Raw genomic sequence first — 288,358 nt, forward strand, 5'->3', positions numbered from 1 at the left:
TTGTCCTCCTCCTTTCAGGCTACCTTTAAAGATGAATGCAAGTTCAAGGAGACCCTGCTGCCAAATAACTACAATGCCTATGAGTCCTCCGTTTACAAGGGATTCTACATTGCTCTCAGCAAACACGGCCGAGTAAAGCGAGGCAACAAGGCCACCACCGCCATGACGGTCACCCACTTCCTCCCTCGAATATGAGCAGACTCATGCAATAATTCTTCATTTGCACTGATCTCCCCGAGAGATCTGAATACTGACACATGAACACACAAGGAACTGCAAGAATATCACCAAAATAGTACTTAGTCTTTTTCTATGTATATTTGGATAGCTCAGCTTTTTATTAGAATCTCTAAATACGCTATACGTCGCTGCTTCCGTCTTTTATATATATATATATATATATATATATATATATATATATATATATATATATATATATATATATATATTTACACCTATATTATAGTGATTATGGATGTGGAGGCTCTCCAAGCCTGCCTGTCCATAGTCAGGTGCTTGCCAAGTATTGAACAGACTCTGGGATGGATGATGGAAGTCCTCCTCTGCTTTTTTTACAGTGAAATGACGTTTTTTATTACCTCAAAGAGCTACCTAGATGGTTTAAAAGGATGCATGAAGTTGCGCTTGTTTATTTTTAGTTCTGTCTGAGCCTACGGAAGCATAAGTAGTGCATATTTTTTTATCTCTGACAGTTGTTTTGTTGTTTTTCTCATGCTCTGGGGTTGTGTGAGCACTTAAAAGAAAGCAGATCTCTCTTGCTGCATGTTGCGCTGAGGTGCCTTGGCATTCCCGCACACCGCCCCTTTAACATGCATGCTCTGAACGCCCCGGGGCGTCAGAAATAGGGCTGATATGTTAGCCAGGGCCCCGCGGGGACTGTCCCACAAGGGCCCCGGAGAGGGGCGAGGGGGAGGGGTGTGCATCTCTGCTTTATTTTACTTTTCTCTAATTAGAGAACGCCGTATAAACGCCGTATCATCAGAAACGAGATGAAACGTTATCTTTTTTATCTAGCAGAACCCCTATTAGGAGCTTGGAGGGCGTACCTTTCATTTGTGAACTTAGACTTTCTTATGTTTTTGCAGTTTTTATAAAGAAAACGCCAAAAAATGACAAAAAAGTGAGAAATCTACAGGGGAACTGATGCAAGCGCACACTAAACATGATAAACGTGGCTGGTTCAATTATACTATTGCTTATCACAGGATTGCCTGAACAAAAGGAGCACTTGAAAATAAGCTTTAAGCATTGCTGTGAATGAGAATGTCTTCGAAACCAATGAAAATGCTGTAAATAGTGACTGTGCGCTGCGAAAGCCAGTAGCACAGAGCTTTGTCGCTTGTTGCCGAAGGCACACTGCCATCAATGATGGTGTTCAAGGGAATACGTGCAGTATATATTTATTTATTTTTGCTTCTGGTGTGAGTGGACTGTATGTGTGTGCACCTGTCCATGTGGATGCCTGTGTGTGTGAGTGTGTGAAGAGGAGGGCAGTGGAGTCTGGCATGTGGCTGTGTGTTCCCGCACCGGACTCTTCCTGTTGCTGCAGAGGCACTGCAGTGGCACTCGCCTGCTGCTCTATGCAAATGTAATTACAGGGCAGACGCTGTGTGGCATCCAAGCTGAGGGACGCTCACTGTTTTTGTAAGATTTTGGTTAGTCTGCATCAGTTTCTGTTGCCCCACCCTGAGTAGACTTTTTCTTTAAGGCAAGACACTACATGGAGAATGCTGTTGTTGTTGTTTTCATGCACTGGCCAGTTTGGGGATTTTGGCCTGTTTGGCTTTTCGTGATGCTTCGTTTCACACTAGTAGAAGAAGGCATCTAAAATAGACTATTAAAGTGCCCCGTTAAGCTTTTTCATCGTGTAATATCGCTGTTTGGAAATGTATAAAGTCTGCAAAAAGTTGCACAGAAGATTGTGAACTGAAGCCTTTATACTTCTGCACTTTCACATAGTCACTGAAACTCTGAACTTAAATCTTTACATTACATGCAGGCTTTGTTGTTTATGATAACATAATTGGTTTGTTGCTGACGATTGAGGAAAGACTGATATGAAATTCAGATAATTAAGTCACATCTGACCAATCAGAGCAGAGTATAGACTCGAAAGGGGGGGTTTAGAAGGAAAGAGACTTGTTTGAGAATCATTGAGATATTAGATAATGTGAAATGTATATTATAAGCAACGTTTGGATGCATGTTAATGTTTTTGCAGAAGGAAAATTGCATAATTGGAGCACTTTAAAAGTTTATTACACTTTTACCTGTTTGCATTTGTTGATATTGTAGTTTTTTTATCCTGCACTTGAGTAGCACTTACATCAATTCAACTTTATTCCAATCTGTATTACGAGGGTTTTATGATAGGGCATGGTTCATTTGTCATTTAAATAACCTTTTATTCCTAATAACATGGTGGACTGTAAAATACATCTTTCAAAAATATGAATAAAAGAGTGTGTTTTACAAAACCTTCATGCGTTCTACTTCAAATTATATTATAAAGTCAAAGTTTCAATTAAGCTTTTCATAATTATTAGTGAAATTTCAGATAAAATTATAAATTTTTTTACGTTAACGTCGTGAAAAAAAGAAATCCAAAATCCCTTCTGTAAAAATCTACAATGTCAGCAAAAGAGAAGCCATATTTAATTAGATAATGCCTCGGTTGCATATTTAACAAGCCTTCAGAACACATCAAAAATAATGAAATCAATAAACGGGTGAAGTGTTTATCTGTTTTAAGGCTATTCTCCTGGGGTGTCTTGCCTTAAAGAGAAAACAAAAGGAATGACACTCTTTTAGACTTATGGGACGCCTGGATGTTTGTTCAATCTGTTTGAAGTATATGTGGTTGCTCATGGTGGGGGTTGAATACCTGAGCGGAGGCCACACTGGTGACTCTTTTTCAACACACAGATAGTCTTGTAAAAGCCACGCTGCACAGAAGCCTTGAGATTCCAGCAGTAGCACAAAGGTTGTTTGCGGATCTTTAGTCCAAGGTCGTAGCCATGCACAGTTGAGCTGGTCAAAAATGTCTCTCCAAACCCTCATTATTCTCTAATCATAAGTCCAGAATAGTCTGATAGTTTGAATCCTGAGATCTTTTCCAAGTTGCACAATGTTCAACAGTCAGTCAGGTGTTAAAATTGCAAACATTTAGAGGGCGAATTCAGTAGGAATCTGTGAGGTTTGTGCAAGGTTTGAGGATTCCCACACAGATTCCATTCATGTTGTTTATTGGAAATTTGCAATGCAGAACAATAGAACGAAACTCAGCTTGCTTGAGCAGTGATTCATACATAGCTACATGTTTTGACCGTAGAATTTTGCTTAAATGTGATGAAAATCATCGCTGTTGGTCTGTATATTTTAGCAATATAATATGTTTGGCCAATGATTTCAAGCTGATTATTCTTATTCTTAAAGCAAAAGTGAGGTGGCGTGCCATTTTATGCACATTTTAGTATACAAAGATCTGCTTTGTGATTGCATCTTAAAGGAATAGTTTACCCTAAATGGAAATTTACTCACAATTTACTCCGTGGTTTCAAACCTTTATGCTTTTCTTTATTTTGTTGAACACTGAAGAAGATATTTTGAAGAAAACTGAAAGCCTGTAACCATTGACTTTCATAGTAGGAACATTTATTTTCTGTTCAATAGACCCAGCAGGCACAGGACGTCATCACATCAGATTGACGTTGTACCCCAATGTCGTGGGGACGTTGCATTTTGCTTGGAAATGAAAATTGTGTTAACCTCAGAACCCCGTGTCAGGTCGATGTCAATGTCCCAACCTAAAATCAACCAAATATCAACTTCTAATGATGTTACAGCTTGACGTTGTGTGGACGTTATCACTATGATGTCTGTCAGATGTTAGATTTTGGTTGCCAAATCTGACAAATAAATGTAAGTATTTGACGTCAATATGATGTTGGTTTAAGATGTTGGCTCGACGTTGGATTTTGGTCACTTTCCAACACAACATAATATCAACCAAATATCAACTTCTAATGATGTTACAGCTTGACGTTGTGTGGACGTTACCACTATGATGTCTATCAGATGTTAGATTTTGGTTGGCAAATCTGACAAATAATTGTCAGTATTTGACGTCAATATGATGTTGGTTTAAGATGTTGGCTCGACGTTGGATTTTGGTCACTTTCCAACACAACATAATATCAACCAAATATCAACGCCTAATGATGTTACAGATTGACGTTGTGTGGACGTTACCACTATGATGTCTATCAGATGTTAGATTTTGGTTGCCGTACTCGTCAAATAATTGTCAGTATTTGACGCTAATATGACACTGGATTTTGGTCATTCTCTAACACAACCTAAACTCAACCAAATATCAACACAACACAATAATGTTGTCCTTAGAAGCTGACTAGATGTTGAATTTTGGTCACCTGACATCACGAGCTAAATCTAACCTAATATTAACGTCTTATGATGCTGTGTGCCTGCTGGGGAAGAAAAAATAATCTCAAACAGGTTTATAACAAGTAAAGTGTTAGTAAATCATGACAGAAGTTTCAGTATTGGGTGAATGACTATCCCTTTAATGTTAAGCCCAGACTTTAAAATGGTTTCTATAAGGTCCAAGCCAAAATCTGTCATCAGAATGATTCGCACTCAATAGCAAGATATCAGCATTTGTCATTGCTTGTGACATTTGTAGGAAAACTACAATTACGCATAATTTTTGCTAATTATAATTTGTTTTGGGACTTCAGAGCAAATGATATGACATTGTTTGTGAATTATTAATGCAGTATTCCAATTTGCAACAGCTAGTGTTGGCCAAATCCAATAGTGTTGAGACTATAATGAGAAACTCAATCTTGTTTGCTACTATAAAAAGAGGAACGTTTTTTATCAGACTCATTCCTCTGAGTGAATCTTTAAGGACAGACCTCTGATGCAATACTTTAGGGAGACTCAAAAGGCTAATCGTTTCTTGTGTTAATAGCAAAAGCTGCTTGTTTTGTGGTCTCATCTGTGAAGAGACTTTTCAGTATCCAAAGGCATTCAGTCATTAGTCCTTTGGGTTTTGTTCTGCTGTGAAATTGAGGACTGTATTTAGCTGATGTGCCTCAGAATTCAGATCACTGTGAGTCCCGGTGAGACTTGCACACTTATGAAGACAATAAAATATATTTATTAGACATAAACATATGCTTTTAATAGCCACTGTCTGAGCTTCTCATAGATATGTAGTGATGTCAGTGGGAAGCATTTTTAACAGGTTAAACTTCAGAGTTTAGAAGTAATTTGGTGTAAACAATGAATGGAATTTTTAGGTCTTCTGAATGTGTTATAAAACTTGAGCAGTAATGAAGCATTATGCCCACATAGGAATCTGTTAAATGGCAATATCTGCAAACTACATATTTGAATGAACATATTTCATGCATTATTATAACATTTGGAAATACAAATATGTACATATATGTTCAAAGATATTTTTTAATTGTATATGTGGTCACATATGACCATATATGAACACATACAGTATATAATTATGTGTAATGTATTTGAACATAATATAATAATGTACTTGTTTGTAATTCCAGTGGTTAACATATGGTTTTATATATTTATATATATACATTTCAAAATATATGATTGAACTTAACAATTATATAATATTTGTCAAATATGCTAAACATATATATAAACATATTATATATATATATATATATATATATATATATATATATATATATATATATATATATATATATATATATATATATATATATATATATATATATATATATATATATATATATATGTTTTTTTTTTTTTTTTTTTTTTTGTAATTCCAATGGTTGAAAAAATATAAATATGAAATCTGCTGTTCTGCAATATTTCGAAATGTATGCAAAATAACTTGAACTTTACAAATATTTATTATTTGTCATATATTCAAAACAATTCAAAACATATTTTGTAATATTGAAAAAAAAAATTCAACCATTGTAATGAAGAATATGTACTTATCTGTTTAAATATCTTTGTTTTAATTGTATATATGTTCAGAAATTTCCACATATGAACATAAATATATAATTGTGTAAAATATATTTGAACATAATGTATATGTACATGTTTGAAATTCCATGGTTGAAAAAATATATATGGAATCTGCTTTTTCGTAATATTTTGAAATAAATGCAAACTACTGTACAAGTTTCAACTGTACAAATATATAATATTTGTCAAATATGCTAAACATATTTTGAAATATTGCAAAATTAGATTGTTTCAACCATTGGAATTACAAATATGTATATATATGTTTAAATATTTTAGTTTAATTGTATATATGTATATGGCCATATATGAACATATATGAACATATATATATATATATATATATATATATATATATATATATATATATATATATATATATATATATATATATATATATATATATATATAATTATGTGTAATATATTTAAACATTAAGTATATTTACATGTTTGTATATCTAATGGTTGGAAAAAATATATATGTAATCTGCTTTTTTGCAATCTTTCAAAATATATGCAAACTACATATTTGAATTTTACATAAATAAAATATTTTATATATGCAAAATATAGTTTAAGATATTGCAAAATGTGACTTTTTCAAACATTGGAATTACAAATATGTACATATATGTTTAAATATATTAGTTTAATTGAATATATGTATACATATGGCCATATATGAACATAAATATGTATAAAATTATGTGTAATATATTTAAACATAATATACATCTGCTTGTTTGTAATTCCAGTGGTTGAAAAACAAATGTAATCAGTATTTTTGCCATATTTTGAAAGATATGCAAACTACATATATTTTAAATTTACCTATGTAATATGTGTCATATGCAAAACACATTTAGAAATATTGCAAAAATAGATTTGTTCATCAATTGGAATTACAAGTAAAATACTAAGTATATATCTTAGTTTTAATTGTATGTTCACATATGGCCATATATTAGCATATCTATTATAATGGGTGATATATGTAAACATAATGTATAGATGCATGTTTGTAATTGTAATGGTTAAAAAAAATCTGTTGTCTTGGAATATTTCTGAAATACTGTATATGCAAACTACATATTTGGATTTTACATGTGTAAAATATGTCATATATGCAAAACGTTTCGAAATGTTGGTAAAAAATCTAATTTTAAAATATATTTTGCATATAAGACATACTTTATATATGTTAAACTCAAATTTGAGCCCACTGTATATGTACATTTTTGTAATTTTAATAGTTAAAAACAATGTAATCAGCATTTCTGCAATATTTGGAAATATAGGTTGCATTTATTACATCATTTATGAAATATGAACTTGAACGTCTTATGTAATTTGCATATATTTACATATATCAGGTTGCAATACGGGTGAGACACGAGGAGTGAAAATCAGGGAGCTGTTTGCTTACTTTGTGTCCTGATTCTGACAGTCTGTAGAATGAGCGATGTGCGTGAACCTTCGGGAATCGGAGCCTTCTCATCTGCTGATGTATGTCGCTTGGATTTATAGCAACAGCTGTAAAAATGTTTATTGGGCATAGAATATAGACACCGGTTTCCTTTTAGACGCTGCACTCAAACACTCATGAGAAAAGCGTATGCGCATGAATGACTGCGAGCTGTCAGCGTCTGAATCCTGCTCACAGATGGAGCTTTCGGGAATCTTCGGGCATTAGAGCGGATGGCTGTTTTTGGATTTGCTGTCTTTGTTATGAAATGCTTTGTGTGGCTGATCCTGTTACAGTGAGAGGAAAGACCCCTGGTGTCTGTGGGCCGTATACTTTATACAGTCCTTTTTAAGTTGGTCATTTTGGTCAGTATATTATACATACATATTTCAACTAGGCGACATGGTGGCTCAGTGGTTAGCACTGTCGCCTCACAGCAAGAAGGTTGCTGGTTTGAGTCCCAGTTGAGCCAGTTGGCATTTCTGTGTGGAGTTTGCATGTTCGCCCCGTATTAGTGTGGGTTTCCTCTGGGTGCTCGGGTTTCCTCCACAGTCCAAAGACATGCGCTATAGGTGAATTGGATGAATAAATTGGCTGTAGTGTATGTGAATGAGTTTGTATGGGTGTTTCCCAGTACTGGGTTGCAGCTGGAAGGGTATCTGCCATGTAAAACATATGCTGGAATCTCTGAGTTGATGAGTGAACAGTCAAAGGAATACATCATAGAATATATAGTCAAACCTAAAATTATTCACACCCCTTGCCAATTCTGACAAAGTTTTTGTTCAGATGTAAATAAAAGATGAGAAATGTTTTTTTTTCCTACATAATGCCTCTTGTACATCACCTTATCATCTTTTTGGAGAAGCCTCTGTCATTTCTGGTCAAAAACAAAAATTGCTGGATGAATAAAAATAACTTTAGGCCAGAATTTGCCAGGGGTATGAATAATTTCGGTCTTGACTGTACATGCTTACAGTGTAAAAAAAAAAAAATCTAAAAATGAGCAGTTTTCTTTATTTTGTGATTCATTTTTTTACCTCTTTATGCTTTTGAATTGCACAAATAAACAATAAAAGTGTCAATAAAAGTTTGAAAAAATTACTTTTATTGACATTTTTGTGAAAGGGAACACTGAAGTGATATATTCAACCCAGGCTCATTATGTACTCCTGCATACATTACTGGAGAGTGTCAAATATGTCCCAGAAGGTACGTTTTTTGCAGTTTTTGTTTTCGCGAGTCCACCAGAGGCCGCTGTGTACGCTTTTTCAGCTCTCAAATTTCTCTCGCGAGTGCCATTTGTGCCTGCTGTTCTCATGTAAATCCACCAGAGGCCGCTGTCAACTGACTGACCGACCGATATTCCCAGCCACCTCCTTCCCTAAACCCAACCGATAGTGTTTTCAAAAGCAACCCAAAAAAGAAAACCCCATCCTGATTTTTATTACTTTTCAGATTTTACCACATTCTCACCCTGTTATTTACTTGTTTATTTTATTTTTTGGATTCTGTTTTTGTTTTACCCACTTTCTGGAACCGTTATTCGCCATACTCAAATCCCGTCGTCGTGGTCAACTCCTCTCTGCGTCTCAAATCCGCCAATGTACACGGTGAGCTACTGGGCAAACTGGTATCAGCAGAAAAAACGTCCACACGTAGGTAAGCCGTCAACTGGTAGCTCGAAAAGAAACGGAAACCGCCCCATAGCGTTCATCTTAAATATGCGATATGCAGCCATACGTACTTCAGGCTACATAATTCCATCAGAATTTCCATAAATGTATTTAGGGCTACGTTTTTAGAATGAGCCTATGTTGGATATATCATCTGTATTGGTGTTTAAGGTACAAAAACCTGGTTATAAACTGCCAGTAGTTTTCTGTCATTTACAGGCTTATTTCTAAATATCATTTCTTATACAATATAATATTTCAAACTACTAAAATGTCCATGGAAGTCACTTTGTTAAACTGTAGAGTTGAATTTTCAACATCAAAAGTCGGCAGAGCAGAGATCAGAGTCCCATATTGCAATTCACAACTGTAAGTAAATAGAGAAGAAACATAAATCACAAAATATAGAAACTGGAAAATGTTTTTACACGAACCTTGAAACTTACGTTTATTTAATTTATTTATTTACATAATTTTTTTCCCCATTAAATCATTGAGCTTTTATTTTGGTAGATTACCATGAGTTTGTCTCATGTTGCGTTTTCAAGTTAATGTGACACAAAATCACTTTGCAGAGCTGGAGTTTGTGTGGGTCATTTACAGAAAACTGAGCTGCTGAAATTGCTCTTATGAAGAGCTGCTCATGCCAAAAGTTCTGTGCTGTACATCAGTTTGCACAGAGTTTCTGCAATCTTGCTAAACCATATCACATCAAAAACATCTATGAAAAAGCTACCTGGCCACTGATGAGTAACACTGCCTGACCAACATTGACTTTAAATCACAATTCGCATTTGGCAAGTGGTAATTATGGGCCCTATATGTGTGTGTGTGTAACCCTGGAATACAAAACCAGTCTTATGTTTGGGTAATAAGAGTATCTTTTGGCAATAGTCAAAAATGCATTGTATAAACCAAATGTTTTTATTTATTTTATGACAAATAATTTGAATATTAAGTAAAGACCATGTTCTATTGAAAAAATATGTCAATTTCCTACTGAAAACTACATTTTTGGTTAATATGCGTTGCGTAGCGCTTCACTTAAACAACTTTAAAGGTTATTTTAAACTACACATCAATGGAATTTATTCAGAACTGTGATGCATAAATCTTAATGTCTAATAGCTGACGCTTTTGTGGTCCAGGGTGACACACATACATTGTCTCTTAGCATAAAATCCCCCGTTGAGTTGCTGCCTTATACAGTATGTATATAGTTCATATCCAAAAGTGTGTTGTAATATTTCATCAGTGTGTGCATTTGCTGTTTTGTGTTTGTTTGAAAGGTTTGTGTTTGTGTCTGCTTATTATATCTCTCACCCCTGCCTTATTATGATTTCTTGCAATGATTTTGTGACAGTAAGAAACTGAGGACATAATCATGTGTTTCTGAAAACAAGCGCTGATGCTATGTATGAATACAGATATATTGAAAAATACTATTTTTTTCCTTTACTTTTCTACGTATGTGCTGTGCACAGCAGTTTAATCATATTCCTGATGTTAATAAAACTATTATAGTTCTTTTTCTTTTATTTTATATGTGTGTGCATTTGTTTCCTATTTTAATTATGCTCAAGTAGCAAGTCCAGTCAAGATTACAGTGTCCAGAACTGACACTTTTCTAGAAATAACTTCAACTTCAGTTACGCTGTCAGGATGTCCCACTCATTCAGATCATTTATAAAACATCAAACAGTTCAATAAATGACTCGCAAGAAATTCATAAGCCTCTTCCCTGTCATGCTTATTTGAAGATTTTGTCTCAATCTTGATTCATCACCAGAAATCTCAGCTTTAAATACAGTTTCTGTAGGGCCACAGCTCTGCAGTTTAGTTCCAACCCTGCCTCAACACACTTACCTGTAGGTTTCAAACAAAAATGAAGAACATTTCCTCCCCAATTTCTGTTTAACAGAGAGATGTTTTCAACACATTTCTAATCATTATAGTTTTAATAACTCATTTCTAATTACTGATTTATTTTATCTTTGCCATGATGACAGTAAATAATATTTGAGATATTTTAAGACACTTCTATACAGCTTTAAAAATAGAGCTTAAAGGAGCTAATAATTTTGTCCCTAAAATTACTTAAAAAAAAATTAAAACTGCTGTTATTCTAGCGGAAATAAAACAAATAAGACTTTCTCCAGAAGAAAAAATATCATCAGACATACAGTGAAAATTTCCTTGCTCTGTAAAAAAATCATTTGGGAAATATTTAAAAAAGAAAAAAAAATTCAAATGGGGGCTAATAAATCTGACTTCAACTGTATATGATGACATCTAGACTGAATAATGCTGTTATTAGATCTAGATTATAAATATAATATTATAATTAATATTAATATGTGGAAAATATTGATATAAAAGCTTATATGTAGTGATATGTAATGAAAAAATATATAATATATATAAAAGCCATGATTATTATAATTGTTTTCTATAATTTTGAAGTTCTTGTATATTATATTCAGGTTGTGCATTACCGGTCACTGTTCGTGAATGTGCTACAGGTTCCCTCTGCTGGCCAACATTAGAAATTCCATTTCTTATACTATTTATATTATACACAATTGTATTCACTATAGGCCAACGCACAAACTACACACAAACTAAGTTGAACATTACTAAATTTATTTGCTTGCTTATATTCAGCCCAAAATAATTTGCAAAATAAATTGTTTGCAACCACTTACTTTAAAAAAATGTAAATGGGATGAATATTGTTTCAGTGTATAGCTATTAATTTTAATAAATTTAAATTTTTTTTAATAAATTGTAAAGCTATTAATTAATACAAGCGCATTTATCCTATATCTCTATGCGTGCGTTATGCTGATCGTGGAGTGAATTTTGATTGATGAATCATTTAGTCATAATTAAGTATATATATAAAACGGCCTATTGGGTTACACATAGGCTAATGACATGGTTATTTATCATTGAGAACACTATTAAAGGATTCTCAAATGCACGATATCTTTTAAAAATGAGCAGATTTCGCATTTTCTGTTTTCAGTGTTATTTTAAGACGTTTGAATACTTAGAAAGCCCATTTTGGTGCCAAATTGACAAACCAATTATGGTTTACCAGTCAATTGCCTTCATAACAAACAGAAGGTGGACATGCTGAATCCACCCCCTCACATCCTCTGGCTCTGGGGGAGAGTGTTGCGTAAAGGAGTGGCACAGGATGCGTTTAAATAGCCGCGCTCACCAACTTTTACGCATCACAACTTCTTCAGCTCCGCAAACCCGGCTTTTCGCGCTCTGTCAAGATGCGTTGCGCACTTTCCAACTTGCACATGCTGCATTCATCCGTCCTCGCGCTGTGGCTCACGGCTCTCCAGGGACTCAGACCTGCAGATGCGGCCCCCAATCCTTCTCCACTGCTGGGCTCCAACTGGGGGAACCCGCGGAGGTACATCCACCTTCAGACCACTTCAGACTTAAACAACTACTACCTGGAGATCAGCCCGAATGGACACGTGCGCAAAACTACAAACCGGGGCTCATACAGTGAGTAGCCTACCTGTTGTAGATCAGGACTTTTTAAGTTCCTGATGTTCAAGGTTCTTCGTGGAAGCATCAATAACAATAAAAAAAACGTTGTTTTATAATAAACTTAATGCCAGCCATATTTAGAAGATTAAGACCAGTTAAGCCTGATTAAATAAATCATAATTATATATATATATATATATATATATATATATATATATATATATATATATATATATATATATATATATATATATATATATACACACACACATATCAATGCTGTATATACATGCAAAACAATTTCCTTCAAAGCATACTCATCTCATATGTTATACCCTCAACAGGTGTAATCTTATTGAAAACAGAAAGCAGAGACCGTCTGGCGATATTTGGAGTGAAAAGTAGCCGATTTTTGTGCATGGATACAGGAGGAACCCTTTTCACATCTGTAAGTATTCACCTATTGGAAATAAATACATTTAAGTTGTAAATAAGATGTCTCATAAATAGATTATTCACATTAACACGGTAAGTTCACATGTATTGCAACATCCAATTTTAGCAATTCTAAATTTCTGTAGCAACTAATGTAACTTCTTTTAAACCAGCGTGACAAAACTGCATAAATTTTGCCTTAAAATTACATTAAAAAGTTTTAATTCATTTAGTTTTTATTTATGTATAAAATATATTGGCGTATATATGTGTGTTCAAATAATCTGGTAAAGACAGGTCAGTTTGGTGCCATTTTTCAAACTTATATTCATTGGCTCTAATTAGGTTTAGATATCTTTATTTATGATATATAGGCTAAAGATATTTAGTTTTTCTGTAAAGCTCTAAATTAATAAAATAAAATATTTCTATATTGTAAATAAAATTCTCCTGAACGTGTATATTTTCATCTCTTACTGGAATAAAACAACAAACAAAAACAACAACAAAACTATTGCAACTGTTTACCGTGACGGAGAAGCTGCAAAATCTTTATCAGTAGGCCTATCTGATCTGCAAAATAAACATAAAACATGTTTAAAATGGCAAGACACTGCAATAACTTCTTTTAATTTATAAAATGTGCACATTTTTCTGTCTTTAGACGATCTGCAATAAGGAAGACTGTCTTTTCCACCACAAACTTCTGGAAAACCATCGTGATGTGTATTACTCCACTAAACACAGCATACTGCTTAATCTGGACGGGGCCAAACAGGCGTTTATAGCGGGACAAAACCTCCCTCAGTCGTCTCTCTTCTTGTCAGAGAAGAACACGGTTCCGTTGGAACGCCTGCAGCACCGGGAGCGCAGGAACCGGCAGGTGAACCCGACAGACCCGCTGAACGCGCTCCGGTACGCGGAGGAGTCTGATTCTAGAGCCGCGCAGGAGGACGATGGAGATCTGGATTTTGAGCCTTCAGAGGGTCAAAACATCTCTAGAGAAACCCTAGTTTCCCCTTCCGATGATGACCCTTGGGATCTTCTGCACGACACGAGCCCTGGCAGTCCTCGGATTGCAGCAATTGTCGGATAAATCCGCCAAATGTGACTCTGGACGCGCCGCTGCTTTGCGCAAAGTTAGTTGTGTGGCACCATAATATCTTCATCATTAATAAATGTTTTTTATATTGAAAATCAATGTCGCGTGTGTAGATCTGCAGATTCTTTAGGCTGTAAAATGAAAAATGCTTCATTGGATTTACAATTTTTTTAAGGTAAGTGGTTGCAAACTATTTATATGGGCTGAATTTAAACAAATTAAATTTAGTAATGTTCAACTTAATTTGTTTGTTTAAATTCAGCCCATATAAATTGTTTGCAACCCCTTACCTTAGAAATGTAAATCCAGTGAAGCATTTTCTCCAGTGTAGTTTCTGCACATCACTAAAGCTGCCAGCATGAGTTTGTCTTTTGGTGCTGGACACCACCTGTGGAAAAAACAATTGACAACCAAGAAAGTATTTATTTATTTAATTACATATGGTTTATTTATGGTATATTTATATGGATGCTTTACGTGCAGGGAAATGTTATATCTGTTTTACCCGTTTTGAATTAATAAAAGTTTGTTTCATGACTTTATTCACTCAAGTTCATTTTGTTTTCAGCAAATATGCAAAAATAAATAACGATAATATCGATGTTAATTCAAGCAAAATGGTATGCTTATGACTTGTTGGTTGTTTGGTTAGCTACTTGTTGATAAGGCTTGTTTCTGTCCTGACCCTCATTAGCTGGTTAAACATTAATGAATGAGTCTGAAACATCAGTCTGCGTCAGTCTCCAAGAATAAACCTTCCCACAGTTTTGTTTCCAGTGTCAAATGTTAGGAAGGGGTTTATAAAGACATTTAGGACCTGCTTAGGAGGAATTTCATTTAAGGCTATTTTTAGGCCTGTGTGAATTGTGTGCCTGGTTGTTTTACTAATTGAAAATGTAAATATACTTGAATTTATATAAGAACAGTTAGGTTACGTAGGCTAAGAAAAACTGTCATATTTAGCCTACATTTTCAGATTAAATCTGCTCTTAAAATTAAAAAAAAATGAATTGTATATATAGAAAATACTGAATTAAATTTAATTATAGGTTAGCAATAGCTACATAGGCTACCAAGCTTACTACATTATTGTCTTTATTGGGTTTATACCGTTTACAGAAAAACATTTAAATAAAATAGAAAGATTGAATTAAATGTACAATTATTTTAATCAAGTTTGTGACATAATCAAGAGCCGCATGCGCTTATCTTATATAACGTTAGGGTTGCATTCGCAGATTCGACATTTCCCAAAACGCGCAAAAGCTTGGAAAAGGCGAAACAATTTTAGTTGAAGTTTTTTTAACCATTTTAAAATCACACATCATTATCACAACATTTTTCTATGACTTATTTGTTGTTGAATTGGAACTATTGAACACATTTGTAACGAATTGTTCATATCTAACATTCAGATAGATTTCCGCAGTTTGTTTTCAGGCGGGTTGGATGAGGGACCAAAACAAAATATGTGCGGTGTGCTTTTTATTTAAGACCGGCTTTATAAGTGTGTTTTACAGTTATATATACTTACAATTTTAGTTAGCTGTTTGTTCCGCTGCTTAACGTTCAGTCGACAACACGCAAGGTTATTAAAACACGACAGTAGCGTCAGTTTGTTGTTGTTTATAGGACATACAGTGAGATATTTATAGATCTGATTTGACAGAATGGACAGACCTTCCAGGTATGTATGAAAGTTTTCTAAACAAGTCTTCCCCTTCGTTATAAAATCATTTTAATCATACATTAGATTACAGTGCATCGGTAGATCTTCAATACATTCAGTCATTGCTGCATCTGAAACTATATAACTGATGTGTTGGGGTTGAGATGGTTTTAAATTCGCACATTCAGACTTTCTCCTTAATATAAAACTTTCAGGAAAGTATTGTTAGCATATTCTAAATCGGAAAATCGTGTTAGTATCCAATGACTATCAAAGTACAACATTGATCACAGTCATTAAGATAGAGCTAATGTTGTTTTGAACGCATACTTGCATGATATTTCAGACTGAATATTCAAAGTAGCATAGTAAACTATATAGGGACTTTGCTACAAGTTGTCCCTGGTCAAAAATTAATGAATGTGCAAACATTAAACCTACTTTACCTAACTGACAGATGTTTGGCATTGATAATGACTTGCTTTGTTATATTAGGCCTGTCACGATGAAGAATATTTGTTGTGCGATATATTGCCACTGTAATTGTTGCGATAAGCAATATTATTGTCATATTGAGATCATTTTATGCCACTAATTAGATAATTATTATACAGCATTATAATAATGTAAATTGCTATAAACACTTTCAAGGGACAAAGACTTATTATTAAGGTTATTTAGATTCTGTAATGTGATGTTAAAAAGTGAGTATGTGAGTAAATGGAGCTGTGAGTAAATGGGGGTTGAGTAAATGAGTATGTTAAACAGGTTGATGTTAAAATGTCCTGTTGTATATACACTTGTCTTTTCGGTCATGACCCAAATAAAAAAATCGTACACATATCTTGGTAAAGCAGAAAATTTTAGCGGTTTTAAAACTTTGACTTTTCCAAACAGCGTTATACCTTATCTAGGTAATACCTAGTATTGATTATTGTGACAGGCCTATATGACATTTTCATAAACAGTCATTTTGAGTTCATAAAACTGGAATGCTTAATTAAAGGAGTTTTTTTTATCTCTCTTTCTGTGTCATCAGAAGTAAGAAGACTGTCAACTATTCAGATTTCCAAGACGATGATGGTGAGATATTTGATTTTTAAATATTGTAATGATATTACTTCAAAATGATCATAACTAAGGCTGGATTCACCTGAAAACATGCTTATGTGATTTGAGGTCAAGTTGGTTTTATATTCACACATTCAGACTTTCACCTTAATAATATAATTTCAGACAAGTATAGTTTGTTAATTCTAAATAATGAAATCATATTAGCATCCAATGGCTATTTAGCACAACATTGTTTACAGTCAACTAAAGTGCTAATGTTGTTTTAAAATCAAACTTGCATGTGATTTCAGACCAAATATTCAAAGTACGATGGTAAGCAATATAGGGAGCATGTTCCAAGTTGTCACCTAATGAATGTGCAAATATATAAAACCAACTTAACCTCAATCTTATGTATGTTTTGTGACAGATGAGGATTTTGCCTGTGTGAAACCTCCTCCCAAAAAAGCTCGAACAGATCCTGATTCTGAGAAATCAAGCAAGACCACAAGTACACCTGCAAATGGGGATGTTGATCTCGCCAGCTCTGAAAGCAGAAAGAGGTTACAAAACTTGTCTTTTCTATGGAAGCACATTTTATCAGCATTAAATCAGTGTGTAATGTGGTGAATGATTACATAACAGCCCCATTCACTGATGTGTTATTTCATTGAGGTAAAGTTGGTTTTATATTCGCACATTCAGACTTTCTCCTTAATAATATAATTTCAGAAAAGTACTGTTTGCTAATTCTAAATAGTGAAATCACATTAGCTGACAATGACTATTAAAGTATGACACTGTTCACAGTCAATTAAATAGTGCTAATGTTGTTTTGAAGTCATGATTACATGCCATTTCACACCAAATATCCAAAGTACTGTGGTAAATAATTGTACATTTACATAAAAACTGTATTAAATGTAAATTTGGCTCATATTTGTGAAAATAAAATAGCAAAACATGAATGAATTATTTTTTTTGTTCAGCACAATGAAAATATTCATGTAAAAATTAATTAACATACTTTTGACCTGTAATTTAAAAAAGTTAAATATACATAATAAGTATTGAACACGTCACCATTTTTATAAAAAAAACATATTTCTAAAGGTGCTGTTGACTTGAAATGTTCACCAAATGTTGATAACATCCAAAGAAATCCATATATGCCAAGAAAACAAATCTAATTAGTTTGCAAATTAAGTTAAGTGTAATAAAGTGAAATGACACAGGCAAAAAGTATTGAACACATGAAGAAAGGGAGGTGTAGTTCGGCAGTGAAAGCCCAGACAGCAGCTGAAATCTCTCAGTAGTCATTCAGCAACCCTCTGCTTTTCCTCATTGCAAATGAATATTAGCTGATTCAGTCCAACATCTACATTAGCAGGATGATGAAGATGAAACCAGAGTGACGAGTCTAAAACCAGCTTTACCTCATTTGTTATTTCAGGGTGTCTCTGGATGCTAAACGTTATGAAAGAGATTTAGAGGAAGCCCTAACACTGTCATTGCTAGAAACTTCAAAAATACAAGACGGAGAGCCTACAACCAAATCAGATGGACATTCTGCTGGTATGAAGAATTGAGAAGTTAAATCGTCTCACTCAGGAAGTGTAAAGCTATATTTTTACTGTTGTTTACTGTATTTCTGTGTACTGCAGATAATGATGGTGGATCTCGGCCTCCACAATGTGCACCACCTGTTTTAATACACTGCAGTGCTGATGTTATACATCCAGGTAATTGTTTTGTATTTTTTTAATTGGTCGCAAACTCATTGTTTTCTCTAGGTCTTGCAGTTTAGCATGGTTTAATTTAAGCCTGCATGATATTAGACAAATCTGATATTGCAATATTAAATTTTTCTGCAATAAATATTGCGATTTGAATACAGTTTCATAAGATTTTTTGAATAGGTCTATTTGACTGTTTTCTGGTCAGTCTAACCAGTATTCAGATACAAAAATTGAATAATCACAATCCAAAATATGTTTTTCTTATTTTGATTTGTCTAATTTCTAGTCCAGATATCCAAAAATATTCTTATATCAGCAAATATGGTTTTGTTTTCACCTTCAGAAGAAATGAGAAAATTAAGAGTTTTTGCTTAAAACAAGCTAAATTATCTGAGTAAGTAAAATAATCTTATTTTTGCTTTGAAATGTCGATATTTGGACCAGAAGAGTAACTTTTGTATAAGAGAGACTTTTTTTTTTGCTCCTCCAAACATTATTATTTCTTGTGCCCAAATGTTTTAAACACTCTTGAAATTCTCAAAGTCATAGACCTTAAAAACACATGCAAATGATCAACTTTCACTCTACTATGGTTAAACTTACCAGAGACTCTACGAATCACATGTGTTCTGTAGGTCTTGGTCAACTATTATTCCGATTCAACATTGCATATCCTGCGATACAAATATTGCAGATGTGCACATTGTGATATTGATGCTAAAACGATATATTGTGCAGCCCTAATTTCATTGTAAATACTGTATATTGGATGCTCTGACCCTGCTTGGTCACATAATCAGCAAATGTCTATTATGTTTGGTATGATGGTGGCTGAAAGAGTGATCTGGATTGGAAGTCCACTTCACCACCTACTTTTCGTAAATGGCTGACTGAAATGGTTGCTGCTCTTAAGCTTGAAAGAATTGGTTTTGCTAGGGCAGATGCTTCTGAAAAGTTTTAAACAAATCCGGGGCCTCTTTGCTTCTCTTTATAAGAGTTGAAAATTGGGCACTTCTGATTCATGGACAATTTTACTCTTACATTTACATTCCATTTACAATGTTTTGATTTTTTTTACACTATATTGTGCATGCTTGGATGGACTGGTGTTTTTTTTAATCATTATTATTATTATTATTATTATTATTATTATTATTATTATTATTATTATTATTATTATTATTATTGTTATTATTATTATTATTATTATGTTATGTCTTTTTAAATTAATTAACTTATTTAAATTGTTTGTTTTTGTATTTTCTTCATTATCATTTGTATAAAAAGTATTGTAGATCCTATAAATGTTTATTGTTCTGACTTGTGCTTATAAAATCTTTATAAATGAAATCTAAAAACAAAAACTGTATACTAAGTGCATATTTTTTTGTTTGATTATTTAACATGTATGCACTTGCAGTCTGTTCTGTAAACCAAACATGATTTTATGCAGCAGGTGATGACCAGCCTCGTCCAGAATCTCCACCTGTGCTGTTAAACTGTAGCATTGATGGCAGAAGTTTAGGTAATGCTTTTCTGTTATTAATCAGAATTTTGAAATGGACCCTTTTCTCAAGACTGTTTTGATGACGCGTTTGATGATCATCGGTATCCTAAATCCATGAAAGTTTTTAATATTCTGATTTATTTATTTATTTTTTAAATGTAGTGAAGTTTATTTCTAAACTAATTTCGAGAGGATCACGTGCTTATGATTGCACGCGGCTGGTCCCGCATTATCCAATTTATGATTCACCAATCAGATGATTCCTAAGCCACTATAAATACCCTAAGTTCCATATAACAGCCATCTTCATTTTGAAGAATCCCCCCTTCCACCCCTACTCCTCCTCCTTTCCCAGATGGCTGGCACGATGGCCCAGTGTCCTTCCACCATCCAAAAACATGCAACTTAAGTTAATTGACTAATCCAAATCAGCACCATTGACATGCTCCTAGTAAGTAGTTATCTCTTAAGAGCAATCACTATCTGTTCATTAGCTACTACAGCAGGGGAGTTCTCGAGATCTACCTGAGCTCAAACTCCACTCTCGCCTTGCAAACGGGAGGGACCCCACAGACTCGAGGATCTTATGAACTCAGGGCTCTCTCCCAGGACAGGAGTGTCTAATCAATCATCAGCCAAGTGTGAACTCTTGAATGAATGTTTATATGTATTTATTTATGTGTTATATCATCTTTGCATCAAATTACAAATAAAAAAGAATTACTTCTTGTCTGAGATGCAGTGTCTATGGGGATGGGAGAGTAAATTTGCCATTATTCTCTCTTCTGACTGCCATTATCGATCTTACAATATTTTTTTCCTTTCTCTGAAAGTCTTGATAACACCATCATGGAGTTTTTCTTCTATTATTTCAGCAAATAGGATGGTACAAAAATAATTAGTTGTAGTCTTCCATTCACTGTGCTATAAGTTTAACAAACTATGATGACTTCTGCTGCTGAGAAACCCCAAAATGTGAAGCGCGTCCATTATCAAAATACTCTGAAATTAGATTTCTTTCAGAACCCAATGGGATTGATATAAAACAGTGATTAAGAATTGTATGAATATAACATTAATATTACATCAAGAGTTGTGTGTAACTTTGTTCTTCTACTGCTATTATTATTATTTTTCAGGACTGAATATAATCAGCTTGGACTCGTCCCCTCCCAAGCCTTCTAAACGGACAGAATCCTCAGAAAAGCGGAGAAAATCACAGAAAGAGAAGAACGACAAACACGATGATGACTACCAGCCGCAAAACACACCAGGTAATCTGAGGATCTCCGAAAGTTCAGTCACATTTATCTGTTTTCAGCACACAACAGGTACAGGTTGTTACTGACTGATGTTTCAGATTCAGAAAGTGATGCTGATTTCACTGAGGAAGATGAGAACGATGAGGATGAAACTTTCACTGTAAAGAAGAAAAAGGACAAAGGGGTGAAGCAAAAGACTGAAAAAAAGGCCACGCCGGCTGTGAAGGAAAAGAAAGAGAAAAAGCCGACTAAAGCCGTGAAAGCTAAAAGCGCAGGTACATTTTCTGTTCTTAAATATTTCTAAATTTTCTCTGCTGCTGCCGTGCCATACTAAATGCCCATTCACGGCAAGAAGACACCTATATTCACATCAAGTCCACCTGAAGACACCATAACGTTTTGTTTATCGTGAGTGTGTGCTGCAGTTTTGTTGTCTGCTGTTTTAATGCTTGAGTTTTTATTAAGCAGGATGTATTAAATCAATTGAGAAACTGTAATTACTTTTAAAATAGACATGACCAAGTTGTAAATGCAATATGTTTATTGAACAGATTGTGAATTAGTAATAATGTCTTGACTGAATTTTTTTTATTCCTTAAAGATTATGCCAGATCATTTTTATTTTAATGTTTATTTAAATCATGTTTCAGAATATATAATCAGGGTGAATTAAGAAGTCTCATATTAAAAACAATAATAATTTACGCCTTAAAAAGTCTTACATTTACTGAAATATTGTGTTGTAGGACTTCAATCATTTTAAACAGGTGGTAATTTTCCAATGTTCATGTACAGCTACTCAATCAGGCCAGCATCCATACAATCACCATCAATCCAGCTCAATAAAACATTTTACAAATGCTTTATTTATTAACTCTAATGGTCAATATGGTTTAATTATCTTCCACACAAAAACATATTATTTAAAAGTTCTTCATGTAATCATAATTATTGGTGAGGACACTGATTTGGACACACTGTTGTGGATACATTATAATGTTTTAAAGCCTGTCGGTTTTTCAAAGGAAAGATATATGTGAATAAAGTGTGTGTATTCAACTAAAGTTTGCTTGTTTAAACACATTATTTAAAATATGTAGCTAAGAAATAACATTACAATTTTGTTTTGCTGGTGCAAGTAAAGATCTTTTCCAACCTTAGCGTTTAGCCTGGTATGAGCCTGATATTTCATTCATGATGGTCTTAAAAAGTCTTAAATTTGACCTCCCAAAAGCTCCAGAAACCCTGATTGATAATGAACATTTTTGAAAAGGTCTCTCCTGGAGTAATGCAAGTGTTTTTGTCATTATTTTATATAATTGTCATTTATTATTGTGTTTTTTATTATTATTTAATGTATTTATTTTATGAATGTATGTATATTTTAAATGTTTACTTTATTAAAGACAAAATCAGTAAAATATTGTAAATATTTAGAATATTTTTACTATTATTATTATTAAATATTCTAATATCAGTATATTTATCATCCTCGTTTTGAACTCTTTAATATCTCTCTCTCTGTCTGTCAGCTCCCAGTCCATCAGTCTGTCGGAGTCCAGCCACTCCTGTGTCTGTATCGAAGAAAACGCCCTCAACTCCACCGATCTCCAAACCTGCGGTCTGCTCCAGTCCTGCAGGGGGCAGACTGCCAAAGTGGAATCCTCCAGGTGAGTCTACAGGCCCAAATCATCAGTATGCATTTAAGAATTTTCACTGGAAGAGCCAAAAGTTCAGAATCAGATTGTGGTCCTTTTGTGAATTTTTCTTTCTCCCATTTTTAGGTATGGTTGGCCGGAGTCCCGGTGGATCTCAGAATGGGTCCTTAAAGTCTCCAGGACAGGGGCTGCGTTTAGGACTGTCCCGTCTGGCTCGAGTCAAACCCCTTCATCCTAATGTTGCTGCAAACTAAACAGACTTGTTTTAAAGAAAAAATATAAGTCCAGCAGAGGTTTCACCGGTAAGAGAAAATCAGAAGTCTTAAGAGAGAAAAGACTAAGTTGGATATTTTTATGCTGAAGTTTGTTCATAATTTAAAACCTTTCATCCCACATTTACAATGACACTCAGGGAATGAATGACTTTTGTTGTGGTTTTAGTATTTTTAAATGTCTTTTGTGTGTGTTGTGCTTTAGCTTTGTAAATACGCACTTTTTGATATACATTAAAGATTTTGCGATATGCAACCATCTGTTTTTGTAAATATTATGCAGCACGTTGCATTGCTGTGTAGAAATGTTCTGAATATGTGAAATATTAACGTCCTTAATATGTTATAACCACACTCTGCCTAAACCTGAAATATACATAAAACCATATAAAATGTAAATTTTGCTCATGTTTTAATGTTATAAATCACATTTGTGAAAATAAAATAGCAAAACATGAATGAATTATTATTTTTTTTGTTCAGCACAATGAAAATATTCATGTAAAAATTAATTAACATACTTTTGACCTGTAATTTAAAAAAGTTAAAGATACATCGGGGGAAATAAGTATTGAACACGTCACCATTTTTAATTAAAAAACATATTTTTAAAAGTGCCGTTGACTTGAAATTTTTACCAGATGTTGGTAACAACCAAAGAAATCCATATATGCCAAGAAAACAAATCTAATTAGTTTATAAATTAAGTTAAGTGTATTAAAGTGAAATGACACAGGCAAAAAGTATTGAACACATGAAGAAAGGGAGGTGTAGTTCGGCAGTGAAAGCCCAGACAGCTGCTGAAATCTCTCAGTAGTCATTCAGCAACCCTCTGCCCTTCCTCATTCAAATGAATATTAGCTTCTTCAGTCCAACATCTACATTAGCAGGATGATGAAGATGAAACCAGAGTGGACATTTCAGCAAGACAATGATCCAAAACACAGCAAAGCAAACTCTCAAATGCTTTCAGAGAAAGAAAATCAAGCTGTAGAATGGCCCAGCCAATCACCTGAGCTGAATCCAATAGAAAACACAAAATAAAGATCAAATTTGATGAACAAGACCGACAGAACCATCAAGATTTTAAGTCTGTGAAAAAAAATCACACCTGAGTAATGCATGTGACTTCATTCTCCATATGAGAGTCATATATCTATCTATCTATCTATCTATCTATCTATCTATCTATCTATCTATCTATCTATCTGTCTGTCTGTCTGTCTGTCTGTCTGTCTGTCTGTCTGTCTGTCTGTCTGTCTGTCTGTCTGTCTGTCTGTCTGTCTATCTATCTATCTATCTATCTATCTATCTATCTATCTATCTATCTATCTATCTATCTATCTATCTATATATATATATATATATATATATATATATATATATATATATATATATATATGTATATATATATATATATACTGTAACAAATTCTAGCTTCCACAGTTGATTTGCGTTGGCACAACAAAGGAATTACGTTATTTTAATAGTTTTTTAGTATAAATAGCTCAAACATTGTGTGTGTATATACATATATAATTCTAAATGTTATTATATTTTAAATAGCAAAGTAATGGGTAAAATCAATTGACTCATTATTAATATTATCCAGTATTTTGGAACTGCACTTATTTCTTAAAACGGAGTGGGTTGAAATATCACATCGTAAGATTTAAATATATATTTACACTTTTATTGAGTTTTTATTTGTATATCATCAAGCAAAACACTCAACCCACTCTGGTGTATGCTTTAAGTTAATCTTATTAATAGTGTTGTATTCCTTAAATTAATTCTCAAGTTATGTCTCCCTCTAGTGGCCAAACACAGTCAATGTACAGAGGAGAGATGAACAATAAACAATAGTTTCCTGACACAGTAATCTGGTTTAGCTTGATTTTAGTAAAGCCTTTCTTAAACACTATGAATTATGAAAGTGCTACGCAAATAAAGCCGAAAACCAGCTAAATAACCCACAGCAACTGCAAACAAAGATTTGTGGAAAAGTCTGTGTAAATGTTAAGCCTTGTTTGCAGAAGCAGGGTGTGAGGTTTTTAACAATACCGTACGTCAGCACTTTAAAACATCTGTTATCATTATAAATACTCAAAAATGCTACTAAAACAGGTTATATTTACAGTTTTAAATCAGATAATATATGATTTAATGAGTGGTTAGCACTGTCGCCTCACAGCAAGGTCACTGGTTTGAGTCCCGGTTGGCGTTTCTGTGTGGAGTTTGCATGTTCTCCTTGTGTTTGCGTATGTTTCCTCCGGGTGCTCCCAGTCCAAAGACATGCGCTATAGGTGAATTGGATGAACTAAATTGTGGAGTGTGTGGGAATGAGTGTGTATGGGTGTTTCCCAATACTGAGTTGCAGTTGGAAGGGCTTCTGCTGTGTGAAACATATGCTGGAATAGTTCATTCCGTTGTGGCGACCTCTGAAATGGAGACTAAGCTGAAGGAAAATGGATAATGAGTGCATTCTGTTATTATTCCTTCAGGTTATATTTCAGAAATTGTAATGTTCATAAATTAAATATTAATGTTTATTTTTCTATGAATTGGGAATTTATGCAAGACAAACTATTTTGTACATAATATAAATACCTAAATAATTCTATAATAGGCTGCAGATACACTATAAATATGTTTTAGTTGAATCAAATGAACTTTTCAAGTCATCTCAACTTACACCAATCAAATGGACTTAAAAATATTAGGTTAAACTTTCTATAACCTTTAAAAAAAACTTGTTGAACCCTGAATATTGTGTTCAAATAAGTTCAAATAACATTAAAACATTTGTTGTCACAACTTTTTTTGTCCTATCGTTAGTTTTCAGTGTACCAATGTTTAATTGTATGAACTGAAAAGCTGTGGCCAGTGTTTAACTCTACCAGGATTCAGTGTCCTGGTCTCCTCCCTCATTTCCTTACAATAAAATGATCTGGCCAGAGCGATAAAGATCGGGAAAAAACTGAGCAAACATGAGTGACAAAAGCTGTTAGTACGATATGGATCATTGGCAGTCCCGCAGATTTACTGATAGCTGATACCAAACTAATCACTCTGTGTGTGTTTTTGGGTGCTTCTGTTCATTATGAGGATAAGCGGCGTGAAGAGTGTGTTTCCAGTTTTGTCTGTCGCTGTGGTTTTTCTCTATTTGAGCTCGGTGAAATGGGAGATAAAAACGCAAGAGGAGAAACTTCAGCAAGTCCAGCAGAACTTGTCATTGCACAGCTCTCTTCTGCTCCACAAACTGGACAAACTGGAGGCTCATTTGATTGCTGTGGGTGAGTTGCTGATATCTGACTTGTGCAAAATGTTCTGTTTAATTGTTTTATTTTACTTTCTAAAACGTTTTAAGAGTTTAGATGAAGAGTTTAGATGCAAAAACCTCTAAAAGACAGTCAATATTTTCTTCTAAAATTAGTATTTTTCTCCGACTCCTGTATGTAGGCTCAGTAATTTTATCTTTATAGTGACGAATGAGTTCTTTTCATTGCCTTTTAAGTGAAATAACTGAACAGAAATGTAGGTCATAACACAAAAATGCTCATTTCAGGAGAACATTTCAGACGACATTCAGAGGTTTTTGCATCTGAACTTTTCAATTGTGCTAAAATGAAGAGCACATCTTTTACTCATTTTTATGTTATTCCTAAACATTTCTGACTTTGTTCTGTGAAACTTAAAGCATATTAAAAAAGAAAAAAACAACAACATTGTTATAGTCTACGAGTGATGGGAATAACGGCTTTATAAATCAGTGGTGTTACTTAATTGAGGACACTGCACTGAAGCGGTTTCCATGCGAGCCGTGTCTCTCAGCCATAGGACCTCTATTTGTGTTGTGTATGAATATATATATATATATATATGCACTGCTGGTTAGACTGAAACTGCATTTCGTTGCCTTGTACTTATACATGTGTAATGACAATAAAGTTGAATCTAATCTAATCGAATAAATTTTTTATTAATTATTATTATTATTTATTTATTTATTTTTTCTTCATTTTATTTGCTTATTTTTCTTATTAATTTTTTTGCACCTCAGATCATTATAAGGATATGATAATTAACAAAATAATTAATCATGTGCTCATGTATTGATGATGTTGAAGTGTTTGAATATGATTTCAATGACATCCACCTACAGAAATGTGTAAATATGAGCTGTAATGTTTGACTGATAAGGTTGACTTTCTGATAAAAATTTGACTGATAAACTTGACTGATAAGGTTTCAGATTCAGTTTGTGTCGAGTTGAAAATGAATCTGGAACTATGATATACCCAGTGTTGTGGGTAGTGCATTACAAACCACATACTAAGAGCTAGAGTTACGTAATGATATTACTTTTCTACATAATGGGTAAAGTAATGCATTAATTTAAGAAATTAATTAATATTTGATTTACTTTTTATAAATGTAATGCCACTTACATTTTAGTTTAATTAATTAGCTTTAAAAAAAATTGCTCAATTAAAATGAGCATCGTCACGTTGAATCACACTTTTTTCACACGTATCACTTTTTTTTTGCAGAAGAAAGTCGCCTTAAGGTAAAAAGTGAGAAGAAACCAGCAAAGAAGCTATTCCTAGACTCAGACCTGTTCAAGAGATGGAGTGTGGAGCTTTCAGAGGATGAACAGAGGAAAGCTGAGGATCTCTTTCAGAAATATGGATATAATGCTTTCCTCAGTGATCAACTGCCTCTGGACCGAGAGCTGCCGGACACTCGAGACCACAGGTCAGCTTCAATGCTTTATCAAATGCATTCAACATCAACATTCATTCATTTTGCATTGGTGATTTTTGCAGATGCATTGAACGTGAATATCCTCCCGATCTGCCCACCATCAGTGTGGTGCTGATTTATCTGGACGAGGCTCTGTCTGTCATTCAGAGAGCCATTTACAGCATCATCAACAAAACTCCAGCTCATCTACTGAAGGAGATCATACTGGTGGACGACCACAGCACTAACGGTGTGTTCCTCTCAAACATTCCTGCAGATTGTGCACAACGTGAGCTGATGCCTCCTGAAATCTGTCTTCCACAGAGGATCTGCAGACGCAGCTGCATGTTTACATCAGCTCCATCAATGAGAAACACCCAGGCCTGGTGAAGATGGTGACCCATCCAGAACAGAAAGGCCTCTCGCAGGCACGAATCTCAGGTTGGAAGGCCGCCAGCGGGGACGTGGTCGCCATTCTGGACGCCCACATTGAGGTCCATGTCAAATGGTGTGAAACTGCTCAGCTGACTTTAGTATCTGCAAAAAAAAATTAATGTTTACTCAACCAGACAGTATACTTAATTGAAATTGTTGTCACTATTTCTCATGTAAAAGACTAGGAGACGAGTATCCAGCTGCAGCTTTAATAAGCATGTGAATGATATGCAAAGGTGAATGGGGTATATGGACTTAATTTTCAGTAACCCAGCCCAACCGCTTCCGTTGAACTCCCATTACAAAATCGCCATGTTTAATATCTGAATTCTTTAAAAATCAGTGATCTTCACTGCCTGACTGATATACGATATAACGCAGGTATCAGGTCAGACAAGAAGCACTGCGTTAAAGTCCTTTCTTTCACGCCATGTCTTTAAAATATTGAAATGTATTTGACCCCAGTATATTCAATGGAGTTTCTGCACTAGCATTTATACGGTCTTCCATCTAGTTTTACGCTTCAACAGCTAAATGAATGCTTGAGTCTATTTAACTGATTGTATCTTAATTACATTACAACATCGATGCTGTAAAAGGAACCGTATCAAATTGAAAATAGTCACATAAAACTTTGACCGGAAGTTTATCATTGGCTGAGAACACTAGCTGTGCAAATAGCCCAATCAGTGCATAATTAATGAAGAGAGTATGCTTAGAAACAGGAATCAACAGAACATAAACATCGCAAACAAGAAGAACCAAAAAACAATAGAATGAAAATTTAAAGTAAATATAAAAAAAATAGAGTAAAATAAAATGTCAGAAATGACAAACTGGTGGAGGAAAAGATCTTTTCAGGGTTAAGAAAGGAAAGTGGAGGACAAAACCTGAGCCAAAATGGAGGAACTCAATAGATCCAAAGGAATGGATAGCCATGTTGGAGCTGATGGAGCTTTAGTAGGGTAAAAGGGTCAAGGTGAAGTTACAGTACTTGTAATACTAGAGGACAAAGAAGACCAGATCCAGGCAGAAATGGGAAAGAAAAAGAGCTAGGAGGCTGGATTAGATCAGTGGAGGACACAAGTCATGTTTCCACCCAAAGATGCGAGTTAAATGTAAGCGTGAAACTAGAATATTGCGTAAAACCTTTGTGAGTAAAGCACTATTTCCATCCAGCGAGTCCAAGAGAACAAAATCGTCACTTCCTGGTAAAACTTTCTGCCATTGTTGTTATCACATGATCTGTTGAAGCTGGAATTTATTCAGTAAATGCGTTTCTGAATGCATTTTTTCTTATCGGATAATAAGTTTATCCTACTCGGCTGTGCACATAATATTTTAATGCACATTTTCTAAATGTATGCGCATCTTGCCGTTTCCATCAATGTTTTTTTTTGGGAGAGGGATTTATTATAAATGCACACAAAAATTGGTGGATGGAAACACAGCTACAGTCCAGCACAACCAGAGGGGGTATTGCACCATAGGATCCTTTTCATAGTTCCTAGAACTATTACATGCATTTTGTTGTGTCTGCACCACAGATAATGGGATAGATGATAGGGTAACTAAATTAGCTCCTATTTCAGAGCAGGGTCTATGTTGCTGTTGGCAGGCTTACATCACTTCTGGGTTTCTAACAGTACTCATGCAACCAGAAAATTAGTTCCTAGTCACAGGAACTAGCCACTTCTGGCCAAAGTTTCTGTAACTACCTGCTGTGGAAATCCAATCTGGGGATCCATTGCAGGCTTTTTTTATTTATGCTTGTGTTCAGTAAGCAAGATGAGTGGTTGTGGAAATGCATTTACATTTTTTTTTTTAGAGAGAAAAAGGATATTAGGATGAGATATGTGATATAAATGGGATATAAACCTTCTCTGAGTGCCAGTTCTGAAAATTGAGCATGCATTTTTAATACTCATTATAGAGATCTCTGTGTTTCCATCAGCAATTAAAAAAAGCAATCAGGGAAGCATCTGAAACTTGTGCTTGGCTGGCTAGATTGAGATGATTATTCTCGAAGGAGCAATTGTCCTGGGTGAGAATGAATGGATGTAATTTGCATGTAGAAAGTACTTGAGGTTGTGGATGAACTTGCGGCAGCAGAAGTATATTTGTGGATGTACAGGATGACGATCAATCCATCTAGAAGCACGTGGAGCACATGGAGAACATAATCAGTAAACTGGAAACATAAACATAAAGAGGAAACAGGAAATGAACAGAAAGCTAGATAAAACTGCATCTAAATGAGCTTAAAAACCCATTACTGGCTCATTCACTTGCTGTTTTGATAGTAAAGGGGACCTGTTATGCAAAATCACTGTTATAATCGGTTTAAACACAGTTGTGTGGCAAAAGTCTGTGAATATAACCAGCTTCTGTTGGTAAAAATGTAGTAATTATATTTTTTATAATCACACTTGATTAAAACAGTCTGCAGAAACACTTTGGTCGACATTCTCCATTTGTACGTATCATCAGAGGTGGAAAGCCCCGCCCACCAGTGATGCTCTCTCCCTCATTAGCATACGATGTTAGTCTTGTTTTTGAAACTGCCACTATGCTGACACACAGGCATTTGTAGCTCCGCCCTCTTCTTAAAAGAGCTCAATCTCATTTGAATTTAAAGCGACAGACACCAAAGCGCCACAATTAGGATCAAAGCCGAAAGGGGTCAGTTTCAGAGTTATAAAACATTACTTGTGTGTTTTTTTGAGCTGAAACTTCACATACACACTCTAGGGACATCAGAGACTTATTTTACACCTTGTAAAAAGGGGGATAATTGGTCCTTTTAATGTTTTTCATCTACTGTTTTGACTTTATTTTAGTTTCCAGTGTCAATTAATGCTGTAATAAGCGACATCAACCGAAGATATAAACAAGTGATCAAGCATAATGAAAGTATAATGTGTTTGATCAGTGTTTTTACTTTCTCACTTTCAGGGCGGAGCCTCTACTTGCACGTATCCAGGCTGATCGCACACTAGTCTTGAGTCCTGTGTTTGATAAAATTAATTATGATGATCTGGAGGTGACTAAGTATTTTGCCTCTGCTCATGGTTTTGACTGGGCTCTCTGGTGTATGTATGTGACGTTCCCGAAGAAGTGGTACAATCAAAACGACCTTTCGCTGCCAGGAAAGTGAGTGTATGTTGTTAAATGTGAATTAAATAGTTTATACTCAAATCTGAAAGTGTAACTGATCCGTCCAGGAGTCCCTCTGTAATGGGAATACTGGTGGTGGATCGTCTGTTCTTCGGTGAGATCGGGACTCTGGATGAAGGGATGCAGGTGTACGGAGGAGAGAATGTTGAATTGGGAATACGGGTAATTCATCATCATACTACAGCTTTGATGATTTTACTATATTTACATGCTGCACAATGGTGTCGTTGTTCATTGTTGACTTTTGGATGTGTTTTGGTTCAGGTGTGGCTGTGTGGAGGGAGTATAGAGATTGTGCCGTGCTCCAAAATTGCACACATTGAAAGGGCGCACAAACCCTACATGCCCGACCTGAGTAACGTCATGAAGAGAAACGCTCTCAGAGTGGCAGAAGTTTGGATGGACGAGTACAAGAAAAATGTCTACATGGCTTGGGGTCTTCCCATGCAGGTATATCTAGTCTAGATTTTTTTGTCGACTTGAGGATGCAGATACAGTTCAAGGCAAAATTATTAGCCCTGCTGTGACAATTATAATTATATTTCAAGTATTTCCTAAGTCATGGGTGGGCAAGTCCTGGAGGGCCGGTGTCCTGCACAGTTTAGCTCCAACTTTGATCAAACACACCTGCTTATAGATAATTAGTGATCTTGGAGACACTGATTAGTATGTTCAGGTGTGTTTGATCAGAGTTGAAGCTAAACTATGCAGGACACCGGCCCTCCAGGACCGAGTTTGCCCACCCCTGAAGTGATGAATAACAGGAAAAATAGATCTAAATAACTAAAAATAAATCTACAAATTGTTTGTTTTATATTTGCCATGATGACAGTACATACTATTTTAATAGTTATTTTGCAAGATGCTAGTATTCAGCTTAAAGTGCACTTTAAAGGTTTAACCAGGTTAATTATGTTAATTAGGCAAGCCATTGGACAGCAGTGGTTTGTTTCATGGCCAGTTGAAATTAAATTATTAAGGGGGCTAATAATATTGACCTTAAAATTCAATTTTAAAAGAGTTATGGTTAGGTTTAGGGTTAAAAACTGCTTTTATTGAATCCAAACTAAAAGAAAATAAAACTTGGACTAAAGAAATAATCAAACATGAAGATATTGGAAATACTGTGAACATTTCATTGGTTTGTAAAACATCACTTGAGAAATGTTTGAAGTAGACTTATATTTTCACAGAGGCGCTAATCATTTTGTCTTCATGTGTATGTGATTGTTACAACCTTCTGGCTCAAAAGTGAAGTAACAAAACCAAATAGAGATCCAGACCAGAAAATCAAATCAATATATTCATTCATTCATTCATTTTTCTTCAGCTTAGTCCCCTTATTCATTAGGAGTCTCTACAGCGGAATAAACTGCCAGCTTGTCCAGGATATGTTTTACACAGCGGATGTCTTTCCAGCTCCAACCTAGTACTGGAAAACACCCATACACTTTCATTCACACTCATACACTATGACCAATTTAGTTTCCTCAATTCACCTATAGCGCATGTCTGTGGACTGTGGGGGAAACTAAAGCACCCGGAGGAAACCCACGCCAACACGCGAGAACATGCAAACTCCACACAGAAATGTCAACTGACCCAGCCGGGGCTCGAACCAGCAAACTTCTTGCTGTGAGGCGACAGTGCTAACCACTGAGACACCGCGTCACCCTAAAAACACCACACCAGTTCTAAACACTCAATGAACACCTCCATTTAGCTCACAGGTGTCAAACTCAGTTCCTGGAAGGCCGCAGCTCTGCACAGTTCAGCTTTAACTCTAATTAAACACACCTGATCAAACTACTTGAGCCCTTCAGGCTTGTTTTAAACCTCCAGGTTAGTGTGTTGAAACAGGGTTAGAACTAAACTGCAGGGCTGCTGCCCTCCAGGAACTGAGTTTAACACCTCCATCTAGTGGATGACGTCAGACAGGAGCACTCGGGGCCGAAATAGTAATGATCAGATATTTAAAGTTTGAAAATGGTCATTTCTCTTGGTTTCTGATGATTTATAGTCAGTAAATGACCCTTTCTATCTGTCCTCCTCCTTTCCCACAGAATCATGGGATAGACATTGGTGACTTATCAGAGAGAAAGAAACTGAGAGAGAGGCTGAAATGCAAACCGTTTAAATGGTATCTGGAAAATGTCTATACTGAGTTAAATCCCATGGATGATTTGCTTGGTTATGGCGCGGTGAGTGACACACTGTTTGCTATGAATCAACTGAGTACAGGAAATGAATGAATGGTTTGACAGTTTCAATATGAGACCTTTATCACTCACACACAGCTGATTAATGATCTGCAAACAAGTCTATGTTTGGACAAAGGGCCGTCAGAGGAGAACACTCCTATTTTATATCCATGCCATTTTTTAACCTCACAGGTAATTGCTTCTCTTCATTTCTCAAATGTATATTTGATGAACATTTGACACACTTTAGTTTGTCCTCACACAGGTGTTTTTCTATACAGCAAGTGGGGAGATATTAGTCGGTCCCCTTCAGCCACTTTTACACAGCCGAAACCGCTGTCTTGTTGATCCTGGTTTGGGACGGTTTCCAGAGTTTTCCTGGTGTTCAGACACTGAGAAACCAAAACACATGTACTGGGACTTCAAACAGGTGAACTAATGATTAAATCCCAAATACTGTGCTGGATACTGTGGTATATAACATGTTTATAGAAAACTGGTCTTATTTATATTTTTGCTTTTAGGGACAGCCCATACAGAACAGAGACACCAAACGCTGTCTGGAGATCAGTACCAAACAGAAAGGAGACTATAAAAATAACGTTTTCATTCAGGAGTGCAGAAACCAACACTGGAGGATACAACATGTAATTAAGGACTTATGAAATGTAAGGTATACGTAGTTTATTTGAAATGGTGGAGAAACTTTCTAGACTTTTAGGGACAGTACTAATAGTGATGTTGAATTACAGTTCAAGCAGAAATGCTAACCATGTCATGTGACTGTTATTAACCAACATCAGTGAACCGTGAACATTCAACTATGACATTAAATGCATTGGACATTTTGATTCCTAAAGGTTTGAGTGACAAAACGTTTTGATCGAAGCTTCAGCAATTTATAACAACAGCAAAATTTGATATGGTCAGAACTATAATCTTGATATAGCTAAAAAAAACTCATGGTGTTTTCCAAACGGCATATGTCACCCTCCGAAGGGCACTGCGAAATCAATCAAAACAAAAAAAAATGTCCGCCATTGGTGTCAAACCGAAGTGCTCAAAACTGGCCACTTGGAAGGGCCTTTCAGAATGAAGCAGTTTGAAAAATACAACTTATGTACTCTTTGGGCTATGATCCCTTAAGCAGGGAAGTCGATTGGTATCACACAGTGCACTAAATTCAGAAGGGCTCATCTCTATGCTCTAATCCCTACAGAGGGACTCTCCTAAGGGATTAGGGCATAGGGAAGAGCCCTTCCAAAGTGAACCCAGTGTTTGTCTAGATATTGTACTGACCATTTTGAGAGATGTAAACAAAAACAATGGTCCCAACGTATTTCCTGTTGTACATTTGTAATTTCTATAGCTTCCGAGAATCTAAAAAGAGCCACATACTGATAAATAATGTTATGAGATCTGTTTTAATATTAAGTTATGCTTGATTTGCCTCTTCTTTCAGTTTGATAATAATAGTTTGATAACAAGCAGGAAATGTTCATGGGCCAATGGCATGACCACATTGAAATGGCCTGTATAGTCTACATCACACGTGTTCCTGGAGGGCCTCAGCCTTTGCAAAGTTTCGCTTTAACCATAATTAAACACACCTAATCAAACTAATTGAGTCTCCAAAGCTTGTTTGAGACCTACAAGTAAGTGTGATGAAACTAAACTGTGAAAAATCTCGTTTAATATTCTACTCAGGTAAATAAGTGTCAGTGAACGTTTCTTCCGAAGTAAAACTCCATGCAAATGTGCTGAATGCAAATTCCCTTCCTCAAGCATAAATAAATATTTGAAAAACAGAATAAACAGGGATGTATACTTTTAACTATGTATGGCTGCCTAACCATCCGGCTCTTTTTCCCTGTATTAATTATGCAACTTGCATATACAATCTGTCATTAAATTAGACACTTTGCTCTGAAGTAATGTCACATTTATAGAGTTTGCTTCATGTTCTTATAGTTGTCTCCTCTATTCCTATTAGCCCACTTGGGGAAATGTTGTCTAATATTATAAAGGCTTATTAAAGAAACGGTGCTGTCAAAAATGATTCGCTCACCACAAATGATTCTCTCATCATTTACTTTATTATGTGTAGATGATATTCGATATGTGAAGATGATGATCTTGAATGTGCAGTGTTTTCTACTATATACATCACACCTATTTGTCTATTATGTGAATCTTAAAATGTCATTGGATAAAATAAGCCATTGCATGCAGACATCTTTTGCAAAAGTGAGTAGACGTCAGTGATGCTACTTTTACACAATACATGTGGCAGGACCAGTGATAACCGCAGAATTACTGAAAACTTAAGGAAGGGCTTTTATCAGATCACCAAATTCTCTGTAAGTATAGCTGAAGCTTGCTTTTTGTTAAAACAAATTATCATTGGTATAAACAAACACCTGTAATCATTTGTTTAGGCTGATTTAAATTTGATCTGTATATTTTAATTTCCCAGCACTGGGTTGCGTCCGGAAGGGCATCCACTGCGTAAAACATATGCTGGAATAGTTTGCGGTTCATTCCGCTGTGGCGACCTCTGATGAATGAATCAATATACATTTTAAGTTTGCTTGTACACAATATTTTCCAGTCTGCAGTCCAAGTTTGGGTTTTGTTACTAAATGATAGCTGTAAATTTAAGAAAGCTGAGTGTAGGTATGATTACTATCAATGTTGTTTTTATTATCATTGTTAATATAGTGAAAAGCTGTATATTATAATGTTTAACTACCATTCTGAACAGGATTCAGTGTCCTGGTCTCCTCCCCCGAATCATTTCCCAAAAATAAATGCAATCATGCTGGAGTGATAAAGTTTGCACAAACCCGAAGCACTCAACAAACAAGAGCAGTAGCATAATTCAGTGAAAGTCTTGCAGAGTAGCTGACACTTGAAGATGGACAGAAAACAAACTTTCTCTGATTTATTTGATTTGCTTATTTCTCTATTAAATTATTGATCATTATGAGGATAAGCGGCGTGAAGAGTTTGTTTCCAGTTTTGTCTGTCGCTGTGGTTTTTCTCTATTTGAGCTCGGTGAAATGGGAGATAAAAACGCAAGAGGAGAAACTTCAGCAAGTCCAGCAGAACTTGTCATTGCACAGCTCTCTTCTGCTCCACAAACTGGACAAACTGGAGGCTCATTTGATTGCTGTGGGTGAGTTGCTGATATCTAGTATTATATACTTCTTTTAGGCTGTTATTTTATATGGTACTTCTTAAAATTTCCAATAAACCAAAATTTACCTTTTTCTTTTAGCTACAAAATTGTCACACATTATTTTAAGGTACAATTATTGCTATTGTAAACCATTAACTATTAATTTAGCCTGAATAATCTTCTTATTTGCTGCTTATTTATTTGTTATAAAGGTAGTTAAGTTTGGTATTGGGTAGTATTGTGGATGTAGAATAAGATGATGCAGAATATGTACTTTATAAGTACTAATAAACAGTCGATATATTAATAATAGTATGGTGTAAGCCTCTAGTTAATAGTGAGAATTTGTACTTGAACAAAAGTGTTACTGATAAAACTACACCACTATATTATTCCATATCTGTATGACCAACATTGCTGAAAATATCTTCTTTAGTGAAATCTACATTAAAACCAACTGCTTAATATAGTATAGGTTACTCTTCCTTCTCAAAAGAAGATTTAAAGGGGAGCTATTATGCAAAACTCACTTTTTAAACACAGTTGTGTGGCAGCAGTGTGTGAGTATAACCAGCTTCTAATGGTAAAAATGCATGAATTGTATTTTTTATTATCACACTTGATTAAAACAGTCTGCAGAAACACTTTGATTGCTATTTTTCCATTTGTACGTGTCATCATAGGAGGAAAGCCCCGCCCATTAATGAATCTCTCCCTCATTAGCATAGAACGTTAGTCTTGCTTTTTGAATCTGACACTATGCTTACACACGGGTATGTGTAGCTCCGCCCTCTTCTAAAAATAGCACAGTCTCATTTGAATTTAAAGTGACAGTCGCCAAAACGGCACAATTAGGATCAAAGCCTAAAATGGGCAGATTCAAGGAGTTATTAAACATTACTTGTGTGGTATTTTGAGCTGAATCTTCACATACACACTCTAGGGGCATCAGAGACTTATTTTACATCTTGTAAAACAGGGGCATAATAGGTCTCCTTTAACTTTTAAGTTATTAGACAAATAGATATACCGACAGAAATATGTAAATGTGAGCTGTAATGTACCAGAATGAAAGGCTATAACCAGTTTTATTCCCAAAACTATTTTTTATGTATAGAATATTTATTTTTTACATGATATTAGAGAGCGTTTTTATTCAGGAAATATTTTAAGGGTAGCTAATATTTATAAAAGGTGTCTTCTGGAGGAATTTTAAAAAGTATTGTCATTGATCAAACTGAAAGGTCTTAAATGACTTTTCATCAGTCTTGTTTGTACACTTGTGCATAACTTAAGAAAATTAGGGCTGGAAAATATGCGATATGTGAAGTCGTTGAGTGTTGCAATAACAATATTTCTAACTAACTTACTTGCAAAATGCTCTTTAATCAGCAATTTAAAAATATATTTTATTTATGTGATGATCATACTAAAATAAACAGGTAATAGACATTTTTCTGTGAAAACTGGTTTAAAAAATGATGTCAAGGTGCAAAAAGTTTGAGTTTAAAGTCATTTTTCTCTCTTGTCTCCTGGCATTAGTATTTATTTTCAGCTCTAGGTTCACCAAACGGCACCTACCAGGATAATACCGATAAAGATAAAGGTCCCATCTGATTGGTCAGATTTGGATAACCAACCTATGCATGCAGCACACAAATGCTTGGCACATAAAATTAACTTTAAATAAATTTATTGGACTTCTCTGTGATATAGATATTCCATATACTAATATTGCAATAACATTAATTGTTCTATATATTGTACAGCTCTAATTAAAACATAAATACATACATTTTACTCACAGAACATTGAACTTTTTGCAGAAGAGAAACGCCTCAATGTAAAAAGTGAGAAGAAACCAGCAAAGAAGCTATTCCCAGATTCAAATCTCTTCAACAGATGGAGTGTGGAGCTTTCAGAGGATGAACAGAGGAAAGCTGAGGATCTCTTTCAGAAATATGGATATAATGCTTTCCTCAGTGATCAACTGCCTCTGAACCGAGAGCTGCCGGACACTCGAGACCACAGGTCAGCTTCAATGCTTTATCAAATGCATTCAACATCAACATTCATTCATTTTGCATTGGTGATTTTTGCAGATGCATTGAACGTGAATATCCTCCCGATCTGCCCACCATCAGTGTGGTGCTGATTTATCTGGACGAGGCTCTGTCTGTCATTCAGAGAGCCATTTGCAGCATCATCAACAAAACTCCAGCTCATCTGCTGAAAGAGATCATACTGGTGGACGACCACAGCACTAACGGTGTGTTCCTCAAACATTCCTGCAGATTGTGCACAACGTGAGCTGATGCCTCCTGAAATCTGTCTTCCACAGAGGATCTGCAGACGCAGCTGCATGTTTACATCAGCTCCATCAATGAGAAGCACCCAGGCCTGGTGAAGATGGTGACCCATCCAGAACAGAAAGGCCTCTCGCAGGCACGGATCTCAGGCTGGAAGGCCGCCAGCGGGGACGTGGTCGCCATTCTGGACGCCCACATTGAGGTCCATGTCAAATGGTGTGAAACTGCTCAGCTGACTTAAATAAAATATATATTTGCTCAACTAGATATAACATATTTTAATGAGACAAGTGAACAAACAGAATGACTGTATGATACATGAGATGTGAATTTCTTAAGAACTATTTTTTTTCCAGGGCGGAGCCTCTACTTGCACGTATCCAGGCTGATCGCACACTAGTCTTGAGTCCTGTGTTTGATAAAATTAATTATTATGACCTGGAGGTAACTAAGTATCTTGCCTCTGCTCATGGTTTTGACTGGGCTCTCTGGTGTATGTATGTGACATTCCCGCAGAAGTGGTACAATCAAAACGACCCTTCGCTGCCAGGAAAGTGAGTGTGCATTGTTGCTTTTGTATTTCATGTTTTTAAAAATATTACCTCATCTGCCTTGTCATTGGAGACTCCAAAAAATGGTCATGAACAATATAAACTGAACTGCTTTGACATGCGTATGTTAGGAAATTTATTTAAATGAGCATTTCGGCATTCTAGACTTTTTGGTATGGCTGTAATATGTGGCCCAGTCTCCAATGGCACACTTCTTCTTGGGCACTTGTGGATTCACAATGGTGGCCATGTGCGTCCATCTGCTTATAGAGTGTTTTGTTCATTGATTTAGCTTTGAAAAAGTTGCTAGCTTGTACTCCCTTTGCACATAAAACTTGATTAAAAAGTAAACAGGCTTGTTCCGGTTCAGCAATTACAGCAGTGAGTCTGAATTCAAGAGTTCACACTTTGCTGATGATTGATAATAAAGCTTGTTTGGCATGCTCTCCCGGGAGGGAGCCCTAAGCTTATGAATGTTTTTTGACTGTGCAAGGAAACCGGAGAACCCGGGGACAACCCACGAGAGAACGGGAAGATTGAGCAAAACTCAGCACAGAAATGTCATCTGGTTCAGTAGGGACTTTAACCAGAGACGTTCTTACTGTGAGGCAACAATGCTAATCAATGGGCTGCCGTGTCACGTATCTGGAAAGGAGGGGGAGTAGGGATGGGTAGGGGATGGGGGGGGGGTTCGTCAAGACGAAGATGTTGAGATAAGAAAAACTCAGGTTATTTATAGTGAGTTAGGAATCATCTGATTGGAGATTCAATCATGAGCTGATGCAGCTGAGAACAATCCTAAGCATGTGATCCTCCTGAAATTAGTTCATAAATAAACCTCACTTATTTGAATTATAGTGTTTGCCGAAAAAGTGTTCCTTCTCGTTGCATTTATGCCAAATAAAGGGGTGTAAAAACTTCTCTTCCAAATCCCTGCTGCCATTTTGATATGGGTAAGGGAAGTTTATATGGAAAGAGCCTCAATCTCTTGGTTTTGACAGAAGCAGCAAGTCTACATTTAGTGCGATTTCGCCAAGTAGGTCATGATCCTGGATCAACATTCCAATCAGCCAATCAGATTTAAGGGATAAGTTTAGGCTTAAGCTGCGGTCACACTTGACTTTTCTCCCTATAGACTTCCATTCATATGCATGCGAATGCGTCAGACCGGAAACGCAGCATCATGCGTTAAGTTTCGCAGTTTTCTGTGGTGAAAGTTCAAGCTTAATGAACTCTGACCAGCGACATCGCATCACTTGACTGCGTGAGACCTCTCTGGACAGAAATGAAAAACATGGAGCAATCACTGGCTTTTTTAAATGTCTAATCATCTTGTTTAATCTTGCTCCTTTTCGCAGAGCCGTATGGCAGAACTTCGCATGCTCAAACTCTAGTGTGACCGCAGCTTTAGTGTTAGGGTTATGTGCTTTACATCATCATTAACCAACTATGAATCCCCTGTGATTTTGGGAATCATTTACAGTTAGGTTTAAGGGTAGGGAATAGGTATGGATTACATTTTCAAGGAGTGATGTCCCAGGATAAACATGGATGTTAATGAATCATACCTGGATGGATGCATACATGGATGTTTCATAAAATCACACCCACCCAAGTCCACTCCATATGCAACATAAATCTGTCACTGCAGATCATGTTTTATTTACTACCATGACCCACATGTTCCCTAAAGCTGCGGTCAAACTAGAGTTTGAGCTTGTGAAATTCTGTCATACGTCGCTGCGAAAAGGGGCGGTATTAAACAAGATGACATTAAAAAAAGTGAGCGATTGCTCCATGTTTTAAATTTCTGTCCAGAGAGGTCATGATTTGATCCTTGATTGGTCTCACGCAGTCAAGTGACGCGATTTCGCAGGTCAGAGTTCACCAAGCTTGAACTTTGCAACGCAGCAACCTGCGAAACTTGACGCATGACCTTGCGTTTTCCGTATAAATGGAAGTCTATGGGGAGAAAAGCCCAGTGTGACCGCAGCTTTAGGGTTAGAGTCAACTCAATTTCTGTAAAACATCCATACTTATGGATATGTAGAATGTTGCATTAAGCAAATTCATGAGGAAATAAAGTATGGATGCATAGGATTTCTTCCAAGTAGTGGAAACTCAAGAAGCGTAATCATTGTAGGGAATAAAAACTGTTAAATGATGCTAAAATCTTGATAATAATGCGAGTTTCCAGGTTGGTGGTTAAAGCCACATTGATGAATGCATTACTCACACCACATTGGTGGTTGTGTTGAGTTATGAGGGGCATAAGATGCAACATTTTCAATGCATCGTTAAAAATTTCAATAGAGGCTGTAGATTTGCACATGCATGCTCAGACACATGCATTTAATAGCGCAATAGAGAGGTGTTGGGATGGGGGCTGGGTTAGAAGTTCCTGAGAGTGCATGTCTGAGTGCACTCGAGCTGCAGACAGACACTTCTCATAAATATAGAAATGGACATTTTTGTTCGAGAGGGACTAGCTTCGACTTGCTTTTCAAACTGGAAAAGCAAACCAAGATCTGTCCTCTCTACCTGTTCTCCAGGAGTCCCTCTGTAATGGGAATACTGGTGGTGGATCGTCTGTTCTTCGGTGAGATCGGGACTCTGGATGAAGGGATGCAGGTGTACGGAGGAGAGAATGTTGAATTGGGAATACGGGTAATTCATCATCATACTACAGCTTTGATCATTTTACTATATTTACATGCTGCACAATGGTGGCGTTGTTCATTGTTGACTTTTGGATGCGTTTTGGTTCAGGTGTGGCTGTGTGGAGGGAGTGTAGAGATTGTGCCCTGCTCCAAAATTGCACACATTGAAAGGGCGCACAAACCCTACATGCCCGACCTGAGTAACGTCATGAAGAGAAACGCCCTCAGAGTGGCAGAAGTTTGGATGGACGAGTACAAGAAAAATGTCTACATGGCTTGGGGTCTTCCCATGCAGGTATATCTAATGAAAAGATTCATGTTTACAAGTCTTGATTATCAAGGCTATTAGTAGGTGCCGTTTACACTGGTGTGTTTTTGATTTAATATGCCATTTCAGACATCAAAAGTCTCCTCATCCAGCATTTTTATTGGGTTTTAGAAAAACGATCTCTGTCCACAATAAAAAACACATGCTAAAATGCAAGATTCAATTCAACTCACCTTTATTTGTATAGCGCTTTTACAAAGTAGATTGTGTCAAAGCAGCTTCACATAGAAGATCATAGTAAGTTGAAACCGCGTCAGTTCAGTTTTCAGTGTTTAGGTTGAGTTCAGTTTAGCTCAGTTCAGTGTGGTTTAATAATCACTACTGAGAGTCCAAACACTGAAGAGTAATCCATCGATGCGCAGCTCTACAGATCCCCAACCATGCAAACCAGTGGGGACAGCGGCGAGGAAAAAACTTCACCAATTGCTGAAAGTAAAGAATTAAAAAACATGGAGAGAAACCAGGCTCAGCTGGGCACGACCATTTCTCCTCTGGCCAAACATCTTGTGCAGAGCTGCATGATCTGTAAACACTTACATTCATGGACATGCATATGCATATATAATAATTATAATTCGCTATACTCCATGGCTTTGTGGCTGTTCTTAAAGAAGATGACAAGGTTTGTTTGAGCCCGGATCGACTATGGCTAGTTATTATATGTATATATAATTCCGCTGGAATCTCTCGCTGTGTATTTTAAACATGGCGGGTTTTTTGTTTTCATTCTGGCTTGTTGCGTAAGCGAATGATTTATCTCTGTAAGCCAATAGCGTCCAGCTGCGCGTCTAGCTCCGCCTTTTGGTACCCTTTCGAAAGGGTGCCGAAAAAGTAGTACGGTACGGTTCGGTAGGCCTTTTGACAGTGGAAACGGCCATAAAAGCGTACCAAACCGAACCGTACCGTACCACTCAGTGGAAATGGGCCTTAAGGTGTCTGAGTGGTGTTGACGCCAGGTGTACACATTTTTAAAGTAAAAATAGACTAGTGGAAATGGTATCTTAAGGTGATTATTCCTCTATGTTTATTTTGAGAGCCCTAAAGATGGATGACAAGTGTAATATTATGTTTTGAGGGTCAATTGCAGATTGTACTTTATCTGTCCTTCCTCTTTCCCACAGAATCATGGGATAGACATTGGTGACTTATCGGAGAGAAAGAAACTGAGAGAGAGGCTGAAATGCAAACCGTTTAAATGGTATCTGGAAAATGTCTATACTGAGTTAAATCCCATGGATGATTTGCTTGGTTATGGAGCGGTGAGTGACACACTGTTTACTATGAATCAAGAAAAATGATGAAGCGTTTGATGGTTTAAAATAATGTTCTTGTTATCTCCGACCCACAGCTGATTAATGATCTGCAAACAGGTTTATGTTTGGACAAAGGGCCGTCAGAGGAGAACACTCCCATTTTATATCCATGCCATTTCTTTTCTCCACAGGTAATTGCTTCTCTTCATTTCTCAAATGTATATTTGATGAACATTTGACACACTTAGTTTGTCCTCACACAGCAATTTTTCTATACAACAAGTGGGGAGATATTAGTCGGTGCCCGTCAGTCTCTTTTACACAGCCGAAACCGCTGTCTAGTTGATCCCGGTTCAGGACAATATCCAGAGTTTTCCTGGTGTTCAGACACTGTGAAACCAAAACACATGTACTGGGACTTCAAACAGGTGAACAAATTATAAAACACTAATAGTATACTGTGGTGTACCACAGTCTAAACATTGCATGAACGGTCTGTTGTTACTCTTGTTTGTTTTCAGGGACAGGCCATACAGAACAGAGACACCAAACGCTGTCTGGAGATCAGTACCAAACAGAAAGGAGACTATAAAAATAACGTTTTCATTCAGGAGTGCAGAAACCAACACTGGAGGATACAACATGTAATTCAGGACTTTTAAGCACAATATATAATCAATTGTTTGTATAGAAATGTGTATGTATATATATTGAATTCTCTCCTTAAAAACTAAATAAGCAATAAATCTGGAAAGCATTTGGTCAAGTTTTAGCTGTACTGCAGGGAAAAAGTGTGTACCCAAAGCAATATGATGCTATGTAAATGTTTCCAAAATGAAAACAAAGTCTAACGCTAAAGGTAAAGCAGCCTGGGTTGAACCAAAAGGTAAATTTAAATGATAAAATATCATACTGAAGCAAAAAGTCTTTCAATTTTAACTGTAAGCCTGTGTGAAAAAGTATTTGCCCCCTTATTCCTCAATCCATAAAACCAGTTTCATATTGTGAATACACCTGATTACTGTCAGTATTGATTAAATGCAACTTTAATAATGAATAATTTTTCTGAAGTCTGTGAAAAGATATCACAGAGTATTTTACGATATATACTGAGAATATGTTCCCCTTTTTTGTATGTATTTTGTTTCCTGTTCCAGTTTGCAGTCATGTTTTTAGTTTCTTGCCTGGTTTATTCACCCATGATAGGTATCTGTTGTTATTCCTTGTATATTATAGATTGTATATTTCCTGTGGTTTCGCAATCAGTTGTTAACACATTGTGTGTTTGAGTTTCTGTTCTTTGTTTCTGCTTACCTGTCAACATTGGCATGTAAAAATAAGAGATACTAACATGTCATGCTCATCTTCATAACTTTTCATGCTCATTTAAGACAAAGCTTGCTTTGTTTAATAGAAAACCCACTAAGATCAACATGTTTAGATATTATTATTATCATGTTTATATAAGAAAATCCAATCATTTTTATACTTATTTATAAAGTGTTTTCATGCCTAAATAAAATGAAAGCACAGAACAGATTCACATTTAAGAGCAAGGGGCGTCCCCTTTTGGTTCGGCGGTATGGGTTGCATATAGGGAGGATCGGCTCTTTAATGTTTATCGCCACCCTTCATGCAAAGATTAAAAATACAGGAGAAATACGGGAAAATACCTTTACAGGATGATAGCAGGATAGAATTGTAAAATACAGGACAATCCAGGGAAAAACAAGTGGGTTGAGAGCTATGGTTTTCCGCTATTCAGGCTTTTAATTTCTATTATTAAATCACTCACACTGAGATCCTCACCCAGATCAAAAGATGCATGCGCTAGCTTGATGACCATTCCATAGACATGTTGAGCTTGATTCTTCCCATGATAAACAATCCAAGCCATAACTTTTCATAGCTGAACCTCCAGTTATGTTGGCTGCAGATCTGGGACTGTGGAGGACTATATTGGGAAGTGATATACCAGCTACTGTACACCCTGCTGTAATGAAAGAACACACAATCCCTACATGCCTGTCCTGAGGAGAGGGGTCTGGATGCAGACCTGGTGCAGTTGCAATCTGAGCTGCATCCAATGCTTTTTAATGTGCTCACCTAACCCCACCCCTTACAGTGACATCACTATCTTCATTTCTGTACCATTTAATTTTCTATCATATTTTTATAGCATTTTCTCAACTGTTTAGTTATGGTTAGGCTATTTTTCAGCTCTATTTTATTCCTTTCATGCTCATTAACTCGCAGTTCAAATGCAGTCCGTACCTGTAAACTAACATTGCATCACCGAGATATGCAGTCTCAGCCTGCATCATCAAGGCTGCATCCAGATAATATTGAACCTGAGTAATGCAATGTACACACTGACGTTTGGCTGGATAATGGGGTATATGCCGAAGCATGCTAATAGGACTTTTAATTTGCCAGTAACCTGGGTTAATCGTTTCCGGCGAAGTGTATGCTAATGCAAATTCGGCGCGTTTAAGGTCTGTTTTCCTTAAAAATATGCGATCTCCACTGGCTGAGTGATAGCCGATATAAAGTGGGTGTCAGATTGTACAAGAAGCACTGCATTCAATTAAATTTTTCCCGCCATGTCTTTATAATACGAACATTTATTTTACCCCAGTATAGTCAATGGAGCTTCTGCGCTAGCCTGCCGATTCTGACAGGGACGTGAGAGTAAACGGCTTTTTGTGTCGTTTAACGCTTGAGCAACTAAATGAATGCCAAAGTCTGTTTAACTGATTGTATTTTAATCACATTACAACATCGACGCTGTAAAAGTAACCGTATAAAATGGAAAAAACTCACAATAACAGGTCACCGGAAGTTGATCAGTGTGGGGAAAAACACTAGCTCGGCATATGCCCTATTACAAGAAAGATGTCCACATCATCAGGCATATTGCAATACAGGTATGAAAGAACTACAGTATCTTTCATTTATTGTACACTGTAAAGAAAACATTGCTGACTTATTAGTTTTCCTAGTCATTTAATCATCAATCAGCATCAGTCAAACTGACTATATTAAGTTAAACTTGGTATAACCTAAACAAATTAGCCGAAACCTGATTGATTTATTAAATAAGTTAAATATACATCAAAATATTTGTTGTGTTGACGTTTTGTCATTTCAATTGTTTTTACAATGTACACATGAAATGTCCATGGGTCTCATTTATAAATGTGTATACACTACATGAATGGAAACACCACATCCCATGCAAAAGTTGACGGTAGAATGCACAGCAGTAAGTAAACTAAATATTTTTACCCTAAATATTGACTCACATTTATTCTGACGTACAGTCACTTTCTAATGCAAAGTGTTATAAATGAGATCCCAGAGCAGTGTACTTCTGTTGACACATTAGTTTGCTGCTTTCACAAGCTGACATTCTTATAGAGACTAAATATTTATCTATCAAACATCTCTTTGCTTGATTTATTAAACTGGTCAAACATTAATTAAACTCATCAATTTACTAGTCTAACAATCAGTGTCTCTGCACTTGTCTTCTACAGAACTACGGCGTGTTGATATTGACATCAGTTAATCCCCATTGATGCCGTACTTGGTTATGGAGCGGTGAGTGACATGTTGTTTACTAATGTTCAAAACATTCAGGGTCAGGAAGATGTAGTTTGTTTTAAAGAAATGAATGCTTTTATTCAGCAAGGATGCATTAAAGTAATCAAACATAACAGTAAACACATTTATAATACTTTATAAAAAAGGTAAAAAGACTGATAATTATTATACATAGTTCTTGAGCAGCAAATCAACACATTGGAATGATTTCAGGAGGATTATGTGAGACTGGAGTAATGCTGTAAATGTTGCTTTGCATCACAGGAATGCATTATATTTTAAAACTCATTCAAATAGATCCTTCTTTTGAATATTGTAAACACAAACCGCCTCTTGTGGTCAGATAAAATTTGGCTACAGAAATATTTTTAAGCTATAATCTGTCTTAAATGTGTTCTTTACCCTGTGGTTGCATTGCATATAGTGTGTTTGTCATGGTTATGAATTTTCGGCTATGAATTTGTTCCACTTTTCCTGCCATACCGCCATAGCTTTATCCTGCAGTTGTGCTGACAGTGAACTGTACCTGTTAACAAAGAGGGAAAACAGCTTTTTAAATTCATCTTCCATACAATGGAAATCATTTTCAAATGAAAGTGTATGAACAGGGCCTAAAACTAACAACTAACACACTTTTCTATTTCATAAATTGATAAATTGTATATCCAGATCCATGAAACCACACTGTAAAAATGATATGATCAGTATAATCATAGTATATAGTATATAATCATATGGTTAGTCCTGAAAGCATATGCACTGAAAAAAGTGTTGCATGCAAAACTGTTGCAAACAATTTATTTGTGTTAAATTTAAGCAAACAAATTAAATTTAGCAATGTTCAACCTAATTTATTTGTTTAAATTCAGCCCAAATAAATTGTTTACAACCACTTAACGTAAAAAAAATTGAGTAAATCCAAGAAATCATCTTTGAATCATTTTTTCGGTGTGTTTTTAGATCCTTTTGACTTATTAAACTAAGTTATTCATGCTCTAACTTAATTTTAACTTTAATTTTAAAGTTACACAAGCTGTTTTAAGTGAGTTTAACATAATATAAGTTCAATGGACTCATAAGGTTAATTTGATTCAGCTTAAAAATTTAAGACAACCAGGATTTTTTTACAGTGCATATATACAGTATACCATATAGCATATATATGTGTGTGTTTATATATGGTCATGTGAACGTATACCTGTATTTACAATTAAAACTAATATATTTGAACATACAGTTAAAGTCAGAATTATTTGCCCCACTTTACATTTTTTCTTCTTTTTTTTAATATTTCCCAAATGATGTTTAACACAGAGCAAGAAATTTTCACAGTATGTCTGATAATATTTTTTCTTCTGGACAAAGTCTTATTTGTTTTATTTTCGGCTAGAATAAAAGCAGTTTTACATTTTTTAAAAGCTATTTTAGGTCAATATTATTAGCCCCTTTAAGCTATATATTTTTTTTTCGATAGTCTACAGAACAAACCATCATTATAGAATGACTTGCCTAATAACCCTATCCTCCCTAGTTAACCTAATTACCCTAGTTAAGCCTTTAAATGTCACTTTAAGCTGTATAGAAGTATCTTTAGAAATATCTAGTCAAATATTATTTACTGTCATCATGACAAAGATCAAATAAATCAGTTATTAGAGATGAGTTATTAAAACTATTATGTTTAGAAATGTGCTGAAAAAAATCTTCTCTCAGTTAAATAGAAATTGGGAAAAATATTAACAGGGCTAATAATTCAGGAGGGCTAATAATTCTGACTTCAACTGTATATGTGCAAATTCCAATGGTTGAGAAATTTAAGTTTAGCAATATTTTAAATGGTGACACAAATCTTTCATGCATCTGAATACAATTTATGTGTTTGAGTAAAACATAATGTTTAATCCTGTAAATTACTGATGACATTTCTTCCAAATTTAAAACTAAAATGTCATTTTTGTAAAGTTTTAAAACGTTTATATAAATTTTTAAACGGCAACATTTCCAATCCTTTGACTTTTTAGGAAATAAACATTTTGTGGTACAACCCTTATGTTCAGTCACAACAAACAACTTTGATGTGATCTTAATTTTCAATTAAAAAGAATAAATGTAAAAAAAAATCAATAAAGAAACATCAATAAGTTCTGACATTACTGCAATTCCTAATAATGTATATAATAATATTAATCCTAATATTGCCATTATTATTATGTGACGACATCTGTTTAGATCATTTACCGTGACCTGAGCTGCTCATAGGAAAACATTACAGTGTGATTTGACTAATTGCATTCTCAAGCATCGTTACAATAAATGTTGAGTAACACTGGCTAATATAACGCCAACCTGATTTCACCATGTAGGACATGTCCCTTTATTAACATCTATGTTGATGCTGGAACAACATCACAATCAGCCAATCAGAATTAAGGAATACGTTTACTGTGTATGTTAAGTTTAGGCGTACAGCATACATAATTGTTTTCCAGCTATTATTCCCCTTTGATTTTGGGAATAATTTACTGTTATGGTTAGGTTTAGGGGTAGGGAATCGGTATGGATTATTTTACGGACACAAATGATGTTCCAGGATCAACATAGATGTTAATCCAGGATCGCATCGTGCTTAGTAAAATCACGATGTACTTAATATAATTGCCAATTAATTATAATTGATTACAATAGTTCCTAAAACTATTGTACATGAGTGAAACTACAATAGACGAGTGTTAATGTTAGACTCTGTAATAAATAAACATCCTCACACCTGATTGAGTTTATCGCGAGCTCCTTCAGAGTGCCTAGATTTGCACTCAATCCACCAATACCAACAAACACCTCATAGAAATCATAGGACAGTCCTGTGGTCCCGAATAAAGTGGGGTCATCAGAGCTGACCACCATAGGATGACCGTCAGACATTAGCACTGCGGCTGGATGATTCCGCAGATCTGAGACCAGCTTTAGCACCTGCAGGAGAAGAAACACTGCTGATTTAACCAAACCAGTTTACTTAAACAGTGCACGGCTACTGTACCTGGTTGGAAATGGGACACAACTCCACTGCCACACTTCTGGTCCTGGAGAGCTGTTTGGCTATGGGATGATGAACAATCGCAAAACCGTGTCCGATACGGCTGGTGTTAAACAGCAGAGCGTCTAACACATTCCTGTCCACATCGGTCCCATCCAAATCTGAAAGCAAACACTTATAGATAAATATATCCCAATCCACACTGCACCACGAGAAAATCGACTGCATTTGCTGACCTGTTTCTCCAGCGTGGAAAAAGTAAGGAAGTTGTGACTCTGAAGGGAGTGATAAAGCATCCCGAAAATACCAGATTGACCCTCCGGTGTCTTCACGACCAACCTGCGGCAATCAATGATACAATCAGAGAAAGTAATGTTATGTGCATTGTGAAAAATGCATTTATTATGGAAAGAATATATGTAGTGCAAGAGAATTGGAGCATGGAGGACTGCATCCATACATCTCTGCAATGACTCAAATCACTGATTAATAAAGTCATCTGGAATGGCAAAGAAGCGTTCTTGCAGGACTCCCAGAGTTCATCAGGATCCTTTGGATTCATTTTCAATGCCTCCTCCTTCATCTTACTCCAGACATGCTCAATAATGTTCATATCTGGTGACTGGGCTGGCCAATCCTGGAGCACCTTTTTTGCTTTCAGGAACTTTGAAGTGGAGGCTGAAGTATGACAAGGAGCCCTATCCTGCTGAAGAATTTGCCTTCTTCTGTGGTTTGTAATGTAATGGGCGGCACAAATGTCTTGATACCTCAGGCTGTTGATGTTGCCATCCACTCTGCACCCCCACGCTCGATGTAACCCCAAACCATGATTTTTCCTTCATCAAACTTGACTGATTTCTATGAGAATCTTGGGTCCATGGGGGTTCCAGTAGGTCTTCTGCAGTATTCGTGATGATTGAGATGCAGATCAACAGATGATTTATCAGAAACATGGACCTTCTGCCACTTTTCCAAATGATCAATGAGAAGTCAAGTTATTATTTGTTGCTCTTACAACTGGAATCGATGACAAAGACTTTTGTCAGGTATTGAACTTGTATAATAACAGCATTTAATTAAATGAAAGCTGTATTTTTCCTCAAAATGTCCCCTTTTTTCCCCTTAAATATTTGCATTGATGTGAATTGTAACCCAAGGCAAGGGTGAGATTACCAGGTCAAATCCTGCGACAATGTCTGGATATTTTCTCTGCATCTCAATGGCCTCTTGCACAGCCTGCTTCACACGAGACACACTAGAAGACCTGCATAAAAATGCATCCAGATCAGCAGAAATTCAGATTAATATGCAGCTATAATCATCTGCTGAAAATAGATATTTCTGTATTATATTAAGAAGATCCTATGATGTAATTTAAAAGGGGATAATGATGGGTGTACTATATATGCTTCCATGTTCAATAAACACTAATGTTTACATTATTTCATCACCTCTATTCACACTGTCTGTCTAAAACACTCGTTGAGTTCCTGTATTACACTATATGTTGTACAATGAAAAAAATGTTTCAAGGATGATTCCTTGGATTTACTCAATTTTTTTACGTTAAGTGGTTGTAAACAATTTATTTGTGTTGAATTTAAACAAATTAAGTTTAATTTTCTTAAATTTAATTTGTTTGTTTAAATTCAACACGAATAAATAGTTTGCAACAGTTTTGCAGACATAATCTTTTTCAGTGTATATACTATCATGCTTTTCTTTTGTTGAATCAAATGAACTTTTCTAGTCATCTCAACTTACTGTACATCAGTGAAACCGGCTAAAAACATTTAGTTAAACTTCATACAGCTAAAAATGTTTGTTGAAACGTGATAAACTTATTAAAATACCCATAATGTACCAATAATGCCATCCAGTGTGATGTTTAAATATGAAATAAAATAAAAATAAAACATTGACTGGGTTCTTTCTTTAAGCTCCTCCATCTAAAAAGCCTAAAGTGCTCCAATTGTCTTTGTGATTGGCTAACGACTCAAGGTTATGTTCGGAAATGTTACGCCCCTTACCATAATTGTGAATGTTAGCTTCCAAAGCCACAAACAGTTAATAAAGATGATGATTTGACCACCTCAGCATGTGCCAGATCAGTTTTGGACGAAGCTTATGATCAAGCAAGCTGATCTGAACCAACTTTGCAACCAAAAACCTTCACAATGGTAAGTTCTGATTTTGTATCTCTAGACAGCATATTAGCAGTGTTACTGAAGCCTCTGTGTTTGGACATTATATTTCATGCTAATGCTAAAGCTAGGGATATTTTTCAAAATCTGACATATTTGAGAAAGTACTCCTTGATTGCATGTGTTTTGGTCAGGAATGAGAGTAAATCCTCTTTGTGTAGAGCTATTGTCCTTGAAACTTTGCAGGTCTTGTATGTCACACGTGCAAACATCTTATTGTCTGTGAAAAACAAGACATTATATGGCCTCTTTCCTGCAGCCAAAACAAAAGCCCATATGCAGTAGCTATTGTTGAACTCTGAATTGAAACTAAAATTTCACTAAACTTTCCTACTCGGTTGTGGTTTATGGCATGTTTTGTTGTTTTTGTAGTCTAAAGGTGATGCATTTTAATCCATAATCTCATTTATAATCAGAAATGTACTACCTGTTAGACTAGAAGTGCTATCTCAGTTGGGAAAATGCCATTTAGGTGGTAAAATGTGTTTAAATACAATTAAAGCGACTTTATTGACTAAAGCAAATGCATTACTGAATGTAATTCTGTATCATTATTTGCATTACAAGCTGTAATTATTAGATGTTGATTTAAAACACGTTTAATCTAAACACACATTCATAGTTTTAATGTCGAAATCTTATGAGAAATTCAATTTGTACAAGATGTTTTAATAGCATTTTTTGTCATCGTCAGGAAATTAACTTGTACATCTCATATGTTTTAGACTGTGTTTTTTGATTGTGGATTTAATTGTGGAGTGATTTAAGTGTGTGTTTCACCTGTGAGCAGAGAGGATTACACGAGTTCCTATAAAGTCTGGATGATTTGCTCTGAACTGCTCAGTGATGTTTCTGTAGACCTCAATAGTCCACGCTCTGTCATGGGTAGTGCCATCCAGTTCATATGCCTAAACATAACAACATCTCTTTATATATACAGTTGAAGTCAGAATTATTAGCCCCCCTGTTTATTTTTTTCCCCAATTTCTGTTTAACGGAGAGAAGATTTTTTTCAACACATTTCTAAACATAACAGTTTTAATAACTCATTTCTAATAACTGATTTATTTTATCTTTGCCATGATGACAGTAAATAATATTTGACTAGATATTTTTTAAGACACTTCTATACAGCTTAAAGTGACATTTAAAGGCTTAACTAGGTTAATTAGGTTAACTAGGCAGGTTAGGGTAATTAGGCAAGTTATTGTATATTGATGGTTTGTTCTGTAGACTTTCGAAAAAAATATATACCTTAAAGGGGCTAATCATATTGACCTTAAAATGGAAATTAAAACATTATAAACTGCTTTTATTCTAGCCGAAATAAAACAAATAAGACTTTCTCCAGAAGAAAAAATATTATCAGACATACTGTGAAAATTTCCTTGCTGTTAAACATAATTTGGGAAATATTTAAACAAGAAAAAGAAATTCAAAGGAGGCTAATAATTCAGACTTCAACTGTATAATCATAATGATGTCTGTTCAGTTTCTGTACCTGCTGTGCGATGAGCTCAGCTGTATATGACAAATACAAAATCACAAATACAGTCTGCAAAAAATGCATAGAAAAAAAGTCTGATCTATTATAATCTATATGCAATGAAAAAGTATTTTCTTGTCTATCATAGTCTACATAAGTGAAATTCATCGAAAAAAGTAGGGCGGGACTTGATTTTGTATATTGATTGGATGGTTGGATGTCCGTGGTTTGCTATTGGTGGATTTCATGTGAGTGACAGGTTGAATTTTGCTCTTTAAAAAATTTAATTGAGGAACAAGAGGGAGTTTCATAATACAGTTTCAATATACAGTTAAGGGCAAAATTATTAGCCCTCCTGTGAAATATTTATTTTGGAGCAAGGAATTTTTCACAGTATTTGCGAATATTTTGTCTTATAGTAAAACCTTTTTTAAATCCATTTTGAGGTCAATATTATTAGCACCTTAAGAAATATTTGTTTCTGATAGAACAAACCATGATTATACAATGATACAACTTTAACCTAATGAACCTAGTTAAGCCTTTAAATGTCACTTTAAGATGAATACTAGTATCTTGAAGTATTTTGATTACAAAATCAAATGTTTGAGTTCATAGTGATGTCCCAAACCTTGGCCTGTCCGATCCTCAGCTCCACATACATGATGTTGTCTTCATAAAGCTCTTTCAGACCCTGGTAGATGTGATCCTTCAGTACAGGAGCATACGTAATCAACCCAGACAGAGCAATGAAAATCCTCTCAAACCGCTCCCATATGCAGTCCTGCGTAGGATAAGACGTCTCCGGGTCTTCCGTGAAGAGCGTTAGATTACGCATTAAGCTGAAAAATAATGGCTGAGTTAGTCTACAGTAGTCAACGTTTGATGTGGATCAAAAAAGTTATCCCAAGACAAGAATAGGTGGTGTTCAATAGCTTTAAGACAGCTCTGAAAGGTTTTGATCCACTTCAGATGTTGAAGAGTGCTTGTCTTTGCTGGTTATGGTTACATTTGGGATTTTATTCTGTTGTGAAGCTTTACATCAAAGGTGGCATGATAGATGCTGCAATCGTTTTTTCTTCCTTATTGTAGTGTGTATATATACTCACTGACTGTATTATTAGAGGGGTTTTATCAGTCGGCCATATTGGAGCCACAGAATGTAAACAATGCCACTGAACAAAACTGGCATACTTTGTTGATTATTGTTGAAGATGATCAATTATTGTCATGTTTTTGCTGTACTAATCAGTCATAAGACTGTCAAAAGTGATAATAAATCAAGCAAATATGAAGAATAAAAACTGTCGAAGCTTTCAGACGTAGATATTGTTGATGAGAGACGGGAAGTACGATAATGCTTTAACACAGTGAGATGACATTAATGCAACTGCTGTTATTTGTAAGCACCTGTGGCTATTTTACACCTGATACTGGTGTAGTGTTTAGTGTTATTTGTAAGGGTCCTAGGGTAAACTACTTCGAAATTTACCCAATTGCTAATTACATCATTAAAATTGTATTTAAATGACCTTTCTGAGTCTGACTTTGCTACTTTAAGGGGACCAATTATGCAAAAATCAATTTTATAAACAGTTTAAAGACGGTTGTGTGGCAGCAGTGTGTGAATATAAGCAGCTTCTGATAGTAGAAATGTATTAATTAGATTTTTAATGATCACACTTTGATTAAAACAGTCTGCAGAAACATTTTTGATTGACATTCTCCATTTGTACGTGTCATCAGAGTGAGAAAGCCCCGCCCATTAGTGATATTCCCTCCCTTATTACCAAAGGACATTAGTCTTGTTTTTGAATCTGCCACTATGCTGACACACAGGCATTTGTAGCTCCGCCCTCTTTTAAAAAAAGCTCAATCTCATTTGAATTTAAAGTGACAGACACCAAAACAGCACAATTAGGATCAAAGCCTATAAGGGGCAGATTCAAAGAGTTATAAAACAATATCTGTGGGGTATTTTGAGATGAAACCTCACAGAGACAGTTTAGGGACATCAGAGACTTCCTTTACATCTTGTAAAACACATCCCCTGTAACTTAGTTACTCTTTAACTTACCCTTTAACTTACTAAAACGTCATGTAAATCTCAATGCATAGACACTAAACTGTTCAACGTTAATTCATACAGTAGCTTAAATGCTCATGAAGCAATTCCTCATGCATTTCTTTTCTTAAATACACTGTGAAATCTTTTAGTCAAATTTATCAAATCAAATGAGTGCTGTTAACTTAAATCTTACTGGAAGTTGATTCTACTCATTCAAAAAGTTTTGAGCTCGATCGATTCAAAGAGTTTGTAATGGTTTCCTCAAATGGTTTGAGTTGCCTTAACTTATTGGGTTTTACAGTACTCAATTGGTATGAGATCTCTTAATTTATTGGGTTTTACTGTGCTTACGGAGTAAGTTCACAGTACTCATTAGGATTTGTTTTTGAACTTAAATGGTTTGTTGCAATCGGTTTCCTCAAATGGTTTGAAGTACATTTACTGGGATTTACAGTGTACATGCAGTTGTGTTGATAAACGATAAATGTTCTCATTCATTCATTTTCTTTTCGGTTTAGTCCCTTTATTAATCTGGGGTCCCCACAGTGGAATGAACCGCCGATAAATGTTGTTTAATTGACCAATCTAATTATCCTGCAGTATATTATAATATATACAGTATATTACTGCGAATGATCTGAACTGATTTATATAAAACTGTTACATTTTAAGTTACAGTAATTAAGGCAGATATAACTGTAATTAAGTTAACAGCAGTGTTTCTCAACCACGTTCCTGGAGGACCACCAACACTGCATGTTTTGGATGTCTCCTTTGGATATAACACCCATGATCATCCAGTCTGATGAGCTGATGATCTGTGTTTTGGTTGAGGAGACATGGAAAATGTGCAAAGCTGGTGGTCCCCTAGGAACGTGGTTGAGAAACACTGGCCTAAAGTTTAAAAATAACCTCTTACTTGTTTCAGTGGAAAAGCAATTAAATTAGTATAATTAAATTAATATTAATATAACTAATTAATATAACTAATTACTATAACAATAACTTCCCCACTCACTGTCTGAGAGTAATTGAATGTCTGCACATGTGGCAGATTTGACAGTAAAGCTGTCCTAGACTTTGATGTTTGCTTACCTGTTATCAAAGGAAGTGACATCACTAAGACTGGCCCTTAAAATGTCTAGCCGCTTCCAAAAAGAGCATCCCCAGCGCGGAAAGGGTGTACTGGTGGAGAAGAGGAACCGAACCGATCCGTCCCAAGTGAAGCAGATGTAACAGTTAGGCCTGTATGTGGCGTTCAGCAGCCAATCAACACTCACCATAGCGGAGTTGTGGATGTGAAGGGCAGCACCTGCAAAACACACAGTCAGTCTGGTGTGTTAAAGCAACCGGCCACACAAAAGATGACAAATTTGTCATTCTTTACTCACTTTTCACAAACCTTTATGGGTTTCTTTCTTCTGTTGAACATTAGTGGACATGTTGAAGAATGTTGGTAACCATTGACATCCATAGTATTTGTTTCAATGGAAGTCAATGGTTACAGGTTTTCATCTTTCTTCAAAATAACATCTGTTTTTTCTACCAAGTATATCAATAATTGGTTTACAAAACCCTTCAAGATATCTTCTATGTTCAACAGGGAAACAAATTCATAAAGGTTTGTTTTTTATTTTATTTTCCATCCATTCAAGCACAGATGTGTACCAAACATAGCCAATAAAAGCAGAGACCGGCAGAAACTACAGACATTTTTCGCTATTTATGTAGAATCATTTTAGGAGTACGGTAGCTAAAAGCTTTAAAAGTGGCTCAGTGGTTAGGACTGTCGCCTCGCAGCAAGAAGGTCGCTGGTTCGAGTCTCAGCTGGACCAGTTGGCATTTCTGTGTGGAGTTTGCATGTTCTCCCCGTGTTGGTGTCGGTTTCCTCTGGGTGCTTCGGTTTCCCCCACAGTCCAATGACATGAGTTGAATTGAAGGAAGTACTGTATATATAAAACATATATATAAAACATATGCTGGAATAGTTGGCGGTTCATTCCGCTGTGGCGACTCCCTGATAAATAAGACTACGCTGAATAAAAATGAATGTGTGATGCAAATACAAACTGAATCACTTGTTTGGTAAACAAAGTCTCTCATATATTATAACTAAAGATAAAATATTACTATATAAACATTACTGTACATAAATCGTAAAAGAAATAAGCATATTGTTCAATAATATTACTTAAATTAATATAAAAATGGCATAAATAACCTATATATTTACTCACATTTATCAAGGGTCGCCACAGTATAATGAACCCCCAATTACTCTGTCAAATGTTTTTATACAGCGAATGCACTTCCAGCAGCAATAAGCCTGAAATTATTCATACCCCTGGCTAATTCTGACTTTAAGTTTTTCATTCGTTCATTTATTTTCCTTCGAATAGTCTCTGTTTCAGAGGTCGCCACAGTGGAATGAATCACCAACTATTCCAGCATATGTCTTACGCAGCGGATGCCCTTCCAGCCACATCCCTGTACTGAGAAACACTTAAAGTTTTGGTTCAAATGTAAATAAAAGCTGAGAAATATATATATATATATGTTGTTCCCCACATTGATGGCTTTTGTTTATTTATGGTTTTAGTGAAGCCTGTGTCGTTTCCTGTCAAAAAATAAATTAAATTAGCTGGTTAAATAAAAGTAAACTTAAGTCCAAATTTAGCCAGGGGTATGAATAATTTCTGACTTGACTCTATATATTTACAAACATAAACAGACATAGGGCCGTGACAGTGGTGCAATGGGTTTTACAGCAAGAAGGTCGCTGGTTCGAGCCTCGGCTGGTTCAGTTGGCATTTCTGTGTGGAGTTTGCATGGTCTCACCGTGTTGGCGTGGGTTTCCTCCACAGTCCAAACACGTGGTATTGGTGAATTGGGTAAGCTAAATTGTCGTGTATGTGTGTGATTGAGTGTGTATGGGTGTTTCCCAGTGATGTGTTGCAGCTGGGAGGGCATCCGCTGCGTAAAACATATGCTGGATAAGTTGGCGGTTCATTCCGCTGTGGTGACCCCTGATTAATATGAGCAGCCGTTTTGTACCTTTTGGCATTTTCTGCAGCAGTTTGAATATTGGGCTTTGCTGGATGATGTGCCGCACTTTGAAGAAGTGATTGGCCGGTGGGAAAGGTGAAAGAGTGATTTCCTTCATCTTCAGCATGTACAGCAGTGAATCCATCCGCTTTTCGGCTTCGTTGAGCTCCATGTTTCCCCCGATCTGCTGTAAGAGCTCCTGCTGCAGCAGCTGCTCTCTCTGATGGGGATCTGGCATTGATTTACACTCGCTCACACACACCAGCAGCACCACCATCACTGCTGCACTCGCATTCTGAGACAATGAGACAATCATTTACTCATGCTTGTTTGTTTTTAGAGGAGTGTGTCTTAAAGGTGGAAAAGTGGACATTATGTGTTCTGCCACATGAACTAGAATCATTTGATATTAATATTAATACTAAACTCTTAAGGATCACAGTGCATGTTTTTTTCTTAGCCACTATCCACATAATTATTAGCCCTCCTGTTAAAATCCTGAATATATTTCCTCAATTTCTGTTTAACGGAGAGATTTATTCAACACATTTCTAAACATAATAGTTTTAATAACTCATTTCCAATAACTTATTTATTTTATCTTTGCCATGATGACAGTAAATAATATTTGACTAGATATTTTTCAAGACACTTCTGTACAGCTTTTCAGCATCAGTGTCCACAATAGTCACATTGCTTGACATGCAATGTTAAGTTGAATAAAACCACAAAATATTAACCATAACAGAGTGAAAGTGTATGATTGGCATGCGTTTTAAAGGCATTTCAAGAGCATTCGGGGATAAAAAGTACAACATTTGTAACTTTAATAAAGATTAATTTAACTAAAATAATAATACAAGGACGACTACACCATGTTGTTTTACATTTGACATTGAATTATTCAATTTGTGTACCTGACAGCTGCAATAGAGATGGACAAATTTGTGCAATCAGCTATAATGAGGCTAGAATTGGTTTTTATGTATGGGCGATATATAGTGGATTACCAAATTTGCTTGAGGTCATGTCCATATGTCGATATATTGATTATTGTGACAGGCCTAGTACAACTCAATTGTTTTATGTTCAATCTACTTAAATTTCTTAAAACGATGATGTTAATCGATTTGTGTTGGGACATCATAAAGGAATTGTGTGTAATCCAGCATTATTTACAGTGCTGATACACAATAATCGTGTGTGTTTCAATGTTTACATTGTTACACTTAAAAAAATGACCTTTTGTTCAAACTACTTATTTAAAGTGAGCTAAAACAACACAACTCTTGATTATTTATTACTTACAACTCAATTGTTTTATGTTCAATCTACTTAAATGTGTGAAAACGATGACGTTAATCGATTTGTGTTGGGACAACATAAAGGAATTGTGTGTAATCCAGCATTATTTACAGTGCTGATACACAATAATCGTGTGTGTTTCAATTTTTACATTGTTACACTTAAAAAAAATGACCTTTTGTTCAAACTACTTATTTAAAGTGAGCTAAAACAACACAATTCTTGATTATTTATTAATTACACCTCAATTGTTTTATGTTCAGTCCACATAAATTTGTTAAAATGATGACGTTAATCGATTTGTGTTGGGAAATCATGAAAGAATTGTGTGTAATCCAGCATTATTTACAGTGCTGATACACAATAATCATGTGTGTTTCAATATTTACTTTGTTACACTTAAAAAAATGACCTTTTGTTCAAATTACTTATTTAAAGTGAGCTGAAACAACACAACTCTTGATTATTACTTACAACTCAACTGTTTTATGTTCAATCCACTTAAATTTGTAAAAACGATGACGTTAATCGATTTGTGTTGGGACATCATGAAGGAATTGTGTGTAATCCAGCATTATTTACAGTGCTGATACACAATAATCATGTGTGTTTCAATGTTTAGTACATTGTTACACTCCAAAAATGACCTTTTGTTCAAACTACTTATTTAAAAGCAGCCGAAACAACACAACTCTTGATTATTTATTAATTACAACTCAACTGTTTTGTTTAATCTACTTAAATTTGTAAAAACGAACCAGTTAACTTAATTCTATAGCTTAATCCAGCATTTGTAACAGTGTAGATCTTAACGTATCCTTTGTAAAGTTAACAGATGAAAGCTCGTCCTCTGGCGTTTCCATCAATCAAATTTACATCCTAATCCAATACAAAACCTCAGCGGCAGGAAAACAACAAGCCTTAAAACTCAATGCATCAGAAGTTATACCTTACCTTCAAGTCTATTTTACTCATTGCTCCCTTTTTGCTCCTCATCTATCAATCAGGCATGCGTTTTCAGCCGCTGTGCGTCTGCATGTCGAATAAAAGTTCCTCTTTCAGGAACAGCGCATATTAAGAATGTGATGACAATAGAGCATGTGACATACTGTGAAATCTCAAATGGCTCATAGAATAAGAGCCTTGAGGAAAGCCTTTCCAGTGTGACGTTATCACCCAAATCAGCCAGTCAATAACAACACAACGAGACGAGATCTGGTCCATATGGTTTTTCATTACAGTTTTCACATCAATATAGTCTTTCTGCATCATCGACAGACACGTTTGCTTCAGATATACAGATCATGCTCCTTATTACAGGAATGACATAAATAAAATAAAAAAGATTTGTTTTTATGAAGCGAGGGTTATGAATCACTTTATATAGACTTTATATAGAAACTTAACGGAGCTTTAATTTATTCATAATCAGACACAGAAATGTGCAGGACACTATTTTGATCTTTTTACAGCAATGATGAATCATATACACAACACACACACACACACACAAGTGATGTTTTCTTAAATACAGTACAGATAGAGACGCAGGAATGGATTTTTAACATCAAAATAAAAATACAACATCAAAATACTGGCGATCTCTGGAAAGATCCATCAGTCCATGAACTTGCGGTTCTGGTTTGCACCAAACAGGGCGACTCGAATTTCAGGCATCATCTGAAAACACGTCAACATTTTAGTGTGTGTGATTTAAAAGTGACATTTAAAAGTTAAAACAGCTTAAAGTGACATTTAAAGGCTTAACTAGGTTAATTAGGTTAACTAAGCAGGTTAGGGTAATTAGGCAAGTTATTGTATAACAATGGTTTGTTCGAAAAAAATATATAGCTTAAAGGGGCTAATAATATTGACCTTAAAATGGCGTTTAAAAATGTAAAACTGCTTTTATTCTAGCCGAAATAAAACAAATAAGATTTTCTCCAGAGGGAAAAATATTATCAGACATACTGTGAAAATTTCCTTGCTCTGTTAAACATCATTTGGGAAATATTTTAAAAAGAAATTTAAAGGGGGGCTTCAACTATATAATCATAATGATGTCTCTTCAGTTTCTGTACCTGCTGTGCGATGAGCTCCAGTCGGCTCTCCAGAGTGTTTGCCACTTTAATTTTCCCATCCGCATTATAGAGCTCAATACCTCCAGAGCTACACCCAAACACACACAAGCTTTAGATTCAAAGATTAAACCCATATCTGAAGTTGTGCAGGCTATTTCTGTAAATAAGGAACTGCTCTGCAAAGGCAGATGCTTACATTTCTGGAGAGAGGAAGTTGTCTTGGTCGATGCGCACTTCTAGATTGTTCTTTACTGCTGCTTTGTAGATGGCGATGTTTTTCTGCACAGCGGCCTAATGAAAGAAACACGTTTGTCTCTAAAACATGATGTTATGAGTTGTTTGTAATTGTCAAAGACATACACAACGTTTTTGTTGATGTGGGCATGGTGGCTCAGTGGTTAGCACTGTCGCCTCACAGCAAGAAGGTCGATGGTTCAAGTCCTGGCTAGGTCAGTTGGCGTTTCTGTGTGGAGTTTGCATGTTCTCCCAGTGTTGGCGTGGGTTTCCTTCAAGTGCTCCGGTTTCCCCCCATAGTCCAAACATGTGGTACATGTGAATAATCTAAATTGGCCGTAGTGTGTGAGTGTGAATGAGTGTGTATGATTGTTTCCCAGCACAGGGTTGCAGCTGGAAAGGCATGTTTAAAACATGCTGGATAAGTTGGTGGTTCATTCCGCTGTGGCGACCCCTGATGAATAGATGGACTCAGCTGAAGGAAAATGAATGAATGATTGTTCCAGTTTGATTTTGGTGAATGTTTTAGTAACTATTTGTGTTTCTGTTGTCATTTTTATTACTACATCGCATTATATTTGTATTATTTTTAATTCTCATTATTATATACGTTTTTATATCTCAGTTTTTCTTATTTTAATAGTTAAAATACATTTAAATGAGAAACGTACATATTAGCCAAAGTTTTGTTGCACTTTTGTCATTTTAATCGATTAAAATTGTTTTCGTTTACATTTTATTTCAGTTATTTTAATATATCAAGTTAAACTAAATGAAAATTAATTTAATTTGTCTGAAGCTTGCGGTCATAGAAATTTCGTTTATTTTAATTTGACTTAAATATCTGAATAGTTGTTGAAATTTTTAGCAATGTTTGTTTTAGTACATGTGTATCATTTAATTTTATTACTTTTTTTGTTTAGAATATCAACTTAAAATACATGTGAATGAGAGATTTATTTATTTATATATGTCTGAAGCTAGGGTGTCACGGTAGCACAGTGGGTAGCACAATCGGCTCACAGCAAGAAGGTCACTGGTTCGAGCCTCGGCTAGGTCAGTTGGCATTTCTGTGTGGAGTTTGCATGTTCTCCCCGTGTTGGCGTGGGTTTCCTCCGGGTGCTCTGGTTTCCCCCACAAGTCCAAAGACATGGTATAGGTGAATTGGGCAAGCTAAATTGTCCGTAGTGTATGTGTGTGAATGAGTGTGTATGGATGTTTCCCAGTGATGGGTTGCAACTGGAAGGGCATCCGCTGCGTAAAAACATATGCTGGAATAGTTGGCAGCTTATTCCACTGTGGCGACCCCATATTAATAAAGGGACCAAGCCGAAAAGAAAATGAATGAATGAGTATGATTGCTCCTTCTCTGAAGCTAGGCATCTTTACATACTACGTCACTTCCGATGTGTGGTACATTCCCTATCCGTAAGGAATCCGTAATTGTAAATTTGTTTCGGGACTTGTAAAAGTGTTTTGCGTCTTGTTAATTTTTTTCTGAAATGTTAATTAGTTTCGTCCTTGGTAACATTGTTTTTCCTATGTAATTGTGTCTTATGACAGGTAAAAATGTTTTTCAAAATGTAAATTGGTCTCAAGCTTTGTAAAAGTGTTTCACACTTTGTAATATTGTTTTGCACTTCCCGGCCACCGTACATCTTTGAGACCATTTGAGATGATCGTTTTTAATTCACATTTTGAATAATCCACTATTATTTAGTTTTAAATCATTTTAACACACAACATTACACCAAAGGCCTATAAACAATATCTAGCTTTATTTTATTATGTTTACCATTCGTTTAATTTCAAGAAACACATGTGTTTTAATTCACTATAAAGAATAACCCTGGCTAAAGCATTTACAAACCTGCACAATCCCCACGTCCTGTTTACGGCAACGGATGGTCACTTTAGGTTCCAGCAGCTGGTAAAAACCCTACAACAGAACAATAATAAAAAGCATATGCTGATAAACATATCCTGACTTATACAATCCTCCTACGTATCTCAAAAAAAAAAAAAACATTGTGCATTTCTGAAGTGTGCCTCGCACAGGTGAGTGGGCCTGACAAACCACCTGTAGAAACACTCTTCTCTCTATATGCACCAGACACTTAAACTAATAAAGACTCAATAAGGAAAATCAAGGTTTACTTGTGAATTTAACACACAATCATGTTGTTGTTTCAACATCAAAAGTCGACAGAGTAGAGATCAACATCCCATAATTCAATTCACAACCGTAAATAAATACTTAACACTTTGCAAACTATTAAAACTGTTAATTAACATTTTTTACAGTGCAATTATATTATCGTTTCAGTATGTTAGATATAGGTTTAAAACAGCTCTTGGATCCAGCGTGTGTATATATTTATGTATTTCGTTCCACTGTATGTCCACACATGTAGCAGAATGACAAAAGCACAACTTGACTTGATAAGCTCAGTTATTAACAGGCCTGATTTGTGGCTGTGTGTTTGCGTATACAGTCCACCGCTCACCTGCAGAACCAGTCCATCCATCAGAGCCGCGTATCTGGACGGATCTCTGGCTACATTCGCTAGTCGCTGACGTGCATCGTTTAGTAAATCCTGAAAAACGTTGTACAGTATAAACACACAATATTTACCATAGAATATGAAGGTGGCACAAATAGAGAAGAGGAACTGACCGCAATCATGTCATCTCTGGCCTTCAGGACCTTCAGTCTGGCCTGATTCATCAGATTGGACATTTGACTATGAATAAAAGACACAATTAAAACATTATTATAGACATATGATGATATTCATTATATATCATGGTATAATGAACAATTTTAATATCATGGCACTTTAAAATAGAGTGAATAATTCTTTATTATTTATACTTTTAGATTTCTTTAGAAGAATATTTATTGTAGTTGCACTGTTGTTCATAAAAGCAAATTAACACTGCAATTAAATTAAATTCAACTAAACTCTCAACGAAAAAGTACTAAATGCTTTTATTAATCATGTTCATTTCTAAGCTAATGCATTATAATGTGTCGAAATTGAAGTCATAATCAGATTACAAGCCATTATCTTTAATAAATGGAGTTAACTAATAAAATACAGCTGTATTATTATTTTTTAATTAAAATAAACATAATAATCGTAATAAATCTGGCTATTTCCTCATGCAATAATGAGACTTTATTGTGAAGTGTACTTTATAATTCTATATAATTCTAATACTATAGTATTTTTTTTTGCATCATACTTTATCATTTTCAAATACGTTTCAGCACTCCATTTGCAATTCAATTTGGTTGAAACATTTGTTTGCTCTGAGCATGTATACAAAATAACCCAAGTATTATTTGATTATTAGTAGTTTTTTTTATTTGTATATGTTTTATTGATTAAAGTAGCCTATTTTGTAAATAGCAAATATTGTAATTATAAATTTTATATTACTATATATATTACTATATATATATATATATATATATATATATATATATATATATATATATATATATATATATATATATATAGTGATTATTATTTCACCACTTAAAAAATGTAAAAAAATAAAAAAAAAAATAAATTAATTAATTAATAAAAAAAAAGAAAAAAAAAAGAAAAAAAAAAAAAATCACAAGAAGATTTTATATTAGTGACAAATAAAAGTTTGAAAAAGTGACTTGTATGAACCTTTTTAATAGTTTAAAGTGTTGGTGTACATTTTATGTTATTAGACTTATTTCTTATACATTATATTATTTCAAACTACTAAAATGTCAGTAAAAGTCACTTTGTTAAACTAGAGTTGAATTTTCAACATCAAAAGTCGACAGAGCAGAGATTAACATCCCATAATGCAATTCGCAACCATAAATAAATCCAAAATAAGTCAAAAACTACACAAATTGTTAATTAAAAGATCTATTTTACAGTGTTTTAGTTAAGTATAGCTTTAAAGTTGCTCTTATTAATAATCTTGAATAATCACAAATAGATACGTGATCTGAAACGGTTTAGAATGAGTAAGAGATTTTGAGGAAACAGGGAATTTCTGCAGTGAGGAAGTCACGCTCACATTTTCTTCTGCTGCTCGATCTGTTTCTCCTTCTTCTCGTAATACTCCATGATCTTCAAGCGCTGGGTCTGAACCAGTCGACCTTTCTCAATGTTAAACTCCTCCTCCGCCTGCAAGGAAAGTCACTTATTATAATAGCATAATCTGATTTAGTGTATCATTTAAAGCTCAAAATGTTGAATGTGCCTGATAAATGTGTTAATATGTCAAAATGTCTGAAATATTACCTTGGCGTCAATCTCCTCGGCTTTTTCATTGGCCTCCTGCTCAATGAAAGCCATCATGTGCTTGATCTGGAAAGATGTGGGGGGGGGGAAGGAAAATAACTAAATGTTACTTAATAAAAAGGCTTTGATTGATCCTGAAATTCATTTCATAAAATGGGTTATGGCGTCTGCATCGAATTACATTTACAAAAGTTATTTTACAAACATAGACAGCATATTATACGCAAGAATATTGTTCAGTTAAATGATTTGAATAATATAAATATGGGTAAAATAAGGTTAAGCATATATTTATGTAAAAATAAAATACTTATTCTGCCCTCTACTTGTTTAAATATGTAAAACAAATCAAATTATTATATGCTAAATGATTAAAACTCCTTGCTGACTAATGTGTAAAACCATCAAATGATTATTTATGAACATCCATGAGCAGATTTTGTTTTGTATTTAACCTATTGTTACAATGAATTAAATTTAAGTGTTTTTTTTTAATGCAAGTCGCTTTATAATGTATATTAATCATATTTCTTCATTATTTTACACACTTTCATACACCAATGCATGTAAAAAATCATAATTGTATCACTAAACATCTTCAATCTGATTATACAGTAGCCCTAAGAGCTGTTTTGGTGTGTTATCACAAGAATGTGGAATGTATTTGTCCTGTTTATTTGAGTGTGTGTTCAGAAAGCTTTAAGTCTGTTATTAAAGATAATCATTCATATTCATAAAGATCATCACCTAAGGCTACATTCTCATCCTTATTGTTATTAATATTATATTCTATTAATCACAGATTTGATGCATTTGGACATTCTAAATATGACATTGTTAATTCTTTACGTACTCAATGGTCATCCTATACACAATAATGCAATTTAAATTAATTCAATAAACGTGATATTATTATAATACAGGCAGGTCTCGTGACTGACGCGCGTGTGTAATGAATAAGAGACGAACAACCTTGAAGGCCTCGTCAGAACATCACGACACTCCTGTCAGGCTCGTATGGAAAAATACATCGAGCAAAGCACTTCATTATCAATTTTACTCTGCTGTTAGGCTGCAGTGAAGGTAAAATGGTGCGTTTAAACGCGTTTTCACCTGTTTCTGGACGTCGGCATCGCTGAGCGCCATGACTGCGGTTTCTGCTTCTGCTGCTTTAAGAGGATTTTAAACTCCGCCGACAGATAAAGCTCGGTTTTCGGCACAGGAAAGGCGTCTGCTTTGCAAATACAGCTCGAATATATTCCTGAAAGCCTTTAGATTTTAAAACTACACGAAAAAGCTTGATCGTGACAGCGTCAGAGCCGTGAAAATAGACTGGAGGGATCAGCTGATTCTCAGTCTTGGATGACACACTCGTCACATGACGCGTATTTCCTCTATGGGAACCAATCAGATTGCAGTGCGCGTCTATGGCTTTTTATTATAGCGGTTTATGTATAATGCATTACAAATGTACATTAAACTATATAAAAACTATGATATAATACAAATTAACATTTATAATTGTACAATATTCTCTGGTTTATTCTACTGTGGCATGCCGTGATAATTCAAGGGCTAAGTTTAAGGAAAATAAATGAATGTACAATAATCATTTTACATTTTAAAGTACTTAAAATGTAAACCTAAAATGTAAAGGGTATTATTATTTATATTTATATTCTATTATATTTATTTAAAACAAAATATATTCATTTCCCAGTACTGGGTTGCAGCTGGAAGGGCATCTGCTGTGTAAAACATATGCTGGATTAGTTGGCGGTTCATTCCACTGTGGTGACCCCTGATGAATAAAGGGACTAAGCCGAAGGAACATGAATGAATGAAATAGATTCATTTTACTTCCATAAACATTTGGTTTCAGATGAAAAAGGATCAATGTTTAATGCTGCAATGGTTGATCAACAGACCCCAAACATACGTGAGATGCAGAGACAAGGCTAAACATATTTTAATAAAGTTTTCTGAAAACTGAAAAAGTTGCTTTCATACTGAAAGCTGCAGTTTTTAGACACGTGTCTCTTCTTGATAAAAGAAATGTGACAGATGTGCTTATTTTGATCCAATAAAAACAACAATAATATTAATAACAACTCAGGATTTTAAAAAGGAAAGCAGAAATTGCACATTTGTATATGCCAAACGCTATTCACTTGCATTCCTTAAATAAAGTTTATAAAAATGATGATGATTATTATTATTATTAATATTATTATTATTATTATTATTATTATTATTATTATTATTATTATTATTATTATTATTATTATCATTAATTATTATGATGATGATGATTATTATTATTCACAATAATAATATAATAATAATAATATTATTATTATTATTATGTATTATTCTATTAATAATAATAATAATCATTCAAAATTTTGAAAACTAAAAGCAGAGTTTGCACATTTGTACACTGTAAAAAATCCTTGTTGCCTTACATTTTTAAGCTGAGTCAAATTAACCTCATGAGTCCATTGAACTTATATTATATTAAATAAAAATATAATTAAAATAGCTTAAAATAATAGCTTTTAAAGACTTAAAACAGCTCACGTAACTTATAAAATTAAGTTAGAACATGATTTACATAGTTTAATAAGTTACAATAAACTAAAAACAAATCTTGTCATGACTAATTGATCATAAATTTTTGACAATGTACACCGAATGCTATAATCACTTCTGTTCCATAACCAAAGTTCATTAAAAATATTCATTCAGTCATTCTTTTTCCTTCAGCTTAGTCCTTTTATTCTTCAGGGGTCGCCACAGCGGAATGAACCGCCTACTTATCCAGCATCCAGAACATGCAAACTCCACACAGACATGCCAACTTATCCAGCGAGGACTCGAACCAGCGACCTTCTTGCTGTGAGGTGACAGTGCTAACCACTGAGCCACCATGCCGCCCTTTACCCATACCATTCATAATAAAATGACAAAAAAATACGCATGAAGTTTCTGATTGTCAAACGTTTCCAACTGTGCTATGAAGAAAGTTATCAAGGTAGACTTAGTCTTTTGCAAACAAAAATCATGTCAGGCAAACAGATAAAGCAGAGCAGATCAATGAGTCACGACCCTGAATATATAACAGTTGAAGGCAGTTTTAACTGTTGTGTCCCTGTGAGTTTGATTTACTGGCATCGGGGAGGGGTTTGTGTGGGATAGGGAAAGGGAGGTGCTGAATTGCATTCTGTTGTAGCAATACTCACCCTCCAGTCTGCGTTCAGCTGCTGACTAAAGCCTGTGCTCAGACGAGGTAAGCTCTGTTTTCAGTATATTTATTCACTCATTTCATTTAGTCTGGCATGAGGAGTTTAAGGCTTATACTGTGTTCTGTGTGTGGCGTTTTGACTTTAAGAGAACAGTGTTTTACTTTATTCCAAATAGGGAGTGGGGGGGTATCTTTATGCATTTAGTTTATTGCATTACATTTATTAACGTGCCAGAGAATATAAGCTATTTTGGATTTCCGCCATGTGAATGAACAGTTGTCATCAGCATCTTTTCTATCACTGTGTGTTTTAAGTGTGGTTAGTGTCATATGGGACTCTGGAGCACAAAATTACCCTTATTATTGCATTGTAAGGGGTCAAAATTATTGTTTTGTTTTCTTTTATACCAAAAATCAATCAAGATCATCTTCAATTAAGATGTTTTGTCAGTTTCATACTGAAGATATATCAAAACAACATGTTTGATTAGGAATATGCATTATCAAGGTGAACCTAAAGGGGATTTTCTCAATGTTTAGATTTTTTGCACCCTCAGATTCCAGATTTTCCATAGTTGTATCTCAGACAATATTGTCCTGTCCTAACAAATCAATAGAAAGCTTATGTATTCTGCTTTTTATAGATGATACATATACATCTCATTTTCAATAATTGACCATAAAGGCTGTTGTGTTGTCCAGTGTCACATATCTGTCATTTCTAATAGGCTGAAAGGTAATTATATCAGCTCATCTAACTGCATTAACTGATTAGAGTGGATGTAAAATATGGCAATTACATTCAATGAAACATTCCTGCTATGTTAAAAGAGTTTTATGTACTATGTTCATTGTTAGAGGTCTCCTGGTAAAAATGCACCATGTATTTTGTGCACATCTGATCCCTTTAAGCTCTTTGACCTTTGGTCTTGGCGATGGGCTTTAGTTTACTCTCTCTTCACAATCTGACTGTCGACTCTGCACATGTTTTCACTGTGACGTGACTTCAGCAGTGGTGCAAACTCTCATTTACCATCACGTTTTGTACTTCAACATGACTGGGTATTAAAATAAATAAGGAGTTATGATTGTTTTGGATTCGTCAGCAGGAGATTTATATTGTTTGCTGCTAGTTAACAGACACATTTACTTAAATTTGATCAGAATAGAGTATCAGTCAACGCATTATTTATACTCTAATAAAAAAACTCCTCTGTAGTATTTTACTGTTAGTGTTTTATTTTAATTTAATAACAGCTTTCACGATTATTACAAACATCTATATTTATTTATTCATTTTCCTTCAGTTTACTGCCTTTATTTATCAAGGGCCCTGCCAGCCACAACCCAGTACTGGGAAACAAATATCTTTATATCTATCTTTAATCTATTCCATTCTAATCAGTTGAGGATTCTATTCTATTAAAAGTGGTAAGAATAGAGTATCACTCAATGTATTTATATATTTTTATTTTTATTCTAATAAAAAAACTGCTTTATAGTAGTTTACTGCTATTGTTTTATTTTAATCTAATAACAGCTTGTATAGCAAGTAGTGATGTTGGTTCCACAATTATTATCATCAAGTGTTCATGAGATGGATTGCCTGAGGGAAGAAACTGTTTCTGTGTCGGGCTGTTCTGGTGCGCAGTGCTCTGTAGCGTCGACCAGAAGGTAACAGTTCAAAGAGGCAGTGTGCTGGGTGTGAGGGGTCCAGAGTGATTTTGGCAGCCCTTCTGCTCGCTTTGGATAAGTACAGTTCTTGGGGAGTAGGAAGGGTTGTACCAGTGATTCGCTCAGCAGTCCGAACTATTCGACATAGTCTTTGGATGTCGTGTTTAGTAGCTGAGCTAAACCAGACAGTTATTGATGTGCAGATGACATACATACATAATATATATATATTTCCCAAATGATGTTTAACAGAGCAAGGAAATTTTCACAGTATGTCTGATAATATTTATTTCTTCTGGAGAAAGTCTTATTTGTTTTATTTCGGCTAGAATAAAAGTAGTTACATTTTTTTAAAAACATTTTAAGGTCAAAGTTATCAGCCCCTTTCAGCTATATATTTTTTTGATAGTCTACAGAACAAACCATCATTATACAATAACTTGCCTAATTACCCTAACCTGCCTAGTTAACCTAATTAACCCAGTTGAGCCTTTAAATGTCACTTTAAGCTGTATAAAAGTGTCTTGAAAAATATCTAGTCAAATATTATTTACTGTCATCATGACAAAGATAAAATAAATCAGTTATTAGAGATGAGTTATTAAAACTATTATGTTTAGAAATGTGTTAAAAAAATCTTATCTCCGTTAAACAGAAATTGGGGATAAATTGAGGACTAATAATTCAGGGGGGATAATAATTCTGACTTCAACAGTGTGTGTGTGTGTGTGTATATATATATATATTCTAATCCTTTCTGTTTAAATCAGTTTATTATTCTAATTCTATAAAAAAGGTAAGAGTTTACAGACATGTTTGTTTAAATTTGATCAGAATAGTGTAAATATCAATAAATGCATTTAGATTTTTTTTATTTTTACTCTAATAAAAAACTGCACTGTAGTATTTTACTGTGTATTTTATTGTTTTATTTAAATTTCGATAACAGCCTTTACGATTCTTACAATTATCTATATTCATTCATTCATTCATTCATTCATTTTCCCTCAGCTTGACCCCTTATTTATCAGGGGTCGCCACAGCGGAATGAACTGCCAACTTATCCAGCATATGTTTTACGCAGCGGATGCCCTTCCAGCTGCAACCCAGTACTGGGAAACAAATATCCATATTTATATCCATATTCTATTCTATTCTAATCTATTCTATTCTATTCTATTCTATTCTATTCTATTCTATTCTATTCTAATCTATTCTATTCTATTCTGTTTTATTTCTATTCTAAAGAAAACATGCTAACATGTCAAGTCATGTAACATGAAAATTCATGCCAGCAATTAGGTAAAAATACAAGTAATAATAAAGTAATCATATCATTGTGTACTCAAACGTGTAATTTGTGCTAAAGCATTAAACATGTTAGCGACATGATGCTAGCAAGGTGCCATACTAGCTCATTCATGCAACCCACATGCTAAAAACATGGCAGCAACATGCAAGTTCAAACTGATTCACGTAGCAGCTATTATATTTGTGAACATGTTCGTTGTTAGACGAGACTCTTTCAGATCCTTGTCAGCAGGAGAGATTTATGAGTTCCTGATCTGAAAATGATGGTCATAAAGGAGTACGTTTACAGACGTACATGTAAGTTGTGTGCTACGTGAACTGGACCATGATCCTGCCGTGCTGTGTGAAATATCTGACATTCTCTGATCATGGGAACAGATGGAGATATATATAGGGTGCATATTCAGCCAGACATGTGCTATACATAGAGCAGAACATGAGGATATTAGGATGTTTGCAATTCTTTGTAATTTGCCATGCACACAGTTATGAAATGTTGCTGCGGTCAAATTTCAGTGTTGGATGAAATCAAGCCCCGTCCCATTACTTATATATAGCATATATTACAATATATTGTTGTTGATGCTGTTGTTTTATATTTGTTAATATAATTCTGTGTACTTTACACATATTTCAAATCAGTTAAGTAAAAAAGGTTTTGAACGTCATTTTATGTTTGACTTCTAAAAGTCTTACAAATTATTATGTTTCTAAAATGCTCAAACCAAGTCTTATGTTGCTCACACTGTAAACAAATATCCATAAATGAGCAGTTTTACATATTTTGTGATTCATGTTTTTTATTTTTCCCTGTTTATTTATGCTTTTGAGTTGTATTATCGGACATTGATCCTAAAAAAGTCGAGCAGATATCAAAGTCCTATAATGCAGGGTTTTTTTGGCAGTTGTCCAAATTGCATTGTAGCCTATGGGTCAAAATGATTGATTTTTCCTTTTTTTTTGCCAATTTTTGTCAATTTACCACCATATAAATATAAAAACTTAATTTTTGATTATAGTACTGTGAATTGATGGGGAATTTTAAAGTAAATTTTCATAATATTTAGATTTTTTGAACCCTCAGATTCCAGATTTTCAAATAGTTATATCAGGCGATTATTGACTTATCCTGACAAGCCAAACATCAATGAAAAGTAGAGACTTTTTATTATTAAACCCTTTGAGGGGAAACTCATTTTCATCGCAATCACATCACAATACAATGAATTATTAAACAACAAATACCACAAAAAAAAAAACAGTACAACACACCATTTGCACCAACTACATCACAACACCATCAGTAACTGAGCACATAGCTGCACGTATACAAATTACAACACTAATAAACCTGACAGTGGTTAGAATAAAGGACTTTCTAAGCTTATTTATTCAGCTTTCACAAGACGTATAAGACTTATTTTTAAAAAAAGTTAACCCTTATGACTGATTTTGTGGTTTAGGGCCAGATTGACTTTACTACACCAGTGACACTATAAACCTATATGACTGAATTAATCTCGTCTCTTATCTTTATAGGAATAACTGAGCCTTACTAAGATTTTAAAGAAGACTCAAGCATCTTCCACCCTGTCTGAGGACAGGCACTCTGCGGGGTCTGACCCTCCCCAGGATTCAGGGTCCATCCATTGGCAGACCACTAGTCTGGGTGAGTCCTGGGCGTCTGTAAGCAACATGGATCCCGATCTCAGAAGTCTGGAAACCAGTGAGATGTTTCTACTACAAGAGGACCACAGTGAAAACCACTCCTCCACCTCTGACATAATCAATTTGGAGGCGGAGCCTCATGAAAGGGTGGAGTCAGATGAGGAAGACCTCCAGTGCAGTGTTTTGAGCATTGATAAGGAGCTGGCGGAGATTGAAGCACATGTTTCTTCTCCATCTGAATCAGATCTCAGGCCTCCACATGCGGTGGAGCTTTTAATGTGTGTGGAGGAGCCAATAGTGCAGGAAATTGAGTCGGAAACAGCTGCTGAGCCAGTCTTTACGCACACGCCTCTTCTGTCGGAGCCTTTAGATTTTACACTGGCTTCAGTTCCCATTCCTGAAATCATCTCACAGGTTTTAGATCATCTCCCACAGTCTGATGAATCATTTATCTCTGAATCTGATGCTCTGAGCGTGTCTCGCGATAACACAGCGTCTCCCGCAGAAGAGGTCACATCCAAGCCAGACTCCATTTCCACCTCAGCTTTTGAACTTCCTGTGCTGCTGGTTGGTGGCGCTGCCCTGGTGGCGGTGGTTGGAGTGCTCATGTACACCTTGAGTAGAAAATAGCACTTCTGTGTGTCTTTTAATGCCTTGTTTCCACTGAGTGTATGGTTCAGTTCGGTACGGGTCACCTTTATTAGACTCGAGTCTCCACTGTCAAATGGTTCCCTTTTGGTAGGCATAGTATAAGACAGAAAGCTGCAGTAAACATCATTCTCGCTAGAAGAAATGTAAAAGTAAAGCAGTACAAGTGGTTCACATAGCATATGTATTAATAGATGTAATGTCTTGGTTGTGTATTTTAAAATGGCGCTTCCTTTGTGTTCAATCTCCTGGCTTGTTGCATGCGCTAGTGATGCTTCTCTGCAGACCAATAGCGTTCAGCTGCGCATCTAGCTCCACCCTTTTTGTAACGTTCTGTTGTTTTGGTACCCTTTGGAAAGGGTACCCAAGAAGGAATAAGGTACGGTTAATTTTTTGGTACCATCTGACCGTGGAAACAGACTTAAAAGCATAACGAACTGTATCGTATACTGTACCGCTCAGTGAAAATGGACCATAAAAGTTTCAATATTGTACCACAACTCAACAAACTGTATAGTTAATTACCAAATTTACAAAAATACAGTGTTATTATTAAATATTGCTTGTCTTATTTTTGTTTATTTGCATACACATACATTACACGATGGTGTTTTATGAAGAGGCTTCTCATCGAAATCTGATACATGGAGATATATGCAAATTACATTGCATACAAGTTCATATTTGGATTTTACCTACAGTATATCTTATATATGCAGCATATGTTAGAAAATTATTTAGAAATGGCCACTTATATATATAATTTTTAACCATTGGAGTTACAAATATGAAGGCTACATATATGTTCAAATATATCAGGGGCGCTCATCCCTGTTTCTGGAGATCTACCTTCCTGCAGAGTTTAGCTTCAACCCTGATTATTATTACTGTCAGTTAATGCTATCTATCTGTTAATCAATAGTCCATTTATAATATATGCTTTGCTTGGTATTTACTTGTGGATACATGTGAATATTGACTTCAGCCATGTCTAATAAAGGATGAGACATTTCCGAAATAAGCCGAAGTGTTTGTTGATGTTGTAAAAATTAGAGAAAGAAATTATAATGTCTTAAAATGTGCATGCATTTTGACTGTTTATCTAACATAATACTATTAACCTCTGCCTTTATCTTTAGTCATTTTGCAAGTACATTTAAAGACAAAAATATGAATGAATGAATAAATGAATGAATGAATGGCCTAAATAAATAAATAATTAAATGTAATTTTAATTTCAGTTTTGTTTTGGAGGTAAAGTGGTGCTAAAAACATTTACCTTCATCCTTTAGTCATTTAGCAAACACTTTCATCCAGAATGACAAAAAATAAATGAATGAATGAATGCCAGTAGTATCTGGATGCAGCCTTTATGATGCAAGCTGAGACTGCATTTCACAGTGATGCAATGTCAGACACAATGCACTCAATGGAGCTAGTGACGTCACTGTGAGGGGTGGGGTTAGCTGAGCGCATTAAAAGCATTAGATATAGCTCAGATTGCACTGCACCAGGTCTGCATCTAGACCCCTCTCAATGAATGAATGTAATTTTAATTTCCGTTTTGTTTTGGAACTAACATAATGACACTAACACCTTCTACTTTTAGCTTTAGTCATTTAGTAAATGGTTTATCTAGAATGGCAAAAATAATGAATGAATGAATGAGTGAATGAATGAATGAGTGAATAAATTAATAAATAGATAAATGAATAAATAAACGAATAAATAAATAAATAAATAAATAAATAAATAAATAAATAAATATAATGTTTATTTCAGATTAGTTTTGGAGCTACCGTATACTGTCAACCTCTACCTTTACCTTTAGTCATTTAGCAAGCGATTTGATCAAAAATACCAAATAAAATATAATAAATATAAAATATAATAATTAAATAAATAAATATAATATAATATTTATTTCAGTTTTGTTTTGGAGCTAGCATAGACTAAAAATACTAACAGCCTCTAGCTTTACCTTAAGTCAACCAGCAAACAATTTTATCAAGAACGACAAAAAAAAATAAAAATAAATAAATAAATGAATAAATAAATAAATAAATAAATATAATGATGTTTATTTCAGTTTTGTTTTGTGGTTACCCTATACTGACAGCCTCTACCTTTACCTTTGGTCATTTAGTAAACGACAAACGACAAAAAAAAATGCTAAATAAAGCATATAATATAAAATATGATAAATAAAAGTAATAATTAATTAATTGCTGAATTAATAAAAAAATCTATAAAAAATGTAATAAAGTAATTTTGAATTCAGTAAGTAATCGTCCCGCCGGCAGATGGCAGTATGATTATCATTATTGACTGAGCGGAACGCAGGAGAGCGAGTGAAGGAATCGTGTACGGAAGTATTTCCTATTTCCCAACATTTTTTTCTCTTTAATAAACCCCTCAAGCCCTCCAAAATGACCAGAACAAAGACCCTGAAGAAAGAGAAAATAAGTGTGGCGAGTGAGGTAAATGTCATATGTAAATAAATGCACGTTTATGGCGTGTTATGAAACGCTTGGCAGATGTGTAGTATAACGTTACACAGCCATTTACCAGTAATATACAAAACAATGCAACTTCTTAAAGTCTTTATGACTTAAAAAGTTCTCTGTCAAATGTCTGTTCTACTATATATTATAATATAATGATAATAACTTCTTAATTTGCCTTTTTTTTTAAAGATTGACCGCGTAGAAGAGCGTAAGTTACAGTGTAAAAACAGCCTGGAGAGGGCAGAGTTCAGAAAGAGGAAGCAGCAGCTCTCAGACGACGACAGGTGATTTATTTACATCATAATAATCGCATTGCAGCATTTCAGACTTCTCCTTTATTTGCTGAATCATTTTAATTTGCTCTCAGGCTGGCTCTGGAAGATGAGATGACCATATTGAATGAACGAGTAGAGAAATACGGTGAGTGATATATGGTTGGTGGTGTAAAATTCATATAACAGTTACTAGCATTTTGTAATTCATTAATTCCTCAATATATCGTTTGAGCATAGATGTATGTATCTGCAATAGTCATATAGCAGGATTTCATTATTTTATAAAGATTAAAAGATAGAGATATTGTTATTTTTAAACTATTTATTCAATGATGACCAGGTTATTTCACATTTGATTGTTCAATTTATGTACTTGAGTACTGTTAGACTCCCCAGAAAATTGTAAAGCGCTGTTTATTTATTTATTGCTTGTAATTTATGCAGATGCACTGCATAGAAAAAGACTTGACCATCCCTGTTGATCTAAATCAGATGCCCAAAGTGGGGCCTGTGGGCCTAAGTTGGCCCACCGTCCCATTTGAAAAGAGAGGGAGAATGATGGAGAGGGTTGAGGCGAATGCCTTTGAAAGAGGTCGCCATTTTGTATTTAACATAACCTTTTGTTGTTTGTTTCATTGCTGAGCTACAAAAAAAAAGAAATTAAATGGTTCAATTAAATGTTGTAAATGAATCAGACTTTCAAAATGTAAATACTGTCACTTGACAGATAGAAGACAGTGCACAAGTCATTTATGAGCATATCATGGTGGAGGCAGGAGCAGCTCGACTAGTGTATTCAGCATTGAACTCCATTGTGTTATAAATGGGATTGTTTATGTTATTACAATAATAAGTTCATTATAAAATGTTAAAAATGATGCCGGGTTAATTAATATGATTTTAAAGCAACATTTTCTTTTTTTTTTTTAATATTATCAAATAAATGAGCAAATTTCCCTTGGCAAATTTATTGTAATACAGTTTGCAATATATTCGGCCCACAGCCCTCAATCAAGTTTGGTTATTGGCCCTTTATAGGAAAAACTTTGGACACCCATGGTCTAAATGAATGAAATCTTAACAAATAGAGCTATTCAAATAAGCTAGTGAAACTGTATTCATATTGCAATATATATCACAGAATAAAAAAAATATTGCGTGCAATATCGTGCAGCCCTACTGTACATATATCTTTTACACTGAAGGACAATAAAACATGATCTCACCCAAATGGATGTTTTGTTTTCACAAAAGTTGAAGCAGACATTTTATTCACATTTAAAGTGGTTCCGACAAATATAATGTAAAATGCCTTTGTGCTGGGACCAATGATTTTGGGGATTTGTTTCTTTAAAATATTTGTGTTTTTAAACACCATAGGTCCATCTAATAATTTTTTTCTGGCCAAAATTCTATTTTCTTTCCTTTATTTGATAGAATTATTGTAAAATAAATTCTGTATTTTGAATTTTATTCCTTACAGAAAAGGATCTGCAGGTGCTGAGAGGAGAAAACCGGAGGAACATGATGCTGTCCGTCGCTCTGCTAGCCATCAGCGCTCTTTTCTACTACACATTTATATATTGAAGAGGTATTTTCTGTCATGTTAAACACAGAGTATGAGCTATGAGGAAACCAATATCCCCTTACGTGTTCGCTCATTATTCTGCAGCAGGAAATATTTGTTCATGCTGAGGTTTATGAATCTCTCAGTGCTATTTTCATCATGAATACATTATGCCATCTTCATCTTGGCATGTGGGATTGTCTAAACACTGCTTTCTGGTTTTGGCCTAGCAGAGAAATATCAGATTTCTGTACATCAGATATTGGGGATTTTATTTATACGTTGGTCAAAGATGCTTTAAATTAAACAATAAAAGTCATTTTATATATATATATATATATATATATATATATATATATATATATATATATATATATATATATATATATATATATATATATATATATATATATACACACACAAATATGAGTATCTGCTTTTAAAAGTGTTCAAATGCTTTTTGTGAAAAAATACAATGGGTAAAGTGAGGTATAAAAATGCAGTCATTCAGTGTAATGTCCAAACTTTAATTAACCTTTATATCATTATTACATTAGGCAAATCATTGTTTAAGATGCAAATGATATTGCATATACTGGCTAAAAATATTGAATTTAAAATGGTTTTAAAAATAAATTAAAAACTGCTTTTATTCTAGCTGAAATAAAACAAATAAGACTTTCTTTAGAAGAAAAAATATTATAGGAAATACTGTGAAAATTTCCTTGCTTATCATTTGGGAAATAATTGAAAAAAAAAAGAAAAAATCACAGGAGAGCGAACATATTTAACTTCAACTGTACAGTGGGTACGGAAAGTATACAGACTGAAGAAGAGCCTTGGTGAGAGGTAAAGAGAAAGCCAAAGATCACTATGGCTGAGCTCCAGAGATGCAGTCAGGAGATTGGAGAAAGTTGTAGACAGTCAGCCATCACTTCAGTCTTCCACCAGTCGGGGCTTTATGGCAGAGTGGACCGACAGAAGTCTCTCCTCAGTGCAAGACGCATGAAAACCCGCATGGAGTGTGCTAAAATGGTGAGAAATAAGATTCTCTGGTCTGATGAGACCAAAATAGAAGATTTTGGACTTAATGCTAAGCGGTATGTGGAGAAAACCAGGCACTGCTCATCACCTGTCCAATTCAGTCCCAACAGTGAAGCATGGTGGTGGCAGCATCATGCTGTGGGGTTTTTCGGCTGCAGGGACAGGACGACTGGTTGCAATCGAGGAAAGGATGAATGCTGCCAAGTACAAGGATATCCTGGACAAAAACCTCTCCAGAGGAGAGCTCAGGACCTGAAAACTGGGTTGAAGGTTTATGGAGTCAATCTAGTGCCATATATACTTGCAAAATAAAAGAAGGTTTTGCAAACAAAAAATAAAGTATTGAGAAAAAAATAATATGAATAATGTTTTCAATAATTTTACAATTATTTTTTTAGGAAATAAAAATTAAGTTTGCAAAAAAATAAATAAAAATTAAATAAAATACTTATATATATATATATATAAGTATATATCCATATATCCAACCTGATATATATATATATATATATATATATATATATATATATATATATATATATATATATATATATATATATATATATATATATATATATATATATATATATATATATATATATATATATATATATATATATATATATTTTTTTTTTTTTTTTTTTTTTTTATTATTTATATTTTATTTTTTTCCCTCAATTTTTTATAGCGATGCCTTTTTAAAACCCGTCTAGTCAATTGCAATGCTCATTTTGATTTGCTTTTTAGTCAATTGTGAGTTTGCGATGCTATTTTCACTTTGCACTTCACGTTTCTGCACGTTTCAGTTTGTGGTGCTGATTTGAGGTGAAGTCAAAGGAACTTGGGCGGTCACGGCAGGCCCAAACCTGTCTCCATTTAAACGACATCCTCGCATGGAGACACACTTTTTTTTTAATTGCAAGTGTTTTTTTTTTGCACTGCTTGATTTTTATTTGCAGTTTTTTTTTTAGTTTTCAAATTTAATTTTTATTTCTCATAACTAAATTTTCCTTTTGCAGTTCTTAATTTTATTAGCAAAATACATTTTTATTTCTCAAAAATCTATTTTCAAATTGTGATTTTTGGAAATTTGCATTTATTCATATTCTTTTTTTGCTCAATGCTTTATTTTTTTTTATTTTGCAAGTATATATGGCCCTAGATTGACTCCATAAAGGTTTACCAAAGCAGCTTAACATAGAAGTTCTAGTTAATTGAAAATGTGTCAGTCCCGTTTTAAAAGGTAAAAACTGCACTGACACATTTTCAATTTACTAGAACTTCTGTGTTAATCTGCAATGACACAATATACATTGTAAAAGTGCTATAGAAATAAACATGAATTGAATTGAATAACAATACAATGCCCCTAAACACACAGCTAAAATAACAAAGGAGTGGCTTCACAACAACTTCGTGACTATTTTTGAATGGCCCAGCCAGAGCCCTGACTTAAACCCAATTGAGCATCTCTGGAGAGACCTAAAAATGGCAATTCACCAACGTTTACCATCCAACCTGAGGATCTATGAGGAGAAATGGCAGAGGATCCCCAAATCTAGGTGTGAATTTGAGGATCTCCAAATCTAGGTGTGTAATACAACCACAAGTCTTTCCCAAAAAAGACATGTTGCTGTATTAGATCAAAAGGGTGCTTCTACCAAATACTCAGCAAAGGGTCTGAATACCCAGGACCATGTATTATTTAATGTTTTGTTTTTAATAAATCTGCAAAAATGTCAATGACTCTGTGTTTTCTGTCAATATGTGGTGCTGTGTGTATATTAATGAGGAAAAAATGAACTTAAATGATTTTTGCAAGTGGCTACAGTATAACAAAGAGTGAAAAATTTAAGGGACTCTGAATACTTCTGTACCCACTGTATATTACACTTAATGACACTTAAATAGGTGTATTTTTTGTCTGTAAATCATGTAAACATTTTAACGTATAGAGAAAAAAAAATTGCATTAATGTTTATTTTCAGCTCGGTGTGAAACCCCTTTACCCAATAACGACTCGGTGGCGTTTTTCTCCAGATCACTGTTTATTGCATTTCAACAGGACTAACATGCACAAAGGTGAAGGGCAGAGGGTGTTAATCCATCCAAAAATAAATTTATCAAACAAAAATGTTCAATTGAAATAAAAAAAAAAACAACAGCCATCAATAAAATGCAACACTGTCCCATTAAAACTGCTGTCTGTCCCTTCGATATGCTGGATACTTGCAGCAAACAGAACTGGTAGTACACTCACTTTGCAATACAACAAAACACCAGTTATATTGAGTCCTGAATGAAGTTTGCTGCTGATAGAATTGGATCTGGCTCAATGGCGTCCCGTTCACACAACAGAGGAATTACATGCTGTGATAATAATAATATACTTACTAGGAGGACTGGATGCGCCTTGCGATCGTGTACACAGACTTTTGTACAAATGGGATTTTACCAACTAGCCATGTAGTATGCAAAGTAAACTTTCGACATAACTAAAATATATTCAAACTTCTTTTTTTTATCTCAAAATAAAGACTAAGGATATTCAAAAAACAATCCGTCATTTAAAATATTCTAAAATGCATATGTAGTTTCATCAGATATCGTCACATGTTGCATGTAACTCACAATCAATAGAGATACGAAAAGGAATCAAATCAGGGCGTTGATTAAAAACAAACGGTGCGTGAGACACTATCGTAATACGCAGATATTGTTCCCACAGAAGATAAAATATTGTTAATACTCGACTGATGATGACACAGACTGGCCCAGTGATATTTACCACAGCAAAAAAAAAAACATTTTCCACAGAAAACGTCACACTTTTGATTTGATTTTTCCCACGGAAAGCGAGTCAGGAGAAATGAATGCACATCTATCAATTAAGAGTCCTGCAGATGCACGCTCAATAATGCATCTGCCGTTACTCTTCATATTATTATCTTTTTTTTTTTTTTTTTAAATATATAGATCTGAAGTAACTGAGAACATTGAAATACAAACACACGTACACACATGTACTTAGTCACGGTCACGGTTTGTGCTACAACAACAGACAGAGAGAGAGAGAGAGAGGGACTGGTGGCCCTAAATATGATGAACGGAAGATTTAGAGAGAGAGTGAGAGAGAGAGAGAGAGAAAACGCACATCTGATCCATCAGGGCTGCACAAGAAGTGTGACATCTGCAATAGAGAAAAGAAAACAAAGAGCTTTTAGCATTTTATCGTGTAGCAATGGTGTATGTGCACAGCTAGTGTTTTTCAGCCAATGCTAAACTTCCGGTGAAAGCTTAATGTGACTATTTTTTATTTCATAAGGTTGCTTTTACGGCATCGATGTTGTAATTTAATTAAATCTGTCATTTAGTTTTAAGCATTCATTTAGTTGTTCAAGCATAAAATCAGATGAAAGACCGTGTATATGCTAGCACCATCAGGATCAGCAGGCTAGTGCAGAAACTCCATTGAAAATACTGGGGTAAAATAAACTCGTATTTTAAAGACATGGCGGGGGAAATGGAGTTTAATGCAGTGCTCCTTGTCCGGTCTGAGACCCGCTTTGTATCGTATATCAATCAGGCAGTGAAGATCACTGATTTTTAAAGAAATCAGACCTTAAACGTGGCTATTTTATAAAGGAAAGACAGTTTACAGGAAGCGCTGAGGCTGGCTGGCTGCATATACTCCATTGATCCTCATAGCTGTATGTATTTACAACAGTCAAAATTTTGAATGATTACCATTTTTCAAATGCTTTTAAAGAAGACATTCCGCAAGAAGCTGCCTTTGATGTTCCAAAATAGAATACAACAGCATCAGTATGAAATATTATTATGATTTGAAGGTCACATGAAATTAAAATAAAACAGTTTTAGATGTTAGCAAAGAGCATAGAATCACCAAGAGGCGACACTAGATGCTGCTAGTGGCACCATTTTGGTATGAAAATTTCAATAGGAAAACGGCACGGATGACTAATGTTAGACGGAATGAATTAAAATATTGAGTTAAATATGAGTTAAAATGAGTACATCCCCTTAAAATGTAACATTTTAAAACAATATCCCAATGAAAATTTCAGACAATTTCCAAAATGATGACAAGACTTAAGTTTAATACGTCTGATATCTAAAATACCTGTTTCACATATAACATAAAAGTAAGCCTAACAAAATAACTTGTTTTGTTTTACTCTAATTAGGGTGAAGCAAAAATGAGTATACACAACAAAAACTACATTATCAGGTAGCTTATATGGCCTCCGTGATTTTTAACGACAGCATTAAAAATCATGAATAAAAATATATAAAAATAAAAAAATAAATACATTTGGAGAAAGTAGCTTTTTAAATAAAAACTTTATTAGTCTTTTTTTTAACAGACAAGACTGGAAAAAATATTATGTGCTATTATAATATAATACTCCAAAAAAAAAGTACAGTTATTAATCTGTTATAAACATCCTATTTTGAAAGTCATGTTAATTTAATTTAACGTGTCAGTATTAATATGTATTATGCTAGTGTGTAAACTATTAAATTAAAGTCATTTAAAGTAATTTCCCCTAAAAGTGACAGTTCCAAGAAAACAACTATGGTTAATTTATTAAACATTAAGTCTGTAAAATAAACCATTAACAGTGCTGATGATCACCAGTCTATGATTTTAAGTGTTGTATTGGCCTCTTTCAGGTTGTATTTCAGCATTGATGCACTTTTTAAATTAATAAATAAAAAACAAAGCAGCTGCTTGCCATCGCGACAGCAATAAGATCCAATGGACGGCTGATCGCTTTCACTCCAGAATGGTGGAATCGCTTGGCGCTGCTGTTGCAATGGAACGTTCTATTTAGTGTCGGCTCTTGGTGATTCTAAGCTCTTTGATGTTAGTATCAGTATTTGTTAATTTTTAAAATATCTATAAGCTAGTATGCTCCAAAACAGTGACACAAAAGCTTGTAGTTTGTCACTTCCGCCTAAATGGATCAGCGATTTTTTTTATTTTTTATTATTATTATTTTTTTTAATTTATTTATTATTTTTTTATATTTATTTATTTATTATTATTTATTTTTTTCCCCCACATTAGCCCATACTGCATTTTCTCCACATTCTCTCTAGTATCTGACATGCCGTGCCCCCTTCAAGACGCTTCTTATTTTCATTTGATGCGCTTGAGCTCAACCACTCTCACTGGCAGAGCTGTGGTAAAGCAAAACGCTATTGGCTGTTCATTTAAAGGGGAGGAGCTACACTATGTCCCACCTTCTCTTAAATTTTTCAGTTGAAATTACGTCAAACATCGAATAAATATGCATATTTCAAAGCATGTCACGAAACCTTTAATATTAAAAACAAGATGCATCCGATGCAGATTATCATTTTGTGTTGTCACATGTGCAGTATCTGTAGTTAAACTCACAGCAAGCTGCTCATCTACATGAAGTCTTTGATATTGAGGTCAGCGAGTGGGTCTTTAGGAGGTGGGGGCTTCCTGGGACTCTGGGCCATTCCTGGAGACATCTGTGGAGGAAACGCAAATAATTCAAGTATCCATTAATTAGGGCAGGCGATATGACAAAAATATGATATAACGAAATAAGTCATTTCATAACCTGATATATCAGGTTATAGTACCATTTCTGTAAATTCAATCATTAGTTTATATATTACGATCACATTTAAAGAACTATCTTTATTTTGCATTTTAATGTACAGTTGAAATCATAATGATTAAATTTATAAATTAATAATTATTAGCAATAATTATTAAATATTTTTCGATTTTTTCCAAACGAGCAAGGAAATTTTCACAGTATTTCCTATAATATTTTTTTTCTGGAGAAAGTCTTATTTGTTTTATTTCAGCTAGAATAAAAGTAATTTTTAAAAAAACTATTTTAACATTTTTTCGATTGTCTAGAGAACAAACCATCGTTATACAATGACTTGCCTAATTAATCTATTTAACCTAGTTAAGCCTTTAAATGACACTTTATTCAGTTATTAGAAATGAGTTATTAAAACTATTATGTTTAAAATGTGTTGAAAAAAAATCTTCTTTCCATTAAACAGAAATTGGGGGAAAAACAGGAGGGCTAATGATTTAGGAGGGCTAATAATTTCGACTTCAACTGTATATAACTGCAATCATGCAGACAATTTTGAATTATATATATAAATTTTTACAGATTGATATTTTTTTGCTCCCACAACTCTGTGGCTAGTTGTTTTGAAAAATATCAATAGATTTTTGAATATAATGTTAACATAAACTTCCTCTGTCAATTTATGTTTTGAGATTTTACTGCAGATGTCACATCTGTAACGCTGGAATTGCTCATATATATATATATATATATATATTTTTTTTTTTTTCATTTAGTACTGTTTCGTTTTACATTTACGAAAATGAAACATGTTTTAATGTCTTTGTTACTAGACTAAATCTAACGCTAACAAACAAAATACTTTTCATTTGCATCAAAAATACAATTGTATTTACATAATATAGCTAACTTTCCTTTGGTTTATGATCAAATTATATTATGGTAATTATAAAAAAATTATTATGGTGAACTACAGCAAAGACAATAGAATGCACACGACATGTCACTGGAATCTTTTTGAATAGGGAACAGTGTAACTGTCAATATGGTGAATAAAGCCCCGCCTACTAGTACAGGAGCCAATCGTTAATTGCTATATAGTGAAAAAAGCCCGCCTTCTAGGACAGGAGCCAATCATCGATTGCTATAGACTGACGATACTCTGGGCAAGGGGCTTGGACCAGATGTGAGTTTCTGCTGATTTTGTGTAATTTGGACGTTTAGAAACGAAACTAAAGAGACAGTAGATGTTTAATTATGTTAGTGATTTGTAAAATGAAGTTCAATGGTAAGCTTGGCAAGCAATTTTGGAGAATTTGATGTTTCCCCACTCAAACAGAATGCCCAAGCATACTGCCCGAGAGGTGTTTCAAAGATGGACGCCGAGTGAAATGACTTGCCTTAAAGGGACTTTCACTACAGTTTGTAATCATGAAATCAATATATTGTTAAAAGAAAATATACTTATTACAAATGATATAGTTTTTTAACCATTTTACTTTCTATAATAAATGAAGTACCGGTTGTCCAGGGGCTCCTGCTGGAAACTGTGGCCTCACTGGTTGTTGAGCAGCCATCATCGGTGAGCCAGGCATCATGGGAGCAGCTCCTCCTGCAGGCTGTGGGTCACAGAGAGACACAGTAAGAGACTCAAATATACACGTCTACACGCACATAAACACACACTCTTACCATGCCAAACGGTGACGGGGATCCCATGACAGGACAGACCCCGAGAGTGGGAGTCTAAGTGGGTGGGAGGGATGAGGGAGGGGAAGGTTAGCACCAAACGACACAGGACAACACTTAAACAAACTGACTCTTATGGGTGCGTCTCAATTCGCTCTCTTGTTCACTAGTTAGTGCGCTGATCAGGGCGTCAGACATTTTAAGTGCTGTCTCCTAGGAAAATTCTTCCAGTGCACTGATATGTTTGCTCCCTGAAAAGTCTCACAATGCACTGTGAGAATCAGGGCACATCTATGCTCACTATGCTCCCTTAATGGACGTTTAACACTTTAAAATAATGGTTCGTTAGTTAATGTATTTACTAACATGAACAAACTATTAATAATCCATTTATTACAGTATTTATTAATCTTCACTAACGTTAGTTAATGTTATTTATGTTAACATTAGTTAATGTCAACTCACAGTGCATTAACTAATGTTAACAAGCACAACTTTGGATTTTAATAACGCACTATGATTAATAAATGATTTACAAGATTATTGACGCTTGCTTAATGTTAGTAAATACAAGAACTAATGGACCATTATTCTAAAGTATTACCAGTTTCAATCTCATTACTGCCCTTGTGTACATGACCTACTGATCCAAGACTTCAGAAGCTAGGGAGCTGATTGAGACACACCCTATGACGCACACACAAACACAGAAGGGAATCTGCACACACTGGGATGGGGGTTAACAGTCGGAGTTTAGTGCAATCGTGCATTAAGAAGAGAGAGAGAAACAGGTTTGAAGTTTTAAAGCAATGCTACCTACATTTACATGCGCTCAAGTATCTGTATGTTAATGCATCCATGGCGTAATTGACTGAAAAACCTTTGTGTAAGCTCTTCAGTCAACGTAATTAAGCTCAATTAAAATGTAAATCAGATTGAAAAAGGGTGATGTACACCTGAAGTAATCTGATCATTTGAAAAAAAATCTAAGCATGTAAACCCTTGAATATGATTATCATGCACATGCGCAGCGCCGTGATGTGTGTGTTTATGTGCTTTTCATATACGCTATACAAAGGGAGGTCATATTAGTGTGTGTTTATTACATGTGTTGATTAGCCCTTTTTTTTAACTGGAGAAAGAAATATGTCTTATTGTCTGAAATAAAAGCAGTTTTTAATTAAAAAGGAAAAGATTTTTAAGGTCAATATTATCCACCACCTTACGATTTTTTCGAATTGGCTACAGAGTGAAACACTTTTTTCCAATTGCCTGATTAAACTAGTTAAGCCTTTAAAGAGCACTTTAAGATGCATACTAGTAATAACTATCAAAATGCTATGTACTGTAATCATGAAAAAGACAAAAAAAAGGTAGTTACTAGAAATTATTTATTAAACTTTAATAGGAGGACTAAAATTTTTGCCTTTAACTGTATGTCAGAACTGCAAATATACAATTAGCTATCATTTGATGCTGCTGAATGTATAGTACAGGGTGAGCCATTTATATGGATACACCTTAATAAAATGGGAATGGTTGGTGATATTAACGTCCTGTTTGTGGCACATTAGTATATGTGAGGAGTGATGGGTGGTGACCTTGGTGGCCATTTTGAATTCGCCATCTTGGATCCAACTTTTGTTTTTTTTCAATAGGAAGAGGGTCATGTGACACATCAAACTTATTGGGAATTTCACAAGAAAAACAATGGTGTGCTTGCTTTTAACGTAACTTTATTATTTCATGAGTTATTTATTTATTATAGTTATTTATTTATATATTTTCTGACCACTTATAAAAATATAAAATGTGTTCAATGTGCTGCCCATTGTGTTGGTTTGTCAATGCAACCCTCTTCTCCCACTCTTCACACAGTGATAGCAACACCGCAGGAGAAATGCCGGCACAGGCTTCCAGTATCTGTAGTTTCAGGTGCTGCACTTCTAGTATCTTCACACCATAGACAATTGCCTTTAGATGACCCCAAAGATAAAAGTCTAAGGGGGTCAGATCGGGAGACCTTGGGGGGCCATTCAACTGGCCCACGACGACCAATCCACTTTTCAGGAAACTGTCCATCTAGGAATGCTCGGACCTGACACCCATAATGTGGTGGTGCACCATCTTGCTGGAAAAACCCAGGGAACGTGCCAGCTTCAGTGCATAAAGAGAGAAACACATCATCATAGCAATTTCAAATGTCCAGTGGCCTTGAGGTTTCCATTGATGAAGAATGGCCCCACTATCTTTGTTGTCTATGGTGTGCAGCAGCTGGAACTTTTTATACTGGAAGCCTGTGCTGGCATTTCTCCTGTGGTGTTGCTATCAGTGTACGATGAGTGGGAGAAGAGGGTTGCATTGACAATCCAACACAATCGGCAGCACATTTTACATTAAAACCAAGCACACCATTGCTTTTCTTGTGAAATTCCCAATAAGTTTGATGTGTCACATGACCCTCTTCCTATTGAAAAAACAAACGTTGGATCTAAGATGGCTGCCTTCAAAATGGCCACCATGGTCACCACCCATCTTGAAAAGTTTGCCCCCTCACATATACTAATGTGTATCCATTTAAATGACCCACCCTGAACATTTGCATATGCACATATTCATTAGCAGCTTGACTGGTGTCGGCATGTTTGCTTGTTAACAGTATTCTGCGGAAAAAAAATCCCCCCTCCCCAAATAAAGAGTACAGAAAATCTCTTCTGTGAGAATATCAGCTCCTTTAGTCTCATATTTATAGAAAGCTCCGCCTCTTTAGTCCTGTTCACTGAGCTGATTGGAGCACTGAGTGAGTCAGAGAGAAGATGGAAGCTTGTGATCGGCTCCACGTCATGCTGCTCAAAGCCATGCGCCTCCACCCTCATGCTCCACATCTACAGAACAACACAACATTTACCATTGTAACGCCCCAGCTAGGGGTGGGTACCTGCGCTTGCCAGTTCGCCCCTCCTGCTGCTTCACCCCTAAGAGATGGAGACAGGAACAGAGGAGGGACAGATATACACACATATTTATTTTAAGAGGGCAAGAAAATATGGTGCAATACATAGTAGGAAGTTGCGTGTCTTACGGTTTCTGGTTCCCCATTGCCAAATCTGAAAGTACACAGAGGGATATTTTATTCTACAGTCTTACAATGTAAAATTTGTCTTACATTTTTCTGTAACACTTTACAATAAGGTTGTATTAGTTAATGTTAGTTAATGTATTTACAATCCCAAATCAGAAAATGTTGGGACAGTATGGAAAAAAGAAAGTAGTGATATCCAAATTTATCTTGACTTCTATTTCATTGCAGATAATACAACAGCACATTATGTAATGTGTTTCTTGTGTTGTTTTTTCCAAATAAACACATATACCAGTTTTGGTTTTTACAACACATTCAAAAAGTTGGAACAGTAAAGCATTTGCCACTTTGACTAATTTCACAAGTCTTTTCACGACACTTAAAAGATCTTTAGGGACTGAAGACACCAGGTGATTCAGGTGTAATTTTGTCCCATTCTTCTTGCAAACAAATCTAAACTTGGGCAACAGTACAGGGTCTTCTTTGTCGCATTTTACACTTCAAAATGCGCCATACATTCTCTATTGGAGACAGGTCGGGAGCGCAGGCAGGCCAGTCAAGTACCTGTATCCTCTTCCTCTGCAGCCAGGACTTTGTAATGTGTGCAGAATGTGATGTTTCATTGTCTTGTTGAAATATGCATGGGCGTCTCTGGATAAGAGCTTTAATGGTGCATCACAGAAGTGCAAGTTACCTTTGCAGAGGGCCTGACACAACTCCATACCATGGCAGACCCTGGTTTTTGCGACTTGTTGCTTGCAACATTCTGGATGATCATTTTCTTCTTTGGACCAGAGCACACGGGGTCCATTTCTGCAACACATCTGACCATAATACACGTTTACACTGTGTGATGGTCCATTTCAGATGTCTCTGAGCCCAAAGAAGTCGACGGCACTTCTGGACACTGTTAACATAGGGCTTCATTTTGGCACAGTGGAGTTTTAGGTGGCATTTGTGGATGTAACTACGTATTGTGGTATTTGACAAAGATTCCCCAAAGTAGTCCTGAGCCCATGTGGTGATATCGCTTATAGATGAAAGATGATTCTTGATGCAGTGCCGCCTGAGTGTTTGGAGATCAAAGTAGTTCAGCTTAGGTTTGCTCGCTTGTCCTTTACACACTGAAATTCCTTCAGATTCCTTGAATATGTTATTGATGTTATGCACAGTTGATGATGAAATATCCATGTCTTCCTATCTTTCATTGAGAAACATTGTTTTTAAATATTTTAATAATATTCTCATGTATTTGTTGGCAAACTGCCGGCCTGTCTTTGCTCCTAAAGGACTAGACCTTTCTTGCATGCTGCTTTTGTACCAAATCATAATTATAATAACCTGTTGACATCATTATTTAACCAATTTACCTGATGACTAGCCCTAAACTGCTCCTATCCTGAGTTTTTATGAAATGTGTTGCAGGTCTGAATGACAGAAAATGATGTGTATTTACAAATGAAATGAAGTTGACCAGACAAATCATGAAATATTTTGTGTTCATATTGTCTGCAATGAAATACAAATCAAAGTAAATTTGGATATCACAACTTTCTTTTTTTATTTGCGATTTCCATACTGTCCTAACTTTTTCTGATTTGGGGTTGTAAATACATTAACTAACATTAACTAATGGATCATTATTCTAAACTGTTACCAAATAACCTTTACTTTTAAGATGGCATGATTTAGAAGTACACAATGGTAAAAGTGAATGTAAACGTACTCCCGGCCATGTTAGCCATAGCTGAGTCCAGGTCTCCTCCCATGGGTTTGACGGGTGAAGTGGCCATGGGTGAAGCTCCTGCGGCCTGAGGAGCCATAGCTGGCATGAGCACATCGCCCAATCCATCGAACGCTTTTTTATGAGGAGCAAAGAGGAACATAGTGAGCTTCAGTCTGAGTAATAATAAAAAACTGAGATAAACTGAATGCTAACAGCGTATATCTGTATGGCAACTAGTACTAGAAATATCTAAAGATGATAGCAGGAAGAAACAGGGCTGAGCGCTATTATCTAACAGTAGAGTAATAAAACACACACTCAAACCCACACATTAAATATTCATTAGTTATCAACATCACTGAAAAATCTTAAGTGTTGGATCTGCACTTAAAAAATTGGTTCATTGGATGTATTATTTTTTTTAAGGTAAGTGGTTGCAAGGATTTTATATGGGCTGAATTTAAACAAACACATTAAGTTTAACATTACTACATTTAATTAGTTTAAATTCAGCCCATTTAAATTGTCTGTAACCACTTACCTTAATAAAATAATGAATCCAATGAATAATTTTTTCAGTGTGTTAATGGTGTGGACGTGGCTGTATCCTGCTGGTGGAATAAGTCATCTTTTACTGTGTACTGAGTAATTATTCAGTCCATTCTCTTGTGCTGCTTTAAAACATTTATTTTGCAAAAAAAGTGTTGATAAATGCGTTTTCTGTTCAATTCAGTGCACTAAGCACATCAAAAATAGGCATTGCCTATTTTAACCCTATTTATTAAAACAATAAGGACTTTAGATTTTAATGCTGATGTTATTAGGCGTTAAAAAATGTATTGATATCACCTAAAATTAATAAATGCTTTTATAGCTGTCATTACAATGACTTAAATTAGTTAAATTAACTGTTGTTAAATGCAATCTTAATGTACATAGTTAACAAACAAAAGGCCTATAGATAACCAAAGAGCTTTTTAATGTTGTATATGTCAGATTAACTTAATAAATGACCTATTAATTCTTCAAGCATTTGGTGAAAAGACACTCAAAAATAAAAATAATAACCATTCGAGGTATTTTAAAGAAGTACCAACAATATTAATATATTGCACATGTTCACTATCACAATATATTGACAATTGTCTTACACTGCTCAACATATATGAATGCACCCCTCAAAAAACTCTCATTTAAGTTAATAAATTTTGTGCATATACAGGGTGAGCCGTTTATATGGATACACCTTAATAAACTGGGAATGGTTGGTGATATTAACGTCCTGTTTGTGGCACATTAGGATATGTGAGGGGGCAAACTTTTCAAGATGGGTGATGACAATGGTGGCCATTTTGAATTCGCCATCTTGGATCCAACTTTAATTTTTTCAATAGGAAGAGGGTCATGTGACACATCAAACTTATTGGGAATTTCACAAGAAAAGCAATGGTGTGCTTGGTTTTAACGTAACTTTATTCTTTTATGAGCCCCCTCACATTTACTAATGTGCCACAAACAGGACGTTAATATCACCAACAATTCCCATTTTATTAAGGTGTATCCATATAATTGTTATTTTAATAATCATATAATGTTATTTTAATAAACATATCCATTTAATAAATCTGTTTTGTTCAAATGCACCAAAATATGGCCTATATTCACTGAGAAATGGATAAAAATATTCATTTTCAAAATGGGGTGTAGTACTCATTTATGTTGAGCACTGTGTCTACTTTCATTCATTCATTCATTCATTCGTCCACTCATTCATTCGTCCACTCATATTCTATCAGCTGAATTCACTATTCTGCAAATGCAGCAATGCACTCTGGGATTGCATCTAATGTAGGAGCATCAGAACTCACCAGCAGCACAGGAGGAAGCAAGCAATGACCCAAGAGCCAGATGAAGGGAAGGAGAGGAGGAAAATGAAGAAAAACAAACGATAAAGAGAGGGAATTTGAACCATCGGAGGAAGAAATGGACGTGAACATGGTTAGGAAGAAGAGAGCGTCGTCAAGCAAAAGTGAATGAGCGGATGAGAGAAAAGAGAGAGCAGAAGTAAGCAGCAAGGCATTGGGAAGAAGACTTTCTCAGTCTGTGATGCAGAGATGAAGATAAACCACAGGTGTGTGAGAGAGAAACAGATGGAAACAACACTGAGCTCAACATATCAATAACACCACGTCTAAGTATCTCACATCAGCACACACACACACACACACACTACTAAAAACTGATGCTATCACACATACAAATGTAGAAAGGTGTGCATGGACCAATTGTTCACTATAACATGCATTTAAAATAAAAATAGTTGTAATTTTTAATGTTGACATTTGAGCACATTTGCTTTCCATCATTGATCTCAATGAGAATCTGAAATGACCGTAATTTTAATCCTTTAAAAAAACTGTAACAGTGCTACAGTAAAAATAGTAACAGTAATATTCCTCTATATATATATATATATATATATATATATATATATATATATATATATATATATATATATATATATATATATATATATATATATATATATATGTACAATGCTTAAAAACAAATAAAGAAAACACTTAAACAACACAATGTAACTCCAAGTGTTCCCTTTATTATTTAATTAGTTCCCTTTATTATCGATTAATAGATTTTAATTCACCTCCCCTGTTGCGATGTTATGTCTATGCGTTTATGTGCTTGTGCTGGGGTTTTTTTCCCCCGATCTCACACTGCCCTACTTCAACGGCAGTCTGAGAGGGGATTTCTTTCGCCTCCCTCTTCTCTAATGTATCTTATTTCCTTTTTCTAAAAGCTACCTTTCATTGACCTGTCTTTTCCTGAAATGTGTAATGTCTGTGTATGGTCGGGGGGTCCAATTTCACTACATGTAAAAGTGTATGTGACAAATAAAGGCTTTTCATCATTATCATCAATTGACTTTTCCACAATTTCCTGCACGGCAATATGGTTCTTTTTAATTCTTTCCCTCATCAGTAATGTACGTTGGAGTTTTATGTCACATCTAATGTTGATAAATAATGTTTATTGCATTATTTAATTTTATATGTGTTAGCATGAGGGTGTTTAGTTGTTGTGTGAATGACACTGAGCGTCTTCTGTGTATTAATATGTTTCTCTGCTGGTTGGAAAAGTTTATTGTGATGTGCTTTGGTTCATTATATGATTTCCTCATCCACACATGCTTATGGTTGTGTTTTTTTGTCGGCCTAACAAACGTATCAGGCTCTATTTTAATGATCTAAGTGCTGAGTCTAAATCAAATTGGGCAAAAGCAGTCATGGCATGTCCGAATCAGGGTTGTCCTTATTCTCTTAATGAGTTATGGGTGTGTTTTGAGCATAACGTGCATTAAGTTTTGCAAACTAATTTCGAGAGGAGCACGTGATATTATTAAATGCGGCTGGTCTCCCATCCGTAATCATTAGTAAGTCAGTCGAATTAATCCAAACTCACAATAAATAGCCAGTCTAGTATTGCTCCCTTATCTTTGTTTTTGATGAATCCCCCCATCCACCCCATCTCCCCCTTTTCCTCATTTACCAGGGAAAGCTTTTAATGACAACCTGATCTCGTACCCCCTTACATGCTCATCGACCAGGCGGGAGCCCTGGTCTCAATTATCTCTGAGCTCAGGGTTTCTCTTCCAGGACAGCATGTAAACACTGCTAATATTATCAAGAAATATCTAAGTACGAACTCTTGAAACCAGTCTCATCGCCCTGTCAGTTGTGCCATGCCACAGCGCATTTGCTATTTACATGGCACACTTTGTAAGCAGGAAAGGTAGCAGGAAAATGGTTAAAGACCATCTGCGGCACAAGTCTTTTCTATTTGGCCTCTTCCTTTCAGAATTCAGAAAACGGTGGTGGATACACTCTACTTAATTTGTCATGTTTTTAAATATATTTGTGTGTTGCTGTACATCCCTGTGTGTGTATAAAGCAATGTGTATGCATGTTGTGGACCTGCATAGGTGCATAACACTAACATGTTCCTTCATTCATTCATTCATTTTCTTTTCGGCTTAGTCCCTTTATTAACTGGGGGTCGCCACAGCGGAATGAACCGCCCTAACATGCTCTTTAAATAACAAATAAAAACTCTGCGTCATTGACTTTAGAGCAGCTTTTAGTTGGTCAATGGTGCAGACTATGTCAGGTGCCTCAAAATAGCAACGTACCAACAACACCTGAACACACTTCCTTTTCAGACCACCACTCCCATGAGTGCACAAAGTGGTGCAAACGCATTTTTTATTTAAACAACGTGGAGCAAAACGTGAAAATTAAACTTGCGTCGGTCTGACAATAGCAGTAAAACACTTGCGCCGGGTGTATGATAGGACCCACAGTGTGTGGTGTTCGTTCTTTTATACTACACTGGTGTAACTTGTGAAAACATTGGTGTATAATACTATAAATTAATGAAATACAGCAGCTTATCTTAAAATTTAGAAAAATGTTTTAGTAAAGTTCTGGCAATCACAGCTGCTGGCTTTTCACAGTACATTTTATAGATTTTTTACAGTGTAGTAATTTGTGGTTTTGTCTTTTATTAGGGGTGCAGTTTCCACGATTTGGACTTTGATGGTTGCAAATGTGACCTTTGGACACTGGACATGAATATGTGCACAATGAAAACGTCATGAAGATGTAGTGGGCTGTAGGTGACGTACCTGACATCAGATCTCCTCCTCCTCCTGCTGCTGCAGCCTGTTTAGCCTCACCGGCACCCGCAGATTCTGCTCCATCCATGCAGCATGAAGGTAAAACAGTTTATAATGAGCCAAAACCGTTACGCTGAGAGACACAAGCCCAGAGAGAGACTTTAAGTTATCACTTTGGCTTGGTTAGTCTTGTCCTTAATGTTCACAAAACTGAAAAAAAAAATGGACATCTTAAACGTTCAATATTTCAATGACAGAAATAGATCTTCAAGAAAACATTGTTTTAACATTTTGTTAGCAAGAGCAAATACTCCATATTAAAGAAAGAAATGTGCTTAGAAACAACTCACACACACAAAAGCTCACACACGTACACCTTTTTAAGTCTTTCCACCTTTCCTTTCAGGTGAAGAAATCCCTTAAAACCACTGTCCATAGTTCATCGTCCAATAGAAAAGCTGTATTTCCCCCAAAAAAGACACTATCTACTTGATATTAAGATGCATACAAATGTGTTCTCCATTACTTTTGTAGGAGAGCTCACTGACACTGATTATTACTGAATCAACTACGATTCTGATTGTAATTAAACAGTATTACAACCGTCTTTATCTGATCTTTCTCACCAATCATCCTATAATAACCCTGTGTTATTTAGTAGGCATAATTGTGATTGTTTATATTTATATATACGATTAAAGCAATGCAGACAGATGTGTTTTGACTACCACTGGAGCTAAAACTAAGTTAAATTGTTAAATCGATTTAATATATAACCTTGGTCTGCCTAAGGTCAGAATGATAAAAATACATCTTAATACCAAGTGTAAAAAAATCCACAGCAACCCTCTGAGCAAATCAGACCCCCATCATGCACACTGGGGTAGTTACCAACCCCCAAACAGGTCCAGATTTGCCCCACTGTCTGGCCAGCTCACGGGGGCAGATAAAGCAGGAGCAGGAGGACCAAACACATCTGGAGCAAAGGAGGGAGTTTAGTTCGCTACTTATTTAATGCTCACTTTATCTTGTTTAACAAACATTGTCAAGATTACATATCTTGAATATGAATATTTGGGCATCATAGATAAAGGTGAATAAGAAAAGCCCAAGGGAAAGTGATAATAGACCCTTTTCACAAGATGTTTAACGGTCATCAGCATCTTAAATCAGCGAAAGTTTTTAATATTTTGATTTTTAAAAACATATGTGAACATTTATATGTATTTATATATGCATTATATCATCTTTTCAACAAACTACAAAAAATAAATCACCGTTTGTGTGAGGCGTTTCTAATGCAGCGTCAATGTGTGCACTAATATGTGACATTATTCTCTCTTCTGGCTGCCGTTTTCAGTCTCACACAAATTTTTTCCTTTTTCTGAAAGTATTGCGAACACCATTGTGGAGTTTTTCTTTTATTATTTCAGCAAATAGAGTTGCTAAATATATTTGTTGTACTCTCCAGTTTACTGCATTCTAAGTTTACCCAACTATGATGACTTCTGCTGCTGAGAAACCAGCAAATGTGAAAAGGGTCCATGTAACTAATAGGCCTTGGAAACATGTCAGGAGAAACACAGACAGAGAGGTGAAGGGAATGAAGGCCTGAGGGAGTGAGAGAAATTAAAGTGTTAGACGGTCAGTTCCTTCGGCTGCCCCAGGAGAGAAGCATATTTGGCTCACCTTGAGCAGTCAAGGACAGAATGGAGAGAAAACAATGTACAACCGAGGCAGGAATAAGATGCACTGCAGCGAATACCTGCTGAAAACAAGTCTAGGCTGGGGTTTGGGTCTGTTTTTGGAACAGATGAGTCTGGCATGGGATCGAAAAAACCTAAACACAACACAGCATGTATCAACACAAATATAAAGAAATGATATTCCTATAATACACAAATCAAACCAATTAAAATCTGGAAATGGTAGTTCTCTTGCGTTTATGCTTTGCACAAATATCTAATGTGCAATCAAAATGGGTTTAAAATGCTTAGCTCAAGCAAATATGATAGTTTTGATATTAATTAATAAATAATTGAGTTGTTTTAATCACCTGAGACCTTCATTTATCTTTAAAACACAAATTAAGATATTTTAGATGAAATCCTGGAGCTCTCTGACCCTCTATATATGGTCCCAAGACAGAAAATGAATCAAAAACACTTTCGAAACATTACATGTGGCTTCAACTTTAGTCACATGAAGCTCCGAGAACACTTTTGTGCACCAAAAAAAACAGTAAAAATTAATTTATTCAATTTTGTCTTCTCTTCCACAACAGGTTATTGTTGACAACACAAAGTATTGCAGATAGAATCAGCAGCGCAACATGCAAGCGTCATATTACCCGTAGTGCTTTAATCTGATGCAGAAGTCATTGGAAAGTCATTTAAAAAGAAAATTGTCAACAAAAGTGTTCTTGGAGCTTCGTATGAAGTTTTTGTTTACTATTCTGGACTTTGAATGGCCAGAGAGCTCTCAGATTTCATCTAAAATACATTCATTTGTGTTACGAAGATGAATGTAGGTCTCAGGGGATTGAAACGACAAGAATTATCAGAATTATCATATTTGCTTGAACTAAGCCTTTAAAACCTACCATGAATTCACATTATGCAATTAAAGGAACCTGTTGATATTTATAAATGAAGGTCTCTGGATTTAAGTGACATGAGGGTGAGAATTTAATAACATATTTGTTTTTAAGGTGAACTAATGCTTTAACACTGTCTTAAAAGCAGCAAATAATGAGTAAACAAATATGACAAAGTTTGTTATTCCAGATTTTAAGAAGTGGGACATGATATAGTAAACATCTAGCCTATTAGGGTTTATTTATTTGTTTATTTTGTTTGTTTTTTTTACCAGCAAACAGGTCTATCGTTGGGGCTGGGGAAGCAGTCGGTGCTACAATGCTGGTGTTGGTGGAGAGAGACTCCTGGACAGTAGAGGGCGCCACTGAGCTAAAGAGAGAGTTACTGTCATCTACTGGCTGCATGGAGAACAAGTCCAACTGAGGGGAACTATCAGCAGTACCAGCCGCTGGAGCAAAGGGATCTACCGGGAGAAGAGGATTAACATTTAAAAACATTTTCCTGTTGGGGTAATTGATCATATTCACCTTATTTTGCACTATTTTCCTGAATGTGCGAGACTTCTGATTAATTAGCTGCTACAGTAATTATCTAAATACTGTAAAAAGATTATATTTGGCCAGCTAAAACAAAACTTGGACACTGGAAGTCTCGCATACTCAAGCTACAAGTTAACATTTTTACTCTTTTTGTTACTCTTCTATATATATATATATATATATATATATATATATATATATATATATATATATATATATATATATATATATATATATATATATATATATAAGAATACACTTCCTGCCAAAAGTCTTGTCGTCAATCCCAGTTGTAAGAAAGGAAATAATAACTTGACTTCTCGTTTATCATTTGGAAAAGTGGCAGAAGGTAGATTTTTCCCATGAATCATCTGCTGAACTGCATCCCAATCATCACAAATACTGCAGAAGACCTACTGGAACCCACATGGACCCAAGATTCTCAGAGAAATCAGTCAAGTTTGGTGAAGGAAACATCATGGTTTGGGGTTACATTCAGTATGGGGGCGTGCGAGAGATCTGTAGAGTGGCCGACAACATCAACAGGTATCAAGACATTTGTGCTGCCCAGTACATTACAAACCACAGGAGAGGGCAAATTCTTCAGCAGGATAGCGCTGGATTCATCCTCCACATCAAAGTTTCTGAAAGCAAAGAAAGTCAAGGTTTTCCAGGATTGGCCAGCCCAGTCACCAAACATGAACATTATTGAGCATGACTGGGGTAAGATTGAGGAGGAGGCATTGAAGATGAGTACAAAGAATCCTGATGAACTCTGGGAGTCCTGCAAGAACGCTTTCTTTGCCATTCCAGATGACTTTATTAATGAGTGATTTGAGTCATTGCAGAGATGTATGGATGCAGTCCTCCAAGCTCATGATGGAGTCAGACACAATATTCATTCTGTTTCCACTGCACCATGACTTTATATTCTATACTGGACATTATTTCTGTTAAGTGTCAAGACTTTTGTCTAAGCAAAGTCAGACATTACTGTCCTAATTAAATCATTAAAATTTCATATGAGCCACTTCTGATACCAAATGATCAACATGTAGTCAAGTTATTATTTGTTGCTCCTAAAACTTGGATATGCGACAGGACTTTTGTCAGGTAGTGTAAATGCTTCATAAATATGCTTAATAAATTTGCCCTTAAGATGAAACTTAAAAGAATGAAGGATGAGAAAGAAACATAGATAAACCCCTCTCTCTCTCATGGAAGTGGAATTAAAGCCAGTCAAAATCGAGCAGAAAACCAGCTCTGTCGGATATATTGCGCATGTAACAAGTCAACATATGCTTCTGCCCTCCAGAGAACAGAACTTCAGTGTTCAAAGACTAGTGCCCTAGCAACACAGATAGCAATCTCCATGGCAACACCGATGCCAATTCAGAAAACTCAGCAGTGACCAGAGGAGGCTTCATTAGAGGCTGCAGGAGAGGCTTGATGTGGTTCTTCAGTATGGTCAATGAAAACACTCACAGGCGGACACACACACGCGCACTCTCTCTCGTAATAAGCTGATATTATATGCAGTGCTGTCACCCACCGGCTGGCGCGGTGCCATCGGCAGCAGGAGTGGGCGTGGATGCAGTGGCCCCGCCCTCTGCAGCAGCAGCTGTTTCAGGTGCCGCAAACACATCTGGTGCACGAGGGCCAAAGGGTAAAAGATGAAGAAAAGGAAGAGGATAAAGAGAAAATAGACAGTATAGAGAGAAAGAGAGGAGGGTGACAGACTTCAGTGTCATGCAGAGTTCAAAAGGAAAGACATTTCACACGTAAAATATTCTGATTTACATTTTTGTAGGCTAATTTTGAAAATCACTAGTCTATGATCTGATCATTTTGGTAGTATGAAACATTCATAAACTATTTTACTTTCATGCTGTGGTGCAATGCCAGGTAAAACAGGAAATTCAACTAAAAGAAAGCAGATAGGAGCCTTAATCATGTATTAAATATCATAAAAGAATACAATTTAATTCAGTAAAATGAAGTTAAGATAAGAGTGTAAAAGGCCTGTCTCACAGCCAGTAAAATAAAGAAAGGTTTATGAGGATGATACAACTTACTGTTTATATTTGGAACTTATCTTAATGTCTTAACTTTTATATAAAGTTATTGACTTTTTTAGGAAGCAAACTAAAGTTCCAGTTAAATGCTATATACAGTCGAAGTCAGAATTATTAGCCCCCCTTTGGATTTATTTTTCTTTTTTAAATATTTCCTAAATCATGTCTAACAGAGCAAGGAAATTTTCACAGCATTTTCTATAATATTTTTTCTTCTGGAGAAAGTCTTATTTGTTTTATTTTGGCTAGAATAAAAGCAGTTTTTAATTTTTTAATAAACATTTTAAGGTCAATATTATTAGCCCCTTTAAGCTATATATTTTTTGAATGTCTGCAGAACAAACCATCATTATACAATAACTTGCCTAATTACTCTAAGCTGCCTAGTTAACCTAATTAACCTAGTTAATTCTTTAAATGTCACTTTAAATTGTATAGAAGTGTCTTGAGAAATATCTAGTCAAATATTATTTACTGTCATCATCATATCAAAGATAAAAAAATCAGTTATTAGAAATGAGTTATTAAAACTATTATGTTTGTAAAAATGTGAAATGTGTATAAATGTGTTGAAAAAATCTGTCCGTTAAACAGAAAATGTGGGAAAAATAAACAGGGGGGATAATAATTCAGACTTTAACTTTATATTAAAATAAATATTGTTAAATTAAAAAAAAAGTTTGTCTTATATTGATAGGAACATGTATTAGAAAGTAAAATGGGTAAGTTTGGATTTCCTCTTGACCTTACGTTCTGGCATTTGCTGACTTTAAAGCTGTAAATGAAAGCCTGATTAATCTTACTGTGCAGTCTGTGAATGTGCACATAAGAATAATCAAAATGATTAAAATTCATATGTAATTTTAATTCACAAGCATTGATGACAAACGAATGAAAAGCTGCAAAAGTGTGGCATGGAAGAAGATATAAAGCGGAAACAGAAATGAGGGACACTAGACTTCTACAGCAGACACGAATGGCGGAGCGGTGGTGACTACATACAGCACACAAATGTGATCACAAATGAAACAGCACAGATTATGATTTGGATCTTTTATTTCTGTTCTGGGATGTTCCTCTGTTTCTGAATGTGGCACAGCCTTTTTCCCCAGAAAAAAAATCTTCTTAAGGAAGAAAGCTCTCTACTGACCTCCGAGGAGATCCGCTGAGCCGGAGGAAGCACCGGCAGCGGAGGGAGGAGGAGCCAAAGAAACGGCTGCCTCTGCAACTGTGGTGGTGGGCGTGGCTGAGGAGGCGGAGTCTACGGCAAGGGTTGGGTCAGGAAGGAGAGTCTCTGTAGTAAGGGAACCTATTTCTGCATAGCCACGCCCCCAGCGGACCAATATAAACAACAGAAAATCAACATAAACCAGGAAAGGAACCAAAGAAGAGGGAAAGAGCACAAGAGAGAGAGAGAGAAAGAGAGATTCTACTGAGCAAACACTAAGAGGAGAGGCTAAATGGATGGCTAGGATTGTCATACATAGGACTGTCAGGCTGTAATTTCAATTTTCCAGATGAACTACAATGTTTAATCAAGTGAATGAGACATTTAACACATCAAATTACATGAAAACACGCAAAATCAAAAGCCAGCAATGCTTACCTGACCCCAGCAGATCTGATGTGATGGCGGCAAATTGCAAACAGAGTGAGAAAGATACTTAGTTATCAAATGTGTTTGAACATTTATTAAGACTTATGCATTAAAGTGTTAAAGGGGTCATATTTTACTCATTTTTAAAGGGTTTACACTGTTTTTGGGTGTACTTTTGCATTTCTATAGGCAGGATTTGGACCAATTTTCCATGACATCAGTAAAACCCTGGAAAGCAACACGTTTAGTCTATTAAGCCATTTGTTGTAGTTCTTGAAATTAGATTTTTTTCAGTAGTAAATATCTCCCTTTCTAGTGGACATTTGTACATTTTTTATTTTTTATGTCCAGCGTACACTGCAAACTGAATAACACATAAAAAAGTGAAAAAGCAGAATAGGACCCCTTTAAAGGTTTGTTTTGAGTTTGTAGCAGGTTTGTTTTTGTCTAAACCTAAAATTTCTAAATCAAATGTTTGTTCTTAAAGTGTCTTAATTCCACTGAAGTATTGTGTTCTAGGTCTGAAATACTTTTAAGCAGGTCTTCATTTTTTACCTCTAAAAACTAGTTGAAATGCTCCCACAGCACTTTATAATGCGTGTATATGTATTTATATTATGTGGTTTTGTAGTTCTTTCATTCAATACTCTCTAAAAATGTATATATTACATTTACGATTGAGGCCTACATCTTAATCTTCACTCATAATAGTCTTAAAATGGACTTAAATATTGTTAAATGTACCTTGTAAAACTGTAGAAGCTCTGGTAAGTGTATCAGAACGAGATTTTTGTCCACAAGTCATTGGTGTGAAATACAAACTATTCTTTATGGGTAAAGTCATCTAGCCTACCTGGTTTTCTTAACACTGAGACTACATTCATGATTTAATCAGCCAGCCCGATGGCTAAAGGAAGTCCTACATGAATTTTTTCCCTGGATGACCTGTTTCTCTCTAAAATATGTCACATTACATTAATTAAATGAGTAGTAAATGCGGTTTCATGTTGAAAAGATATGTTATTATTATAAATATTTTATGCTTTAATATTAAATTAACCCAGTTTGAGCATTTTTGCACATACTCTCCTAAAAATACTCTAAGAAAGCCACCTAAATCTTTGGATGACTTGAAGATGAGCACATTAATAGCAAAATTAAATTTTTGAGTGAACCATCCCTTTAATGCACATGCAGTGTGCATCTGTGTGTGTGTGTACTGGTTCAGCTATACTTGTGATGGCTCAATTGTCCTCACTTTTATACTAAGATATCAAAATGACACACTAGTGAGGGCATTTTACTTATCCTCGCTAATTAATAAATTGACCAACATGTTTTTATTAGCATCTAATAATTGTCTCTCAGTGAGGGTTGGGTTTAGGGGTAATGCTAGGCCATAGGCAGTATCATTAAACTGATACAAAAACATTGGAAATCTATGTAATGTCCTCACGAAGATAGTAAAACAAACCTTTGTGTGTGTCTGCGCACATTTTTGTGACATATCAGGACACAATTGTGTAAAATGACATTGGTGGACATGTATTACAATGAGATGTAATGAGAATGAGAATTATGAGGACATTGCTGATGAAAAGCTTATAGACTGATTTTTCTATACACAGTTTCCTAATAGGGTCATTCAGGGAAATATAAAATACAGTTTGTACAGCATTAAAACAATTGGATGTCCTATTGAATGTCCTCGCAATTCACAAAAACAATCTACGTGTGTTTCTCTCTGAGTGGGTGTGTATTTATGTATGTTTTAGCTTGTACCTCCCCAAGATGTGGGTGCAGCTGATGCTCCTCCTGACGGTCCAGAGGAAGACAGCGGGTCCAGATCCAGAAGAGAACTATGGTGAGAAAGAGACACACACTTTTATGAACTAATGACAGCTATGATGTGCTTTTCTGATTAGTAGTTTATCCTCAGGAGGTGTTCGTGTGGTCACTTGGGTCACTGACTCGGTGGCAGTTTCGGCAGCAGGTGCGGCGTCGGCACGCGGAGGCTCCAAAGTGGGAACGGCTGCACCGGATTTGGCGGGAGTGGAAGTTGGAGACACGTTATTGGTAGGTGATCCCTAAAACACAACACAGTTTGAGCATAGAGTTAAAGTCATAATTATTAGCCCTCCTGAATTATTAGCCCCTGTACAATTTCTGTTTAACAGAGAGAAGGATTTATTAAACACATTTCTAAACAGTTTTAATAACTCATTTCTAATAACTGATTTATTTTGATTTTGCCATGATGACAGTACATAATATTTGACTAGATATTTTTCAAGATACTATAGTATTCAGTTTAAAGTGACATTTATAGGTTTAACTAGGTTAAGTAGGTTAATTAGGCAAATCATAGTATAATGATGGTTTGTTCTTTAGACTATCAAAACCAATATTGGGGTATTAGAGGGGTATTAATATCAAAGTCCCTTTAAAGCAAGTCATTTCACTCGGCGGCCATCTTTGAAACACCTCTAGTGCAGTATGCTCGGGCATTCTGTCTAAATGAGGAAACATTAAATTCTCCAAATTCTCCTTCTTGCTTGCCAAGCTTACCATTGAATTTCATCAGGAATCACCAATAGAATTAAACAACAACCGTCTCTTTAGTTTCGTTTTTAAACGTCCAACTCACATAAAATCTGTGGAAACTCACATCTCGTCCAAGCCCCTCCCCCGGAGTATCATCAATCTATAGCGATTGATGATTGGCTGCTGTACTAGCAGGGTGGGATTTATTCATCATATAGCGATTGATGATTGGCTCCTGTACTAGTAGGCGGGGCTTTATTCACCATATTGACTGTTACCAAAGTCCCTTTAGGGCAAGTAATTTCACTCGGCGGCCATCTTTGAAACGTCTTTCGGCCGGTGTGCTTGGGCATTCTGTCTGAATGGGGAAAGATCAAATTCTCCTAAACTGTTAGCCAAGCTTACGATTACATTACATATTTGCAACCACCAATAAAACTAAGCAACAGCCGCCTCATAAGTTTAGTTTCTAAACGTTTGAATCAAACAAAATCGGCATTTTTTCATGGTGCCCAAGCTAATGCGCATGCGCACTGGAAAGGAAGGAGGTTACGACACCGACCTCATTTATGGCAGTGTTACAAATTATCATCCTCTGGATAATGCTTCGTCAGATCGTGCTGTTCTTCTGAAGTAATCTACAACTTGGTCTTGATGGGGAATCTTTTCCAGAATTAACAGCGACTCTTTGTTTACAAGTGTGTGGGGCGTTTGAGTAGTTTCTGTCATTTGATGCAGTTTGACTGGATGGACTGTACCTCGCGCTCGTTTCATACAGATTATAAAACCAGAAAACGTTCGTTTTTAAGTGCACTTGGTTCATTTAAAAGTAGAGATGACAAGCTTTATGTGGGTATATCTCTCATGTCTGTGAAGCAGGTATTTGCTGAGATTCCAATGTGTTTTGTTGTCCACCAAACTGTCATAAAAGCACACGTCTGATCCAAGCTCCCCTCCGGAGAAAAGTCAGTCTATGGCGATCGATGATTGGCTCCTGTGCTAGTAGGCGGGGCTTCATTCGCCATATTGACCATTACACTTTTCCCCATTTAAAACTATACGAGTGACATGTCTTGTGTCTTCTATAGTCTTTAATAATATTGACCTTAAAATGGTTTCAAAAAAAATGTAAAACTGCTTTTATTCTAGCTGAAATAAAACATATTAGACTTAGAAGAAAAAATATTTTAGGAATTACTGTGAAAAATTCCTTGCTGAGTTCAACATCATTTGGGAAAAAGAAAATAAATTCACAGGAGGGCGAATAATTTTGACTTCATCTGTATGTTGGGTGATATCAATGAAATTTTTACAATTTTAAACAAATAAAGTGCTCGCTTACCTTTGTGGGTGACCTGAAAGATACAAACAGAGATACGAGTGAACAGATGGTTTTAAATCAAAAGAACAAAAGGTCAGGCTTTATTTTAAAGTATAATTATATCGCTATTAATACGCCAATAAACTAGGACTTTTAGCTCAATAAACTACAAATTTATTGCTTATTAATAGATGGTAAGGTAGTAGTTAGGTTTAGGTATTATGATTGTAGTATAAGATCATACTTTATAAGTACTAATAAACAGCCAATATAATAATAATAATAATAATAATAATAATAATAATAATAATAAGCCAGTAGTTAATAGTGGAAATACTTAAAATGAAGTGTTACTGACCGAAATGTTGATGAGATTATTTAAATTGTACTTACCCATCTCTAAAGAAATCCATGGAGGAAGAGAAGAGAAACATAGGATTAATATTAATGCACACATGTTTTTTTTAAAGACTTTCTGATTTTTAAATACAAAAAAGGCAAAGGCACGCCATGGTTATGTGCCTTGCTTTAGTTCTTTTTTATTATAATGCTAAAATTAGTGATATTTTCCATGCACTTACTAAAGTAACTACAGTGAATTATGCATAAATACATGTAATTAACCCTAAACCTAACCCCCATTCTAACCCCAACCATATAGTAAGTGTGTGCAGTTAATGAATACTACTTAGTAATTATTAAATGACTAGTTATACTGTAACTGTCACCGTACAATAAAGTGTAACCAGATTTTCTACGCTGCAAAAATCCTTCATGTTGACCCCAACACATCTTGATTAAGTTTTTTTTATAAACTTAAGTGAATTGAACATAAAACACTTTAGTTGTCCCCACAAAAAACTGAAGAATTACGTTGATTCAGCTCATTTTAAATAGGTAGTTTGAACAAGCAGCAGAAATAATTGTTTTGAGTGTATCAAATGCAGTGTGTTTTATTTCCCCTCGAACATTCAAAGTGATTTAGGATGAGTTCAGAGGTCTCGTACCCTTTCTTCCCCTCTAGACTGTTCATATGTGTCTCCAGTGACTCCAGAATACTGCTGGGTGCCTGAAGACCACAGAATAAAACACACATATCAGTGATGAGCAGATCAAATATTTAATTTCAGTATCTCTTAAAGTTCCACTGCAAATCCAAACAATAAGAACACCACATCAACAACAAAAAGAGCTGAAAACCTTTACTTAAACCACTCGCAGCACTGCAAAATCAATAACCAAAGGACAGTGCTGTACTTCAGTGCATTGCCTTTTCCAGCTTCTGAACGAAAGGCTAATTGTGATGAGACCTCTTAGTGTTAGAAAAAAAAGCCAAGTCTTATTCATATATATATAGCACTTTATAAAAGCAATTTATGGGATTCAAAGCAGCTTTAGAGTCATAAACTCACATTAACAGTGGGAATGTTATAAAGAAAAATGTATATATTTATTTTGTAATCTCTAAGCAGCTCTGAAAAGTCAACCGCGTCATTATTCTGTCCAATACAGATTGTGTTGATACAATTCAATTCAATAACCGTGCCAGAGTGTTGCAGGTCATAAATTATGAAACAACTTCAACAGCAACTGCAGAGAAGACAATAGGGTAACACTGTATACCAAGGTCTCATTTGTTAACATTAGCTAATGCTTTCATTAACATGAATTAACTTGGAGCAAGGTATTTTTAACAGCAGTTAGTCATTTTAATGTTAGTCAATAGAATCCAGTAGTTTATTATTACTTCATGTTAACATACAGTTGAAGTCAGAATTATTAGCCCCTCTGTTTATTTTATTCCCCAATTTCTGTTTAACGGAGAGAAGATTTATTCAACACATTTCTAAACATAATAGTTTTAATAACTCATCTCTAATAACTGATTTATTTTATCTTTGTCATGATGACAGTAAATAATATTTGACTAGATATTTTTCAAGACACTTCTATACAGCTTAAAGTGACATTTAAAGGCTTAACTGGGTTAATTGGGTTAACTAGGCAGGTTAGAGTAATTAGGCAAGTCATTGTATAACGATGGTTTGTTCTGTAGACTATCTAAAAAATATAGCTTAACGGGGCTAATAATATTGACCTTAAAATGGTTTTAAAAAATTAAAACCTGCTTTTATTCTAGCCGAAATAAAACAAATAAGACTTTCTCCAGAAGAAAAAATATTATCAGACATACTGTGAACATTTCCTTGCTCTATTAAACATCATTTTGGATATTTTAAAAAGAATTCAAAGAGAGGCTAATAATTCTGACTTCAACTGTATATCACAGTAGATTTTAACAATGTATTATGTATATGGCAGTTCATTCCGCTGTGGCGACCTCTGATGGATAACGGGACTAAGCCGAAGAAAATTAAATGAATTAATATACAAAATGACCTCTTGAAACATTATAGCATAATGTTGCATGGTCCAGGGTCACAGATGTTTTTAATATTATCTTTTAAAGGCTTAATAGACCCAAAAAGACAAAGATTTGCTGTTAATTAACTCACTCTTCATCCCATTCAAAACAAAGCTGACTTGAAGGTGAGTAAATACCAGCAAAATCTATAAGCTCTCACTACTTTGTGCATCCTGTGAATTTTCTTTTCTTTTTCAAATATTTCCCAAATGAAGTTTAACAAAGCGAGGCATTTTTCACAGTATCTCCTAGAATTTCTTGTCTTATGGAGAAAGTCTTATGTATTTTATTTCGGCTTTCAGTTTTTAAAGCCATTTTAAGGTCAATATTATTAACCCCTCTTATGCAATATTTGTTTTAATTGTCTACAGAGCAAACCATTGTTATTCAATGACTTGCCTAATTACCCTAAATTGCCTAATTAACCTAGTTAAGCCTTTAAATGTCACTTTAAGCTGAATATCTTGAAAAATATCTAGTAACATATTATTTACTGTCATCATTGAGTTATTAAAAGTATTATGTTGAGAAATGTGCTTCTCTCTGTTAAACAGAAATTGGGGAAAAATAAAGAATTAAAATTTAACAGGAGGGCTTATAATTCTCAACTGTATATGAATCAGTAGTGTTTTGTGATTAAATAGCCCACATAAGAGAGATTTCAGGTAAAAACAATGCACTGGGATGTACAGTTCACTGCGTCCCATATCAGTCTTATGGTTACCGGCTCTTCGTTGTGGCAGTCTTTAAAAGGACAGTCTTCACTGTCTGAATCTGCTAGATCTGCAACTACGCCGGGATGCAGACACTGGGAATTCCCACAAGGAAGGCAATTATGGCGCTCAGTTAGCATGGATGAAAAGCTCTTTGACACTCACACAGATTTACTTCATTACTGTAAAAGCCTTGTAGACCGTGCTATAGTGTTTTCACAATCCATCGACATCTAGAAATCAATATTAGCCTTGATTCTTACACTGCTTTTCTTACTTCTTAGAGCTATTTCTAGTCAAGTAAAAAGTAAAAGTAATATGTCAGATAATATGTCCGAATTAAAAGACTTTACTCTTAAAACAAGCTAAATAATCTGCTAATGGAGGAAGCAAAATAACAATATTTGAAAGCAAAAGCAAGAGTTTTTTATTCTAGATTATTTTGCTCGTTTTAAGTAAACTCACTTAATTTTTTTTTTAACAAGTGTTTTTATTAGTTTTACATTTTCCAATAATTACCAAAGAACACAACAATAAAAAATACAAGGAATAAGCATTATTATACAAAGAAAATAATGGTTATAATAATTAAAATAAACAAAAATAGATCAATAGAATAAATAAAAAAAGAGACAGTCAATAGGGGAAGTGAGCATTTTAAGCATCAGAATCTGCATTATATTGGTCCAGGAGATCAAGAAATGGTTGCCATATATTGTAAAACTTAGCAAGATTATCAATAATTCCATAACGGACTCTTTCCATGTGCAATATTTGAGTAAGAAAAGTTAACCATGTCTTAAATTGAGGAACCGAATCTGATTTCCACAGTTTTAGAATGACATTCTTAGCAATAATTATTCCATAAATTATGGTGCTTTGTATGGACACATTATGATCCATCAGAGAACTAGAGTACCCAAATATAGCAATCTCTGGGTCGGGTGTAAAGGTAAAACCATACATATCGGAAAACTATTTAAATATGTCACACCAGAAACCATAAAGTTTTGGACACGTCCAAAAAAGGTGGGTCAGGGAGCCTTCAGCAGACTTACACCGGTCACATGTAGGGGAGATGGTAGGAAAAATTCTGTGTAATTTAGATTTTGAGTAGTGCAGTCTATGCATTACTTTAAATTGAATTAACTGATGCCTGGAATTAATAGAACAAGATCGAATGCTACTGAGACTTTCCTCCCATGTATCAGTCTCAATCTTTATACCCAGTTCCTCTTCCCAAGCATTCTTCAAATGAACTGTAGAGTGACTCAGTTCTTAAGAAAACACATCTACAAAATCTGAAGTCAAATGTTTGGAATCAGGTGAGATCAATAGTAGCCTGTAAACCTTTCTTTCATCTGGCAGCGATTCAAAATTGGGAAAACTCACTTAATTTTGACGTATTATTTCAGAAAACAAGACTATATTTTTTACTTGTCTGGAAAATGCTTCTTGGTTTAAGAATATTTAGACATTTGGACTAGAAATTAGATAAAAATATATAACAATTATAGCTTGTGACACACTAAACACATGGAAATGCCATAGCTGACTTACATAGGAGATGTCAGGGATGTCATTCTTATCCACTCCTACTTGCTGCGGAACAAACACAGTAATCATGTTGTGAATTGATGTTGTATACACATATAATTGACTTTCACACATCTCCGCTTCCCACCTCACCTCAGCGATTTTCATGAACTCTGCAATTTTGGTCACTCGGGTCAGAAATTTCTTGTAAATCTCCAGAGAATCCTTGCACTCCGACTTCTTCATTTTGAAATATTTCTCTGAATAACCAAAAAAAAAGGGATAGTTTAAGAAATGTTTAAAAAAATACATGCAATGCAGTTAATATGTTATTTATCACATGCCTAGTAGATTGATAATGCCGTCATTGTAGGAGGCGAAGAGCTTTATCAGATCCTTAAAGAGAAGCAGGAACGCTGCGTTTATAATGCCGTTGTTCAAGTCTTTAGGATGAACCTGTGTTAAAAAAAAGACAAGATTTAAGTTCAACCTCCTTAATTTATTAAGTCTTAATCTGGCCTTCTCACTGGTTTAAAGTATATGTGTATATGTTAATGTGCTCCTGTAATCTTTAATCAAAATAACTTCTGTTTACTAGTGTGAGGGCGGGATTTAAACCTGTCAATCGCATGGGATCAACCAATAGCAGACCACACTGAACTGGTCAACTCCAGAAGTACAAACTTAAGTCCCGCCTTAAATTATTTTATTGTTTAAGAAGATGTTTCACGTGAATATGAGTCACAATATAGAAAAGATGTCTTCAGAGCAGATGTTACTCACGTCAAACTCCAGCAGCGTGTCCACTTGAGTCTGCAGGGCTGGCATGGCCTTTAAAAGCTTCTCAGTAGCCATAGTCCTCATCACACCCTCAGCTCTGAAAACACACACACAGGAGAAAGCTCACTGAACTGCACTAAACTTACATTTCAGGTTTACTACTGCATATAATTGCTGAAAGTCCTGAAAACCACTCAAGCACTAGATTGCTTTAGGTGCTCTATGCTAGTTTGTAACCGCAGATGGCCCTCTGGGCTAGTTTGCAACAGCAGACAGCGCTCTAGGCTGGTTTGTAACTGCAGATGGCGCTCTAGGCTATTTTGTAAGAGCAGATTGGGCTCCAGACTATTTTGTAAGAGCAGATGGCGCTCTAGGCTATTTTGTAACAGCAGATGGTACTCTAGACTAGTTTGTAACAGCAGACAATACTCTAGACTAGTTTGTATAGCAGACAGTACTCTAGGCTAGTTTGTAACAGCAGATGGTACTCTAGGCTAGTTTGTATAGCAGACAGTACTCTAGACTAGTTTGTAACAGCAGATGGTACTCTAGGCTAGTTTGTAGCTGCAGATGGTGCTCTAGGCTGGTTTGAAACTGCAGATGGCGCTCTAGACTATTTTGTAAGAGCAGATTGCGCTCTAGACTATTTTGTAACAGCACATGGCGCTCTAGGCTGTTTTGTAACAGCAGACGGTACTCTAGACTAGGTTGTAACAGCAGATGGTACTCTAGGCTAGTTTGTAACAGCAGACAGTACTCTAGACTAGTTTGTAACTGCAGATGGCCCTCTAGGCTAGTTTGTAACAGCAGATGGCGCTCTAGGCTATTTTGTAACAGCAGACGGTACTCTAGACTAGGTTTTAACAGCAGATGGTACTCAAGGCTATTTTGTAAAAGCAGATGGCGCTCTAGGCTATTTTGTAACAGCAAACAGTACTCTAGACTAGTTTGTAACAGCAGACAGTACTCTAGGCTAGTTTGTAACTGCAGATGGTACTCTAGGCTAGTTTGTAACAACAGACAGCGATCTAGGTTAGTTTGTAACTGCAGATGGCGCTCTAGGTTAGTTTATAACTACAGATTGTGCTCTAGGTTAGTTTGTAACAACAGACGGCGCTCTAGGTTAGTTTGTAACTACAGATGGCGCTCTAGGTTAGTTTGTAACAACAGACAGCGATCTAGGTTAGTTTGTAACTGAAGATGGCGCTCTAGGCTATATTTTAACAGCAGACAGCACTTTAGGCTAGTTTGTAACAACAGATGGCGCTCTGGGCTAGTTTTTGATGGCAGATGGTGGTCTAGGCTAGCAGATGCAGCTCTAGACTAGTTTGTAACTGCAGATGGCGCTCTAGGCTAGTTTTTGATGGCAGATGGTGGTCTAGGCTAGCAGATGCAGCTCTAAACTAGTTTTTAACAGCAAATGTAGTAACTATGGGTTAGCAAATGTGTCCTTCTGTTCCCAGAAGCAATCAACATACCCCTTCTTAACTCGAGTAAAGTCGAAGGCCATGGCGCGGTAAGCATATGCCTTCTCATTCAAGTACCGTGCATATCGTCTGATGAATGTAGACATGTCATAACCTTGAGAACAGAAACAAATAACCAACATTAGTTTAAGTTTATGCAACACATTTTGTTACAACACACTACATATTTGGATTGAAGTTTCTGTAAACACTCACAGACTGCTGCACAGAAACTCACCATGGGTTCCTGTTTTGTCAATAAAGTTGCTGAGATTGAACAGGGAAGTCCTCGAGGCCAAATACTGGATGAATCTCTGCAGGGATTTAAAATGGAGAAATCTCAAAACATTTAACTTATGTAATTTCTTATAAAATGGATAATAGCAACCCAGGCTCATTCTGAAAACGTACAGATATATACATTTCTGGAGAGCGCCAATACATCCCGGTCAGCTGGTAAGCGCTAAAAGGATCTGCATCACACCGCCCTGAAGCGTTCATTTTAAAGACGAAATGCAGCCATACGTACTTCTGGTTACATAATTCGCGATCTCCAGAAATGTATATAGGGCTACGTTTTCAGAATGAGCCTATGTTGGATAATAGACAGTGAACTTGATAAAAGGAAAAAAATGTATTATGACTATATATATATATATATATATATATATATATATATATATATATATATATACACTATATATCAAAGATATTTAATCTAGGCTTTTTATTCACTTATAAACATTAATTGGTGGACAGAATTTATTGCATTTCTAATTTATTATTATACAAAAGCTGTATTTTCATTAATAACATTAACAAAGACTAAAAATATTGTAATACATGTTTTGTTCATTGTTTGTTATTAAACTTATATTATCTAAAGGAACCTTATTTAAAATATTCGGTAACACTTTACTTGAAGGAATAAGATTTTATGTACAGTATGCTTATGACAACTGTTATTAAGTGTCATTCGCTCAACTATGACATTTTAAATGCAAAGATGATATTGTTTGTTATGATAACTTGGTTTTTGTCTTTGTCATGACATTGTGACATTACCAAAACAACAAAGCTTGACATAAGTCTGTCATAAACATGATTATCATTAAGCCATTATAAATATGTCATGAATTTTATAACAGCATCATTAATATTTTTTTTACCTCAACTACAGTGGTACAAGCTGAATTTGTAATTAAAATGTAATTAAATGATAGGTGGGCATAGATACATTTTTTTAATCTAGATTAATCTCATCGCAATCTTGCAATTAATCTAGATGTATTAATGGGATTAATCAGTAAGATGTACTTGTGTTTACTGACTGTTTATTCAGTTATACATGAATTTTGAACTGTAGGCCTACATAAGCTCCAAACAGTGATTTTTAATTACCTTAATCCGAGTGAAGTCATAATTGAACTAAACAGAAATGGAAATAAGACGTTGATTATGCATATATTAGTAGCATTATCAAAGTAAACGCAGCGATCAAACTATTACCGTCATGTAGGACTTTTAGCCATATTTTCTGACAAGATCCACACACGCGGCTGTCATTAAAGGACCGCACATGCACTCACACACACACACACACACACATTGTGAAATGTGGACGTTTTTTTCTTTCCATTTGGGGTGCGTTATTAAATTCCATAACACTCTTCCACCAGTCCTTACTCCTTATTTGTGTCTAATACCCCAGTTTGTCACGGGGGCATGAATGAAATGTTAATGAGTTAAAGTGAAACTGCCGAACTGCAGTTAAAGTCACCCAAAATTACAGGAAACTCTTATATGAAAGCACTTCACGTAAACACCTTAATTATATTATTGTCTATTAAGGCAAATAACTAGATTACAGATGTCCATGTAAGCGTAGTCAGTACTGTCTTCGAAGTAAGTGAAAGATCCAGAAGGGCATCCTGCTGATTTGATTTAGAAGGGCACTTTTTTGTCAGATGGCTCACCGGTCAGGTATATATCCATGCTAAAAGTCATCATAGCTTGCGTAGAGTAGACCCAGCTCCCAACTTAACTGAGAATAGATTAACGGCGATATATTTTTTATCGTGCGACAAGAGTCTCGCGTTAACACAGCACGTTAACGCCGATAATGGCCCACCACTAAATTAAATATTAATGACGCTCTTATAAAATGAGTAATGACACTTTTAAGAGACATTTTAATGACAAATACAGTTTGTTCCACTAAAAACGTGATCAGAAAAAGTCAAAACAATGTCATCTTTGCATATAAAAGGAGATTTAATAAGTTATAATAATAATGTCATGTCATGATTATAAAGGTTTAATGACAGTCTTATTAACACTCCTTCAGGTAAAGTGTTACCAAATTTCAAGATGTTGACGGATTTAGATAAATAGATGTAAAGGAATAACTTTTAAACCGTAATTTCTCGCTGACCTCATTGCCGTAGATGCAGATGTGGTGGGTCGTGGTTAAAGCTTTGAACACCACCACCCAGCTGGCATTGGTGGATCTCTCAAATAGTGTGTCAGCCATCTGAGGGATGTTCACGTTTGTCTCGTTGGTGGTCGAGATCAGATCTGCACACAGAAACACACACACACACACACACATTTACCACCACAGCGCTATTCACTGCTATGGGGATGAAGGAGAGTTTTATGATTATTGAGCCAGCAGACGGATTCTCAAGGGGAAAATTCATAACAGCAATTGCATTAAGGAAGCAAGAAGCAGCCCCACGGAGACAAGCAACAAAATGACTGAGCATTTCTTTGCATGCGCGAAACAAAACCAGGAATTCACGAGGAGTGAAATGACAGAAATGTTATAGTTAGAAAACTCTGGTCATTCGATATTGTCTTTTTCAGCAAAATCAATGCAAATCAAATGTGTCGTGAGAATGTGGTTTGCTTTGATTTGGTTTAAGATCAATTTCAGTGGAAATTTAATGTTTAGAAACACACTGCACATGGATTGGGAAAGGAGTCAAAGTCAAAGTCAGCTTTATTGTCACATTTATTGTACAGAGAATCAAAAATTCCGTTACTCTCTGACCCTAGGTGCCTAACATATAATATAAATACAAAAAGTAGAGTTTTAGAAAGAACTTACAATAAATACAAATATACATAAAATGTAATCTAAAAATATACGTAAAAAATACTAATTTGTACTCGCATTTGATGGGTTTAAAATAAAGCCCTTAGAAGAAAACAAGCGAACAAACAAAAAAAAAACAGGAGCAAATTCTGCATGAAATACATGTCAGCTTAAAACTGGGTGAAAACATGTCCATTGTCACATTTTAAAAGAAAAGGTTTTGACTATTTGTCTAAGTTAAGGCTTTTTTGGTGATGGCAGCTTGCAGACGCCTCTCATATGGAGAATGAAGTCACATGCATTGCTCAGGTGTGATTTGTCCTTCAACAGTGTGTAAAAATCTAGATGGTTCTGTTGGGTCTTGTCTATCATTTGTCTAAATTTGATCTTTATTTTGTATTTTCTATTGGATTCGAGTTGAGTTGTTTCTCTGAAAGCGTTTGAGAGTTTCCTTGGCTGTGTTTTGGATCATTGTTTTGATGAAATGTCCACTCTGGTTTTATCTTCATCCTCCTGCTAATGTAGATGTTGGACTGAATCAGCTAATATTCATTTACACTGAGGAAGGGCAGAGGATTGCTGAAGAACTACTAAGAGATTTCAGGTGCTGTCTGGGCTTTCGCTGCCTTTCTACACCTTCCTTTCTTCATGTGTTTAATACTTTTTCCTTTGTCTTTCATTTTATTACACAAAACTTAATTTATAAACTAATTAGATTTGTTTTCTTTTCATATATGTGTTTCTTTGGTTGTTCTTCTGGTGAAAATTTCAAGTCAACAGCACCTTTAGAAATATGTTTTCGGAGAAAAATGGTGACGTGTTGAACACTTGTTTCCTCCGCTGTATATCTTTACACCTAGGCAATATCATTTACACCACTATCAGCAACTATTTTAACAATTTGAAAATTACTACAATTTTGTCAACCCAGTGTTATTCTGAAAACATACCCCATATACATTTCTGGAGAGAACAAAATACATCCCAGGAATTACATTTTTTTACAGATTTTGTTTTTCGTGAATCCACCAGAGGCCACTGTGTGCGCTTTTTCAGATCTCAAATTTCTCTCACAAGGGGCAGTCGCGTCTGCTGTTCTTACCTAAATCCACCAGGGGCCGCTGTCGACTGACTGTTTGACTGACTGACCAACCGACCAGTCCCCCCACACTTCGCCTTCCTTAAACCCAACCAATTCAATTCAATTTTCAATTCACCTTTATTTGTATAGCGCTTATACAATGTAGATTGTGTCAAAGCAGCTTCACATAAAAGGTCATAGTAAATAGTAAATAGGAACAGTGTAATTCAGTTTGTAGTGTTTAAGTTCAGTTCAGTTTAGCTCACTTCAAACCAATAGTGTTTTAAAAAGCACTGACTGAACCATCCACCTGTATCCTAAACCCAACTGCAGTGTTTTGAAAAGCAATCCAGAAAAAGAAAAGCCCCCTGATTTTTTTACTATATTTTCAGATTTGACCACATTCTCACCCTGTTATTTACGTGTTTATTTATTTTTTTTGGCTTCTGCTTTTGTCTCACCCGCTTTGTGGAACTGTTTTTCACCAGACTCGAACCCTGTTGTTGGGGCCAACTCAAGTCCTCCGACGTACATGTCGAGCTACTGGACAAACTGGTAACAGCGGAAAAGCTGTCCATACAGAGGTAAGCATTCCTTAAAAAAGGAACAGCGTCCTTACTGCCACATAGCATTCGTTTTAAAGATGAAATGCAGCCAAACATAGCTCTGGCTACATAATTCACGATCTCCAGAAATGTATATAGGGCTACAATTTCAGAATGAGCCTGTGTTCAATTTTGTATTTATTTTAATAAGTAGAGGTCAGAATAAGTCAATTATTTCTATTACCTTAAATGATGCTTATTTCAAACATAATTCGATTAGTTTTATTTTCACGGTTTATTTTAAATTTAAGATTTAATTTATAAAAGCAAAACTTTAATGCAGTTATTTTTTTGTAAACTAAAATTAGCATCAAAGGCGAAAACAAATCTTGAAAGTCCTTAAATGGGATTCATTTTCTTTAAACAATTTATAACTTATTTATACCACATAAATGTGAGGTGATCATGATGGACTTTCCTGCTGAAGGTTTTCTTAAACACCATATAAAGTTGTCAATATGGTAGTCATGGCTGCTATAAAGCACACTGCAGTGGAGTTAAGAAGCCAAGAATAGTCCAGATTAGCACACATTGAGCACGCAGTGTGTTACCACTAGTGCAATGTGTTGCCATGTAACATCTCGATATATTGAAGCGTATGGCACAGTATGTGGGTACATATGTAGGTTATGAATATGAGAGCAGGTGCAGCTCGTTGGGATTATGGAAGTGCTCAAGGCATGCTTCATGTGACCGGATTACAGACAGCGTAAATACAGACACACACATACACATGTCAGCACATGACTACACTCTCAGCCAATCGGGTGCTTTGGTCTCTTTACTACATGGTGCAAGATCATCCAAAACAACTGAGCTATATATAATACAGAAAAGGCATTTGAATTAACTCCAATTAATCAACAATTTTTAATGTCGTTCATTAATATTTAACACATTTAAGAATCAAACTCTCTCACAACTTTAATTCATAGCGTCTGTCTCCCAAGACCCTCTTGTGCAGAATGATACCATGTCATCATGATGTCACTCACTCCTCCCCCCGTCCTCATAATCTACTTCAGTTTCCATGACAACCACACCACCACCCCTCACGCCTTCCAATTCAACAGACAAATGACTGGAGTAAAAACTCGCACAACACATTTCATGCACACACTCTCAGCAATCTCAAAAGACTTGAATATTGGTAACATAAAGGTACATGTTGGTATCTGAACATTTGAATATTCTATCAAGCATTAATAAAAATAAATATCTCAATATTTGACAAGGGATTGTACTTGTTAGGTACTAATATGCACCTTCAAGTTACGAATAGGAAAAAGGCACATCTGCATAGACCGCTTTAGAACCCTTATTGCTAATGTGTCAAAAACATGCTCTAAGTAAAGCGATGTGCAGGCCAAAAGGTCTGTGCCGAGCTCAATTATGAATCTATGGATCTAGTGGGAAGCTAAAGTTGGCATCTTAAGCTCAAAGTGTGATTCCCTGGCCTTTAAATCCTCCACATGCATACCAGTGTCCTCACCTTTGGCTTTGTAAATAATGCATGCATGCTTTGGCTGATCGATTTATAATTCAGAAGGCCTTCTCCTGCAGGACACAGAGCTCCAGGCGGCACGAAGATGCTTTTGTAGCCTATGTGTCCTGTCTAAATGCTGTTGATGCCCCTCTGTCTTCTCTGTTTGTGTGTGTGCTTCTCTCGGTTTCTCAATTTCACACAAGCCACCCACATAAAGGCACTTCAGGGGTATATTCTGCTGTCAATTTGCTTTAGTAAATTCAATGAACTCTACACTCCTGCTTAGCCTATATAAATGCATTCTATAACAGGAAGAATTGCAGCCACAAAGCAGTATAAAGCATGCATAATGTGTGTTAATTGCACGGTAAACACTGCTTTTTTTGTAGCCTGTGTGGTGCTGAAGTGGACAGCGCCAGGGCGAGGAATGAATGAATGAATGCATGACTGAAGGAGAGTCAGAAATATCAGACTTACACTCCAGGTGCTTCTTCTTGGGCGCCATCACCTCGTGCGTGGTGGCTTTGCAAACGGCACGAGCCACATCGGAGCCGGTGAGCTGGTACTGCGCCGCGGCTATGCGATCCGTCAGAGTCTGTCCCGACATTTTCTCCCGGTAGCGTCGACAACCACCTCAAGAATCAACTTCAGGGGGAAGGACAGCCCAAATGCATATGAAATTAGCCGACAGATAAAGGAGACGGAATCCAAGGTGGATCTGTAGAAACCGACAATGTCAATACTATCTTGTCGTCCAACCGAAGCGTATTTAAAAGCGCGAGTCGAGCTTTTGTACTAGGATAAAATACGCTTATTGTAGGCTTTTATTGTGCATGGGTTGGTTTCAGCACCCTGGATAATGCCACTATTACGTAACGCCCTACGCCGAGCTATTTTTTTACTCTCGTGGGAAATAAATAATCAAATGAATACGTAAAACTGGCAGCGTTGATTATGATATGTACAAAACACACATCTAATCGAAACAACGTTTTGTGTTTATTATTATAATTATTATTATTGTGTTTTAATTAAATTAATCAAACAAACAAATAATCCGCCGTTGATTAAAACCTGATCGGGAATTCCGGTAATATTCGGTCGCAGCCCGTGTGTCCTTCCCGTCCGGTCGGATGGTGATGGGGATGATGACGCGTCTCTTTCTGGCCTTTTTAACGTCGAGACTATAAAACGACGATATATTTTCAGGTATCAAGCCTATATCGTGTATATTTTGGATGTTTAGTCGCTTATTTTCCTGGTAATGCAGGTTACGGTCCTGCCTTGTCGGTGGACCTGGTCAGGTGACGCATAACGGGCTCTTAAAGGGAAGCGGCGTCACACGGTCACGCGCCTTTAAGGGGTCTCTGCGCGTTCACAGTTCATCCGTCTGCATTCTGCTCCCTGAACGCAGAGGTAGATTCTCAGTCACGAGCGTTCATTTAGATACTCGAGTAGTTTGTTTGGGAATACATTTCACGATTTCCTCGTGGTTTGTTGCTTTTATTTGTGCACTGGTTAATATATAACGGTTCCCCTTGAAATTATGGATGGCGTGATGCTATCTGCATGTCAAAATATAATCTACACCTCTAATGACTGGACATCAGCTTTATCATTCGTCCACTAGATGGAGGCACTTCAACACTATTGGCTTTTTTAATTAAAGAATAATAACTTATTTACCAAAGAGACAATAGTTGATAGCTAGAATAAATCATAGCTGATTTAAAATTTCCAGATGATATGTGAATAAAACAAAGACATATTCAACGTTTAAGAGATTACTTTTATTTCGCATAACTTCTAATATAGCTTTTGTCAAAGTATGCAACTCCAATTTTTGACACAAATGCAAATGTATATCTGTTTTATTTTATATTTACTTTATTTTTTACTGGGTTGACACTGTTTTACAGTATATACATATGTATATACATATATATGTGTGTGTGTATATATGTATATGTATATATATGTGTATATATATATATGTGTATATGTGTATATATACATATATATATATATATATATATATATATATATATATATATATATATATATATATATATATATATACAGTTGAAGTCAGAATTATTAGCCCCCCTTTGAATTTATTTTTCTTTTTAAATATTTCCCAAATGATGTTTAACAGAGGAAGGAAATTTTCACAGTATGTCTGATAATATTTTTTCTTCTGAGGAAAGTCTTATTTGATTTATTTTGGCTAAAATAAAAGCAGTTTTAAATTTTTTAAAAACCATATTAAAGTCAAAATTATTAGCCCCTTTAAGCTATATTTTTTCGATAACTTGCCTAATTACCCTAACCTGCCTAGTTAACCTAATTAACCTAGTTAAGCCTTTAAATGTCCTTTAAGCTGTATAGAAGTGTCTTGAAAAATATCTAGTTTAAATATTATTTACTGTCATCATGACAAAGATAAAATAAATCAGTTATTAGAAATGAGTTATTAAAACTATTATGTTTAGAAAGGTGTTGAAAAAATCTCCATTAAACAGAAATTGGGGAAAAACATAAACAGGGGGGCTAATAATTCTGACTTCAACTGTATATAAAAAACAAAACAAAATATAAAAATTTGTGGTTTTATGAATTAATAAAAATCTCACCACTTTAAACAATGACGTTACAGTTATGGCCCATATATGCTTACTATTTTAGTACATTGTTGTCATTTCAGTTCTAGAAAAGCTGCGTTCACATTTAAATCCCTTTCCTAACTTTCTGCTGACGCTGTTTCTTCAGAGGGTCGACTAGAGTCACGTATCTCCTTATTTCTGTCCTTCAGCTCCTGAAATATCCTACTACATTGCTCGACGCTTTGCTTCAGCTCCCACAAGTCTCTCTGAACTCCCTCTAGGATGTCAAGTTTCGACAGTTTTCTGTCTATCGAAGCCAAATGACTCTGATCTCTCTCAGTGATTCCCGAACGTTCACAGCTGATACTTGGATTCATACTGCTGCATTGATTCTCCTGCCACACCATCTCAAAATATGAGTCTATAAACGCCTCCAGCTCCTCTATGTTGCTGTCACCCCATTGGTTGATTAGTTTCTGCAGGCTTTCCGATTGGACGAAATCTATAAAAGCTTTCTCTTTTGCGGTTTGAGCTGTGTGAGGCACATTCCTGTGCAAATATGAAAGTGATGGCACATGAAACCTTTCCTCCAGTGATTCGCTCCTGAATAATTGTTGTATGTTTATTGATTGTTGAGTTGGGGAACTAATTTCAGACACATTCGTCCATGGATCATTTGTGTGAAGCCATTCAGAGGCATTGAGGATCACTACTAGTCTTGGATGAAGGTTTCTGGGTAATGAAGACGTCCTGTCAGATAATCGTGCACTTCTGCAGGCCAGGGTTTGAGTTTTGTTTTGTGAAAGACTGTCTGTGATTGTAGTTCTCGCATCAGCAGATGTAGATGGGAGTGATCCGATCATTTGAGGATGTTTTTCAGTGTCAGGATCACCTGTGATCATAAAAAAAAAGAGAATAGTGAGATAGAAAAGTATCATTTCAAGTCATAAAGTTTGAACTGATAGACATAAATGTGAAAGGACAACAAAAGAGAGTTGTGAGGTACAATGCTCAATATAAATAAGTACATCCCATTTTGAATTTTATTTTTTTTATCGATTTCTAAGTGAATATAGGTCATTTATTTTGGTGCATTTGAACAAAACAGGATATATTTATTACTTTATTATACAGATTATTATTTTAGTCACCAAACATCTTTAGAAATAGAAAGATAATACATTTAAATGTATGCGAAATACTAAAAAAAAATTTACAAACTAAAAAATTTCACCAAAATTGTATATTTTTTTGGGTTCTCTTGAATTGGAGAATTTTATTGAATATTTTTCCTCAACCTATATATTTGAGTTTGTTAATTTTGGACCGTTAAGTTATTTTGTTAGATTAGCTCCAGATTTGGCTTCAGTACCGACTAAACTAATGCATTTGCACAAATATAATATTGTAAAGCTTCCTATAGAAAATAATGAATTTATATGAGGGGCTTGTGAGGGGTGTACTCGTATATGTTGAGCACTGTACAAACTCTTAATTCAGAGAAATGATTGCAACTGCGAGTTATAAAGTATAAACTCTAAGGGAAAAAAAAGTCTAGATTGTGAGATACAAACGTGCTATAAATGTTTGAGCTGAGAGACAAATATGCAATTGCAAGTAATAAAGTCTAGATTGTGAGATATAAACTTGCAACTATACTTTAAATGAAACAAATGTGCATTATAATGTTTCATATTCTGAGAAAAAGTTAATTGTGAGATATTAATATGCAATTTTTAGTTATATAAAATCTGCATTAAGAAGCAAACTCACAAATAAAATATAATATGAAATAAGATAAAAAAAAACATACAGGTGTGAATTAAAAAGTAAAATAAGAGTTTTTTCAATTCTGATAAAGAAAGATTGTGATGTATAAACTTGCAAATAATTTCATAAATTAATGGTAAAAAAAAAAAAAAATATATATATATATATATATATATATATATATATATATATATATATATATATATATATATATATATATAGAAAGTAAATATTGAGAGATATAATGTATAAATTCTGATGAAGTCTGAATTGTGAGATGCAATAAATGTTTGAGGTAAAGAGGTAAAATTGCAATTATAAGAAATAAAGTCTAGATTGTGAGATATAAACTTGCAACTGTGCTTTGAATGAGGAGAAAACAATAATGAATTACAATGTATAAAATTATGAAGGAAAAAAGGGAATTTTGAGATATTAATAAGCAATTCTGAGTTACAAAAGTCTGCATTGAGAAGCAAACTCACAAATCTGAATTGATATTAAAAACATACTGTTGTGGACTATAAAGTTAAAAAATAAGAGTTTTCCCAATTCTGATAAAGAAAGTCTAGATCAGTGGTTTTCAAACGTGTCCTGCCAACACAATCTCACGGCAATTCGTAACTTTTTGATTTAGTGGCTGATTCGTATGAATTCATATGATCTAATTCGTACAATTTAGTACGTTTTGTTTACCCAATGACGGTTGGGGTTAGGGGTGGGGAAAGTTAGGTGCCACACCTCCTTTTTAAAATCGTATATTTTCGTACGACTGAACTCGTACAAATTCATATGAATTAGCCATTAAACTGACAAAATGTAAAATACTTACGTTTCCTCGTGAGATCAGGCTGGTCCTGCAGATTTTAGCTCCATCTTGCCACAACACACCTGAAAGGATGTTTCTTGAAAGCCTAGTAAGAACTTGATTAGCTAGCCCATGTGTGTCTGATTGGGGTTGGAGCTAAAATCTCCAGGACACTGGACCTCCAGGACTGAGATTGAGAACCCCTGGTCTAGATTATGATGTTTAAACTTGGAATTCTGAAAAAAAAATAATGGTAAAAAATTGAACAGCTCACCAAGATGGATGTTAGACTTTCCACTGAATGGCAGTGCTTCATGTACTATAGGTTGTTCAATATTCCCTTGATTTGCATGGCTGTTGATCATCCGCTCCAGCACCATCTCCTCTATCTTCAGCATCAGTTCTGTGACCTGACTGTCATTGTGCTTGATCTTATTGTTGAACACCTGATATCTATTTCCGCATTTCTCCACCAGCGCATGCAGTGCATCTCCTTCACTTTCAATATACTGCTCTACGCCACCATCCCCAAGCCAGTCTCCATTTGTGAACAACACGAGAGCGCTGCTCCATGCATTCCCTCCTAATGCATGCAAATGTTTCTCGGCTGCTTTCAGCTTTTTTAACGTGAATGAAGAACTTGCATTGACAGCCAGCAGGAGGATGCAGATGCCATTGGCTGAACCAGAAACCCAGTCAGTGTGAAGCTGCCTGCTGAACTCTGCAGGATCTGAATACTCAGTCATCCAGCCTGGTGTGTCTATGACCTCAACCTTTGTCTCGTTGAATATAACTGAACCTCTTATGGGGTTTTGGCTGTGAGCCTCTTGTTCATCATTACCCAAAATGCAGCTCGCAGAAGATGTCTTTCCAGAGTGTTTGGCGCCCAAGAGAATCACTCTTACAGCTGAAGGCAGTTCAACCTGCTCTGATAAGAGAAACAGAAACTGGATCAATCATCCAAAACTGATAATTCTGTCATTTACTGACCCTCATGTCGGTTCTAAACTTCCTTAAAATACAGTAATAGGCGCAGTGGGTAGCACAATCGCCTCACAGCAAGAAGGTCGCTGGTTCAAACCCCGGTTAGTTGGCATTTCTGTGTGGAGTTTGCATGTTCTCCCCATGTTGGCGTGGATTTCCTCCGGGTGCTCCGGTTTCCCCCACAGTCCAAAGACATGCAGTAAAGGTGAATTGAATAAGCTGAATTGGGAGCTGGAAGGGCATCCACTGCATAAAACATATGCTGGATAAGTTGGTGGTTCATTACGCTGTGATGACCCCTGATTAATAAAGGGAGTAAGCCGAAAAGAAAATGAATGAATGAATGGATTACTATTACGGTGCCTTTGAGGTCTTTTTGCACCTTCAAGGTTCTCTTTGCCTGACCTTTCAGTGAATGATCCGACACTTGTGGTTTTTACTAATCCCCATGTTACCACACAATTTAATTATGCAGAATTAAGACTGTAATTTAAGTAAACTTTACTAGCATCATTACAGTTTTAGGTGAGTTAACATATATTATTTAACCTAAGTAAATGTGACTCAATATGAGCAGGAATTACTTTGACTACATTAGTAAATAATATTGTATATAACGTTAAGATGACTTAATTAATCTAAGTAAATGTCACTCAGTAAAAGTAAGAATTACTTTTTCTACATTAGTAAGTAGTACTTAATGTCATAAAGTTACGATTATTTGATTGAATTAAGACAACGAGTTTGCATAATTCAATTAAGTAAAGCTAACAAATGACTTTTTACAGTGAACAGTGTAAAAAAGGAGGAGAAGGGTTTACTTGAAAAGTAAAGCTTGGAAATGTTTTCACTCAGAAAAGGCTAGTAAATCTTCAAAGCTTTGCCGAGTAAAAGATTAACCAAAATTATTAGTACATTTGATTAGAAATGTTAAGTTTACTTGGGGAGTTCTAAGTAAATTTTATTGACTTTTTGTTTTTACGTTTAAATATATTACTATTTTGAGATTTATTTTTTATCCAAGATTCCCAGTTTTTATCCAAGATTCCTAGTTCCTACTTTTTTTAGTTATCCTGAGTAAACTTTACTTCAAAATGTTAAATAAATATGGTGATGCATCGCAACTGTTTCTTAATTAAAAACACTGCCAGACATTTTCATTGAGTACTTTAATTTGAATTAAACTTCTTATATATTAACAATTATTATAAACAAATATAAAAAGTCCTTTCAGAGAGAATGAAGGGGTCATCTAAGTTGGCATCTTCCTGTCTTGTAGTACTGCCCAGTACAATGATCTTCGCAATGATTGGTGAAGCAGTCTTACAAGCCCCAAAAATTTTTTTTGCAGTGTAAATCAAGCTTGAATTGAGGATGACTGAATGGTTTTCATTCCTTCATTTTCTTTTCAGTCCCTTTATTAATCTGGGGTTGCAACAGCGGAATGAACCGCCAACTTATCCAGCATATGTTTTACGCAGCGGATGCCCTTTCAGCTGCAACTCATCACTTGAAACATCTATATACACATATATCACACACATACACTAATGCCAATTTAGCCTACCCAATTCACCTGTACCACATGCTTGTGGACTTGTGGGGGAAACCGGAGCACCCGGAGGAAACCCACGCCAACACAGGGAGAACATGCAAACTCCACACAGAAATGCTAACTGACCCAGCCGGGCTCGAATCAGCGACCTTCTTGCTGTGAGGCGATTGTGCTACCCACTGCGCCACTGTGCTGCCCTGAATGGTTTTCATTTAAATTAAATCACACTCCATTTTTAATCAGTATATATTTTTTAGAAGATGCCAGAAAATGTTCTAGACTTACTCTTGAAATCCCTCAAGTTTTCTCTTCTCCTCCTCACATCGACTTGTCTCAGATTCGCCCTTTCTTCCTCTACTGTCCGTTTTCTTTTAATCGCCTCAAAAAGCCTCTCATCTGTTTCTAAGCGGCTTACGTTATTTCCGATGATCATCTCCTCTATCTTCTCCAGTAGCTCTGTGATCTGAAACACGTTCCCCAGACTCTTGTTGTTCAGCACATGATATCGATTTCCACACTTCTCCACGAGCCACTGGAGGGGTTTTCCTTCGCTTTCAATGTAATTCTCTATGGTGGTTTCTCCAAGCCAGTCTCCAAAACTGAACAGCACCATAGAGTGACTCCAGATGTTCCGACTTATAAGCTCTACATGCTCTTCAATGGCTCTTCTGTAGGTCTCTGTGAATGACCTGTCCACTCGCACCACCAAAAGAAAAGCGTGAGGACCCGGCGGACACAAGCTCACACTCTTGGCTATTTCCTCTTTATCAAATGCTGAAGAATCCTCCATAAAGAAGTTCATCCACCAGCCTGGCGTGTCCACCACTGTGACCTTTCTTCCTCCTGTTATCAATGTTCTGCTCATGCATTGTGTGGTTCGCTTCTTTGCTATGAAGCTTACTTCACCTCCTGCTGCCAGAATGCTGTTTCCTGTCGAGCTCTTCCCTGAGCCTTTGGCTCCAAGCAGGACGAGTCTTATGCTTTTCTGAGGAGATGAGTGCGCTGAGAAGAGGAAGACAATGCATTATTAAAGAGAATGCCTTCATAACAACATGTCTAGATTACTGTAACTCTCTCTATTTTGGTATTTCTCAGTCTTCTCTTGTCTGCAGCTGGTACAAAATGTGGCTAGACTACTCTCTGGCACCCGCAAGTCGGTAACTCCAATCTTAGCTGCACTTCACTGGTTACCCATTAAATACAGAATTGATTTTAAAATTGTATTATTCGTTTACAAAGCCGTCAATAATCTTGCTCCTTAGTGACTTGCTTTGTCCGTATACCCCCTCTCGATCATTAATCTTATGATCTCAATTTACTCACCGTGCCCAGAACACACCGAAGTGATCGAGCGTTTGCTGTTGCTGGTCCTAAACTATGGAACACTCTACCAATTCACATTAGGCTTTCCTCCTCCATTTCTGTCTTTAAGTCTTGGTTTTAAAGACCAGTTTATTTTCTCTCAATTTTAATACTCCTTGATCACAGTTTTATTGCTTTTATTTGTTAAATGTTTCTTTTATATTCTGCTTCTCGGTCTTAAGCACTCTTATGTACAACACTTTGGTCAACCTTGGTTGTTTTTAAATGTGCTTTATAAATAAATATTGCATTGTATTGTAAGAGATAGTTCAACACAATCTCACGGCAATTCATAACTTTTTGCTTTAGTGGCTAATTCGTATGAATTCGTACGATCTAATTCGTGCATTTTCATACAATTTGTTCATCCCCCAATGACAGTTGGGTTTAGGGGTGGGGTTAGGTGCCACGCCTCCTTTTTTTAAATCGTACAATTTCGTGCGACTGAACTCTAAATAGCCACTAAACTGACAAAACGTAAAATACTTATGTTTTCTCGTGAGATCAGGCTGGATAGAACTAAAAACATACTCAATATTTGTTCACCCTTCAAGACAAAAGAAGATATTTTGAAAAAAGTTGGTAAGCATTGGCATTAATAGAAATACTATGGAAGTCAATGGCTACATGTGTCAATTAATTAATTCATTCATTTTTCTTCAGCTTAGTCTCTTATTTTATCAGAGGTCGCCACTGCGGAATGAACCACCAACTGTTCCAGCATATGTTTAACGCCGTGGATGCCCTTCCAGCCGCAACCCAGTACTGGGAAACACCCATTCACACATACACTCATACACTACAGCCAGTTTTGTTTACCCAATTCACCTATAGCGCATGTGTTTGGACTGTGGGGGAAACCGGAGCACCTGGAAGAAACCCACGCCAACACAGGGAGAAATGCCAACTGACCCAGTCGGGACTCGAACCAGCGACCTTCTTATTGTGAGGTGACAGTGCTAACCACTGAGCCACCATGCGGCTGACATTAAAGCAACATTTGTAGTTATTATTAATGATCAATCTGTGTACATATATACAACTCACCTTTCATATTAGACCTCTGATTGAGCATCTCCATCAGTCTCTGTTGAGCCCTGAGCTCCGCTCCACTCTTCCGGTCCTCTACTTCCTCTAAACTCTTCACATCCATTTCAAAATGACGTCCTTCATTTTCTTCCACCAGTTGGTCAATTTTCTCCATCAGTTCCATTACTTTAGATGTGTTTTGATCATCAAGAATGTAAAATCTCCCATTGCACTTCTTCAGGAGCCACTGCAGAGGTTTACCCCATGCCTGAACATGATCTTCAAATGATTTATTCGCTGCGTTTTTACTCTTTGTGAACACCACTATAGTGTGACTCCAAACCGTCTCTCCGAGAAGCTCCAGATGCTCTTCAACAGCTCTTCTTCGCTTTTCTATGAACTTCGAGTCGGTTTTCACCACCAGCAGAAAGACGTGTGGTCCTGGCCGACTCAGAGAGACACTGTGCTTGATTTCTCTCTTGACCAGCTCTGGTGTGTCTTGTGCTGAAAAGTCACACCACCAGCTGGGAGTATCCACTACTGTCACACTTCTGCCTTGATTTTCTGCTTTTCTTTTCAGGCATGTTGTTCTCTCATGGAGGATGAACTCTTCTTGGTTTAGGATGGCATTTCCCACTAGGCTCTTTCCTGAATTTCGACCTCCAAGAAGGATGATCCTCAAATCATGTTTCCCTTTAATTAAGAAGGAAGGGGGATATGTATAGTCACTATTTTAGATCACACTCCAAAATAACAAATAATTGCTGCTTGTTCAAACTACTTATTTTAAATGAGCTGAAACAACCCAATTCAAGTTTTTTTGGTGGACAGCTTGATAGTTTTGTGTTCAATCCGCTTAAATTTGTTTCAGGAACTTAATTCCGAGTTCAGACTGCATGATTTAAACCCCGATTGTGACTCGCCAGCAGGTTTTAAGAAATCTCTGACAAGTGCCTGAAATCACAGGCAAATCAATGCTCGTTCACGTGAGTAACAATCGCACAGTGTGAACTATCATACACGATCTGAGAGAATCGCCCATTAGTCGCCAACGTCCATCAGATATTTGGTATGCTAAATATCTGAAGCTGTCGGCGATTCAAAATCATGCCATGTGAAATGAGTCCTGATTGAAAATAACATTAGTGATTAGCTACAGCCAATGAGAGAGCAGCATCCACTAGTATGGGTATCTGCAGGCAAGTGGGAGGTTGGGGGAGAAGTTAAAAGGGCTGCTTTTTGGTCAATTTGGACCCAAGAAATGGGGGAAAAACTAGTGTAAATGTGGCAGGAGCACCCGTGTCTGTTTGACCTGTCATCTGAGCAATATCCCAACCGGGTCCAAATAGAGAAAGGTGGAGGAGAAGTTATTCCCTTCAAAAGTCAGGAGAGCAAAATCAGTACATTTTCTTCCCCACTAAAGGCTTCTTTCTCATTATGTAGGTTAGTTAATAATAAAAGATGTAGTACACGTATGTTTCCATGTCACTTCTCGTATGTGTTTGGTTGTGAGACGTAGTGTGCGGACTGAGACAAAGTTGTCGGCGATTCTTCCTATTGTAAAGTCATGCAGAGTGAAATCCCCTGTCGCCGATCCATCTTGCAGTGTGAACACTGCAGCGACGGAACGCTTGCATAGATAGTCATGCAGTGTGAAAACACCTGTGATGCCACTACTTTGAAAATTGTGCAGTCTGAACTCGGCATAATGGATCTGTGTTGGGACAATCTAATTGAATTGTGTGGAACCTTGCTATTTTTACTGTGCAGACATATGACATGAAAGCATTCACTGTAAAAAAAAAAAACATTGAATCAACTTAAAATCACAAGGCTACCAGCTGCTCAGCTTCTTTTCTAAGTGGACTCAACTTAAATAGAGTCAGCTGTGGGTTTAAAGTTGAGTCAACTCAAAAAAAGCTGTTGCCTTACCATTTTAAACTGAGTCAACTTTTTCTTTTTGCAATGTTGGCATCTACTGAGTCAAAGATGATATTTTATAGCATCAAAGCAATTGAAATAGAATTCTCATTTCTCACTCTAAAATAAGATGGGGTTATTTTTTCTACCTAAATTTTGGGTCGAGGCATTTGGGTAATTTTTGTGGTTATTTTCTCAGTCTTGGTTAGTTTTTGGGTAGTTCTATGTAACCCAAGTCTGGTTTATTTTCTGGGTAATTTTTTACTAAGAGTTGATTCAATAGACCCTACCCCCACACAGACACATCAACCCAGCTCCTTCGGTCAAATCAACTCAGCAGAGCAGGGGCTGACTGAGATGGATGCATCACAAAACATTGTTGCTCTGACTGTGGTTTACAGAATTCCATATAGTTTATTAATTCATTCAATTTCCTTCGGCTTAGTCTTTATTTCAAAGGCTGCCACCGTGGAATGAACCGCCAACTATTCCAACTATTATGTTTAATGCAGCAGATGCCCTTCCATCCACAACCCAGTACTGAGAAACACCTATACACTTTCACATTCACACACACTCATACACTACGGACAATTTAGTTTATTCAATTCACCTATAGCGCATGTCTTTGGACTGAGGGGGAAACTGGAGCACCTGGAGGAAACCCACACCAACTCGGGGAGAACATGCACACACAAAACTCCACACAAAAATGGCAACTGACCCAGCCATGACTCGAACCAGCGACTTTCTTGCTGTGAGGCAACAGTGCTAACCACTGAGCCACCTTGCTGCCCACATATAGTTTATCTACAAGAAAGGTCTTCTAGCTATATTTCAAACAAGAATCATTTGATGACACATTTCATTTTAAAAGTCTATTTAACCTGTCTGGTTAATACTAATTAATTGTTAAATCTTTACACTTTGCCAATTTAGTTCAAATAACCAGTTTTACCATTTGTCAGTAATTAATAGCCTAAATTGGCATGATCAATTATTATTTTGTATATTTTATTAAGTACAGGTCAGAATAAGATTTTACAGAAAAATAAATGTTACACAAAATGATTGTGGAATATTTTTTCACCCATATTTTGGAGGTTTATTTTCGCAAATGCTATGTGAAACATTGCAGTAGACATTTCAGTGTGTCTAATATATTTACCTTCAATTTAAAATCACTTTTGAATATTTTAATTAATGCAGACACCAAAATGGGACATCTTATCTTTGACCAACATATATTGTTTCCATTATCCTCAGTCCAGATTAATAATTCAAGAAATGGACAAGACTGTGAGACAAAGTTAACATATAACCTGAAATTACACATCATATGCAAAGCTCTAATTCATGACCACAGTTGCGGCTCGCACTGTTAAATCACTGCTAAACAAATACAAAATGGAAGTTTGAAGTTACAGCAGCAAAATATATAACATTCGATAAATTGTGCAGATGTTGATCAACAGAAATGGTGCAAATGACAAAAAACACAGGGTATAAAAACAGATTAGGTACATTAGGCAATATTGTCTGTTTAACTAAAGAAATCAGTTGTTTTACCAACATATAATGGCTTTTAGCAAATGAAGTATTGTTGATTACAACAAACTGATCCTTAGTTGATCTCTTCTCCCTTTTTCCACCTCTTTGACAGCAATTATTAATAAAAGAAGAATATTTGTGGGGATATAGTTGAGAGCAAACTTATTAGCCCTTCTGTTAAACATTCATTCTCTTTCAAATATTTCTCAAGTCAAGGAAATTTTCACAGTATTTACTATAATATTTTTTCATCTTCAGAAAGTCTTACTTGTTTTATTTCGGCTAGAATGAAAGCAGATTTTAATTTTTTGAAACATTTTAATGTCAATATTATTAGCCCCCTCAATTGTCTACAGAAAAAACCATCGTTATACAATGACTTGCCTGATTACCCTAACTTTATTCTTTATTAACCTAGTTAAGCCTTTAGACGTCGTTTTAAGCTGAATATCTTTCTAGTGAAATATTGTGTACTGTCATCATGGCAAAGAGAAAGGAAATCTGTTATTAGAAATTAATTAATAAAGCTATTATGTTTAGAAACGTGCTGAAAACAATCTCTCCATTAAACAGAAATTAAGGAAATAAAATATAAACCAATTAAACTGTAAATCACTAAATTTTGGACAATCAAAAGCTGAATAACATACCTTGATTCTGAGGAGTTCCTTTTAAAGCCATATTAAATGTTTGATCCCAATTATTAATGTGCAAAACCCTGAAACATCAGCATCAGCTCGGTCCTGTTATCATTATTATTATTATTATTTTTCTCACTGCATTATTGTAGACTGCAGTTTTTCAGTGGAAATGGACGACACTTCAGTGAATCATCGTTAGGTGTGTTTTGGATCGTCAGACTTTTTCCACAGGTCCAAAGTTTATATTGTAATAAACCAATCCCTCAAGTAAAATAGCAAAAATGCCACTCCTTCATACATAACAGAGCTATATAATGTTGAGGTTAAGCCTGGTTTCTGTTTAGTCAGAGAGTTTTGAACATTAAAAATGGCCCTTTAAAATACAAAAACAGTCATTAAAAGGGAAATTCTGCTAAAGCTATTGAAGCCTGTTGATTATTACTATTGTTGTCATCAATGCATCATGAGTAAACAAACTGGACTTTCAGCATTTCATTTGTTTTGTTACAGAAAGAGAGATTGATCATAAAGGGCAATGTTTATAACAAGTTAAATCCAACTACCACAAGCAATCAGCAAACCTTGAGTGTCCTCCTCAAGCGAGTGACGAAATACAAACAGAAACACACAGATAACCTCACAGATAAGTTTGATCATGCTCTCTTTATAGATCGATCAGCTGAAGAAAAAAAGCAAAACCCAAGTGAAACAACTGGAGAGATGCATGTGAAGAGCTCAGAAAAGGAAGAAATATGAGGGAAATACAGAGAGGAAAGTAAGAGAAGTCCATGGTCATTTAAAAAGGCATGTGTTTAAGAAGTGGATGATTAATGAAGCAGGTGAGAAGGTTTTTATTAACGCTTTTAATTAATCTACATGCATGCAAACTGAAAATTGTGTGTCTGTCTTTATCTAAAATATTGCTTGTGCTTGAAAGGTAAAGTTAGTTATGTCTACGTGAACCATGATGTCTTGAAAGGAATGACATGCTCATTATAGGGAGCGTCTGATTGGACAATGATCTGTAGTGCAGGATGAGTCATCAGTGTTACTTTTTTGTTTTCGTACTACAAACGCATCAAGATTGCCTGAGAGCTGAAGCCACAAACTTATTCATTTTAATTTCATATTACCTTTCTTAAGGGCATCCGCTGCATAAAACATATGCCAGAGTAGTCAATGGTTCATTCCGCTGTGGCGGCCGATGATAAAATGGAGACTAAGCCGAAGGAAAATGAATGAGTGACCTTTTCTTATTTCTGGTGATATAAATATTGTTTTGAACAATGTCTGGATATTAATAAAATATGCCAGAGTAGTTGGTGGTTTATTCCGCTGTGGCGACCGCTGATAAATCGGAGACTAAGCTGAAGGAAAATGAATAAGTGACCTTTTCCTATTTCTGGTGATATAAATATTGCTTTAAACAATGTCTGGATATTAATAAAACATGCCAGAGTAGTTGGTGGTTCATTCCTCTGTGGCGGCCGATGATAAAATGGAGACTAAGCCGAAGGAAAATGAAAGAGTGACCTTTTCTTATTTCTGGTGATATAAATATTGTTTTGAACAATGTCTGGATATTAATAAAACATGCCAGAGTAGTTGGTGGTTTATTCCGCTGTGGCGACCGCTGATAAATCGGAGACTAAGCTGAAGGAAAATGAATGAGTGACCTTTTCTTATTTCTGGTGATATAAATATTGCTTTAAAGAATGTCTGGATATTAATAAAACATGCCAAAGTAGTTGGTGGTTCATTCCTCTGTGGCGGCTGATGATAAATCGGAGACTAAGCTGAAGGAAAATGAATGAGTGACCTTTTCTTATTTCTGGTGATATAAATATTGTTTTAAACAATGTCTGGATATTAATAAAACATGCCAGAGTAGTTGGTGGTTCATTCCGCTGTGGCGGCCAATGATAAATTGGAGACTAAGTCGAAGTAAAATGAAAGAGTGACCTTTTCTTATTTCTGGTGATATAAATATTGTTTTAAAGAATGTCTGGATATTAATAAAACATGCCAAAGTAGTTGGTGGTTCATTCCGCTGTGGTGGCTGATGATAAATTGGAGACTAAGCCGAAGTAAAATAAAAGAGTGACCTTTTCTTATTTCTGGTGATATAAATATTGCTTCAAACACTATCCGGATATTCATTAAACATACGCCAGAGTAGTTGGTGGTTCATTCCGCTGTGGCGGCCAATGATAAATTGGAGACTAAGCCGAAGGAAAATGAATGAGTGACCTTTTCTTATTTCTGGTGATTTAAATATTGTTTTAAAGAATGTCTGGATATTAATAAAACATGCCAAAGTAGTTGGTGGTTCATTCCGCTGTGGCGGCCGATGATAAATTAGAGACTAAGCCGAAGTAAAATGAAAGAATGACATTTTCTTATTTCTGGTGATATAAATATTGCTTCAAACACTATCCGGATATTCATAAAACATAAGCCAGAGTAGTTGGTGGTTCATTCTGCTGTGGCGGCCGATGATAAATTGGAGACTAAGCCGAAGTAAAATAAAAGAATGACATTTTCTTATTTCTGGTGATATAAATATTGCTTTAAGCAATGTCTGGATATTAATAAAACATGCCAGAGTAGTTGGTGGTTCATTCTGCTGTGGGACCGCTGATAAATCGGAGACTAAGCCCAGGGAAAATTAGTGAGTGATGTTTTCTTATTTCTGGTGATAGAAAAACTGCTTTAAACACTCCAGATATACATAAAACATGCCAGAGTAGTTGGTGGTTCATTCATCTGTTGCGACCGCTTGGCAATAAATTCTTGCTTGTTTTTTTTGTTGTATGTAAAATTTCGCCTCCATACAATTGTATTTCAATCCATTTGATCAAATGTAGTGGCTGAATTCAGTTGCACGTAAATGTACAGATGTGTCAGTTTGATTGTAGCATTTTAACAAGCTTAATATTGTCCAAAGTTCTTGTTATCATTCATTACATAATTTAAAATCGTGTCATGTGCTTTCCCGCTCTACTTCGCGCCTGCAGAAGCCGACCGGAAACTGTCATCGCCCTGTTTCCCCCTGGTGACTGTCACTTCCGTACGATCCTGTTAAGCAACACGCCGCTGCTCGACACTCTCACGTACACAGACACACACACTAAAGTCCAAACCACGTTTAAAAACCAGATTTATCACACCGAAATGCATATCAAAACAGGTAAGGGACGTGTTTTAAATATGTGTGACTTGTTTTTGAGGTTTTAATGGCGGAAGTGTTTTGTTACTGTGAAATTGTTTTGCGTCCGAGCGGGACGGATTGAGCTCGAGACTTACGAAACTTTTCATTCTGGGTGTTTCTGGATCTTTCCGATACCACTCTTATATTTCATTTGTGTCATTTATGTTTTATTAATCTGTAATTATAGATATCTGCTCTTATTTTATCCGACGCCTCGGGTTTGGTCTGTTGGCCGGTGTAAAGGCGGTTGTTATGGGCGCTAAACATCCAAACACAAGCGGCCTGCTGTTAGCGTTAGCATCTCAACACGTACATATCTTCAAATACGCTGTAAATGTACACTCACATTTGACAGTATCACAGTGGGATTGTTTTCTAAACGAGTTTTTTTTATATCTGTTCTGATATGTTGAATTGTGAGCCAAAATCTCCTCGTTTGTATAGTAACGTATACAGACTAGCGGTGAAAACAGCGTAAATCCAGGTCAGCAGTATGATGTGTTATTAATAAATGTTTATGAGAAGATGTATTTTTCCAGATATGTCCTAGTTTTTCCCTCGTTAGGCCTTTGAGTCTGCAGCTGTGAATGAGGCTCCGACTAGAAATTTCCAGTTGCGTCTTGCTATGGTTCATTGACTCAGGCTTAGCTTGGGGCATGTGTATGCCCTTCTTCCTTGTCAAATATTTATATATTATGTATACCATTTAATATTTTTTAATTGAAATGAATATGCTTAGGGATGTTGATATGATTGGGAATGTCAAATGGAAAGTTCATTCAAAAATGTGTTTACAGTAAAGTGTTTTGTACAGTTTAGTGTTTACTAAAGCCTTTCTTAGCATTTGAGTTTCTTGTATTCTGTTGAATAGTAAAGAAGTTATTTTAAAGAGAGTTGGAAACCTGTAACCATTGACTTCTATAGTAGGAAGAATAAATACCACGGTTGGGAAGTTTTCTTTAGGACTGCAGTATCTGCAGCAAAACAGATGTCCAATGATGATGTTTTACTGTTCCAGAATATTTAATGTTTCGCAAAATAAAATACATTGTGTTCAAGGGAAAAAAAGTTTGTTTTTTTACCCAGACATTTAAAAAGAATATATTTTAGAGCAGTAATCACAAAACCAATACCCTTATACTGGCCCATGCCCATTGTGAAATCAGTGTTTACATGTTTCCAGTTTTCTAAAAATGTTTTTTGTGTTAAAAGAAAGAAAATCTATTAGATTTAGGTCAAATGAAGGGTGAGTAAATTACAGAATGTTCAGTTTTGGATGAACTATACCTTTATTATTAGATTTGAATATTAAACTGTACATATTCACATGTTTTATAATTAAATCTAATTAATAAATTTTTTATTGAACAGCACAAATCAGTCCAAGGCACTCAAATGTGGAAAAATATTTTAAAAGCGAAAAAATATTTACACTTTTAAATATTTTTCCTCATTTTTCAAGTGCCTTGGACTGAGTCTTTTACCCAAAGAGCACCGACACATTATTTAATCTCTTACCAAAGAGCACCGACACATTATTTAATCTCTTACCAAAGAGCACAGACACATTATTTAATCTCTTACCAAAGACCACCGACACATTATTTAATCTCTTACCCAAAGAACACCGACACATTGTTTAATCTCTTACCCAAAGAGCACCGACACATTATTTAATCTCTTACCAAAGAGCACCGACACATTATTTAATCTTTTACCCAAAGAGCACCGACTCATTATTTAATCTCTTACCCAAAGACCACCGACACATTATTTAATTTCTTACCCACATTATTTAAGGTACCCCTGAGCATTTTTGGTTTGATTTTAAATCAGTGTTAATTGTTTCTTTAGGTACCTGGGAGTCAAGCAATGCAGTGTGCGAGTCCGACCCCTTGTGTGATCCGGCCGTCCTAGTGTCACCCCCCAAACCAGAACCTCAGATCCGCAACCGTCGTCTCTCCCCCGGCTCTGGCAGCTGTGGTGGGGGAGGAGGGGGCTGTTCATCTGGGATGGAGAAACGTCAAGCCTCAACAAGTAGCCCAGAAGGTTCCCTCAACGGGGTGGGTCACACCCAGACCTTCACATCAAGCCGTGACCGAGAGCGCCGCATCCCGAATAAATCCAGAAGTTTCCGTCGGGACGGCCTGAGAGTGGGGCCGCGCTCTGACGACAGACACTTCAGAACCGGTCAGAAGGAGCGATGGGTAGACAACAGCCTGTCATTGCTCAAACCACCACCTGCTTTCCCTGTGAAAGACAGCCCTGCCAAACTGCAGCCGACCGTCAGCTACGCCTCCAAGGTGAAAGCAGGAGGAGGCTCTGCTGGGGCAGCAGAGGAACCTCCTGGTATTGGGGTTTTGCTGCAGAACCAGTGGGGACTGAGCTTCATCAGTGATGGTCCAGAAGCAGACGCTCCCCAGGAGAAGAGTCCGGATCTCCACCCGGTTGCTGGAGAGCTTACTGTAAAAGCTTCAGAGTCTCTGCCTGATCAGGCCCCGAGAGACTCTGAGAGTTCGGAGGAGCTGCTGCTCAGCTGTCGCCACCTGGAGGAAGCCTTGGAGTATCACACACAAGGTGCGAGAATATAGTTTTATAAGCTGTAATGCCTGTTAATATCTAACCGGTCTTATCTCACTGTGATTGTTTTTATTCCACAGAATGGAACGCAATATTATGGAAGCAAAAACAAGGTGAGTGTCTGTTCATTTTCATGAAGTAGTGGTTTGCTGATATTGAATTGTTCAATAACCAGTGATGTTATCTCAGTATGTGTGATTCACACACCTATATTTACTTATTCATTTACTCATTTATATATCCACTATAAGTCCAAGTCCGCTATAAGTTTTTACATGTGTGTTTAATTTTCTCAGTAGTTATGCTAAGGTACTAGATTAATTTTATTTATTAATATTTATAACGAGTTTGGTTTACAAAAAAAATACTATAATGACTATTTTTCACAAATACGTTTCCTAAAATATGGAAAACCCACTGAAAATTGTAATCGACAGTTCACTCTGTAATCTGGCAAACGTGTTAACTGGAAATCATGTTTTCTCTGACCATAAAGCGGGCATTTTAGTACGGTAAATGATGAATATTGAGGCAGTGCAGTTCAAAAGCCGAAGGTTTATAGTGTAAACTGCTCTTCATTACTTTGCGCAGACTGACTGTCACCATATGAGAAAACAAAAGTCTGACACATCAGCCAAACCGAAATAAGATAATTAAATGACGTCAAACATCATTTACTACTATTTTCCATCTCATAATAAAATCATATTTAAAATCAAGATAAAAGCAGACCATTTGACCATCTTTAACACACTGGCTTTGTTTTTCAGACCCTGCAAATGTTGTTTGGTACAAGAATGCCCTGGAGTCGCCCGCCTAGCACACACTAACCCCCCTCCACAAACACATACTCAAAACACACACATACACACCCCGCACTCAGGTTATCATCCCCTCAACGTTTCTACCGAGACTCTTTGGACTTGTTCCTCTTGAAGATAGATGTCTTGGTCTTCTCGGTTGCCTTACAACAGAGTCTGCCTCAGGCGCAGAGTCCCTCTGCATACCTCTGTCATTTTAATGGTGGAGATTTGTCTCTTTTAAGAAAAAAAAACAAAACTACTTTATCAAGCTGCAATTTTATTTCAGTGAACTGCAGTTTTACAGTTAAGAAACCCCTTTTATTCTTCCCTTGTTCCTACTTGTGTGCGAGTGGTTAAATCAAGCACTTTCTGACCTGTAGTTGAACACGTCGTCCCGTTCTCTAAAGACTGAGCTTGTTTTTCCCCAATCCAATCCTGAATGTCCTTTCATCAGTCTTCCCTCCCGCGATAATCCCTTTCTTCCCATGCAAATTGTTCTCATGAAGTTTACAGAGGTGCAGCTGGCACGTTATGGCAGCACCTTCAAATGTCTATTGGTCTTAATGCTGTTTTTTTAATATATATATATATTTCACCCAGATTGAATGTCGGTCATAAATCCTAATAGGAATCCGTTGTTGTGTATGACCTAATAATTTTTTTTTTTTTTTATTAGCGACATACAAATAATTTACACTGGAAGATGTTCAGAGATTTAATCAAACAGTGTTGCATAAAACAAAATGAATAAACTTGTTAAAATACTTTCTGGTCTTTATTTTCAAAATGTATACAGACTAAATATTCGACATATCTGTAATCTATTCATCCATTTTCAAAACCACCTTTCCTGTGTAGTAAAATAGTATCTCAGTGATCAGACTTCAGAGATGAGGAATAATGCACATCTAGCCGGTGTTTTCGCAGAATAAATACCCAAAGGCTGAATTTTTGCTTGATGTAATCCTGCTTCTTACATGACTCATACATGACTAAACCGACAGAATACATTGGTCTGAGCTGTAATAGTTCACTTATTCTCATTAAAAGGCTTGCATTAAGGAAAAAAGGGTTGGATGCGACTTATACTTGATTACAGAAGTATTATTATTCAGTCTCAGGTCATAAAAAAGTTGGGTGACACAAGCATGCATCAGTTTTTATTTTCCTAAGTGCCCCAAGGACTGTTAATACTTTCATTAATTTACTTTGAAATATTGTGACTGACCAATCAGAATCAAGTATTGCAGAGAGCAGTGTAATAATTCTGCAAGACATAGCTACTATAGATCAATAATTGTATTCAATGTTTTTACTAAATATTACACACAAATCTGCTTTAAATGAGAATCTAAACCGATTTTTGCGACTGACGTAAAAAATGAATATTGCATAAAGATGAATAATAGAATTTATGGACTGCAACTTGATATTTCGAGCATAATTAATGACATTTTTTATTTGTAAACATCATGCACGGCAAACATCAGTCTCGCCATGTGACCTCCACTTCATCTGTCCTGTACCTGAAAAACACACAACACTGTCATCGTTACAACAAGAAAAACAACTGTAAATTTAATATCTGCGTGCAATGGAAAAACTAGCAAGCTCAAGATAAAATCGCAGCGTTATCTCATCAGCGAAGCACAAAGCAAACAGTTTTATTAACTGACGCTAATAGTTATTTGTGAAGCTGTTTACCTTTGTGTAATCCAGGAGTCTGAGAGCTCGGTCACGTGACCCGAGCGGAACATTTCCCAACCTGCCTGTGCAATCATTGCTCCATTGTCGATACAAAAGCTGAAGGCACCATATAATAGCAAGTATTAATTTGATGTTACGATAACAAGCTGTCATAATTCATCAGCGTCTGCTGGAAAAAGGCAGATTTCTCACCTCTCATCTGTGGCAAAAAGTAGAGCGCCTCGTTCTTTACACATGACCCCCATCATCTCTTGCAGACGCAGATTACCTGTAAAACGAACACAGAAACCAGTAAAAGAGACTTGGGGTGAATTTGTGGCCCTAATACGGGACACTTAAGATTGTAACTCCTCCATAAATACAAGAATGCTGGTAATTAGGGCATAATTTACCCCTATTTAAAGGGACAGTACACTCAAAAATAAAAATTCTGCCATCATTTACTCGTTTCAAACCATTATGAGTTTCTTCTGTTAAACAATAAAGATGTTTTGAAAAATGTTGGAAACCTGTAACCATTTACCTCCATAGTATTTGTTTTTCTTACTATAGACGTCAATGGTTTCAAGTTTCCAGCTTTCTTTAAAATCTCTTCTTGTTTAACAGACAGTTTGAATCACTTGAGGTGAGTACAGTTTCATTTTGGATGAACTATTAGCTTTTAATACCAGGCATATAACAGAGGAACTCTAAAAATAAGCATTTCTCAAAATATTTGCACTATACCAGAATATATAGTCATATTATACTTAACTGGTTTGTAATGTCTGGAGCGTTTAAAGACATAGTTCAACCAAAATTGAATATTCTGTCATCATTTACTCATCCTCCACTAGTTCTTTTGCAACCAAACTGACAAATACTTACTTATTTTTGTATCTTTCATGTAGTGTTAGTGTCTATATGTTATAAACCCTTTTATCATAGAAAAGTGCTTTTTGTAAAATGTTTGTACATTTCTTTTGCCTTGAAATAGCTAGCGAAGCTCAAATGACAGTAAAATCAAAGCTCTCTCTCCTGTTAAACACAAAGATAGATATGATGAAAAAACAGCCACTGACTTGCATAGTATTGGCTGGTCAGCGGCTGCTTTTGCAGCAGTAAACCCCTAACATTCTTCAAAAAGAGAAAATAAATGGACAGAATTACATTTTTGCGTGAACTATCCCTTTAAGTGTCCCTATTATCCCTATTTCATAAACCAGTCATGGAAACAACTCCTATTAGTCACTGTGTATATTCATATTTCTTTCAACAAATAATTAAATACAGATGTAATTTTAGAATTGAGAACTTTTAGGAGATCTTGATTACATGCTTTCGAAGTATTTTGCGTGCTTGTTTAGTGTATATATACAATTGAAGTCAGAATTATTAGCCCCCCCTTTGAATATTTTTTAAATATTTCCCAAATGATGTTTAACAGAGCAAAGAAATTTTCACAGTATGTCTGATAATATTTTTTCTTCTGGAGGAAGTCTTATTTCTTTTATTTCGGCTAGAATAAAAGCAGTTTAATATAAGTCTAATAATTCTGACTTCAACTGTACATCAAAATAAATAGCAATTGAGTTATTCAGTAAAGGCCCTAGTTGTAGTGTTGAAAATTATAGTGATAGCAAGAAATAAGGCTCGCTGTTTTGTTTACAGCATTTGAAACAGACTTCAAAGACAAGATGCATATAGAGCATCATTTTTTAATGCACAATTGAACTTACAGCCGACTCCACCGACAATCAGAACCTCCTGAGAGCCGCAGTGGGCCATGGCTCTTTCTGTGATCTCCACCAGCATAGCGAACACGGTCTCCTGTCAAACACATCATTGTTACTTCCTTTTCACTATCACAGATTTAGGCATGCAATGAATAAATACTGTAGGTTCAAATACTTACTTGAAGGGAGAAACACAAATCCTCAGGTGTGCATTGATCTGTACTCAACATTTTGTGAGCGGCGTCCTGCATTTGAACATAATAGAAGTGACATTTGAAGAAATCGGTGCATTTAAAAGAAAAAAAGGTGGATTTTTGTAAATTCATCTCACCTCTATATAGGACAAAATACCGGAAAATGACACGTCCATACCCTTGACTGTGTATGGCAGCTCTATATACTTGTTACCCCTAATAAAAATAAATATATTTATTATCCAAACACTTTTTTAATACACACATTACAGCTTTTAAATGAACAATTGAAGTTGAAATGCATGGAAATGTACTTTTTTGCCATCTGTTCAATGTTGTATCCGGGACTGGGGTCATTTGATATCTGTAAATATCAAAATCAGCATTAAAGTCTTCAAATAACTCAAATATTACAGAAAATATTACAGAAAAGAAACAAACTTCTTAAATGCTGACCTTAATGACCCTGGCAAACCGATCCAAGCAGTTTCCCACAGCAATGTCGATAGTTTCTCCAAATATTCTGTAACGTTGTTCAGAATATGCAATGACCTGTGGAAAAAAATAAAGAGAATATATTGATTTATATTAACATGAACATGAGAATGCATGAATGTACACTACTGATATGTCTCTCCATTTAATATTAAGGTACACATTTCAGGGTTCCAAATGCCACATTCTAAAAGCTGAATTTCCATGGCAAATAATGATCAGGAAACAAGGTGCTGTTGTGCTTTGGAATATATTAAAATAGTTTGAGCTTGAATATAATTTTTCATGACTGTAATCACCATTATGAGAGCAACAATGTAAATTCCATCTCATATCACCTCATCGGGAGCACCCGATCTTTGAAGTGGTAATTTTGTAGCCAAAGCTCTTGAATTGTACGTTTGTCTTTAGTTAACAGCTTGGTGACTGAAATTGACTTCAGGTTACGAGCAGAAAAGGAATTTGTCTCAAAAGTAAACCTTAAAAACTGTTGTAGATTTTTATCTTGTATTGTTTTTGATGTGTTTTTAAGTTTTTGATTGTTATAGAAAAGTGATATTTATAAAATGTATATATTTAAATTTGATCTGGTTTTGCCATGAAATAGCCAGAAAAGCTGATATGGCAATACATTCAATAATCTTTCTCTCTCTTGTGGAGCAGGAAAGTAAGAAAGTCAAATCAAAATGGTGCAGAAAATTACACTAATGACAACAAAAAGTAATAATAACAACACAAGTTATGTTACTTTAACTTACAATAATCAGGTTTCGACTTTTTTTTAGTTATATACAATTTAACTTAATATTTTGAGTTGTAGTGTCAGTGAGTCCGTGTAGACTAGTCATAACAATAAATGGATATTTGAGAAATGGAAATTTAAAGACAAACAAAATAAATTCCTGAGAAAAAAAGACTCCTCAGTGTCTGGAATAGACCTTCTAAACATCCATGATGTTCCAGAAATTCCATGACCCATGAAACTCTGAATTTAAAAACTGACCTGAGTGTTTCCTCCGCTCACGTACAGTACAGTAGGGTTTTGGGCATTGGTGATCAATCGGCCCATTTCTATGTGCCCAATACAGTGGTTGACCCCCAACAATGGCTTGCCCCACAGCTGGGCAACTGTCCTAGCCACAATGGCCACTGTCACCAGTGGAGCCCCCATTCCAGGCCCTGTACAAAAGAAGACATTTGAGAAGTGGAGCCAGACCAGGGGTGTCCAATCTCGGTCCTGGAGAGTTTAGCTCCCACCCTAATCAGACACATCTGAACCAGCCAATCAAAATCTTACTAGAAATATTACAAACTTCCAGACAGGTGTGTTGAAGCAAGTTGGAGCTAAACTCAGCAAGACACCAGCCCTCCAGGACTGAGTTTGGACACCCCTGAGCTAGATATATGCCCATACTCCATACATTGAACATGCATGATGCTGATGATGTGTTGTGCCACTTCAAAATACAGAACAAACTGTACAAAGCGAATCCATTTGTATATGAATGAAATAATTACTTAAAACATTTTAATACCATAATGAATTACATTTCAGACTTATAAAAGGCTAAATCATAAGGTTGACAAAGATGTTTGCTTTCTAATTTATTCTAATGCAGTTAATTTATTTTAACTAATGTCTCAAAACAAGCAAACTCTAGTTGTATATATATTCTTTGTTAATATAACTTTCCTTAAAATATTGACAAGTTTTCAAAACAAAATAAACTAAATGTATCCACAACAGTGTGTCCAGGTCAGTATCATCACCAGGTAGTTATAAATGCATGAAGAACACACGATTGTAAGGAAGATAATTAAACCATATTTGTAAATAGAGTTAATAAATACAATTAAGATGAAATGAGTTTAACTGAGATGGATTGTTGGTGATTGTACAGACATTGGCCTGATTGGGTAACTTTAAAAAAAAATTTTAAGATTTATTTTTGGCCTTTTTTGCCTTTATTGGATAGGACGGTCTTTAGACAGGAAGCGAAGTTGGAGAGAGAGAGAGAGGGCGAGGGGGGTTAGGGAAATGTCCTCGAGCTGGGATTCGAACTTGGGACGCCCTGACGTGCTACTGCACCATATGTCGACGTGCTAACCACTAGGCTATTGCGCCAACAAAGATTCAGCACGAGTATCAAGCGACCAATCTAACTGAGCTAACCAGGTCTGATTGGGTAACTTTATATGTGCATTGTAAAATGAAGACCTGTTTAAATTGATTTAAGACCTACAACACAATATATCTGTAGATTTAAGATTTTTAAGGCCTAAATTTTATTTTTTGAAATTTAAGGCCCCATGGACATCCTAATTTGTGAGAATCACTTGTTGCAAGTAAATAAAATTCACCTTTTGTGTACGCGACACAATCAATATCTGCAGCTTTCAGGCCTGCTTGATCGAGAGCCTCCTGGAGGACCGTGAGAATCACACTGCGGTGGTGTTTGGCAGTTTCGCCCGGTAGGAACCCTGAGAAGGTATAATGGGGTATGGTATCATGATGGTACTTGTATGTAAATAGGCCACTGTTTATGATTTTACAGGGGGAACCGTGTGGTCTGATGGTCTCACCTTGTCCAGGCGGGGTGATGTAAGTTCGTCTGGGGTTTGACAGCACTTCTCCATCTTTAATAATACCAATGCCGATCTTATTAGCACTGCCTTCAAAACCAATCACTATCGTCATCGTGTCTGCTGGGAGAGAGAAACAGGAATCATCTGATGAAAATCAGCTTTAGGCTTTTTATAACTCTTAACATCAATATGAAAAAAGTATTTGTTTATATATATTTGTGTGTGTGTGTGTATACATACATACATACATACACACACACACACACACACACACACACACACACACAATTTTCAATAAGGTTGTTTTAGTTCATGTTAGTTAATGCAATTACAATGCATTTATTACAGTATTTGTTCATGTTAGCTAACGATAGTTACTGAAAATACAGTAGTTCATTGTTAGTTCATGTAACTTATGGTGCATTGACTAAAGTTAACCAGCATGAGTTCTGATTTTAATAATGCCTTAGTGAATGTTGAACTATGATTAATAAATGTAGTACAAGTATTGTTCATTAGTTCATGTTAGTAAATACATTAACTAATAAAACCTTATTGTAAATCGTGACCACAGTTTGTGTATATTTATATACAGTTTGTATATACTGTATGCAATCCAATTTATATGTTTACAACTTATATTTTGCCACTATTCTTCTAACCCAGTGTTTCCCAAGCCTGTTCCTGGAGGCACACCAACAGTACATATTTTGGATGTCTCCCTAATCTGACCCATTCATTTCAGGTTTTCGGGTCTCTTCTGATGTTCTGATTTGATTTAGGTGTGTTTGAACAGCAAGAGGTTGAAAAGGTGTATTGTTGGTGTGCCTTCAGCAACAAGGTTGGAAAACTGTTCTAACCACTAGGCTTTTCCCATTGGTCAGCAAGAGGTTTTAATCATTTAATCCTAATCAAACTTAGTATGACTTCTACTTTTTAAATTATTTGTCAAGTTAGAGCAGCGTTTCCCAACCCTGTTCCTGAAGGCACACCAACAGTCCACATTTTCAACCTCTCCCTAATCAAACAGACCTAAATCAACTTATCATAACATCAGAAGAGACTCCAACACCTGAAGTTAATGGGTCAGAAAAGGGAGACATTCAAAATATGTACTGTTGGTGTGCCTCCAGGAACAGGGTTGGGAAACACTGGGTTAGAGGTATGTTGTTTATTATGTTTACATACATATATATTACACTGGATGTTGAAACATTGCATTTGATATGCTGAATTTATACATAAAATAACATTTTTAAGTATTATTTAATTTAATACGGACACATTATTTTGTGTATATGACTTTATATTTGTATAAACATAACTGCTAAATGACAACATTTCTGTTGATATAAAACAACTCTATATCACTTGTAGATCATGTAATATAAATGTAACGTTATACACTCTAGATGTAGAATATAAATTGGATCTATAACATTACTATATGACGGAAGGAGCTTTTTATAGTCATATATAGACACTTTTATAGTATACTGATAGTCAGTAATATAGTTTTAATTGTCGGGATGGTCGTAGTTTGGTTTAATTATAATACTGAATATATTAATAATCTTAATTCATTCTCTTAATCATATATTTTCTAAAAACTCCTCCATACTTACCGCACACTCGTTGAAAGCAGGACCATAACAACGGTTAATGTCGTTTTTAAAGTGCCTGGACAATTGTGATGGGGAAAAAATGGGAAAATAAAGTATTACTATTTAATCAATGTACTGAAAGGGAACATACAATCAAACTTTTCTCAAGTACAAAACAAAAATGCTATTTGTTTTCGAAACAAACTATTTTAAAACTTGTATTTTAGTCAGGCAATATTTGGGACGGCTCTAAGCGGCGAAGTAAGCGTGCTCCTCATGCACAATCACATTCGGTTACCCGTCCGTGCAGAGTGGCTCACAGTTCTGCACAGATTGAGCTTTCTGTATTATCTGAACTAAACATTAAAGTGTCGGGTAAGAAAGAATTATTTGTTTATAATGAAGTGCATGTGTATATTTGCTGACTTTGAACTCGTTCATGTGTAAATACGTCCATTATTAAGCCCAAGCGTGCGAGTCAGTACTGCTTTCTTTATTGTTTCATTCATTCAGGCCGCACTTTTGGCTAACGCACATATTTGGTTAATTCATGCTCGTTCATTATTCCAGCAAACTGCAAGCACATGCATTTTGCTTTATGCAGATCACGCACTTTATGTAAGTGTTTTGATCACATGTGCAAACCAAAATATGTTATATGACCTCTGTTATGAAACGGTTTCCATCTCACATTAACGCATTCCACTGCGCATGTCCTCTCTTGTAGGTGTACGTGTGTGTGCTGTCAGTTTCTTGCGTGTGTGTGCCCTGAAAACAACTGTAAACATGCCCAAAAGAGCCAAGAAGAACGAGGAAGGTGTTGATGGAGAGGCTGACAATGGAACTGGTAACAGTGCATCATTAATATTAATAATAATCATCATCAATGTATTTAAAGAGTTTGCATCCTCCAGACTGCAGCAGATAACATTAATATTTCTGCCACAGCAGCTGCAAAGAAAGAGAAAAAGGGGAAGGAGCCCGAGGCCCCCATTCTGTATGAAGATCCTCCAGAAAAGCTGACCAGTAAGGACGGCCGTGCAGCCAATATGAAGATCACCTCCTGGAATGTGGACGGCCTGCGGGCGTGGGTCAAAAAGAACGGACTTGATGTAAGAGCACATTATTTGTGTATTATTGCATGCTCATTTTTCAACAGGCCTGTGTCTCCATGTCAGAGTTTTACAGGCTGATTTCTACTGCTCTGTTGTTGTGTGTTTGCAGTGGGTGCGGAAGGAGGATCCAGACATCCTGTGTCTGCAGGAAACCAAGTGTGCTGAGAAAGCTCTGCCGGCGGACATCACTGGCATGCCTGAGTATCCACACAAATACTGGGCAGGATCAGAGGAAAAGGAGGGCTACAGTGGAGTGGCCATGCTCTGCAAGACTGAACCCCTCAGTGTCACCTATGGCATTGGTAAGAGTAACAATACATGCTTGTTTTGCATTTTACCTACTGAGTTATAATGCACTTACAGCAACCAGCTTCTTTTATTTTTTTATGAAAAGCGCTGTACAAATAAACTTGAATTGAATTGTTGACCTAAAACTGAAAATCCGGTCATTTACTTTCTCTTTTCTTGCCGAACACACAAGATGGTTTCAAAAATGCTAGAAACCTATAACCATTGATTTCCACAGTACTTGATGTTCCTACCTTGGAAGTCAGTGGTTACAGGTTTCTAACATTCTTCAAAATATCTTCTTTTGGGTTCAACAGAATAAAGAAGCTTCTAAAGTTTTAGAACCACTTGAGGGAGAGTAAAGCGAGTATTATTATTATTATTATTTTTAGATGAGCTATTACTTTAACGTTTATTTTTATTTATTTAGCAGAAACCTTTTTTAAAAAGACTTAAAAATGTGACTTAACGATTTCATTTATTCATCTTCAGGCCATACAAGGTTTATATCACTTTAATTCTTGCCAAGACTGTGGGTGATTTTATAAAATGCAAGTCAACAGGTCAAAATCTTTTGTTTGTTTGTTTTAATTGATATTAATAATTGTTTAATTACTACTACTACCACCTCTAATAATAATAATAATGAAATAATTTATTGGGGAAAACTGGTTTTCCACTTAATTTTCTTCTTTCTCTCTTAATTTCTTTTCTGAACAGATCAAATATTATTTGTCTCCAAGTTACTCTTAATCTGATATTTTCTTTCTTGCGCAATTTGAGGTCAGATTACATTTTTTTTTGTATGAAGAAAACAAAAACAGAAAAGGGAATTTTAGTCTGGGAGGATCAAAAATAAAATTCTATAATCATATATAAAGAAAACAATGGAGAATAGCTAAGTGTTACTATTGCATTTAATATATATATATATATATATATATATATATATATATATATATATATATATATATATATATATATATATATATATATATATATATATTGGTTGAGGTTATTTTGCTGCCAGTGGATGCTAAACCATATTAAACCCAAAGGTTCACATAATTTTTCCACCCGGCGCTGTGAATATTCACGTTGTGTTTAATAAAAACATGAAAACATCAAATTAGTTTGTTTATTAGTTTAAAAAGACTGTTTTTCTGTTGTTGTGACTTAATTCCGAAGGGTTTACACATGCTTGTTCTAGTTACTGTATATTTAAATTATATATATGTAGATGTGAAAGTGGCGCTCTTATAGGACCAGAGAAACTTATTTTTTTACTCACTCTTTAAAAATCTCTGTACATTTCTAGGTAAAGAGGAGCATGATAAAGAGGGCCGGGTCATCACTGCAGAGTTTCCTAATTTCTTTCTGGTCACGGCGTATGTGCCCAATGCCAGTCGTGGTTTAGTGCGGCTTGACTACCGCAAGACCTGGGATGTGGATTTCCGAGCCTACCTGAGCGGCTTAGATGCACGCAAACCCCTGGTGCTGTGTGGAGATCTGAACGTGGCCCACCAGGAGATCGATCTGAAAAACCCCAAAGGAAACCGCAAGAATGCAGGCTTCACCCCTGAGGAACGGGAGGGCTTCACACAACTCCTGGAGGCCGGCTTTACCGATAGTTTTCGGGAGCTGTATCCAGATCAGGCCTACGCATACACCTTCTGGACCTACATGATGAACGCCCGCGCCAAAAACGTGGGTTGGCGTTTGGACTACTTTGTGCTGTCGTCAGCTTTGCTGCCTGGTTTATGCGACAGCAAGATCCGAAACACGGCCATGGGAAGTGACCACTGTCCTATTACCTTGTTTTTGGCAGTGTAAGTCAGGTTGTTTTTTTCCGTCAGGGATATGAATATATTTAGTTCCTTTTAAAAGAGTCCCTGGTTCACTTTTTACTTCATGCATAGATACACACACACAAAAACTAGCTCTGTTAGTCTTAGATTAGCATTTCCTTTCTTAGAATAAAAACAAATACAAGTAAAACACAAAGTATCTTCATAAAACAAATACAAGTGCAAATTTAGGCATCTGATTGGTGCAGACACACTGAAGGGAGTCACGGTGGATCATCAAATCATTTTACACCATATGCAAAGTATGCTAAACATTAAAAATATGAAATCTTCATAAATGCAGGCTCTCGTCCCACTTTTTATTGTTAAATAACAAGTGTGTGTGTGTGTGTGTATATATATATATATATATATATATATATATATATATATATATATATATATATATATATATATATATATATATATATATATATATATATATATATATATATATAGAGACACATTGAAGGGAGTCACGGTGGATCATTAAATCATTATACACCATATGCTCCATTTCATTTGTAAACTCCTCAGACTGTTATCTGAATGACTGACCTGCCAGACTACTGTAATAAACATCATCTCTGTGATTTAGAGCTGTCGCTTGTATGATATCTCCACCTGCAAACTTCTATGATGTGCTTTGGGTTTTGTCTTTGGTGCTATTTTACCCTTTTGGATTTCACAGTACTCTGAATTCTGTCAAGTTATTGGAAGTTAAATGTTATGTATTTCACAAACTGGATACAAAAGATCAGTGATTTTTGCTTCTGTGATGTTTTTCTCTTTTTTTTGTTCTGTCTGTAGATGTTTTTTCATGTTTTGAAATAAAGTAGTTTATAAAAAAGAGTCTTGTGTCTTTTTACTGTAATATTTATATTAAAAGTATCAAATTTAATATAAAATTAAATTGCTTTTATCTATATATTGAATGCATTAACTGTTCATGTGTTTTTAGAATTTATTTGATGAAATATTTAGTTGTTACAGATTACTGTTACTGTAACATATTGGAAATTGCTGTTGATGTTTACTATATTTAAAATGTATTAAAATAAAAGTATATTAAACTGTTAAAATAAATATAATATATAAAAATTTAGTAAATGTATATTATAAAAAAAGAAATATAAATATAATGATACCAAAGAAATATGTCTGTCTTTTAAAATGCATAAAAATAATTACATATAGCAAAACAGTGTTTACGGCAATAGAACAGTATTCAGATGTTGGCTACAGTACAGAAAGTATTTAGTGAGTCTCAGGGTGATATATAATATTCAATACTGCTATTATATACTGTATTTCATAATTCTCTGTTACATTATAGAGAATAATGAAACGTACAAACTATATTATTGTCTAAAAGTCCTATTAATTTGATTTAGAAGTACAATTATATTCATTAGACCGTTAATTTCACATCAGACAACAGTGATTTAAATGGCAGACGCAAAATTATTATTATGGCGAAGATTTGCCTCATGAATATCACTTACGTAACGCGACGTTCGCCAATAGTAGAGGTTGTTGTGGTAGCTCATGAATATTAATAAAGCACGTGATCGAAACTTCAGGAAGGTTACCAAAGCAACGTTGGCATCACCAAATTAAATATTCATTAGGCAAATCCGCCGACATATACTTCATAATAAAAGTCTCCATACTTTGATATATTCTTTAGCAATATGGACGTAAATCCATAATGTTTCTGAATCCCCCGTCCTAGACTGGTCTAGACTCAACAACATTAACTGTAAAAGGCGTACATAACAGGTATGAAAGGAAACTGGTTTGAGAGCAGGAATTGAGAGATGGTCTCGCAAAACTAGCATAATGTGGTTTTGCACCACCAGAGGGAGAACTAGAATTTCACTGTAGACCAGACCAAAGCGGATTAGACCGGAATCTGTGTCGTTCAGTCCAGTGTTTTGAAACCTGCGAAATGGACAGGTGGAAAACGCGTCGAAATGAAAAAGTATTCCTCCTCATAGCGCGTTTCCTCTGAATTATGTCAGTCGACTGCTGAATATATTCATTTAGAGTTAGCTTAAACTTGATTGAAGTTGTAAACAATGGAAGCGCTGTGGACCAACAAAATCGAAGGTAAGTCAATTCATTTCCCTGTTTGTTGTTTCATGTTACTGTCACATATGGTTTTTAAAATGATACTGTGTCATATATATATATATATATATATATATATATATATATATATATATATATATATATATATAGTGTGCGTGTGTGTGTGTGTGTGTATAAATATATATATATATATATATATATATATATATATATATATATATATATATATATATATATATATATATATATGAGCGATTCCAGCGTTATGGATGTGACATTTGCAGAAAAAACTCAAAACAAAAATTGGCATATAAAGTATATGTTAACATTATATTGAAACATCTGTTTATATTTTCCAGAACAACTGACCATAGAGTTAAAGGATTAAAAAAAATAATCTGTAAACATGTTTTGTACTTTAAATGAGGAAAATAAACATGCATTATGGATGTGACCAAAAAAGTCTGCAAGTTTACAGTATACAGCATACTTTGTTGAAATTCTGTGAATTAAATTGCACAATCCAAAAGAAATGATGCTAATCGAAAGGATAATAGTGGCTCTCTATAGCACAAACATCATTGATTTGATTTTATTTAATACTTTTGCATTTATAAGAAAAAAGCTTCGTTATGGATGTGACACCTCGGCATTATGGATGTGACAGATGTGAAATTGCCATTCGTGTGACTTTTGGTAAATCAAATAAAATAGTTTAAAAACATTGACAGAGACATTTATAAGTATTTTTAAAGTGCTGTGAAATACTTCGATATCACGTAATATGTTCTAATTATTCGTTTTTTTAAGAATGACAGTGTAATTCTAATATTTTAAGGCTGTTTTGAGATAAAAAAAAATTATAATCAATATTAATGCCCCCATATGCATGAAGATTGATATTATTTGAAAAATAAATCTGCATACCTTTTTTTACACTATTAATTTAATGCCACAATAGAAAAACGTATTACATAATTAAGCAATTCAACTTTGATAATTTGAATGATAATTAAAAATAATAATAAAAATAGATATTTGTATAAATTCAATTGCTTTCAGACCATGTTTTTAGTGCTTTTTTGTGTTTGTTGCTTGTTCTAAAAGATTCATCATGTGTTTTAATTCTTTTAAAACATGATTTTTATTTATTTACTTTATTCATTCAATGTCTCAAGCAGTGTTTGGGGCAACACATTACAAGTAACGCTAGTTACTGTACGTAATGATATTACTTTTCTAAGTAACGACCAAAGTAACACATTACAAAATTAAGTAATAATGTTCGAGTTACTTTTTAAAAAATGTAATTTAAGTTACTTGTTCTTGTTCTTGTTGAAATTTATTTATACTGTCCTAAAATTAGTGTAATCATGTTGAATTACGCACAATGAGAAAATAAGCTCCCTGCAGGAACAGACAAAAACCAAAATGGCAGAGCCTTACATTTCTGTGATGGAAGTATTCTCATTATTTTGAACACATGGAAGAAAAGGGAATTAAAGTCTAAATGGACAGTGATTTTACAGAACTAATAAGACAAAAATACAAAAGTAGCAAACACATTGCTTTCATTAATCTGTATGGCATATAAAGCATCAGGAAGTTCTCAGAAGCTAAAATCTTTATATATATATTTTAATTATTATTTTTTTTAAAGGTAAATGAAGGTGTAGGTTATACAGTGTGTTGTTAATTGCAGAGCTTCTCTAATTAAAAGAAGAAAAAAAACCCTGTAAGTTCTGAAAGAGATCAAGCCTCAAGCAGGTATGAAAAAGTAACTCAAAAGTAACGTAACGCATACACATTACTGTAAAAAGTAACTAAGTAATGCAACTAGTTAATTTTTTAGGGAGTAACTCAACTGTAATGCATTACTTTCAAAAGTAACTTTTCCCAACATTGATCTCAAAAACATTGCATATTAAAATAATTCAACTTTAGCTGCTATTTTTAGTGCTTTTCTTGTTTGTTACTTGTTTTAAAAGATTTATCATGTGTTTTCTTATGGTCTTGTTTTCATACCAGACCCACTGTCACTGATGAGCTTCATAATTCCTCCATTGAGGTTACTGTCCGCGGCCATGTGGCAGGTGACTGAGCGCAGACAGGTGAAGCATTATGGGATGCTGGAGGAGTTTGTGAGCCTAGTAACAGAGACCATACCAGAGCTTCTAAATCACCACCAAAGAGCCCAGCTGATACTTGGCTTAAGAGCGAGGGTAGGAAATGTCACCCGAAAACAGATCGGGCTTTTCAAGAAACTGGATTTTCAAGTTTTAAAACAGGACATTGATTTGATCTCTTACTCTGTGCAGCATCTTCTGGAGCTCTGTCGAGGTAAACATCAGGGAAGTCTGAAAGAGATTCAACCTCACCTGAAGCGATTATGCCGTCCTCGGGTCAACAAAGAGGTCAGTAAGGTAAAAAAACATGCTTAGGAACTCATTTAGCGGTGAATTGATTCAAAAAGTACAACTTGTTTACTTATACAGCTAATAGTATGGACCCCCCATAGATGCTGCATTAGAAACGTCTCGCATAATTGGTCATTTCTTTTTAGTAATTTGATGCAAAGATGATATGCACATGACGTCATAAGACGTTTATATTAGGTTAGTTTTAGGTTGTGACGTCAGATGACCAAAATTCAAGGTCTAGCCAGAGTCCAATAATGATGTCACATGACATTGATATTTGGTTGATTTTAGGTTGTGTTGGAAAGTGACTAAAATCCAACGTCTTAATCCAACATCATATTAACGTCAAATATTAACATTTATTCATCAGGTATGGCAACCAAAATCTAACATCTGATAGACGTCACAGTGATAACATCCACACAACATCAAGCTGTAACATCATTAGAAGTTGATATTTGGTTGATTTTAGGTTGGACATTGGACATTGACGTTGACCTGACGTTAGGTTCTGACGTCAACCCTATATTAATTTTCAAAAACAAAATGCCCGACGTTGGGGTACAACGTCAATCTGATCTCATGTTGACGTCCTGTGCCTGCTAAGTACATACATAAGTAAAATAAATAATAAATAAATAAAAACATCTCAAAGATTTAAGATGCTGACGACCATTAAATGCATCATAATAGTCTCGTGAAAAGGGTCCATTACTTAGAAAATATCATATTCATGTAAAAAAATGGGCTAAAGCTAAGCCAAATTGTGTGCATTTTATAAAAGACATTAAACAATATGGTTTAATGGTTTAAACTACCCTGTGTGACTGTGTAACAGAAATACTAAAAAAAACATATGAAGCATTATGTAAATTTACGTAGGTTAATTAAACATGTTTTTTTATTATTATTTTATCTATTATTTTATTTTTACCCTTGGCAACTGTTTATACTTTGTTTGTATACGGTTAATATACTCTGTTTTGTTTTAATTATTATTATTATTTTTTTAATTGTTGTGAGATTTATATGTTTGTACATAATTCACAATAAAAGCAAAGCATTTAGTGGTTGTAGGGCTGGCCGATATCGGAATACGAGTCATCTTATATCTTTTTAACTATATATATATATAATTACGATATAGTAGCATTTCTTTAAATTCAGTCAATCAATAGCCAATATTGTTCTGATTTAAAGCACTATTTCTTTTTCACATTTTAAAGTATATACTCAGAAATGTACTTATTTATGTGTGATCATATTTCTCACTTTATTTAGAACTTCATGGCAAAAATGTTTCATTAAAAATAAAATAAATATTACTAAAATATAAAACAGTTTTCAAAAACTAATGGTTACTGGTGCAACATATGAATACAAACATTACTAAATAAAATGCAAAATGCAACTTTCTCACGATGCTGTTATGCATGTTTCTGTTTAATCCCAGTAATAGCATATGATATTGTGCTCTTATAAGTTCTGAAAAAGTATTACAATAAACAATGTAGTTTGTGACTTTTATTTTGTCTATATGATGTGTATTGGCATATTGCACAGCCCTAAGTAGCCCTGAATGTGTGTGCTTAGATTAAAGAGATGCATTCTGTTATCATTTACTCACCCTTGACTTGCTCCAAACCACTTTGATTTTGTTTGTTTTGTTGAACACCAAAAGAAGATACTTTAAAGTATGTTTGAAACCGGTAACCTTTGACATCCGTATTAGAAAAAACAAATACCATCGAAGTCAGTGGCTATTTAAAATGATCAAGTATATAGATGTTTGCTGTTTTACATTGCAGTTTGCTGATAAAGACATGGAGGAATCTGAGGCATGTTTTTTGGACCTCGTCCGGACACTTATCAGCAACCCCAAAGAGAAAGAGCATTACTTCCAGGTTGGAAACACATATATTCTATCTAGGGGGGGGTGTAATATCATCAAATATATTTGCATGGATTTTTTTAACATTAAATTGAAAAGATATCTGCTGAATTGAGGGATTCAAACTTAATTTTAGGAATGAATCACTGACTCAATATTAATAAAAAAACTAATTCAGGAAAAAAACAGCAGAGGTTGCTGAGAGGTTGTGCAAATGTTCTTTTCTGGTTTGGTTTGAAGAAGTTTTCTTGGGTAACCCCCCCAAAAACTCAATATTATGTACTTGTTTGTTGAACTTCACATTTGTGATCATGCTCACGTGTTGATAATTGGGAAAAAATATGCATGTGTAAAAATATGCAATCTTGCAAGTATGATAAAATATCTTATAAAGTTAAACTGACCCACACATTTTATTTGCTTTCATTAATTTAGTTATGGCTTTTCATGAATTATTGACTTTTAAAATATCAAGACATGTTTTTGTTTGTGTTTTTGCAACGTGGGTGACAAACTTGAAATAAGAGTCAGTTTTGTAGATCGATAAGGCAGCTTACATAAAATTTTTAATTTTAGATGATAAATATTATGTATTCCTACTCAACCACACTTAATTTATCTGCTTTTATTCGTGTATCTTTAAAATAAATAACTTACTCCCTATTTCTATGCAATTTTAGAATGTTTTCCCGGAAGAATATGGACCCAAGTTTGACAAAAACCTGCATGCGCTGATGGAAGATTTCCTCCTGAAACTGGATCGCATGGTGTCTGTCCCAGATCTTTCAGAGGTACATCAAAAAACCAGTTTAGTAAAGAAACGGAACATTTTTGCTATGTTATTTGTGTAACCATTGGCCTGGTTTTGTTCTTCAGACAGTCTCTTGGCTCAGGACATGTCCGTCTCTTTTGGACGATTGCATTGATTCAGTTTCAGTCCCAAAGGAAATGAAGAGTCTTCTTGAACACCACACAGCTAAAGAAAATCTTCAAGACAGTGGTAATTTTTTACACGCCTTATCTATGTAAGAGATTATATCAGATGCATTGTGTGAATTCAGGCCGGATTTTACAGTCAGTTGCATTTGTGAAAGAGTGAGTAGTTCTTATTAACAGCATACAAAATAAAAGTTTAATATATATATATATGTATATGTGTATATATATATGTATATTTTGTTTGTCTGCGATATATATTGCGATATACTTTGTTATATTTGGAAAAAATCTTTGATCACACTTTATTTTAAGGTTTAGTTCTCGCTCTTAGCAAACCATTTTGTCTTTTGCTTCAATAAACTCCTAATTTCCTTCTTATTAATAGTTATTAAGGTAGTTTAGGTATTGGGTAGGATTAGGGGTGTAGAATAGGATCATACAGAGCATGTGCTTTATATGTATTAATAAGCAGCCAATATCTCAATAACATGCATGCTAATAAGCAACAAGAATTGGTCTCTAAAGTGTTACCGATTTTGATTGACTGGGATGATTCTGCAGGAGAGCAAATCATGCATAACATGGAATAATCAAACTACAAGCACTCATGAATGCAACAAAGCACCAATCAATTATGGTGCATTTAAACAAAACAGATTTTTTAAATGGTTATATCCATTACAATATGAGCTTGGTCACCTAACGTCTTTGGTAATAGAGAGATAATACATTTAAATTCAAGCCAGTTTTTGCAAAAAATAAAAACACAAACTACAAATATTCTACTAACTTCTAACTTTTATTTAATATTTTCCCCCAACATATTCATTTGGGTGTTATTAATTTTGTGGTGTGATCTGAAGTTAGATTAGTTAGATTAGTTCCAGTATTGGCTTTGGTACTGACTAATGTAATGTAAATGCACAAATATAATAATGTATATTCCATAGAAATTAGTAATTTAAAAGAGAGATCTGTGAGGGGTGAACTCATATATGCTGAGCACTGGATATCTTTTTATGTGTGTGTTTCTATATACATTATAAACTGAAACAGTACACACACACGTGTTAAGGCAAACTTTTATTTTGTATGGATATAATGAATTAACAGCACTAAGAGCAAACCAGATGGTTTATACGTTCAGAATAACAAGATAACAGTTTCAAAGATGAAACCTTAACTGTGGTTTGGTGATAGTATAGGATCATTTTTATTTTTTTGCATAAACATGTGTGTATTTTCTTAAAATCAATCAAAACTTCTACAACAGAAACTCTTTTTAAATGTCCAAACATAATTAAACAACAAAAATATCACTAATACATTTATTTGACAATTTAGTGCATTAAAAACCATGCCCTTCACCATCCCCTTAAATTAATATATTTTTTGTTCATATTCACCTTATTATTACTTACATATAATTTGGGCCAGACTGAATCTGTGGACATTTTGTTTTGTAAGAGTTATTAAAAAAGTTTAGTAAAAAATCTGCTGATTTATGTGGAATAATTTTGGGAGTAGCGTAACTAAAATCTTAATATATGAAATAAAGAGTGATACTATTTTAACTTCCATTAAATGTTTACAATGCAAATCCTATTAGATCCACTTATTTTAGTAAACAAAGCAAGTCTCTTATGTAATATATCTACTAAAAGACAGAAAATATTACTTTACAAACTGTATTGTAAATAAATCAAATGAACTCTTTCATATTAATAATATTATGATTGATCTGCAGATTTCTGTGTGGACAGATTTAGTGTGGGCCTACTTATACTGTACCTTTATTTTTCCGATCGTACTTTGATTCTTAATTCGTTTCCCTATTGCAGAGTGCAACAACTGTACGTTTTCATCTCAGTCCCTCCCACCGCTGGTTCGAGTCGTCATTTCCAGCGATCACACTGAATCTGGAGACCCGTCTGATTTAAATGGTCAAGACAAAGACGATGGACACGCTTCTAAAACCTCGTCTGATGGCTGGACGGTTAAAAAGATCATATTAAAAACTGAGACGGAGGAAAGAGAGCACGAAGAGGACAATGATCAAAACTGGCCCATCACGGGAGCCAATTCCACAGGAAAGAGGGACGACTATGATGACGGCTCTCTTGGGGAAGAGCTGAACCAGACGCAGAGCACAAAGTACTCCAAAAGATCATTGAAAAGGAAAAGAGATGAGAGTGCAGACACGTCCAGAGAATACACATTTATCAATCATTTGGGGGCATACACAGGTCAGTTCAATAAATCCATACTTGTCTGTTTATTTTTATTTGTTATTCATTTTTTACTAAGCATATGCGATATTGACAAAAACTAATTCTCAATGAGCATTTACAATGTCATTTTTAATACATAACAGGTCATCACAAAAACACACCAGGTTAAATAGACAAAACTAATTCTCAATTGTGGTTGAGAAATACTGACTTTAATAATAGGCTTGTTTCAACTAATAATAATCTTCTTCGTGTATTACAAGGGATTTACATTTTGTCTGCTTTATTTACACAGAGGAGTCTGCCTACCAGAGCTCTGATGCTTCAAAAGTCCCCTGGACCGAGGAAGAAACGTTCGGCCTTATTGATATATGGGGAAAAGACAGCGTCCAGCGGAGCCTGAAGGACTGCGCTCGCAACCGCCACATATTTAACCTCATCTCTAAGAAGATGTTTGAGAAAGGCTTCACCAGAACAGCAGAGCAGTGCCACACCAGAATAAAACGCTTGAAAATGAGCTTTCGACAGTACCACGATAGCATGTGAGTTCATTTACAAGTGCATTTAAAGTCCATGTAAACAAATTAGACACTATTTACTTTACTTTACTTTACTTTACTTTACTACTGTTTTGGGGGTTTATTGGTATTGTTGTGCGTTAAATTTAAAGAAATGTTGCTATATAGTCCAATGTTAGTTAAATGTTGTAACTTAAAATTAAATCTAACCTTATTACATTTTATCTAGTTGCCTAGGCAGCATTTAAAATTTTATCATGATGTATTAAAGGGCGCCTATGATGAAAATCAACTTTTGTGAGCTGTTTGGACAGAACTGTGTGTAGGTATAGTGTGTCCACTGTCATATTGGAGTGATTGAAATTTCTTGACGTTAAAATAGGATCCAAATCCCTTCCATTTTGAGGCCAACGTGACATAGGGGTGCGGTTTCCCCGCCCACCGAATTGATTGACAGACACGTGCAAACTTTATAACGACATTGTGTGTGACTTATTGTTGCAGAAAAGTTGTAATTAAATAAACAACAAATATATCAAATAACTGTTGGGAAAGTTCTTACTGTAGTAAGAGAGATCTACTTTATTCTTGTCGGTCACTGTGCTGTTTATATTCATGAAGACTACATGCATCAAAAGCAATACAGACAGATCTCTGTGGCTGTGACAGGCGCGGGGAGAACCAGCTCATTTGCATTAAAGGCACAGGCAACAAAAACAGCTACAATGTCCTAACAGCTCAAATTTCCCAGATTCAGAAAGGTATATTAAATTATCTGATGGGTATTTTGAGCTGAAACTTTACAGACACGTCCTGGAGACACAAAAGACTTATTAAATCTTGAAAAAGTGGTAAAATAGGTGCTCTTTAAAATATCAAAAAAAGATAAAACACAAGAAATTGTCTACAACTTTCACTGCAGTTAAACAGAAACAGAAAATGTTACTAATAATAACTGTACATTTCATTTTTTAGAAGAAATTTGAAGAAAATGTTATATTTTTAACGCTGAAAATAAAAATTAAATAAATAAACTAATCAATTAATTAATTCAATTGTTCTGTTCAGTACATACATCTTTAAAATGTATCTTGAAAATAAAAAATTCAAAAGTTTTGCAACTTTTTTTCTGATTAATCTTGTTTTATTTCCTTTTATTGTAAAATAAAATAAATAATTAAACTCATTATATTTCATTCAGTTGCCGCGGCAACATTTAAAAACATTTTCAGGATTTTTTTCGGGATTTTTTTCAAATTAAAATAACAAAAACAACAAAAACATCTATTGAAAACTAAAATCGACAGAAAACCCTAGAAATTTTGCACAAGAAACTGCAATTTAACATAAACAGAACACGAAACTAAACTAAAAATAACTGTGCATTAAATTTTTTAAACGTTTATTCAACAAGCATGTGTTAAATGATCCAAATGTGACACGGAAACAAAGTTGTTGGTTTGCACTTGCTATTCATTAAAAAATCCTTCTATAAAAGTATCACACGTTCCACAAAAAAATAGGTTATTTTTTACACTGATGGTAAAAATATCTAAAATATAAATGAACAAATTAACTAATGAATGAATGAAACTTTCTGTATATAAATCTTTAAAAGGTTTCAAAAATAAGTAAACTACTTTTTTTTTTCTGATTGATCTGGTTTTATTTCCTTTAATTGTGAGCATGTTTTTCTGTTTGTGCACAGTGTGAGAGGAGAGAAGGCGGATTGGAAGTTCTACGATGTTCTGGAGAAAATTCTCTGCGGTAAAGATTCTGCAGAACAGGAAGACAATAATAATGACGTCAGTGTTCCAGAGGACTCTTCAGTGCAGCAGGCAGAAGATGACACTGACTGGGAAGCTCTTAGTCACGCTGGACTCGATGGTACTTAGATTCCCTGCACATATTGAACACAATACAGTTGAAATTATTAGCCCTCCTGTGAATATAGTTTTCAGTTTTCTTCCTCAAATAATTCCCAAATTATGTTTAACAGAGCAAGGAATTTTTCGCAGTATTACCTATAATATTTTTTCCTCTAGAGAAAGTCTTATTTGTTTTATTTCGGCTAGAATAAAAGCAGTTTTTAATATTTTTAAAACCATTTTAAGGTCAATTTTATCAATATGGTCTACAGAACAAACCATTGTTATATAATGACTTGCCTAACTAACCTAGTTAAGCCTTTGAATGTCACTTTAAGCTGAAAAATATCTAGTTAAATATTATGTGCTTGGCAAAGGTTATTAGAAAGGAGTTATTAAAACTATAATGTTAAGAAATGTGTTGAGAAAATCTTCTTTCCATTAAACAGAAATTGGAGGAAAATATACAGGAGGGCTAATAATGCAGACTTCAGCTGTACATTGTGCAACTTACTATATTGTTTACCACATTGTAATTTTCCAGGCACCAAGAATATCTCCTGGACAGACCTGGAGACGCAAACGCTCATCAGGATCTGGGGAGAGGACAAAACGCAGCGAGAGCTGAGAGGGGTTCTCCAGAACGGACACATCTTTGCCATGATCTCCAAAAAGATGTCAACTCACGGCTACATCCGGACAGCAGAGCAGTGTCAGAGTCGAGTAAAGAGACTGAAGTTGTGCTTTAAACAGGCGCATGAGAGTAAAAAGTGAGTGATTTAACATGTATAACATACCTATACTGCATGAGTACACCACTCACAAATCTCATGTAGATTCATTTTTTCTATAGGAAGCTTTACAATATTATATTTGTGCATATACATTAGTTTAGTCAGTACTGAAGCCAAATCTGGAGCTAATCTAACAAAATAACTTAAGATAACAGGCCAAAATTAGTAGCTCAAATGTATATGTTAGGGAAATATATTAAATAAAAAATTTAAAAAGAGCAATTTAAAAAATTTAAAAAGAGCAAAAAATATATAAAATTTTGTTGAAATGTTGTAGTTTGTCATTTTTTCCAATATTTTACATGAAATTAAATGTATTATCTTTCAATTTCTAAAGATTTTCGGTGACTAAAATATTATTTTAATATACATATATATTTAATAAATCTGTTGGTCAAAATTTGACCTATATTCACTAAAAAATGGATAAAAATGTTCATTTTTGAAATGTGGTGTACTCATTTATGCTGAGCACTGTACAACATTTTTTTTTTCTTTGACTAAAATTTCCTGATGCAAAAAAAGCAAAACTCAGTTATCAATTAGCACAGATTTTTGGACATTTTCAATAACTGAAAGTGTTTTTGTCTTGATTTTTTTTTTTTTGCAGTACTGAGGGCAAAGAACAAGCAGAGTTTAAATTCTATAAACAGATGGAGAGAATCATGGCTAATGAAGAACCATGTTCATCGCAGATCAAAGAGGAGGAGTCAGCTGATATTGAATACCAGGTGTACAAGTATCAAGAAATAGGTTTGTTTAATTTATTGCTTTCTATTATTTTGTACATTTGTTTAGAGTCCGTCAGGTTTCAAATTGATTATTTTATTGAGCAAGGATGCATTTTATCAAAAGTGACACTATATACATACATGCATTTACAAAACATGTCAACAGTGATAATAATAAATAATTCTGAGCACCAAATCAGCATACAATGCTGGGGTTAGGATGCTGAAAATCCAACGTTCCATTACAGGGACAAATTACATTCGTTGTAATAAATTTACATATGAAGAAATCACAATATTTCTGTTTATATTAGATATTTGATCAAATAAATGCAGCCTCTGTGAGCAAACATTCTGCTTAATTCGATCTTGCCATTTCAGCCTCAGTGGATGGAGATTCATACCTTTTAAACTTTTTTATTTACGTATAAAAAATAAAAAAATGGCCATCCATGCATTTTAATAATGAAGATCAAGAAAATGTATATATATATATATATATATATATATATATATATATATATATATATATATATATATATATATATATATATATATATATATAATAAAGAAAGATATCAAGGTAGACTCAGTCTTTTGCTAACAAAAATCATACTCCTGGCAAAGGACTTTAACCCCTGACTTAAAGTTTTTGTTCAAATGCCTGTTGTACATCATTTTATTATCTTTATCTTTATTATCATTTTATTATCTTTATCTTTATTATCATTTTATTATCTTTAGCCTGTGACATTTCCGGTCAAAAAGAAATCCAAAAAACTTGCTGGTGGAATAAAAGTAACTAAATCAGAATTTGCCAGTGGTATGAATAATTTCAGGCTTGACTGTATATATTACAAACAATGAGAGATATTGTACATACACATATCATTTGTTTGCTGTATATTGTACACAGGTATAATCACCACATTATACATATATATCATATAGGGCTGCACAATATTGGAAAAATCTGACATCGCGATATTTTGATTTGTTGCGATATATATTGAGAAATGAATATAATTTCATTTGAATAGCTCTATTTGTTTAGATCATCTGGGATGCTGAACATCTACATAAAATATCATAAATTTAAAAGCATATAAACACGACAGAGTGAAAATGAAAGTTAAATAAATGTTTCTTTTGGGGAGTCAAACAGTATTCAAGTACAGAAATGAAACGATCAAATTTTAAAAACCATGGTCATTATTGCATAAATAATTTAAAAAAGCTTTATCTTTTAACCTTTAAACCCTAAATATTTTAATCCTGCAATGTGAATATTGCAGATACACACCTTGCAGTATCGATGCTTAAACAATATATTATTCAGCCCATATACATATCTCAGTGAATAGAATCATGCAAAAACAATCATATAAATAAGAAAAACGGTGCATTCATACATTTTAAGCACAAAACTGTTTGTATTAGTTCTTGTGTTCACTTTGTCACTTTCCAATTTTTACTAAACCCAGAAACAGCAATGAACTGTATGGATGATAGAAAGAAGGTGGCCTGGTCTGATGCCGAAACGCTGATTCTCCTTCAGTTATGGGGCGATGAGCAGGTCCAGCAGAACCTTCAGCGCTGCCCTCACAATGGCCACATCTACTCTGACATATCAGAGAAGCTGAACACACACGGATACCTGCGCACCGCTGAGCAATGCCACACCAGAATCAAACGACTCAAGATCAGCTACCGGCAGTGCAGGGACAGCATCGGGTCAGTATTCAAGCTCCAAATAATAAGACAATCACAATCATACATTTGAGGTCTGAATTATTAGCCCTTCTGTATATTTTTTCCCCAATTTCTGATTAACGGAAAGGAGATATTTTTCTAAACATTATAGTTTTAATAACTCATTTCTGATCTATTTTATCTGTGCCATGATGACAGCACATCATATTTCACTAGATATTTTTCAAGATACTAGTATTCAGCTTAAAGTGACACTTAAAGGCTAATTAGGTTAATTAGGTTAACTAGGCAGGTTAGGGTAATTAGGCAAGTCATTGTGTAACAGTGGTTTGTTTTATAGTCAATAGAAAAAAAATATTGCCTAATACTGACCTTAAAAGGGTTTTAAAAAAATTAAAAACTGCTTTTATTCTAGCCGAAATAAAACAAATAAGACTTTCTCCAGAAGAAAAAATATTATAGGAAATACTGTGAAAAAATCCTTGCTCTGTTGAACATAATTTGGGAAATATTTAAAAAGAAAAAACTATTTACACGAGGACGAATAATTCTGACTTCAACTGTATATCAATTTTGAATACGGCACAAGCAGAAAATATAGTCTTTCAAAAAGTGTGCACATGATTTTAGTGCATGTTTAATTTTTTTATGCAGTTCACCTGAAGCTGAACGAGTAGAGTTCAAGTTTTATGATCTGATGGAAGATATTTTTCAAAGAAATGCATCGTCGAAAGCGTCTGGAGATAATGAAGAAGACAACGGCATCAAATCAGGTACTTTCATTGCTTTTTGGTTGTAGTTTGTAGATGTGGATGTATAACAGAAAATATATTATTTACATTGTAATTCTGGAAAAAGAAATATAGTGTTGTGTATACATGGTGTATATGTTGCATGGTTATTTTTGCTGAAATATCCTATTGTGAAAATTTGTGACAATTAAACCATATATGTGATGGGGGTGGGGGGTTGTTTATTGTATTTATTTATTGTTATTATTATTTTTCTTTTGCTAATTGTTTTTAAAAAATGAATGTCCTGATACTCTTTGACTTTTTACCTTCTACATAATGTTATGTATATTTCCAATAAACATACTTATAAAAAAATATCTTATTCTGGTAATGCCAGATTTTGACAATCCTTAAAAATGTTTATTATTTGCTTCGGTCAGAATCCCAAGGCAGCAGTGCAGACCAGACAACGTCATGGTCAGAGTCTGAAACTGTGGCTCTAATAGACATTTGGGCAGATGATGAGGGGCAGGAAGCCCTGAGGGCATCCGTTCATAACAGCCACGTGTTTGCTGATATAGCAGAGAAACTGAACAGTCAGGGATTCTTCAAAACACCAGAGCAGTGCAGATGGAAGATCAAGAACCTGAGCAAGAATTTCCGCCAGTGTTACGAAAGAAAAAAGTGAGTTTTTATTTTTATGTGGATGAAATGTTGAAGCCAAAGTGCATTTATCTGAGACCTACTAATGTCCTCCATATTATTCTCATCTAGATGTGGCAAAGAGATTGTAGATTGCAAGTACTATGATAAACTGGAGCAGGTTCTGGGTGATGAGGCCTTTTCCATGGATGTCTTTGAAGAAAATGACCAGGATGCAGGTTTGTGACTCCATCCATCTATCAATACATTCATCCATCCATCCATCCATCTTTCTAACCGACCAACCAACCAACCAACCATCCATCCATCCATGTATTCCTCCATCCTGTCCAATCCTATCCATTCATCTAGCCATCGCATTCCCATCCCTTTGCTATGCTATTCATTCATCTACTCATCCATGAAGCCTTTCTATCCATTTTGGTTTGTCCATCCATCCATTCATCATCATCCATCCATCATCCATCCATCCATCCATTCATTCATCCATTCATCCATCCATTCAATCATCCATCCATCCATCCATCCATCCATCCATCCATCGCATTCCCATCTCTTTACTATGTCATTCATTCATTTACGCATCCATTCAGCCTTTCTGTCCTTTTTGGTTTTGTCTATCCATCCATCCATCCAACCATCCATCCATCCATCCATCCATCCATCCATCCATCCATCTATCCATCCATCCATCTGTCCAACCAACCAACCTACCATCCATCCATCCATCCATCCATCCATCTCTCCAACCAACCAACCTACCATCCATCCTTCCTTCATTCCATCCTCAACAATCAATCTCATCCTATTTCATCCCATTCTATCAATCCATCTTACTGCTTCCCTTACTTCCCTTCCATACATACATCCATCCATCCATCCATCATCCGAAAAAAAGGCTTCATTTCAGTGTTTTTCAATTGAGTTCCATTTTAATGTATTCCTTTGATATTTGTTTCTTCCTTAACCTAAAACTCTTCAACCTCTCAGAATACCAGCAGACAGCCATGGTAGCCGTATCTGAATCGGGCAGGAAAATGACCTGGTCAGACCGGGAGACACAGGCCCTGCTGGAGATCTGGGGTGATGACCGTGTGCAGCACAGCCTCATGTCCTGCCCTAAAAACAGGCACATCTACAAATATATTTCAAAGAGAATGATTGCATTGGGTTTCAACAGAACAGGTGTGCAGTGCCACTCGCGCATCAAAAGACTCAAGTCCCAGTTCTACTACGATGGGTGAGCGAGATGGGACTAGTATTGTATACTCCAATTGCATGCATAAACAATATGTAGTGTAGTACTAAAACTGATAATATATATAATATATTCATGTGTTTTTCAGCAGGGAGGAGTGTAAATTTTATGATCAACTGGAAAAGATTCTTTTAAAGGACAGAACGTCTGATGACAAGGAGATCAGTGAGCTGGAATCCATAACTGATTCGGATTCAGGTATCTGTCTGTAAACTGGTCACACTAATTAATTGATTTTACTTTTATGATCCAATAGATAAATACAGGATTTGTCTTTATTAATCTGGAGACATTCGAAAATGTCATTTATTTGCTGATGATGCCTTTACCAGTAATGGCTGCTTTCGATGCATTACATCATGAAGCTTTAAAACCTTACGAATCTTTTGGTGTGAATCGGTGGTTCAGAGTATGTATCAAATTGACAAAGTCACATCATTCATTCCAGTAAACTGGGCGTTGTTAAATTATAACTGTTTAAAAAATTTAGCAAATTCAATAGTTCTGCAATATGGGGCAATCAATATAACAATATCATAAAATCCACATTAATACGATTCACCAAATTTACTGGATCTCGGATCAGATTTATGAGTTTGTAGTAGCGCTGCACGATATTGGAAAAATAGGACATTGTGATATTTCGTTTTTCTGCGATAAATATTGCAATATACAGTATATACAATTTCACCAGATGGAAGGAATTTATTAGATTTGATTGAGATTGGGAAAATTCTTTAGGTAACTTAATTATGCATGTAGTGTAATAATCAAATTACAAACATAGATAAATACATGAGAGCAATAATAAAAGTGTGATAAATAGTGATAGTAAATAGTGTTTTATGCTTTTCAGGGCAGTCAAATAGTATTCAGGTACAGATTTTGAAAAATCTATGTAAAATAACACTGCAAAAGTCTTTACTGTATAAATAATTCAATAAAATATATGTTATTAAATAGGCAAAGGGGTAAAATGTCTTGTGCCTGAAAACTTTGAACTCTGTCAGGCCTTAAAACATGTGCAAATGGTAAACTTTCACTCATCATGTTTAAATCTCCGCAGTATACACAATTCTCATGTATTCTGAACTGCTGATGTTCAACTCAACATCGCATATCCTGTGATGTGACTATTGCAGATGTGCACATTGCAATATCGATGCTGAAACGATATATTGTGCAGCCCTAGTTTGTAGAACTATTAGTGAGACATTTGTGAAAATGAAAAGGAATAATATCATTTAACAGTCTCTTGTTGGCCTGTTTATCAGAACCCCCCATGGAAGAAATATACAAGCATTGAATATATATAAAAGACCGCTTATTATTCAGACACCGTATGATAGTAGATAATGAGCTAAGGACATTTATAGGTTATACTTTCAATTTAAAGTTCGCAATGGACCCTTTAAACAAGACTGTTACGACACATTTAACGAATCATCAGCAGTGGTGTAGTTCTAAAAAAAAGGTGGTGTACTATTACCCACCCAACCCGCCCATGCTATTTTATTATTTTACCTGAACATTTCAGCGAGACATCATTCAGACTTTGAAAAACTCACGAAATTTTCTCACCGCTGCTGTGGTCGTCAGGGGCAGGGAATGGCGCAAAATATGAACAAAAATGCACCAATTGCAGCAAATTAAGATGAGAGTTAAAAAAACACTTGGTATACAGTTAAGGGATGCGAATACACGTAAATTAGGGAAGTCTAATCAGCAAAACAAGTGAGAATACTGAGGGTATACGCAATTATTGATCCTCAGAAGTCGTAATACCCAAAGAGCTAGTGGCAAAAAGTAGGCATACTGAGTATACGTGCGTATAGCCCCGACTACACCACTGATCATCAGCATCTTAAATGCTTGAGTATTTAATATTTAGATTTAAAAGAAAACGTATGAACATTTTTATGTATTATAAAAATGTATGATATATGTATTATATTATCTTTGCATCAAATTACAAAAACCAATGACTGCTTATGTGAGGTGTTTCTAATGCGGCATCTATGGGGGCAGGACAGTACATTTGACATAATTTTTTCTTCTGAGATCAGTCTCACACATTTTTTTCCCTTTTTCTGAAAGTCTTGATAACACCAAGGAGTTTTTCCCTTTTATTTGAGCAAATAGCATTGTAAAATAGGATTTGTTGTACTCTCCCATTCACTGCGCTCTAAGTTTACCCAAATTTTACGTCAACTTCCACTACTGAGAAATCTGGGAATGTGAAAACAGTCCATATGTTGGTTCAATTGTTATGCAGGTTTTGAGTTTTTGTTGCATTTACATGGTTTTGACCAGCAGGTGTCCCTAGCATATGGTGTAAATCATTTTGCAAAGCAATTGGTTTCATTGTTTTGAACCTTTAGAAAGCTTAATTTTTCTCATCCCTTTACACTTGTGAAATGTATTTGCATCCCCAGACTCCCTCGCTCTCTCCAAACCTCTCACCGTGGACGGGCCAAAGCTGGCGTGGGGTGATAGTGAGACACACACTCTTATATCCATATGGGGCAGCGATGGCATCCAGGAGAGGCTGAAAGGCTGCGTCAAACGTAAACCTGTTTTCCAGCAGATCGCGTTGATTATGGCTGAGAAAGGCTACAGCAGGACTGATGAACAGTGTCGCTCCAGGATCAAAAGACTGAAGGCCAGTTACCGCCAACACCTTGATAATTACAGGTAAATACATCAGCAGTGCTGAACGTGGAATATTTAAATATGAAACTATGGAAGAATTGTCATTTTTGGTGTTCTCATCCAATAGGAATGAAGGTGAGCAGGTGGAGTGGAAGTTCTACAAACAGTTAAATAAAATATTCAAGAAATACCCTCTAGATGATACGGAGACAACAGTTCAGGAGACAAAGGCAGTTTGGAGGAAAAACCCAAGCAGGTCTGCAAAAGCACAGAGCTCAGGTAAATCTCAACTGTTTAGATGTAAAATTTCACACCAAAAGGAGACATAAACAGGGTGTCTTAAAAAGTATTAAAAGTTGATAAATCATTGTACAGAAATTTAAGGCCCTTAAAAAGTCTTGAATGCTATTTTGCAGGGTATTCAATTTTCTATCATTTTTTGGTTATGCAGTGTTTGGTTGTATGCTAAAGTTTGCCTGAATTAAATATGCAAATATCAGGATGCCGTGTAGTTTATGAAATCAATAAAATCCTGCTAGATTTGACATCATGCTGCTTTGTTTACTGCTGTAATCAAGCAAAACACCATTATTTTTGCAGTTCTTTAGGCGCCAACCTGCTGAATTAACTAGATTTAAGAGATTTTTATTAGTTTCTTACATTAATATTTAGTAAATATACTTTGTTAAAATCTCACCGGTGTTTCCGGTTGAAACCTAAAATATAGTCAGATAAAACAAGATTTTAAATATATCAAACTTATTCTGACATCTATTTATTCAGATACATAAAAGAACAGGTGATCATTCTTCTCTTGCTGACAAATGGGTACAATTGAAAGGTTTGAAGGATAGTAACAAAATATAATCATTTCAAAATACAATAACTTAGAGTGTTTAGGGGCTGCACTGTGATGCCAGGGCGTCAGCGCCAACGCTTCCCATTCACTTTGAATGGGTGATGTCAAGTGTTGGCGAGCAAAATTGTGGATCCGTCATTGCCACTTCAGTGGCGTTGCTCTCTGCAGAAGTCAGGAATTTCTTTTCAAGCGCCAACGGAAGCATCAGCCAATTAGATTGCTTAATGCAAATATCCCAGCTCAGACAGTAGCCGATTGCAGATAAATTTCATTGGCTGACGCTGCTATGACAATAGCGTCAGCCCCAGCTTCAAACACGCCCTATGTCAAGCATTGACGCTGAAGCCCCATGTGAATCAGGCATTAGTCTTTTATTTTGTTATCAAATAATTCTTGCTCTAAAAATGCCTGATTTTTTTTTTTGTATGTAAGCTGACACAAAATTACATTTTACTTGGTGTCTTCTTTAAATCATGGTAAAAATGTATCTGCGTAAATATTTAAAAGTAAAACAAGAAACATTCTAATGTACAGGAATTATGTTAATTTATTTAAATATTACCTTTAAATGTTTTCATCTTTGACCCAGATCCAAAACTACTTTTGTGCCAAGAAATATATAAAGACAGATATTTATATATAGACCATTTCAATGTGGTCATGTCATTGGCCCATGAACATTTCCTGCTTGTTATCAAACTATTTCAGAACTGTAACAAGAGGCAATTTAATCATAACATTATCAATATGTGGCTCTTTTTGGATTCTCGGAAGCTATAGAAATTAAAAATGTAAAACAGGAAATACGTTGGGACCGTTGTTTTGGTTCACATGCCTCAAAATGGTCTGTCGATATTTCAAAAACCTTTGTTAATAAAACAAATATTGTTGCTTTTTGTTTCAGACTGACGATGCTGAACTAATGCATCTGAATGACATCTGGAGACAGAGCAAGACATTCTTCTGAATATCTGAGCCAATGAGACGGTGTAAACAGAGGGTGTTTTCTATCATGTGGACTGTGGAGAATGGAGTAAGAACACACTCAATCAACAGACATACAGAAACGTGCACACTGACCCTGCATAGCTCTACATATTAAGGACATTTGTCTAATGGTGCTGTCTCAGAGGGTCACGTGGTTAAATTTAGAGATCTACTGAACTAAAGAGGATATGCATGATGTTACTATAGAAGTGACTGCCACTACGCCCACTGAGTAGTAAAAAGACTCAGCGGCAGCATTGGTGTAGTGCAAAATAAGCAAAGACATGGTTAAAATGAGGAAAAGTTGTCGACTATGAATTCAACTAGAATTTGGAGCTATTATTTCACAGACTGCTAACCCACTAAGCAATTTTGTGTTTAAAAGACATCCAAAAATAGATGTCATGGCTAAAACAAGGATACACTTAGACTGTCAGTTAAAATCTAATAAACAATAGACCAAAACCAGTACACAGGAATGGATGACAACAAGTGAAGTCTGTTTATTCTGTGTATTTGATGACTAGTCTGTTTTTGGACTATTGTTAGATGTCTATTAGATTCTCACTGACAGCTCAGATTTAGCCTTGTTTTAGTTAATACGTCTATTATTTAAACAAACAAACAAACAAAAAAGCTTGCTGTGGAAAAAAACACTGAAATGTGAAGTAAATAGCTGCCTACTAGTCATTTTACTGAATGTTTTGCCATTCTTTTAGTCTGAACGGCAGCGCATGTCTATTAAAGAGAACGTGGTTTTTTTAATGCATCCATAATTCAAGATCTCACTGAAGTAACAGGAATTAAACGATTTGCGTTTGAAAGCAATTTCTTTCATTGGATTCAATCAATCTTTATCTTCTTGTTTCAGACCTTTTCTGCCATCCGAGTGCATAATCGTTCATAAAAATTCCTATATTGTATATTTGTATCATAAAACAAATCAGGAAACACTGAAGAAATGCCATTTGGCAGGAAAGAATCAGCTTTTAAAGTACGTTTGCTAGATGTTACAAATTTTAATATATACATTATACAAATGTTACGTCACTGTTACACAGGATAATGCCAAAGCTCATTGCTCACATCGTCATCTCTTTTTAAGAGTATATCTAATGTGTACTGGCATGAGCCAATTGTATATAACAATACAATGCATTCTCAATGATGGAAAAGTGAACAGTATTATAGTTGTGCCAGACAAATAATGCTTCAAGACAAACATTAACAATGGTTTAAATCCAACACTGCTTTGTTTAGGGATTTTACTGTGCAATAAACAGATTATTTATTTCTATTTCTTTGTCCAGCATGATTGAGAAAACACAATGATTATAACATGACAGGCTTTCCGGACTTAAAGGGTTAGTTCACTCAAAGATTTAAATCTGCTATTAACTTACAAAACCCTCAGGCCATTTAAAATGTAGGTGACTTTTTTCAGTACAACACTGAAGAATAATTCAGCTAAAACTGGTCCTTGGTGATTCATAAATTAGGAGTCAACAGCTAGCCGGGTTTTTGAGAGAAAAAAGAAAACAAAAGCAGGCAAAAAATAGCTTTAATACTGAATAATCTGAATCAACTGCCTCATCAAACTTTGGATTAAAGGTAATGTTTAGACATATAATCTTGCCTCATTGACTTTAGTACTTCAATAGGACCCATAGGTATTATTTTTGTCTCACCTCTATGTTTTTTTAGCAACCATCAAAGTACTAGTTAACCATTTTATATATCACGAAGCGCCACATATTCAGATAAAAATCTTCTAATGTTCAACTAAAGACTATAGAAATCCATCTACAATACATTTGGGGCCCTGAGAGTGAGTAAATAAACATCTAATTTTCATTTTTGAGAGAACTATCCCTTTAAGTGCTATCAACATAAATGCCGTCAACTATGTAAAGTACAAAAGTGCCTAAACAAGCAAGGTTTGAAAAAACATGTTATCTTTGAAAGCAATGATGAGCTACACGATTAACTAATCACTTTAAATGGGCAGATTCAAGATGATCGGTTAGGGGCTTTTGGGATCTGGCTTCGCACGGCCCCGAGTTTGGTCGTAGCTTCTTCTGCGATTCCCTCGTTCCCCAAGATGCGTCCTCTCATGCTTCTTCAACGGTCCGGCGAACTTGAAGCTCTTTCCGCAGTGGGAGCACTGCCACGGCCGCTCGCCCGTATGGCTCAGCATGTGGTTCTTCAGATGCGACGAGTGCTTATAAGTCTTTCCGCATCTTTCACAAGTAAATGGTCTTTCGCCAGTGTGCACACGCTCATGTCTCTTCATGTTTCCAATCTGAGAAAAAGCCTTTCCGCATATTTTACAACGGAACGGCCGCTCTCCGGTGTGTATACGCAAGTGGCATCTCAGCATCTCTGGTCCTGCGAACGTCTTGTGGCAAAGGGTGCACGGGATCTTAAGTCTGGGTCTTTCATGATTGCGCTGGTGCTTCTTCAAGTCGAACATGTAGACGAAAGACTTGCCGCAGATGGAGCACAGATACTGGCGCTCGCCTGCATGGTAGCCTTTGTGTCTTCTGAGCAGGCTGGCGTAGATGAAACTCTTCCCACACTGGCTGCATTTGTACGACCGCTCCATGGAATGGTAGCGAACGTGTATTGACAGCTTAAACGCTGTCGGGAAACTCTTGTCGCAGTGAGGACACTGGTGGAGGTTTTCTGAGGTGTGGCATTCGCGGTGGATCTTCAAATAGGAGCCTTGGGAGAAGCTCTTGCTGCAGATTGTGCACTTGTATGGTTTTTCGCCAGTGTGCACACGGATGTGCTTGATGAGGTCGGCTTTCTTGCGGAAAGTCTTGATGCATTGCGAGCATTTGAATGGTCTGGCGAGCGAGTGTGTTTTGATGTGATTGGTCAAGAAACTCAGACACCTGAAGCTTTTTCCGCAGTCCGAACACTGGAACGGGCGTTCGCCAGTGTGTGTGCGCATGTGATTCCTTAGCAGGCACTCGAAACGAAACTCTTTGTGACACTCTGGACACGCGTGTCTTCTCTCATCCTGTGTTGTTTGAGATTCAGATGGAGAGGCTGCTGATGACTTTTTGGATACCGCAGCTCTAGGTGGACTGCTTTTCCTGTGTATGATGGACTTTACAGATGGCGGTCTTTCTATGACAGGAACGAAGATAGTCTCCTCCCTCACGATCTCAACAGGAGTCGGAGGCAAAACTGGCAGCGAGACTCCCTTTCCAGTTAACTCTGAAATCCACTGCTCTAAACTGACCTGCCGCACACCAGGCGTTTCCACCATTTCTGATTGCTCGAGAAACTGCACTTCCTCTCCTTCATTATCAAACTCCGACACCACTACCGTAGAGCCGTCAGCGGTGAGATAGATCTGCTGGACTTCACATATACCCGAGTCTTTCTCTTCGCAGAGGGTCTCCTCTTGTTGTAAGCCGTCCTCTGCTTCTTCTATTGTCGCGAACTCCTCACTGACGGCTAAAGTCTCTGCTTCTTCTGTGTAGCTCTGAGAAGGGCTCATTATGGCGATGGCAGCGTGATCAGATTCGGATTGGTTCTCTGTGGCTTCGGATTCAATGATAATTGTCTCTTGTGCAATGGAAGTGGGAGGCAGAGGTTCCTCTTGTTCGATGGTAATGGTAGGGGAGATTGTTTCCTGCGGGATTGGATGAGGCAAACAAACTACTTCTGCTGCAGAGGGAATGGACACTGTTCAGATGAAAAGAAAAAGAAAACTTTTTAATTAAATCCAGTACCTTTAACAGGTTTATGGCTGAGTAAAAAAAAACATGTCCAGGTCACATTTCTCCCTATATTTATTACCTTTATTATTTTTTTTAAATATGTCTCAGACTAGAGATGTGCGATTATTTTTTTTAAGTGACTGTTTACATGGACATCAGTAATCAAATTATTTACATTAATCTGAATAAGACACCAGAATTACTAAAGGTATGTATTAATGTTAGCGTTTTACATTGTGTAGTACGTAGATCTATTAATGCTATTACGTCACCACACGGCACTATCCAAGATATCGTGTGAAGTGCCATGCATCAACAATGATGTCAGTGATGTTTCATTTTTAATTTGACAACTTCAAATGCAGTTCATTTATCATGTTATGTGTGCAAACAGACAATGGTGGATATAAATTCTCCAGCATCAGGCTTCCTTTGCTCTTTCATAAGTACATTCCTAATCGGAGTATTGTCTGAATCATTAAATCTGGATGTCCATGTAAACCAGGCATGTCCAAGCTCGGTCCTGGAGGGCCGGTGTCCTGCAAAGTTTAGTTCCAACCCCAATCAGACACACCTGGGCTAGCTAATCAAGCAGTTACTAGGCTTTCTAGAAACATCCGTGCAGGTGTGTTGAGGCAAGTTGGAGCTAAAATCTGCAGGACACTGGCCCTCCAGGACCGAGTTTGGACACCCCTGATGTAAACCATCTGAGGTCTGAACTTGATTCCTGGTGGGCCGCAGCTCTGCAGTTTTGCTCTATAATTAAACACACCTGATCCAACTAATTAAGGTGTTCAAAACTGCTAGAAACTGTTAAGCAGGTGTGTGTTGGATCTAAACTGTGCAGAGCTGTGGCCCTCTGGTTTGACACTATTGATGTAAACGTATTGACTGTTAATGTTTTTAACACTGTTTGAGCTGACAGAGCCAGTGGCTTTGAAAACAGCAACATAAATACTATCATTACAAATCCCTCAAAAATTATATATTGAGATATCTTTTTTTGTAAATACGACACATTCCTAACCTTTTTATTTTGCCAGTAAATCTCTGTATGTTAAATACACAAAAAGCAAACAAACGGTGAGGCTCACTTTCACTGATAACTCTCGGAGAGTCCTCATTGTTTATTGTGTGCAGTCTTTTGCTTTTAAAGTGCTGGAGCACATCCTTGATTTCAGCTGGGTCTGAGAGCGGCTGCACGATCTCCTCCATCATCGAGAGGCCACCGCAGAGCCGAGAAGCTGTCTGAAAGAGTTCGTGAGATCAGATTTACCTTTCATTTTTGCATGTTAGATTAAAGATTCTTTATTGTTACTTTACTGAGTACTAGGCATGGGATGATAACCGTTTTCAAGGTATTGGAAAAGTCAAGGTTTTAAAACCGCCAAAGTTTTCTGAAATACCGTTCCTAAGCTATGTGTAAGATTTTTTAATAGGACAACATCATCCTTAGCAGAAAAATAATCTTAAGATGCCATTTTAAATTGTAAAGAAATGAGTGTTTTTGAAACTAATGAAGACAGCAGAAGTCAATGACTCATTAGAATTATTTAGCCTGACATGTTTACTGCTCCAAAATATTATAAATCTTTCAAAAAATAAAATATATTGTTTTCAAAGGGGAAAAGTTTTTGTTTTTTACCCAGACATTTAAAAAGAATATATTTTAGAGCAGTAATCACAATACCAAGGTTATTATATCATCAGAATCCTATACTGGCCCATGTCTACAGAGTACTCAGTACAACAAAATTAGAGCAATCTCTACAGTGCAAAAGGTAAAATATTTCACAATAATTCTAAATTGGTTATAACTTCCCTATGTATGCTTTGTAAATTGGGTAACGCATTATGGATTGAGGACACACCTCTTTAAGGTTGGGCACCGGCAGCAGATCTTCCACCCGAGACAGAAACTCCCATGCAAGACTCTGTAAAACTGCATCATATCCTGAACCGTATTCAACAGGGAATATGTGCTGCAGACAGGTATGAAACGTGGAAAATACCTAATTTTTACGCATGCTTTATACAGAAAGATGAAGGGAAAAGGAGAAGGTGAGTAAATCTAACCTGGAGGAAATTCTCTTTCTTTTCTGTGTCTTCTAAAATGCTGTGCACCGTTCGAATGAATTTGTTATTGATGATCTCACTTTCCACATCTTTACACTGCAAAATACAAAGCAGAAATATTGTTGATTACTTATGCAGTGCAGACAATTTGTACACAGCTAGTGTGATTACAAAATCAATTACTTTGTGAGTGAGATTTCGAAGAGAATCCAGATGTGCCTGAATGATCCACAGATCTGGCAATTTATCTTTCAGACAAAGCTCCAAAATCACCTAAAGAATAAAAAAAAATCTCTTTAAAAGTGGGGCTTAATAGATTTATATAATAAATAATAACATTACAACAAAAAAATTACCTTTTTCCTCATGTGAAAAATTAGCTTATTAACTAGACTCCGACTCATGATGTCTGGAACATTCTCTGTCACCAGATTCACAAATTGTTCCAGTTTCCCGTACTGTGTCACATTACGCCGCTGAATCACCTGCCATAGAAATGCTGACATCAGCCGGAGAGGTGGAACAACCAGACGAAGGGCAGAGAGAGGGAGAGCTTAGGAGAGAAAAAAACAAAGTGTTGCAGATTAATATCACAGACAGTACATCTTAATAATGAATCTGCAGATTTGCAATGAATCCATGCAGATCATTTTAGAAGTCTGTGAACTTTTAAAGAGAGTAGCCAATGTTATCCAATGCCACTTTTTAGAAAGAAATCTGGAGCTTATGATTGATAAAACATAAAAAGGTGTGCAAATCTTATATAACTCCACATTTTGTGTTGTACTTTTACTTTGCATGCATACATGCATGCTGCAGAATTTTAAATAATACCTTAAATACTGTTTTAATGACAACAAACAACGTCTACAATTAGAAATGGCATTGAAACAGAGATAACGTTATAGTTAGTTTGTGAATATTCTGTCATTATACAGCAGAAACATTCCTATATTATTTTCCACAGTAATACAGTTCCACATACATCCATTAAAATGATTAAGTGCGACTTTCATTCATAAGGATCTTTTTATAATAATAATAATCTAAAGAAATGTGCTCAAGTTGTGAGGTGCGAGTAACTTTAATAGGATTGGTTGTGCTAGCTTCACTCTCTTAGCATTTAGCTCATAAGCTAATGAAACTCACCCGGCTCTCGACTCTCTACGTTAAGGATATCCATTATATGATGTTGGAATAAACTTATAATTGTCTTTCAGTCAATCTTAGATCGCCTCGCATCACTTGATTAAATCATAATAGACGGTATACGATTGTCGTGAAGTTGACCGAAGCAACGAACAACAACGCTCAACCGGGAAACCGGAAGTTACCGGATGTAGATCAATATTCCGCGCTTTTGTACGTGTTTAAAAGTGCACGACACCGTCCGCCTCAGGTCTGGCGGAGAACGGTAGAAAACGATCATGTTGTAAAACAAAATACATTTGCAAGTGATAAGTATTCACGGCATAAGACTTGTTACGTCCAACAAGGAATTAACTCAAGAGTAAGTACTGTCAAACAGTGGAATTCCTAATACGCAGTGAAAATAGTGCGTTTTTAGATTTACTGAATAAAATAACTAACTCTGGAGTCGTAAAATACAGTTTACAGTTGTAATGAAAATATATCTTGCGTAAAAAGTGTCTGGAATTAAACAATATTCCCTCACTTTTCTGAGAGTCCATTTATCACCGACAGATGGCTTTCCCGAGGAGCACCTCCATTCATAAACACATTAATTACAGGAGCAGGTAATAAAGCTCTGTGGATGGAGGGAGTAAATGAGTGATGAAGGAGAATGATGCTGTAGAAAGGGGAGCTCACATTTCCCGAGCTGTTTCAACATCTGCTGAGGGAGATACTGCTCTATTATTACGTTATAAATATGGATCACAGTCTTAATTAAAGGGACAGTTCATCAAAATATTTATTAAATTATGTTATCACTTACTCACCTTATACTTGTTTTAAACATGTCTGTGTTTATCTGTTTTATATTATATTAATATTATAAGTATATTAATTTGAACAATATTGGAAACTGCTATTGACTTCCATATTTCAGTTCAATTCAAGTTTATTTGTATATAGCGCTTTTCACAATTATTAATGTTTCAGTTTTACAAAAGATGCACATTATTGCATTACAATCAAATTAGGAAAAGTTCAAGTTATTAGTTACTAGGCTTGGGCGGTAATATGGTATACCGCGGGATCTAAAAATAGCAACGGTATCAGTTTCAATACCGTTACACCGTCATAAAAACAATGCATTTAATGTATATGGGAGACAAGGATTAAATATTAAATTGAATTTATTTAATGCCTAAAACTAAGCGTGGTTGTCATCACGGGACAGCATGGAGGAGAAAGAGAGAGGTGGGGAAAGATGGCGAGTCGTGCACCAAGTGACCTGGTCTCGAAAAAGAACACAACTTCTGCAGTTTGCTAGTATTTCGGGTTTCGACTGAACGAGAAGGGAGTGGCGGTAAATACGGACTAGGCAATTTGCAAATTCTGCAACAAAAAGGTGACCGTGAAAGATGGAAATACCTCCAGCCTAAGGTCGCATATACGGTGTTCAGTTTCTGAACGGTTTAGGCACAAGCCAACAGTTTGGTGACGCTGTCTGAACCTTACATCATAATTTTTTTATTATACACGGTAATACCGTATACCGAAGTAAAATAGGGAGAAGGTTTGACGGTATCAAAATTTGGATACCGCCCAAGCCTATTAGTTACCATAACTTGATTAGTTACTAATAACGTTGATTAATTGACTAGCAACTATTAGCTTTTGACAGTTAGCATTATTATATATAAACATAGTTAACTTGCAGTTATATAGCATATAGGTGATGTCTATAATTGTTTATGTCCATAATTGTTTGGTGTGTGAATGGGTTTCCAACATTCTTTAAATTATTTTATCTTGTGTTCAACAGAAACCAACCTCAAAGGTTTTGAGCCTTGTGACTGAATATGAATAACCCATTTTTGGGTGAGCTATTACTTTTTAAGTGTAATGCTGAGTCTTTCCTGTGTGCATGCATACCAAAAATACATTGTGACAAAGTGCATATGGTAAACAAAAATATAGAGATGATATTTTATTATTTTTAATTTGATGGATATATGAAGAGTTCAGATGCAAAAACCTCTAAGTGCCATCTGAAATTTTCTCCTAAAATGAGCATTTTCTCAGCCTCCTATGTTTATATTCAGTTATTTTTTTTTAAAGGCAACGGAAAGAACTTATTCGTCACTTATTTGAAGAAAATATCAAGCAGTATTTGAAGGTTTTTGCATCTAAACTCTTCATATGCGTGTCAGGGTCAGAGTCTGGCTTGTGTGTCGTAGGATATACAAAATGTATATTAACGATTCATTTTAAAATGTTGTTTCAAAAAAGGACATTTATTGATTGAACAGATTATGCAATAATATCTAGAGAGAAGGTTAGAGAATATTCTGTGCACATTAAAGGTGTTTTTGTTAGATTAATTAAGTTGTGAGGTCTGTTAACATTTTATTTTGCTGTTGTAGATTGGATGAATTGGAGTACGTGGACAACAACAGAAGATAAAGTTAAGGTAAAAAAACCTCCATCTTATGCTTTAAATTCAGCATATTTTGTGCAGACAAATATAAATATACAGTTGAAGTCAGATTTATTAGCCGTCTTGAATTATGAGTCCCCCTGTTGTTGTTTTTTTGTTCCCCAATTTCTGTTTAACGGAGAACAGATTTTTTCAGCACATTTCTAAACATAATACTTTTAATAACTCATCTCTAATAACTGATTTCTTTTATCTTTGCCATGATGACAGTGAATAATATATGACTAGATATTTTTAAGACACTTCTATACAGCTTAAAGTGACATTTAAAGGCTTAACTAGGTTAACTAGGTTAACTAGGCAGGTTAGGTTAATTAGGCAAGTTATTGTATAACGATGGTTTGTTCTGTAGACTATCGGAAAAAAAAATATATATAGCTTAAAGGGGCTAATAATATTGACCTTAAAATGGTTTAAAAAATAAAACCTGCTTTTCTTCTAGCCAAAATAAAACAAATAAGACTTTCTCCAGAAGAAAAAATATTACCAGACATACTGTGAAAATTTCCTTGCTCTGTTAAACCTCATTTGGGAAATGATTTAATAATAATTCTGACTTCTACTGTAACTCTGAACCACAAAACCATTCAAGGGGCAGTTTTTGTTTTGTAATTGAGATTTGTACATGACTTATACATTTAAATGAACGAATTTTCCACTTATTACAGACAAATATTTGAAAATCTCGATTAATCTAAATATTGAGAAAAGTGCTTTTAAAGTTGTCAAAATGAAGTTCTTAGTAATGAATATTGCTAATCAGAACATGGTCTTTACTTAATGTCCAAATCATTTTTGACATAAAATCAATTATTTCGACCCAAACAAAATGATTGTTTGGCTATTCCCTGTGCAACTGAAGACCAGGGTCACATATTATGCTTGCACAGAAATCATTGTTATTTATATTACTCAACTTAAAATCTATTATATGTTTGTAATTATATTTTTTAGTGGATAATGTGGGAACATTAGCCAACAAGTTTTGCATATTTTAGTAAATGTGCCAACATCCTCTTAACAAAAAATGGTTCACAGCCTTCAGTTGTGTCTAAAGAGCTGTAAAGCGCTGTCCTTGAATATGTACACATAGCATGAATGATTAATGCAGACTATCTGTGAGATTTAATCTAGAAACAAATCAATACCAGTGTTGTACAGACATTTGCTTATTAAAGACCTATTAAGGCCACAAATCGATCAGAGCAGACATTTATGACCCTGAAGCGGAGCCTCCTGCACCAGCAGAGAGGGATCAGGGTGGTGTGGGTTAACAGCATCATAGCCATATAATCACACACACACACACACCATCAGAGACGCAGTACAGCCACACACCACTGCAGCAGCAGGAGAGTGTAGGTAATGTCGGAAATAAACATCGAAACCGAATCTGCAGACGAAGATAAGCCTGCCATGCGTTCATCCTAAGATGATTTATGGTGTGAATAGGCACCGGTGGGTTGATGACCAGCCATAAAACTCGAGGAGAGATGGAGAAACAAAGGGAGGAGTAAAAGAGAGAGAGTGAAATGGCGGTAGATAAAGACGGGGCCATGAGCTCTGCACCGCCGTACGACTCTCTGCCAGCTCGGCAGAGTCCTTGCCGTGCGAAGGATTGGGAACGAGAGTTACACGGCAATCAGAGACTTTCTTCTCCGCCCCGACCTGCACTTCCTTCAGTTTCCAGACGACCCTCAGCGCTGCCTGGTTATCTGCTGTCACCTTCCAGAGAGTATAACGATCAGCAGCAGCGTCTTTCGTTATCGCTGTGTTCGGAGGCCTCTCTGGCGCCCCCTGTGCCTGCGATTGGTACTGCACCGCCGTGCTGTCGTGCGGTGGGAGTCATGCCCTTGCTGCGCCTCGCACTCCTCATTTTCAGCTTCCTCTTTTGGGCAGCAGGCCTTGCGATTTTCACTCTGGGCGTATGGGCGCATGCTTCGCTATCCGACTACATGCTATTGTCGGCAAACCGCTACCCTAACGCTCCTATTATATTGTTAGGCACAGGTGCTGCCGTGACCACTTGGGGCTTTTTAGGATGCTTGGGAGTTGCCGCTAATCTTCCGTACCTTCTTCGAGCGTATGGCTTGTTTCAGTTTGTAACGCTCATGGGTGGACTAGCAGCAGGTCTTTCGGGGCTCTTCTATAGAGAGGATATTGCCGAAGGTTTTCGTAGCGGACTTCAGAGAGCCGTATTGGACTATGGTGAAGATGAGGGTCGTGCAGATGCACTCGACAGCCTGCAGAGGGCGCTAAAGTGCTGTGGCGCTGAGAGTTGGCGCGATTGGCTAATTTCTGATTGGGCTGTTCAAGATTTTGGAATTGTGGGAAATGAAACGTCCGTTGTGTCATTACCAGACAGCTGCTGTATGAAACGCAAAGGCTGCCGCAACAGACCTTTACCCGAATATATTGACGCAGATATTGAGCTAGCCGGGATTCACGGTCATGGTTGTTTCCGCAAGGTTTTCAGCTTGGTTAATGATAATGTTTTTCACATTGCAGCAACGGTCTTGGGTCTTGCATTCACCCAGGTGGCAGGTATAGCTCTTGCATGTTTGCTTGCCAATCGTCTTACACCCAGACCGCGAAGACAAGCGCGCTGATATTGAAAAAAAAAAAAAAAGCATGGTGAATTTCCTTTGCCTGGACTTTCGTATTACCAGCTACATTTTATGGACAAATAAACATCCCCAAATGTGTCGTAAACATTTGAACGATGTGAACATTTGAGTAGACTAGAGCGTAACTTCAAATATTTGTGCATTGGGTATATTTAACTTGCATGACTCTGAATGACTTGTGTTTTTGTCCATTAGATATCTAAAGTAAAACAAAACATAAAGAGTGGTGTCAGTAGATTAGTTAAAGGTAATCCTTTGATATGTTCAGAAATGTTCTGAAATATTATATTATGTATAAAACAGCCATCAACACCATTGTTTCATATGTATTCTGTAAATAGTTTTTATTAATGGTCCATTAGAAGTTGTAGTGCATGTTGTTTTATTCATTGTAACACATCTAAAGCAACTCTTTTGATCTTGAATGCTTCACTGGAAGGTAACTGTTTATTGATTAATTATTAAATAAAACATAGGAGAAAGACAGAAATATATTTTATTCCTAAAAATTAATGTTTAATCAAATTATGAGGCTCAATGCATGACAAAGAGCACAATGTTGTTGCATTAAACCCAATTATTTTGGGGACACTTTATTCAGTGTGATTATTCATCATTTTAAACCCATTTCATGTAATGTTCTGAAACAAACAAGATAATAAAAATATGTTTATTATATATTTATGATTCATAAAATGTGAAAATAATAAACATATACAGCCAAAATAATATTAATAACGTGCATACATAATCTATGTGACAGGCCTCTTGTATAGTTGACTGTGACGAATGTGTTGTTTTGTCTGTTATTTGCTTGTTTGTTTTCTCAAATTGCTGGTTGTCTTGCATTTTATAAATCACCAAGGACCATATTTTCAGCAAAAAAAATCTGTATTGTGCTATTGAAGAAAAAGGATACCTACTGTATGTTGGATGTTCTGAGGGTGATTAAATTAATACCAATTTTCAGATTTTAAGTGAACTATCCCTTTAACTGCAATGTGCCATTTCTAAAAATGTGCATGCCAACTGCTATTAACTAGACACAATCCAATTTAGTATTTACTGTGCACAGCTCCATCTGGTTTCCTGGCTGAAGTGGCGAAGCTCTATGTTTTATTGCTGTCTAAAATGAATAGACACCTGATTTATGTTTTGATTTCCCAAAGTTAGCTGACCGAACCTCAATCTGGGATATCAAACAAGCTTATTTATGAGAGTCTATATTTCTTTATCACAACCCCTACTGCAATTACCAGCAAGTGATGAATCATCCGGGATAGTCACTGCTGTCTGCCTGTTTAATGACCTGACGCACAAAGAGGATCACATCCACCTCAGGCTGCAAACAACTTTGATTAGATCCCTCAGATGATTAGATGATTATTGATGTAACATTAATTAGAAAAAAGAATGAAAAAAGGATTAATGAAAGAAAGACAGACAGATAAATAGACAGATGTACATATAAATGATAGACTGACAGACAAATAGAACAATAGATAGACAGATGAAAGGAATGATAGATAGATAGATAGATAGATAGATAGATAGATAGATAGATAGATAGATAGATAGATAGATAGATAGATAGATAGATAGATAGATAGATAGATAGATAGATAGATAGATAGATAGATAGATAGATAGATAGATAGATGGATGGATATGTGGATGGATGGATGGATAGATAGATAGATAGATAGATAGATAGATAGATAGATAGATAGATAGATAGATAGATAGATAGATGGATAGATGGATAGATGGATGGATGGATATGTGGATGGATGGATAGATAGATAGATAGATAGATAGATAGATAGATAGATAGATAGATAGATAGATAGATAGATAGATAGATAGATAGATAGATAGATAGATAGATAGATAGATAGATGGATGGATGGATAGAAATAGATAGATAGATAGATAGATAGATAGATAGATAGATAGATAGATAGATAGATAGATAGATGGATAGATGGATAGATAGATAGATAGATAGATAGATAGATAGATAGATAGATAGATGGATGGATGGATGGATATGTGGATAGATGGATAGAAATAGATAGATAGATAGATAGATAGATAGATAGATAGATAGATAGATAGATAGATAGATAGATAGATAGATAGATAGATAGATAGATAGATAGATGGATGGATGGATAGAAATAGATAGATAGATAGATAGATAGATAGATAGATGGATAGATAGATAGATAGATAGATAGATAGATAGATAGATAGATAGATAGATAGATAGATAGATAGATAGATAGATAGATAGATGGATGGATGGATGGATATGTGGATAGATGGATAGAAATAGATAGATAGATAGATAGATAGATAGATAGATAGATAGATAGATAGATAGATAGATAGATAGATAGATAGATAGATAGATAGATAGATAGATAGATAGATAGATAGATAGATAGATAGATAGATAGATAGATAGATAGATGGATGGATATGTGGATGGATGGATAGAAATAGATAGATAGATAGATAGATAGATAGATAGATAGATAGATAGATAGATAGATAGATAGATAGATAGATAGATAGATAGATAGATAGATAGATAGATAGATAGATGGATATGTGGATGGATGGATAGAGATAGATAGATAGATAGATAGATAGATAGATAGATAGATAGATAGATAGATAGATAGATAGATAGATAGATAGATAGATAGATAGATGGATGGAAAGATAGATAGATGGATGGAAAGATGGATGAATGGATGGATGGATGTGTGTGGCCTACTGTGTGCTCAGTGTTGAGTCATTAATCTCCTGCAGGATTATGTTGTTGTTGAGCAAAGCAGCTGCAGCTCTTGTAAGAATCAGAATGGACCAACGTTTCACTCCTCTGGAAAGACTGAAGTTCAATAACGTTGCGTTGAAAGCGCTGCCAGTGGATTCATCTCTAGAACCGGGCTCACGGATTGTAAAAGCAGCATGTTTTTCCCTAGTAAAGCCACAGCCGCTGATCAAACCAACAATTGTTGCGTTGTCTGGACCGGCTCTTGCTTTACTGGGACTGAAGGCGGAAGATGTTTTAAAGGACCCTCATGCGGCGGAATATCTGAGTGGGTCTCAGCTGATACCGGGGTCTGAGACCGCTGCACACTGCTATTGTGGACACCAGTTCGGTCAGTTTGCAGGACAACTGGGGGATGGGGCAGTGTGTTATTTGGGGGAAGTGGAGGTGGAGGTCAGGGCTGAGCAAACTACTGATCCGAGCAGCACAAGTCCTTGTGGTCGGTGGGAAATTCAGGTTAAAGGTGCTGGGCTGACACCTTATTCTAGGTAGAGTTACTTTGGCTTCACGTTGCATGCAATTTTGTACAGTAGAAGTATGCAAATATTAAGATTTGATCATGTTTTTTGCTTACCAAGGCTAATTTCTGATTACAAATACTATTAAAAGGGGTGATATTTAATAATAAATATACAGTTGAAGTCAGAATTATTAGCCCCCCTGTTTATTTTTTTCCATAATTTCTGTTTAACGGAGAGAAGATTTTTTAAGCACATTTCTAAACATAATAGTTTTAATAACTCATCTCTAATAACTGATTTATTTTATCTTTGCCATGATGACAGTAAATAATATTTGATTAGATATTTTTCAAGACACTTCTACACAGCTTAAAGTGACATTTAAAGGCTTAACTAGGTTAATTAGGTTAACTAGGCAGGTTAGGGTAATTAGGCAAGTTATTGTATAACAGTGCTTTGTTCTGTAGACTATCGAAAACTATATAGCTTAAAGGGGCTAATAATTTTTTACTTTAAAATGTTTAAAAATTAAAAACTGCTTTTATTCTAGCCGAAATAAAACAAATAAGACTTTCTCCAGAAGAAAATATATTATCAGACATACTGTGAAAATGTCCTTGCTCTGTTAAACATCATTTGTGAAATATTTAAAAAAAAAAAAAAATTCAAAGGGGGGCTAATAATTCTGACTTCAACTGTATATAGCAAGCTAAAATAACTTCTGTGATTCTCATGTCACATGATCCTTTTGCAAACATTCAGTATCTTTAAAGTAATTATAATTTACAGTCATTTATTCATACTTACATTTTAAATAGGCTATATTTAATAAAGAAAAGCAAATACGTGCTGTAGATTTAGATTGATTAGTGTATTAACAGAAAGATTTATACGCTATAATGAAACAATTGCTTTTTCAATATTATAACTTGCTAATGTTTAATGCATCTCACTCTAAATGTCTGATTTAATCAAATATTTTTATTGAAGTGTTATTTATTATCTTTAAGTAGTAAAAATATTTGTTTTTGAACTCCATTTCATGGCAAAATAATACTTAGAAACATGCTGTATGGATTTTCAGTCTCAACAATGGCTGGATTGTGGTCTAACTGATGAAAATCCCCTTTTCTTGCTGAATAATAAACACAAATCCGCTCTTAACCCAACAATAGATGCATTAAATTTCTCATTCAAGGAAAGCATTCCATGAGTTATGAAACCCTTATTGCCATAATGACACGTGTGCACTAAAAAAATGATTCATTGCATTTACTAATGTTTTTTTAAGGTAAGTGGTTGCAAATATTTTATATGGGCTGAATTTCTACAAACAAATGAAGTTGAACATTACTAGATTTAATTTGTTTAAATTCAGCCCATATAAACTGTTTGCAACCACTTACCTTAAAAAATGTAGTAAATCCAATGAATCAAAGAATGCCATTAACCTTGAAAATCAATATTTTAGGCTGTCTGATGGACGTAAAGTGCTGCGCTCCAGCATTCGGGAGTTCCTGTGCAGCGAGGCCATGTTCGCTTTGGGGATTCCCACAACCCGAGCAGGATCTCTGGTAACCTCTGACCTTTATGTCCAGAGGGATGTGTTTTATAGTGGCAATCTCAAACCAGAGAGGTGCTCAGTGGTGCTCAGAATAGCACCCACCTTCATCAGGTTGAGAACTCTTTTTACTAATCTCACAACACCACTACATGCTACACTAACTCGATTCCTGGAGGGCCGCAGCTCTGCACAGTCTTGCTCCAACCTTAATCAAACACAACTGATCCAACTAATCAAGATGTTCGAGACTCTTTTGAACAACTTGATTAGTTGGATCAGCTGTGTTTGATTAAGATTGGAGCAAGACTGTGCAGAGCTGCGGCCCTCCAGGAATCCAGTTTGAGACCCATGACTTATACACAATACCAAGATATAAACGTGAAACAATTCCTAAAATCCTGAAATATCCATTGAACTGTAATATTTTAAGCGTGTTGCAGTTGTTTTGGCTCGCACTTTAAATCTCCTATTAGACCTTGTTTTTCTTTATTTTTAGATGCTACTTGTATGCAAACTATATAGTGTACAGTTAGTATAGTGTGCTATATAGTGTAGTAAAAACTAAAGTATGCTACAGTATTTATTACAGTTTATCAGTTCACTATAGTTAATACTCCAGTATGTCGGAGCATTCTTTGTCAATGTTTTTTTTAATACTGTTAATATACAGTATAATACAGTAAAATACTCTTTACTACACCATTGTTCAAAAACACACTGTAGTATTTACTGTAAATTACTGTGGCATTTTTTCATGTGGGAAATAAATTCTTATCTGGTATCATCCTTTTCTAAATATAGTGATATACAGCCACTTTCTTGTTAAATATCATGTATATGGCTTATATTGCTCAATGAATATGCTGTAGTATTTCCACACTTGTATTTTAAATAGTTCTCACTCTGTGTTATATACATTGACTCATGATGACTTAAATTTTTCTGCGTTTTTCACCAGATTTGGCTCGTTTGAGATCTTCCACCCTCTGGATGATTTCACAGGAAGACAAGGCCCTAGTGTGGGACGGCCTGATATTCGTGCAGGACTTCTGGATTATGTCATTGAAACATTCTACCCTGAAATACAGAGAGGATATTTAGAGCGCCAAGAGAGGAATGCTGCCTTCTTCAGAGAGGTTTTAACTATTATATATTGTGCTACCATTGTTAATATCCTAAAGCAAGGGTTAATTAGGATGTATTAGTAGAATTCATTAAATATTAAGAATGATATGAATTTGACCTCACTGATAATGTTGGATACTATCTATATATAATATATATGCGTATTAAAGATTAGATATCATCAAATCAAATTTGGTCAATGTTGTGATTCTTAGCTGGTTAGTTTGGTATATGGCTTATAATGCTTTATAAAGGAAGATATTTTTAAAATCCTCATGGAAAGGAGTGAGAAAAAATATAAAAAGTGAACAGGCACTAATGCACTCTGTTCTGTGACCCCACAAGGTGACTGTTAGAACTGCCAAACTGGTGGCCCTTTGGCAAAGTGTGGGATTTTGCCATGGTGTTCTCAACACAGACAACATGAGCATCCTGGGGCTCACTATAGACTACGGCCCTTTTGGCTTCATGGACAGGTTGGTCAAGCTCTTATTGCGCTACAGTAATTGCAATGTACATTTTTTATGTTTGAAATAAGTCTAATAGATGTCTAGATGTTTGGACTAGTCTAGTTGTTAAATACAGAGACTAGACAGACAGATTAAACAGGCTAGACTGACCAGATTAAACAAACTTCACATAAATATGCATTCAATCATTCATGTGTATTTGAAGTGTAGTATGATTTTGGGCTACTTTGTCTGTTAGATTTTCACTGACTGCCTAAATTTAGCTTTTTTTTGTAGCCAAGTCATCTATGCTTAGATATCTAACAGAAGAAACTTATAGAGGTTTTAAGAGTCAGTAATTTATTAATTTATTTATTAATATTTATTTTTGAGTGAACTATCCCTTCTAATGCAGGTTTGACCCTGAGTTTGTGTGCAATGCCTCTGATAAGAAGGGCCGCTATACTTATGAAGCTCAGCCGTATGTCTGCCGCTGGAACCTGGCACGCTTGGCTGAAGCTCTCGGCTCAGACATCCAGTCAACTAAAGCAGGTGTTATTTTAGATGAGTTCATGCCCCTTTATGAGGACTTCTACCTGGGCAACATGAGGAAGAAGCTGGGTCTACTGGGAAAACACAAACCAGAGGATGGGGAACTGGTGGCGGATTTGTTGAAGACCATGCACATTACAGGTACAGCTAGAAGGAAATATTTAAGTTTTAGTAAATGATATTCAATTCAAGTTTATTTGTAAAGCGCTTTTCACATTAATTATCATTCCAAAGCAGCTTCACAAAGGTGCACATCATGATATTACATTCAGAATCAGTTGTTTAAAGCGTTAGCAGTATATAAACATAGTTAACCTGCAGTTATACTGTATAGAGTGTCTTTCAAATTTCAAAATTAGGGATGCTCCTATCAGGATTTTTGCAGCAGATACTGATTACTGACTCTTTGTCATGGTAATTGTCCGATACAGAGTATTGATTCTGATGCTTAAAGCTTTATAATGCATAAAATACATTTTCATTCACTCTCATTGGGTATTTTCACTAATTCGCAGCCATCACGGAGCATGAATATGCAGGAGACTCGTGGAACTTCTGATAGAGGTCATACGGTTGGATGAGACACTAGATAGGGGCGATCGCTCTGCTTATATTACAGCAGCTCCAAACACTGGATATACAATGGTTGCAACAAAGAAACCATCACTTGTGCAAGTCGTGCCAATCAATTGTATAAACAGAGGTGGGTGCACCACATCTTTGTGTGTTTTAGCTGCTGTGAGGCGAGCACAGTGATCACTTTAAGCTGAATACTAGTATCTTGATAAAATATTTAGTCAAATATTATGTAGCCATCATGGCAAAGATAAAAGAAATCAGTTATTAGAAATTAATTATTAAAACTATTAGGTTTAGGAATGCCTTGCAAAAACCTTATTTCCGTTAAACAGATATAAAAATATACAGGGTGCTAATAATTTAGGAAGGCTAATAATTCTGACTTCATTTGTACATGTAATGCTAATTGATGTTCAGTGAAGTGTATTTGTGTATTAAGTGTTTGTTGTTGTAGAGTCCTCTAAACATTTAATCCTCAAAAAATGTTGATTTCCTCTAATACTCCAGGTGCAGACTTCACAAACACATTTCGTCTGCTCAGTGACATATCCAGCCCTGTTGGTGATCATGCAGAGAAAGATAATACAGACTCAGTAGTGGAACTGATTGTGGATCAGTGTGCATCGCTGGAGGAGCTAAAGGTGGCAAACCATCCTACAATGCAACCCGGGTGAGGGGACCGGCACCCTCTCAGGGTCTAATCTTCATAACAATCAACAATGTTATGTGCTTTTCACCATTACTATGAAGCCTTTAGCAGGGCTTTCTGGGCACAAAATGAGGTGGATGTGGTATCCCATTCATGAAATTGTTGCACATTTTACATTATTCTTGTAACCTTATTAAGTAAAACATTATCCTAATGGAAAAAGACTGGAATTAAATGTAATTAAATACATGCCCAGTGCTTGAGCAACACTTGGTGTCTGTCGAGTGAATAAAAATAGGGTAACGGTTTATTTTACAATGTTCTTGTACATTTATTTTATTATAACAGTAAATGCAATGCTGTTCTATTAATATAATAAGTTTGTGACTGTATTACTGTGTATTTAAAAGGAGAGTAAGAGAGTAGACTTATCTGTGGACATTGGTGTTTCGTAAATTGTAAGATAATGTCTACTGGCACTTTCAGAGTTAGTAAAATCATATACAGGCAAAACACAGTTAATACCCATGGCTCCTGCTGATAGATTGAGGTCTTAAGCAAAGCATTTTGTTTTTGCAAGTAACTCAATGGTAAAAATATGTTGTTAATATTAACATTCCAGTATATTTTAATGTATTTTTGTCAGTGATTTCAATGTATCACCATGTTTGGGTCATTTTATCTGTTTTTTTGTTTTTATTTTTGTTTTAACCTTGTGCCAGTAGCTCTTGATTTAATGAAAGACCAGGAATTACAGATTCAAGTAAAAAAAATCTCCCTTGGTGTTCAACTGAATACAGATATCAGCTACATCTTAGATGCCCTGAGAATAAGTTAATTAGTATCCTTTTAGTTGAACCCTAGTTGATGTCTTTAAGTGTTTATAGAATTACATGATAATTCAGACAACTTATAATATCTATAAAAATAAAATGTAGCCAGAAATAGCCGAACAGACTGTGCTGTGTTAGATTCTGTTGTTTTTTTAATCAACAATTCCAAAATATTAATGTCCCTGTACTCTTCATTCTTCTCTAAATGCTGTCAGAAAATTGCACGAAAATCAAGGCAAGACAATTGGTATGTTTACTGAATGAATTTGCATTATGGTTTGTTTTAGTGACTAAAAACATTGACGCATAAGAATTACGTATTATGACCTATACAGACTGTAGGTATGAAAATATATATGATTGCAAGTACTTTATAGGTCCTAAAGCCTCGTTTTTCCTGGGTAGTCCACTAATTTTGGTTGATCTTTCGTCCATAGGTTATCGTTAAAACAAAAGAATAATTTATTTGCTTAGAGAAGTGTCTAGAAGACAATTTAAATAAAGAAACTGATTTAAAATAATTGTTGGAGTGGAATAAAAATGTTAATATGTTTTCTCAAATCCTGTGTTTACCCTACTGTAACTCACTTAAGGAATTTAAAACAATTTTACCAGAAAACCATTTAGAATTTGTATCTTATATTAATGTCCAATGTTTATTCTATGTATTATGCTTGTATTACTTTTTAATAGTATTTGACATGAAGATAGCCAATGAAAGCTGCCATTAAATGTACATATAAGATAAAATACGTTTACCCTAGTGCAGTGGTCTCAAACTGAATTCCTGGAGGACCACAGCTCTGCAGATTTTAGCCACCTCCAACTCACACCTGCATAATAGTCTCTAGTACTCTTGAACACCTTGATTAGTTGGATCAGCTGTGTTTGATTAGGGTTGGAGCAAAACTGTAGAGCTGCGGCCCTCCAGGAATCCATTTTGAGATGCCCATGCCCTAGTGTTTCTATATAAAAGATGTCCTACATTTTTGGAGAAACTTAATACTACCTATAACGTCTTCTTAATTTATTTCATTTTCTGCTATATGTCTTAGTGAGTTGGAGATGATTCTCTCCATGGCTGAGACAAATCCAGATATGTTCAACATGGTAGCCAATCAGCCAGAGGTTGCCAAGCAGCTGGAGAAGATAGGGAGGCTGAGGGAGCTTCTGATGATCAGTGAGGCGGAGCTAAAAATCAAGCAGAGAGAACATTGGCAGAGATGGGTCAAACAATACAGGTATTAATAAACAAATGAAGAGTTGAGATCAGAATTTTTTTCTAAACTGAGCATTTTTTTCTCAGTACCATTCGTTCATTTTCAGTGATTTTACATTAAAGGCAATGAAATTAACCTATGCTTTGCCATAAAAGTGAAATTACTGAACCTGAGAGTCTGAGAAAAAAGTTTTAGAGGTTTTTGCATCTGAACTCTTCAAATATTCATTAATATATGAGTATTAAACAAAACATCCAAGTGCTTTGAGCTCGTTTTTTCTGTTCACCACTTTAGGAAACGTCTGAGTTTTGAATGTAACCAAGCAAGTGACCCTGCTTCAGTAGAGAAAGAAAGGGTTCGATCTATGAACTCCACCAATCCTGCTGTGGTCTTGCGTAACTATATTGCCCAGAATGCAATTGATGCAGCTGAAAAGGGTGATTTTTCAGAGGTCAGTGGTTTTAATTTACATGCAACAATTTTTGTGTATTAAATGCTAAAGCATTTTCATTATTCCAAATGCTTTCAGGTTCAACGGGTGCTTAAAGCTTTGGAGAACCCTTATTCAGTGAGTCCTGATCTGGAGTGTCCAGTGTGGTCAGCAGGAAGAGGATCAGGTCAAGCTGATGGTATTAGCATTAAGGGACAGGAAGTGATGGAAAACGCATTAAGAAAAACAGCAGCTGAAACTCACCATATGCCATACAACAGCAAACCTCCTGAATGGGCCAAAACAATCTTCATCACATGATCATCCTAAAAACCTCCCAAACATTACAGTACAAGTCTGTTCGAGAACATGTAAAACATGGAGGTATATTCCTCCCATGTTTATCGATCAGGTAAAGTACTTAGTGCTGTGGGAGGCTGAGCAACACACAACACTCTTTGCTTCAGATAATGCAGAGATGAAACCCACATGTGTTTTTTTTTTTTTTAAATATTGCATGATACACACTCTGCTAGCATCTAAGACAGAATTGTGAAATATATAACCATAATTGCAAGAAACATGTTAAAATAGTGTATAGAGCAGATATAAGCGTGCAATTCTGTTTATTTAATTAACTTTTTTCCTGGAATTGCACGATGACTCCATTAGCTATTAAAACATAATTCATAATTGCAAGAAAAAAGTTATATAATACAGATATAAACTAACAACTCAGATTTTTTAATTAACTTTTTTCTTAGATTTGCATGATACGTACTCTGCTAGTTATTTAATACAGAATTGTGTAATATATATTCAAAATTGCAGGAATAAGTTGATGTAGAGTGGACTTATTTCCTCAGAATTGCAGTTGCTAGTCATAAAGTCAATTGTAAGGTAAAACATACTATTTTCTTACAATTTACACCTTGCACTTCTGACTTCATAACAAACTATTTTGAGTTTACATTTCACAGTTCTGTACAAAAAGCAAGTTTTTACAATGCAGCTCTAAGAAAGAAGTAAGAGTTGTGAGATATAAACTCACATGTGAATGAAAAAAAAGTCAGGATTTTAATCAATTGTGAAAACATGCTTCCATACAACACAGAGACTAATTTGGATGGATAGATTTTCTAAATTATTCCAAAGTCAAATCTCTTCCATTATCTGATCAATGACGACTCAGATGATTAGCTGAACAGGCCCGTCTGTGTTTGAAAAGCAAGGAGTCTGTATTGTGCACACATTTGAACACATCTCTTTAAATATCACACTTACAGCATGCAGTAATCACTTAGACATGTAATAGGTAGATCACCTCATAATTATTGCTCTCAAAATCTAAAGTACACTGTAATAAGTGATTAGTTACTTTACATTAATAAAGTAAGTAAACCAGTTGCCTTTAAAAAGAAACAAGTTGATTTTACCTAAAAAAAAGTTAGTAAACCCTTGACTTAACTTTATATTAAGCACATAGTTTGTTTACTTAATAATTATAAGGCAACCAGTTTACTCTCTATTTTAAAGTAAAACGTTTACAGTGTTTATGTTTAATACAATCGCTTAGTTTCAATTTTTTGCATGGGATTAAAGTAATTGACCAACTTATATCGTCCAAAAGCACAATTAAAATCTAGGTAATATGATTTAAAGGTCACACTTTATTTTGGTGGTCCGTTTGTTGAATTTAAGTTACATTGCATCTACATGCCAACTATATGTCATTAGATTATAAGTAGACTGTTGAGGAAGCAGTATCAACAGATATTAAGCAGACAGTCTACTAATACTCAAATGGACCATCAAATTAAAGTGGTACTGATTGAAATGCTTAATTTGAAGTCTTACTAATGATTTTGTGAAACTAACAAATTAACATTATACAAAAAAGCTTAGGAAAAAACATATAAATGCTGTTAGATGATGTAGCTCAGTTGATTGAGTTTGATTGCTTTTTATAATATACAATATTTAATAAATGTTCTCTTCATACCAATGCATTTGTTTTGCATTGTGTTTTTCACAGTCTTATATAAAGCTGTCATGCACAAGTGGTTGGATTTAGTAAATAGACTAGAGATGATATCAATCATCGAGGACATCCAGGACAACACATACACTTAATAGACAAATGCATTAGGCATGTACACATGGACATCACATATATGCAACAAAATTGCAGGTTAACTATGTTTGTATATAATAACTTATATTTGACTAACTATAATTTAATTGGATTGTAATGCAATAATGTGCACCTGTTGTAAAGCTGATTTGAAGCAATAATTATTGTAAAACGAGCTATACAAGTAAACTTGAACTGAATTGAACTATAGACCACTTTAATGTGGTCATGTCATTGGCTCATGAACATTTCCGGCTTCTTTTGGATTCCCAGAAGCTTTAGAAATGACAAATGTACAACAGGAAATACGTTGGGACCATTGTTTTTGCTTACTACTCTCAAAATGGTCTACAGTTGAATTATATTCAAACTAAATGGCAAAACTAGATCTAAATGAGAATCAGTTTGGTGTTTAAGCACTAACTTTGATATTGCAATAAGTTGTAAAGCTGAAAGTAAGACATTTATATCTTAAATCGGGTGGGCAAGACTAAGACTAAGTACTTTGCATTATTTATTCATCAGAACAAATCAATCTAAAAACCCAAATGTTGTTTGAATAAAATTCAAAGCAGCGGATTAGTGTGAAATACCCATGAAAGAGCACAGTAGTACAGTAGTATTACTTTATCTTAGGTAATAAAATTCACTTTATTTTATCTTAAGCTAATTTAAGATTTTTTTTCTCTATAGAGAGTTTTTTGCACAGGGCTCAGGAACAGTATGGATAAATACAGTAAGGCTATATTGTTTTTTTACTTTATTTTAAGTTTTTTTTTTTATTATATATACTCAGAACAAGAACAAACATTGGCTCATACTGTAGACATGCAAAGAGCAATATATAGGAAAACTAATAGAAAAGAGATAACAAAAATTGCATATTAGTCACAAAACATACAATCAAAACGGGTATACAACCTAAACCTCAGAGGGGTGACTGGATTGCTCTTTTGAGGTATGGATTTGTCAAATAAATCAAGAAATTGACCCCAAGTAGCCAAACATTTTCTTATGGAGCTAGTTCTTAAGTTCTTAAAAAATTGAGTTTAACAGATATCATGTCGGAAATCCAGTTCTGGAATGAAGGGGGTAAAGGTGATTTCCAGTTGTTAAGCACAATTCTTTTAGCCATGACCATGCCTTGCATTAAAGACTCTTGCATTGTTTGAGGGAGAGAAGATTTTGTGAGAAGCCAAAAATGGCAAGTTCAGCATTTGGTAGAAAAGGTCTGCTAAAAGCTGTACCAGTCAAATATGTTTGTCCGGAATCTATTCAGTAAGGGACAGAACCCAAAGGCGATAAGACCATATTGTTCAGTGATTAAATGAAGCTTTTCTGCAGGTTAAAGAAGACAGGACGCAATTGAATAAGTAAGTTATAATAGTAAGTGAATGTTTTATGTTAAAATATTTTTAGTCTTGTGGTGCCTTATTTATGGGTTTGTCAAAATTACAATAGCAGTATTCTGTAAGAGTGCAGTTATTTAAGATTAGTGTCATCACTGTATAATAACGATCAGATATTTCTCATTGGATATTTCTAATTTCTCAACTTACAGATTTGATTTAGATTGCAGTATTGTGTGTTTTTACTAATAGAGCACTTTTTCTCACTGATGCACAACGCATGCAAAATAAATAAATAAATAAATAAAACCCAACAAATTCTCTGCAAGTGAATAGAAAACACACCAGATTGGCATGAATGAAATTGTGTTTTTTTAGGGTAAGGGTCACAAGCGATTAGTGGTCAAATTCAAGACAGAATGCAAAGTTATTTCCTTACTAAAACAAATCAACTGACAAGACTTAAGATGTCATTTAAATAGTAGGCAAAGCAGTGTAATGCATGACTTATATGCACGTGCCCTGTTTGCTTACGTAATAAACTTTAAATCAGTAAACTTTATGAATTTTAATTGAACTTGCATTTGTGTTTGTTTTAATGTCATTCTCTTTTGTTAGCTATGTTTTATTGCATCTGCAACTTTGTGAAGATTGTGTCAGTGGGAGGAGCCAAATCAAGACTAGGATTAGGAGGATCCTCAACATAGGAGTGATGTTTAAATATTGCTTTCCATAATAAGGCACAGAACATACCAATTTAGGGACAGTGAAGCAGGCTGGAAGATTGTAGAGTGCAGGTGAGCATATCAATTTTGTTTAATCTATTAGTGATTTTTCATTGCAAATGTGGATAAATTAAAAACATGTGATAACGTGATGTAACCAGGGTTGCAATGTTCTGTTTCCATTGTATTTGGTTTAATTTGACATTGCTGAATTTATAGTTGAATGAAATTATTTTATTAAAATATGTTATTCTAGTGATAAAACTATGCAACTCTATGTTTATGATTACCATTATATGTTGATTTTCAAGCTGATGTTTAGGATAATGCATCAGAGTGACTGAAAGTATATATTTATTTCAGGTATGGAGGTGACATATTTAGAGTTTTGAAATATTGAACATAGGTCATTGTGATTGTCATGGTATATTGGATTTTTTAAATTCACTGTTGGAGTACTTTTTTCATTGGTCTAGTTTTGGTTTATTTTTGATTAGCCAAAAAACTAGTCTTGTGGTTTTGTTTTTGATTGGTCATTGGACTAGTTTTGGTATTTTGTTTGTTTGTTTTATATAGTTTTGGTTTATTTTTGATTGGCCATTGGACTAGTCTTGGGATTTTTTTTTTAATTGGCCATTGGACTAGTCTTGGGAATTTTTTCGTTTGTTTTGTCTAGTTTTGGCTTATTTTTGATTGGCTATTGGACTAGTCTTGGGATTTTTTGTTTGTTTTGTCTTTTTTGATTTATTTTTGATTAGCCGTTGGACTAGTTTTGGGATTTTGTTTGTTTTTTTTGTCTAGTTTAGGATTATTTTTGATTGGTCATTGGCATTTTGTTTGTTTGTTTTGTCTATTTTTGGTTTATTTTTGATTGACCGTTGGACTAGTCTTTAAATTTTTTTTTGTCTAGTTTAGGTTTATTTTTGATTAGCCATTAGACTAGTTGAACTAGTTTTTTTTTTCTTGTGAGACTGGTTTTGTTATAATTTTTTTAGCCGTTGCACTAGTCTTGGGATGTTTTCTTTCCTTGGGTCATTGGGCTAGTTTTGGAATATTTTGAGACTTTGGTTTATTGGTCATTGTACTATAGTTATATATTTTGGTCCAGTCATCCAGATTTTTGCAGGAGATTAGTCATTGGGTTAGTTAAGGGCTATTTTTGATTGGCCATTTGGCCAATGTAAGGCATTGCTCAGATGATCATCTATTAAGATAGATTTGGTCTACTATTGAATCAGCCCTTTGGTTACCTTTGATTGGGGTAGATTTAAGCTATTTTTGATTGGATATTGGGGTGGCCTCTTATGCAGACCTGGCCATCATAGGCATAAACTTTATTTCTATTTCTATTTTAATTCCATACATTTCCACATTTACCTACGGTTATATGGTACACAGAGCTTTTTACACTGGATATACAAAACAATTAAACATGAGAATCCAGAAAGTGTATAAAAAAAGTAAACAAATAATTAAATGACACTGAAGACTCAAATATATTATAGTATTAAACTACTACAATCCTAAAATAACTTGATAACACTTTATCATGCTATAATTCATGCTATAACTACTGGCTTACTATTATTAAGATATGAAATGTTCATTAATAGTTATAAATTTTGACCTTATTTTGTTCAAAACTGCTTTTATTCTAGCTGAAATAAAACAGAAGAAAAAATATTAAGGAAATACTATGAAAACATCCCTTGCTCCCTTTAACATCATAACAAAAAATTTACAGGAGGGCTGATAATTTTGACCTAATTGTATGTCTCAATATTCATATCTGGTTAATGTCAGTGATTTGATTTGTCCATCTTTTTAGGCATCTCATTTGTGAAAATTGATCAACAGCTATGACAGGCTCCATGTGGCTTATTTCATTTCTGAGTAAGTAACAACACACTCAAACAAGCACCAATGTACAAACTATGGCACTTTTTCCTAACACTCTCAATGTTAAGTTCTAGGCAAAACCATGCCAAATACATGTGAAACAATCAGACTGATGAATGGTAAAAACTCTTGCTCTGGTCGAGTGGAGGTTTTTTTTTACGATCGGTACAAAAATGCTCAATGGGGAACAGTGTGTGATGATGGCTGGAGTCTGTCAGACGCCGCAGTGGTGTGTAGAGAGATGGGATGTGGAGATGCTATAGAAGCAAAGAGCAATGCTTTTTTCGGACAAGGTATTGGGTTTATATATTTAAGCAGTTTGACTTGTTCTGGAAACGAGGCCACATTGAGCAATTGTGCATCTAAGGCAATTGGAGAGTTTAACTGTGACCATTCAAAGGATGCCGGAGTTGTCTGTCATTGTAAGTTGCAAATATTACGTTTATTAATTACATTTAAAAAAAGGTCCATGCAACAAATGGGTAACCTTTTACTTGAAGGGGTGTTCATAAGACCGTCATTATTAAACCTTTATAATGAGATTTTATGCATGCTTACAACTGTCATTAAGTGTCATTCATTCAGTTAATGACATTTTAAATGCAAAAATGGCATTGTTTGTTATGACAACTTGACATAAATGAATGCTTCACAAACTGTTTTTGTCTTAATCATGACGACTTAACATTACCAAGACAACAAAACTTGACATAAATCTTTTATAAAGCCATTATAAATGTGTCATGAATTTAAAACAGCATCATTAACATTTTTTTTTACCGTAACTACAGTGGTACAAGCTGAATTTGACATTAAAATTAAATATTAATGATGTTGTTAAAAATCATTGGACTGTAATGACACTTTTAATGAGACATTTTAATGACATACAGTTTGTTCCAGAAAATATTCATGACAGGCTCAGTTATAAGGCATAAGCATGCATAAAGGTTTCATGACAGTCTTATGAACACCCCTTTCCCCTTCAAGTAAAGTGTTACCAACAAATGATTTACATATTTCCACTGCTCTTTTAGCCCTTGTTAGACTGGCGAATGGCACTAACGCTTGTTCTGGACGTGTGGAGGTCTTCAATGATGGTCAGTGGGGAACAGTGTGTAATGATGGCTGGGACCTTAAAGATGCTGCTGTGATTTGTAAAGAGATGGGCTGCGGTGCTGTCTCTGGATTAAAGACGGGTGGTTATTTTGGCCAGGGATCAGGGCCTGTGTGGCTCAGTGATGTTCAGTGTTCTAACACTGAATCCACGCTGAGACAGTGTGTTTTAAATGGATGGGGTCAAAACTCATGCGGACATGAGAAGGATGCTGGAGTTGCCTGTCAGAGTGTGTACAAAACCTTTATTATTATTAATCACCAATGCTTAGGATTTGTGGCATGTGGGGGATTAATGGAGAAGTGAATATAGAATAGAAAATGTAATATATTTTAAGTTATGACACTTTTGACTGAGAAACAAGATTTAGGTCTTGATTTTGAAAAAAAAAAATCCAAATGAAGTGGCTTTATTTTTAAAATAATGCCATTTATGAAAGAAATATTCATTCATTCATTTTCTTTTCGGCTTAGTCCCTTTATTAATCTGGGGTCGCCACAGCGGAATAAATTCCCACATGCATATCTGCTTCTCATCATGCGTTATGTAGATAAACAGCAGTCAGTGACAGAGACCGACTCAGATGAAGCTGACATACAGCTCATTAGTCAAAAATACCAAGTAAGTTTATTTCATGCATTTGTGGTGGAGTCTATTCAAGCCTTTCTGAAACGATGAGCCAAACACAAATGCCGTTTGCAATACACACGCACACACACACACACACACACACACACACACACACACACACACATATTAGCCATTACTGACACCATGGGGCTATGGTAATTATAGCAGTTAAGAATTGAACATGCGATTTTACATGGCGTCTTCATTACAAACATGCTTTGTTTTTATTTTATTTTATTTTTATTTTTTTTTATAAAACTTCACAGAGAGCTGGAACAAATATTTTAATCTTAGTTAATTTGCAAAAAAATGTTCTGTGGACATGTGTATACATGTTATTATAGAAACATGGCGTTTGTCAATCAATTCGGTGAGTGGGGAAAACTGCACTCCTACTGTACCTCACGTTGCGGTGGGCCTCAAAATCACAGGGATTTGGGATTTTTGGGGATTTTATTTTAACGTCAGGAAATTTAAAAAAAGACCTGTTGTGTTTATATATATATATATATATATATATATATATATATATATATATATATATATATATATATATATATATATATATATATATATATATATATAAATATGAAATTATTAATACTCCTGGCAAATTTTTTTTATTTAAAGTTATTATACTTTTATTTACATTTAAACTACAACATTAAGTCAGAATTAGCCAGCGGAATGAATATTTTGAGGCTTTACACAAACTTTTATTTTAGATGGGATTAATAGTGATTATTGTTTGCCAAGCACTAATAAACAGTCATGTGAAGAAATTAGGAAAACCTGAGGGTGAGGATGTCCTAACTTTTCCTCAGCTTGAATATGCATTTTTGTAGATTTACATTTACAGAAGATCTTAAAGTCTTTTTTCAGTTTTAATTGTTTAGTTATATTACTTAAACCTTTCTGTATTGTTAAAATTGAGATTAAATACATTTAAAACCTTACAAAATACCCAGGCTTTCATAGGGCATCCTATTTTTTCACGACTGTATATATAAACAGTATAACAGAGTCTTTTTAGTAGATCCAGCAGATCAATTTCTCTCCATTATGCCACAAATGTTATCCATAGATATCTGTTCTGTCTGTAATTAAAACAGAAATGTTATTGACAAGCCTTAAGCAGCATTGAGACAACAAAATGATAACAGCTCTCATTGTTATATTATTCAGGCAAAATTAGACTGGCGAATATCTGGAACTCTTGCTCTGGAAGAGTGGAGATTTACTATAATCAGTGGGGATACAGTCAGTGGGGATCAGTGTCAGACAGTGGCTGGAATCTACCAGATGCTGCAGTGCTGTGTAGAGATGTGGGATGTGGAGATGCTGCGGCAGCAAAAGGTGCTGCTTATTTTGGTCCAGGTGGAGGACCAGTATGGTTGGATAATGTGAAATGCACTGGAAATGAGTCCACAATCATTGACTGTCAGTTCGACAGAATAGGACAGTACACTACTTCTCATTCGAAGGATGCAGCAGTCATCTGCCAATGTAAGTCACTGATTTAAAACATGCAATACTGAAGATACAGTCAATTAAGGCTGCACGATATTGGAAAAATCTAACATTGCGATAATTTTTATTTTGCGATTATATAATGCGATATGAATACAATTTCACCAGATGACTTAATATCTCCATTTGGAAAGAATTTATAATGTTAGATCAACTGGGATGATTCTGCAGTGAGAGTGCATCTCCATAAAATCTAATAAACAATCTATAAACTTTTTGGGATCCCCTGGCACATTTTCGTTGTGGTACGTGCTATTGCAGTGCATTTCTGTATTTGCATCATGTGTTGTGAATATTTTCATGCATAATTATCTATAAATACAACAAAGAAAAATATACAATTGAAATAAAGTGTTTAACATTTTCCGAGTCTAATAGTATTTAGGTACAGTAACTGAATGATAAAATAAAAATAATTCAATAAAATTGATTAAAGTCAAGGTCACAAATGGTACATTTTCTTATGCCTGAATGCTTTTAAAATGAATTATATATAATTATATATATTATTACTTATATATTAATATTATACAATCACAGGCATCAAAAACTTGTGCAAATGATATATTATGATACAAAATCAACATTCCATATCCTTCAATGCGACTATTGTGAATGATCACATTGCCATATCGATGCTGTTGTGCAGCCTAATCGTCAATGTATGATAAGCAATAAAGCAATTGTTTAAAAGGTGGAAAAATAGTTTTCCTTCTTGCATGGAACACAAACTGATGTTTTTCAGAATGCTCAAGCTATTCTTTTCCATGCAGTAAAAGCTTTGAAGAAGAATGTCAACATGACAGGTTTTTTTTTCAAAATAAGATTAGCTTTGTATGATCCCATTCATCATAGCACTCAAATATTATCAACACCTGTGCATGTTAAAATTTGGGATGCTGATTGATTATTTGAGACATGCAGTTATCAATTAGTGATTTGCAAATGTGATGATCCTCTTATAAACTATAAAGAAAACTATATGTTTGTGTTAAACAATACACTGTAAAAAAATTCCTGCTGTCTTCACATTAGGGCTGCACAATATATCATTTCAGCATTGATATCACAATCTGTGCATCCACAATAGTCACATCGCATAGATATGCAAGTTTGGATTATAATTGAGCAAGAGTCTTAGTTCAGAACACAAGATTTATGAGATTATTGCAGAGTTTAAACATAAAGGAGTGAAATTGTATCAATTGAATGTTTTTAAGGCCTGAGAGAGATATATGTATTCAGGCACAAGACATTATACCAATTGGAAGTTTAATAAAGCGCAATTGTATTAAATGGCCACAGTCACCCACCCTATCGCCCAAGACTTGGTTACTCACTGAAGCTAAGCAGGGCTGAGCCTGGTCAGTACCTGGAATAGAGACCACGTGGGAAAACTAGGTTGCTGTTGGAAGTGGTGTTAGTGAGGCCAGCAGGGGGCGCTCAAGTTCTAATGCCCCCAGTATAGTCAAGGGGACTGTCAGTAAGCGCTGTCTTTCGGATGAGACATTAAACCGAGGTTCTGACTCTCTGTGGTCATTAAAAATTCCATAGGGGTAGAGGCCAAATTCCCTCCATCGGCCCTTACCCATCATGGCCTCCCAATCATGCCCATCCATCGAATTAGCTCTATCACTGTCTCTCCTCTTCTCATATAGCTGGTCTGTGGTGAGCACTCTGGCACCGTTGTCCTGTGGCTGCCGACTCATCATCCTAGTGAATGCTGCACACTGGTGGGGGTGTGAATAGACCCCCTTTATGATAGTGAAGCCCTTTTGGTGTATGGCCATACACAATAAATGCGGCTTATAAATACACATTACTTACTTACTAAATTATTTATAGATCAAAAACTTCGCAGCGTGATATAACATTTACAAAACCTAACCCAATACATAAGTTACCTTTATATCTATTAATAGGGAACAAATTAGAAGTTTATTGAAGCAGAAGTTGTAGTTAATGGTTGGCCAATAGTGGGAGGTGAGACTTAAAATAAAGTGTGACTAAAAATTCTTTCCAAGTAGTGCTATTCAATCATTTGGTGAAATTGTGTCAGTGCATTATATCACAGAAAAATAAATATCGCAATGTCAGATTTTTCCAATATCATGCCTTTTAGTTGAATCAAAGGAACTTTTCTAGTCATCTCAACTTAAATCAAACTGACTAAAAATATTAAGTTCAACTTTGTATAGCTTAAAACATATAGTTAAAACCTGATTAACTTATTAAATTAAGTTAAGCAACATAAAAAATTCAGTCATAAATATATTTTACAGTGTATTTGTACAAAAAAAGCAATTGTGAAATTTGCAAATCATCCAAAAGTCCTGGCTGTTAAGATCTCCTTAATGTAGTTCACCCCACAATTGAAATCTTTAGTTAATATTATTGATTTTTTTTGTTGTGTGTCAAATGTTAAACCTGCTCTTTCTTATCCATTTAAAGTTTCAGATCAGAAATTATCCAAATAATCCCTATTAAAAACTGGATATAGATTATTTTCTGCTTTTTGATAACATGTTTGTTTTTCACTCCCTGTCTGTACATTAGTTCTTGTTAGGCTAGTAAACGGCTCTAACTCCTGCTCAGGACGAGTGGAGGTTTTCTATGATGGCCAATGGGGAACGGTGTGTGATGATAACTGGGATCTGTCAGACGCTGCCGCGGTGTGTACTGAACTGGGTTGTGGAAGTGTTATAGAGGCAAAGAGCGCTGCTTATTTCGGACAGGGATCTGGTCCAGTATGGCTCAGTGGTGTTAACTGTGCCACTGGCTCGACTCTGAGAAACTGTGATTCACAAGGATGGGGACAAAACAGCTGCGGACATGAGAGAGATGCTGGAGTCAGCTGTCTGCGTGAGTACAAACACTTTACACAAAAATAAAGAGAGAGTTCAGCAAGATATTAAAATTGCCTATACACACGCTGGTGTTTATCTAATTAGATGAAATTAAACAAAACGTCGAGCTCGTTCTCTTCCAAATAGTGCCATGTGACACAAAATAATCCATATACTAGTTTTTTTTAAGGTTTTTTCACTGAAAAGTTACTGAGTTTATTCTGAATCTGACAAGTGCACTGCGATAATTTTCTTAGATATTTTTTTGTCTTGTTTCTAGTCTAAATTATCTAAAAAGTACTAAATCATGAGCATTTTCTAGACAAGCAAGAAATATTGTCTTGTTTTAAGGTATTATTTGTCAAAATTAAGTAAGTTTTTCCTTAAAACAAGCTAAATAATCTGCTAATGGGGTAAGAAATATAATCTTATGTCAAAAGGAAAAGCAAGATTTTTTGCTTACTCCTTTGTCAGATTGTGTTAAAATATCTGTTCAGTTGAAAATTCAGCTCTACCATTTAATGAAGTGACTTTTATTGACATGTTAGTAGTTTAAATATAATGTAATATAAGAAACAATGTATAAATTACAAGGATTTTGTAGCATAATATACAACACCAACCCAGACAATATATTACTTTAAACCAGAGATGCCCAAATAAAGGGCCCACAGGCCAAAGTTGGCCCATGGTAACATTTGATTTGGCCTGCCATCCCATCTTAAAAGAGAGGGAGAATGATAGGGAGGGTTTGGGCGAATGCGTTTGACAGAGATTGTAATTTCGAATTTAACGTACCCTTTTGTTTCTTTGTTTTATCGCTGAGCTAATAAAAGCCACCTGAAATGAAATGTTGTAAATGTATCAGACTTTTGAAGTGTAAATACTGTCACTTAACAGATAGAGGACCATGCACAAGACATCTGGGAGCAAATCAAGGCGCAGTTCGAATTCAGCATTGAACTCCATTGTGCTATAAATGGGATTATTTTTTTACTGTAATAAGTTCATTATAAAATGTTCAAAATGATACTGCATTAGTTTTCTGCAACATTTTCTAGTTATTTTTAAATATTAACGAATACATTAGTAAATAACCCATGGCAAATTTAACATATATGGTTTGGTATATATTTGGCCCACAGTCCTCAATCAAGTTTGCTTGTTGGCCCTTTATAGGAAGAACTTTGGGCACTCCTCCTTTAAACTATTAAAAATGTTCATAAAAGTCATTAGAAGAAAGATCAAGGACCCATAATGCAATCCAAACGCATGATGATGATTGATGATCACAGAAAGCTGAACAGATCTTTTAATCCCAGTTGCTTTGCGCACGTCCTGTCTTGTGGATATGATTATACGCGTTATTACAGACACATGTTAATACACGGCTGTCAATTAATTCGGTGGGCGGGAAACTGCCCCCCTACGTCACGTTGCGGTCAGCCTCAAAATGGGAGGGAACATCAGGAAATTTTAAAAAAGAGATTTAATGTATTTAGCACTCCAATATGACTGTGGACACTTTATACCTACACACGGTTCTGTTCAAACAGTTTACAGAAGTTGATTTTCATCATAGGTGCCCTTTAAAAACAATGAATAGCGGTAAAGCAACTGTATTTTCATTGTTGTGGTGAACTATCTTTGTTAATGTTAAGAACCAGGAAATCAGAGCACATCACACCTGTCCTCAGGTCTTTACACTGGCTCCCAGTCACATTTAGAATAGATTTTAAAGTATTATTACTGGTCTATAAATCACTAATGGCCTAGGACCTCAATACATTACAGATATGCTCACTGAATACAAACCTAACAGATCACTCAGATCTTTAGGATCAAATAGATTAGAAATCCCAAGAGTTCAGTCAAAGCAGGGTGAATCGGCTTTCAGCTACTACGCCCCTCGTTGCTGGAATCAGCTTCCAGAAATGATCAGATGTGCTCCAACATTAGGCACATTCAAATCAAGACTGAAAACACATCTGTTTAGCTGTGCCTTTACTGAATGAGCACTGTGCTACGTCCGACTACTATGTTTTTCTCTTCTTTTTAATTCTTTTATAACACATTTTATCAGCTTTTATTTTATTTTTATTCTTACCATTTTTATGTTTGTTTTTATTTCTCTTATAATTGTTTCTTTTATTCCTGTTTATGTAAAGCACTTTGAATTGCCACTGTGTATGAAATGTGCTATATAAATAAACTTGCCTTGCCTTGCCTTGCCTTGCCTTAATGTATCCATAAAGTATCCGCTTATAACTCTCTAATCTTTCTAGCTAAAATTAGACTGGCGAATGGTGACGGTTCCTGTTCCGGACGAGTGGAGGTTTTCTTTTACAGTCAATGGGGAACGGTGTATGATGATGGCTGGGATCTGTCAGATGCTGCAGTGGTGTGTAGAGAGATGGGCTGTGGAGATGCTGTACAGGCAAAGAGTAATACTTATTTCGGACAAGGATCTGGACAAATATTTATGTCTAGTGTAAACTGTGTTGGAAATGAGGCCTCGCTTAGTTTCTGTGATTTACTTAAGCCCAAAACATCTGACCATTCAAAGGACGCTGGGGTCATCTGCGACTGTAAGTGAAAGTCTTTTTCATTTCATGCAAGTAAAAAGAGAAATGAAAGAAAATATATGCATTTAATTATGCTTTGCATAAAATAGTAACTTTGTTTTATGTAAAATGCAAGTTATTAACAAACCAGTAACAAAGGCTGCATTTATTACACTGCATGGTTCAAGTGACTCAATTACGATTTTTGTTTTCCCATGTGGCACAGATCAGATATAGCCCATGTATGTATAGCAGGAAAAAATCACATGGATTCTGATGTTCTCAAATCAGATTCAGGCCTTATTCATATGTGGAAATATATCCGATATGAATTGGATCAGGGGTGACACAGTGGCGCAGTAGGTAGTGCTGTCGCTTTACTAGCAAGAAGGCCGCTAGTTCGAGCCTTGGCTGGGTCAGTTGGCGTTTCTGTGTGGAGTTTGCATGTTCTCCCCCCATTCGCGTTGTTTCATCCGGGTGCTCCGATTTCCCCCACAGTCCAAAGACATGTGGTACAGGTGAATTGTGTAAACTAAATTGTCCGTAGTGTATGAGTGTGAATGAGTGTTTGTGGATGTTTCCCAGAGATGGGTTACAGCTGGAAAGGCATCCACTGTGTAAAACGTGCTGGATAAGTTGGTGGTTCATTCCGCTGTGGCGACTCCAGATTAATAAAGGGACTAAGCCGAAAATGAATGAATGAATGAATCAGATCCGTACCCTCATGTCTGCAGTGTAAGCAGGTAGATCGGATTTTCACCTGTCAATGCGAGTCACGCAACATTAAAAACAGTAGAGAATGACGTCAACTCTGACGCTTTGATTTAAGAAGAGACTTTAGCAAAGTCCCAAACCTTAAATCTCAGACATGATGACTAAAAAAGTTTTTTTATTGTCATGTAGAACAAGCGTTTAAGCATGTTATCGAGAGAGAGAAACAGAGAGAGAGCGCAATATCCATCCAATATTTAACCAATATTTTGCAAAGCATATATTGCATACATCACATGCATAAATCACGCCGTGGACATTACATTAAGATGCCTACTGGTTTAAAAAGGACTAGATTAAAAGAAGATGGTAAAATGAGAACTTTTCTTTTATAAACTATAGTAAAACAACTTGCCAAAAAGAATTTAAAAAAATGAAACCCTGTGAGCACATTAAATACAGTAAAGGAGAAAAGATCGCTCTTTTATTATCAGCTGTCAGTCAGCACCTGCTCTTTTTTTCCTGGTCATTGCACCTTTGCCGTGTGCTGTGTAAATGCAGACAATCAGAAACGAGTCACTTTTACAAGATGATGTAAGCCGGTCAGCAAAAAAATTTGAGACAGTCACAAAATAGGAATTGGCCATCAAGATCTGCAGTGTAAATGCAGCCAAAGACTTCTAGCTCAATAAACTACTAATTAGCTGCTCGTTAATAGTTAATAAGGTATTACTTAGGATTAAGTACACTGAAAACTAATGATTCATTGGATTCACTAATATTTTTTAAGGTAAGGGGTTGCAAACAATTCATATGGGCTGAATTTAAACAAACAAACACAGTTAAACATTACTATATTTCATTTGTTTGTTTAAATTCTGCTTATATAAATTGTTTGCAACCACATACCCTAAAAAATATTGTTTTGTTTATAAAAGATCATACTTTATAAGTGCTAACGAACAGTTAATATGTTAATAATAGGCAGGAAATAAACAAGTAGTAATTTGTTTGAGTTGTTACTTAAAGTAAAGTGTTACTCAAATGTTATATTTAATTTAATGTGTTGCTGTTTTGTAATTGTTTGTGATGTTCAACCATTTCTGAGTGAAATTTGGTCTTACGCCAGTTTATTACTAGTCATTGTCACAATCCTAAATATGTTTTATTGTTCATTTATGTGGATTCAGCTCCTGTCAGGCTCATTAATGGAGATAACTCATGTTCTGGACGAGTGGAGGTTTTCTATAGTGGTCAGTGGGGAACAGTGTGTGGTGATGGCTGGGATCTGACAGACGCTGCAGTGCTGTGTAAAGATCTGGGATGTGGAGATGTGATTGAGGTCAAAATGATAATTATTTTGGCCAAGGATCAGGGCCGGTGTGGCTAAGTGATCTGCAGTGCTCTAGTACTGATACAAGGCTGCGAGACTGTAAATCAAGCGGATGGAGCAGTAATAGCTGCGGACATGAGAAAGATGCAGGAGTCATCTGTCAGGGTGAGTGCAAACGTTAACTAATATTAATGTGTTGCATTGGATTTCATGTGTAATATTAAAATGACTGTATAATTTAATATAATTTAATAATTTATTATATTATATTATATTATATTATATTATATTATGTTTTGTTTTGTTTTGTTTTGTTATGTTTGCTAACGGACTACAAATCTGCTGGTAAACAGACTACAAGTTCTAGTCATGCAACACACATCTGCTCCAAGTCTCCATTGATTACACTCCCACAGCTGATGCTGCTCATGGACTGATTACACAAACATATATACGTCTCACTTTGACACTCATTGCTGAGTCTTGTTATAATGTTTGTGAACATTACGACGCGTTTTCCTTGCCTTTCCATTTTAGACCTTTACTTTGTTGTTTTGTCTGTTTACGTTGCCTGCTGCCTGCCTGTACTGACTATTTACCTGTGTTTTGACCACATCTCTGCATTCCCTGCATACATCTGTTTGCACCTGTGTTTACCGTTGCTTGACCATTCTGCTAATATACCCTGCATATGGATCCGCACCTCCCTTGTCAGCGTCCCATTCACATCACATTTATATTATTGTAAAATAGGGATGCTGACAACAGAGTTGAGGATCCACATGCAGTTTATTAATAAGAATATTCAGGCAGGCTATGATCAGACAGGAACAAACAGTGTAATGAGGGTAATCCAGAAACATAGTCTTGGTCACAGGCAGAGGTCTGTGCAGGCGGCAAACAGGATAAACAAATAACAAAACAAAGGTCAGGAAACAAGGTTAGACTGAACTAGGAAATGCTTCGTTATAGTTTCAAAGAAAATATAAAGAACAAATTATATTTATATATATTATTCTTTAAACATCCGATGAGCTTTTTAAAATATATAATTGCATTAAAGTTTATATGTTTTTAGATATCATTCATTCATTTTCTTTTCGGCTTAGTCCCTTTATTAATCTGGGGTCGCCACAGCGGAATGAACCTCCAACTTATCCAGCACATGTTTTACGCAGCGCATGCCCTTCCAGCTGCAACCCATCACTGAGAGAACCAGCGACCTTCTTGCTGTGAGGCAACAGCACTACCTTCTGCGCCACCGCGTCGCCCTGTTTTTATTTATGTTTATATAAATTTGTAGACAACACAATGGCTTTTTTTACTTCAGATGATTTGAGAAATTAATATTTATTGGTATGACATGAAAACATTTGTTATTTTTGCTGATTGTCATTTGCAAAGTTAAAATAAATAAATAAATGACAATGTTTTATTCATAATTTGGGAGAAAGAATTGTAAACCTTTTTAGAATCAAACATACTGAATAAAATCGTCCAGGGATATCTTGATATTATTCCAGACTCTACATCAAACTGACATCATATTTAATCTCCTAAATAAACTGATCAATAATTAATTTCTCTGTGTAACTATTAGATAACGTTAGGCTGGTCAACGGCTTCAATCCCTGTTCTGGACGAGTGGAGGTTCTTCTTAATGGTCAGTGGGGAACAGTGTGTGATGATGGCTGGGACGTGGCGGATGCTAAAGTGGTGTGTAAACGGCTGGGCTGCCCCTCCGTTCTGGAAATAAAAAAAGCAGCTTATTTTGGACAGGGCTCAGGGACAGTGTGGATGAATAATGTGAGCTGTTTTGGGAACGAGTCTGCATTGACGAGCTGTTCATACACACGCAGTCCAACCAGCTGTGGTCATGCGAAAGATGCTGGAGTCATCTGCGGATGTGAGTGCAAATGTTTTCGTTTTATTAAGAGAGATAATGGAGTCTTTCCAGAGTTCCACTGGGTATTAGCATCATAAATATGGGGAAAGGAAGCAGTTTGTTTTTATTAATGTTCAATGCACTTTATGCTTTGTGTTTAATTGAGTTACTGCTGCTGCGTAAGTGTTTATAATAGCACAGTGAGTGGAAATTTGCAAGTGGATTTTGTTTCCTGTTAGGAAGATTACTTTGAAAATGTATCTCACAACAGATTACAAAATAGATGCAACTTGAACTGATACTTGAACTTGAACTGATACATTTTTCATTATGTGATCATTTGTCAGTATACACTCACTGGCCACTTTATTAGGTACACCTTACTAGTACCAGGTCGGACCCCCATTTGCCTTCGTGGCATAGATTTAACAAGGTGCTGGAAAATTCCTGAGATTTTGGTCCATATTGACATGATAGCATTACGGAGTTGCTGCAGATTTGTTGGCTGCACATCCATGATGCGAATCTCCCATTCCACCGCTTCCCAAATGTGCTCTATTGAATTGAGATCTGGTGACTGTGGAGGCCATTTGAGTACTTATTGTCATGTTCAAGAAACCAGTCTGAGATGATTCACACTTTATGACATGGCGCGTTATACTGCTGGATGTAGCCATCAGAATATGGGTACACTGTGGTCATAAAGGGATGGACATGGTCAGCAACAATACTCAGGTAGGCTGTGGTGTTGACACGATGCTCAATTGGTACTAATAAGCTCAAATGTGCCAAGAAAATATCCCCCACACCATTACACCACCACCACCAGCCTGAACTGTTGATACAAGGCAGGATGGATCCATGCTTTCATGTTGTTGATGCCAAATTCTGACCCTACCATCTGAATGTCGCAGCAGAAATCAAGACTCATCAGACTAGGCGACGTTTTTCCAATCTTCTATTGTTGAGCCTGTGTGAATTGTAGCCTCAGCTGTTCTTAGCTGACAGGAGTGGCAACCGATGTGGTCTTCTGCTGCTGTAGCCCATCTGCCTTAAGGTTGGACGTGTTGTGCTCTTCTGCAGACCTCGGTTGTAACGAGTGGTTATTTGAGTTACTGTTGCATTTCTATCAGCTCAAACCAGTCTGGCCATTCTCCTCTGACCTCTGGGACCAACAACCACGCCACGTTCAAAGTCACTTAAATCACCTTTCTTCCCCATTCTGATGCTCGGTTTGAACTGTAGCAGATCGTCTTGACCATGTCTACCAGAAATTTGCTTAATTGATATAGCACAACTGTGACCTTTATTTATAATGCTTAAAGTGAACAAGAACTTAAATATAAGAACTCAGGCATATTGGTAAATTAGGCAGAAATGTTTTTAATTTCACTTGTTAATAGAGTTCTATGCATTCTGTTATGTCATTCTTATTCATTTTGTATGTGAGAGACATGTGATGTCAAGACGATTTGTAATAATGCTGAATATTGACTGATGTAATTCCAGCATATTTGGCTAAGAAATGTAATCTTTTATGCTTTATGCTTTATGATTATGATTTATGCTTATGATTTATGCTTTCTCCAACTCTCTCAGATTTTAATATCTTTTTGAGGATTGAAGTAAAGGCTGCGGCTGGACTCACCCCAAACACTGCTGCAATCATGAATAAACTTCCCGCTGAGGTGAGTCAAAATCACTTTTTGTTGTCGTCTTCTGGCTGTTTACTTAACAATCAGTTCCATGTATTCACTTTCATTTGACTCGCATAGATAGGAAAGAAATTGCCAATACCTGTAAATGGGAAGCTGATAACTCAGGCTGATGGAAAAGTCTTCCATGAGAGAAAAAAAACTGCACCCTGACAGCCTGGTAAGACTTCGACATCCACTCAAAACTAGTTTAATTCTGAATTTATTATTTATCAGAGTAACAATTTCACAATGGTGTTGGTTTCTCAGGTCATCGCGTGCATTCAGAGGAACAAGGATAATCTGATAGCAAACTGAATGGCTTATATTTCTTACAATGTCATCTTATTATCATTGCTTCATATGTAATTCTTATTTTTGTTTTTCAATGTAAGTGTGATATTTATTTTTAGACATTGACAGTGTTTAGATGCTGATAAAGTATCTTTTTAGGTCACATCCTGCTAACCAGGATTTAATATATATATATATATATATATATATATATATATATATATATATATATATATATATATATATATATATATATATATATATATATATATATATATATATAATTTGTTCAGAATAATTATTGCAAGAGCTACAATCTAATATATCAATGTGGAAATGGCAAACACTATAATTGTAAACTATTATAAACATAATATAAATGTAAAGTATAAATGTTTTTGGTAACACTTTATTTCGAAGGTCCATTTGAGTATTAGTAGACTGTTTGCTTAATATCTGTTAATATTGCTTCTTCAACAGACATTAAACTGACTATAAGAAACTTTGCAGGTACATGTCAATTTACACTAACCCTAACCCCAACAGTCTACTTATAATCTAATGAGAATTAGTTGGCATGTAGATGCAATGTAACTTAAATTCAACAAAAGGACCATCAAAATAAAGTCTGACCATGTTTTTTTTTTTTGTAATTATAAAACTACTGTAATTGTAAACGATCTAAAAGCCATAAAGAATATGGCAGAATGGCAATTCACAGGCATGAATGTAATTTGCAAAGAACAATATAAATAAAGTGTAATAAAATAGTAAACATTTCTGGATGTTGTAACTTTATACTGGATACACTAAAAAAGTCATTATTAGGGGGCATCAGAAAGAAAACAACATGAATAAGTGAATAGAAATAATCATCTTTAATGAAAACACATCTTTTAAATAATGATCTATATACTTTCTTAAACTTATGTTTATTGAAGTAAAAACATCACCTTTAAATGAATGTTGATTACTGCTGTAATACAAATAAGCCACTTTAAAGATTTAAAACAGTGTTTTATTAGTTAGTCTTACTAAATACAATATAATACCATTTTTGGGAAAAATAGATTTGCTTTTACTAACAAACAAATGAACAAACAAACAGCCACTTACTTATATTTCTCGCAACGTTCTTGTTTATTAAACGTATCATATAATAATTAAACAGTTGGTCTTATGTGCTGGTTTGCCTCTAGAACAGGGGTCACCAAACTTGTTCCTGGAGGGCCGGTGTCCTGCAGATTTTAGCTCCAACCCTAATCAAACACACCTGAACAAGCTAATCAAGGTCTTACTAGGTATACTTGAAACATCCAGGCAGGTGTGTTGAGGCAAGCTGGAGCTAAACCCTGCAGGGACACCGGCCCTCCAGGACCATGATTGGTGACCCCTGCTCTAGAATCTCAGTACTTGTACACAAATAAATTCATTCATTAATTTTCCATCGGCTTAGTCTCTATTTTAGAGGTCGCCACAGCAGAATGAACCGCCAACTATTCCAGAATATGTTTTTACATATTCCAGCCGCAACTGGGAAACACCCATACACATTTATTCACATTCACACTCATACGCTATAGCCAATTTAGTTTATTCAATCCACCTATAATGCATGTGTTTGGACTGTGGGGGAAACCGGAGCACCTCCACACAGAAACGCCAACTGGCCCAGCTGGGACTCGAATCAGCAACCTTCTTGCTGTGAAGCAACAGTAAATAAATATGAAATTATATTAAAAAAGCCATTTAAATTTAATGAAAAGCAATTAAATCAAACAAGCGTTAGTACTTTTGCATGATACTAGTTTATCTGATCAACACACAACTGCATTATTTAAGAAGCTGTTGATGTATTTACACTGTATGCATGCTTTGTTTAACTCCTTTCATTTCTCAAAAGGCAAAGAAGCTTTCCTGGTGAGTGCCCATTTTGGTGACGTCTGGTTGCTTTTAATTTAGCATAATGTTACAGTATTTATATTATCATTCCAGGTGCTGAATTATTGGCTCATAACCTACACAATAAGCACTGTTGAGAAGCTTTTTGTTGATGTTTTATTGTTTGTCACATTTGTCAAAAGGAACGTGCCGAGCTTTGTGAATGATTTGCAACTGTAATGAACTGAGACGGACGTATGCACGCATTTAGCAGCAAAAGCAGCCTATTATTGTTTAAGAGCAGGGTGAAGTCCTAACCACACACAGAAACTGAAACCAGACTATAATATGACATATGAAATGTCTTCAGAAGGCATCAACTAAAGCAGACAAGTCCTGTCTTTGTGGTCCCATTTGGAGCTTTGCATACAATCTGGGATTGTTGTAAACATTCAAAACTTCACCGTTTGCATCCTGTTAATGAGGCCCGGCAGTCTAATTAGGAATGAACAACTCATTTAAACCACCCAACCAAAATGCAAAAATCTTCTGTTTACCACTAAGGAATTCCTTGTGTCCAAGAGCAAAAGTTCAGACAGGATTAGGATTTGTGGAAAAACTAAGCAGTTCAGACACTTGCATACAGGGACCCTTACAATCCAGCATTAACATCTCAGAAATAAACAAACAAAAGCTGTCATTGAATTATTAATACATTATTAAAAGGTCTTAAAAGTGTACATGGGGGTGTTCCGGTTTTCCCCACAGTCCAAACACATGCACTATAGGGGTATTGGGGAAACAAAATTGGCCATAGTGCACAGGTGTCAAACTCAGGTCCTGGAGGGCCGCAGCTCTGCACAGTTTAGTTCCCATCCCAATTAAACTCACTTGATCAAACTACTTGAGTCCTTCAGGCTTGTTTGAAACCTACAGGGAAGTGTGTTGAAGCAGGGTTGGAACTAAGCTGTGAGGGCTGCAGCCCTCCTGGAACTGAGTTTGACACCCCTGCCATAGTGTATCAGTGTGTGTGTGTGTGAATGTGAGAGTGTATAGGTGTTTCCCAGTACTGGGTTGAAGCTGGAAGGGCATCCAGTGCGTAAAACATATGCTGGAATAGTTGGTGCTCATTCAGCTGTGGCAACTCCTGTTAAATAAGGGACTAAGCCGAAGAATGAATGAATGAATGAATGAATGAATGAATGAAAAGTATTCATAAGATCTTAAAGGTAGATATTAATACCAAAGAAATTTAACACTGCTGTTTTGGGGACTAATATGTACCTTGTCAAAATGCATGGTTATGGTGCCATTATGGACACTTTTAGGTACATATTAATACATAACGTTTTGACAAGGGACATATTAGAGCCTTAAAAGTACAGCTATGTACCTTTATGGTCTCATTATGGACCTTTTAGTAACATATCACTCCAATGACAGCCTTTGTACTCTTATTTCTAAGAATGTAATGTACAGTCTATTGTAAAAATTTTAGCTAGTAATTCGTACCTAAATATGTAAAATTACACTCTCAGCTCCGACATAAAGGTATAATTCTGTTTTAGAATATACATTTTTATACCTAAAGTGTCCATCATGGTAAATTAAATAATTATTAAATACCTAAAAGTACTAATTGGTGTAATTCTGTACACTAGTGCACCTAAATTAGCCCATAGTGGTGCCATAAAGGTACATAGTAGAACCTAAAATTTTGACATGCACACTAATGCACAGAAATACACTAATTAGTACTTTTAGGTACTAATAATGTCCTTTAATTTACCAAGATGGACCCTTTTGGTACAAAAATAAACCTTTTAAAAAGGCAATACCCCAGTGACAGCATTATACCATGATTTTGGAACGTGTATAAATGAAAAAACAAGCTGATAAAAAAGCAGGAATGATAAGAAATGAGGGAGTGATACCTTGTGTTACTTTTCTGTCTGTCTATTTGCCAGTCACGACATCTTTCGTTAGAACATTTGGTTACACACCTGTTGAACATATGCTGTAATTAGCAAATACATGTAAATGAATACTCTGAAAAGGTGTCAGCGTCAGGTGAAGGGAGGAGACGTCAGAGCTGGAGAAATGCACTATGAATTCCTAACATACAGACTTATTTTTCAGAGCAGGAAGGAAGACATGGGGCACCTCAATAGGTTTAAAGATATTTTCTATTTAAATGTTGGAATATATGTTTGTGTTATTTGTATGAAAAATTTATATTAATTTATTGTTAAGTTTTTTAATTATACACAATAAGTTCACTGTTTCTGTTTTCTCTGTTAGCTTTAGTTGCTTTACTTTGTAGAGCTTACTGTGTATTAAAAACTATAATTTTATCAATGTATATTTATATATTAATATAATACACGTAAACTGATACTGTTCACAAATATTTCACAAATCAAAAAGTGTTCAAATATTATATATATAAATATTATTTTCAGTGTTATTGTTTTTCTCAGTTTCTTCCTATCAGGGCTGCTGTATACAGTATGGCTCATTTTCACTCAGAGTAAGTAAACATTAACACTACTCATACTAACTTATTTAGCTATATAGAGTGAAGGCAAAATGACTAGCTCTCCTATGAAATGTTAATTATTTTAAAATATTTCCCTAGTGATCTTTAACAGAGGTCATTTTCACATAGTTTCTATAATATCTGTTCTTCCAGAGAAAGCCTCCTACTTTAGTTTGGTTGAAATAAGGCAGTTTTAAAAAAAATTAAATACTATTTAAGATCATTAGCATCCCCTTAAGAATTTCTTTTTCAATTCACTGTTGTCCAATGACTTGCCTAATTAACCTAACTCATCTAGTTAACCCAATTAACCTAGTTAAACCTTTAAACTGCACTTAAATATCTTGTAAACTAACCAGTAAAACCAGAAAAAGAATTACTTAATGATTCTCAATGTGTTTTTTTTTTCAGTTTTGGGAATTTCCTGTTCATTTGTCAGGCTCGTTGACGACAGCAGCTCTTGTTCAGGAAGAGTGCAGGTTCTCCATTCTGGCGAATGGGGAGCAGTATGTTATGATGGCTGGGATTTGCTTGACGGAAATGTTGTGTGTGGGCAATTGGGTTGTGGGGAGGTGCAAGAGTTGAAAGTAGCAGCATTTTTTGGCCCAAGCTTAGGACAGATATGGATGAATCGTGTAAACTGTGTTGGGAATGAATCGTCATTGGCAGACTGTGCGATGGAGAGTTTGGGACCAATCGGATGCCTGAATGATTTATATGCTGGTGTCATCTGTCAGCGTGAGTAGAAACCCTTTTAAACCACTCTTTAATTATATCTTTTAATTGACAATTGTCACATTTTGTGATTCACAAGTGTTTTTTGTTTATTTACAGTTGTGAATTGCATTATAGGATGTTGATCTCTGTCTGCTCTGTCGACATTTCATGTTTAAAATTCAACTTTACAGTTTAACAAAGTGACCTTTTGCCCCAAAATATAATTATACTTCAGGAAGAAATATAAAGAGACAAAATAAATACGAGCTTTGTTGTTTAAAACATCAGGAATCAAACAAATGGTTAAAATACTGAAAATAACTACGCAAATATTTTACATCAATTCAAATATAACAATACATAAATCATTTTAAATGAATTTACATTAAAGGTGCAGTAGGTGATCTGCCACAATGCTAACTGGTTGCATTAATGTCTTTGAAACACAGTCCCACCCCTGCCGTTCAAAGCCACGCCTCCTGGAACACGAACACGCACCATTAAGATTACAGCAGACAACCCTCTCTCACGTGCTGTCCTAAAGCGTTTCTGCTTAGTGGTTGGCTGGCGGCGGGCAGGAATTCAAAGTAGCTGGTAAACAATATAGAGAGATTCAAAAATGAACCAATGTCAACATAAAATTCCACGTTCACGCCGTAACGCTGTTAAAATCTCAGAATTTAAATCTTTACTGAAAACTCATTTGTTTTCTAAACGCTACACTTCTCATCTGATAAACTGACCACTTTGTTTGATCAACCTGTACTCTGCATATTTGTCTCCTAGGTCTTGTTTTGTATTTCCAGTTTGTTATATTTGACTTCCTGTATGTTTGTGAACCTTATGTTGTCTCTACTTGATTAATGTTTCTTTCAATGTCTGCTTGTACTAACTCTTTTTGTTACAGTCATTGTAAAGTGTCATTGAGCTTTGGAAAGGCACTATATAAATAAAATGTATTATTATTATTATTATTATTATTATTATTATTAATATTATTATTATTATTATTATTATTATTATTAAAACCAACTTCACCTCAGTGAAGTATTATTGACTTAGGTTTTGTTGTTAAACTAAATAAAAATCTACATTGTTCGTGGTGTCAAAGGTCCCTCATGAAATTTTAAATAATCACATCAATCTTTCGCCAGAAGATTTCAGTGGCTGAGCAACACTTCTGTGCAGATAACCCATTCATAAAACAACACAATCTACATCAGCTTTGCGTGACTACAATAGTTTTAAAACAGAACAGACCTGTCTAAAAGTAATACGCCAGCCATGGTGTCCTCCAGTGTGCAAAAGTGACTCCAATGTTGATTCAGGATTTGAAAAAGTGGCGGCGCAGTAGGTAGTACTGTCACCTCACAGCAAGAAGGTCGCTGGTTCGAGCCTCGGCTGGGCCAGTTGGTGTAACTGTGTGGAGTTTGCATGTTCTCCCTGCGTTCGCGTGGGTTTCCTCCGGGTGCTCTGGTTCCCCCACTATCCAAATACGTGCGGTACAGGTGAATTGGGTAGGCTAAATTGTCCGTAGTGTATGAATGTGAATGAGTGTGTGTGTGGATGTTTACCAGAGATGGCTGGACGGGCATCCGCTGCATAAAAGTTGGCGGTTCATTCCGCTGTGGCGACCGTGGATTAATTAAGGGACTAAGCCAAAAAGAAAAGGAATGAATGAAAAAGTTTTGATTCAGCATTTGTTTTTACTGCTCTCTCTCTCGTCTCTTATGCACATGAACGTGCGACGTTTGTGTATGCACAAATATCGGATCTGCATGATAAGAGGTGAGCAGTTGTACAAATCTATATTTGCTGACAGACAGTTTGGGCTACTTATCAGAATTATGGGAAATATCGGCCCGACAATATTTGATTGAATGAACATTGTTTAGTCTTATGCCTTACCCAGAATATAAAAAGACATGTAAAAACATTTAGATCATTTACTTTAATGATTACTATTGCAATGTGATGAAACTTTCAACCAGCTCAACAGATAATGTTTCTGAAGACAATCACCTACTGCACCTTTAATTTAAATAATAATGATAATAATGTTCAATACACATTTTGTACATTGCATTGTGTACAGTGACTTTTATTGACATTTTAGTAGCTTGAAATGATGTATAAGTGATAATATATAGAGAAATGTGTCTGTAAAATGGCAGAAAATGTACTGGAAGGTTTGTAGCGTAATATACAACACCAGAACATTCACTTTAACTATCTCTATCACTATCTATCACTATCACTTTAAATAAAAGTCACTTGTTTGAACTGTAGAAAGGTCTCATAATGCAATTTAAAAGCATAAATAAATCAGAGAAAGTAAAACTTGAAGCACAAAATATATAAAACTGCTCATTTATGTATATTTTTTACAGTGCATATTTAATGTTTTTATTCTTGTGTCTTTATCAGCCAGAACTAGACTGGTGAGCGGCATCAACTCTTGTTCTGGACGAGTGGAGGTTTTCTATAATGGCTCATGGGGAACAGTGTGTGATGATTACTGGGATCTGACAAACGCTGCAGTGGTGTGTAGAGAACTAGGATGTGGAGATGTGATTGAGGCAAAGAGTAATGCTTATTTTGCAGAAGGTTCAGGGCAAATATTGATGGATGATGTGAACTGCTCCAGAAATGATAATGCATTGAGTAAATGTGAATTTGCTGGATGGGGAGTGCACAACTGCGCTCATTCAGAGGACGCTGGAGTCATCTGTCAGGGTGAGTGAACATTACTCTGCCTTTATTTGAGTATTTTGACAGATTTAATGTACAGTCGAATACAAAATTAATGTTTTAATTGCCATTTTTGAGACCGCATTAGGGAAAAAACACATTTTTAAATATAATAGTTTTAGTAACTAATTTCTAATTAATTATTTTCCCTAATTTATTTTGTCTTTACCATGATGACAGTACATAATATTTTACTAGATATTTTCCTAAAGCTAGTATTCAGCTTAAAGTGCAATTAAAGGCTTAACTAGGTTAATTAGGTTAACTAGGTGAGTTAGGTTGAATAGGCAAGTCATTGGACAACGGTGGTTTGTTTTATATCAAAATAAAGTTAAAATGTATTTAAATATTTGTTTTTATTCCAGCCAAATTAAAAGAAATAAGACTTTCTCCAAAAGACAAATATAATAGGAAATATTATGAAAAAATGTTCTTGCTTTGTTTAACAGCACTGGGGAAAACTGGAAAGGAATTCCAGTTTCATAGGAGGGCTAATAATTTCGTCTTTAACTGTAATTGTCAAGTGTACTAAGAATGTGTCTATGAAGTTTCAATGTAAAATACCTCACAGATCATTCAGTTCTATTAACTCCACATTTTTGGCAAATAGATTCTGTTTTTGTGTCTCCTTAAATGCAAATGAGCTCCTGTACCCCGCCCCTTTTTCCAGAAAAGCCTTTACAGCTCATGCCTCCTTTACTCTTTCAACAACAAACAATGCATTTGCATGTACTCTAAGGCCTCATTAATTTCCACCAGGGCTTAACACGCCGGATCCGGAACCTCCGAAATCTGATCCAGCACCTGATTTTACTGATCCCCCTCCTCAACCGCCCTCCTCCCCCAGATGCTGTTCACTTTCACTTTCTTCCCCGACACCCCAACTTCTTCACTTTCGTGCACGACACCCCTCCAGCCGCAGGAAAATATATATAAAAATATATATAAAAATATATAAAATTCACAAATTAAGCACTGATTTCCACTAACTCTTTTTGAGCACTTAAATCTGAATTGTGCCTACAGAAAGACTGACACATTTTCTTTTTCACATCGACTGTCAAATGCACACAAGGTAATGTCAAAAGCAGTATAACTCAAACACATAGTGATGGTTAAATTTGTTAATATTAAATATCTGGGGAAGAAATGCGTATATGTATCAGTGTATTAGATCTGTGAAACAGCATCTCATGGACATTAAGGCAGCACTATTTTTTAGATGGCAGGATTTTCGTTTTTTATTCAGGATACTGTGTGTGACATGTATGTTCCAGAAGTAAAAAATCAGGACTATGATGGAGGCATTTGGGAACACGGATAGCACCAATATCCTCTGAAAGTACAGTACTGTGCCAGTCTTAGGGCGTACTCACAATACGTACAGTTGCCTTGAACCGGGCTGAAGCATGCTTGTTCCCCCTTCCGTCTCCCCTGACAGCCCGCACTCACATTGCATTCGGGCCTGGGCACGCTTACGTCATCGCCGATGTACTGTTCAGATGCTTGATATTAAGTGGAGTTTAGTTATAAACTAATTTCGAGAGGATCACGTGCTAATGATTGCTAGCGGCTGGATTTGCATTATCCAATTCTCAATGCACCAATCAGACAACTCCTAAGCTACTACAAATACCCTGGGTTACGTACTACCGCTATCTTCGTTTTGAGGAATCCCCCCATCCACCCCTACTTCTACTTCTTCCTAGATGGGGTGACACGGTGGCCCAATTGACTAATCCAAACCGGCACTATAGACATGCTCCTAGTAAACGGTTATCTCTCAAGAGCAATCACTGGCTGTTCATTGGTTATTACAGCAGGGGAGTTCTCGAGATCTACCTGAGCTCAAACTCCCCTCTCGCCTTGCAACGGGAGGGAGCCCCGGGCTCGAGGATCTAATGAGCTCAGGGCTCTCTCCCGGGACAGCATGCCAAACAAGCTCATAATTAATCATCAGCTAAGTGTGAACTCTTGAAATAGCATATTTGAGGAAAAGACTCAACAAAAAAGTTGAAGCTGTTGCTTTGTGCTAAAAAGGTCACGTTAAACACAGACTTTTAATGCTAGTCTTTTGATTCCAGAAGTTATTTTGTTCTGAATATTGTGTACATATATTCTATATTTCTGTTTGTATATTAAAGGTATAATTCACCTAAAAGTAATGACCCTGCAATTGCTCCAGACCTTTTAGATAGATAGATTTGTGCAAAGGTCTTAGCTTCCCAAAGCTGGTGGTGGCCTGAGACTTTTGCACAGTACTGTAGCTGAAATAGGGCCTAATTAAAGGGAACAGCAATCAATATGACTATGATTTGACATGTGTCTTTGTTTTCTTTTGCATTAGCCAAAATGTGGCTGTTTGACAACTTTAACAGTTGTTCTGGGACAGTGGCGGTTTTCCATAATGGATCGGGTGGAGCAGTGTGTGCCAGTGATGACTGGGATCTACCAGATGCTACGGTGGTGTGCAGAGAGATAGGATGTTGGAAAAGTATTGGCTTTTTTACTAATTATAATTGGAGCAGCACACCTCTGCAAACATGGATGAGCAATGTGAACTGCACCGGAGAAGAAACGGCTCTGAGCTCCTGTGCATTTCAGGGATGGGGACCGGATAACTGTGCTCCAATATATGCAGGAGTCATCTGCAGCCGTGAGTAGCTTTTTATTGAGGTTAGAGGAAGAGTTCAAACTTATCCTTAGTTCCTATTTGTTAAACCTTATGTTATTTATATCAAAATGCCAATTTGATTAGTAATATGGCTTGCTAAGGACGTCATTTGGATTTCAAATATCTCAGTCAAATATTCCCCTGTCCTAAAAAACAATGCATCAATGGAAAGCTTTTTAATTTAGAGTTTAGTTGATGTTTCAATCTGGTTAAATGAAGCTTGTTATTGGTTTTATGGTGCAGGGTCACAAATACTGTTGATTACAACGTTTTACTCATGTTGAAACACTGATTATGATTGATTGATACAAGTCCATGTTAATACAAGGTGGAAACAATTCAATTCATCTTCATTTCTATAGCGCTTTTACAATGGAGTTTGTGTCAAAGCAGCTTAACATAGAAGGTTTTAGTAAATTGAAACTGTGTCAGTGCAGTTTTCTGAGTTTTAAGTTCAGTTTAGTTCAGTTCAGTGTGGGTTAATTTTCACGGCTGAGAGTCCAAACACTAAACAGCAAATCATATTATTTTTACTTAGTTTTTTATGTTTTTTTTTGTAAATAATCAGCAGAAAATAATGTAATTAATATTATATATAGCACTACCCCGAACAAGGTGCATTGCATTTATTTTTGCTGTAACTCTTTCTATCAAGAATTTATTTTATTTATTTCAACTAAGGCCTCACACAGTAAAAGAGAGCATAGTTTACGTTATACAAAGTTTGTTTCCCCCCAAAATATATTTATTGGGTTTTGTTTGAACTACAGAACATTAAATAAACTAAACTAAACTAAAATAAAATAAAATAAATTTTTTTGCTGTTCTTTTTCTTATATATATTTTTCTTTTTCTTTTTCTTTAAAACAACTAAATTAATAAATAAATAAAATTTAAAAATATATAAAAATATAAGAAATATTAAAACTTATTATGAAAATTGGAAACATTAGAATCAAACAAATGGTTAGAAAGATGAAAATAAATATATAAATAAATCACACAAATTCAAATAATAACAATATACAAATAAAACAAATATACAAACAAATAATAAATAAATAAATAAATAAATAAATAAATGTTCAATACATATTTTTGTACATTGCATTTCACAGCTTTCCAGTGTGGAAAAGTTTGTCTTTTGCTGGTTAAAAGCAATTGTTAATTGCTGCTGAAATATAGGACATCTGAACAATACCATGAGACACCAACAAGGGTTTAATGGCTCAAACGTCAAAACATGTTGCATGGTCCACCTGGTTATTATATATAAATGTTGTCATTTTCCTTTAACAGTGGATGTCAGCTTCTCCAGAGCAAGATTGCTAGTCATTTCTTTAATCCACTGGCCACAGGATGGCCTTTGAGTTCATTCATTCATTCATTAGTTTTCTTTTCAGCTTAGTTCCTTTATCAATCAGGGTTCGCCACAGCGGAATGACCTGCCAACTTATCCAGCATATGTTTTACGCAGCGGATGCCCTTCCAGCAGCAACCCAACACTGGGAAACACCCATACACTCGTACATTCACACACATATGCTACAGTTCACCTATAAAGCATGTCTTTGGCCTGTGGGGGAAACCGGAGCACCCGGAGGAAACCCACGCCAACACTGGGAGAAAATGCAAACTCCACACAGAAATGCCAACTGACCCAGCCGGGGCTCGAACCAGCAACCTTCTTGCTGTGAGGCTATCGTGCTACCCACTTTGAGTTTTTTTTCCAATTTAAAGCAATAACATGTTATACAAAGTTAAACTTTGTGCATAAGTTGCTAATCTTACTATTTTTTTGTGTTTGTTTTGTTTTCAATGGTGTCGTCATCAGTTCCTGTCAGGCTGATAGGTGGATCAGACGGATGTTCTGGACTTGTGGAGGTTTTTCATGACGGTCAGTGGGGGACGGTGAATGCTGATGGCTGGGATCTGGCAGACGCTGCAGTGGTGTGTAGAGAGTTGGGATGTGGAGATGCTGCACAGGCAACAGGCGGTGCTTTTGGACAAGGAATTGGCCCAGTATGGATGACTTTGGTCGACTGTGTTGGCAGTGAGTCTTCACTTATACAGTGTAGCTTAGATCGATGGCTGCCAAATCACGTCAATCATCTGAATGATGCTGGAGTCGTCTGCACTCGTGAGTGTCAATCACATTTAAACGTGCATACTATGAAATGTCCTATAAGTTAGTATTTCAAATATTTCCATATTTGCCATAGTATTTTTCTTCTGGAGAAAGTCTTATTTGTATTATTTTGGTTAGAATTAATTCATTTATTTTTGCAATCATTTTAAAGTCAATATTATTGGCCGCCTTAAGCAATATATTTTTTCGACTGTCCACAGAACAAACCCTCATTATACAATAACATGCCTAATGTTGGAATAAGAGGTTTATTATTCCATGCGTGTTCAATACAAACTACAAATGAATAATTGGTTTAGGGCCCTGAGTGTCACAAATGTGTCCTATTGGTTATACAATGCTATCCAAAAGAACACACCAGGCGCTCTTTGAGTGTTTTCTTAAGACTAAAGACCCATATTCACAGAAGAAGGAGAAGGTGGTTGTCTCCGTCAGCTTTTCTGCACCGTCTCTAGTTCCTCTTTTCTGCACAGAAAAACTGGACCAGTTAAATGCGCATGCTTAGAGACCTCCATAGGCCCCAATATGTTTTCATAAATGGTTACACAGGAAATCAGAAGCGTATTTTTATTGTTTCTGCTGCATATTTCTTGTCCAAGATAGCGCCTTCTGCAAAATTCCTCATTAGTATGCAAAATACATCTCCTCAAAGGCCAGTTTGGGTTAACATATAGTTTGACAGAGCATACAAAATATAGTATAGCATATAAAAAATATATATAGTAAAGAATGACTGTAGGTAAATGATTTACATCTCTTTAGGCAAAGCATGCACAACATACGAATAGAGAATCAAGGATAACTCTAATGAGAAATAAAAAAAAATGTATTATATTTTCTACACTAATTAACCTAAGTTTAACCTAATTAATCTAGTTAAGCCTTTAAAGGAGAAGGAGAAGCACTTTAGCAACGAGACCAACACCGTGTAAGTACATTTAGACTTGTTTTCAGTTGCTGTGTATGGTTAGAGAACACTTAGACTTGTTTTAATGCTTTGCTTCTTAGACTTTACACACCTGAAACGTGCCTATAGCCTTATTCACTGCTGCTCTTATAGTGGTGTAAATTGCTTCCTTGTCCTCATTTGTAAGTCTCTTTGAATAAAAGCGTCTGCTAAATGACTAAATGTAAATGTTTAAATGTCACTTTAAGCTGAATACTAGTATCTTGAAAATATCTAGTTAAATCGTGTTTGACAAATATACTGTCATCATGGTCAGGGGCGCCACTAGGGTGGGGAGTTATGATGATTCTAAGGAGCCACGCCGTTTTGGGACCCATAGATACTATTAGGGGCTCACCGGGTATTATTCACTGTTATCCGCGACAACCATCCACCCCCCACTCCGCACTTTCGTCCACGACACAGCCAACCCACATTCCCCACTCCAGAACATTTTTCATTTGTTTTCACATGTGATGTTTAATGGAGCAAGGATATTTTTCCACAGTATTTCATAAAGTGTTTTTCTTCTGAAGACTTCTTTCTTTTAGTTTGGCTGGAATAATCTTTTTTTAAACATGTAAATACTGCTAAGGTCAATATAATGAGCCCTCTTAAGAATGTTGTGTTTTTGATTGGCTACAAAACAACTGACTGTTTCCAATGACTTACCTAGTTAACCTAATTAACCTAATGGCACTTTAAGCTGAATACTAGTATATTGCGACATAACTAGTAAAATAATAATGAATATATGTTGTCATCATGGCAAATACAGAAATAAATGAGTTATTAAAGGCATAGTTCACCCCAAAAATGAAAATGATTTCATCATTTACTCACCTTTTAAATCTTTATGAGTTTCTTTCTTCTATTAAAAACAAAGGAAGATATTTCAAAGAGACAAGTAACCTTAGACTTCAATAGTATTTATTTTCCTACTCTGAACGTCAGTGGGTTTCCAGAAGAAAGAAACTCATAAGTAATCACTTTGGGCAAAGAGTAAATAGTGAATACCTTTACTTATTTTTATGTGAACTATTCCTTTAAAACAATTATGTTGGAAAACTTCTCTCTGTTTAATTGCACTTGGGAAATATTTGAAAAAGAATAAAAATTTCATAGGAGGGCTGATAAATAGAGATAATAAATAAATTCATATCATTTATTTTGTAATGATCTATATCGAATCATTCATTCATTCATTCATTTTCTTTTCGGCTTAGTCCCTTTATTAATCCGGGGTCGCCACAGTGGAATGAACTGCCAAATTATCCAGCCCTTCCAGCTGCAACCCATCTCTGGGAAATATATTGAATCATTTTTAATCTAATTTTGCATCTTATATTGCTCTGTAGATTCCAGTTCATTTAGCATCAGCTCTGTTCAGGACTCGAGTGTTAAAGTCCTGTTGAGGATTAAAGTGAAGACGGATGCCCGATTCAACCCAAACAACCTAAAAACCTTGAGTAAAATCAGAGATGAGGTGAGAGCTGTGAGCCGTGTCTTTCATTACTGTCATCTTCCAGGTGTTTATTTTAATATTGTTTCTGTTTTCATTCATTTAAATCTGACAGATGCAAAAGAAGCTACAAATCGGATCTTTCTCACTGACTTGGAAAACTCAGCAAGGTGGGGAAGTCTTCAAAGAAGTCACCTTGAAGAAAAGCGTTGAAGGAAAATGTAACTGACTTGCTGGATAATACAATATAATTTGATTTAAAAAGTTGGGGTTTGTTCATAGGTAATATTTGCACAGATGGTGGTGGAAGAAAGCAGATATTGACGTTGACTTGTTGACTTTTGACGTTCATTGTACGAACACATCTTCCTATAGAAGTCAATGGCTAACACTTTTTGTCAATACATTAAAGAAATATATTTAAAGAAACTCAAACAGGTTTTGAACAAGTGGAGAGTAAGTAAATGATAACAGAATTTTTATTTTTGATTTAATTTAAGGATTTAATTTAATATTATTCTGCATAAATAAAACATAACACCACAGTCATCTAATATAATGCATAAAATGAAATCTTCAGTGAATATCTGAAATGTTTTCTGCCAACACTGTGTAACCATCTTCTCAAATTGAATAGTAATGTCTGTGATTTTACAATAAACAAGTTAACGTAAACAATAAAGTGTGATTTGATGCCACGTTTCCATTAAATCTTGTCCTCAGGGAACATGTTTACCCACTGGTCCAGTGCAGTGCTGACTTCTATGTATCAAATGGAAACCCTTCTGAGGTGCAACATATTTTTGCAATCAGTTTGTAAAATCTGCAATTTACAAGAATTACCACAGGAGGGTGCAACATTTATTTGGAATCAGTTTGCAAAAGTTGTAGTTCACAAAAATCTCCACAGGAGGGCGCAACATTTATTTAATTTTGTGAAGTTGTAGTTTACAAAAATGACCACAGGAGGGCGCAACATTTATTTGGAATTAGTTTGCAAAAGCTGTAGTTCGCAAAAATCTCCACAGGAGGGCGCAACATTTATTTGGAATATGTTTGCAAAAACTGTAGTTCACAAAAATCTCCACAGGAGGGCATAACATTTACTTCATTTTGTGAAGTTGTAGTTTACAAAAATCACCACAGGAGGGCGTAGCATTTACTTCATTTTGCGAAGTTGTAGTTTACAAAAATCACCACAGGAGGGCGCAACATTTATTTGGAATTCTTTTGCAAAAGTTGTGATGCAAAAGTCACCACAGGAGGGCGCAACATTTATTTGGAATTTGTTTGCAAAAGCTGTAATTCACAAAAGTCACCACAAGAGGGTATAACTACATTTTTAATTAGTTTGTAAAAGCTGCAGTTTACTAAATTGACCACAGGAGGGCGCAACATTTATTTGCAGTCGATTTGCAAAACCTGCAGTTTACAAAAATCACCACAGGAGGGCGCAACATTTATTTGGAATCAGTTTGCAAAAGCTGTAGTTCACAAAAATCTCCACAGGAGGGCGTAGCATTTATTTAATTTTGCGAAGTTGTAGTTTACAAAAATGACCACAGGAGGGCATACATTTATTTGCAAATGGTTTGTAAAGCCTATAGTTCACACAAAGTACCACAGGAGGGCGCAACATTTATTTGGAATTAGTTTGCAAAAGCTGTAGTTCACAAAAATCTCCACAGGAGGGCGTAGCATTTACTTCATTTTGCGAAGTTGTGGTTTACAAAAAATCACCACAGGAGGGCGCAACATTTATTTGAAATTAGTTTGCAAAAACTGTAGTTCACAAAAATCTCCACAGGAGGGCGTAGCATTTACTTCATTTTGCGAAGTTGTAGTTCACAAAAATCACCACAGGAGGGCATAGCATTTACTTCATTTTGCGAAGTTGTAGTTTACAAAATCACCACAGGAGGGCGCAACATTTATTTGCAATCAATTTGTAAAAGATGTAGTTTATAAAAGTCACCACAGGAGGGCACAACGTTTAATTGCAATCAGTTTGTAAAAGCTGCAGATTACAAAAGTGACGACAGGGGGCACATTTATTTGCAATCTGTTTGCAAAAGCTGTAGTTCACAAAAATCTCCACAGGAGGGCATAGCATTTATTTAATTTGGCGAAGTTGTAGTTTACAAAAATGACCACAGGAGGGCGCAACATTTATTTGCAATTGGTTTGTAAAGCCTGTAGTTCACACAAAGTACCAGAGGAGGGCGCAAAATTTATTTGGAATCAGTTTGCAAAATATGTAGTTCACAAAGTCACCACAGGAGGGCGCAGTGTTTATTTGCAATCAACTTGCCAAAGCTATAGTTAACAAAAGTCACCACAGGAGGGCATAAAATTTATTTAATTTTGCGAAGTTGTAGTTAATAACGATCACCAGATGAGGGCGCAACGTTTAGATGCAATTAATTTACGACAACTGTAGTTCACAAAAATTTCCACTGGAGGGCATAAAATTTATTTCATTTTGTGAAGTTGTAGTTGTACAAAAAATACCACAGGAGGGCGCAACATTTATTTGCAATTTGTTTGCAAAAGATGTGATGCACAAAAGTCACCACCGGAGGGCGCAACATTTGTAATCAGTTTGTAAAAGCTGCAGATTACAAAATGACCACAAGAGGGCGCATCGTTTATTTGCAATGTTTGTAAAAGATGTAGTTCACAAAAATCACCACAGGAGGGCGCAACATTTATTTGGAACTCCGGCTGAGTGCAGTTTTTCCTCCGCTCCACTAGGCGGAGAGAGTGGGTTTTACCTTCATTCTGATACCTTTCAGTGATTGACCACATGATGACACTTGACGACAACAACCACAACAACACATGCAGATCCTGCAGATGACAGATATTAATAATTACACTTTAAACACAAATATTACCAGCTAATCTGCTAATAAAACCGACACACAACCAGTTTAAATGGAGGACTCGAGCTTGTCCCGCGACTCAGCTGAAAGTAAGTGGATTTCCTCATATACAGCAGATGTTTTGATGGTTGTTGCGGGACATTTACAATCTGTCAATGTTTTATCCACTGATATTCACATCATCAAGAGTAATATGTGTGTCTGTGTTGGTCCTGCAGTCGTTGTGTGAAGCTCTGATGTTTATTTCTGCTGTTAATTCTTCTAGTCCTGAATACTGTAGTAAGAGTAAATGACAGGATTATTTAAAGCGTCCAGATATAAAACACATGTGATGGAAAGACACTTTGCTGATGTTAGTGACTGCTGTTCATTCCGTTTCAGTGTTTCTGTAAACTAGTGATGATGTTCAGAGATCTGTCATTATTTTAATGAGGCTTTTTTATTCAGTGTTGTTGTTTTGTGGCTGTAAAACTGTATTTAACACCAAAGTGAACAGTAAAACATTGATGCAGCATCACTGAAGTATAATAGAGTCTGCTGTATTATATCAATATGAAACATTAATATTCAATAATAATCTATTCATTAAACTCTTTTATTTTTAAAATGACCAACAATATTTTGTGTGTATTTGTCTCTTTCTAGATCAGATATGTGTGGATTAATGTATTTCTGTCTTGACTACAGAGTCTTGTGGACTGTAAGACGTGTGGACAGACACTGACTGTACTGATGAGGATCATCTGCTGCTGCACAGGTGATGTAGATCATGTGTGATTGTGTGTGTGTGTGTGTGTGTGTGTGTGTGATTGGCTCTTCCACATGTCGGTTACCATCATTTTCTTTGTGGAGGGTCACTCCTCTAGAAAGTAAATGATGGTAACCGAAACAGGTGGGGAAGGGACGAAGGTCCAGAATTTTTATACAGTTCATTTTAAATTTTTTTTTGTCAGGCTGTAAAGTATAACCCCTGCTGGACACGGCTCCGGAAGCTCCAGGGGGAGACCGTACTGGTATCCCCCCTTCTTCAGGCGCGCCTCACACTCACTCACTCACCATTCACACATATCGCAGAGTTCTGGCTGGCATTGAACCAGCAACCCCTGAAGCCGTGGGGCAGCGCTCTTACCACAGAGCCACAGATCTCCTGACTGAACACCTGCTAGAACTGATGTTAGACTCCATCTGAGCTGTAATTGGACAATAAACTAGTTAAAGTTTGAACCCACATCTCTCCCAGCCTCCTCCTCTACGAGTGTGTTTATCCACTCAGACCACTGTGCTCTTCACACACGTCTAATCCTCTTTGATTTGTAAAGTCAGCCATAGTGGGATTTGAACTCAAGTCTCCATGATTAAAGCGTGATACTTTACCACCTGAGCCACTGAGTCTGACATGTGCTGCAGGGTTTATAATTAAGTTCACAAGTTTTTACTGAACATCACAAATCAGCTAAAGAGTTACATACCTTCTTCTGTATTTTCAGCACAGTAAAGGAGACATTTCTTAATGTTTGTATGTTTTTATTCACAGCACAGATGGAAAGTAAAGGAGTGTGAAGAAAAGACACGACTCAAACACAAGTGAGTCAAATCTCTTATATGCAGTGATGCTGCTTTTGAATCACTGATTCATTAAGCTCTGAATCTTTAACTTAATATGAATCTTTGATTTAAATCTTTAAATTGACTCTTTGATTTGAATCTTTATTTTGACTCTTTGATTTGAATCTTTATTTTGACTCTTTGATTTGAATCAGTGGTTCACAGCACAAATCTATCTGGCCAATCCTGATTTTAGAAAGATGCTCAACAAAATCCTGAGATGTCAGTGTTTCTCCACTAGAGGGCGCTGATGTGATGAATCTACAATATAGTTTAAGCGGATCTTCAACACAAATGAGCTGAATTATTGAGAAGCAACAATCATCAACACTCGACTCTCTTTATCTTTAGACAGACATTCAGTCTGAGCTAGAAGAGACGTCTAGAAGAACCAGACGGTAAGAACATCTTACTTCAGCTGACTCTGTCTGACCAAATCAACAAGCTCAGATTAGATGACAGACATTAATAATCAGCAGACATTAATAATCAGCAGACATTAATAATCAGCAGACATTAATAATCATCAGACATTAATAATCAGCAGACATTAATAATCAGCAGACATTAATAATCATCAGACATTAATAATCAGCAGACATTAATAATCAATAAGACAGTGACGTGTAAAATGGGGCCTGTCTGAATATCTACACTTGCTGTCTTTGCTCTGAGCACTTGTGTACTTGCTGCTGTTTTCTCTGTGTTTGATCAAGTGTTCAGTATAAGACTGCAGGAGTCGACATGTCTGATGCTCTTACAGGACACGTGTGCTCTGTCTAAACTTTACCTGCAGCAGTAGTTTATTATCTGTAATCTTCTAATGAGGTGACAGTAATGAGCTCAATCAGACTGCTCTGACAGTAATAAATGCTCTAATACTTTATTTTTACTGCCAAATTAAAGATCTTATTAGCATAACTTGAACACTGAAGACTAGAACTAGAACATGATGCCTGATGGGAAACGTTCAGCCTCAAATATCATGTTCAGATGCTCTGATGTGTTCAAGAGCAGAAGTGTGTGTATTGAAACAGGCCTGTAATCAGGTCGACATTACAGGTAAAGAGTGTAAAGTCAGGGCTTCATCAGTGAGGATGTGATGAAGAACCACCTTCCTCTTCCTCATGGCTTCAGTTCACATGTAAAGCTGTATTTCCAGATCCTGCACAGGGTTTCTCTCTTACTGAAATCCTCAGCATGTTTCAGAGAGCTGCATGAGCTGAACTGAGTCTATCAGAGACGAGAGAGAGATGACATGTGCAGCGTAATGAACAGATATCAGTGTAGATCCATCACCAGAAGACATCTAGTAAAACAAAACAACACATCAAGAGGTTATTTACCAGATGCAGATATATATTCTATCTTTTGTTAAAGCATTATTATCATTATTATATAATCCTATAATATATCCTAAATCCTATAATATATGCTAAATCCTATAATATATCTGTGTATCCTTCAGATATCCCACAACAGCTCCTCTGCACATGTGCGTCTCCTCAGTGATTGACAGCTAATATAAATCCGCCTCCAGCAATAAACTGACCGTCTGTCTGGAACTCGCAAACACGGACGCGCGGAATGATACACACTGTGAACAGTCTCAATGGTGTTTGGTCTGAATATCAGTCCGCTCTGAACTCCAGAACTAACTTGTGCATCATATAGTTTATTTACTTTATAAATCTGCATATTTAATCATTTAAAGTGTAAAGAGCCAATGAAGCTACTAGTTCTGCTTAAACTAATATAATCTGCGTCACAAACCCAAATCACTGATCAAACACGACACACATCAGGATGAACTGAGGATGAATTAGCATCTGCTTCACACACACACACACACACTACAGGCAGATCGCCGTGTGTACACACTGAACACGTGCTTAATTCAAAAGCATCTGTCTTACCCTCTCAGTTGCGTGCACAGAGTTAACTCACGATGTTTTGCGAGTCGAAATCCTGTCAAAATGATGACTTTGTCTACAACTGGATGAGTTTAAAGCTTCAGTCTCCTGTGTGCTGCTGCAGCTCGTCTGTTGATCCTGAACTGCAGTTCTCCAGCGCTCCACAAGGCGGAGTCACTCACTGACTGACACACAGAGACACGCCCCCAGCCGTGACACAACACATGATGACAGCTGAAGCAGCTCGTGTTTACTGCTTAAATAACTGCTCTAAAGGTGCGGTTTTCTTTCTTTTAGAGAAGCTGAAGGTTTGCTCGCCTCATAAACATCCAGCTTTAATGACCAGCAGCTGAAACAGAGACAGTTTGAAGGCCCAAACCTGGACTTCAGCAGCGGGTGAGTCTCAGCATTCATTCAACTCTTATTCTGTTAATATGATCATGTTTGAGTGCTGTAATGAAGAGCACATCAATATATTCAGAATTAGTGCTGCACTGAGTTCATTTTGTCGCTGATCGAGCTGTTTAGGCTGCAGAGAAGTGAAATTTCTGGCTGATTGATGATGGTATTATCTTAAAAACTCTTAGATTCTGATTGTGATCATTTATATTTGTACATTTCTGTGTTTATTTCTATATACTGATGTTTAAATCTTATTTTATTGTATTTTCATTCTTATTTTTATAATTTTTTTGATATTTGACATCTAAAAATGTGCTCATGTTAACCAGAAGCTCCTGCATGAGTGTGGCTGGTGATGGTCCAGTGGTCAGAGCACACGGCATGAGCTCTGAATCCTCACACAGGACCTGGGATCAAACCCCTCCACAGAGCATGAGGGATCTTTAACATGTTTATTGTGAAATCACAGCTCATCTACAGGTCAAGAGTCAAATATGAGTTCCTGCAGGTGTTCAGAAATGAGATCTGTGGCTCAGTGGTAATAGCTCATGATATCAGACCTCATCCATCACAGTTGATGAGGGTTCAAACACCACTTCAGAAGATTGAGTCAACACAACAAGTTTATTTTTATTCAGTTCTTTATTGTGAGTTCACCGCTCAGCGGTCTAACATCAGCTCCAGCAGGTGTTCAGTCAGGAGATCTGTGGCTCTGTGGTAAGAGCGCTGCCCCATGGCTTCAGGGGTTGCTGGGTTGATCCCAGCCAGAACTCTGCGATATGTGTGAATGGTGAGTGAGTGTGAGGCGCGCCTGAAGAAGGGGGGATACCAGTACGGTCTCCCCCTGGAGCTTCCGGAGCCGTGACCAGCAGGGGTTATACTTTACAGCCTGACAAAAAATTTAAAATGAACTGTATAAAAATTCTGGACCTTCGTCCCTTCCCCATCCGTTTCGGTTACCATCATTTGCTTTCTAGAGGAGTGACCCTCCACAAAGAAAATGATGGTAACCGACATGTGGAAGAGCCAATCACACACACACAATCACACATGATCTACATCACCTGTGCAGCAGCAGATGATCCTCATCAGTACAGTCAGTGTCTGTCCACACGTCTCTGCTTCTGTTCAACAGGCTTACAGTCCACAACACTTCACTGATCCTGTAGAGTCGACACAAATAAACACATTATTACACACACTGCATATCTGATCTTACAATAGACAAATATTACACATTTATGAAATATTGCGCCCTCCTGTGGAGATATTTCTGAACTACACATTCAAATCTACTGAATTAAAAATATTCACCCATGTGTGGTGATTTTTATGGAAGCCCGTTCCCGTCACTGAATAAAAAAAACATTAATTGAAAAAAAAAAAAGGAAAAAAATCAATTTAAGTCAGAATTGAGAGTTATTAAGTCAGAATTACGAGTTTTAAAGGAGTTTCCTGTTATGGCGATTGGCCATAAATGAAGTGTTAAAGACTCTTTCTTTAGGTTCTCTGCTTGTGATGTGGTATGAATTCGCAGCCCAGTTTACCAATAAAGGCCAGGAATACACAGTATTTGGTTGACATATTTACTGAACTGAAATATAAACTAATACAACCCTTTTAGATTTAGCCCTTTATAATGTCTATGTACGATATGTCTGCAGCTCCCAAAAACAGCACACGAGTGCACTTTTGCACTATGAAACAAATAACAGCTGCGACAAAACGTAACTCATATAATTGTTACACATATAATAGATAAATAATGTAGAAATCCTAATTTTAGACTTTTGGAGGAATCACACAACCTATAGCTAGTTTCAGGCGCTCTGTTTATTGCTTTATGATTGCCATTTAGACCAAATGGTAATAAAGAACAAATCCATACGAATAAATAGACAGCCTAGTTCAACTATATATTTCATTTTTGAAAGCGTGATAAACAATAAAAAGTCAGATAAAGGCTTTATGTTGTGATTATGAGCTAATGTGCATGTGTCTTTAAAACTCCATTTATGGCCAGTCGGCAAAACAGGAAACTCGTTTCTAACTTGGAATTCTGACTTAATAACTCGCAAATCCTATAATATATCTGTGTATCCTTCAGAAATCCCACAACAGCTCGACAGTGAAGAAAAGCTTCACCAAATGCATAAATGGAGAGTAACGCGACTCACCTGTAAGGGACTTTGTTTTGTTGGTTTAGTTTGTAGTGATGTTGTTGTAGTGTTTGTGTTCAGTCATTGCTCTCTCTCTCTCTCCTCTGCAGCAGTGAAGATACACTCTTTTAGCCTGACCACCTTTGACAACAGCGACACCAGATCAACACAGGTACACCGTTTTACTGGCTTCAAGTTGAGCTCCAGCAGATGACAGCTCAGTGATAGACTCATGTCAGTCAACAGCACATATTACAGCCCGACAGCGAAGAAAAGCCACACCAAGTGCAGAAATGGAGAGTAACGCGACTCACCTGTAAGTGACTTTGTTTCGTTGGTTTAGTTTGTAGTGATGTTGTTAGAGTGTTTGTGTTCAGTCATTGCTCTCTCTCTCTTTCCTCTGCAGCAGTGAAGATACACACGTGTGTCTGTTGTGTTTCTGCTGCAGATCTTTGACCAGCGCTCAACAGCTGATGCTTCTCCACACACTCCTCCACATCCAGGCGGATTCACTGCACCAGTAAAGGTATTTATGAGCTCATATTTCCAGTAGAGAGTCCAGAAAGTGTGTTTGTTGTGCTGCTGGTCTGTCGCGTGTGTGTTGGGGGAGGGACTTTCTGTGGAAAGCATTTGATTGGCCAGATTTGGTGTCGAGTCCTCAATACAGTATGAGGAGAGTTTAGAAGTAAATGATGATATTTTACAGTGTTTAATTGTGTTTAGTAACATTTAAAGCCCCACAAGCAGCTGTAAGATCATTTGAAACATGTTCATGTGCTTGATTGAAGAATAAGCATGTGTTTCACATTTTGAATAGTGAAATATAATAATATATTAGCAGATGATGCAGTTTACATTTATTTAAAATAATTTACATTTGATATGAATTATTTGTGTTTATTTAATTATTTTTTTTCAAAATGTGTAGAATGTGGTCATCCTCCCATTGGAGAAAGAAAGGTGTGTTTATGTGTGTGGTGATGGTGTAGTGGTCAGAGCACACATCATGACAGCTGAAGCTGTCACAGCATACCTGGGTTCAAATCCAAGCACTGCTGCTGCTTTTTACGGAGGTAGTCAGGAAAAAAACCAAAGTAATTTTATGTTTGTGGTCCTGTCCTAATTGCCTTTCCGTTTGCACTTGCATTGGTGTGCGACACATCGGTGAAGGTTTCGTACCCAGGCCTCTGCTGTAACCATCTCCCTAGCAAACATGTGTTCAGCCACTCGCCCATCGGGACTTTCAGTCTTTCAGCTGCTGTTTGGGCCACACTGTTTGATTGAATCCCAGCAACCAAAGGTAAAGTAAGCAATAGTGGGACTCAAACCCATGTCTTCTGTATGGCAGTCAAAGGCTCATCCACTGAACCACAGGGCCTGGCTTTTGGCAGTAGTTGTTTTGTGAGCCAAATTACAAAGAAACAATTGTCACACCTTGGTCGTGCTGAAAATAGTGATAAAGCCCAATTCAGACACACTCTGCATCGTGTAGACTCGATGGCTCAGGTCATAAAGTATTGATCTTTAATCAAGGAGACCCGGGTTCAAACCTCACTATGGCTAATGTCCATCTTGAGCTCATTATACTCACCATGAGCTCCTGATGATGGACGCTGATGTGAAACCAATGATGAATGACTGAATAAACACAAGTTCTCTGAGGAAGAGACTCATAAAGACAAGAGTTCAGATCTGACTTGTATCTTGTTCTAGCAGAAGTGGGATTCGATCCTTCACACTTCTAAATGGCAGTCGAAAGCTCATCCACTGAGCCACAGGTTTTGAGATTTGGCATTAGGCTTTTTGTGAACCAAATTACAAAGAAATATGTGTCAAACCTTGGTCATAATGAGATTGGTGATAAAGCCCCATTCAGATATCTCTTCCAATATCTAGACTCGGTGGCTCAGGTCATAAAGTGTTGAGCTTTAATCAAGGAGACCCGGGTTCAAACCTCACCATGGCAAATGTCCATCTTGAGCTCATTATATTCACCAAGAGCTCCTGATGATGGATGCTGATGTGAAACTCATGATGGGTGAGTCAATAAACACAAGCTCACTGAGGAAGAGACTCATAAAGACAAGGGTGCAGATCTGACTTGTATCTTGTTTTATTGAAACAGCTCACACACAGGTCTGCAGTCAAACACCAGTACCAGCAGGTGCTCAGTCAGGAGATCTGTGGCTCTGTGGTAAGAGCGCTGCCCCATGGCTTCAGGGGTTGCTGGTTCAATGCCAGCCAGAACTCTGCGATATGAGTGAATGGTAAGTGAGTGTGAGGCGCGCCTGAAGAAGGGGGGATACCAGTACGGTCTCCCCCTGGAGCTTCCGGAGCCGTGTCCAGCAGGGGTTATACTTTACAGCCTGACAAAAAATTTAAAATGAACTGTATAAAAATTTTAGACCTTCGTCCCTTCCCCACCCATTTCGGTTACCATCATTTGCTTTCTAGAGGAGTGACCCTCCACAAAGAAAATGATGGTAACCGACATGTAGAAGAGCCAAACACACACACACACATAATCTACATCACCTGTGCAGCAGCAGATGATCCTCATCAGTACAGTCAGTGTCTGTCCACACGTCTCTGCTTCTGTTCAACAGGCTTACAGTCCACAACACTTCACTGATCCTGTAGAGTCGACACATTATTACACACACTGCATATCTGATCTTACAATAGACAAATATTACACATGTATGAAGTATTGCGCCCTCCTGTGGAGATATTTCTGAATTACACATTCAAATCTAATGAATTAAAAATATTCACCCTCGTGTGGTGATTTTTATGGAAGCCCGTTCCCGCCACTGAATAAAAAAAAACATTAATTGGAAAAAAAAATAATAATAAGTAAAAAAAAAAATAAAGGAAAAAATAAATTTAAGTCAGAATTGAGAGTTTTAAAGGAGTTTCCTGTTATGGCGATTGGCCATAAATGAAGTGTTAAAGACTCTTTCTTTAGATTCTCTGCTTGTGATGTGGTATGAATTCGCAGCCCAGTTTACCAATAAAGGCCAGGAATACACAGTATTTGGTTGACATATTTACTGAACTGAAATATAAACTAATACAACCCTTTTAGATTTAGCCCTTTATAATGTCTATGTACGATATGTCTGCAGCTCCCAAAAACAGCACACGAGTGCACTCTTGCAATATGAAACAAATAACAGCTGCGACAAAATGTAACTCATATAATTGTTACACATACACTGGCGATCAAAATTAGAGAACAATTTATAAATAATTGAACAATTCTGAAATAATTTCATCTTCACTGCTCAACAGTTGAAGGAGTTTTTGTCCCGTCTATACCATGCTACCAGAACACCTTTTAACCAAAATAACTAAAGCATTTTAACAAAAACCATTATTTTGCAGAAAACACACTGATCAAAATTAGAGAACACTTTCAGATACCTCCCAGTTATTGGTCTTAATCTGGCACCTGGTTGTAATTTCCATGATTATCTGTCAACCCCTATTTAACTATCAGCCTAACTTTCAGTTTCACTGATTCTGCAATGTGGTGGGCCGTTCTAAAGTGACTGAAAGCCTCCGGCAGCAGGTTGTCCAGATGAAAGCCAAAGGGATGACCCTATCAGCAATAGCAAGACAGGTTGGTCATTCCAAATCTGTGATTTCAAGAATATTGAATCTTTACAACATCACAAGCTCATTCAAGTCCCCCAAGAAGGCTGGTCGTCCACGGAAGACAAATACAAGAGAGGACAGGATACTGCGGAGGATCTCAATGGGCAATCGTTTCCACACTGCAGCTGGAATTGCTCTCCAGTTCAGCGCTAAACGGGGTAAAGATCGGTCTCGTCATACAGTGTCTCGAAGTTTAAGAGAATTTGGACTCAAAGTCCACTCTGCAGTGACCAAACCTCTCATAAGCAGAAAGAATCAAAAGGCTAGACTAAGCTTTGCTGAGGTGCATGTTGTGTAGACAGAGGACAGAGCACAACTAGTCCAAAGTTCAATTCAGTGATGAAAGCAAGCTTAATTTATTTGGGTTTGATGGGAAACATTATGTTCGGCGACAAAGACTGAACCAAAAGTGTGTAAAGAAGTTAGTGAAAAGTGGAGGAAGTGTCATGGTTTGGGGTATGTTTTCTGCAGTAGGAGTTGAGTCTCTTATACAGCTAAGTGGCAAAGTGAATGCAAATGTTTATCAGAACCTTCTTCAACAACATATGGTTCCTTCCCTGCGTTCATCACCCTATCAGCCAGCAGTTTTCATGCAGGACAATGCTCCATGTCACACAGCAAAATGGGTAAAGCAGTTCCTTGAAACTGAAAACATTGAAATAATGACATGGCCTGCCCAGAGTCCTGAACTCAACCCAATAGAGAACCTCTGGAAAATCCTTGGTGACAAAGTTATGGTCAAGAAACCCACTACAGTCACCGAACTGTGGAGAAGACTGAAAGAACAGTGGACCAAAATCACACCAGAGCAGTGTGAGGGACTAGTGCTGTTCTGTGGCTGTCCTGTGGCCGCAAATGTGCTTAAGTCATTCAGAGCAGAGGCCTGTACACTTTCTACTAATTGCTGACTGTCGTAACCTTCAGAAAATTTTGTTGTAATCTCTTTCCATGCTACAGTCATTGTTGTTCTCTAATTTTGATCAGTGTGTTTTCTGCAAAATAATGGTTTATGTGGAAATGTCTTCGTTAATTTGGGGAAAAGTTGTTCTGGTAGCATGGTATAGACGGGACAAAAACTCCTTCAACTGTTGAGCAGTGAAGATGACATTATTTCAGAATTGTTCAATTATTTATAAATTGTTCTCTAATTTTGATCGCCAGTGTATAATAGATAAATAATATAGAAATCCTAATTTTAGACTTTTGGAGGAATCACACAACCTATAGCTAGTTTCAGGCGCTCTGTTTATTGCTTTATGATTGCCATTTAGACCAAATGGTAATAAAGAACAAATCCATACGAATAAATAGACAGCCTAGTTCAACTATATATTTCATTTTTGAAAGCGTGATAAACAATAAAAAGTCAGATAAAGGCTTTATGTTGTGATTATGAGCTAATGTGCATGTGTCTTTAAAACTCCATTTATGGCCAGTCGGCATAACAGGAAACTCATTTCTAACTTGGAATTCTGACTTAATAACTCGCAAATCCTATAATATATCCGTGTATCCTTCAGAAATCCCACAACAGCTCGACAGTGAAGAAAAGCCACACAAAGTGCAGAAATGGAGAGTAACGCGACTCACCTGTAAGTGACTTTGTTTTGTTGGTTTAGTTTGTAGTGATGTTGTTGTAGTGTTTGTGTTCAGTCATTGCTCTCTCTCTCTCTCCTCTGCAGCAGTGAAGATACACTCTTTTAGCCTGAACACCTTTGACAACAGTGACACCAGATCAACACAGGTACACCGTTTTACTGGCTTCAAGTTGAGCTCCAGCAGATGACAGCTCAGTGATAGACTCATGTCAGTCAACAGCACATATTACAGCCCGACAGCGAAGAAAAGCCACACCAAGTGCAGAAATGGAGAGTAACGCGACTCACCTGTAAGTGACTTTGTTTCGTTGGTTTAGTTTGTAGTGATGTTGTTAGAGTGTTTGTGTTCAGTCATTGCTCTCTCTCTCTCTCTCTCTCTCTCTCTCTCTCTCTCTCTCTCTCTCTCTCTCTGCTGCAGTGAAGATACACACGTGTGTCTGTTGTGTTTCTGCTGCAGATCTTTGACCAGCGCTCAACAGCTGATGCTCCTCCACACACTCCTCCACATCCAGGCAGATTCACAGCTCCAGTAAAGGTATTTATGAGCTCATATTTCCAGTAGAGAGTCCAGAAAGTGTGTTTGTTGTGCTGCTGGTCTGTCGCGTGTTTGTTGGGGGAGGGACTTTCTGTAGAAAGCATTTGATTGGCCAGATTTGGTGTCGAGTCCTCAATACAGTATGAGGAGAGTTTAGAAGTAAATGATGATATTTTCCAGTGTTTAATTGTGTTTAGTAACATTTAAAGCCCCACAAGCAGCTGTAAGATCATTTAAAATATGCTTGATGTGTTTGATTGAAGAATAAGCATGTGTTTCACATTTTGAATAGTGAAATATAATAATATATTAGCAGATGATGCAGTTTACATTTATTTAAAATAATTTACATTTGATATGAATTATTTGTGTTTATTTAATTATTTTTTTTCAAAATGTGTAGAATGTGGTCATCCTCCCATTGGAGAAAGAAAGGTGTGTTTATGTGTGTGGTGATGGTGTAGTGGTCAGAGCACACATCATGACAGCTGAAGCTGTCACAGCATACCTGGGTTCAAATCTAAGCACTGCTGCTGCTTTTTACTGAGGTAGTCAGGAAAAAACCCAAAGTAGTTTTATGTTTGTGGTCCTGTCCTAATTGCCTTTCCATTTGCACTTGCGTTGATGTGCACGACACATTGATGCAGGTTTCGTACCCAGGCCTCTGCTGTAACCACGTCCACTGCAAATATGTGTTTAGCCACTCGCCCATCATGACTTTCAGTCTGTCAGCTGCTGTTTGGGCCACACTGTTTGATTGAATCCCAGCAACCAAAGGTAAAGTAAGCAGCAGTGGGACTCAAACCCATGTCTTCTGTATGGCAGTCAAAGGCTCATCCACTGAACCACAGGGCTTGGCTTGGCTTTTGGCAGTAGTTGTTTTGAGAGCCAAATTACAAAGAAACACATGTCACACCTTGGTCGTGCTGAAAATAGTGATAAAGCCCAATTCAGACACTTTCCGCACCATGTAGACTTGATGGCTCAGGTCATAAAGTATTGATCTTTAATCAAGGAGACCCGGGTTCAAACCTCACTATGGCTAATGTCCATCTTGAGCTCTTTATACTCACCAAGAGCTCCTAATGATGGACGCTGATGTGAAACCAATGATGAATGAGTGAATAAACACAAGTTCTCTGAGGAAGAGACTCATAAAGACAAGAGTTCAGATCTGACTTGTATCTTGTTCAAGCAGAAGTGGGATTCGTTCCTTCACACTTCTAAATGGCAGTCGAAAGCTCATCCACTGAGCCACAGGTTTTGAGATTTGGCAATAGGCTTTTTGTGAACCAAATTACAAAGAAATATGTGTCAAACCTTGGTCATAATGAGACTAGTGATAAAACCCCATTCAGATATCTCCTCCAACATCTAGACTCAGTGGCTCAGGTCATAAAGTGTTGAGCTTTAATCAAGGAGACCCGGGTTCAAACCTCACCATGGCAAATGTCCATCTTGAGTTCATTATATTCACCAAGAGCTCCTGATGATGGACGCTGATGTGAAACTCATGATGGGTGAGTCAATAAACACAAGCTCACTGAGGAAGAGACTCATAAAGACAAGGGTTCACACCTGATTTGTATCTTGTTTTATTGAAACAGCTCACACACAGGTCTGCAGTCAAACATCAGTTCCAGCAGGTGTTCAGACAGGAGATCTGTGGCTCTGTGGTAAGAGCGCTGCCCCATGGCTTCAGGGGTTGCTGGTTCAATGCCAGCCAGAACTCTGCGATATGAGTGAATGGTGAGTGAGTGTGAGGCGCGCCTGAAGAAGGGGGGATACCAGTACGGTCTCCCCCTGGAGCTTCCGGAGCTGTGTCCAGCAGGGGTTATACTTTACAGCCTGACAAAAAATTTAAAATGAACTGTATAAAAATTCTGGACCTTCGTCCCTTCCCCACCCGTTTTGGTTACCATCATTTGCTTTCTAGAGGAGTGACCCTCCACAAAGAAAATGATGGTAACCGACATGTGGAAGAGCCAAACACACACACAATCACACATGATCTACATCACCTGTGCAGCAGCAGATGCTCATCATCAGTACAGTCAGTGTCTGTCCACACGTCTCTGCTTCTGTTCAACAGGTTTACAGTCCACAACACTTCACTGATCCTGTAGAGTCGACACAAATAAACACATTATTACACACACTGAATATCTGATCTAACAACAGACAAATAGACAAATATTACATGTGTATCAAATATTGCGCCCTCCTGTGGAGAATTCTCTGAACTACAAATTTGTAAATCTTGAATTTACTGAATTTGAATTTTTCGCCCTCTTGTGGTGATTTTGTGGACTGCGCTGCTGCTGTTCTAAAATACTGAACGTTTCACCCTCCTGTGGAGATATTTCTGAATTACACCACTGCAAATCTAATTGAATGAATTTAAACACGTCGCCATCCTGTGGAGATATTTCTTAATTACATCTTTGCAGATCCGTTGATTTGAAGGATTGTGGTGATTTTCCTGAACTTCAGCACAGCAAATATAAAGCACTGAGATTTCACCTTCCTGTGGCGCAGCTGTGGTTATGTTCATTTTTATCCACTGATGCTGACGACCACAAACATTTTAATGCGTAAAAGGAAGCAGAAAGTCTTGAAGTTTAAAACAAGTAAATATTAAATAAAGAAATATCATCAAACTCTAAATAATACAGTTGTTATGGGGATCTTCAAATGACAGTGAGACAGTAAACTGAGGTCATCGTGAGCACAGTTCTGCTACATGTTGAAGCGAGTCGTTTTCTGTCTTCATCTGTTCCAGGAAAGATCCAAATCTGTTCTTGTTGACTTTATTATTATGATTATTTGAGTCAGTTTTTAATCTTTGACATGATTTTGATCAGTGAATGAAGTTAAACATGACCTAATTTAGTGATGGGTTCAGTTAAAGCGTCTGTCTCTGTCAAATCTCTGTTTTCAGGATCTACCAAGCCAGGTCAGAGGTCATGGAGAGCTCTTGAGTGGAACTGGATTCCTGCTGGATTGGAAACAACTGTTTCCTGAGTTATGTGTCATTTTATGTGTTAATTCTGTTTAAAGTCATTTCCTTTGTGTGCAGGATAGACTTTCTGTGTAGCAGCAGCTGCCAGTCTGGATGTAGATTACACCAGTATTAACCAGTTTCAGATAAGACGGCTGAGAGTACGAGAAACAGCCTTGAGGATGAAACAGGTCGTTCTCTGTAGAGCTGCTCGATATTGGAAATATGTCACATTGTGATATTTAGATTTCTGTGATTTATATTGTGATATGAGAACAATTTCACCAGATGACTTGAACGGCTCTATGTGTACAGAATTGATCATTTTAGATTGATTAGGATGATTCTGTAGAGGAGAGCATCTGAATAAATATAATAAACAATCTACAAGCTTAGATAAATGCAGCGAAGAGGAAGATAGAGATGAAATAAACAATGTTTTACTGTTTCCTGAAGAGTCTAACAGTACTCAGGTACAGCAACTGAATAATCAAATGTAAAATAACACTGCATAGTCTAGAGCAGTGTTTCCCAACCCTGTTCCTGGAGGCACACCAACAGTACATATTTTGGATGTCTCCCTTTTCTGACCCATTAACTTCAGGTGTTGGAGTCTCTTCTGATGTTATGATAAGTTGATTCAGGTCTGTTTGATTAGGGAGAGGTTGAAAATGTGTACTGTTGGTGTGCCTTCAGGAACAGGGTTGGGAAACACTGGTCTAGATAACTGTTAAATGAACCGTTATTAAAGTTACGAATGGAAGAATTTCTTAGGCCTGAACTGAAAATCTTCACACAGCCACAGGCCTCAAAAACACATGCAACTGCTGAACTATAATCCAGACTCCACACTGCAGATGCTGCGATGTGACTATAGCAAATCATCACATTGAGATATCCATGCTAAAACGATATATTGTGCTGCCCTCGTTCTTTGTGTGTGCGTTATATGATCACTTTTACAGGTCTGAGGTCAGCTCTGGATAGACGGCAGACTGTCTGACCTGCGGCTCCTGTCTCAGATGCAGATACAAACCCACATCTGCAGACCTGTTTGGAAACTGTCTGTCTTTGCTTTAACTGATCAGGATCTTTATACCTTTGTTGACGCCATTTGTGGCCCTCTGTCAGAGTATAATTGCTGTGTTTTTGTTATTGTAAGGCAGCGAGATCGGCCAGCCAACTCTATGTGAGTGTCACAGAACGGCAAACTGTCTTCAGTAAACTCTCTTAATCTTATTGAATCTCCGGCTCGGAGTCTTCTCTTGATCGGACACACCAGTCGTTTTGGTCTCAACTGTAAATTTCCCTCCTAACAATGTGTCTGTGTGTTTAACCACTTTTTAACTTTTACAGCATAAACTCAACATCTAATCAGTAATAAGTGATTATTTTTGCTCTCTTTATTCAGAACTTCAGCTCAAATTCTTGATTAACAATGTGGAAATATCAAACCAATATGAATGTAACATAAAAGAATTCCCAAAAGCTGATGACTACAGACTTAACATCAAATATTGATAAATGAAGTGTAAAACATGAATATTGTACTGTAAAGCGTGTGACTTTCTCACCATGATGTTCTTCACTCCAGATTGTCATTTAGCCTGTGTGTATTTAATGCGCCTCTCATCAATAAACAAATAATAATTTTACCAACAGAAATATGAACTCGTTTCCTTTCATAAATGCCTTATTAAGATGACTGGCTGCTTTTTTAAATCTTGTGAACTCTGCAAGAGGCAGATTTGATCAGTCTTTCTCCAATAGTATCTGGATGCAGACCTAGATTTTTAAGCTGAAACTGCATATATCAGACACAATGCACTCAGTTGAGCTAGTGACGTCATTGTGAGGGGTGGGGTTAGGTGTGCTCATTAAAACGCAGTTTCCATCCGCTCCACTAGGCGGCATCAGCGAGCTTGCTCTTTTAGCCTGAACACCTTTGACAACAGCGACACAGTTCAACACAGGTACACCGTTTTACTGGTGTCAAGTTGAGCGCCAGCAGATGACAGCTCAGTGCCAGACTCATAATGTCAGTCAACAGCGAAGAAAAGCCACACAAAGTGCAGAGATGGAGAGTAACGCGACTCACCTGTAAGTGACTTTGTTTCGTTGGTTTAGTTTGTAGTGATGTTGGAGTGTTTGTGTTCAGTCATTGCTCTCTCTCTCTCCTCTGCAGCAGTGAAGATACACACGTGTGTCTGTTGTGTTTCTGCAGATCTTTGACCAGCGCTCAACAGCTGATGCTCCTCCACACACTCCTCCACATCCAGGCGGATTCACAGCTCCAGTAAAGGTATTTATGAGCTCATATTTCCAGTAGAGTCCAGAAAGTGTGTTTGTTGTGCTGCTGGTCTGTCGCGTGTTTGTTGGGGGAGGGACTTTCTGTAGAAAGCATTTGATTGGCCAGATTTGCTGTCGAGTCCTCAATACAGTATGAGGAGAGTTTAGGAGTAAATGATGATATTTTCCAGTGTTTAATTGTGTTTAGTAACATTTAAAGCCCCACAAGCAGCTGTAAGATCATTTAAAATATGCTTGATGTGTTTGATTGAAGAATAAGCAGGTTTTACACATTTTGAACAATGAAATATAATAATATATTAGCAGATGATGCAGTTTAAATGTATTTTGAATAATTTACATTTTATATTAATTATTTGTGTTTATTTATTTTTTTCTAAATGTGTAAATGTGGTCATCCTTACACTGGAGAAAGAAGTGTTGGTGTGTGTGTGCTGATGGTGTAGTGGTCAGAGCACACAGCATGAGATGTGAAGTTCTCACAGCATACCTGGGTTCAAATCCAAGCCCTGTTACTGCTCTTTACTGCTGATGCAATTACAAAATACAAAAGTGTTTTTCCTCATTTGTGCTCCCGCACTGATTACTTCCCTATCAGTAGCTCCTTTGGTGTGATCCACACAGCGAAGTGGGTTTCAGAGCCAAACCTCTACCTTGTCCTCATTGAATGTGTGTTCAGCCACAGTGTGGGATTCAAACCTCCACTCATCTGTATGGTAGTCAAACACTCATACACTGCACCACAGGGCTTGACTTCTGGCAGTAGTTGTTTGTGAGCCAAATTACAAAGAAATTCATCTCAAATCACGGTTAAAGTTAAGAAATAGATAAAGCTTCATTCAAACATCTGCTTCACAATCCAGAGACAGTGGCTCAGGTCATAAAGTGTTGAGCTTTAATCAAGGAGACCCGGGTTCGAACCTTGCTATGGCTAATGTCCATCTTGAGTTCATTATATTCACCATCAGCGTCCTGCCCTGATGATGGAAGCTGATGGTGAATATAATGAGCTCAAGTTGGATGATGAACACTGATGTGAAACTCATGATGGGTGAGTCAATAAACACAAGTTCTCTGAGGAGAGACTCATAAAGTCAAAGGTTCAAATCTGACTTGTATCTTGTTCTAGCAGGATTCGATCCTTCACGCTTCTGTACGAAAGTTGGAAGCTCATCCTCTGAACCACAGAGCTTGACATTTGGCATCAGTTGTTTTGTGAGCCAAATTACGAAGAAACAAATGTCAAACCTTGGTCATAACGACATTAGTGATAAAGCCCCATTCAGATATCTCCTCCAACATCTAGACTCGGTGGCTCAGGTCATAAAGTGTTGAGCTTTAATCAAGGAGACCCGGGTTCAAACCTCACCATGGCTAATGTCCATCTTGAGCTCATTATATTCACCAAGAGCTCCTGATGATGAACGCTGATGTGAAACTCATGATGGGTGAGTCAATAAACACAAGCTCACTGAGGAAGAGACTCATAAAGACAAGGGCTCAGATCTGACTTGTATCTTGTTTTATTGAAACAGCTCACACACAGGTCTGCAGTCAAACACCAGTACCAGCAAGTGTTCAGTCAGGAGATCTGTGGCTCTGTGGTAAGAGCGCTGCCCCACGGCTTCAGGGGTTGCTGGTTCAATGCCAGCCAGAACTCTGCGATATGAGTGAATGGTGAGTGAGTGTGAGGCGCGCCTGAAGAAGGGGGGATACCAGTTCGGTCTCCCCCTGGAGCTTCCGGAGCCGTGTCCAGCAGGGGTTATACTTTACAGCCTGACAAAAAAAATTTAAAATGAACTGTATAAAAATTCTGGACCTTCATCCCTTCCCCACCCGTTTCGGTTACCATCATTTGCTTTCTAGAGGAGTGACCCTCCACAAAGAAAATGATGGTAACCGACATGTGGAAGAGACAATCACACATAATCTACATCACCTGTGCAGCAGCAGATGCTCATCATCAGTACAGTCAGTGTCTGTCCACACGTCTCTGCTTCTGTTCAACAGGCTTACAGTCCACAACACTTCACTGATCCTGTAGAGTCGACACATTATTACACACACTGCATATCTGATCTTACAATAGACAAATATTACACATGTATGAAGTATTGCGCCCTCCTGTGGAGAGATTTCTGAATTACACATTCAAATCTAATGAATTAAAAATATTCGCCCTTGTGTGGTGATTTTTATGGAAGCAAAAAAAAAAAAAAAAACATTAATTGGAAAAAAAATAATAATAAGTAAAAAAATAAATAAAAAGGAAAAAATCAATTTAAGTCAGAATTGAGAGTTTTAAAGGAGTTTCCTGTTATGGCGATTGGCCATAAATGAAGTGTTAAAGACTCTTTCTTTAGGTTCTCTGCTTGTGATGTGGTATGGATTCGCAGCCCAGTTTACCAGTAAAGGCCAGGAATACACAGTATTTGGTTGACATATTCACTGAACTGAAATATAAACTAATACAACCCTTTTAGATTTAGCCCTTTATAATGTCTATGTATGATATGTCTGCAGCTCACAAAAGCAGCACACGAGTGCACTTTTGCAATATGAAACAAATAACAGCTGCGACAAAATGTAACTCATATAATTGTTACGCATATAATAGATAAATAATATAGAAATCCTAATTTTAGACTTTTGGAGGAATCACACAACCTATAGCTAGTTTCAGGCGCTCTGTTTATTGCTTTATAATTGCCATTTAGACCAAATGGTAATAAAGAACAAATCCATACGAATAAATAGACAGCCTAGTTCAACTATATATTTCATTTTTGAAAGCGTGATAAACAATAAAAAGTCAGATAAAGGCTTTATGTTGTGATTATGAGCTAATGTGCATGTGTCTTTAAAACTCCATTTATGGCCAGTCGGCATAACAGGAAACTCGTTTCTAACTTGGAATTCTGACTTAATAACTCGCAAATCCTATAACATATCTGTGTATCCTTCAGAAATCCCACAACAGCTCGACAGTGAAGAAAAGCTACACCAAATGCATAAATGGAGAGTAACGCGACTCACCTGTAAGGGACTTTGTTTTGTTGGTTTAGTTTGTAGTGATGTTGTTGGAGTGTTTGTGTTCAGTCATTGCTCTCTCTCTCTCTCTCTCTCTCTCTCCTCTGCAGCAGTGAAGATACACTCTTTTAGCCTGACCACCTTTGACAACAGCGACACCAGATCAACACAGGTACACCGTTTTACTGGCTTCAAGTTGAGCTCCAGCAGATGACAGCTCAGTGCCAGACTCATAATGTCAGTCAACAGCAGATATTACAGCCCGACAGTGAAGAAAAGCCACACCAAGTGCAGAAATGGAGAGTAACGCGACTCACCTGTAAGTGACTTTGTTTCGTTGGTTTAGTTTGTAGTGATGTTGTTGTAGTGTTTGTGTTCAGTCATTGCTCTCTCTCTCTCTCTCTCCTCTGCAGCAGTGAAGATACACACGTGTGTCTGTTGTGTTTCTGCTGCAGATCTTTGACCAGAGCTCAACAGCTGACGCTCCTCCACACACTCCTCCACATCCAGGCAGATTCACAGCTCCAGTAAAGGTATTTATGAGCTCATATTTCCAGTAGAGAGTCCAGAAAGTGTGTTTGTTGTGCTGCTGGTCTGTCGCGTGTGTGTTGGGGGAGGGACTTTCTGTGGAAAGCATTTGATTGGCCAGATTTGGTGTCGAGTCCTCAATACAGTATGAGGAGAGTTTAGAAGTAAATGATGATATTTTACAGTGTTTAATTGTGTTTAGTAACATTTAAAGCCCCACAAGCAGCTGTAAGATAATATGAAACATGTTCATGTGTTTGATTGAAGAATAAGCATGTGTTTCACATTTTGAATAGTGAAATATAATAATATATTAGCAGATGATGCAGTTTACATTTATTTAAAATAATTTACATTTGATATGAATTATTTGTGTTTATTTAATTATTTTTTTCAAAATGTGTAGAATGTGGTTATCCTCCCACTGGAGAAAGAAAGGTGTGTTTATGTGTGTGGTGATGGTGTAGTGGTCAGAGCACACATCATGACAGCTGAAGCTGTCACAGCATACCTGGGTTCAAATCCAAGCACTGCTGCTGCTTTTTACTGAGGTAGTCAGGAAAAAACCCAAAGTAGTTTAATGTTTGTGGTCCTGTCCTAATTGCCTTTCCGTTTGCACTTGCATTGGTGTGCGCGACACATCGATGTAGGTTTCGTACCCAGGCCTCTGCTGTAACCACGTCCACTGCAAATATGTGTTCAGCCACTCGCCCATCATGACTTTCAGTCTGTCAGCTGCTGTTTGGGCCACACTGTTTGATTGAATCCCAGCAACCAAAGGTAAAGTAAGCAATAGTGACTCATAGGGACTCAAACCCGTGTCTTCTGTATGGCAGTCATAGGCTCATCCACTGAACCACAGGGCTTGGCTTGGCTTTTGGCAGTAGTTGTTTTGTGAGCCAAATTACAAAGAAACACATGTCACACCTTGGTCGTGCTGAAAATAGTGATAAAGCCCAATTCAGACACTCTCCGCATCGTGTAGACTCGATGGCTCAGGTCATAAAGTATTGATCTTTAATCAAGGAGACCCGGGTTCAAACCTCACTATGGCTAATGTCCATGTTGAGCTCATTATACTCACCATGAGCTCCTGATGATGGACGCTGATGTGAAACCAATGATGAATGAGTGAATAAACACAAGTTCTCTGAGGAAGAGACTCATAAAGACAAGAGTTCAGATCTGACTTGTATCTTGTTCTAGCAGAAGTGGGATTCGATCCTTCACACTTCTAAATGGCAGTTGAAAGCTCATCCACTGAGCCACAGGTTTTGAGATTTGGCAATAGGCTTTTTGTGAACCAAATTACAAAGAAATATGTGGTAAACCTTGGTCATAATGAGACTAGTGATAAAACCCCATTCAGATATCTCCTCCAACATCTAGACTCGGTGGCTCAGGTCATAAAGTGTTGAGCTTTAATCAAGGAGACCCGGGTTCAAACCTCACCATGGCAAATGTCCATCTTGAGCTCATTATATTCACCAAGAGCTCCTGATGATGAACGCTGATGTGAAACTCATGATGGGTGAGTCAATAAACACAAGCTCACTGAGGAAGAGACTCATAAAGACAAGGGTTCAGATCTGACTTGTATCTTGTTTTATTGAAACAGCTCACACACAGGTCTGCAGTCAAACACCAGTACCAGCAGGTGTTCAGTCAGGAGATCTGTGGCTCTGTGGTAAGAGCGCTGCCCCACGGCTTCAGGGGTTGCTGGTTCAATGCCAGCCAGAACTCTGCGATATGAGTGAATGGTGAGTGAGTGTGAGGCGCGCCTGAAGAAGGGGGGATACCAGTACGGTCTCCCCCTGGAGCTTCCGGAGCCGTGTCCAGCAGGGGTTATACTTTACAGCCTGACAAAAAAAATTTAAAATGAACTGTATAAAAATTCTGGACCTTCATCCCTTCCCCACCTGTTTCGGTTACCATCATTTGCTTTCTAGTGGAGTGACCCTCCACAAAGAAAATGATGGTAACCGACATGTGGAAGAGCCAAACACACACACAATCACACATAATCTACATCACCTGTGCAGCAGCAGATGCTCATCATCAGTACAGTCAGTGTCTGTCCACACGTCTCTGCTTCTGTTCAACAGGTTTACAGTCCACAACACTTCACTGATCCTGTAGAGTCGACACAAATAAACACATTATTACACACACTGAATATCTGATCTAACAACAGACAAATAGACAAATATTACATGTGTATCAAATATTGCGCCCTCCTGTGGAGATTTCTCTGAACTACACTTTTGCAAATCTTGAATTTACTGAATTTGAAATATTCGCCCTCTTGTGGTGATTTTGTGGACTGCGCTGCTGCTGTTCTAAAATAATGAACGTTTCACCCTCCTGTGGAGATATTTCTGAATTACACCACTGCGAATTTGATGAATTTAAAATGTTCGCCCTCGTGTGGGGATTTTGGTGAATGACACCATTGCAAATCTAATTGAATGAATTTTAACACGTCGCCCTCCTGTGGAGATATTTCTGAATGACACCACTGCGAATCTAATTGAATGAATTTAAACACGTCGCCCTCCTGTGGAGATATTTCTGAATTACATCTTTGCAGATCCGTTGATTTGAAGGATTGAGGTGATGTTTTTCCTGAACTTCAGCACAGCAGATGTAAAGCACTGAGATTTCACCTTCCTGTGGCGCAGCTGTGGTTATGTTCGTTTTTATCCACTGATGCTGACGACCACAAACATTTTAATGCGTAAAAGTAAGCAGAAAGTTTTGAAGTTTAAAAAAATTAATTATTATTAAATAAAGAAATATCATCAAACTTTAAATAATACACAGTTTTTATGGGGATCTTCAAATGACAGTGAGACAGTAAACTGAGGTCATCGTGAGCACAGTTCTGCTACATGTTGAAGCGAGTCGTTTTCTGTCTTCATCTGTTCCAGGAAAGATCCAAATCTGTTCTTGTTGACTTTATTATTATGATTATTTGAGTCAGTTTTTAATCTTTGACATGATTTTGATCAGTGAATGAAGTTAAACATGACCTAATTTAGTGATGTGTTCAGTTAAAGCGTCTGTCTCTGTCAAATCTCTGTTTTCAGGATCTACCCAGCCAGGTCAGAGGTCATGGAGAGCTCTTGAGTGGAACTGGATTCCTGCTGGATTGGAAACAACTGTTTCCTGAGTTATTTGTCATTTTATGTGTTGATTCTGTTTAAAGTCATTTCCTTTGTGTGCAGGACAGACTTTCTGTGTAGCAGCAGCTGCCAGTCTGGATGTAGATTACACCAGTCTTAACCAGTTTCAGATAAGACGGCTGAGAGTACGAGAAACAGCCTCGAGGATGAAACAGGTCGTTCTCTGTAGAGCTGCTCGATATTGGAAATATGTCACATTGTGATATTTAGATTTCTGTGATTTATATTGTGATATGAGAACAATTTCACCAGATGACTTGAACGGCTCTATGTGTACAGAATTGATCATTTTAGATTGATTAGGATGATTCTGTAGAAGAGAGCATCTGAATAAATATAATAAACAATCTACAAGCTTAGATAAATGCAGTGAAGAGGAAGATAGAGATGAAATAAACAATGTTTTACTGTTTCCTGAAGAGTCTAACAGTACTCAGGTACAGCAACTGAATAATCAAATGTAAAATAACACTGCATAGTCTAGAGCAGTGTTTCCCAACCCTGTTCCTGGAGGCACACCAACAGTACATATTTTGGATGTCTCCCTTTTCTGACCCATTAACTTCAGGTGTTGGAGTCTCTTCTGATGTTATGATCAGTTGATTCAGGTCTGTTTGATTAGGGAGAGGTTGAAAATGTGTACTGTTGGTGTGCCTTCAGGAACAGGGTTGGGAAACACTGGTCTAGATAACTCAGTTAAATGAACCGTTATTAAAGTTACGAATGGAAGAATTTCTTAGGCCTGAACTGAAAATCTTCACACAGCCACAGGCCTCAAAAACACATGCAACTGCTGAACTATAATCCAGACTCCACACTGCAGATGCTGCGATGTGACTATAGCAAATCATCACATTGAGATATCCATGCTAAAACGATATATTGTGCTGCCCTCGTTCTTTGTGTGTGCGTTATATGATCACTTTTACAGGTCTGAGGTCAGCTCTGGATAGACGGCGGACTGTATGACCTGCGGCTCCTGTCTCAGATGCAGATACAAACCCACATCTGCAGACCTGTTTGGAAACTGTCTGTCTTTGCTTTAACTGATCAGGATCTTTATACCTTTGTTGACGCCATTTGTGGCCCTCTGTCAGAGTATAATTGCTGTGTGTTTGTTATTGTAAGGCAGCGAGATCGGCCAGCCAACTCTATGTGAGTGTCACAGAACGGCAAACTGTCTTCAGTAAACTCTCTTAATCTTATTGAATCTCCGGCAAACAAACAAATAGACTATGAATGTAACATAAAAGAATTCCCAAAAGCTGATGATTACAGACTTGACATCAAATATTGATAAATGAAGTGTAAAACATGAATATTGTACTGTAAAGCGTGTGACTTTCTCACCATGATGTTCTTCACTCCAGATTGTCATTTAGCCTGTGTGTAATTAATGCGCCTCCCAGCAATAAACATACATTTAATTTATTTGACGAGCTTTTATATTGGGGATGCAGAATATTTTCATTGCTCACAGATTTAATTGACGGAGACACAAATAATAATTTTACCAACAGAAATATGAACTCGTTTCCCTTCATAAATGCCTTATAAAGATGACTGGCTGCTTTTTTAAATCTTGTGAACTCTGCAAGAGGCAGATTTGATCAGTCTTTCTCCAATAGTATCTGGATGCAGACCTAGATTTTTAAGCTGAAACTGCATGTATCAGACACAATGCACCCAGTTGAGCTAGTGACGTCACTGTGATGGGTGGGGTTAGGTGTGCTCATTAAAGCGCAGTTTCCATCCGCTCCACTAGGCGGCATCAGCGAGCTGCTCTTTTAGCCTGAACACCTTTGACAACAGCGACACAGATCAACACAGGTACACCGTTTTACTGGCGTCAAGTTGAGCGCCAGCAGATGACAGCTCAGTGCCAGACTCATAATGTCAGTCAACAGCGAAGAAAAGCCACTCAAAGTGCAGAAATGGAGAGTAACGCGACTCACCTGTAAGTGACTTTGTTTCGTTGGTTTAGTTTGTAGTGATGTTCTTGTAGTGTTTGTGTTCAGTCATTGCTCTCTCTCTCTCTCTCTCCTCTGCAGCAGTGAAGATACACACGTGTGTCTGTTGTGTTTCTGCTGCAGATCTTTGACCAGCGCTCAACAGCTGATGCTCCTCCACACACTCCTCCACATCCAGGCAGATTCACAGCTCCAGTAAAGGTATTTAGGAGCTCATATTTCCAGTAGAGAGTCCAGAAAGTGTGTTTGTTGTGCTGCTGGTCTGTCGCGTGTGTGTTGGGGGAGGGACTTTCTGTGGAAAGCATTTGATTGGCCAGATTTGGTGTCGAGTCCTCAATACAGTATGAGGAGAGTTTAGAGGTAAATGATGATATTTTACAGTGTTTAATTGTGTTTAGTAACATTTAAAGCCCCACAAGCAGCTGTAAGATCATTTGAAACATGTTCATGTGTTTGATTGAAGATTAAGCAGGTTTTACACATTTTGAATAATGAAATATAATAATATATTAGCAGATGATGCAGTTTAAATGTATTTTGAATTATTTAAATTTTATATTAATTATTTGTGTTTATTTATTTATTTTTTTCAAAATGTGTAAATGTGGTCATCCTTACATTGGAGAAAGAAGTGTTGGTGTGTGTGTGCTGATGGTGTAGTGGTCAGAGCACACAGCATGAGATGTGAAGTTCTCGCAGCATACCTGGGTTCAAATCCAAGCCCTGTTACTGCTCTTTACTGCTGATGCAATTACAAAATACAAAAGTGTTTTTCCTCATTTGTGCTCCCGCACTGATTACTTTCCTTTCAGTAGTTCCTTTGGTGTGATCCATACTGCGAAGTGGGTTTCAGAGCCAAACCTCTACCTTGTCCTCATTGAATGTGTGTTCAGCCACAGTGTGGGATTCAAACCTCCACTCATCTGTATGGCAGTCAAACACTCATACACTGAACCACAGGGCTTGACTTCTGGCAGTAGTTGTTTGTGAGCCAAATTACAAAGAAACTAATCTCAAATCACGGTTACAGTTAAGAAATAGATAAAGCCCCATTCAAACATCTGCTTCACAATCCAGATACAGTGGCTCAGGTCATAAAGTGTTGAGCTTTAATCAAGGAGACCCGGGTTCGAACCTTGCTATGGCTAATGTCCAGCTTGAGTTCATTATATTCACCATCAGTGTCCTGCCCTGATGATGGAAGCTGATGGTGAATATAATGAGCTCAAGTTGGATGATGGACGCTGATGTGAAACTCATGATGAATCAGTTAATAAACACAAGTTCTCTGAGGAGAGACTCATAAAGTCAAAGGTTCAAATCTGACTTGTATCTTGTTCTAGCAGGATTCGATCCTTCACGCTTCTGTACGAAAGTTGGAAGCTCATCCTCTGAACCACAGAGCTTGACATTTGGCATCAGTTGTTTTGTGAGCCAAATTACGAAGAAACAAATGTCAAACCTTGGTCATAACGACATTAGTGATAAAACCCCATTCAGATATCTCCTCTAACATCTAGACTCGGTGGCTCAGGTCATAAAGTGTTGAGCTTTAATCAAGGAGACCCGGGTTCAAACCTCCCCATGGCTAATGTCCATCTTGAGCTCATTATGTTCACCAAGAGCTCCTGATGATGGACGCTGATGTGAAACTCATGATGGGTGAGTCAATAAACACAAGTTCTCTGAGGAAGAGACTCCTAAAGACAAGGGTTCAGATCTGACTTGTATCTTGTTTTATTGAAACAGCTCACACACAGGTCTGCAGTCAAACACCAGTACCAGCAGGTGTTCAGTCAGGAGATCTGTGGCTCTGTGGTAAGAGCGCTGCCCCACGGCTTCAGGGGTTGCTGGTTCAATGCCAGCCAGAACTCTGCGATATGAGTGAATGGTGAGTGAGTGTGAGGCGCGCCTGAAGAAGGGGGGATACCAGTTCGGTCTCCCCCTGGAGCTTCCGGAGCCGTGTCCAGCAGGGGTTATACTTTACAGCCTGACAAAAAATTTAAAATGAACTGTATAAAAATTCTGGACCTTCGTCCCTTCCCCACCCGTTTCGGTTACCATCATTTGCTTTCTAGAGGAGTGACCCTCCACAAAGAAAATGATGGTAACCGACATGTGGAAGAGCCAATCACTCACACATGATCTACATCACCTGTGCAGCAGCAGATGATCATCATCAGTACAGTCAGTGTCTGTCCACACGTCTCTGCTTCTGTTCAACAGGCTTACAGTCCACAACACTTCACTGATCCTGTAGAGTCGACACACATTATTACACACACTGCATATCTGATCTTACAATAGACAAATATTACACATGTATGAAGTATTGCGCCCTCCTGTGGAGATATTTCTGAATTACACATTCAAATCTAATGAATTAAAAATATTCGCCCTTGTGTGGTGATTTTTATGGAAGCAAAAAAAAAAAACATTAATTGGAAAAAAAATAATAATAAGTAAAAAAAAAAAAGGAAAAAATAAATTTAAGTCAGAATTGAGAGTTTTAAAGGAGTTTCCTGTTATGGCGATTGGCCATAAATGAAGTGTTAAAGACTCTTTCTTTAGGTTCTCTGCTTGTGATGTGGTATGGATTCGCAGCCCAGTTTACCAATAAAGGCCAGGAATACACAGTATTTGGTTGACATATTTACTGAACTGAATTATAAACTAATACAACCCTTTTAGATTTAGCCCTTTATAATGTCTATGTACGATATGTCTGCAGCTCACAAAAGCAGCACACGAGTGCACTCTTGCAATATGAAACAAATAACAGCTGCGACGAAATGTAACTCATATAATTGTTACACATATAATAGATAAATAATATAGAAATCCTAATTTTAGACTTTTGGAGGAATCACACAACCTATAGCTAGTTTCAGGCGCTCTGTTTATTGCTTTATGATTGCCATTTAGACCAAATGGTAATAAAGAACAAATCCATATGAATAAATAGACAGCCTAGTTCAACTATATATTTCATTTTTGAAAGCGTGATAAACAATAAAAAGTCAGATAAAGGCTTTATGTTGTGATTATGAGCTAATGTGCATGTGTCTTTAAAACTCCATTTATGGCCAGTCGGCATAACAGGAAACTCGTTTCTAACTTGGAATTCTGACATAATAACTCACAAATCCTATAACATATCTGTGTATCCTTCAGAAATCCCACAACAGCTCGACAGTGCAGAAAAGCGACACCAAATGCAGAAATGGAGAGTAACGCGACTCACCTGTAAGTGACTTTGTTTCGTTGGTTTAGTTTGTAGTGATGTTGTTGGAGTGTTTGTGTTCAGTCATTGCTCTCTCTCTCTCTCTCTCCTCTGCAGCAGTAAAGATACACACGTTTGTCTGTTGTGTTTCTGCTGCAGATCTTTGACCAGAGCTCAACAGCTGACGCTCCTCCACACACTCCTCCACATCCAGGCAGATTCACAGCTCCAGTAAAGGTATTTATGAGCTCATATTTCCAGTAGAGAGTCCAGAAAGTGTGTTTGTTGTGCTGCTGGTCTGTCGCGTGTTTGTTGGGGGAGGGACTTTCTGTAGAAAGCATTTGATTGGCCAGATTTGGTGTCGAGTCCTCAATACAGTATGAGGAGAGTTTAGAGGTAAATGATGATATTTTCCAGTGTTTAATTGTGTTTAGTAACATTTAAAGCCCCACAAGCAGCTGTAAGATCATTTGAAACATGTTCATGTGCTTGATTGAAGAATAAGCAGGTTTTACACATTTTGAACAGTGAAATATAATAATATATTAGCAGATGATGCAGTTTACATTTATTTAAAATAATTTACATTTGATATGAATTATTTGTGTTTATTTAATTATTTTTTTTCAAAATGTGTAGAATGTGGTCATCCTCCCATTGGAGAAAGAAAGGTGTGTTTATGTGTCTGGTGATGGTGTAGTGGTCAGAGCACACATCATGACATCTGAAGCTGTCACAGCATACCTGGGTTCAAATCCAAGCGCTGCTGCTGCTTTTTACTGAGGTAGTCAGGAAAAAACCAAAGTATTTTATGTTTGTGGTCCTGTCCTAATTGCCTTTCCGTTTGCACTTGCATTGGTGTGTGCGACACATCGATGAAGATTTCGTACCCAGGCCTCTGCTGTAACCATCTCCCTAGCAAACATGTGTTCAGCCACTCACCCATCATGACTTTCAGTCTGTCAGCTGCTGTTTGGGCCACACTGTTTGATTGAATCCCAGCAACCAAAGGTAAAGTAAGCAGCAGTGGGACTCAAACCCATGTCTACTGTATGGCAGTCAAAGGCTCATCCACTGAACCACAGGGCTTGGCTTTTGGTAGTAGTTGTTTTGTGAGCCAAATTACAAAGAAACACATGTCACACCTTGGTCGTGCTGAAAATAGTGATAAAGCCCAATTCAGACACTCTCTGCACCGTGTAGACTCGATGGCTCAGGTCATAAAGTATTGATCTTTAATCAAGGAGACCCGGGTTCAAACCTCACTATGGCTAATGTCCATCTTGAGCTCATTATACTCACCATGAGCTCCTGATGATGGACGCTGATGTGAAACCAATGATGAATGAGTGAATAAACACAAGTTCTCTGAGGAAGAGACTCATAAAGACAAGAGTTCAGATCTGACTTGTATCTTGTTCTAGCAGAAGTGGGATTCGATCCTTCACACTTCTAAATGGCAGTCGAAAGCTCATCCACTGAGCCACATGTTTTGAGATTTGGCAACAGGCTTTTTGTGAACCACATTACAAAGAAATATGTGTCAAACCTTGGTCATAATGAGACTAGTGATAAAGCCCCATTCAGATATCTCCTCCAACATCTAGACTCGGTGGCTCAGGTCATAAAGTGTTAAGCTTTAATCAAGGAGACCCGGGTTCAAACCTCACCATGGCTAATGTCCATCTTGAGCTCATTATATTCACCAAGAGCTCCTGATGATGGACGCTGATGTGAAACTCATGATGGGTGAGTCAATAAACACAAGCTCACTGAGGAAGAGACTCATAAAGACAAGGGTTCAGATCTGACTTGTATCTTGTTTTATTGAAACAGCTCACACACAGGTCTGCAGTCAAACACCAGTACCAGCAGGTGTTCAGTCAGGAGATCTGTGGCTCTGTGGTAAGAGCGCTGCCCCATGGCTTCAGGGGTTGCTGGTTCAATGCCAGCCAGAACTCTGCGATATGTGGGAATGGTGAATGAGTGTGAGGCGCGCCTGAAGAAGGGGGGATACCAGTACGGTCTCCCCCTGGAGCTTCCGGAGCCGTGTCCAGCAGGGGTTATACTTTACAGCCTGACAAAAAAAATAAAAATGAACTGTATAAAAATTCTGGACCTTCATCCCTTCCCCACCCGTTTCGGTTACCATCATTTGCTGTCTAGAGGAGTGACCCTCCACAAAGAAAATGATGGTAACCGACATGTGGAAAAGCCAAACACACACACACAATCACACATGATCTACATCACCTGTGCAGCAGCAGATGATCCTCATCAGTACAGTCAGTGTCTGTCAACACGTCTCTGCTTCTGTTCAACAGGTTTACAGTCCACAACACTTCACTGATCCTGTAGAGTCGACACAAATAAACACATTATTACACACACTGAATATCTGATCTAACAACAGACAAATAGACAAATATTACATGTGTATCAAATATTGCGCCCTCCTGTGGAGATTTCTCTGAACTACAATTTTGCAAATCTTGAATTTACTGAATTTGAATTTTTCGCCCTCTTGTGGTGATTTTGTGGACTGCGCTGCTGCTGTTCTAAAGTACTGAACGTTTCACCCTCCTGTGGAGACATTTCTGAATTACACCACTGCGAATTTGATGAATTTAAAATGTTCGCCCTCGTGTGGTGATTTTGGTGAATGACACCACTGCAAATCTAATTGAATGAATTTAAACACGTCGCCCTCCTGTGGAGATATTTCTTAATTACAGCTTTGCAGATCCGTTGATTTGAAGGATTGTGGTGATTTTCCTGAACTTCAGCACAGCAGATGTAAAGCACTGAGATTTCACCTTCCTGTGGCGCAGCTGTGGTTATGTTCATTTTTATCCACTGATGCTGACGACCACAAACATTTTAATGCGTAAAAGTAAGCAGAAAGTCTTGAAGTTTAAAACAAGTAATTATTAAATAAAGAAATATCATCAAACTCTAAATATTACACAGTTTTTATGGGGATCTTCAAATGACAGTGAGACAGTAAACTGAGGTCATCGTGAGCACAGTTCTGCTACATGTTGAAGCGAGTCGTTTTCTGTCTTCATCTGTTCCAGGAAAGATCCAAATCTGTTCTTGTTGACTTTATTATTATGATTATTTGAGTCAGTTTTTAATCTTTGACATGATTTTGATCAGTGAATGAAGTTAAACATGACCTAATTTAGTGATGTGTTCAGTTAAAGCGTCTGTCTCTGTCAAATCTCTGTTTTCAGGATCTACCAAGCCAGGTCAGAGGTCATGGAGAGCTCTTGAGTGGAACTGGATTCCTGCTGGATTGGAAACAACTGTTTCCTGAGTTATTTGTCATTTTATGTGTTGATTCTGTTTAAAGTCATTTCCTTTGTGTGCAGGACAGACTTTCTGTGTAGCAGCAGCTGCCAGTCTGGATGTAGACTACACCAGTATTAACCAGTTTCAGATAAGACGGCTGAGAGTACGAGAAACAGCCTTGAGGATGAAACAGGTCGTTCTCTGTAGAGCTGCTCGATATTGGAAATATGTCACATTGTGATATTTAGATTTCTGTGATTTATATTGTGATATGAGAACAATTTCACCAGATGACTTGAACGGCTCTATGTGTACAGAATTGATCATTTTAGATTGATTAGGATGATTCTGTAGAAGAGAGCATCTGAATAAATATAATAAACAATCTACAAGCTTAGATAAATGCAGTGAAGAGGAAGATAGAGATGAAATAAACAATGTTTTACTGTTTCCTGAAGAGTCTAACAGTACTCAGGTACAGCAACTGAATAATCAAATGTAAAATAACACTGCATAGTCAAGAGCAGTGTTTCCCAACCCTGTTCCTGGAGGCACACCAACAGTACATATTTTGGATGTCTCCCTTTTCTGACCCATTAACTTCAGGTGTTGGAGTCTCTTCTGATGTTCTGATAAGTTGATTCAGGTCTGTTTGATTAGGGAGAGGTTGAAAATGTGTACTGTTGGTGTGCCTTCAGGAACAGGGTTGGGAAACACTGGTCTAGATAACTGTTAAATGAACCGTTATTAAAGTTACGAATGGAAGAATTTCTTAGGCCTGAACTGAAAATCTTCACACAGCCACAGGCCTCAAAAACACATGCAACTGCTGAACTATAATCCAGACTCCACACTGCAGATGCTGCGATGTGACTATAGCAAATGATCACATTGAGATATCCATGCTAAAACGATATATTGTGCTGCCCTCGTTCTTTGTGTGTGCGTTATATGATCACTTTTACAGGTCTGAGGTCAGCTCTGTCTGACTGTCTGACCTGCGGCTCCTGTCTCAGATGCAGATACAAACCCACATCTGCAGACCTGTTTGGAAACTGTCTGTCTTTGCTTTAACTAATCAGGATCTTTATACCTTTGTTGACGCCATTTGTGGCCCTCTGTCAGAGTATAATTGCTGTGTGTTTGTTATTGTAAGGCAGCGAGATCGGCCAGCCAACTCTATGTGAGTGTCACAGAACGGCAAACTGTCTTCAGTAAACTCTCTTAATCTTATTGAATCTCCGGCAAACAAACAAATAGACTATGAATGTAACATAAAAGAATTCCCAAAAGCTGATGATTACAGACTTGACATCAAATATTGATAAATGAAGTGTAAAACATGAATATTGTACTGTAAAGCGTGTGACTTTCTCACCATGATGTTCTTCACTCCAGATTGTCAATTAGCCTGTGTGTAATTAATGCGCCTCTCATCAATAAACATACATTTAATTTATTAGACGAGCTTTTATATTGGGGATGCAGAATATATTCATTGCTCACAGATTTAATTGACGCAGACACAAATAATAATTTTACCAACAGAAATATGAACTCGTTTCCTTTCATAAATGTTTTATTAAGATTACTGGCTGCTTTTTTAAATCTTGTGAACTCTGCAAGAGGCAGATTGGATCAGTCTTTTTCCAATAGTATCTGGATGCAGACCTAGATTTTTAAGCTGAAACTGCATATATCAGACACAATGCATCCAGTTGAGCTAGTGACGTTACTGTGATGGGTGGGGTTAGGTGTGCTCATTAAAGCGCAGTTTCGATCCGCTCCACTAGGCGGCATCAGCGAGCTGCTCTTTTAGCCTGAACACCTTTGACAACAGCGACACAAATCAACACAGGTACACCGTTTTACTGGCGTCAAGTTGAGCTCCAGCAGATGACAGCTCAGTGCCAGACTCATAATGTCAGTCAACAGCACATATTACAGCCCGACAGTGAAGAAAAGCTACACAAAGTGCAGAAATGGAGAGTAACGCGACTCACCTGTAAGTGACTTTGTTTTGTTGGTTTAGTTTGTAGAGATGTTGTTGTAGTGTTTGTGTTCAGTCATTGCTCTCTCTCTCTCTCCTCTGCAGCAGTGAAGATACACACGTGTGTCTGTTGTGTTTCTGCTGCAGATCTTTGACCAGCGCTCAACAGCTGATGCTCCTCCACACACTCCTCCACATCCAGGCGGATTCACAGCTCCAGTAAAGGTATTTATGAGCTCATATTTCCAGTAGAGAGTCCAGAAAGTGTGTTTGTTGTGCTGCTGGTCTGTCGTGTGTGTGTTGGGGGAGGGACTTTCTGTAGAAAGCATTTGATTGGCCAGATTTGCTGTCGAGTCCTCAATACAGTATGAGGAGAGTTTAGAAGTAAATGATGATATTTTCCAGTGTTTAATTGTGTTTAGTAACATTTAAAGCCCCACAAGCAGCTGTAAGATCATTTAAAATATGCTTGATGTGTTTGATTGAAGAATAAGCAGGTTTTACACGTTTTGAACAATGAAATATAATAATATATTAGCAGATGATGTAGTTTAAATGTATTTTGAATAATTTACATTTTATATTAATTATTTGTGTTTATTTATTTATTTTTTTTAAATGTGTAAATGTGGTTATCCTTACATTGGAGAAAGAAGTGTTGTTGTTGTGTGTGTGTGTTGATGGTGTAGTGGTCAGAGCACACAGCATGAGATGTGAAGTTCTCACAGCATACCTGGGTTCAAATCCAAGCCCTGTTACTGCTCTTTACTGCTGATGCAATTACAAAATACAAAAGTGTTTTTCCTCATTTGTGCTCCCGCACTGATTACTTTCCTTTCAGTAGTTCCTTTGGTGTGATCCACACAGCGAAGTGGGTTTCAGAGCCAAACCTCTACCGTAACCTTGTCCTCATTGAATGTGTGTTCAGCCACAGTGTGTGATTTGATCCTTCACTCATCTGTACGGCAGTCAAAGGCTCATACACTGCACCACAGGGCTTGACTTTTGGCAGTAGTTGTTTGTGAGCCAAATTACAAAGAAATTCATCTCAAATCACGGTTGAAGTTAAGAAATAGATAAAGCTTCATTCAAACATCTGCTTCACAATCCAGAGACAGTGGCTCAGGTCATAAAGTGTTGAGCTTTAATCAAGGAGACCCGGGTTCGAACCTTGCTATGGCTAATGTCCAGCTTGAGTTCATTATATTCACCATCAGTGTCCTGCCCTGATGATGGAAGCTGATGGTGAATATAATGAGCTCAAGTTGGATGATGGACGCTGATGTGAAACTCATGATGAATCAGTCAATAAACACAAGTTCTCTGAGGAGAGACTCATAAAGTCAAAGATTCAAATCTGACTTGTATCTTGTTCTAGCAGGATTCGATCCTTCACGCTTCTGTACGAAAGTTGAAAGCTCATCCTCTGAACCACAGAGCTTAACATTTGGCATCAGTTGTTTTGTGAGCCAAATTACAAAGAAACAAATGTCAAACCTTGGTCATAACGACATTAGTGATAAAGCCCCATTCAGATATCTCCTCCAACATCTAGACTCGGTGGCTCAGGTCATAAAGTGTTGAGCTTTAATCAAGGAGACCCGGGTTCAAACCTCACCATGGCTAATGTCCATCTTGAGCTCATTATATTCACCAAGAGCTCCTGATGATGGACGCTGATGTGAAACTCATGATGGGTGAGTGAATAAACACAAGTTCTCTGAGGAAGAGACTCATAAAGATAAACGTTCAGATCTGACTTGTATCTTGTTTTATTGAAACAGCTCACACACAGATCTGAAGTCAAACACCAGTACCAGCAGGTGTTCAGTCAGGAGATCTGTGGCTCTGCGGTAAGAGCGCTGCCCCACGGCTTCAGGGGTTGCTGGTATGATCCCAGCCAGAACTCTGCGATATGTGTGAATGGTGAGTGAGTGTGAGGCGCGCCTGAAGAAGGGGGGATACCAGTTCGGTCTCCCCCTGGAGCTCCTGGAGCCGTGTCCAGCAGGGGTTATACTTTACAGCCTGGCAAAAAATTTAAAATGAACTGTATAAAAATTCTGGACCTTTGTCCCTTCCCCACCCATTTCGGTTACCATCATTTGCTTTCTAGAGGAGTGACCCTCCACAAAGAAAATGATGGTAACCGACATGTTGAAGAGCCAAACACACACACAATCACACATGATCTACATCACCTGTGCATCAGCAGATGATCCTCATCAGTACAGTCAGTGTCTGTCCACACGTCTCTGCTTCTGTTCAACAGGCTTACAGTCCACAACACTTCACTGATCCTGTAGAGTCGACACACATTATTACACACACTGCATATCTGATCTGACAATAGACAAATATTACACATGTATGAAGTATTGCGCCCTCCTGTGGAGATATTTCTGAATTACACATTCAAATCTAATGAATTAAAAATATTCGCCCTTGTGTGGTGATTTTTATGGAAGCAAAAAAAAAAATACATTAATTGGAAAAAAAATAATAAGTAAAAAAAAAAAAAAAAAGGAAAAAATCAATTTAAGTCAGAATTGCGAGTTATAAAGGAGTTTCCTGTTATGGCGATTGGCCATAAATGAAGTGTTAAAGACTCTTTCTTTAGGTTCTCTGCTTGTGATGTGGTATGGATTAGCAGCCCAGTTTACCAATAAAGGCCAGGAATACACAGTATTTGGTTGACATATTTACTGAACTGAAATATAAACTAATACAACCCTTTTAGATTTAGCCCTTTATAATGTCTATGTACGATATGTCTGCAGCTCCCAAAAACAGCACACGAGTGCACTCTTGCAATATGAAACAAATAACAGCTGCGACGAAATGTAACTCATATAATTGTTACACATATAATAGATAAATAATATAGAAATCCTAATTTTAGGCTTTTGGAGGAATCACACAACCTATAGCTAGTTTCAGGCGCTCTGTTTATTGCTTTATGATTGCCATTTAGACCAAATAGTAATAAAGAACAAATCCATACGAATAAATAGACAGCCTAGTTCAACTATATATTTCATTTTTGAAAGCGTGATAAACAATAAAAAGTCAGATAAAGGCTTTATGTTGTGATTATGAGCTAATGTGCATGTGTCTTTAAAACTCCATTTATGGCCAGTCGGCATAACAGGAAACTCGTTTCTAACTTGGAATTCTGACTTAATAACTCGCAAATCCTATAACATATCTGTGTATCCTTCAGAAATCCCACAACAGCTCGACAGTGAAGAAAAGCTACACCAAATGCAGAAATGGAGAGTAACGCGACTCACCTGTAAGTGACTTTGTTTTGTTGGTTTAGTTTGTAGTGATGTTGTTGTAGTGTTTGTGTTCAGTCATTGCTCTCTCTCTCTCTCTCTCTCTCCTCTGCAGCAGTGAAGATACACTCTTTTAGCCTGAACACCTTTGACAACAGTGACACCAGATCAACACAGGTACACAGTGTTACTGACGTCAAGTTGAGCTCCAGCAGATGACAGCTCAGTGATAGACTCATAATGTCAGTCAACAGCAGATATTACAGCCCGACAGTGAAGAAAAGCCACACCAAGTGCAGAAATGGAGAGTAACGCGACTCACCTGTAAGTGACTTTGTTTCGTTGGTTTAGTTTGTAGTGATGTTGTTGGAGTGTTTGTGTTCAGTCATTGCTCTCTCTCTCTCTCTCTCTCTCTCTCTCTCTCTCTCTCTCTCTCCTCTGCAGCAGTGAAGATACACACGTTTGTCTGTTGTGTTTCTGCTGCAGATATTTGACCAGCGCTCAACAGCTGATGCTCCTCCACACACTCCTCCACATCCAGGCAGATTCACAGCTCCAGTAAAGGTATTTATGAGCTCATATTTCCAGTAGAGAGTCCAGAAAGTGTGTTTGTTGTGCTGCTGGTCTGTCGCGTGTTTGTTGGGGGAGGGACTTTCTGTAGAAAGCATTTGATTGGCCAGATTTGGTGTCGAGTCCTCAATACAGTATGAGGAGAGTTTAGAAGTAAATGATGATATTTTACAGTGTTTAATTGTGTTTAGTAACATTTAAAGCCCCACAAGCAGCTGTAAGATCATTTAAAATATGTTTGATGTGTTTGATTGAAGAATAAGCAGGTTTTACACATTTTGAACAATGAAATATAATAATATATTAGCAGATGATGCAGTTTACATTTATTTAAAATAATTTACATTTGATATGAATTATTTGTGTTTATTTAATTATTTTTTTCAAAATGTGTCGAATGTGGTTATCCTTACACTGGAGAAAGAAAGGTGTGTTTATGTGTGTGGTGATGGTGTAGTGGTCAGAGCACACATCATGACAGCTGAAGCTCTCACAGCATACCTGGGTTCAAATCCACGCACTGCTGCTGCTTTTTACTGAGGTAGTCAGGAAAAAAACCAAAGTAATTTTGATGTTTATGGTCCTGTCCTAATTGCCTTTCCGTTTGCACTTGCATTGGTGTGCGCAACACATCGATGAAGGTTTCGTACCCAGGCCTCTGCTGTAACCATCTCCCTAGCAAACATGTGTTCAGCCACTCGCCCATCGTGACTTTCAGTCTGTCAGCTGCTGTTTGGGCCACACCGTTTGATTGAATCCCAGCAACCAAAGGTAAAGTAAGCAGCAGTGGGACTCAAACCCATGTCTTCTGTATGGCAGCCAAAGGCTCATCCACTGCACCACAGGGCTTGGCTTTTGGCAGTAGTTGTTTTGTGAGCCAAATTACAAAGAAACACATGTCACACCTTGGTCGTGCTGAAAATAGTGATAAAGCCCAATTCAGACACGTTCCACACCATGTAGACTCGATGGCTCAGGTCATAAATTATTGACCTTTAATCAAGGAGACCCGGGTTCAAACCTCACTATGGCTAATGTCCATCTTGAGCTCATTATACTCACCAAGAGCTCCTGATGATGGACGCCGATGTGAAACCAATGATGAATGAGTGAATAAACACAAGTTCTCTGAGGAAGAGACTCATAAAGACAAGAGTTCAGATCTGACTTGTATCTTGTTCTAGCAGAAGTGGGATTTGATCCTTCACACTTCTAAATGGCAGTCGAAAGCTCATCCACTGAGCCACATGTTTTGAGATTTGGCAATAGGCTTTTTGTGAACCAAATTACAAAGAAACAAATGTCAAACCTTGGTCATAATGAGATTAGTGATAAAACCCCATTCAGATATCTCCTCCAACATCTAGACTCAGTGGCTCAGGTCATAAAGTGTTGATCTTTAAGCAAGGAGACCCGGGTTCAAACCTCACCATGGTAAATGTCCATCTTGAGCTCATTATATTCACCAAGAGCTCCTGATGATGGACGCCGATGTGAAACCAATGATGAATGAGTGAATAAACACAAGTTCTCTGAGGAAGAGACTCATAAAGACAAGGGTTCAGATCTGACTTGTATCTTGTTTTATTAAAACAGCTCACACACAGGTCTGCAGTCAAACACCAGTACCAGCAGGTGTTCAGTCAGGAGATCTGTGGCTCTGTGGTAAGAGCGCTGCCCCACGGCTTCAGGGGTTGCTGGTTCAATGCCAGCCAGAACTCTGCGATATGAGTGAATGGTGAGTGAGTGTGAGGCGCGCCTGAAGAAGGGGGGATACCAGTTCGGTCTCCCCCTGGAGCTTCCAGAGCCGTGTCCAGCAGGGGTTATACTTTACAGCCTGACAAAAAATTTAAAATGAACTGTATAAAAATTCTGGACCTTCGTCCCTTCCCCACCCGTTTCGGTTACCATCATTTGCTTTCTAGAGGAGTGACCCTCCACAAAGCAAATGATGGTAACCGACATGTGGAAAAGCCAAACACACACACACACAATCACACATGATCTACATCACCTGTGCAGCAGCAGATGCTCATCATCAGTACAGTCAGTGTCTGTCCACACGTCTCTGCCTCTGTTCAACAGGTTTACAGTCCACAACACTTCACTGGTCCTGTAGAGTCGACACAAATAAACACATTATTACACACACTGAATATCTGATCTAACAACAGACAAATAGACAAATATTACATGTGTATCAAATATTGCACCCTCCTGTGGAGATTTCTCTGAACTACACTTTTACAAATCTTGAATTTACTGAATTTGAAATATTCGTCCTCTTGTGGTGATTTTGTGGACTGCGCTGCTGCTGTTCTAAAATACTGAACGTTTCACCCTCCTGTGGAGATATTTCTGAATTACACCACTGCAAATCTAATTGAATGAATTTAAACACGTCGCCCTCCTGTGGAGATATTTCTGAATTACAGCTTTGCAGATCCGTTGATTTGAAGGATTGTGGTGATTTTCCTGAACTTCAGCACAGCAGTCGTAAAGCACTGAGATTTCACCTTCCTGTGGCGCAGCTGTGGTTATGTTCATTTTTATCCACTGATGCTGACGACCACAAACATTTTAATGCGTAAAAGGAAGCAGAAAGTCTTGAAGTTTAAAACAAGTAATTATTAAATAAAGAAATATCATCAAACTCTAAATAATACAGTTGTTATGGGGATCTTCAAATGAGAGTGAGACAGTAAACTGAGGTCATCGTGAGCACAGTTCTGCTACATGTTGAAGCGAGTCGTTTTCTGTCTTCATCTGTTCCAGGAAAGATCCAAATCTGTTCTTGTTGACTTTATTATTATGATTATTTGAGTCAGTTTTTAATCTTTGACATGATTTTGATCAGTGAATGAAGTTAAACATGACCTAATTTAGTGATGTGTTCAGTTAAAGCGTCTGTCTGTGTCAAATCTCTGTTTTCAGGATTTACCAAGCCAGGTCAGAGGTGTGTAGCAGCAGCTGCCAGTCTGGATGTAGACTACACCAGTCTTAACCAGTTTCAGATAAGACGGCTGAGAGTACGAGAAACAGCCTTGAGGATGAAACAGGTCGTTCTCTGTAGAGCTGCTCGATATTGGAAATATGTCACATTGTGATATTTAGATTTCTGTGATTTATATTGTGATATGAGAACAATTTCACCAGATGACTTGAACGGCTCTATGTGTACAGAATTGATCATTTTAGATTGATTAGGATGATTCTGTAAAGGAGAGCATCTGAATAAATATAATAAACAATCTACAAGTTTAGATAAATGCAGTGAAGAGGAAGATAGAGATGAAATAAACAATGTTTTACTGTTTCCTGAAGAGTCTAACAGTACTCAGGTACAGCAACTGAATAATCAAATGTAAAATAACACTGCATAGTCTAGATCAGTGTTTCCCAACCCTGTTCCTGGAGGCACACCAACAGTACATATTTTGGATGTCTCGCTTTTCTGACCCATTAACTTCAGGTGTTGGAGTCTCTTCTGATGTTATGATCAGTTGATTCAGGTCTGTTTGATTAGGGAGAGGTTGAAAATGTGTACTGTTGGTGTGCCTTCAGGAACAGGGTTGGGAAACACTGGTCTAGATAACTGTTAAATGAACCGTTATTAAAGTTACGAATGGAAGAATTTCTTAGGCCTGAACTGAAAATCTTCACACAGCCACAGGCCTCAAAAACACATGCAACTGCTGAACTATAATCCAGACTCCACACTGCAGATGCTGCGATGTGACTATAGCAAATGATCACATTGAGATATCCATGCTAAAACGACATATTGTGCAGCCCTCGTTCTTTGTGTGTGCGTTATATAGATCGCTTTTACAGGTCTGAGGTCAGCGGGCTGTCTGACCTGCGGCTCCTGTCTCAGATGCAGATACAAACCCACTTCTGAAGACCTGTTTGGAAACTGTCTGTCTTTGCTTTAACCGATCAGGATCTTTATACCTTTGTTGATGCCATTTGTGGCCCTCTGTCAGAGTATAATTGCTGTGTGTTTGGTTATTGTAAGGCAGCGAGATCGGCCAGCCAACTCTATGTGAGTGTCACAGAACGGCAAACTGTCTTCAGTAAACTCTCTTAATCTTAATAAATCTCCGGCAAACAAACAAATAGACTATGAATGTAACATAAAAGAATTCCCAAAAGCTGATGATTACAGACTTGACATCAAATATTGATAAATGAAGTGTAAAACATGAATATTGTACTGTAAAGCGTGTGACTTTCTCACCATGATGTTCTTCACTCCAGATTGTCATTTAGCCTGTGTGTAATTAATGCGCCTCCCAGCAATAAACATACATTTAATTTATTTGACGAGCTTTTATATTGGGGATGCAGAATGTTTTCATTGCTCACAGATTTAATTGACGCAGACACAAATAATAATTTTACCAACAGAAATATGAACTCGTTTCCTTCCATAAATGCCCTATAAAGATGACTGGCTGCTTTTTTAAATCTTGTGAACTCTGCAAGAGGCAGATTTGATCAGTCTTTTTCCAATAGTATCTGGATGCAGACCTAGATTTTTAAGCTGAAACTGCATATATCAGACACAATGCACCCAGTTGAGCTAGTGACGTCACTGTGATGGGTGGGGTTAGGTGTGCTCATTAAAGCGCAGTTTCGATCCGCTCCACTAGGCGGCATCAGCGAGCTGCTCTTTTAGCCTGAACACCTTTGACAACAGCGGCACAGATCAACACAGGTACACCGTTTTACTGGCGTCAAGTTGAGCTCCAGCAGATGACAGCTCAGTGCCAGACTCATAATGTAAGTCAACAGCGAAGAAAAGCCACTCACAGTGCAGAAATGGAGAGTAACGCGACTCACCTGTAAGTGACTTTGTTTCGTTGGTTTAGTTTGTAGTGATGTTGTTGTAGTGTTTGTGTTCAGTCATTGCTCTCTCTCTCTCTCTCTCTCTCTCTCTCTCTCCTCTGCAGCAGTGAAGATACACACGTGTGTCTGTTGTGTTTCTGCTGCAGATCTTTAACCAGCGCTCAACAGCTGATGCTCCTCCACACACTCCTCCACATCCAGGCGGATTCACAGCTCCAGTAAAGGTATTTATGAGCTCATATTTCCAGTAGAGAGTCCAGAAAGTGTGTTTGTTATGCTGCTGGTCTGTCGCGTGTTTGTTGGGGGAGGGACTTTCTGTAGAAAGCATTTGATTGGCCAGATTTGCTGTAGAGTCCTCAATACGGTATGAGGAGAGTTTAGAAGTAAATGATGATATTTTCCAGTGTTTAATTGTGTTTAGTAACATTTAAAGCCCCACAAGCAGCTGTAAGATCATTTAAAATATGCTTGATGTGTTTGATTGAAGATTAAGCAGGTTTTACACATTTTGAACAATGAAATATAATAATATATTAGCAGATGATGTAGTTTAAATGTGTTTTGAATAATTTACATTTTATATTAATTATTTGTGTTTATTAAGTTTTTTTTTTTAAAAATGTGTAAATGTGGTTATCCTTACATTGGAGAAAGAAGTGTTGTTGTGTGTGTGTGCGCGCTGATGGTGTAGTGGTCAGAGCACACAGCCTGAGATGTGAAGTTCCCTCAGCATACCTGGGTTCAAATCCAAGCCCTGTTACTGCTCTTTACTGCTGATGCAATTACAAAATACAAAAGTGTTTTTCCTCATATGTGCTCCCGCACTGATTACTTTCCTTTCAGTAGTTCCTTTGGTGTGATCCACACAGCGAAGTGGGTTTCAGAGCCAAACCTCTACCTTGTCCTCATCGAAGGTGTGTTCAGCCACAGTGTGGGATTCAAACCTCCACTCATCTGTATGGCAGTCAAACACTCATACACTGCACCACAGGGCTTGACTTCTGGCAGTAGTTGTTTGTGAGCCAAATTACAAAGAAATTCATCTCAAATCACGGTTGAAGTTAAGAAATAGATAAAGCTTCATTCAAACATCTGCTTCACAATCCAGACACAGTAGCTCAGGTCATAAAGTGTTGAGCTTTAATCAAGGAGACCCGGGTTCGAACCTTGCTATGGCTAATGTCCAGCTTGAGTTCATTATGTTCACCATCAGCGTCCTGCCCTGATGATGGAAGCTGATGGTGAATATAATGAGCTCAAGTTAGATGATGAACACCGATGTGAAACTCATGATGGGCGAGTCAATAAACACAAGTTCTCTGAGGAGAGACTCATAAAGTCAAAGATTCAAATCTGACTTGTATCTTGTTCTAGCAGGATTCGATCCTTCACGCTTCTGTACGAAAGTTGAAAGCTCATCCTCTGAACCACAGAGCTTGACATTTGGCATCAGTTGTTTTGTGAGCCAAATTACAAAGAAACAAATGTCAAACCTTGGTCATAACGACATTAGTGATAAAGCCCCATTCAGATATCTCCTCCAACATCTAGACTCGGTGGCTCAGGTCATAAAGTGTTGAGCTTTAATCAAGGAGACCCGGGTTCAAACCTCACCATGGCTAATGTCCATCTTGAGCTCATTATATTCACCAAGAGCTCCTGATGATGGACGCTGATGTGAAACTCATGATGGGTGAGTCAATAAACACAAGCTCACTGAGGAAGAGACTCATAAAGACAAGGGTTCAGATCTGACTTGTTTCTTGTTTTATTGAAACAGCTCACACACAGGTCTGCAGTCAAACACCAGTACCAGCAGGTGTTCAGTCAGGAGATCTGTGGCTCTGTGGTAAGAGCGCTGCCCCATGGCTTCAGGGGTTGCTGGTTCAATGCCAGCCAGAACTCTGCGATATGTGTGAATGGTGAGTGAGTGTGAGGCGTGCCTGAAGAAGGGGGGATACCAATACGGTCTCCCCCTGGAGCTTCCGGAGCCGTGTCCAGCAGGGGTTATACTTTACAGCCTGACAAAAAATTTAAAATGAACTGTATAAAAATTCTGGACCTTCGTCCCTTCCCCACCCGTTTCGGTTACCATCATTTACTTTCTAGAGGAGTGACCCTCCACAAAGCAAATGATGGTAACCGACATGTGGAAAAGCCAAACACACACACACACACACACACACACACACACACACACACACACACACACACACACACACACACACACACACACACACACACACACACACACACACACACGATCTACATCACCTGTGCAGCAGCAGATGATCATCATCAGTACAGTCAGTGTCTGTCCACACGTCTCTGCTTCTGTTCAACAGGCTTACAGTCCACAACACGTCACTGATCCTGTAGAGTCGACACACAAATACACACATTATTACACACACTGCATATCTGATCTGACAATAGACAAATACACAAATATTACACATGTGTAAAATATTGCGCCCTCCTGTGGAGATATTTCTGAATTACACATTCAAATCTACTGAATTTAAAATATTCGCCCTCGTGTGGTGATTTTGGTGAATTACACCACTGCAAATCAAACTGAATCAATTTCAGCTTTTCTATGGAATAAAATCACTGTCATAAATATTTCGTGCGTAAATAAAGTTCACGCATCTGTAATTATAAAATCGTAAAGGAAAACGGAACGTACTCGTAATTTTACAAGGGTACAATTCCAAAATCTGCGATGAGAACAGACACAGATACGACACTTTCTTTGTCTGTTTGTGTATGACTGATAAATTCACGATGGGTGTACTTTACAAACACGAGATACAGCTTCAACACGGACATGAAGTCCTGATTACGAGTACGAATCAAACAGCGACCCTTCACTGTCAAAATAACGTCACCGCTGTCACAGGCATTAATAAACAAGTGACCTAGTCTGTCTTATATTGTCCTTGCCGACAATCACACATTGTTTGAGGGGTGGTGGTGCAAGATCAATAAATATTTTAGACATTAAACACACATCAGCATAAAATAAGAAGCTGTCGAATGTTAGTAATTTTTGTTGTGCAATACAGTTACAATGATGATAGCTCCTCGGCTTTTTAGCTAAAATTTTAACAGTTTGTTTATATATAACATACAATGGTTTTAATGTTGTAATGTTCGTGTGGGACCAGCTTGTAGCACAATAAGATAAGTGAGGGAAAATCCTTGTATTCATAACAAGTTTAGCAGCAGCCATAGGTAACTGATGCCTAATGTTTCTATAAATCATCAGACTCACTCTAGCTCTTTTGGAAACCTTCTTAATGTGTTTTTAATTTTTTTTTTAATTAAGAACGGGCCGAGGATAGAGAGCTAACATAATGTAAGTTAATGTTACAGGCAGCGAGCACAGAGTCTCTCAGTGAATCACATAATGGTGTTCAACTATAACAGGACATCTGTTGATTAAGTAACCTAATTAGCTTTATAGCTAACTCTGGCACAACATGTCATGTTGTACATTGTCCCTGTATAAATAAATAAATAAATAAATAAAAAATTTGATTCTGTAAGATGTCCAAGAAACACAGCGAAAATGGACCTTATTAAGTCTCAACCTTTTATTACAGCTCATGACGGACATTTCTCAAAGAGGGAATAACAAAAATCTTACCTGAGACAGTGTGTGGGGAGCTTGAGTGCCCAGCAGGTACGCCCTTGTAAGTTTCGCTGTTTGATTCGTACTCGTAATCAAGACTTTGTGTCTGTGGTGAAACTGTATCTCGTGTTTGTAAAGTACACCCATCGTGAATTTATCAGTCATACACAAACAGACAAAGAAAGTGTCGTATCTGTGTCTGTTCTCATCGCAGATTTTGGAATTGTACCCTTGTAAAATTACGAGTACGTTCCGTTTTCCTTTACGATTTTATAATTACGGATGTGTGAGTTTTATTTACGCACAAAATATTTATGACAGCGCACACAGCTCTGCTTTACAATCCACAACACATCAGTTATTCTGTAGAGCAAAGACATTCAGTCATTACATGTCTTAAAGTCACTGATAATTCAGTAAATACCTCTGTTAATATCTCATATAAAACATGCAACATCAGACAGAGAGATGATCTATTCCAGTGATGCTCCATCAGTCACTATTATTCATCTTCTGTTGTTCTCTGTTCACTTCTGATGATGCTTTAATTAAATGACTGTCTTACAGGCCACAGAACTAACATATAAACACTGAACAGAAACAAAAACACTGTTTCCTTCCTGCAGTGTGTGTATTTGATGCTTGTCTGCTGTGTGTGTGTTAATAAGTGTGATCAACATGTGTAGATTTCCATCATTAAAGTCCATTTCTGTCCACTAAACCCAGATTGAGGACTCTTATTCTGTCAGACCTACAAAACATCACAACAAGAGATTACAGAAACAACAAACTCCAGCAAACATGAGTCTACTGAGCTCCTACAGCACTGAATATCAACACAGACTAATATTGATGATCTAATATCAGCCTGTGACTCATTCTGATGTAAATAACAGAGTAAAAGTGGCAGGTAATATCTCCAGATCATTGTTGACAGGATAAATTCACTTACTTAGAGGTGAATCTCGTTGACATGCTGGATTCCTTCATTTTAACGGTCTGCCTGTCAGATTTATGTGCAGATGAGAAGGAAAATGAGCTGTTTAAGTGTCATTATTGTATTTATTCTGCAGGACCTGCATGTGTTGTTGTTTTCATCAAGCGTCATGTCGTCCATCATTGAAAGGTGTCAGACTGAAGGTGAAACGCGCTCTCGCCGCCTTGTGGAGCGGAGGAAAAACTGCACTATTGATTTGATCTACTAATCCTTACAGTGCCGTGATCACATTTGACTGTTTGAGTCATAAACTGCGTGTTATAAACGTTACTTCATATCATGTTTTTCATATTATAACCGACACAGCTGAAGCCTTATTTAATAATACTTATTTAACTGTGTCATTCACAACTGTGACCACAGGAGGGCGCGCAGCAGTGTTGCCTCTGCTGATTGATTGACCACATGATGACGCTTGATGAAAACAACAACACATGCAGATCCTGCAGATGACAGATATTAATAATTACACTTTAAACACAAATATTACCAGCTAATCTGCTAATTAAACCGACACACAACCCGTTAAAATGGAGGACTCGAGCTTGTCCCGCGACTCAGCTGAAAGTAAGTGGATTTCCTCATATACAGCAGATGTTTTGATGGTTGTTGCGGGACATTTACAATCTGTCAATGTTTTATCCACTGATATTCACATCATCAAGAGTAATATGTGTGTCTGTGTTGATTCTGCAGTCGTTGTGTGAAGCTCTGATGTTTATTTCTGCTGTTAATTCTTCTAGTCCTGAATACTGTAGTAAGAGTAAATGACAGGATTATTTAAAGCGTCCAGATATAAAACACATGTGATGGAAAGGCACTTTGCTGATGTTAGTGACTGCTGTTCATTCCGTTTCAGTGTTTCTGTAAACTAGTGATGATGTTCAGAGATCTGTCATTATTTTAATGAGGCTTTTTTATTCAGTGTTGTTGTTTTGTGGCTGTAAAACTGTATTTAACACCAAAGTGAACAGTAAAACATTGATGCAGCATCACTGAAGTATAATAGAGTCTGCTGTATTATATCAATATGAAACATTAATATTCAATAATAATCTATTCATTAAACTCTATTATTTTTAAAATGTCCAACAATATTGTGTGTGTATTTGTCTCTTTCAAGATTAGATATGTGTGTATTAATGTATTTCTGTCTTGACTACAGAGTCTTGTGGACTGTAAGACGTGTGGACAGACACTGACTGTACTGATGATGATCATCTGCTGCTGCACAGGTGATGTAGATCATGTGTGATTGTGTGTGTGTGTGTGTGTTTGGCTCTTCCACATGTCGGTTACCATCATTTTCTTTGTGGAGGGTCACTCCTCTAGAACAATGTTTCCCAACCCTGTTCCTGGAGGCACACCAACAGTACATATTTTGGATGTCTCCCTTACCTGACTAATTTACTTCAGGTTTTGGAGTCTCTTCATATGTTCTAATTAGGTGATTCAGGTGTGTTTCATTAGGGAGACATTGAAAATGTGTACTGTTGGCGTGCCTTCAGGAACAGGGTTGGGAAACACTGCTCTAGAAAGCAAATGATGGTAACTGAAACGGGTGGGGAAGGGACGAAGGTCCAGAATTTTTATACAGTTCATTTTAAATTTTTTGTCAGGCTGTAAAGTATAACCCCTGCTGGACACGGCTCCGGAAGCTCTAGGGGGAGACCGTACTGGTATCCCCCCTTCTTCAGGCGCGCCTCACACTCACTCACCATTCACTCATATCGCAGAGTTCTGGCTGGCATTGAACCAGCAACCCCTGAAGCCGTGGGGCAGCGCTCTTACCACAGAGCCACAGATCTCCTGACTGAACACCTGCTGGAACTGATGTTAGACTCCATCTGAGCTGTGAATGGACAATAAACTAGTCAAATTTTTACCCACATCTCTCATAGTCACATCAAGCATGTTTATCCAGTCACACCACTGTGCTCTTCACACTCAGAGGAAGCTTTTAGTCCTCTTTGATTTGATCACAACAATGTAGATTCAGTGATAGCAGGATTTGAACTCAAGTCTCCATGATTAAAGCGCGATTCATTACCACCTGAGCCACTGAATCTGACATGTGCTGCAGGGTTTATAATTAAGTTCACAAGTTTTTACTGAAGATCACAAATCAGCTAAACAGTTACACACCTTCTTCTGTATTTTCAGCACAGTAAAGG

General features: G+C 36.4%; 20 protein-coding genes and 8 long non-coding RNA genes across 46 annotated transcripts in view; 18 read left to right on the top strand and 10 right to left on the bottom strand.

Moving 5' to 3' along the window:
• fgf6b (fibroblast growth factor 6b) overlaps positions 1–370 on the top strand; it is a 2,901-nt gene extending 2,531 nt beyond the window's left edge. Inside the window, exon 3 of the mRNA XM_056456123.1 lies at positions 19–370. Coding sequence (XP_056312098.1) covers positions 19–195 — 177 coding nt within the window. The 3' untranslated portion in view covers positions 196–370. The remainder of the gene's footprint in view (positions 1–18) is intronic.
• Positions 371–12,483: 12,113 nt separating this feature from the next.
• Positions 12,484–14,475, top strand: fgf23 (fibroblast growth factor 23). Its single transcript, XM_056456120.1, has 3 exons — positions 12,484–12,755; positions 13,085–13,188; positions 13,840–14,475. Exons 1-3 carry the CDS (start codon positions 12,515–12,517, stop codon positions 14,269–14,271), a joined length of 777 nt encoding a protein of 258 aa, XP_056312095.1. The 5' UTR covers positions 12,484–12,514; the 3' UTR covers positions 14,272–14,475.
• Positions 14,476–15,722: 1,247 nt separating this feature from the next.
• Positions 15,723–23,613, top strand: rad51ap1 (RAD51 associated protein 1). Of its 2 annotated transcripts, none has more exons than XM_056456111.1 (10): positions 15,723–15,964; positions 16,986–17,029; positions 17,430–17,562; positions 18,453–18,574; positions 18,664–18,741; positions 20,192–20,263; positions 21,385–21,519; positions 21,606–21,782; positions 23,040–23,177; positions 23,292–23,613. In XM_056456111.1, the coding sequence occupies exons 1-10, from the start codon at positions 15,948–15,950 to the stop codon at positions 23,417–23,419; spliced, it is 1,044 nt and encodes a 347-aa protein (XP_056312086.1). In that variant the 5' UTR covers positions 15,723–15,947; the 3' UTR covers positions 23,420–23,613. The 2 variants fall into 2 exon arrangements, with proteins under 2 accessions (XP_056312086.1, XP_056312087.1); XM_056456112.1 differs by having other exon boundaries at positions 20,195–20,263.
• A 2,777-nt stretch (positions 23,614–26,390) lies between these two features.
• On the top strand, positions 26,391–34,995 carry LOC130223307 (probable polypeptide N-acetylgalactosaminyltransferase 8). Of its 5 annotated transcripts, none has more exons than XM_056456099.1 (11): positions 26,391–26,733; positions 27,991–28,195; positions 28,267–28,433; positions 28,508–28,691; positions 31,574–31,771; positions 31,843–31,957; positions 32,060–32,245; positions 33,859–33,996; positions 34,093–34,188; positions 34,262–34,426; positions 34,521–34,995. In XM_056456099.1, the coding sequence occupies exons 1-11, from the start codon at positions 26,541–26,543 to the stop codon at positions 34,659–34,661; spliced, it is 1,788 nt and encodes a 595-aa protein (XP_056312074.1). In that variant the 5' UTR covers positions 26,391–26,540; the 3' UTR covers positions 34,662–34,995. The 5 variants fall into 5 exon arrangements, with proteins under 5 accessions (XP_056312074.1, XP_056312075.1, XP_056312073.1 ...); XM_056456100.1 differs by having other exon boundaries at positions 27,994–28,195; XM_056456101.1 differs by having other exon boundaries at positions 26,530–26,733; positions 28,067–28,195.
• Positions 34,996–36,725: 1,730 nt separating this feature from the next.
• Positions 36,726–45,540, top strand: LOC130223305 (probable polypeptide N-acetylgalactosaminyltransferase 8). Of its 3 annotated transcripts, none has more exons than XM_056456096.1 (11): positions 36,734–37,174; positions 39,004–39,208; positions 39,280–39,446; positions 39,519–39,702; positions 39,843–40,040; positions 42,590–42,704; positions 42,807–42,992; positions 44,147–44,284; positions 44,374–44,469; positions 44,542–44,706; positions 44,800–45,540. In XM_056456096.1, exons 1-11 carry the CDS (start codon positions 36,982–36,984, stop codon positions 44,938–44,940), a joined length of 1,788 nt encoding a protein of 595 aa, XP_056312071.1. In that variant the 5' UTR covers positions 36,734–36,981; the 3' UTR covers positions 44,941–45,540. The 3 variants fall into 3 exon arrangements, with proteins under 3 accessions (XP_056312070.1, XP_056312071.1, XP_056312072.1); XM_056456097.1 differs by having other exon boundaries at positions 36,735–37,174; positions 39,080–39,208; XM_056456095.1 differs by having other exon boundaries at positions 36,726–37,174; positions 42,590–42,992.
• A 2,505-nt stretch (positions 45,541–48,045) lies between these two features.
• On the bottom strand, positions 48,046–62,207 carry ada2b (adenosine deaminase 2b). The gene is made up of 10 exons (XM_056456107.1): positions 61,981–62,207; positions 59,731–60,016; positions 57,772–57,988; positions 55,240–55,450; positions 53,903–54,030; positions 52,092–52,182; positions 51,155–51,257; positions 50,922–51,079; positions 50,652–50,854; positions 48,046–48,410 (listed from the first exon to the last, which is right to left on the bottom strand). Exons 1-10 carry the CDS (start codon positions 62,020–62,022, stop codon positions 48,323–48,325), a joined length of 1,527 nt encoding a protein of 508 aa, XP_056312082.1. The 5' UTR covers positions 62,023–62,207; the 3' UTR covers positions 48,046–48,322.
• A 33-nt stretch (positions 62,208–62,240) lies between these two features.
• atp6v1e1b (ATPase H+ transporting V1 subunit E1b) lies at positions 62,241–69,002 on the bottom strand. Its single transcript, XM_056456122.1, has 9 exons — positions 68,753–69,002; positions 67,640–67,705; positions 67,413–67,522; positions 66,019–66,085; positions 65,849–65,938; positions 65,212–65,280; positions 63,304–63,398; positions 63,108–63,195; positions 62,241–62,706 (listed from the first exon to the last, which is right to left on the bottom strand). Exons 1-9 carry the CDS (start codon positions 68,783–68,785, stop codon positions 62,644–62,646), a joined length of 681 nt encoding a protein of 226 aa, XP_056312097.1. The 5' UTR covers positions 68,786–69,002; the 3' UTR covers positions 62,241–62,643.
• A 1,848-nt stretch (positions 69,003–70,850) lies between these two features.
• On the top strand, positions 70,851–77,205 carry si:ch211-214j24.14 (uncharacterized protein LOC559160 homolog). Its single transcript, XM_056456124.1, has 2 exons — positions 70,851–70,928; positions 75,408–77,205. Exon 2 carries the CDS (start codon positions 75,564–75,566, stop codon positions 76,164–76,166), a length of 603 nt encoding a protein of 200 aa, XP_056312099.1. The 5' UTR covers positions 70,851–70,928; positions 75,408–75,563; the 3' UTR covers positions 76,167–77,205.
• Positions 77,206–78,525: 1,320 nt separating this feature from the next.
• On the top strand, positions 78,526–80,838 carry ccdc167 (coiled-coil domain containing 167). Its single transcript, XM_056456126.1, has 4 exons — positions 78,526–78,664; positions 78,881–78,975; positions 79,059–79,111; positions 80,450–80,838. Exons 1-4 carry the CDS (start codon positions 78,614–78,616, stop codon positions 80,551–80,553), a joined length of 303 nt encoding a protein of 100 aa, XP_056312101.1. The 5' UTR covers positions 78,526–78,613; the 3' UTR covers positions 80,554–80,838.
• A 3,680-nt stretch (positions 80,839–84,518) lies between these two features.
• Positions 84,519–123,575, bottom strand: snap91b (synaptosome associated protein 91b). The gene is made up of 24 exons (XM_056456128.1): positions 122,725–123,575; positions 118,410–118,552; positions 116,214–116,289; positions 115,988–116,090; positions 114,513–114,606; positions 114,074–114,185; positions 113,883–113,989; positions 113,754–113,795; positions 110,063–110,124; positions 109,449–109,454; positions 109,077–109,089; positions 107,162–107,277; positions 106,973–107,049; positions 105,200–105,214; positions 104,744–104,908; positions 103,071–103,163; positions 98,392–98,457; positions 93,690–93,821; positions 91,964–91,988; positions 91,790–91,856; positions 88,885–88,938; positions 88,713–88,811; positions 87,006–87,106; positions 84,519–84,767 (listed from the first exon to the last, which is right to left on the bottom strand). Exons 1-23 carry the CDS (start codon positions 122,852–122,854, stop codon positions 87,020–87,022), a joined length of 1,884 nt encoding a protein of 627 aa, XP_056312103.1. The 5' UTR covers positions 122,855–123,575; the 3' UTR covers positions 84,519–84,767; positions 87,006–87,019.
• A 765-nt stretch (positions 123,576–124,340) lies between these two features.
• Positions 124,341–136,667, bottom strand: si:ch211-214j24.15 (GTPase IMAP family member 8). The gene is made up of 5 exons (XM_056456089.1): positions 136,480–136,667; positions 132,377–133,051; positions 130,253–130,969; positions 127,703–128,356; positions 124,341–125,742 (listed from the first exon to the last, which is right to left on the bottom strand). The coding sequence occupies exons 1-5, from the start codon at positions 136,508–136,510 to the stop codon at positions 124,988–124,990; spliced, it is 2,832 nt and encodes a 943-aa protein (XP_056312064.1). The 5' UTR covers positions 136,511–136,667; the 3' UTR covers positions 124,341–124,987.
• A 2,785-nt stretch (positions 136,668–139,452) lies between these two features.
• On the top strand, positions 139,453–143,829 carry si:ch211-214j24.10 (uncharacterized protein LOC558894 homolog). The gene is made up of 4 exons (XM_056456116.1): positions 139,453–139,660; positions 141,536–142,258; positions 142,342–142,374; positions 143,032–143,829. The coding sequence occupies exons 1-4, from the start codon at positions 139,456–139,458 to the stop codon at positions 143,079–143,081; spliced, it is 1,011 nt and encodes a 336-aa protein (XP_056312091.1). The 5' UTR covers positions 139,453–139,455; the 3' UTR covers positions 143,082–143,829.
• A 628-nt stretch (positions 143,830–144,457) lies between these two features.
• osgep (O-sialoglycoprotein endopeptidase) lies at positions 144,458–151,477 on the bottom strand. 2 transcript variants are annotated; one of them, XM_056456117.1, is made up of 12 exons: positions 151,387–151,477; positions 149,759–149,878; positions 149,537–149,656; positions 148,179–148,354; positions 147,137–147,232; positions 146,995–147,044; positions 146,818–146,896; positions 146,666–146,731; positions 146,490–146,580; positions 144,964–145,039; positions 144,769–144,867; positions 144,458–144,590 (listed from the first exon to the last, which is right to left on the bottom strand). In XM_056456117.1, exons 2-12 carry the CDS (start codon positions 149,871–149,873, stop codon positions 144,551–144,553), a joined length of 1,008 nt encoding a protein of 335 aa, XP_056312092.1. In that variant the 5' UTR covers positions 149,874–149,878; positions 151,387–151,477; the 3' UTR covers positions 144,458–144,550. The 2 variants fall into 2 exon arrangements, with proteins under 2 accessions (XP_056312092.1, XP_056312093.1); XM_056456118.1 differs by having other exon boundaries at positions 149,759–149,881; positions 151,387–151,410.
• Positions 151,478–151,634: 157 nt separating this feature from the next.
• On the top strand, positions 151,635–154,971 carry apex1 (APEX nuclease (multifunctional DNA repair enzyme) 1). 3 transcript variants are annotated; one of them, XM_056456114.1, is made up of 6 exons: positions 151,665–151,740; positions 151,936–151,983; positions 152,093–152,212; positions 152,317–152,477; positions 152,590–152,782; positions 154,087–154,971. In XM_056456114.1, exons 2-6 carry the CDS (start codon positions 151,950–151,952, stop codon positions 154,599–154,601), a joined length of 1,023 nt encoding a protein of 340 aa, XP_056312089.1. In that variant the 5' UTR covers positions 151,665–151,740; positions 151,936–151,949; the 3' UTR covers positions 154,602–154,971. The 3 variants fall into 3 exon arrangements, with proteins under 3 accessions (XP_056312090.1, XP_056312089.1, XP_056312088.1); XM_056456113.1 differs by having other exon boundaries at positions 151,669–151,740; positions 152,314–152,477; XM_056456115.1 differs by lacking the exon at positions 151,936–151,983 and having other exon boundaries at positions 151,635–151,740; positions 152,314–152,477.
• Positions 154,972–156,510: 1,539 nt separating this feature from the next.
• zgc:113263 (uncharacterized protein LOC503753 homolog) lies at positions 156,511–178,264 on the top strand. Its single transcript, XM_056456127.1, has 20 exons — positions 156,511–156,727; positions 158,738–158,931; positions 159,028–159,123; positions 160,938–161,033; positions 161,701–161,811; positions 161,897–162,020; positions 163,801–164,205; positions 164,486–164,732; positions 166,417–166,595; positions 167,121–167,346; positions 167,981–168,123; positions 169,586–169,835; positions 170,469–170,587; positions 170,989–171,232; positions 171,323–171,429; positions 172,202–172,451; positions 172,558–172,667; positions 174,905–175,163; positions 175,249–175,400; positions 176,885–178,264. Exons 1-20 carry the CDS (start codon positions 156,697–156,699, stop codon positions 176,887–176,889), a joined length of 3,348 nt encoding a protein of 1,115 aa, XP_056312102.1. The 5' UTR covers positions 156,511–156,696; the 3' UTR covers positions 176,890–178,264.
• Positions 177,963–184,098, bottom strand: si:dkey-14d8.1 (zinc finger and SCAN domain-containing protein 12). Its single transcript, XM_056456093.1, has 7 exons — positions 183,927–184,098; positions 183,134–183,330; positions 182,961–183,050; positions 182,778–182,873; positions 182,573–182,683; positions 181,796–181,949; positions 177,963–180,666 (listed from the first exon to the last, which is right to left on the bottom strand). The coding sequence occupies exons 1-7, from the start codon at positions 183,958–183,960 to the stop codon at positions 178,991–178,993; spliced, it is 2,358 nt and encodes a 785-aa protein (XP_056312068.1). The 5' UTR covers positions 183,961–184,098; the 3' UTR covers positions 177,963–178,990.
• A 3,636-nt stretch (positions 184,099–187,734) lies between these two features.
• LOC130223313 (tetraspanin-7-like) lies at positions 187,735–189,970 on the top strand. The gene has a single exon (XM_056456110.1). The coding sequence runs from the start codon at positions 187,938–187,940 to the stop codon at positions 189,012–189,014; it is 1,077 nt and encodes a 358-aa protein (XP_056312085.1). The 5' UTR covers positions 187,735–187,937; the 3' UTR covers positions 189,015–189,970.
• Positions 189,971–191,802: 1,832 nt separating this feature from the next.
• Positions 191,803–201,648, top strand: selenoo2 (selenoprotein O2). Its single transcript, XM_056456094.1, has 9 exons — positions 191,803–192,362; positions 193,807–194,010; positions 194,858–195,035; positions 195,370–195,500; positions 195,889–196,166; positions 197,112–197,274; positions 199,142–199,327; positions 199,601–199,757; positions 199,836–201,648. Exons 1-9 carry the CDS (start codon positions 191,803–191,805, stop codon positions 200,064–200,066), a joined length of 2,088 nt encoding a protein of 695 aa, XP_056312069.1. The 3' UTR covers positions 200,067–201,648.
• A 12,731-nt stretch (positions 201,649–214,379) lies between these two features.
• si:dkey-14d8.20 (deleted in malignant brain tumors 1 protein) lies at positions 214,380–225,452 on the top strand. Its single transcript, XM_056456392.1, is given in 6 exon segments — positions 214,380–214,410; positions 216,432–216,584; positions 216,587–216,739; positions 218,175–218,480; positions 220,059–220,147; positions 225,279–225,452. Coding segments are annotated over 6 exon segments (906 nt in total).
• Positions 225,453–230,687: 5,235 nt separating this feature from the next.
• Positions 230,688–236,325, top strand: LOC130223551 (scavenger receptor cysteine-rich type 1 protein M130). Its single transcript, XM_056456393.1, has 4 exons — positions 230,688–230,991; positions 232,844–233,149; positions 235,463–235,590; positions 236,290–236,325. Exons 1-4 carry the CDS (start codon positions 230,688–230,690, stop codon positions 236,323–236,325), a joined length of 774 nt encoding a protein of 257 aa, XP_056312368.1.
• Positions 236,326–238,375: 2,050 nt separating this feature from the next.
• On the top strand, positions 238,376–254,974 carry LOC130223341 (uncharacterized). 3 transcript variants are annotated; one of them, XR_008836663.1, is made up of 8 exons: positions 238,376–238,540; positions 239,139–239,208; positions 239,986–240,035; positions 240,408–240,454; positions 242,267–242,365; positions 249,873–250,078; positions 250,246–250,323; positions 253,265–254,974. It is a non-coding gene; the product is annotated as an uncharacterized LOC130223341 (long non-coding RNA). The 3 variants fall into 3 exon arrangements; XR_008836661.1 differs by lacking the exons at positions 249,873–250,078; positions 250,246–250,323; positions 253,265–254,974 and adding an exon at positions 244,641–244,849; XR_008836662.1 differs by lacking the exons at positions 249,873–250,078; positions 250,246–250,323; positions 253,265–254,974 and adding an exon at positions 244,641–244,849 and having other exon boundaries at positions 239,991–240,035.
• LOC130223343 (uncharacterized) lies at positions 242,977–243,561 on the bottom strand. The gene is made up of 2 exons (XR_008836665.1): positions 243,436–243,561; positions 242,977–243,260 (listed from the first exon to the last, which is right to left on the bottom strand). It is a non-coding gene; the product is annotated as an uncharacterized LOC130223343 (long non-coding RNA).
• LOC130223342 (uncharacterized) lies at positions 246,628–247,216 on the bottom strand. Its single transcript, XR_008836664.1, has 2 exons — positions 247,066–247,216; positions 246,628–246,896 (listed from the first exon to the last, which is right to left on the bottom strand). It is a non-coding gene; the product is annotated as an uncharacterized LOC130223342 (long non-coding RNA).
• A 562-nt stretch (positions 254,975–255,536) lies between the features above and the next one.
• LOC130222588 (uncharacterized) lies at positions 255,537–259,984 on the top strand. Of its 2 annotated transcripts, none has more exons than XR_008836514.1 (4): positions 255,537–255,626; positions 258,601–258,672; positions 258,775–258,983; positions 259,078–259,984. It is a non-coding gene; the product is annotated as an uncharacterized LOC130222588 (long non-coding RNA). The 2 variants fall into 2 exon arrangements; XR_008836513.1 differs by lacking the exon at positions 255,537–255,626 and adding an exon at positions 257,132–257,311.
• A 4,977-nt stretch (positions 259,985–264,961) lies between these two features.
• Positions 264,962–281,020, top strand: LOC130223344 (uncharacterized). 4 transcript variants are annotated; one of them, XR_008836668.1, is made up of 6 exons: positions 264,962–266,238; positions 270,807–273,079; positions 276,075–276,146; positions 276,245–276,453; positions 276,574–276,693; positions 279,634–281,020. It is a non-coding gene; the product is annotated as an uncharacterized LOC130223344 (long non-coding RNA). The 4 variants fall into 4 exon arrangements; XR_008836667.1 differs by lacking the exon at positions 264,962–266,238 and adding an exon at positions 267,663–267,807; XR_008836666.1 differs by lacking the exon at positions 264,962–266,238 and having other exon boundaries at positions 272,999–273,079; positions 276,577–276,693.
• LOC130223348 (uncharacterized) lies at positions 269,379–272,981 on the bottom strand. Its single transcript, XR_008836675.1, has 3 exons — positions 272,868–272,981; positions 269,824–269,922; positions 269,379–269,647 (listed from the first exon to the last, which is right to left on the bottom strand). It is a non-coding gene; the product is annotated as an uncharacterized LOC130223348 (long non-coding RNA).
• On the bottom strand, positions 278,731–286,395 carry LOC130223347 (uncharacterized). Of its 2 annotated transcripts, none has more exons than XR_008836673.1 (3): positions 286,140–286,395; positions 283,825–283,923; positions 278,731–278,812 (listed from the first exon to the last, which is right to left on the bottom strand). It is a non-coding gene; the product is annotated as an uncharacterized LOC130223347 (long non-coding RNA). The 2 variants fall into 2 exon arrangements; XR_008836674.1 differs by lacking the exon at positions 278,731–278,812 and adding an exon at positions 283,309–283,571.
• A 189-nt stretch (positions 286,396–286,584) lies between these two features.
• LOC130223345 (uncharacterized) overlaps positions 286,585–288,358 on the top strand; it is a 4,927-nt gene continuing 3,153 nt past the window's right edge. For both annotated transcript variants that reach the window (XR_008836670.1, XR_008836671.1), the window contains exons 1-2: positions 286,585–286,751; positions 287,350–287,419. This is a non-coding gene — a long non-coding RNA (uncharacterized LOC130223345). The remainder of the gene's footprint in view (positions 286,752–287,349; positions 287,420–288,358) is intronic.

Source organism: Danio aesculapii, chromosome 4 (genome assembly GCF_903798145.1).
Source record: "Danio aesculapii chromosome 4, fDanAes4.1, whole genome shotgun sequence".
In the NCBI taxonomy this organism is placed as follows: domain Eukaryota; kingdom Metazoa; phylum Chordata; class Actinopteri; order Cypriniformes; family Danionidae; genus Danio; species Danio aesculapii.

Bases quoted from the DNA above. Each gene is read 5' to 3' on its own strand.
- fgf23 (XM_056456120.1), top strand. From the start codon at position 12,515: ATGCGTTGCGCACTTTCCAACTTGCACATGCTGCATTCATCCGTCCTC. The intron at 12,756-13,084 runs GTGAGTAGCCTA...TACCCTCAACAG, and splicing joins TACAAACCGGGGCTCATACA to GTGTAATCTTATTGAAAACA. The intron at 13,189-13,839 runs GTAAGTATTCAC...TTCTGTCTTTAG, and splicing joins GAGGAACCCTTTTCACATCT to ACGATCTGCAATAAGGAAGA.
- si:ch211-214j24.14 (XM_056456124.1), top strand. From the start codon at position 75,564: ATGGATCCCGATCTCAGAAGTCTGGAAACCAGTGAGATGTTTCTACTA.
- si:dkey-14d8.1 (XM_056456093.1), bottom strand. From the start codon at position 183,960: ATGGATATCCTTAACGTAGAGAGTCGAGAGCCGG. The intron at 182,684-182,777 runs GTTAGATTTACT...ACCTGTCTGCAG, and splicing joins AGAAAGAGAATTTCCTCCAG to CACATATTCCCTGTTGAATA. The intron at 180,667-181,795 runs GTGAGCCTCACC...TCATCTGAACAG, and splicing joins TCCGAGAGTTATCAGTGAAA to TGTCCATTCCCTCTGCAGCA.
- snap91b (XM_056456128.1), bottom strand. From the start codon at position 122,854: ATGTCGGGACAGACTCTGACGGATCGCATAGCCGCGGCGCAGTACCAG. The intron at 116,091-116,213 runs GTGAGTTTCTGT...TCTGTTCTCAAG, and splicing joins TGACAAAACAGGAACCCATG to GTTATGACATGTCTACATTC. The intron at 110,125-113,753 runs GTAAGTCAGCTA...TGTGGTCTTCAG, and splicing joins ACATCCCTGACATCTCCTAT to GCACCCAGCAGTATTCTGGA.
- LOC130223305 (XM_056456095.1), top strand. From the start codon at position 36,982: ATGAGGATAAGCGGCGTGAAGAGTTTGTTTCCAGTTTTGTCTGTCGCT. The intron at 39,447-39,518 runs GTGTGTTCCTCA...TGTCTTCCACAG, and splicing joins GGACGACCACAGCACTAACG to AGGATCTGCAGACGCAGCTG. The intron at 40,041-42,589 runs GTGAGTGTGCAT...CCTGTTCTCCAG, and splicing joins GACCCTTCGCTGCCAGGAAA to GAGTCCCTCTGTAATGGGAA.
- atp6v1e1b (XM_056456122.1), bottom strand. From the start codon at position 68,785: ATGGCGCTCAGCGATGCCGACGTCCAGAAACAG. The intron at 67,706-68,752 runs GTGAAAACGCGT...ACATCTTTCCAG, and splicing joins ATGCCGACGTCCAGAAACAG to ATCAAGCACATGATGGCTTT. The intron at 66,086-67,412 runs GTGAGCGTGACT...TTTTATTCATAG, and splicing joins ATCGAGCAGCAGAAGAAAAT to TCAAATGTCCAATCTGATGA.
- apex1 (XM_056456113.1), top strand. From the start codon at position 151,950: ATGCATTTTGCTTTATGCAGATCACGCACTTTAT. The intron at 152,478-152,589 runs GTAAGAGCACAT...GTGTGTTTGCAG, and splicing joins TCAAAAAGAACGGACTTGAT to TGGGTGCGGAAGGAGGATCC. The intron at 152,783-154,086 runs GTAAGAGTAACA...GTACATTTCTAG, and splicing joins CAGTGTCACCTATGGCATTG to GTAAAGAGGAGCATGATAAA.
- si:ch211-214j24.15 (XM_056456089.1), bottom strand. From the start codon at position 136,510: ATGGCTTTAAAAGGAACTCCTCAGAATCAAG. The intron at 133,052-136,479 runs GTATGTTATTCA...TCTTAATTAAAG, and splicing joins AGGAACTCCTCAGAATCAAG to GGAAACATGATTTGAGGATC. The intron at 130,970-132,376 runs GTGAGTTGTATA...TCCTCTTCTCAG, and splicing joins TCAGAGGTCTAATATGAAAG to CGCACTCATCTCCTCAGAAA.
- osgep (XM_056456117.1), bottom strand. From the start codon at position 149,873: ATGACGATAGTGATTGGTTTTGAAGGCAGTGCTAATAAGATCGGCATT. The intron at 149,657-149,758 runs GTGAGACCATCA...ATACCTTCTCAG, and splicing joins CATCACCCCGCCTGGACAAG to GGTTCCTACCGGGCGAAACT. The intron at 147,045-147,136 runs GTCAGCATTTAA...TGATATTTACAG, and splicing joins GGTTTGCCAGGGTCATTAAG to ATATCAAATGACCCCAGTCC.
- rad51ap1 (XM_056456111.1), top strand. The intron at 18,575-18,663 runs GTATGAAGAATT...TGTGTACTGCAG, and splicing joins ATCAGATGGACATTCTGCTG to ATAATGATGGTGGATCTCGG. The intron at 20,264-21,384 runs GTAATGCTTTTC...ATTATTTTTCAG, and splicing joins CATTGATGGCAGAAGTTTAG to GACTGAATATAATCAGCTTG.
- ada2b (XM_056456107.1), bottom strand. From the start codon at position 62,022: ATGAGGAGCAAAAAGGGAGCAATGAGTAAAATAGACTTGAAG. The intron at 54,031-55,239 runs GTTTGGGACATC...TGTTATGTTTAG, and splicing joins TGAGGATCGGACAGGCCAAG to GCATATGAACTGGATGGCAC. The intron at 48,411-50,651 runs GTGTGAGGATGT...CTTTGTTAACAG, and splicing joins CTCGCGATAAACTCAATCAG to GTACAGTTCACTGTCAGCAC.
- ccdc167 (XM_056456126.1), top strand. From the start codon at position 78,614: ATGACCAGAACAAAGACCCTGAAGAAAGAGAAAATAAGTGTGGCGAGT. The intron at 78,665-78,880 runs GTAAATGTCATA...TTTTTTTTAAAG, and splicing joins AAATAAGTGTGGCGAGTGAG to ATTGACCGCGTAGAAGAGCG. The intron at 78,976-79,058 runs GTGATTTATTTA...ATTTGCTCTCAG, and splicing joins CAGCTCTCAGACGACGACAG to GCTGGCTCTGGAAGATGAGA.
- LOC130223551 (XM_056456393.1), top strand. From the start codon at position 230,688: ATGTGGCTGTTTGACAACTTTAACAGTTGTTCTGGGACAGTGGCGGTT. The intron at 230,992-232,843 runs GTGAGTAGCTTT...TGTCGTCATCAG, and splicing joins TGCAGGAGTCATCTGCAGCC to TTCCTGTCAGGCTGATAGGT. The intron at 235,591-236,289 runs GTGAGAGCTGTG...TCTTGTCCTCAG, and splicing joins TGAGTAAAATCAGAGATGAG to GGAACATGTTTACCCACTGG.
- LOC130223307 (XM_056456098.1), top strand. From the start codon at position 26,541: ATGAGGATAAGCGGCGTGAAGAGTGTGTTTCCAGTTTTGTCTGTCGCT. The intron at 28,692-31,573 runs GTGTGAAACTGC...TCTCACTTTCAG, and splicing joins ATTGAGGTCCATGTCAAATG to GGCGGAGCCTCTACTTGCAC. The intron at 33,997-34,092 runs GTGAGTGACACA...ACTCACACACAG, and splicing joins ATTTGCTTGGTTATGGCGCG to CTGATTAATGATCTGCAAAC.
- LOC130223313 (XM_056456110.1), top strand. From the start codon at position 187,938: ATGGCGGTAGATAAAGACGGGGCCATGAGCTCTGCACCGCCGTACGAC.
- zgc:113263 (XM_056456127.1), top strand. From the start codon at position 156,697: ATGGAAGCGCTGTGGACCAACAAAATCGAAG. The intron at 161,812-161,896 runs GTACATCAAAAA...TTTGTTCTTCAG, and splicing joins CTGTCCCAGATCTTTCAGAG to ACAGTCTCTTGGCTCAGGAC. The intron at 164,733-166,416 runs GTGAGTTCATTT...GTTTGTGCACAG, and splicing joins CGACAGTACCACGATAGCAT to TGTGAGAGGAGAGAAGGCGG.
- si:ch211-214j24.10 (XM_056456116.1), top strand. From the start codon at position 139,456: ATGTGCTTTCCCGCTCTACTTCGCGCCTGCAGAAGCCGACCGGAAACT. The intron at 139,661-141,535 runs GTAAGGGACGTG...TTGTTTCTTTAG, and splicing joins CGAAATGCATATCAAAACAG to GTACCTGGGAGTCAAGCAAT. The intron at 142,259-142,341 runs GTGCGAGAATAT...TTTATTCCACAG, and splicing joins CTTGGAGTATCACACACAAG to AATGGAACGCAATATTATGG.